A 288,358-nucleotide genomic window follows, 5' to 3' on the forward strand; every position below is an offset into this window, starting at 1 on the left:
GAATTTGCATTTTAACAAGATCTCCAGATGATTCACACCCACATTAAAATTTGAGACTCACTGTCTTGGAAGAGATTCTCCAGGTGTTTTGCTATCATTGGGGATTGTTTTGTCACCACCTGGGGGTGATCAGCAAGTTTTCCTAAGAACTTGACACTGCAATTTCTGCTTAACCACTTAAAATGTATGACCTACAACTGACTGAAAATACTGCTTAGAGTGCAATATACATAACAACTTTTGTGCAGATCTTACATTCTAATGTTGAATAGAAAATTAATTCCACAACTTGCCTATCTTCTCTCACTTTAGTAGAGCACAAGTTTACAAAGCGTGTGTGTGTGTGTGTCTGTTTCACAGTCACTTTACATCCCTAGTTAACATCAGAGCTGCCTTGGCTTCAAGTTTACCAGTTAGCAAAAATGCAAACAGCCAAGTCTGTGGCCACTAAATTCTCCAGAATAAGATTCCCACTTTATTGAAAGTATTTGGTTCCTTGGAAATGCTTCAAATTCTCCTAGATTCTGAAATCTCCAAGTTTATTTAAAACTCAACCTGCTCTCAGAAATATCACCAGAGCACCTGGGTGGGATGAGCTCACTTACAATTTCGAGACCTGATCTTCTCAGAGAAGATCTGACCTTCTCTATCCGCCTATCTGAAATGCAACAACATAATTACATGCTGACCGCTCAGTCCAAGCACTGTGCCATGGGGGCAGTGAGACCAAGAAGACTTAACATCTGAGAATAGAGTCTGGCGTGTCATATCCAAGTACAACCATGTCTTCGGCTGCATTCAGTATTTCCCTGCTGAGCCCAAAACTTGGCTTCTGTTGCCTCCTGCTTTTTCCAACCCTCCTTAATATAGCTACATTCTCCATGTGAGGTTTTTAAGCGCTATGATTCATATGCCTATCACCTCCCTTCCCAAATTTGAAGAAACTGAAGTAGCTGGAATTTGGGGTAGTAAAGCTACCATGGTCCATTGTCATGCTTAGTGTCATCCTAAGAGGAGATAGGAAAATTAAAAATTAACACCAAAGCTAGTAGATGGAGATTTGTGGGAGGGTTTGGTATCTGGTAGTTATCGAAGAAAAAGAGAAGATGAGGCCTATGTCAGCAGAAAAGAGTGGGTAGGGAAATGAGATAACCAGCTGTATGGAAAAACCAATTTTCAGAACGAGCAGACTTCCTTTCCAGAGACTGATTTTTGGTCTTCATGCTGGTCCAGAGAATAAGCCTGTGATGATCTCAAAGGGCTGCCACTCAGGCCTCCCTCTTGGATAGAGCAAACATGCAGCCCCAGGGTCAGTTTCGAGACTAATTTTTCTCACCCATCTTCCCCCAGACACTCTAAGTCTTACAAACTATGTGTAACCCCTAATTGCTAAATCCCCGTTGTATTTGACCTGAAAGTCACATTCACGTGTAGGCCACTTTCTTCTTAAAACTCTACACTTTTGGTCTTCTGAGACATTTTCCTGGTTTTCCTAGCTCTCTAATGATTCTTTCTTAGATCTAATTATGGTTTGCTTTTCCTCTGCTGGATCCAAAAGTTTATTATCCTCCAAGATTCTTTCCATTGCTCCCTTCTATTTTCCTTCCATATCTCTCCATCATCCGCCTATATGTTAATAATGCTACTGAGATAATATCTTTAGCAAATATGTCTCTTCTGAGTCCCAAATTATATATATTAATTGTCTCTGGAACACATTCACTTGCATATCTCAGAAAATTCAAGCTCAACACCCTAATCAACTTCACCCTAATTATCCTCCCATTGAGACCTGTTCCCCTCCTTTACACCTTATCACACTGAATGGCATTACCCAGTCCCCCAAAACTGTGGACACCATGCTCAAGTTCTCCCTTGCCCTCACCCCATCCCTTTCTCTTTAGCCATTTAAGATATTTAATTAGGGCTCTTGGCATCTTTCGACTATTCTAATAAATCAGTCATTTAACTAGACTGTCTGTTAATTTCCCATCGCTTCAATCTATGTAAGCATTTTAGTCTACTGCATAAGGTAATTTTTTCTGACTTCACTAAAAATCCATACTTCTTAGCATGGCATATAAGCTTGACACAATCTAAACTTTGCCTACCTCTTCTGTCTGTTCCCACCACTCCCTGTTCTATGACAGGTGCATAAAGTTTCCTGAGTTCACACTGTCTTAGTGCTCCACCTTATCTCCCTGGTAAGCACCTTCCCATACAGAGAGATTCAGGTGTTCCCCTCTGATAAAGCTTTACCTGACTCTCAGAATTGGCCATTCCTTTCATTGTTCCCACACAGAATATTGCACTTTTTTAAAAGTATACTATTTTATTTATTTGTTTTACATCAATCTCATTTGTACATACAGTAGTTTCCTTGAATGTGGGATCCTGCCTTATTTATGTTTGTATTTGTAGCACCAGGCACACCTGGCATAGGGTAGGTGCCACTAAATATTCACAGAGAAAGAATGACTAGGCATAGAATGCTTTTGAAGAAAACAGCGAACTTGTATAAACTTTACTTGATGATGCCTAAAATTTGTCCATGAGGACAAAGCCAGTTTTAAAATCAAAAGCCTCTGGTAGACTGAACAGTATTTACAGTAGAGGCTAAAGGGATAATATCAGAGTCATTCTTGTTGTGATGGGGGGATCCTGAAAGAAGCAAATTCGAGTTCTAAGTATACTGACACTGACAGGTGGTCAGGGAGGTTGCAAAAGAAGAGGGGGGCAGATTTTAATCTGTTAACAGACATCTGAGTTACAAATCAGAGGGATATAGAAGAACAAGAAGGCTGCCTTTACGTGTTTCTTTCTTCAGTTCAACTCCCATACAGGATCTCTTTTGATGTTATTTACAATTCAGACTATGATCTCACTTCAAACAATACTCTTAGCCTGTGTACACCTCCTGTCTCTTTTAACTGAGTTCTCTTGTGAAAAATAGGGAATTTCTCTGCGTTGAAGTCAAAAGCCCTTTGGAATTCCTGTCTGTGAAAGATTATTAAATGAGGTTATAAAATCTTGGACTTTTGTTGTTATTGTTCTTAAAGACAGTTCTCCTGAATTAAAAAAATGTCTGATGCTACTGACAGTCTGATTTAGAATGTGAGTCTATTATGAGGACAGCGAGAGAGGTTTAATCCTGTCCCCACCCCTTATTCTGCTCTTGTAGTTTTTATTTTATGAAAAACCTAAGGGACTCAAAGTTACACAAATGCCCATTGGCAGTATCTACTGTTAATACCAGCAATGATCCCATAACAAGGATTCATTTCAGTCAAGCCACTAAAATTTTATTTGATTCAATGAAAATTTTTTCAGTGGAGCTATGGAAGCATTTTTGCCCATTCCCTAAACTATTACTTGTTGAAAACTGAATTGAATTTCATAAAGATTTATGAGCACTTCCAAAATCACTTAACAGCCAAAAGCCATGCAGTAATTTTACCCATGTTTGAATAAAACGTGACGCTGGTGGAAGTTACAGTTGTGAAAAAGAGTGGTAAGATTAGATTTGAACCATTTCCACCCAGACCTTGCTTTATCTACTGCAGGGCCCACAGCTCTGCTGTTAGTCCATATCTGCTGGCCCTAAAGAATTATATAAGATTGCTAAAACCATGGGCCTTTACAGTGTCAGCTTATTAAATTTTAGTATAACACTCATAAATATGGACAGAAATGTAGGAGGGGCAATTATGTCTCAAGGGTAAATAACCTGATAATCATTCTAGAGTTTGAAATAGATTTATTTTTATATTTATACTTGAATATAGGAAGGTCAGTGGTCCAGTAATTATTTTAAATAAAAATTTTCATTGTGAAAACTGAACAAACATAGATCTAAAAATTCATTCTGCTTTATTTCATTCCTTCAGGTCCATTTTTTAATATTTAACTCATGCACGTGAACAGCACTAAGCTAATTAGAGTGGCTTCTCAAAACTGTCTTGATAAAGAGAATGATTAAGGGTTTGAATTTCCAAGACTTTCTTAATTTACAAAGAAAACAAATTGTCAATCTAAAATGAGCTAAGCTAGGAATTACATAAATAGGTGCTATCACCATTTAAAGGTTAAGATTTCTTGGAGTAATCATAGGTGATTACTCAGGGTAGACTTTTTCTGATGTCTTCAGATACTGAGCTTCTCTTCTCTATACACGAATAACATATGTGTGTCTCTTCTCTATACATTGGGGGAAAAATAGTTTAGAAAAACAGTACATTTGGATACCTAACCAGACCTTGAACAAACACTGTCTCACTTGCTTGTTAAAATGTTATTGTTAACATGTTCCCTGGGCAATCTCCATATCTTTTTTCTTTTTTTTTTTTAAGACAGTCTTGCTCTGTCACCCAGGCTGGAGCACAAAGGTACAATCACGGCTCACTACAGGCTGAAGCAATCCTCCCTCCTCAGCCTCCCGAGTAGCTGGGATTATAGGAGCATGCCACCATGGTGGTTAATTTTTGTAGTTTTTGGAGAGACAGGATTTTGCCATGTTGCCCAGGCTGGTCTTGAACTCCTGGGTTCAAGCAATCCTCCCATCTCAGCCTGGCAAACTGCTGAGATTACAGGTGTCAGCCACTGGCCCCCACCAATCTCAGTATCTTTAAGATACCAAAGACAAGTCATAGAAGTTTCAGCTCTGTTCACAGCCATTTCCCAGGAACATATGGACCTGTTGCTGTTTGGTTAGTTTCCACCTGTTTCTGAAACCTTACATGTGTGTTTTATACCATTGTCTGTCATTTCATTGCACCATAAAATGCTGCTTAGATCTCAAGCTTTACTACAGCTTGAGAAAATGTATTTTATAAAGATCTAAACAAGTATAATTTATTATTATTATGATCATTTACCAGAAGTCTACATATGTAAGAGCACAAAGGAAAGGGAGTTTTAGGAAAGACAATTGCAAAACACTAGAAAAGAGTGTTATCCAACAGTTCTGGAAAGAAAAGTTAAAGTTTCCTAATATGCTTACACTTAACGAGGCCATAATATGCTAAGAAGATGATATAGATAGATAGTTGATTACAGATATTGATATATAGACAGATAGATGTTGATGTTTATTCATGATTCATGTATTTCTTCTTCTTGTTGCATCATCTCACCTTCTTGAATAGAGTTATCAACTGACTGAATGCTCTTTACCTGTTCATCTATCTGTGTACGGTTTTCTGATTCCTATTGTGTGAAAGAAGAGAGTTCTCTCTGAAATAATAAGTGTTCTCTTGCTGCCTATGAAAACTAAAAACAATAACATTTTGGAAATGAATATAACTTTAGTGACAATCTGATTTACCCCTTTCATTTTAATAACAAGACAGTTGTAAAAATACAAGGGCAGTTCCATTATTAGGAACTTCAGGTCACTCAAATCGCTGTTTAGTTTCTAAAACTGGTTTTAAATAAGCCTGCAGATTTTTATGTGAACCATGAAAAGAATAAGCAATATTTTTACATTCTACAAGTAAAATTTTTATATTATTATTTTGTTGAATTAGTATTACCAACCTTGTAGACAGAAGTAAAAAAAAAAGATTTGAATTTAAAATTTTTACTTTTATCTGCCATTCTAACAAGTTTTTTTTTAAAGAAATGAACAACATACAGTTTTAAAATCAAAATAGTTATTCTAGTTTTTGTAATCAGAGGAAATTTACTTTACTGGGTCAATATACTGTGTAACTGTTATAAACAAAGCTGATTTCCAGTGTATACCAAAAATAGCACATCCAAGCTGTCTGCTGGTCTTTCAATGCACAGACATGAGAGAGCTGATATTATTTTTTATTTGTAGTAATATGCACAATACTTGACTAATGAAAATTATAATTATTTTCCCCAAAATTCTGCTGGGTTCTAAACCCTTCAGGAACTTCAGTGCATTAAATTATTTCTCTTATTTCCTGGTATTGTTCTTACAAAGTCGTATAGCCTCATTTCACTGTTTTTTCTTCCTATTTACTGATGATATTTTAGTCTTTCATGTTCTGTTATCTCTTCTATCTAGTCTACAAGGACTAATGTTTATGTCCCCTCAGTTTGGTCTGGTGAAAGAAAGAAATAAAGAGAGAGAAAGAGAAAGAAAAAGTAAGAATAAGTTTAAAGACTAATATTTAACTAAATTTATTTTAGTCCCCCATACAACCTTTTGCTACTTTGAAAATCCCACTATTATATTATATTTTTTGTGCTATATCCACAACATATTTTGTAATTTGTTTGAAATTGTTTCCTAGTTTTGAGTTAGATTGCCAGCTATTGATGCATAAGAACATATTGTTAGCTTGTTTTGTGTTTTCAGGATGCTTGGATATATGTACATATGCTTGCTGTGTGATCTTACTTTTATAATTATACTTTTTTCACCTTATTCCTTTCCAAGATGCCTGGAACTCTGTTTTTTCAAGATGAAGCCATGTGTATGAGAATCTTGCGGTAAAACACCGTTGTGTAGCAGTTTTACATAAAATAGATTCTAACTCCTGATAATAAAGGAAAGTGATGCTGCAGACTCTCTGTGTATCTTGTGAACCTTAGAGAGCCAGTGTGGACCAGTTGTTAAATCATCCCAGTGTATAAATTCAATCTTTCAGGTCAGATTACTTATGAGATAAAAGGTTGTCACATCATAACTATGTGCCCTGAGAGGAGAATGATTTTATACCAAGTCTTTTATATACTGTAACAAGAGGAGCAATTGTTTCTTCTTTTGAACTGAAGCATGAAATAGACTTGGTTTTAAAAGTAGCAGTAGTTTCAGGAGTTTTGAAAAGAAGTGTAAAAAGTAATATTTATCAAAATTACCCTCCTACTGCAGAAAAATTGCCCTGAACATCCCATCCAGAAGAAACCTCTCCATCCGTTCTCTATTATGCACCATCTTGTGTGGCATTTGACAGCTACTGGCTTGATCTGTCAATTTACCAAAGTAAAGGGAACATGCTGAGAGGGAAGGGAAAATAGATTATGTTTGGGGTGGATAGAGAGAAAGTGAGTTTGAAGCCAAACATGGATAGGATTAAGCCCCAGGCGAGAAATTCTAATTTATTTGGGTTGAGTAGAGGGAGGAACTATTAGGATACTCCTGAGGACAGATTTGAGAAATGACATATTGATAGTTACGCTGTAGAAAAAAACCTACTTGTATATATTAAAAAGTGACAAGCATATACTGAAAAGTGACAAGAAAAAATGGAAAGATTTATTTATTATTTATTACCATGTTGCCCTTTTGGAATGCCCATCTAAATAAGATAATGATCCCAACACTTTTTGCCATGGTATGCATGGCATCTCTCAGTAACACGTAACAGGCGTTTAATAAATTTGTTGAATGAGTGAATAAGTATAAGCAAATACGACATAAATAGCTCTTCATTAACTAACATAATCTTCCACATATAGGTCATTGCCTTGATTTCAGATTTTTATACATCGTTTATTTCTGTAGGTAGTTCATTTCTAAAAAAATGATAATATTCATGATGATGATGCTAAAAGGGAAGAAAAGAGTGATGAAGGAGAAAGGTCTATTTACTCATTATTTATTATGTGCTAAACATTGTATTAAGTGCTTTGCCCTCATGTACTCATTTTCCCCATCCAACAAGAGAAAACTTAATTATACAAATAAAAACCAGGTTTGAGCAGTACTAACAAATCACTCAAGGTTCTGATTGACAGTTGTAGCAGACGCTGTTGATGCCCTACCCCTTGGGCCACATAAGCCCAACCTGTGGCTGGGTAGACAATCTCATAACATTGGCAGCTTCCTAGCTCCCACGTTTTTGTCTCTCATTGCTGCCTGAGCATACCTGGGACCTTGCTTGCTGGCGAACAGGTACAATCTGCAAGTGTGGGGAGGTGATCTCTCCACCAGTGGAGGATGAGAGTCCTTAGATAGATGCCTCAGCCTCTCAGTCTTTCAGGGATCAGGGATTCTGAGCCATGCCTCATACACTTTCTCAGCAGGTTTCAGAAGTCTTACAATTGAGGAGAAGCCTTTGTTTCATATTTCGTTTAAAGCAACCTTGTCATTGATACCTATATTAAAGCATCAGGGCCAAGTGTGGTGGCTCATGCCTGTAATCCCAGCACTTTGGGAGGCCAATGCAGGTAGATCACTTGAAGCCAGGAGTTCAAGAGCAGTCTGGCCAACATGGTGAACCCATCTCTACTAAAAAAAAATACAAAAAATTAGCTGGGTGTGATGACACGCACCTGTAGTTCCAACTACTCAGAGAATCACTTTAACCCAGGCTTGGGCAACAGAGTGAGACTCTGTCTTAAAAAAAAAAAAAAAGCATCCAGAAATGTGGTCTAATACTCTGTATCTGGATAGAAGAATTGAGCTTCTTGTTTCTGGTTGGGAACTTCAGTACTGTAAAAAAAAAAAAAAAAAACTATCATCTGAGTTTGGATGCCCTAAAAGCTGACCTTGAGGCAAGCACTTGGGTGTAACAGTTTATTGTGGGCAAAGGGATGTCTTAGAAGGTTAGATTAGAGAGAGGCAGAGAAATTGTAAAAAATGTTTTATGCATCTCTAATTGTTTTACATGCTTTACCTTAGTAATTTTTTAAAATCTAATTTTAAAAGTGTAACAAAAAACACTACTTGCCAGATGTATCTACATGAATGTCACACCAATACCTCAGACTTATCTCTAGAACCCAGCGAGCACTATCTAAACACACTCTCCATCTCCCCCAACACCATGCACCCCGCCACCCCACCCTGTTCTTCCCCATTCCAACTCTTCCATCTGGTTGCTTTATGTTTTGTTTTTCGTGATATTACCAGTGTCTCTGTCACCAGGTCTAAAAATGCCGGTCATATTTTACTTCCTTTTAGTACCAACACCACACAATACACATCAGGTTTTTTCCCCAATGCCTTACGAGTTCTTTCATTTTCCCTGCCCTGCTCTTTATGTAAGTTTGGGTCTTGAAACTGCCTTTATGCCTACACCATTTATCAGCAACCAACTGTCTTTTGTCTCCTCATTGTATATGATATTTAATTTGACTACATTATATTATCTAAGGTATATCATATCTTCCTTTGTAAATTATAAACTGAGATTAGGACTCACTTTTTATACAGTTTCATATCTGCCAAAGGACTTAGCGTATTGTTTTGCATGTAATAATGAATGAACATAAACCTATAAATTTCCAGCTTATGACATTAATGATGTAAAAAGCCAAAATCATGTAAAGGCCATTTAAAAAATACAGAGCACCTGCTACTTGCCAGGTAGCATATAAAGTACTAGAGATATGGTGGTAAACAACAGGAGCAAAACAAAGGATGTTTTCTACTCTCAAATTCTAGTAAGAAAGATATAATGAAAAAATATGATTATAAATTAAAGAGTTCTGGAGATAATGAACAGGATTGTCTGGCAGATAATATTATAGTGACCTATTTTAAATTGGATGGGCAGAAAGTCCTCTGTGAGGACATCTTTAAGCTGAGATGGAAGAAAGAGAAAGAGGAATTATGTGAAAAGTCAGAGGCTATGTGTCCGAGAAGAGGTAATAATATGGTAAAGACCTTGAGGATAAAAAAAAACCTTGATGCACTTAAGGAAATTAAGAAAGGCCAATATGACAAAAGCCAAGTGATCCAGGGGGAGTGACCAATGCTAAGGCTGGTGCTGTAGTCAGAAGCCAGATCATAGGGTCCTTTTAGGCCACGTTGAGTGTGGTTTGTACTACAAGAAAGCGATGGAAAACTATTTAAAGGATTTAAGCAAAGGAGTAGTTGCCTGATTCATTTAGAATCTTGAAAGTTCACTTTAGCTTCTGTGCAGAAATTTGATGAGGTGGGGGAATGACAAAGGGAGACCACGTAGCAGATTCTTAAATAGCCCAGATGAAATTATCTTGAGAAATGGTAGTAGCTGTGCAAAAGAAGATTCACATAAGATGGGCTTGAGATATATTTTAGAGGTCAAATTGAGAGGACCTTGTGACTGATGGATTCTTTGTTTAAGTTAGAGGGAGGTATTACTTTCCAAATTTCTGGCTTGAACAACTGGTCAGATAGAGTGCCCAGTTGTTTTGAAAAGAAAGAGATTGGGTGGAAGAATAGTTTAGATGAGAAGTCAGGGAACCAGAACTCAGTGTTAGGTATGTTACGTGCACAATGCCCACTACACGTCCAAGTGGAGATGTCTGGTAGGCAGTAGAACAAATGAACCCGGAACTCTGAAGAAAGGTCAAGGCTGGAGACATAAACTGGAGACTCATGATATTTGTTTATTTATTTCATGTCAAACAATTGAGGGTATATTTAAATAACTCATGAAATAGCTGATTGATTAACAGATATTGCAACATGTATATAAAAAAATCAAACTTTTTTTATTATTATACTTTACGTTCTAGGGTACATATGCACAACATGCAGGTTTGTTACATATGTACACATGTACCATGTTGGTGTGCTGCATCCATTAACTCATCATTTACATTAGGTATATCTCCTAATGCTCCGTCCAACCTCCCTGCACCCCATGACAGGCCCTGGTGTGTGATGTTCCCCTCTCTGTGTCCAAGTGTTCTCATTGTTCAATTCCCACCTATGAGTAGGAACATGTGGTGTTTGGTTTTTTGTCCTTGTGATAGTTTGCTGAGAATGATGATTTCCAGCTTCATCCATGTCCCTATAAAGGACATGAACTCATCCTTTTTTATGGCTGCATAGTATTCCGTGGTGTATATGTGCCACATTTTCTTAATCCAGTCTATCATTGTTGGACCTTTGGGTTGGTTCCAAGTCTTTGCTATTGTGAATAGTGCCGCAATAAACATACGTGTGCATGTGTCTTTATAGCAGCATGATTTATAGTCCTTTGGGCATATACCCAGTAATGGGATGGCTGGGTCAAATGGTATTTCTAGTTCTAGATCCTTGAGGAATTGCCACACTGTCTTCCACAATGGTTGAACCAGTTTACAGTCCCACCAACAGTGTAAAAGTGTTCCTATTTCTCCACATCCTCTCCAGCATCTGTTGTTTCCTGACTTTTTTTTTTTTTTTTTTTTTTTGAGATGGAGTCTCGCTCTGTCGCCCAGGCTGGAGTGCAGTGGCGCGATCTCGGCTCACTGCAAGCTCCGCCTCCCGGGTTCACGCCATTCTCCTGCCTCAGCCTCCCGAGTAGCTGGGACTACAGGCGCCCGCTACCACGCCCAGCTAATTTTTTGTATTTTTAGTAGAGACAGGGTTTCACCGTGTTAGCCAGGATGGTCTCGATCTCCTGACCTCGTGATCCGCCCACCTCGGCCTCCCAAAGTGCTGGGATTACAGGCACGAGCCACCACGCCCAGCCTGTTTCCTGACTTTTTAATGATCGCCATTCTAACTGGTGTGAGATGGTATCTCATTGTGGTGTTGATTTGCATTTCTTTAATGGCCAGTGATGATGAGCATTTTTTCATCTGTCTTTTGGCTGCATAAATGTCTTCTTTTGAGAATTGTCTGTTCATATCCTTCGCCCACTTGTTGATGGGGTTGTTTTTTTCTTGTAAATTTGTTTGAGTTCTTTGTAGATTCTGGATATTAGCCCTTTGTCAGATGAGTAGATTGCAAAAATTTTCTCCCATTCTGTAGGTTGCCTGTTCACTCTGATGGTAGTTTCTTTTGCTGTGCAGAAGCTCTTTAGTTTAATTAGATCCCATTTATCAATTTTGGCTTTTGTTGCCATTGCTTTTGGTGTTTTAGAAATGAAGTCCTTGCCCATGCCTATGTCCTGAATGGTATTGCCTAGGTTTTCTTCTAGGGTTTTTATGGTTTTAGGTCTAACATGTAAGTCTTTAATGCATCTTGAATTAATTTTTGTATAAGGTTTACACCTTATACAACTAAGTTTTTACACCTTAAAAACTGGAAGGGATCCAGTTTTAGCTTTCTACATATGGCCAGCCAGTTTTCCCAGCACCATTTATTAAATAGGAAATCCTTTCCCCATTTCTTGTTTTTGTCAGGTTTGTCAAAGATCAGATGGTTGTAGATGTGTGGTATTATTTCTGAGGGCTCTGTTCTGTTCCATTGGTCTATATCTCTGTTTTGGTACCAGTACCATGCTGTTTTGGTTACTGTAGCCTTGTAGTATAGTTTGAAGTCAGGTAGCATGATGCCTCCAGCTTTGTTCTTTTGGCTTAGGATTGACTTGGCAATGCGGGCTCTTTTTTGGTTCCATATGAACTTTAAAGTAGTTTTTTCCAATTCTGTGAAGAAAGTCCTTGGTAGCTTGATGGGCATGGCATTGAATCTATAAATTACCTTGGGCAGTATGGCCATTTTCACGGTATTGATTCTTCCTATCCATGAGCATGGAATGTTCTTCCATTTGTTTGTGTCCTCTTTTATTTTGTTGAGCAGTGGTTTGTAGTTCTCCTTGAAGAGGTCCTTCACATCCCTTGTAAGTTGGATTCCTAGGTATTTTATTCTCTTTGAAGCAATTGTGAATGGGAGTTCACTCATGATTTGGCTCTCTGTTTGTCTGTTATTGGTGTATAAGAATGCTTGTGATTTTTGTACATTGATTTTGTATCCTGAGACTTTGCTGAAGTTGCTTATCAGCTTAAGGAGATTTTGGGCTGAGACAATGGGGTTTTCTAGATATACAATCATGTCGTCTGCAAACAAGGACAATTTGACTTCCTCTTTTCCTAATTGAATACCCTTTATTTCTTTCTTCTGCCTGATTGCCCTGGCCAGAACTTTCAACACTATGTTGAATAGGAGTGGTGAGAGAGGGCATCCCTGTCTTGTGCTAGTTTTCAAAGGGAATGCTTCCAATTTTTGCCCATTCAGGATGATATTGGCTGTGGGTTTGTCATAAATAGCTCTTATTATTTTGAGATACATCCCATCAATACCTAATTTATTGAGAGTTTTTAGCAGGAAGGGCTGCTGAATTTTGTCAAAGACCTTTTCTGCATCTATTGAGATAATCATATGTTTTTTGTCTTTGGTTGTGTTTATATGCTGGATTACATTTATTGATTTGCGTATGTTGAACCAGCCTTGCATCCCAGGGATGAAGTCCACTTGATCATGGTGGATAAGCTTTTTGATGTGCTGCTGGATTCGGTTTTCCAGTATTTTACTGAGGATTTTTGCATTGATGTTCATCAGGGATATTGGTCTAAAATTCTCTTTTTTGGTTGTGTCTCTGTCAGCCTTTGGTATCAGGATGATGCTGTTTTTCATAGTGGCTGTAATAACTTACATTTCCAGCAGCACTGTATGAGGGTCCCCCTTTGACCCCACTTTGTCACCGGCATCTGTTTTTGCCTTTTTTATATAAGCCATTTTAACTGGAGTGAGGTGATATCTCATTGTGGTTTTGATATTCATTTTTCTAATGATTAGTGATGTTGTACATGTTTTCTTATACCCGTTTGCCATTTGTATATCTTCTTTTGAGAAATATCTGTCGAGATCTTTTGCCAATTTTGAAATTACATTCTTTGTTAGGTTTTAGTTTTGTTGCTATTGAGTTGTTTGAGCTCCTTATATATTCTGGTTATTAATCCCTCATCAGATAGTGTGCCAATGTTTTCTCTCATTATGTGGGTTCTCTCTACATTTTGTTGATGTTTTCTTTGCTGTGCAGAAGCTTTTTAGCTTGATGTAATCTCATTTGTCTATTTTTGTTCAGGTTGCCTGTGCTTTTTAGGTCTTACACAAAAAAATCTTTGCCCAGACCAATATCTTAGAGCATTTCCCCAATGTTTTCTTTTAGTAATTTCATAATTTCAGGTCTATAATTCATTTTGATTTGGTTTTTGTGTATTGGTTATTTCAATAGATGCTGAGATAGCATTTGATAAAATTCAACATTCCTTTATGATAAAAATTCTCACCAAAATGGATATAGAAGGAACATACTTCAAAATAATGAAGGCCATATATGACAAACCTACAGTCAACATCATACTGAACACAGAAAAAATGAAGGCCTTTCCTCCAAGGACTGAAACAGACAAGGATACCCCCTCTTACCACTGTTATTCTACATAGTGCAGAAAGTCCTGGCCAGAGCTATCAGGCAAGAGGAACAAAGGAAGGGTATCCAAACTGGAAAGGAAGAAGTGGTGAGAAAGTTCTAATTTAATTTTTTTGCATGTAGTTATTAAGTTTTCCCAGCACCATTTATTAAAGAGACTGTTTTTTTCCATTGTATGTTCTTTACAGCTTTGTCACAAATTAGTTGGTTGTAAGTGCATGGATTTATATGTGGATTCTCTATTCTGCTCCATTGGTCTATGTGTCTGTTTCTATGCCAATACTGTGCTGTTTTGGTTACTATAGCTTTGTAGTAAATTTTGAAGTTAGGTAGTGTGATGCCTCCAGCTTTGTTCTTTTTGCTCAGGATTGCTTTGGCTATTCAGGGTCTTTTGTGGTTTCTTATAAATTTTAGGAATTTTTCTGTTTCGTGAAGAATGTCATTGGTATTTTGATAGGAATTGCATTGAATCTGTAAATTGCTTTAGGTAGTATTGTGATTTTAACAATATTAGTACTTCCAGTCTATCACGGAGTATATTTCTGGGTTTTTGTGTCCTCTTCGATTTCTTTTATCAGAGTTTTATTTATAGTTTTTCCTTGCATAGATATTTTACTTTTTTAGTTAAATTGATTCCTAGGTATTGTACATTTTTGTAGCTATTGTAAAAGGAACTGCTTTCTTGATTTTTATTCAGATTGTTCACTGTTGTCATATAAATGCTATTGATTTTTGTATGTTGATTTTGCATCCTGCAACTTTACTGAATCAGATCTAACAGCTTTTAGGTGGACTCTTTAGATTTTTCTAGGTATAAGATCATGTAGTCTGCAAACAAACCTAATTTGACTTCTTCCTTTCCAATTTGGATACCCTTCCTTTCTTCCTCTTGCCTGATAGCTCTGGCCAGGACTTTCTGTACTACGTAGAATAACAGTGGTGAGAGGGGGTATCCTTGTCTGTTTCAGCCCTTGGAGGAAAGGCCTTCATTTTTTCTGTGTTCAGTATGATGTTGACTGTAGGTTTGTCATATATGGCCTTCATTATTTTGAAGTATGTTCCTTCTATATCCATTTTGGTGAGAATTTTTATCATAAAGGAATGTTAAATTTTATCAAATGCTATCTCAGCATCTATTGAAATAAGTATACCGTTTCTGTTTTTGATTCTGTTAATGACTTATATTTAGATGGTATTTAAAGACATAGGAAATGGGTTAGATCTCCTAAAGAGGGAAGATGGAAAGAGAATGAAAGAGTTTCCAGAATATAGCCCTGGGGGTTTCCCGCACTTACGGCGGAGGGAAGGGAGCCATCAGAGGAAACTCAGAGTGGCCAGATAGAAAGGCAGGAAAAAGCTTAATAAGGTGGTATCATGAGAAGAGAGTCTTTCTAGAAGGAGAAATGCTTACTCTTGATAACAACTGAAAAATAGGGTGAGTCCACATTAGAATTCTCGCTACTGGGGAGGACTTTCTACACAAGGTTAGAGATCACTTGTATTTTGTCTACTATAATTTTAGTGCATAATGCATTTTTTTGGCATATAGTGGACACTTACATACATATTAATCTGACGACATTTAATAATTGAGTGCCCAAATATTTATGTCGCGTTGAGAGCTAGGGATAGGCATGAGTCTTTCTTAAACATCCTTCTCTTCTCCTTCCTCCACCCCCTCACTTGCCTTCAGAAGCATTGATCAGAGAGATAGCAGTATCTTCAGTTTTTTTTAAAGCAACATGAAACACACTTTATTCCTGCTAACATTAGGAAAAGCGAGCTGTTTTCCAAGCCCTGGAGGAAGGAAATTCAGCTAACTAACGTGAGGTAATGTAGGGTGGCTATTTCTTGAAAGGTGGTGAATCATAACTATAACCATACTATGGAAAAAAGTCCTGCCTTATCAACCACTCCACTGACTGCTTGTCACCAAAACTACGCTATGAAACGAATTGTGTTGAGTGGCTTTCATTGTAAAAGATTTTGGTGAAGGGAGGGAAAGAAACTGGTAGGGGTTCAGATCAGAAGATCTGGCTTTGCCAGTTTCTGGAGGGTGTCAGAATGGCTTCAACATACCTACTTCCTTGGCCTCAACTGGAGGTTTTGTAGCTGCAAACAAGAAGGATTGCATAGTTCAGAATAACGACACTGTAAGCTCATTGTGGAACTGGGTTAAAATCAGCATGTAGATCTACTAAGAAAGAAACACACTCAGCACTACTACAGAAAGAAACAGCCATGGGCCCTGATTGTTAGCTTTCTGGAAGCCATTTCATTTTTACAATAGATTTATCACACACTGTATCGACTTTTTCCAGTATAGAGTAAGAGAAAGTTAATATTCCTCATGTTTTGTCTGTTGACAGACTGAAAATAATTGCATTGAGTTTGGCTAGAATATCCTGTCATTCCATAAACATCTCAAACTCCACATGGCTAAAACTTAACCCATCAATGCCCCCATCTGCATGCACACATACTTGCATATAACTTCATTTCTCAGTGTTTTTTTCTCCATGAATGGTAGCACCACACACCCAGTTCCCAAATCCAAAACTGCCCTGAGGATTTTCAACAATTATGGTGGAGGAAGATAAGCCAGCAAAGGAGACTCAGAGTGCCCAGATAGGAAGGGAGGAGAAAAAAGTTCAATAAATTGGTGCCCTGAGAGAAGAGTCTTTCAAGAAAGAGAAATACTTCCCCTTGGGATTATCCTATCTCTACTTATTGCTGCAGGGGCTTCCAAAATTAGGTTTTCTGTGTTCAGTCTTGCGTTCACACTTCTGAAACCCAGAGCTGACCGAGACAAATTCTTCAACTTCCTGTCAGTCCCAACATAGATTTAAAATTCCTAACCTGGCTTATGAGGTTCACCATGTATTCCTGCTTCCCTAAGTCAGCCTCATATCACACCAACCTGTGTGTGGGGTGGCTAAATACTCCAGCCAGGCAAGCTCTCTCAGTTCTTCTACCTGGCCCCTCTGGAGCCCTCCTTATTGCTCATCCCATTCTTAGCCTGATTCAAGATTCCTGGTCCTTCAAATCTCTCTTTAAGTGTCCTTACCTGGATCTTTCTCTAGTTAGTACAAATTTTTCTATCTACCATTGGAGCGAACATTTTTTGAAACTTTGTATCAGTCCTGCCTTGCTCTTGGTGGAATCATGTGGTTCTAGTCAAGTGCCTGCTCCATGAATGTGCTGAATAAATGAATAAGCATTTTAATTGTGTATCTGTCATTAGTGTCAGATGTGTTATTTATTCCAGCATGGTTTTAGCACACAGACACACTCTTTGATGCAGACTTTTCTTTTCTTTTTACATATAGCAACAATAAAAAACTAGACTTTCATCTCCTGAAAATATCAGTCTAATAGTCACCTGTGGCTGTGTCTCTGGTTGCTGAAGGAAAAAAAAAAAAAAGGCAGGGCACACCTGGATTGCATTAGAATGAGACTCACTACCCAGTTCAGGTGTGTTGCGTTGTGGGTCTCCGGCACATTTCAGAGGCTCATTAGGACCCTGACCCCACGCTGGGGTTTACACCCCTAATAGCAGGTGTGTCCCGTGGCAACTGAGTGGGTGCGTGAAAAAGGGGAATCATCAATTACCAGCTGGAGCAATCAGAATCGGTTAAAGTGAATCAAGTCACAATGCTTCCTTAACCCAACCTCTCTGCTGGGGTCAGCCACAGCCTAAACCGCCTGCCGTTCAGCCTGAGAGGCTGCTGCTAGCCTGCTCACGCATGCAGCCCGGGCTGCAGAGGAAGTGTGAGGAGGAAGGAAGTGGGTATAGAAGGGTGCTGAGATGTGGGTCTTGAAGAGAATAGCCATAACGTCTTTGTCACTAAAATGTTCCCCAGGGGCCTTCGGCGAGTCTTTTTGTTTGGTTTTTTGTTTTTAATTTGTGGCTCTTGATAATTTATCTAGTGGTTGCCTACACCTGAAAAACAAGACACAGTGTTTAACTATCAACGAAAGAACTGGACGGCTCCCCGCCGCTGTCCCACTCCCCGAGTTTGTGGCTGGCATTTGGGCCACGCCGGGCTGGCCGCAGAGGCTGGGCGGTCACAGCGAGGGGCGCGCAGTTTGGGGTCACACAGCTCCGCTTCTAGGCCCCAACTACCGTTAAAAGGGGAAGCCCGTGCCCCATCCAGGTCCGCTCTTGCTGAGCCCAGAGCCATCCCGCGCTCTGCGGGCTAGGAGGCCCGGGCCAGGACGCGAGTCCTGCGCAGCCGAGGTTCCCCAGCGCCCCCTGCAGCCGCGCGTAGGCAGAGACGGAGCCCGGCCCTGCGCCTCCGCACCACGCCCGGGACCCCACCCAGCGGCCCGTACCCGGAGAAGCAGCGCGAGCACCCGAAGCTCCCGGCTGGCGGCAGAAACCGGGAGTGGGGCCGGGCGAGTGCGCGGCATCCCAGGCCGGCCCGAACGCTCCGCCCGCGGTGGGCCGACTTCCCCTCCTCTTCCCTCTCTCCTTCCTTTAGCCCGCTGGCGCCGGACACGCTGCGCCTCATCTCTTGGGGCGTTCTTCCCCGTTGGCCAACCGTCGCATCCCGTGCACCTTTGGGGTAGTGGCCGTTTAGTGTTGAATGTTCGCCACCGAGAGCGCATGGCTTGGGAAGCGAGGCGCGAACCCGGCCCCCGAAGGGCCGCCGTCCGGGAGACGGTGATGCTGTTGCTGTGCCTGGGGGTCCCGACCGGCCGCCCCTACAACGTGGACACTGAGAGCGCGCTGCTTTACCAGGGCCCCCCCAACACGCTGTTCGGCTACTCGGTCGTGCTGCACAGCCACGGGGCGAACCGATGGTGAGTAGAGTTGGACTGATGGGCCCTCAGCAGCTCAGAGAGGCGTGAGAATGGCGCCCTAGGGATTCCCTGCCCGATTCAAACTTTCCTTCCTCCCAAGGAGGCAGGAGGGAAACGCTGCGAGAGCCAGCTCGCTGGAAATCTGCCAGGGAAACTAACTTATCTTGGGGCGGCAGCGCCCCGGGTGCGTTATGGTGCAAGGTCTTGGAGCTTCGAGTCGGGGGTGGTGGGCGGAGGAGGAGGTGGGGAAGCTGCCCTGCTGCGGACTGCACATCTGTGGCGACAGGGAGCTCAGTGGGCAGCACAGCTCACGTCTGAGCGCACGTGCACGTGTCTCGCTTTAGGCTCCTAGTGGGTGCGCCCACTGCCAACTGGCTCGCCAACGCTTCAGTGACCAATCCCGGGGCGATTTACAGATGCAGGATCGGAAAGAATCCCGGCCAGACGTGCGAACAGCTCCAGCTGGGTGAGTTGGGTATGGGACCAGGAGTTAGTGACCTCCCGACCCCCCCATGTGGACCCCACCATAGGGCAAGTCCTGGAAAGATTCACGTTGCCTGTTACTTCTGGTTTAAAGAGCATAAAGTTTTCAGTTTCAACTCCATCTCATCTTGCCTCCTTAATATAAAAGGGATTCCCTTTCTGTTAATATCGTTCTCCCTTTTCCTTATAGCAATGACTGCAGTACTCTGACAACTATGCTAGAGAAATTTCTTATGATACCTTCTCTTCATCTCTCCCCCTGTCTCTCCGTGTGTAAAGCACATTTTAGACTCTCAGCGTATTAAGGACAGGATCCAGCTAAGCCAAGACTTGAGAATTTTATTTCCATCTTTGACCTATCAACCCTCTTAAAGAACAGGCTAAGGAGCATATCAGGAATAGCAATTGGAATTGATCCCATATCCCGTCGTTTAACCTAAAGGCCTAAAAAAAAAAGTGATAGTTTTACTTAGAATATACAATCTAAAAGAAAAGGAAAATTGGCATCTTCATCGTTAATGTAGTATAATTTTCCATTCCCAAAACCGTCATCCAAAACTCATGTTATATGGGTCCATCTTTTTGCAGTCATTTCTCAATGTCTCAGATTTGTGACAAGTTGAAAAATGTGTACTGATAGAGGGGAGAAGTTTCATGTTTCAAAGCCAAAGACAAGTTTCTTGCACACAGACAAGTGGGGAAAGAGGAAGGAATATTAAATAACAAGACCTATCTTGTTCCAAAGTGTTACTGCTATATATATTGCTTAACGTTTTTCCCCTTAAAGCAACCCTGGGTCATGGTTGACATTGTTCCTAGTTTATGTATGAGGACTGTGGCTCAGAGTTGCAGATACCTTTTTAAAAGTTACTTAGCTAGTGACTGATAGGTGGGAACTAAAGTCAAACTAGGGTCTGAATGCGTCCAAAGTCTAAGCCATTTTCTTCCATGTATGTATCTTCAATGCAAATAAAATTAAGTGAATGGTTTAATATGTTGTCTGCTGAGCTGATGGGTCATCTGTAAACGGTGAATAAAATTGGTACTTCTTTATATTTCTTTGCTATAAATGGACTCTTGAGATTAGTTATTGGATCTTTAACTTCTTTTGTATTTTATAGTAGTCTTTGCTCTTTTTCAAACTGTGAAGCTGGTTCCCTTCATTCAGATGAATTCAGATAGAGTATAAACATAATGGAATTTTTACTTTTAACTCAGAGCACCTATAAAAGTCTACGAGTTGTCTGTAGCATGTAGAATAAGCCCTAGCCTCTTGTTAAGCCTCAATACCAGAAATCACAGTAGGAATGCATAAAACATTCACAGACCCATACATTTTGGAATGATTTTGCAAAGCATAATTTTCATTGCATGAGAGAGTTGTGGGTGAAGAATTAGGGAGTGGAGCCGACAACTTTAGTCTGCCAGAGGATCTTGGCAAGGTCTCAGGAGGGAGCAATTTTATTTCTGTTGTCCTGTCATAGTTTCCTGATCCATGACATTATAACTACTGATATTTAGTGCCTACTTCCTGTCTGGATGGACACTGAATCTATTTCTGGATGTCTGTGTTTAACTGGATAAATCATGACACAATACTGTATTAAATTTAAGATAATGCCTGTCAATGGAAGGAAAAAATTGGGCATGTGTAGCATGGGAGTTGACTGTTCTCAGAGAAATGTAAACATAGTAGATATGTAATAGATATGAATTAAATGAAGATCTTTTGGATGGATGAATGAATAAAAGTGGAGTGAGAATTTATCAACCTGACTGATGAGTAAGATAATTGATTGGAAATGATGAGCCAAACTGATATTTTTAACTTTCAAAATTTTGGCCAATCTACAAGGTATTTACTGAGATGAAGGGAAAAAAGGCAAGATTCCTAGTCAGTCAATGAGTTAAAACATTAATAGTGATAGTAATGCCTTGAGTATTTGCCGAAGAGTTGACTGAAGTTATTTCTCATGTAACGTTCTAAAGAATACAGATATCTTTTATTCCTCATGTAAAGAAACTGCCTCTCTATTCAGAATAAATTCAGTGGTAGCTTGAAGCTATAAAATAGGGATTGAGGCTACAGTCTAGAAATAAAACATTAAAAACAATACATTGGTAATAAAGATAATTTAGGATTCTTAGGTTTGTGGGCTATGCACTATTTTGTATGAAGAAGTTTCAAGAGTGTGTGTAAATATATATAAGCCATCTTCTGTAGAAGAATGTGTTTATGTGTGTGTGTGTGAATCTTCTGTATAAAATAGCTTCAGTTGTCCTGTTTCAAATGTGGGTGACTCTAATGTTTCAAAAATGCTTAGCTCAGTACTGACACATAATAGACATACAAAAAATAGTGGTTCTTTATTGTTTACTTAAATCTATTATCTGTATGTTATCTATAACAAGCAGGCTGAGGTTAATAGGGACAATTGATAAACTGAACCAAAAGTTTAAAAATTAAAAGGTAATACATTAAAAGGTAGAAGTTGAAATGAAACACAATGAGAAATTTTTGTTGGCTGAAGAAAAAAATGTTATAATGATTAAAGATCGATCTGTGATTGCCATGTCAGTAAGGTATCTTCTTTCCTTTGGAATAGCTTTACTTGCTATCAAGAACCTGAAGGTGTAGGGTCTTCAAATGGTGCCCATCTCCCACGCAATTAAAAATATCCACATGGACTAGTCTTTGAGTCTCTGTAGAACTTCAGATCAGTGGTTGATTCAGATAGACACCTCCCCTCAAAAGAGGAGGTCCATATCTCGCCTACCCTACCCTCTGTGGACAAGGTGTCCCATATGGTATATTCATGCCATAAGCAGAAGTGAGCCTGCCTGTTTATCTAGAATGCCCAGGGTGAGAGACGTTAGGCATGAGATACCCCTTTTAGTCAAGCAAGTTGACTGCAGAGCCAGTAGCAAGAGAGTTGCCTGGATAGTACCGCAAGGTGCTTTTCTTCCTGCATATATATTGTTGGCCTCCTTTTACCTCCCTGACTCCCCAAGAGACATCTCTTCTCTCACTTCTTTTGTACCAGAGGAAAGTGCTCTCTCTGCCAGGAGGGTCTGGGCCCAGACTTGCTCATGAAGACTATGTCTGAGGAGACCCCGGTGATTTCCACATGTCCACTTTCCAGCCGGGCACTCTGCATCATCAGGCTTGTTTAAAGGAAACTTTAATCACAGCTGGTTACTAAATTAAGGTGTCACAAATAATGACTCAATTAATATAGTTAAGCATAGTCCATCCATGGACTATCAATATTCAAATAGAACATAATAAAACATAGAAACGATTATCAAATTACACTAAAAAGATGGTCTTTATTTGGTTATTCAAATATGTTTCCAGATCTTTCATTACTTTGGAGTTACCACTGAAAGCATTATACACACACTAACTCTCATTTGGGTAATAGTCTAAAGTTATACAATTACATTATCCAGTATAGTATCCACTAACCACAGGTGGCTTTGAACACATAAAATGTGGCTAGTCAGCAATGAGAGGGCTGTAATGTAAATTACATACTGGCTTTTGAATACTTAGTATAAGAAAACTCATTAATTTTTATGATATATATTGAAACAAACACTTTAAAATTATTGATTACATAATATTTTGGATTTATTAGGCGAAATAAAATTTTAGGTTAAATAAAATTAATTTTATTTTTACTTTTTTAATGTGGCTATTATAAAATTTAAAATTTCCAATGGGCTTGTATTATATTTCTATTGGACAGCACTGCTGTAGAGAAACATTAAGTTCTCTGTGTAAAAATAACGCTATCTCTTTAGGAGATGCTTTCCTGATATTTATGCATAAATGAGTAGAACTTTCACTTTCTTTTCTAGACTAAGTGTTCTATAGTTACTGGGCCTTCAAGCTGCCTGCCTGTGCCTCTCTTACAGGAAAGACCCATCTCAAGTTAGTCACCATTACCCATATTTAGATTTCTTTCTGGAAATTTTATTACCTTAGCCAGCCTCCTGGTTCATATTTGATAACCTATTTGAAAGAATTTAATTAGCATTGCATTATTAAACTAATGATTACCTAATCCTCACTTCTACTTGATTCATAGGAGTTATTAGCTTAACATTTAATAGCAAATATCTCACTGTTGAAACTTCAAATATGTTTTTCTTGATAACTTTTTACTTTTTCATTTGCAATGTGCTTTAAATTGTAGCTTATGAAGCTGAGATTGCAGATTGGTCATTTTGAAAAATCATCCCTGAATGAAGGCTGTTATACAATTATGTAGAAAATCAAGACAGAGAGCTTCACTAATAAACTATCAGGTTACCAGAAAGAAGTTTCCTTATTTCCAGCAGTTTCCCAAACTTTATGTCCCAAAAGGATGAAGTTTCCACCTAATTTGAGAGATGAGGCTTTCTAAATGCACTTTAGTTTTTGCCTTAAGTTTACTTGGTCACTGAGTGATATACCCAATGACTTGAAAATATATCCCCTTGGCAACAGTTCTAGGGCCAGATGTGGAAATCCATTGCACATGTGGGTAATTTATCCATTCAGTTGTTCATTGAGGGATGCCTAAGGGCCTGAACCTGGGCATACAAAAGAAACATACTCCTTGTCCCAAAGGCTTTAAAGTTTATAAGATAGGTTATTATAGGAAAGTATGGTGAGATTTAATCTAGGTAAGACAATAAAGTGATGCATTCCTGAAGAATTGGTGTTCAAGTGGGGGAACTGAAAAATAATCAGAAGTTAGCCAGAGGAAGAGGCTATGGAAAAGTTTGCCAGAAAGAGCAAACTGTGTGTATAAAGACCCTGAAGTCTTTGAGAGCACGATGCTTTTGAAGAACTAAAAAATGTGTACAGTTGCACTATGGAGTGTGAGCTAAACTGTAGGTTAGAGAGGCAGGCAGGAATTACTTCTGATACAACTCTAAGTATGAATTTACCCTAGGATATTTAAAACTGGGGAGTGACATCAGATTTGTGTGTTTGACAGATTCTCTGGTTGCAGGTTAGTGAATGCTTTGGAGTAACTGGGTCAAGACTGAAGGCAATGAGGCAGTTGTAGGAAGATTTTGTTATAATTTAGACTACAGATGACAAGTGTCTGTACAAGGACACTGGCAGTAGCAGTGGAGAAGAACATGGAGATTCTGAAGGTATTTAGGAGATAGCACTTGGTAATTATTGGATGAAAGAGATGAGTGAGAACGTTCCAAAGATGTTACTGAAGTTTCTAATTTGGGCTGTGACATGGATGATGATCCAATATACTGAAAAAGTGAAGAGCAGCAGGTTTTCTGGCAAAATGATGAGTTTCATTGGCTTGAGATTCCTGTGAGATATAGAAGTAAAAATCTAGTGATCAGTTCTATGATCAGTTCCATGTATGGGTGTGGTAGACAGTAGAGAGGTCTGTACTAGCAAATCAGAGGTGAGTAATTGACATAACCCCATTCACCTCCAAGGCTTTGATTACCATCTCTCTGGGGTAAATAGATCAAATGGCCAATGGCAAATTTCTAAGGATTCCTACAGTTCGAGAAGTGATTAGAATAGTGCTGCTCAAGTCTGGCTGTAACTTAAATTCTCATGCAGAGCTTTTAACAGTTCTGGTGGCCCATCTCAAACTAATAGAATCTCTGGGGTAAGTCTATAGGGCACCAGTAGTTTCCAGAGGTCCCCAGATGATTCCAGTATTCATCCATGCTTGAGAACTGCTGGAGAAGAAAAGAGGCTGAAAAAAAGGCTAAGAGGGTGAAGCCAAAGAGGTAGCAAGAAAAATCAGGTCAATCTGACATTAACCTGATTAAAGGAAGAGAGTGTTTTGAGAAGAGGTGAGTAGTTGGCAGTAGTAAAGGTTGCCAAGACATCAACCAGGGTGGTAAATTATGAGGTCTCATTAGATTTAGAGAATTAGTTCATTAGTAACCTCGGTAAGACAAGCTTTAATGGTGAATCCACTGCAGAGGGTTGAGAAGTGAGAAACAATAGCAAGCGTCAATAACTTTTAACTGGGTTCTTCCTTCATTAATACATTTTATTGATTACTTATGTATTGGAAATACACAGTTGAATAAGACATGGTTAAAGCCCTTGAGTAACTCAGTTGAGATGATGGGAGAGACAGGTAAATGGACAATTAATTATGAGATAATGTAATAAGCATGACAATAGACAGGTACATAGTGATGAGAAGAAATGAATGGGAGAAGGCTTCCTGGAGGAGTGAAATCTGAGTAGTGGACCCAGTTCTGACTGGTTTTGAAGAGCACATTTAAGGGCTCAATAAATGTGAAATAATTTTCATCTTTTTTACATTTGGGCAAAATCCCCTGGGATTTGCTGCACATTTCAGCCTCATTCCAAAGTGTCTAGGTCCGCCTTGGGTTCCAAAGACTCATATCAGGTAGTTCAGACAGTAACACTTGCTCCTGAAATAGGGAGCTTGGAAATGACTGTCTTTAAAAGCAGGGATTTTTAATTTTGAGATTAGCTGGAAACATCAAATTAGAATATGGAAGTGGACATACAGGTGACAGGTCTGGGCTCAGTGTGCTTGTTCTCAGTTTACCTCTGAGAATTTTTAAAAATCATAGAAAATCTTTTTTATATAAACTATGTAAAACACTATAATTCACAAAAATGTTCAGAAAATAGTAAGATTGTAGACTTAGTTCTAAAAACCCCTTTTATGGGACTCCTTGTGTGCAGTGGATTAGACATGTTCTTTTGACATTATGCCCTGTGTAGAAAATGCTGGTCAATGTGTACCATCTGTTTGTGAATCCCTTCAAGGTCTACCTCACCACAATACCAGTCTGTTTTCTTGCGGAAGTTTTCTAGAAGTCATTATACTACAATCATTTTGTCTGCCAGTCATTGTCAATATCACATTTTATCCTTTAAACTCTGCCCAGAGAAACGTACTTTGATATCTGTAACTCCTCATCTCATTCTGATCCTCCATTGGCCAGGATAATATGATACATTCCTCACTGGTTTTTCTCATGTATTTTTAAGCCTTCCTATCTTCCTGACCTCCTTTAATTCTTTCATTGCTGTCTTTTTTTCTTTTTCTTTTTCAACCATCCTACCCTGTGGATTCCAAAACCAAGCATGGAACTTTAATACTGACCACCAAGCATATTTCCCTGGAGTATTTTCTGTTTACATTTTTGTATTTTCTTGTTTCAAAGATAGACAAAGTGGCATCCACACATTAGTGATTGTTTTTCAAATGAATTTTTAAATCCAAGAGATTAATTGAAAACCATGGAGGTTCAGAATTTTCTTTCCTTATTTTCTAATGTTAGAGGTTTAAATATGCTCTTTTAATAGGTTGTTTCAGAATAGTATAGGTTTATTCAAAATGTCCATAGTTGAAAATAATGGAAAAGTACTAACAACTAATTGTCTGGCAGCATCAGATGGTGGTTGATAGTGTGAGTTTTAATCCCTTCCTTCCCCATTTACAAGTGGTGTGACCTTGGGCAAGTGCTTAGTCATCCCTTGTTTCAGCTTCTGCATCCATAAAATTGGGATGATAATAGTATTGTCTACTTCATAGGGATGTTATGAAAAGTGAGTTAATACATGTCTTTGCATGTATTAAAACTGTGGTACGTAGTAAGCATGCAATAAGTATTAGTAATTAGAGACTAACTTTCCCTCTTTAAATTATGCTTACAAAATGTATCAGCTGGGGCACATTTTTCAGCTTTAGTTATTAAAAAGACTTGTGTACGTTTTCTGTGGGATCTTGAAGAAGTCCTGGCAGAGACCCCAAACCTAAAATCAAACCCACAAGTGACCTAGTTGTTAGAGTTCTGAGGCCTCATGATGACTCAGGATCAGCCCAGATTTATAAAATTGCAACCATAAAGCTTGGCACTACTCTCTGGGGACATTTACCTCTTGAACTCTTTCTAAATAGAATAGAATAAGATAAAAAAAATAGCTGAAATAACTGGCTTTTTCAGGCCTACAATTATATAAACTGTTTCTCACATAAATTGAGCATGATTATTGGCCGTTGTGAGATTTTGTTTAGGCAATATGAAAATATGACATTTAAACACATTTTTTTTTTTAAAACATACTTTGAGAATGGTTTCCAACTTTGATGTTTTGCTCTTTTGACTCTTATTTGCCACTAGACTAGCTGGAGGAAAAGAGTTCTAGAAGTTTAGTACTTTTATGTCCTGTATCACCTCTAAAACCCAAGGATATTTTACTTTTCCATCACCCAAAATTATTTTATTGTAGAATTCATAAACATCATTATCTTTTAGAAACATTGCCACCAGGTTTAACTAGATGTGTGAAAAGAGTACATAGTTTAATATAGTCAATTATTATATGAATTAGTATTAATGGATTTAGTAAGTATTAGGACTTAAAAGGAAAAACTAAATTAAGGGGCCATTTTAATTAAAAAGCTAAAGACTGCTGATCAATTCTTGCAGCATTGTGAGCGCCCTCTGCTGGCTCAGTTCAAAGCACCATAATGCACGTACCCTGAGGAGCAGAGGCATTGATTATTTATTGACCACCTACTAGGTGCCAGGCATTCTTGCATACACAAGCATAAGTTTTCTGTCATCCTCATAGCCCTGCAATGGTAAATTTTGTCATGTTGTCATATTTGAATTGATTTTCTCACTTTTAATATATTTTTCCTAATCTGAAGTTATGTGAGTGAAGGGATTACATACTTTAATTATTGCTTTTATAAAAAATATCTTGAATGAATGACTCTTGATAAAATATGGAATTGGAACAAGGGTCATTCATGTTTTAGAATTAAGAAAAACTTTACAGTGGAACAATTTGAAATGTATAGGATTTGTCTTACAATGGAATAGAGCTTCAGCTTAAAAAAAAAGACAGTTGGTGGAAGGTAAGGGCTTTTACTGCTTTTCTGAAACTTCACATCACATCATGAGTTTTGAAAGATCAGGTAAGTATGTATGTTGTCTTAGTAGCCAGAAAGCCAGACTGAGAACCCCGGTCAAATGTCTGAATTGGTGGGGAAGTGACAGTACGATGACGCAGGTAGATAAAGCAGACATTTACTTGCATTAGAAAGTCCCAAGCTTTCCTAGCCACAAAGTATTTCACTAGCACTGTCAAAAGTTATATAGAAAGAAGACCTTAGAGTCTGACCTTTTCCCTGGTCCTTCTTTCTTTAGTGGAAATGCCAAAATACTGAGAACCATTCTAAATGGAGGAAAAGAGCAGGGCAAGATAGGGAACAAGTAAGTGACCTTTTTCTTGAACAAGTGAAAGTTGATTGTACAGTCTGTGGGCATATTTGCTATATTTTATATATTTTCAGCTAAAAGCTTCAGAAAGTGGAATAGATTTCAGTTAATTCATATGTCTGGAATATTTCTAGAGTTCTGTGCTATAGAGTGAAATAACTTAGAGGTCAAAGATGCTATTTTTTAATTCTGATCTTTCCACTTACGGATTTGGGCAAGTTATTTGATTCCTTTAAGACTCAATTTTCTCTTCTGTAGGGTAGGATTAATAATACAGCAATCCTCTGCTACTACTGTGGGTGTAAAATGAGTTAATGTGTATGATTACAGTTCCCCAATAATGATATGCCACATATATTTTATGAGCCAGGTTATATGCTGCATTGCATGTGCAGCTTAATATGCTTACATTAATCTTTAATATGATGATGCCAATAGCAACTAACATTTGCATGTTTTCGCTGCCAGGCTGTCATCCAAGCACGTCACACATATCTCATTTACTCCACAGTCCTTGCAGAAACCCTCGGAGATAGGCATCTTCTGTGGACCCCAGCTGATTCTGTCTTAAGTCATCCCACTCACAAATCATCCTTTGTAAAGATCTTCAAACTCAGAGACTGTTTCCTTTCAGACCATCTGTTACTGTCTTAAAATTGAAGAAAATAATATTTTGGAAGAGAAGTAGGGAAGAATCATAGTAAAGAGAAAAGACCTCTCCAAAGCTTAGATCTCTGAGAGTTTGGTGATAATTATGCAGTAGTACATTCTAGTAAAGGATTTTTTTGTGGTGATATAATGTATTTCAAAATTCCCTCCCTCATACATACTGAGTTCCTGCCTACTGCATGTAAGGCACTATCTCGAGCTGTGGGAATGCTGCTGTCAACAAAAGTCAATCTGCCCTCATGGAGGTGACATACAAGGTCAAATATCTAATCTCCCATAGTCCCTGTCACACTTGGAGCAATGACACTAAAACTGGTGATATGAATAACAATGAAAGGGGGAGGAGTAAAGAATGTATTTAACTAGCTTTGTAGTATTTCTTTGATCAAAATTCCTGTTCATTTGCATTTATATACACATTTATATATGCTGATACACATCAGTAGGAAGAAATAAACTGTAGTAAGCATGCATTTTTACATTTTCTTTCCCAAATTAAAAAAAATAGGAAAGAGAAAGGCTTAAAAGGAGATGGTTTTTAATATGGCTTTGTTTTCTAAATATCTAGTGGAAAAATGCATTCAACTGTGCAAAGAATTAGTCATTCTAGTTGTTTAAAAGCAGGGAAAATTATCACCATGTTAATTTCTGCTGACCTCTTTTATGTTAAACCATGTAAAGTACTTTTTCAATTATGGAGCTGATTTGATTTACTAAGAGTTTAGATGAGTAACGTATGAACTGAATTGAAAACCAGATTATAAATCACTTCAGCATGACATTTGGATAAAATATAAAGATAATCTGAGGTTGTTTATGGTGTTCTGTCAGAGAAATTCATGAGAATTAGCTCTCATGGCAGTTCTAATAATCGTCATTTTTGACCAACTTAGAAATATTGTATTTCTACCCAAAGACAATTTGCTTAACATTTGATATTTCAATAGGTAACTAAACAAAGGGGGAACAAAGGATATTACTTTTATTTTTAAAACGGTAGGTTTTTAAATAATACAAGAAAAGGCATAACCATCTGTTAATACATCAAGCTTGTCCATGTGGTCCAGGATGGCTTTGAATGCTGCCCAACACCAATCCGTAAACTTAGAATGGCGATCATTAAAAAGTCAGGAAACAAAAGGTGCTGGAGAGATTGTGGAGAAATAGGAACACTTTTACACTGTTGATGGGACTGTAAACTAGTTCAACCATTGTGGAAGACAGTGTGGCGATTCCTCAAGGATCTAGAACTAGAAAATACCATTTGACCCAGCCATCCCATGACTGGGTATATACCCAAAGGATTATAAATCATGCTGCTATAAAGACACATTCACATGTATGTTTATTGCGGCACTATTCACAATAGCAAAGACTTGGAACCAACCCAAATGTCCATCAATGATAGACTGGATTAAGAAAATGTGGCACATATACACCATGAAAATACTATGCAGCCATAAAAAATGATGAGTTCATGTCCTTTGTGGGGACATGGATGAAGCTGGAAACCATCATTCGAGCAAACTCGCAAGGACAAAAAACCAAACACCACATGTTCTCACTCACAGGTGGGAATTGAACAATGAGAACACTTGGACACAGGAAGGGGAACATCACACACCGGGGCCTGTCATGGGGTGGGGGGATGGGGGAGGGATAGCATTAAGAGATATACCTAATGTAAATGACGAGTTAATGGGTACAGGACACCAACATGGCACATGTATACATATGTAACAGACCTGCATGTTGTGCACATGTACCCTGGAACTTAAAGTATAATAATAAAAAAAAAAAGATATAAATGTTGGCAAGGATGTGGAAAAATGGGGAACCCTTGCCCACTGTTGATGGGAAAGTAAGTACAACTATAATGGAAAATAGTATGGAGATTCCTCAAAAATTTAAAAATAGAACTATTACATGATTCAGCAATCTCACTGAAGGTATATATCCAAAGAAAATAAAATCAATATGTCAAAGAGAAAATAAATGAGATTTTTTTGCAATTTTTTTTTTTTTTTAGCTGATCAGTTATCATTAGTGTTAGTGTACTTTACGTATGGCCCAAAACAATTCTTCCAGTATGGCCCAGGGAAACCAAAATATTGGACACCCCTGAGCTACATTGTAGAGCTATTGTTCACAAGCCCAACCATATGCTACAACTACCTGGGGGGCTTCAAAAAAATTCTTATGTCTGGTTCTTAACCCAGACATGTCAAGTCTGAGCCTCTAAGAGTGGGGCCCAGGTGGAGGTACTGGTTTCAAACTCCCTTCAGTTGATTCTAACGTCCAGTCAAGGCTGAGTACTGAGTGGAAAAGGAGTGGACTCAGGATCACACAGGTTAAGGGAGAAAAGCTTTGGAGAAGGCCATGATCACAAGCTGATCATGTAGCAGTCTTACCTCTTCTGCCAAGATTCCGCAGGCACAACAAAAGAAAAGAGAAGCTGGGCATGGTGGTGGGCACCTATATCCCCAGCTACATAGGAGGCTGAAGTGGGAGGATTACAAGAGCCCAGGAGTTTGAGGCTGCAGTGAGCTATGATCACGCCAATGCACTGTAGCCTAGATGACAGAGTGAGATCCTATCTCCCTAAAAAATAAAAAGAGAAAAAGTCCCAGAAATTAAGAAAAAACCCAGAACACTAGGGGGAATTACAGGATGTTCTCTGAACAGATTCTAGCCTGTAACCAGTACTTGAAAGTTACCTCAATATTATTGCTGTTGGGGGCTGCCTCTATGGTAAAAACAGTGTTAAGAAGTGAAAAGGGGAAACATATCTAAATGTAGTATATGTATTTGCTCACTTATTAAGATTGGTTTTTCTTCTGTGGAAGAATGATTGTTTCATGACTATTTCCATGAACTTTCTTTCTGGCTGTGCATTCATTCTTTTTACACACATTTTGAATTAAGATATATAAAATAAGTAGAAGATGCTTAGTCAAACCATAATAGAAGCTTTGAATTGTTTTTCGTTTACTGACCTTTCCATTTCAGCACCCATTTCTGGGCTGTTTGTCGGGGGTGGGATTATGACAAAGATACAGTCCTGGGCAAGATGAATGAGGTCACTATTTACTAAGCCTTGGACGTAGGCCAGAAACATTGTAAATACATAAATGTAGTTAACCTTAACAAAAATGAAAATACTTATTCCTACAAGATATTAATCAATTTCACCACAATTTCCTCTGAGTGATCGCATCCTGTGTGTCTAAGAACCCTTGAGTGCTGATGTTGAGAGTCATCTTTCAGTATCTAAGAGTGGATTAACTAACAACTGTATAGGAGATATTTGAAAATTAATGAATCAGAAATTTTATCTATATATTAGAAGGCAACTATTGTTTGGAACCACATTGTAACAGATATGAGATTACATCTAGTGGCATTTTGACCCCCACCCCACCAATTTCCCACTTACACACCTGCCATATGTTTTTCTATTTGAAATCTCTTCTGCTCACGGGTGAATGAACCACATCACTGGCTTCCTGGGAAAGCTCTTCCTACATTTATTCTTAAGTAAACATCTCTTTCTTGTGGCTTCTGGAGGGCTAATTGTTCTCCTATTTCTAAGAATCATTATTTTTAGCCTAGAACAAGAAGAAGGGAAGGGCATGAGCCACACTGGAAATAAAGTCCCAGGACTTTGGTGAGACTACATGGGACACATCTTAAAATAGCCTAATGATTTAGTGGCCCTTTTCCCAGAGAGCTGAGAGGCACTCATGTGGAGAGAAAGAAGTTTCAGGGAAGTGATGTTAGTAAGTGAGAAAGTGAGTAGTTTGTGGTGTGTGTAAACCTCAGTGTGAGCCTGGGCAGTGATGACATTGTGATGTTACCTGATGGAGCTGAAACTAAAACAAGGAGGAGGCAATGCAGAATATTAAATAGATAACAGTTCATAATGCAAGAGTTTGTCTAGTCTTCACTTAGAAATTTACAAAACAGTTCAGCTAAGAAACTGATAACAATACACTATTTTTGCACATAATTTTTTGGCCATTTTCATTAACCTATTTACATGGTACATTGTGGTTCTAAACTATTGTCTTTTTAATCTTCTGGGTGGCTCTCTCTAGAATAATAGATTTGTTTCTAAATATTGGATGTAATCGTAATGAAAGTGTCTGTTATACATGCCATATTATTTGTGACCCCCATCCTCTCCTGTCCTTAATTTTCTTCTTGCTCAATTGTCTTAACTGAGTGTTGACTATAACTTCATAAAAATTTTAGTATTTTCAGAGGGAACTTATTAACATGGCTATTGTAGTAAATAACAGGAACTTCATGTAGACTGAATCTACCATTTGTTATCTATTTTTGACAGTAAACAATTGATTTTAGTGAAAACTGAAAATGGTATTATAATGAAAATTAAAATGCCTTGTTTGTCGTTCTCTTTTAATTTAAATTTTGTTGGTTTGGCATCAGGTAGCCACAATAACAACTCCCTATTTTAGACCTTACCTATCTCCCACACACAATTTTTTTTTCTCCTACCATCTTCCCTCTGTTTTCCCCTTCTCTTTTCGTGTCATTTCTCTCTTCATCCCTTCCTTTCTCAATTTAACACGGAGACTTTATGTGTCCACCTGGACTGTTCTTTACCAAGGTTTGGGCCACAGCAAGACTCCTTTCCAATTCTAATAGCAACCATTGCCAGTCAACCCCAGCACTCTTTGTCCAGACCTAGTCTTAGTCCTCCTCCCTTCAGTCTAGTTCTCCAGGAAGCCATTACCAGTTAGTGGGGGTTGCCATTTATTCTATGTGTATGCTGTCGAGAAAAACATTCTCTGCATTTCACAGTAACAGTGTTCCTGACCATGAGAACCACTTAGGGCAGGGGTCCCCAATCCCTGGGCTGTGGATGGGTACTGGCCTGTGGCCTGGTAGGAACTGGGCTGCACAGCAGGAGGTGAGCGGTGGACCAGTGAGCATTCCCGCCTGAGCTTTGCCTCTGTCAGATCAGTGGTGGCATTAGATTCTCGTAGGAGTGCAAACCCTATTACGAACTGCACAGCCAGATGCAGTTCTGGCTGCATTACGAATCTAATGCCAGATGATCTGAGGGGGAACAGTTTCATTCCAAACCTCACTACTGCCCATGGAAAAAATTGTCTTCACGAAACCAGTCCTTGGTGCCAAAAAGATTGGGAACCACTGACCTAGGGTAATCAGGGCCTCACCTGGATCTGCTGGAGCAGAATCTCCAGAGGAGGAGCTCAAACATTTTCTTCACTTCAGTTGTGATTAAAGGTTTTGTTTTTCCTGAATGACATTTTAGAAAACAAAAGTATAAACAAACATCTTCCCACACTCCTTAAACAAAATCTCTCCTACCCAGGAGACTTAGTGCAAATAATTTCACTTCTCAAATATTAGCCTTACCAGGCATAGTGGCTTATGCTGGTAATCCCAGCACTTTAGGAGGTCAAAGCAAGAGGATCACTTGAGGCAAGAGTTCAAGACCAGTATGGGTAACATAGTGAGACCCCCATTGGTACCAAAATAAAAATATTAGTTTGTATCTCTGTAAGTGTTCTGAGTTTGCCCAGGAAGCTACATTTAGGGGTCAACATTATAGGAGGAGACAAAGTGCCAATGATATAGAGAATGGTCACCATAAATTCATGAAAACTTGGTACCTAGTGACTAGTGTTCAAAATTAACAAACTGAAGTTCCACATCCTTATCCAATCAAATTGATGCTAATGTATCTATCTGCCAAGAATTAAGAACAGATGCAATAGAATTGTCATATGCCAACTGAAGAGGGTGAAAAGAAAGACAGCAAAAAGAATCTTAGGATACTGCATCTTACTCTTCCCCAAAGTAACTTATTTGAAATTAATTAACATGGGATTTTAATAGGAACCCAGCTATAACACAAATAATTTTTTCTAACAAAAGAAAATACTGATCACTGTGAAGACCACTTCTTATATGGTATAGAAGTACTATCTAGTACGTGAGCATTTTATTTATGTTTGGCTATTCATGCATTTGCCAAAGTATCTATTGAAGTTTTTTATTTACTACTGAGATAATCTGGTTTCCAAATCACTTTTATCTCTGTTGAAAACATGAGTCATATTCCAATAAATGTAAACATAGGGCAGTTTCTTGTAAACGCAAGGCATTATTGGTATGCTAATTGTACGTTCCACTTTCTGCATGCTTAATCATCACCTTCCAGCTCCAATAAATTGTACCTTAATTGCTGAGGATGTATTATAGTCTTTCTATTCTTAATGTCTCAGTAGAAGAAACATTTTTAAAAGTGCTCTGATAATATTGCTTACGTTGTTAGATAAATGGCTAATTCTTTTCCAAACGTTAGACACAGCAGTTGTAGTTGCACAACCTGGTATTAGCTTTAAGTGGTTTTCCCCACTCCTAGTCCTGTTAGCTATCTCTTATATGATTGAGTCTATCTTTTCATGGTGCTACCAGTCAGAGGTCATTTCTACAACCAAAGTCACCTTGTATTAGAGAATAATTATGTTGGCACAGAGTAATTCACATTTATCCTCACATTGTGCACTGAATATAAGATAGAGAAGTAGTTAACAGAAAAATACTGGGGATGAGTGCACAGTTTTCTCTTCTTTTGTAGAATGTTTTCAATACAACTGATAAAATTATTTTCACATGCTATAGGTAGCCCTAATGGAGAACCTTGTGGAAAGACTTGCTTGGAAGAGAGAGACAATCAGTGGTTGGGGGTCACACTTTCCAGACAGCCAGGAGAAAATGGATCCATCGTGGTAGGTATTGGAACTGGTCCACTGATCCATCGTGAAATCAGCTATCCTGGGTGCAGCTTTCACATCATTTGGTCTACTTTTATCTTATTCAGACTTGTGGGCATAGATGGAAAAATATATTTTACATAAAGAATGAAAATAAGCTCCCCACTGGTGGTTGCTATGGAATGCCCCCTGATTTACGAACAGAACTGAGTAAAAGAATAGCTCCATGTTATCAAGGTAAGGCATGATTTTGATACGAATTAGATAAAGATAAGTAAGTGAATACCTTTTAGTGTTTTAAATTTATGTTCAAGTTTAGATGTTCAGAGGAGAGGGAGATCTTCTAAGTAATTATGTTCTTTTTAACTACTCAATTTCTTTCTTTACCCAATTGCAATAGCATTATTTTTCATAAATGCACTTTGTGCTATAAAAATTCTACAATTTGAATAACTCTGAAATCTAGCTCTTTAACTACCCACTTTTGCATCAAATTTACTTTCAATTTGGTATAAGTGAGACTAGTACCCAGCAAATATAGGACATTTAAATTGTGAAATTATATTGGAAGTCTGATTAAAAAGAGAGACTTTAGGTTTCCTGTTTTACCTTTAGCTTCCAGGAGTAATTGGGAAGAATAATCAGTGTAAGCAAATCTTTCATTCGCACTCACTATCTCTTTTTCTAATTTACGTGTTTTCCTTCAAGCAGCAAGAGATTGGTGTCTTGAGTTTGAAACATTTTTCTCATGGTAACTCTATGCTATAGGTAGCATCAGTAAGTACAGAGCTAGGACATAACAGAAGTGAGCAGAATTGGGGTGAATGTCAACAGAGCATGTCAGAGGATATCTGCAGCAAAACTAAAATCCAACAATGCATCTTTAGGAAGCTAAGAAACATATGAATGCAAATTTATAATTTTCTAACCACCCTCACTCTCAAAAAAAATCCCTCAGCACCCAAAGAAAAATTTTATTGGTTGCCAAAACTTTGGCCAAGTATTTGAGTTCAATTATGGGTGCTAATAAGACTTGGGTCTTTCTTCCCTGGAATGTGATGTCACAGAGCAGCTTATATTACATATATTCCTATTTTGCCTTCAGATACCCAAAAGATAAAAAAGTGAATATTGATTCTCAGTTGCAATAAAACTCAGTCTTGATTTCTGTATGTTTGCTATCTTCTTTTTCTTAATAGTTTTCGATTTATCTTTAAAATATTTTCATAGTAGAGTTTTTAGTTTTTCTCAGATATACCTAGCCACATACTACAAAAATCTCAAGATGCCATAAACCTAACCCATCTACAATTGTAAAATACAGGATCAGGTAAGATATATTTTTTTAAAGGGATGAAAACTCCTGACCAGAAATGGTCATTATAAATGACTTACCAATTTATTGAAGTTTTCTGCTTAGCAAAGCCAAAAGGAAGCTGTGGTTCCAATTCTTATTTTCATAGAAGTTTAATTATATCATTTTTTGGAAGAAGCAAAGCTTTGCCCCCTTAGTAAGTTCCAAAAGCATTCATTCATGGGACTTTGTAATAATAGACCTTTATGTCCATGCAGATCTTTATTCAGTCTATATTTTCAGTTGGGCAAAATCTAAGAAAGGACACTCTCTTCAATTAATGGTGTTAGCAATAGCAAAGACATGGAATCAACCTAAATGCACATCAGTGTTGGATAGGTTAAAGAAAATGTGATACATACACACTGTAGAATACTACACAGCCATAAAAAATAACGAGATTATGTCCTTTGCAGCAACTTATATGGAGCTGGAGGCCAATAACCTAAGCGAACTAACACAGGAAGAGAAAACCAAATACCACATGTTCTGACTTATAAGTGGGAGCTAAACATTGAGTACATATGGACACAAGGGACACAAAGTAGGCACAAACACTAGGGCCTACCTGGTGGTAGACGGTGGGAGGAGAGAGAGGATTGAAAAACTACCTATCAGGTACTATGCCTATTACCTGCATGGGGAAATAATCTGTACATCAAACCCCTACAACACGCAATTTATCTATGCAACAAACTTGCACATGAACCCTGAACCTGAAAGTTTTTTTTTAAATGCCTTTGGGGAAATTGGCTATCTGCGTGCAAAAGAATGAAATTGAACCCTTATCTTAGCAAATATACCAAAGTCAACTAAAATGGATTAAAGACTTAAACACGATACCTGAAACCATAAAATTTCTAGTGGAAAACATAAGAGAAAAGCTACTTGACATTAGTCTAGGCAATGAGTTTTTGGAAATTACACCAAAAGCTCAGACAACAAAAGCAAAAATAAACAAACGAGATTATATTAGAAAGCTCCTGCATAGCAAAGGAGATAATCAACAGAGTGAAGAGACAGTCTGCAGAATGGGAAATAATATTCGCATAAGTCCTATATATTTAAAATGTATAAGGATCTCACCAACTCGATAGCAAAAAACCAAATAACTGATTAAAAAATAGTCAAGAGACCAAATGGCTTTCTTTCCAAAGAAGGCATCAAAATGGCCAATAAGTAGATGAAAAGGGTGCTTAACATCACCAATCATCAAGGAAATGCAAATTACAAACCACTATGAAATATCACTTCACACCTATTAGAATTGTCATTATCAAAAAGGCAAGAGATAACAAGTGTTGGCGAAGGTGTGAAGAAAAGGGAACCCTTGCACACTGTTGGCTGGAATGTAAATTGGTACAGCCATTATAGAAAACAGTAGAGAAGTTACTCAAATTAAAAATAAAACTACCATATGGTCCAGCAATCCCTCTTCTGGGTATATATCCAAAGGAAATGAAATCAGTACCACATAAAGAGATCTGCGTTTTTATGTTCATTGCAGCAGCATTCACAATAGCCAAGTTACAGAAAAAACCTTAGTGTCCATTGACAGATGAATGAATGGATACGGAATTGTGTGAGGTGTATATATATACACACATATATACATAAACACATACAATGGAGTATTATTCAGCCTTTAAAAAAGGAAATTCTGACTTTTGTGACAATATGGATGACCCTGAAGGACATTATTTTAAGTGAAATAAGCTAGGCCCAGAAAGACAAATACTGTATGATCTCACCTATCTGTGGAATCTAAAAAAGTCAAATACATAGAGAAGAAGGTGAGCAGAGAGAGGGTTAGGAATGGGAAGATGTTGGTGAAAGTGTACAAAGCTGCATTTGTGTAGGATGAATAAGTCTAGAGATCTAATGTACAGCATGAGGACTGGAGTTAATAATTGTGCACTGGAAATTTGCCAAGAGAGTAGATATCACTCTAAATGCACAAAAAAGATGACCGTGAGGAGGTATGTAAAGTGTAGTAACTGTTTCACTATGTATACGTATATCAAACCTGATGTTGTACACCTTGGATATACACAGTAAAAAGAAAGCATGGGCTCAAAATCACAAATCCTACCTCTGTCTTACTCATTTGACAAAAATTTTTTGAGTATATGCTGTGTGTGCTTCCTATGAAGCAGAGGGAGATATTTTTATTGCCATTTCATAGGGATATTTTGAATACTAATATGGAAGGGATTTGTTATATCAAGGTTACTGGTTTTTATTTTTAAAAAGTACAAACTATAGACCTTAAAGGACGTTTTTGTAAGGATTTATTTAAGAAACAAATTATGGAGATTATATCTTTATTTTAAGATAAAATTCTGAGTTGTTTTAATATTTCATTTTAGATTATGTGAAAAAATTTGGAGAAAATTTTGCATCATGTCAAGCTGGAATATCCAGTTTTTACACAAAGGTAATTGTTCAAAAAATAGCTGCTATAAATGTTTACATATAGAATCTTAATTCTTCTCATGGTTTGGAACACTGATATGTTTTAAAGTAAAAATTGTGTAACATCTTCATCATGTCTCTTAAATTTGAGTATTACAACTTAATTTTTGCCACTCAAAATTCCACATATATTTCAATAAATTATCAATATTTAGATGGCTATACTACATAAGATGAATGAAAATCTATGCTGAAGAACATTTCTTTCATCAGCAATTTAATGAAAATCAAAAGTAGCTACGGTTAATTGTCTTGTTAACTTAGGTATTGAAAATATCAACCCAAGTATGTTATTTTAAATTTCTAGTTGAGGGGCAAAGGAAGAATATCAGTCTATATTTTTCATTAAATTATGATAATTGGGAAATTTAAGAACTTAATATCCCCTTAAATCAGATAGACAATATTCCCAAGATTTCTTACTCTCTTTCTAACATTCTAAGATATGTATGAAAGGGCACAGTTGTACTCAACCCCAAATCTCTCAGTTTTTCTTAAAAACACACTGTGAATTCAGAAATGTTTTTTGACTCCATGAAGATCAGGCACTATTTCAAGTTTGGGGTTGACAGTGTCTGCAAATATTAACAGTTATATTAAAATGCTTACAAAGAAAATGCTTTCTTCAGTTTAAGTTGACTTTTTTTAAGTTTAGGATTGTTTAGGAGTATAGAAATATGCTAAAGATATTTAATTGCTGAAAGTGTTCATACTATACCAGGCTAAGGGCATGCTCATTCCAATCTTCTCCTTCTCCTAAATTTTCCTCTGTATAACAAAATATGCCCCACATTCCATTGGACTTTTTTCCCTAAGCTAACATTATTACAAATGTTTTCCCTAAGCTAACATTATTAGTCAGGGGTTCTTTGCAAATAGAAATAAATTAAGTCTACTTTTTATTCTTTGGCAACACATGATTATCTCCATAATTAGCACTAATGAATTACCCACATACGATTTTCTTTAATAGGAATCACATTGCCTTTCTCCCAAAAGCTTACTCTAGCGTTCAGTACTTGTCCCTTCAACTTTTGAAATCCACTGATAAATGCATTGAATGAGAGTTTCAGAGTTTCTTCTCTGAGATTTCGCTTTTAGAAATCCATTAGCCAACTTCTCTGGCTTTTTTTTTTCCTAGTGTGTTTTAACTTCACAGAATATTCCTACTTCAGGAATTGATTATTATAAAAATATGTTCTCTTCACTATCGTGTATCTGGAGGAGGTTTGGGGTGGTGAGATTAAACTTTAAATAATAGTTTTTTTTTTCTTACAGGATTTAATTGTGATGGGGGCCCCAGGATCATCTTACTGGACTGGCTCTCTTTTTGTCTACAATATAACTACAAATAAATACAAGGCTTTTTTAGACAAACAAAATCAAGTAAAATTTGGAAGTTATTTAGGTACTATAAAAATTGACAAACTTAAATGATCTCTGCCTTACAAATACTAGTACTGTAATTATAAATAAGGAAAATGTATTTTCCAAAGATCTAAATGGCCAGTATAATTACAGTAATAATTAGGCAGTTCAGAAACTGTCTCTTAAGGGTAGGATTTATGAAACTTTAGTGAACTCAATATTTTACATTTACACATGTGACTAAAATCATCAATATATAATTCTTAATAGAACTCCTAGTTTAGTTTACTCTTTGTAGTTCACTTTAGGAAACACTAGTAAGTTTCTATCTCTATGTAGTCAACTGATTATACAGGTTGTTTCTGTTGAGTGCCTCCCATATCTCAGGAACTTTTTGTGAGAACTTTACATGAATTAACTCATTTAAACATCTGCGTAAGTAAGTATAGTTTCCTTAAGCACCAACTGAAAGCCAGTGGTACTGTCCACCACATTCTGGATGAGGGGCTCCATGAAGCATATGGGTCTAAAAACAGCTCATTGACCTTCACCTCATAAGTTCTTAGAATATTTCCCAGAGCTTAACTATTTTTATCATCTTCCTCGTCCTCACTGTCATCTCATAAGTCAATAGTAGGATACTTTATCATCTGTATTTCAACAGAAATGCAAACTTTTCTGGCATTAATGTCCATTACAAGAAAATAAATGCTTTTCCTATAGATTTTCAGAAAATCCAGCTTTGTTTAAACTGTATGTGTGTCAAATGTGAGCATCTTACACTCAGAAATAATTATAAAATAAGCACTCTTTCTTTCTATTCAAACAGAAGAAATTTCAAGTAGAAGAATTTGTTACAATTCAATGTTTTCTTGTTTATGATGAAAGGATACTTTGAAATAGTTCAAGAAATATAACTTGATACGCCTTTTATCACATAAAATACGAACAATTTTTTGTCATCAAAAAGTCATCACAAAGATTTGGTGGCAAAAAAAGTTGAACTTCAGCAGGATTTTTATTTAAAGTTTAAAGTTTTCATTTCCCAATTGAGATTTTATATTTAATATACTCTAAAATATGTCTGTTGTAATCCTAGAAACTGATTATACTGCACCAGATGTAAAGATGCTATTTTCAATTTCTAGGACTCGGAAATACATACCATATGACTGCAGTTTTGTAAAACATATCAAAATTGCATAAAACATAATGAATGACCAATTTTGAGTATCTCTATGCTAAATATTCTTAACTGCTTAATGTAGTCATTTTGAATTCGGTATCATTTAATTTTATCATCTATTTTACCCATATTACCATATGATGTACTTTACCCAGGACTCTCATACTTTCTCCCTTTTCTTAAAGGATATTCAGTCGGAGCTGGTCATTTTCGGAGCCAGCATACTACCGAAGTAGTCGGAGGAGCTCCTCAACATGAGCAGATTGGTAAGGTAAGAATTACATTTTTATATTTATTTCTTCACAAAGGTTCAAATATATTGCATGAATAAGATATTAAAGGAGAAAGTGTGAATGTTGTAAGGAAAGAAAGATTAGAAATGATGAACAGATTATTACATTTAGTGGAATTGGTGAAAGATGTTATGGTTTTAGAAGAAATTTAGCAAAAAACTTTCTGAAAAATTACAAAAGTCAAATGAGACATTGTTTTAAGAAAATTGTAACATAGAACTATCTAAAAATGTCCAGGGAGTATATGGTGAACAGTTTCACAGCTGAAAAGAAGTTGAGGTAGCTACATATTTTGTAGTAAGACTAGAAAGAAGGAAATATTATTTCTGGTTTTAGTTTTTGCTGTGTCGCTATGTGAACATTGGTCACCCAGCTTTTCTGAGCCTTACTTTTGAAAACTGAGGCAAACAACACTTCCGGTGCCCCCTCTATAGGATCAATAAGATAATTCCTGAGAAAATACTTTTGCAAGTAAGGCATATTAATGTAACAGTGGATCCCAAACCCTTTTGTGTCACTCTTAACAGGATTTATTTTTATATTTGAGCAATTAACTGCAAGTTGTAAAAATTCATGTTTTGATCAAACAGAAAGGAGTGGAGTTTTAAAAAATGTTATTCCTAAAAACTTTTCTAATTCTTTCCCTAATTACAGGCATATATATTTAGCATTGATGAAAAAGAACTAAATATCTTACATGAAATGAAAGGTAAAAAGGTAATATGTCTCTACCTTTAGTATCTCTGTGGGCTTTTGCGAGTAACCCTGCTTTTTTCTCAATGAGTGGATCTGGTTTGTTTTGGGACAGCTTGGATCGTACTTTGGAGCTTCTGTCTGTGCTGTGGACCTCAATGCAGACGGCTTCTCAGATCTGCTCGTGGGAGCACCCATGCAGAGCACCATCAGAGAGGAAGGAAGAGTGTTTGTGTACATCAACTCTGGCTCGGTATGTCCAAGTGCCCCAACTGGAAGCCATTTATGGAATTATGATCAAAACTCAAATTGGTCTTATTCCAGAGATCTGAGATTGTTTTCAGGTTTCTTTTATTGACAAAAGTTAAAATTCTAATACTGTACTGATGCTCTAAAAATGAAATGGAATATGATGATGAATGGGAAAGTTTCCCATTTTGATATTCCAGAACAATCTATGAAATAGATTGTTAGGGAGTTTCTCTGTTCACAGCTTGTATGTGTTCACTCTGGTAGCTGAAATTTGTTTCAGTTTTATGTTGATACTAATCTAATTTGAAAGAATAATTTTCATACCTCCTTCAAAATGTAGATTTCTTAATAGTTCTAGTTAAGGTCCTTATATAAATTATAAAATATTACTAGGACTAGAAGAATTAAGTATTTTCAATTTCTTAATTTGAAAACAATTAGAAACAAGATGTGTTTTGTTAAAACATTAATTTTCATAATTCATATATATTATGCTCTTGATAAGAATATAAAATTGGCAAGGTTTATTCCACAGTGGATATATTAGTTGCATAAATAGGTAATTACTGACTGTGATTCAATTTTAAGTTATTAGTGATAATTTGTGGTAGAAACTGACCACTTGATAATTCAAAGACTTCTGGCCTTATCTTGCCAGCCTAGATTCTTGACGTTAAGTCAAAACAAAAAATTGATGGAGTCTTAATGAAATCTTCTTGGCCTGTTCTTTGATTTGAAAACAAGAGTGGGCTTGTGAGAAGACCAGTTCATTTATAATGGCATAGCATTTTTCAGTCAGGATTCAACAAAGTGGACTCTGTTTCAAGAAAGTATTTGTAACTATGTTCAGTCAATGGTTTCAGAGCATTTAGCAAGTTCTTATATTAAGCATCAGACTAAACTCTACAATTTAAGAAAGAAAACATCTAGTCTTATAAATGGAAGATTCTCTAAGTTTAAAATATAGAGCAGGGAAGTTATTTATGCTTTGGTATTTCCTATACTGTATTTAACCTGCATTTAATAGTAAAAGCAAATTATCTACACAGTGATCATTAAATCTCATAATAGTAATATCAGATAATTTTCTTCCATTTCTATCTCCAAAAATAGTGGTCTTTGTACTTGCTACATCCTCGTGCTGCAAATTTCTCTTATTTTCCTCTTTATGACTAAACATCCACATGTATACCTAAAGTAAAGCAATATAGAATCATTTTGCCCCATTGAAATCTTAATCTCATTAAGAAAAAACAGATAAACCCTTCTACCCACTTGACTACCCTCCTGTTCTTCCCTCATGCCTACCCTGAGGCACTACTCTTATGAAACACTTGGATTAAATTAATAATTGATTCCAGCTTTTAAATCCTCTGATGTAGATTAGTCTTCCTTTGTTCCATCTAACCTCTCATTTCTCAACTCTGAAATGGCACTAACCACTAAGTGGCATTTATTTACATTGATTTGATTTGGTATTGTCTGTTCTTCTACTGTAGTATAGATGCCTTGTGGAGAGAGATTGTCTGTCTTGTTTACCGTGGTTTCATCAGGGCTTGGAAGAGTCCTAGACAAGTAGGTGAAATTGTTTTTGAATGAACTCAAGAAAGAATGATACTTGAGTGACTGGCTTCTGCCTACTTGTACTAAAATAGCTCTCATGGGTTCCTAGCGAACTCTCAGTCACCACTCTCTGTGACTAGGGAATACTTGAAGAAGAGTGATCACCTCTTCCTATTGAAACTCTCCTTCCAGAACTTCAGAGCCATTGCATTGTCTTAAGTCTATACCTTGTCTGTTCTCCCTGGAGCCTTTTCACCCTTCCACTCCTTAATTTGGACATTTGCCCAGGAGCCAAGCTGTTTTATCCCTGACTCCTTTGAATCAATCATTCACTGCTTCAGTGTCAGTGATTATATTTATAAAGATGATTCCCAGTCATCTTAGTTCATTTAAAATAAAATAAATGACATTTAGTGAGTATCTGAAATGTAACCAGGACTATAAAAAGAGCTAATAATCTTAGAGCTGACCCCAGGACTTCAGGATCTTTGTGAAGACACCAATGGGAGTAAACAATTGACTACAACATGGTACATAGCACATTATAAGTACATACAAAGTGGAAGAAGTGATTCCCTTTGGGTCAAGAAGCTTTTACAGAGGAAATAGTGTTTGAGAAAGACAAAAATCAGAATTTTTCTATTGGAAAATTCACAAGTGAAAACACTTGACAAAGAGCATGTGTATGCTTAAGAGGTGCCAAGTAAATTTGAGAAGAATAAAGGACATGGCCTTTTTTTCTTTTTAATACAAAAGACTGACATGATCAAAGTTTGAGAAGATAACTGGTAGCTGTTATTGCAACAGCTAATTATTACATTATTGAATGTCTTATTGTAGCAACTCATCTTCCTCCTTCCTAGTTATCAGTTGACTAATCTATGCTCCACTGCTGCTGGTTCCAAAGGCCAGCTTCAATCATGTCACTCCTCAACTCAGAAACCTTCAGTGTTTAGTATTATTCCCTAAATTAAGAGTAAATTTTCCTCGACAATCAAGACGCTACACTATAAGACTGCAATCTGACATTTTTGTCTCATTCATTATACATACCATTCATTAGAGCCAAATTCTTTGGAATTTGTTTTGCTGCTAGTTTTCTCTGTATATCAAAATTATGCTTATCCTTCAATAGCCTCCTGGCATGCATTTCCTTTATGAAATGTCTTCTGTTATAATTAGATTTTTTTTTTTTTGCATCTCGATATTGTAAAGCAGTTTCTACTTCTCAGTCATTTATATGCTTGTGCTAAGCCTTCCCTATAACTGTGGGCTTATTGAAGAAAGGGAATGTGTTTTGTGCACACACCGCCTTGCCCCTTTTCACCTTTTCGCTCTTTGCACAGTGTGTTGTCTTTAGTAGAGGCTCAATAAATATTTGCTAAATTGAATTATCAAAATGATTTATTGGATTTTCAAAGCTAGAGATCATGAGTTTGACAATTTTTTATGTCCTCTGAGGTCTAATCATACTATTATGTGTTGACAGACTCAATAAATATTTATTGAATTGAACTGAGATGTGTGTACTAAAGCTCAGTCTGTAGTTTGTCCAACTTGTTTGACACATTAGAAAAAATCCATATCCAATTACAACAGTAAATCGTGTAAAGTTGTCAGGGAGTGTTATAATGACACGTTTTCTCTCCCTTTCTATCTAGGGAGCAGTAATGACTGCAATGGAAACAAACCTCGTTGGAAGTGACAAATATGCTGCAAGATTTGGGGAATCTATAGTTAATCTTGGCGACATTGACAATGATGGCTTTGAAGGTAATTAAAATTATCAAATTGGTGCTTGATTTCTGCTTTTAAAATGGTTTATGGAAGAAAATATGATTAAAGTTTTGTATTGTTTTCTTTCCTATAGAAGATGGAGCCAGAATGGCATGCTAAGTTTTTTCTTTTCTTTAGTGTTATATATGACTTCTCCTCAATTGTCACCCATTGATCTTTACCACTGTTAATAATGGGTGATATTCAAAATACCTTATTTCAGTGATTCTAAGGCACCATTGATTAGAAACTACATTATTATTTATGTGTCCCTAAAAGCTACCTATTAAGCTGTTACACCCACCATTTTTCTGTTAAGGAAGATCCTGATTTCAGAAATAATAAAATATGGGCAGGAAATGTGTTATCGTAGACTCATTGGACCACGGTATTTAACTATCAGTACAATAAAGACACTGACCAAACCCAACAGAGGCTGGCTGCAGAGCTGGAGCAGGGTTCTGGAAGCCCCTGCTCTGCCAGGCATTCCCTATAGCTATGTTGTGGGAGGATCTGGGGAATTCAAGAAGAGATTCTGAGCAGGCCACTGGGGGGCCTGGGGACAGTGGCTGTTTACCCACTGATATTGAAGTTTTTTACTAATTGAATAGATGGTAGTGTGGTAACTGTGCATATTGCCATGGATGTCAGTCCTGTTGTTGAAATCCCTGCATCTACTAGCATTTCCTGTTAAAAATTTGCTTTTATCAATCTAGTTCTAAGTGGTAAGTAACTGAGTCTGTTAAAACTGTGCATAAAATGATGAATAGGTTTAAGAGGAGAGTGTGCAGTTTCATGGAGTTCAGCACATAATATTTGATACTTATTTTTAGGGTTCATAATTGTCTTCTTGATAAGGCCATTGGCAATTAGTATACGGTAATTTTAGGCTAAAGCTTTCTCAGAGATTAAAGTGCTGGGGTACTATAAATTCTCATCTCCTTAATGTCTTCTTGTACCTAGATACCACAATCTACTTTAAATATATAAAATGCATTATTCTACATAAAAAGTCAGTTATTGCATACATGCTTCCAGTGAACCTTCTTAAACGTAAAATAGTGTAACTTGTTATACAAGTATTACTGTTCCGGATTTTTTGTTTACTATTTTAAAACTGAAAGAAAAAATATGTGTATATACTTTTGGTTATTACGATTACACATAATTTTTTTAAAAAACATGTATGAATGGGAGCCTCTCTGTACCCCACCCATCACTAGCTTCCCCCTACTTCCCTTACCCTCCCAGGACCCCAGGTTGGGCATTGGCTCATTTTCATAAATAACCTCATCCCGGACGGGGGTGAGGGAAGGTGTTGTGGCTGTTTTGTTTAATTGGAGCTGTAAGAGGGATCATGTCATATTTTATGCCCTTCCTAGAAAGGGGACGGGACACCTGGTTTGCATTCCTGTATTGACCACTGCTGCCGTCACTCGTCACATTGAGTTCACATCTCCTGAGAGTTTGTATAAATTCAGGTCAGCGCTGCTCCTATGCAGCCATCCAGTGTCATAGAAAAGCAATTCACTGATAACTGATCTCTCCATTCAGAAGTGTGCAGTTTTAATGTATAGCAATAAGAAATTGTTATTTATCTTTTTATTACAAGCCTGGTTTGATTAAAAACAAAAAATAAAATTTTATTATGCTTGATGTTACATCTCATAAGTAACCAGCAATTCTGTGATATTTATTGAACATTTATTTTGGGTCGGATGTACCATACCAGGTACAGAATATGTGCCATAATAAATGAAAATGAAGAAAATAGTGGCACCCTTTTTTATAGCTCTACCATCAAGTAGAAAATAAAATTAATACTTGAAAACATAAGCCTTATTTCGTGGCAAGTTTAAGGGTTCTACCTAATAAAGACCTATGGATAAAACCATGTTTATGCATTTTGATTTGTCATGTGTGTTGTATGAGACAACCCAATTCTTTCTTTTAAAAACACAAAATCACTATTTAGTAAAACACTTATTTTGTCTATGATTTCTCTGTCTTGTTTTAATTGACACATTTAAAGAAGACCATTCACTATTTTTACTCTTTTGAATGTGAAAAATATATGTATGTACACATGAGAAATTATTTTTGTGGCATCAAAATGTCAATGACAAATTTGAATTATTGTTAGAGCTGTAAAACTGTCATGAACATAGGCAAATTCCCTTATCAAAATTACTCTATACCTGGGAAAAGCCCAAGTAATTTTCCAGTGGTGTGAAGGACAGACAGAGAGTGTTCGGTCGATGAGACTTAGGAAGAGGACTTCGGAGGTGACTTTCAGGGGACAGTGCAGTCTCTCAATTTTTATATGAGACCCTGGGCTTCACACAGCTGTTGTTTCACTGAAATCCCTCAGCACTCCACTCCTAAAGGTAATACCTTTATGTCTGGAAGGTTATTATGCAAATGATTTTTTAAAATATTCCTGCATATTTTTGCGCTATTTATAATGTCATTTATAATTCACCGCATATTTACATTTAGTGGCTACATTAACACTTCAATGAGTGTTTATAATGCCGTATATCTTTTTCTACTTGGTCCAGTTCTTTTTTTATTTTATTTTATTTTTGAGATGGAGTCTCGCTGTGTCACCCAGGCCAGAGTGCAGTGGCATGATCTGGGCTCACTGCAAGCTCTGTCTCCCGGGTTCACGCCATTCTCCTGCCTCAGCCTCCCGAGTAGCTGGGACTACAGGCACCCGCCACCACCCCAGCTAATTTTTTTGTGTTTTTAGTAGAGACAGGGTTTCACTGTGTTAACCAGGATGGTCTCTATCTCCTGACCTTGTGATCTGCCCGCCTTGGCCTCCAAAAGTGCTGGGATTACAGGCATGAGCCACTGCACCCAGCCCTCCAGTTCTAATTTTATCTTCTATTTTGCCCATGAGTAGGCGTTTTCTATATTTTAGATATTAGCAAGACCATTGCTGATGTGGAAACAGGGCCAGTGTGTCCTAGTTCTTGGCTGAGGTCTTTTATTCCATTCCACCATGTCTGCCTGCATGAGGCAGCAGGAATTTACAAGTTATTTTTCTTTATGTGTTTCTTTATTACTTTGCCCCATCTTCTCTTATTTTATTTTTCTGGGGTGGATGGGTAAAGATACTTTGTGTTCATGGCAAGAAGTGTAGGATTATGAAGAAAGAGACTCCAACATTGGATGCAAATCACACTTAATGTCTTTTTATTATGCAAATTTTTGTGGTACTTTGCGTAGCAAACCTAAGTTATCTTGGCATTTGTCATATCACTTTTCAGTTGTTCTCAAATGGAAAAAAAAATCAGACTCTATTTCCTGTGTCCTTAGAAAAGCAACACAAGCCATTTTCTAAAAAGATGACCAATTGATTTGGCAAAAATTTAGTGTAAAACTCATCAAAAGCATGAAAAAATTGGTCAGACAGACTAATGTACCTGACATGACCAACAGCAGATCACATTTTTTATTTCATATGTAAAATAGACTTGACCACTATTTATCGGTTTAGTTTCTTTTTTCATCTTGAGCCTTATTATCTGACTTTTAGACTATATGTTTGAATATTTTTAGAGCAGAACCATAACAAGTTCTACAATTGTAAATTACAAGCTGTACTATTATTTTGTGTGCACCTGAAATATTAATATATCGTCAAATCATTAAGTGAGCACTTCTGTTTTATTTGTTTATAGGGTACAAGTGAAATTTTGTTACATGCATCGATTACATAGCGATCAAGTCAGAGCTTGTGGATATCCATCATCCAAATAACATACATTTTTACCCATTAAGTAATTTCTCATCATCCACCCCACACAACCTCTTTCCCTTCTGAGTCTTCATTGTCTATCAAAATGTAGCAGGACGAGCCACAGACAAAACTCTTCGGACGCCGAGTTAAAGAAGGAAGGGGTTTATTTGGTGGGGGGCATCGGCAAGACTCCTGTCTCAAGAGCCGAGCTCCCCAAGTGAGCAATTCTGTCCCTTTTAAGGGCTCACAACTCTAAGGGGGTGCGCGTGAGAGGGTCGTGATTGATTGAGCAAGAGGGGGTACGTGACTGGGGGCTGCATGCACCGGTAATTAGATCGGAACAAAACAGGATAGGGATTTTCACAGTGCTTTTCTATACAATGTCTGTAATCTATAGATAACATAACCGATTAGGTCGGGGTCGATCTATAACTACCAGGCCCAGAGTGTGGGGCCAGGCTGTCTGCTTGTGGATTTCATTTCTGCCTTTTAGTTTTTACTTTTTCTTTCTTTGGAGGCAGAAATTGGGCATAAGTCAATATGAGGGGTGGTCTCCTTTAATTCTACTTTATACATCCATGTGAACACATTTTTAAAGCACTGATTTATGAGTAAGAGCATGTGTTATTTTACTTTCTGTGCCTGGCTTGTTTCATTTAAGATAATGACATCCCCCACCAGTTCCATCCCTGTTGCTGCAGAATACATGATTTCATTTTTTTTTTTATGGCTGAATAGTATTCGTGTGTGTGTGTGTGTGTGTGTGTGTGTGTGTGTGTGTGTGTCTGTGTGTGTATGTGTGAGAGAGAGAGAGAGAACCTCCTTGACACAGAACAGGAATTGGTATTAGGAAGGGAAATGTGGGGGTATGACCTCTGTTGTTAATGAGTCTATAGAGCATGGGAATAGCACAGGATCTGGGACCAGGCTGCAGGGTTTAAATCCCAGGTCCACAACATCCTGGCTCTGTCACCTTGGGCAGGTTATACCTTGTGCCTCAGTTTCCTCATCTGTAAAGTTGGAGTCAGAGTATTTATTTAATATGGTGGTTGTGAGAGTTACTTGGGTAAATCTGCACAAAGTCCATATCACAGTACCTACATTGTAAACATAGTGTAAGTGTTGGCTGACATACTAATAATTTTGATTTATACTAAAAGAATGAAATAAAATGTTCAGATAAGAAGTAAAAGCAATCATTAAATACCTATGTTCTGTATATTGTGTCCCATATTAAGTTGCATAGGCTTGGAAAACATTTATTGTATATATTTCAAAACATATCTTTCTCATTTGAATAATGATAGCTAGAACTTTATTATGTAACAGATCCAAGCGTAATCCAGGAAGAGTCTGAATCTATATATGTGATAGCCAGAGATTGAATACACCCAAGTGTCCTCTGTATGGAAAAAAATTTATCTGGGCCTTTTTAATATTTTGGCTGAAAAGACTCATCTGTATTTTTCCTAAATATTTGCCTTAATCTAGATCACTCTTGCTAATAACAGGTACTGTAAGAATTACATCAACCACTTCACTACCAAGGCTTGTTATTTTTTTCATGTGTTATGAAGAATCAATATATAGGAAATTCTAGAGATTTAACCACAGTGGTGGAAGTATAAACCCAGCCCTGATTAAATAAATTGCTGTCTTCCCTTCAATGCCTATAAACTACTTTTCCCCACTCCTCCTTCTCACATCCGTCTTCTCCTCCTCCTCCTCTTTCTCTTCCTTACCATTCCTGCTCCTCTGCTCCTGTATGTATATATTCTGCACAAATCTGACTCCAGTTATTCCAAACCAATTGCCATTCTTCACGTGTGCCATGCTGCCTGTTGCTTCCCTGCCCTTGCACAGGCTTTTCCCTGCCTCTAAATTGCATTTCCCCTTTTCTTCACCTGTCTATGACCTATGGATACTTTAATCTCATCTTGGGCATCATCTTCTATGAGAAGCTTTTTCTAATTTCCACCACTTCCTCCTCATATGCTGTGTTATTAGTCTATTCTTACTTGCCATTCCTCCCCACTAGACAATGAGTTTCCTATTGTGATACTGACCTGTTTTGCCAGCTCCTGGCAATTGCCTGGAATATAGTAGGTGCTCACTAACTGTCCGATGAATGAATAAATGAGTGGGCATATTTGTATATGAAAGTTTGAAAAACTTTGTATAAGTCAAAAGAGGCTAGCCTTAGTATGTCTAAACAAAGTAAATATAGGTGTCTACCATTTCTTTTTAACTGAAAATAGAAAAGCTTTTGCATTTTTAAAATTTTACATTGTTTAGCATGGAGTTATATATCAAAGATATTTTTATCCTCATTGAAATAGTAGCCAAAAATTACCACTATAGTTGATAAAATGATTTTTGATTTGATGGTAATAAGTAATATCATGAAGACAAACTACTTTAGGTTTCTATTAAATAAACCATTGCATATAAGTAAATATATGCATAAATAGACAATACTTGGTAAAATAATGAAATGCTCTTGCAACTGTAGAATATTATTTTTCTCCTTTGTGCTATATATTTATAACACCTAAGCAACCATGTCATTTACTCAGGTTTTCTTATATTAGTTGATCAGATCTTTTTTCCCTTGGTATCATAGTCTGACATAATTATCAATAATACAGAAAGGTGATATAATCATTATTTTACAGAACAAATCCTTTTTCTGAAATCCTGTGTGTCTGTGTGTGCAGATATCTCTAACAGATACCTTAATCATTTTCATTGGAATAGGAATTAATTTAAAAGTCATTTTGCAAATAAGGTAAGTCTAGACTCCCAAAATAAAAATTCTTATGATCAAATATTCACAGATTATGAGGTTATTACATGCGAGGCACTGCTCTAAGCACTTTACATAAGTTATATCCCTTTATGCTGAGAGTGGTTTTTATTATGATCCCATTATATAGGTGAGGGAATTGAAACACAGATTAAGAAATGGGCCCAGCCTAGTGTGGCAGTGCCCAGTGGCAGAGCTCGGATCAGACCCCAGTGGTCTGGCTGTAGAGCCCACGCTCTAATCATTTTGTTACACTGCCTCTCAGATGCTTCCACTCTGTTTTCTTCCATGTGCAAACTATTGTGTGCAATCCTGTATATGATGATGATAGTATTTTATTTTTTTTTCTGTCTGAGAAGACTGTTATTTTTCATAAAAGAGAGTTTTCTTATGTGATATGAATTAAGGTTCATAAGGTTAGTTTTCGAAGTTGCATTCTTTGTATCAAGAATTTATTTTTCCATTGTTTAAATTATTGGATAGATGTTGCTATCGGAGCTCCACAAGAAGATGACTTACAAGGTGCTATTTATATTTACAATGGCCGTGCAGATGGGATCTCGTCAACCTTCTCACAGGTAAGGTACTATTCTATTTCCAAAAGAAGCATTGGTTATAATGCATATCCTTAAAACTTCCAGGGTTTATGTGGACTTATTTTTCTTAATTTTCTCATTCAAATACTTAACACTTTATTTCACCGTTTACTTATAGTGGCAAATGATCTTATTTTAAAGGATTAATAACTCTTCAAACTCCCTTTCTCCATAAATAAGAGTTGTAGTTCATTTCCACCCTAGCTTGTCTGTAGCCCATTAAAGATTTCTCTTTGTATTTCACTAAATTGTATTCTGAGGTAATATCCATATGATTCTAAAATATGCCCATTTGGATTTGATTAACTGTGTCTTGGCCTTGTGGCTAGAGCCCCATATTTTGTGAAGATTGCACAGGGTGATCAAACACACATATGATTCTCTGGGTTTTTTTCACTGTTGAGTAGTAAGATGATAGCACTTTAATAATATCTCAGGATCTTACTCTGACTTCACTTTTGTATGTTGAAAAATCATGGCATTTCAGTGCCTAGAAAAAAAATGACATTCATATGCAGAGAAGAAAAGTTTTTCCCTTGATATTTGCATGGAAATATTAGCTGGCACAGTTATTTTTGATTGGGCAAAAATGAGCAAATGGTTCTCTGTAATTGACATAAAAGAAATGTATTTGTCCAGTAAAAAAATACTAATTTTCTTAGTACGAATATCAGCTTAATATTTATAAACCTGTATGTGAACATGAAATTAGATATGTGGAATAGAAAGTACATATCTGGCTAGGGTTGTTCTTGTTAAAAAGTCAGCTTTTATCAAAAGCCTCAGTCATAGGCTCCACTAAGTGATTATAGACATCTTGTTTTACAAATTCTTATTTAGTTATTCATGTTGGGCAAGGAAGTAAATAGAGAGCCTGAAGAGACCTAAGGAGGCCAGACATGGTGGTACACACCTGTAATCTCAGCTACTCAGGAGGCTGAGCTGGGAAGACTGCTTGAACCCAGGAGTTCAAGGCCAGCCCAGGTGCCATAGTGAGACCCCCATCTCTAAAAAGACTTGAGAGGGAGTCAGGACTATTTCAGAAAATCTGTACAGCATAATTTTCCCTTTGCTCACAAAGTAAATTTTTTTAGTCACAAATGTCACCTGTTCATTTCAAGCTGGAAAAATTTTGTCACCCTTGGAAGTATTTGATTTAAATAAAATGCAGCTTTGTTAGTAGATGTGCCAAGGCATGCCTGGGAAAGCTCATTATTTAGCTAAATCATTGCTTCTCTGGTATATTAGTATTCAAAAACTACTTCCCTCTCAACTTTCCTATTTTTCAGAGAATTGAAGGACTTCAGATCAGCAAATCGTTAAGTATGTTTGGACAGTCTATATCAGGACAAATTGATGCAGATAATAATGGCTATGTAGGTGAGTAATTAGTTTATCATAATTTATAAATTGGAATAAGCTCTATCATAGATACTGCTTTATAGTGAAGTACATAAAACTGGTATGAAAGACTTCATCTTACTGATAATTTTTTTCTTCATTTTTAAAGTTCTCCTTAATTCATTCCTAAAATGATCAACTAATTCCTCAGCTTAACAGTGCTAGTTACACAATGTTATAGTCTGTGTTTTTGAAAACATGAAAGCACTCATGAAAATCAAATATATGAGGAAAAGAAAGAAAACTTTTATTTAGAAAAATTTGAGTGAATGTTTCTAGTCCAAAAATTGAATTTTTAGTAAACTTGTTTTTGTCATAAAGTTTATGATATATCATAATGGGATGAATGTTGTACATGAATAGATTGAGAGAAAAGTGGAAAGAATCATAAGATGTTAGCATATATTCTCTAATTTTCTATAAATAGTGTTTTAGGTAGTCAAAGGTGATACGTAGTTAAGTATTTATGGCTGAAAAGTAATTCTCTTTGACTAATGATGATCATTAATCTGTGTTGTTTTTTATCCTCCAGATGTAGCAGTTGGTGCTTTTCGGTCTGATTCTGCTGTCTTGCTAAGGTAAGACTGATATATTTCACTGCTTAATTGCAATTTGGTTTAATTGTAAAATGATGGGAGGCGGTGTTTAAAATCAGCAGTGGTAGTGACCTCATGATGCTCTTTTGGTATTCTGAAGCTTAATTATTGAATTTTAGGGTATTTTTTTCACCTTACAGAGATATAATTAAATCATCAAAGTCAATATTTTTAGACATTTAAATAAAAAGTTATTTTGCCCTGTGCACAGAAATGTAATTAGTATGTACACACATAATAAGACTCATGAAATTACTTGGTGAATGTAAACTGAAAAAACAAATGCATTTCTCTTAAGGAAAAATAATTCTGCAATTAACATTGCTACTTTTATTTCCTTCTCAGGACAAGACCTGTAGTAATTGTTGACGCTTCTTTAAGCCACCCTGAGTCAGTAAATAGAACGAAATTTGACTGTGTTGAAAATGGATGGCCTTCTGTGTGCATGGATCTAACACTTTGTTTCTCATATAAGGGCAAGGAAGTTCCAGGTTACATTGGTGGGTATGCCCTACAATATTAATGCTTGATGGGGTGCGGTTCATTCATTAATCCCACAGTCCTGCTTGGAGCCCTCACCGGTTTTCACCACGGAGATCTTCTTTAGAGCGGGGGAGAGAAGCTACCTGATGCATGCTTTTCCTCTCCATCTTCCAGATTCTTGCGTTGTTCTAACCAATGAGTTGGGCACATTAGAAGGCTGTAGTTGTTTAGAGATTATGAGAAGCAAAGGACATAGTATCACTTGCTATATTAGTTTAAGGTAAACCAACTGAGCTTAACCTGTGAAATCTCTTTCTTCTTGACATTGGATAAAATTGACATTTTATCCAATGTCAATAATTGAGGAAAGCCAGGCATGGTAGCTCATGTCTATAATCCCAGCACTTGAGGAGGCTGAGGCTTCAGCCCAGGAGGTCCAGGCTACAGCAAGCTGTCATCACACCACTGCATTCCAGCCTGGGCAATGGAATGAGACCCTGTCTCAAAAAAATAATAACCATAAAAATAAATATTAAAAAAATTGAAGAAGCTAGACTTGATTCTGATTTCTATAAAGAATACGCTTGTTAATAATTTACTGCGACTACAAGCTCCTAAGAACCGTCACCTATGTCCCTATGTATAGACAACTCTCAATTATCTGCTCTGGAGAAAGTATCATTGATATAGCTCATCCAAAATTGTGGTGGGGAATCCCAAATCATGTATATATGACTTTATAAGTATTTTTGCTAGCAGATTAATGTTCCTAATTATGTTTTATTTAGGCTAATATAAGAATAACTACTAGTGAAATGAGCCTGTGGTAGGAGAAGAGCATATCTGGGCATATCATTTAGAGATTAATAATTCACAACGTTTATGATCCCCTATTAGGACCTGTCAAGAGTTTACTGTATTCATGACCCTGCAGGCTGCTGTTATCTAAACATCGTGAAGGGCCCACATACTTATTAAATAATGCCATGGATATGTAATAGAGGTCTTAGTATGCATTAGGTACACAATGAGCCTGTACCTGAAAGGTACACAATGAGCCTGGCATCTCTACTTTAGATCAGACTCATTTTTAATAGTGTCCTGGAAAAGTCATGGCCAGAGCTACAGTAATAAGAGGGTGGACAAGCCTTCATCTAGTTATTGATTGGAAAATGGCAATTTGAGAGCCTGACCACAGAGTAAATTACACATTAACACAGACAAGCTGAAGGATAATCTGAAAGACACACATTGAGTAGATGAGGCTCTTTCCTTTTACATAAAACTAGTGTTTCCTCTACTAACAATTCCATTGTGACCAGATATTTTTAAAAATAGTTGAAGACAAACATATGAAACACATAAATAATCATCACATTATTGGAGAAGCATACCTTATAATTATCATAAAATGACTTCCAGGAGAAATAATTCACATGGCAAGCATGTTTAATAAAACCAGGACATTTTAACTCTTACTAATAGTGGATTATTTTTCACCTTTTTCATTTACTTTTTTTCTGAACTCAGGGCAATGAACTTGTAGACAGCTATATCAATTGCAGTGCTATTTCTCTGAGGTATTGAATCTCAGTTATTATAATTTTGAAATCCAGTTGGCTTGGACTTCATTATTTTCCAACTAAAAAGATGATTGAAGGATTTATTTGAAATGTGTAAAGAGTAATATAGATGTTATGCTTATGTCTCCTTGAAAAAAGTAGGTAAAATTCTTCTAGAAGTGTAAGTTACTCCTAAAATACAAACGAACATGTCAAGAATTGCATAAATTCTTTAAACTATCACTTATGAATTATTGCCTCTATGTAGTGAGTGACACCTCAGCAGACTATTAGATTTAGCTTGCATGGCAAAGAACTCATTTAGATTCATGAAATGGTTCTCACTTTCTTGGTAAGATCTGGCTTGGACGTTTTTGTTAATTTTTTCTTTTTTCCTTTTTTTTTTTTCTTTCAAATTTGGAGATCTTCATGAGCAGATGAATATTTACTATTTCAGATTTGAAATAAACCCTGCCAAACTGCTAGAATATTTATTGAGAGAATTTTTTAAAAATTGCACAAATTAACACTGGAAGGTCAAACTAGAAACCAATAACATACAGAGGAAGGACAGATAATCAGGGCATAAGACTGGAAAGATGACATTTTTAAGAAAACCGTATATATAGATTTGACTTAATCATGTGTTCACTTCATGTATAAAAAAAAGCCTTCAAATCAGAAACAAATCTAAAATATAAAAAAGTCATATATAAAATTAGTCATATAACCACGTAAGATAGAATTATTCCAAGTGACATTCGAGCAAAGTGCTGTGTCTATACTTCCTTAGTCAATGTTCTGAGAAAAAAAGGAATATGAAACATTATGCAAGACTTTTATTAGCAACAATTTTTATATTTTTGAAATTTTTATATAAAGATTAAGCAAATAACTAAAGATTTTAATGTTGTTAATAGAAACCTAGAGGAAAGTTCATAAATCTTTATAAAAGCAATTTTTAAAATTTGTATTTTTAATTGTTCCCTCTTTCATATTTCAGGTTAGTCTTTAAAAAGCTGTTTAATAAAGAGAATTCCAGATATTATTTCCAGTAGTCCATATAACTTTAACTATTATCACTTCAAAAATAACAATACATGTATTTCAGTAATTAGATTAATTGCAATTCTCTATATTTTTGCAGTTTTGTTTTATAACATGAGTTTGGATGTGAACAGAAAGGCAGAGTCTCCACCAAGATTCTATTTTTCTTCTAATGGAACTTCTGACGTGATTACAGGAAGCATACAAGTGTCCAGCAGAGAAGCTAACTGTAGAACACATCAAGCATTTATGCGGGTAATGTAAGCTATTTTTTATTAATGAATATGTGAACTTCAACATTGTTGATAGAGAGCAACTTATTGTATTGGTATCTTTTTATAAAATGTAGATAAAAGCAACTGTTACCCCTCCTGAACTATGACCTGTTGCTCCAGTTAAGGTATGAGACAATCTCAACCCAAGTAATTCAGAGTCCTCTTATTGTATCATCCTTTTTCACATTTATCACATTTGACCTCATCATTTGAAAACACTTGCCTTTTCCTTTCTAAAATTTCATTTCTCCTATCCCTCTTTATCTACTTGCCTAGAAATATACATCTTCAGTAGCTCAACTGAGCCTCAAATCTATTCCATGGTACGTTTTTTGGGGTGGGTCGGGGGAGGCGGGGAAGTTAGTTTGTTTTTCATACGACTCCAGCGAAGCAGAATCCAACATGACTGCTTTTGGATTATGTCTTTGTTTCCGTGCCAGCTTTGTCAGTGATGTCAGTGGGAACTCACACAGTTGTAGCATGGTGGGGATCATCTGTGGGCCAGGACGATAGCTCTCATGATGGTTTGGGGTATGTCCTGCCAAAGCACAGCCGATTTCATGTTTCTTTTATTAAAACACTCATTCCCAAACTGATCATCGCACTCCTCACATTGGTCAAATTTTATCATATGAAGCTGTGCCAGGTCTTTTTCATTAGGGAACGGTGTACTTCATCAGAAAATCTATTGTCACAAAAAACCAAACTATTCCCAGGAGCCCTTTCTGAGATTTCAAATAGTAGCTTCAGCTTAGGGCTTAATTTTCCCTTAGATACTTATTCCAAGCAAATGCAAGCAAGCATCAAGACTCCAATACGCTATTAAATGCTAAGAGCAATAATCCCCATGCTATTTCCTCATTTCCCTTAACAGTTTTTATTGTTGTACTAGAATAAACCTATTAGATGGTTCAGAGCCAAAAGTATAGAACATTAATGTAACCATCATTTATATGGTAGGAATTAAAGAGGTTCTTTTTTTCATGCTTCATAGATGTCGTTTTACTTACCTTAGTCAATTGTAGAGACAAATATTGAAATCATTTTAAAGGCAATAAAAGGGCCAACATTAGATGTTCACAAAGAAACACATTGTGTTAAATTTGTAAAAGTGATCTGGTTTATTTAGTCCTGTGTTTCTTAGCATCGTTCCTATAAATAAGGGATCATCAAAATTGTACAGCTTTTTCGGAGTAAATTTGTAGCAGAAATGATTAGCAGAGGTAAGTGTTGTGTTGCATGTATATTTGTAGTGTTACCATGGTTTTGATGGTAGCAGGATTCAGCCATTGCCTTTGTACCATATTGCAAATATTAAATGATAGCACTTACTGCTGGGATTGTACATGGCAGGGACTTTTTAAGAAATGCTCGTTTCCTTCAGTATCTTTTTCTCTTCCTAAGTTACCTTGCTTGTGTTTGGAACACTTTTAAAACTCGTATATAGAAAGGCAAAAAGTTACTCCAACCCTCTCCTTTGTAACAAACCCACACAGAAGATAAGAACCACAGTTGCAGCTACCCTGAACTTGAGTTCTGTCAAGGAGCTGTAGCTGTTACTTAAGAAGGTATAGGAATGTAATGATTGTACTTTCCCACCTCCACCAGGGTAATAGCCCAAGGCATTAGGCTACATTAGGAAACATTAACACTCTTAAGTTTCTACAGTCTAAAATCATAAGACAGCAACCTGAATTCTTCCATCTTCCTAGAAAAGAAGACGCATAGCGGTTGGGATGCCTGGGTTGCTCCTGTGTTCCATAAAACGCATCTGGTACCATGGTACCAGGAGTGGAAGTGTTAAAATATGTATCTATTTTATCTCTGCATTCCTTACAATGAAATGAAGTGACACTTGTTAATTATGTACTGGGGCCCACAACCCCCACTTGTCAGAGGACTCCCTGCCTGTCTGTTGGTTGGACATGCTTTACTTGTGTAGATGTCCCTACTGGCCATTCACTCCATTAATTTGATAGGTATTTATTGAGTACCCTCATTGTGTCAAATTCTGTATATTCCAGTGAATAAGACATAAAAAGATCACTACCCTCATGGAGCTTATAGTCTACTGGGGTGAGAAAAAAATAATATGATAAAAATATACATTTTATAGTATTTTGGAAGATACAGGTGATAAAGGAAAAAGGAGGGCAGAGTACAGAAATGTGCAGTGCTGCAGAAGGAAGTGAAGTGGAGAATTTTAAATAGGATACTCAGAGTAGGCTTCATTCAGAAAGTGACATCTGAGCAAAGACGTGAAGAAAGTGAGGAAGTTACCCATGTAGATATCTAGGGCAGTTGTTCTTAGTTTTAGGGTGTAATAGCAACAACACCTGTAGGGCTTCTGAAAACACAAATTGCTGGCCCCCATCTAGAATCCCTGATTTAGTAGGTCTGCAGTAAGGGCTGAGAATGTGCATTTCTGCAAAGTTCCCAGAGGACCCATACTTTGAGAACAGCTGGTTCAGGAGGAGTATTCCAGCGAGAAAAGCTGAGTCAAAAGGCCTCAAGAATGTACCTGGTTATTTTAAAGAACAATGGGGAGGCAAGGATGGCTAGAAATGTAAGCAAAGGGAAGAATGCTGGAAGGAGAGATTATATAGAACCTGTGGCTTTTTCTCTGAGAGAAAGGGGGATCTATAACAGCATTTTGGCAGAGAAGCCACATGATCTAACATACGTATACAAAGGAACACTCTAGCTGCTGTGTTGTGAATAGAGTAGGAGATCAAGAGTCGACACATGGAGAAGAGGCTACTGTGGTAACACAGGTGAGAGATGGTTCCAACAAAAGTGGTGGCAGTGGATATGGTAAGAAGTAGTTGAAGTCAATTTGCTGACATCCAGTTTACAATTTGCTGAGAGACTGGATGTCTGGCATCTGAGAAAGAGGCTCTGTGATGACTCCAGGGTCTTTAGCCTGAGCCACTTGGAAATGTAGTTTTTATCAACTGAGACAATATTGCAGGAGAACACCTTTTGAGTGGAAAATTCTAGAGTTCAGTCGTGGGCCTGCTTAGCTAGAGAGACCTATTTTAAATGTAAATATCAACTAAGGCTTTGTACATACTCATCTTGAGTTGAGGACAGGCAGAGAACAGGAAAGGTAACTTAATATATCTTTGGCATATGGATGGTATTTAAAGCCATATTAAGATGGCTGAGATCAGAAGAGGGCCACCGTCTGTACTCTGGGCCGCTACAACATGAAGAGGTTGGCAAAAAGAGGCCCACAGAGGAGATAAGAAGGTCCAATCAGTAAGAAAGGAAGAAAATCAACAGTGTGGCATCCTGGAAGTGAAGTGAAAAAAGGGGAAAGCATGATGATGTTTTCTATACTGCAGCTTGATCAAATAAGATGAGGGCTGAAAACTCAACATTGGATTTATAATGCAGAGGCTGTTGGTGGTGGTGACAACAGCATTTCAGACATTAGTGGGGGAACGGGGGGAAGGAAAGGAATCGGAAGCGTTATAGGTTATTCTTTCAAAAAGTTTTGCCCCAAAGGTGACCAAAGAAATGGAGCTGGGGGTCAGTAGCTGAACTGGAGTGAAGAGTTTTCTGGGGTTTTGTCTTTTAAGACAGGAGAAGTACTAGCATGTTTTTATGCTGATAGGCATGGTGCAATAGAGTGAAAAACTTGGGATATATGTGACAGGGGAGAAGAGTTGGAACTAAATTCTTGAAGGCAAAAACGGAAGGATTAAATGTACAAGTGAAAGGGTTGGTTCTAGATAGGCATGTGCATGATTCATCTGAGTATGTGCTTGCAGATGCTGGGTAGATGTGGTGATGGGGACTATAGAAGTTCTCATCTGATTGCTTTAATAATCTCAGTGAACTAAGAAGCAAACTCATCAACTGGAGTAGGGATGGAGGAAGTGGCATTTGGAGTTTGGGAAGATGTGAAATAGTCTTCTAGGAGAATGTGAGAGTAACAAAATACAGGATGGTTGTCAGATGGTGTTTGGGACCACTTGCACTTATTGTCATAAACTGAGTGTAGCCTGTGTACTTGTGTTTTTTTTCCCAGTCACATTCAATCTTGCAGGAGTAGATGAAGAGTTACAATTAACCAGGGTTGTGGTTTGGTCAAGAGAGTGAAGCAAGCAAGGAGCATGCAGCAGGAGGGAATGTACAAGGGAATGGTTATATTTTTAGTTGTGAAGTTGAAGCAGGCTAAGGAGGGGAGGGGGCACACCAAGACAGTGAGGGACCAGGAAAGAAATTTGAATTGGAGATCCCAGGACAATCAGCAAATTGTTGGAATTGACTATTAAAGGGATTGAGCTGCAAAGATGGCATAGATATTATAAAATACAAAAGCCCTTGGAGACCTAAAAGTGAGGAAAAGATTGAATTTTGCTTTTATTTTTGCTGACAATACTTTGATTACCTTATGCAAATGAAAGCCTTTAAATTTACTTACAAAATCCATGCGTTCTTTGATGGTGGGGAATTCGGCTGTCAAAAAGACTCCAGATCTTAAGTTTATATAAAACTTATGTTTAAAAAATTATTCTCTTTTAATCACAATTCTTTAGTTTTATGCTAGATCTTCTTGGACTAGAGGTGCATTTTTAATAGTCTAATAAGGATCTATATCACTGGCATGTAGATTTTTGTTCTGGCATGTTATTTTTCTGAGGCTATGTTTTCATTTATCTGGTTAGTAGGGGAATCAGTTTTCTTAAGTCTAATCATAATTAAAAGAGTATCACACAGGATTACTTTGCTTAACTGGTCAAAATTTGTTCCTCATAAAATAAGAAAGAAGGAAGAAATTGTCTTTTTTTTTTTTGCTTTAAAAAAACCTTTGTATTTTAGTTGATTATAATTATGCCAAGCTTTAATTTTTGCCACCAGAGCTATACAATTATTAGATTTTGCTAATGAGTTAGAATGATATTTCTGTAATATAAAGGAAATGGTTAATTTCATTTATATCTTTTAGTGTTCTATCTATTGAAATCGTCTTCTATTAGACATTGCTTTTTCCTCTATGAAAAGATGTTTCCCCATTTATGTAAGTATATGAAAATCTTTGTTTTTGCTTTATTTAAATATACAACTTCATCAAATTGTAGAGATTTCTTAGGGCAAGGGATCATTTTGAAGCAGTTTTGATTTAGGGAAACCCAAACTGTAACTTGAAGCAGTTTTTAGACATGTTAGAGCAGCCATGGTAGTGAAACTTCCCTTGAAATTTTGACAGATGATATCTCTTGGTTGAACTTGATGGATCTCTGCATCAAAATATCCACTGATATTTGAGAAGAGAAGAAGGATGCTACATTGGGATAACAAAAGAAGCAATAAGATTTCCTGTTTGTCTGTATTTCCAATAAAACTAGAAATACTGGCTTAGTTGCTGAACGAAGAATGCCTGTCCCCAGAGATATTCTGAGAGCCAGTGAATTCAGTGGCCTTCGCATGTTTTATTAAAATCATGACATCAATCTACCTGGGTAGATTAGTTAATTCTTTTCTTTGATTTCTCAAATTTCTGAATTTTAGAATTCTGAAATATGGGTTTATTTTGTTATGTAAATCTTTAGGTGACTTCTAAAACTCATCTTTTTTCCATAGTAGTTTCAGGAAAACAAATGTGTATTTGATTAGTAAATATATTTTTTTGTATTTTTTTATTTCATTTGCTTATATTGTTGAGCGATACATGCACATAGTTTAATGAAATGTCATTTACCCCAAAGAAGAAATTTTTTAACAATAGCACACTTCCATATGAACTTTGAAGTAGTTTTTTCCAATTCTGTGAAGAAAGTCATTGGTAGCTTGATGGGGATGGCATTGAATCTGTAAATTACCTTGGGCAGTATGGCCATTTTCACGATATTGATTCTTCCTACCCATGAGCAAGGAATGTTCTTCCATTTGTTTGTATCCTCTTTTATTTCCTTGAGCAGTGGTTTGTAGTTCTCCTTGAAGAGGTGCTTCACATCCCTTGTAAGTTGGATTCCTAGGTATTTTATTCTCTTTGAAGCAATTGTGAATGGGAGTTCACTCATGATTTGGCTCCCTGTTTGTCTGTTGTTGGTGTATAAGAACTGGCTAGCCATATGTAGAAAGCTGAAACTGGATCCCTTCCTTACAACTTATACAAAAATCAATTCAAGATGGATTAAAGATTTAAACGTTAGACCTAAAACCATAAAAACCCTAGAAGAAAACCTAGGCATTACCATTCAGGACATAGGCGTGGGCAAGGACTTCATGTCCAAAACACCAAAAGCAATGGCAACAAAAGCCAAAATTGACAAATGGGATCTAATTAAACTAAAGAGCTTCTGCACAGCAAAAGAAACTACCATCAGAGTGAATAGACAACCTACAACATGGGAGAAAATTTTTGCAACCTACTCATCTGACAAAGGGCTAATATCCAGAATCTACAGTGAACTCAAACAAATTTACAAGAAAAAAACAAACAACCCGATCAAAAAGTGGGCGAAGGACATGAACAGGCACTTCTCAAAAGAAGACATTTATGCAGCCAAAAAACACATGAAAAAATGCTCATCATCACTGGCCATCAGAGAAATGCAAATCAAAACCACTATGAGATATCATCTCACACCAGTTAGAATGGCAATCATTAAAAAGTCAGGAAACAACAGGTGCTGGAGAAGATGTGGAGAAATAGGAACACTTTTACACTGTTGGTGGGACTGTAAACTAGTTCAACCATTGTGGAAGTCAGTGTGGCGATTCCTCAGGGATCTAGAACTAGAAATACCATTTGACCCAGCCATCCCATTACTGGGTATATACCCAAATGACTATAAATCATGCTGCTATAAAGACACATGCACACGTATGTTTATTGCGGCATTATTCACAATAGCAAAGACTTGGAACCAACCCAAATGTCCAACAATGACAGACTGGATTAAGAAAATGTGGCACATATACACCATGGAATACTATGCAGCCATAAAAAATGATGAGTTCATATCCTTTGTAGGGACATGGATGAAATTGGAAACCATCATTCTCAGTAAACTATCGCAAGAACAAAAAACCAAACACCGCATATTCTCACTCATAGGTGGGAATTGAACAATGAGATCACATGGACACAGGAAGGGGAATATCATACTCTGGGGACTGTGGTGGGGAGGGGGGAGGGGGGAGGGATAGCATTGGGAGATATACCTAATGCTAGATGACGAGTTAGTGGGTGCAGCGCACCAGCATGGCACATGTATACATATGTAACTAACCTGCACAATGTGCACATGTACCCTAAAACTTAAAGTATAAAAAAAAAAACAAAAAAAAAAAACAATAGCACACTATGGACTGATTCATATATGCAGATATTTCTGCGGAAAATCTAAGTGTGAGCAAACTATATCACTGTACTAATATTATGGTATTCTAGAAGTGAATTGATTATTATAACGTGAATTCTTCATTAGATTGCAAGATCTTTGAGGCAGGATATTATCTTTTGCATATTTATGTTCTTAGAGCTAGCACAATCCATTACATAAGGCAGAAACTTAATAAATATTTAACAAATTTATGGATGCTATGTTCTTGGTGCTATTTAAAAAATTCTATAAGAAAAATCTGAGAATGTTCTATTGGTATAATGGTTAGGGCATTTGTCTTGGGGGTGCTGTCTTTTCTCAGGAAATTGTAGTGCTAGATGTCTGACTGTTCTCTACCACTTGAGCCAAGCTTACTAGATAAAGGGACTGCAATTATACAAGATGGTGATGGTTCAGGTACTAACCTGTGTCTTGGTCTCAGCTTTTCCTTCCCGAGCCCTGCATTAGCACCAGAGAGGTGTTTCCAAAATCTAGTCATATTCCTTGCTTAAAATCTTCCTATGTAAGAGCCTCCCCAGCCCCTTTTATGTGTAGATTAGGTGGCCCTACTTCTTCTGTATTTAGACATGCCTCTGTCAGAATATTCATGCCCCACACTGTCTATGTGGATTTGTGGAACATAGATTGTGACAGGTACTGACTTTCAGTTGTGTACCCCTAGAGCCGCCTTGGACACAGTAGGCCCATGAATAGATATCTTCAAATATTTAATCCTGACATTATTTTTTATTTAGTGATATCTTATAAATTTTTTTGCCCCACCAAGTTAACAGGAGGACATGGGCCTGTTGCTCAGCTCTCAAGTTGGCCAGAAATACAGATTTCCATGAAAGTCAAGCAAGAAGACAGACGTTATGTAATTTCAGGCATGTGCTAATTTGCATGCTTGTGGGCACCCTATTTTATGTAATTGTCCATAAAAATGTGGCATGGAATCTTCATTATTTTTAATATAGATAGCACATGCCCATCCAAATTTTAAAATGTAAACAAATCTACTTTTTTACTCCCAAATATTTAATTAATCACTTCAAGACATTTTTGATATTACAGCTTTTGTCCTTAGGTGGAGCTGTTAAATAAGTGTGAATATCTGTCAAATACAGTTTTTGCAAGAGTGCATGTACATTTTATATATTGTAAGAAAAGCGTAATTAATAGCTAATTAGGATAATGAAAGTAATATACAACAGATGTAGAGAAGACCTTGTGGAAAATTAGTATGAATTAGATAGCATGTAATTTGGTCAAAGTAAGCTTGTTGAGAAGAATTAAAACAGTGGACATGTGGAGGGACAATCAGTGGCTGTCTAGCTCCTCCTACACCTAGGGAATGATTTAATCAAGTTTGCTATTACTTGAATACTCAGGGCTTCAAGCTGTTCCGTTTTCACAAGTCGATAACTTGGGATTTGGCCTTGATTTGCAGCATTCCTATACGGTCAAAGTTTCATGTTGAGATGATCACTTACCAAGTAATTTAATATAAGAATCTCTGTATAAGAATGGAAAAGTAATCAGGGATCTTGAGTACTCTCAGGCTCCAAATCTTCTAAATACCGTTTAATAAATAGAGCTCTATTCCTTGTTCTATAACTAATTTTCTATTTAATGTTGATGGTTGGCAGTAGTAGTTCAGTTTTCTTATTCCTTCCAAATGTTCACCAGAATCTCCTATTCTAGGAAACTGAAATTTAGTAATTTCTTAGTTGGCTTATATACCTGAAATTTGAAGCAACATACAAATCTTGTCAGGTCTGCTTTACGGACATTATGTCATTTAATCATCACAACAGTAAGGTATAGGTATAACCACCATAATTGTTATTATTCCTATTTTCAGATAACATAACTAAGCCATAGACAAATTAAGAAACTTGTCCAATGTTATGTAGATAATAAGTGGTGGACCCCAGATTTGAACACCAGTTCTTCACCTTCAGACCACTATTGCTTTTAACCACTATATACATAAATTGATAATGTTGTAAATGAAAAGAGAAAAAAGATTACATCCTTTTTGTTTATAATTACATAAAGACATAGAATAGATATAGTCTTTTATGTGGTGTGTGTCTTTATTAAATTACTTCGTTGATTTTTATCAAAAGTTACTCTATAAATAATATAGCAACACAGCAATAATTTGTGTGATAGGGATTTATTCCCTATTTCTTAAGGATTATTAATTGATGAGCTTTGAAAATAATCTATTCCTTATCTGCTTTGGGGCAGTAATGTTTAAGCCATATTGCAATCCTGAAATGTCTATAGATAAATAGAAACCTGGTCCACTGACATTACTTAGTAGGAGGTCTGTCAATTGCAGTGTCGTGGGTCTACCTTGAGGAACTCATCTAGCATAATATAAACCTTAATTATGGTTTAAGTTAATATGTCTAGCCTGGGTGAAAATACTAGACTCTTTAATGGTCAAGAGGGAATTTGTTGAATCTATTTTTTAAGATGAGAAGAACTTATAGATTGAAACAGCCATATGAAAAGTAGAGTCAAAAACTCAGCCTTAAATTATTAGTATGAAAGACACCACAGTCTGTGACCAATTCATCAAATTATCTCCTGCGTATAGCAACAATTCTAATACCAAGAAAAACAAAAACTGCATAGATTTTCTCCACTAGTTTCCGTGTAGGTGGGCTATATGTGGTGATGTGAACTGCTCTCTTATATCCTGAGATCATTTCTACTTTTAATTATTGCAGTGTCTAAATCTCATTTTATAGATTTCTCATCGACATGTCTTTAGGTTTCTCAATTGAATTCTGTTATAAATCCTCTTAGGTTACTTTAGTAGTAAAATCTTATTAGCTTACCCTTTTAGATAAGGAGAAGTCTGTTTTGTTGAGTACCCTTTGAAAATCACATTTCTGTCTGCGTAGTGCTTGAACAGATGCTTTCTAAGAGACACTGTGTTTTATATGCTACCTGATTTTCATATACATTTGCCCTGCAGTATCCATGGGGGATTGATTCCAGGACCCCACTTGGATACAAAAATCCAAGGATCCTCAAGTCCCTTATATAAAATTGTGCCATATTTGCACTTAACCTTTGTAAATCTTCTCATATACTTTAAATCACCTCTAAATTACTTATAATATGTAATACAATGTAAATGCTATGTAAATACTTGTTATACTGTATTAGTTAGGGAATAATGACAAGAAAAAAAATATGTACATGTTCAGCACTGATGCAACCATCCATTATTTGCCAACTATTTTTGATCCAAGGTGGCTGAACCCACAGATGTGGAACCGATGGGTACAGAGGGCTGACTCTCTTTGTTTTCATAGACTTGAGAGTCTAGGACACTTTTACTATCTAGTGAAGTGCTTACTTAATCGAATGACAAATGCTTTCAAAGATTTTTTTTGTTTATTTCACTGTGTGTAAGCAAATAATTTTGAAAATAATGTGGAATTTTTTTAATGAGGATAGCAAGTAATCAAATGAAAAGAAAATCATTTGTAAGTTGATAGAAAATATTTTTAAAAGAAAATAATGTATGCATATAGAAATAAAGGTTAAAATGTAAGAATTGTCAATCAGTTGTAATAAACTCGAGCTGTTTCTTTGGAGACAGAATACAATGAATTTTAAAAATCTGATTATTGAAAAAAAAAAACTTGTGACCACATATCAACAAGAATAGGAGTAAGAAATGCTGTGTAGACATTAGTTAAGATATTAAGTTTAAATGAATGTTATACAGAGCAGAATGGATTGTGAATGGGTTACAATTTCTGTGTAACTGGTAAATAAATTCAAGAGTTCTTTGTGAAGTATAAAAGCACAATAAACTTAGAAAAAACAAAAACGGCTGGGCGCGGTGGTTCAAGCCTGTAATCCCAGCACTTTGGGAGGCCGAGTGGGGTGGATCACTTGAGGTCAGGAATTTGAGACCAGCCCTACCAACGTGGTGAAACCTGGTCTTTACTAAAAATACAAAAATTAGCTGGATGTGGTTGTGCATGCCTGTAATTCCAGCTACTCGGGAGACTGAAGTGGGAGGATCACTTGAACCCAGGAGAGAGAGATTGTAGTGAGCTGAAATCACGCCACTGCCCTCAAGCCTGGGTGACAGAGCAAGACTGACTCAAAAATGAAAAATAAATAAATAAAAATAAAAACTTTAACAACTAATAAGAAAATCAGTGAAGCGACCAGTGTATACAATTAGATGTACAAAACAAATACTTTTCCTATATACCATTCAGTATCTGTTAGAAAAGATAATAGAAAAGTTCCATAAAGAAAGAAAAGGGCTGGGTATGGTGGCTCACACCTGTAATCCCAGCTCTTTGGGAGGCCAAAACTGGAGGAACCCTTGAGCCCAGGAGTTCAAGACCAGTCTGGGAAACATTGAAAGACCCTGTCTCTATAAATATGAAAAAATTGGCTGGGCATGGTGGTACACATCTGTAGTCCTAGCTACTGTGAAGGCTGAAGCAGAAGGATCGCTTGAGCCCAGGAGTTCAGAACTGTGGTGAGCTACACTTCACTCCAGTCTGCTGACAGAGGGACACATCCCATCTCTTAAAAAAAAAAAAAAAAAAAAAAAAAACTAAAAAGGATGTTTTATAATAAATCTGGAGTCAAATGAATCAAATTCAATCAAAATGTTGTTGAGAGATATAAAGAGAAAATGTATAGGGTAAAGTTAAATGGGATAAAAAGCACCTTGAAATGATTTACAAAAAGTTTATCATGAAAAATGCTTATGTTATAATATCAAGTTATCTTTTAAATGCGTAGAAAATAGCATGGAAGAAAATACTCCCAAGTACAGACCTTTATAACTATTATTGGATAGTATTATTTTTCATTTTTATTCTTTTTGTGTTTTTCATAAGAAACGTAAATGATTTTGTGTGATATGAAAAAATATACATCTTCATTTTTTTAACGGTTTAGATAAAAGATAAGTATTTGCTTTGTCTTCCATGTATAGTGTTTGGCCCTTTTCAGGAAAGGAGTTTTATATTTTTTTAATCTACGTGCTTGTTTTTGTTAATTCATATGGTGGTTATTTTCCTTAGAAAGATGTGCGGGACATCCTCACCCCAATTCAGATTGAAGCTGCTTACCACCTTGGTCCTCATGTCATCAGTAAACGAAGTACAGAGGAATTCCCACCACTTCAGCCAATTCTTCAGCAGAAGAAAGAAAAAGACATAATTAAAAAAACAGTAGGAATATTTTCCTTTATTCAAATTATTGTGTGGCATTTAACTAAATTTTTTAAATATGGCATAATTCTGAAGAAGTGAACTATATGTCGGAATTTTTAAAAATATGAATTTTTAAAAACAAAAATAGATTTATTCATTTCTTTAAATTGTTTATATTCCCTTTAGGATATTGAACTGAATATTTTAAAATATGCATTTAATCACAACAGTAGATTCTCATATAAAATGCTGATGTTCTATTTTTAATGCCTTGCCAGTGAAGAAAGATATATTACTAGAGAGAAATCATAATGGGAGAAGGTTGTATTTACAAGTTAGTTATTCAGTGTCATCATGTGTCCTCAGTTTATCTTCCTCTTCTCATTTTCTCCCTTGCTTTCATCCTACTCACAGATTCACTCATGTCTTCATAATCAAATTTTCTTGCTTAGTTTTACCCATTTACAGACACATGTATTTATGTTATACAATAATTTCTTTTTAAAAATTTCATTATATGCTTTTCAGCCACATCCCAGGATCAATTGCATTTGAGATGGATCCTACATTCTAACCAGTGAACCGTTTTCTAAATTATCTCAAAATATTTAAGTTTCACTGACAGTGTATTTATTCTCAGGAGTCCTGTTGTTCAGACCTTTAGTGTCTATCAACACAAAGACATAGTGTTTGTCCAAAAACAGGATGTGTCTGGGCATAGTAAAAAGCCTTCATTAAAATGTTCTCTAATGACACACAGAATGTAAAAGATGAAAGGGACGTTTAAAGGTCTAGTTCATATCCTGTCCAGACAAAATTGCCCCATAGTCACTTTAAGATAATTGAGCTTACAGTCACCACTAGTCTAGTCTAGAATACAGGATCAAATGAAGATAACTGAAGAGCAGATTTTTCTCTATACCCTCATATGAAAATATTTACGGAAGTCAGGGGTTGTTTTTACTCTTCTTTTGAACTTCAGTTGTCAACATCAACTATTTGTAAATGTCTTTAATAGTGAAAATCTCAATATTGCAAGTACACAAGCCAAAACCTTAGCAATTTGTAGTTATGTTAATTTATATTTTGATTCTTAGAACAACCGGCTTTACCAATAGAAATGGCAGAAAAAAAATCATATTTATTTAGAGAGATATTTACACCTCTCCCCCAGCTGTAGGCACGCTATTTGACAGTACTCTAGTCACTTCACACTTAATGAGCCTGGCTCCTTCTGACTTTCTAGATCTCTCTTTGTTTTCTGCATCCGTCTCTCTTTACCTGTTCCCGTTATCTTCCCTTTTATCTCTCCCCATTTTTTCCTTTTGCCCAGCTTATGCCTTGGGTCTTCCTAGGTCCTTTATAGTATTTATTGATCTTATTAAAAAGCTTAGAGTTAATTAAATTCTGAAACCCTTACTTATTTAATTTTGTTCAATATTTCCTCTAAGTAAAATTTCTAAGTATCTCCATGTAGCTAATTTGAATGAATATAAAATCACTGTCCCAACATCTGTCAAAATTAAGTGCCATACTTACATGTAATAAGTGGGATCAAACTGCAGCAACAGAAAATTGAGAGGAACCCAATGAAAAACATCTTGGCAGCTAATAAACTCCTTTAATGCCTTTCATTTAACTTTTTTTCCAAAGCTTATTTCACTTAGAAAATTTGGGCTTTAAATTTTACCTATTTAGAACTTAGCTCTTTTAGCCCTGCAAGTAATTGTCATTTGAACCCTACTAATTCTCAAATTGAACTTTTTAAAAGAGATAAAATAAAGAGTTGTCAATTTGATGTATCAATTTTATTTTTCTCATGCATCACAGATGTCGTCATCTTTAAAATATATATAAATATACTTGCTGATTAAATCAAAATAAAAAACGTTGTCTTTTTATTTCCAGATAAACTTTGCAAGGTTTTGTGCCCATGAAAATTGTTCTGCTGATTTACAGGTTTCTGCAAAGATTGGGTTTTTGAAGTAAGTATATGTGGTATATAGTCTCTGTTATTCATCAAGAGGGGGTAATGAGTGTATGCATTTGCATTCCCAAAAGAAAAGGAACAAGAGCTAACCCTTGAAAATTAACAGCGTTTAAAGAATTAGCAACACAATGCTTAGTTTTTTATCGGCCAGAAAACTGGTTATATCACTCAGACTGATATATAATCCAAGTATGACAAATTTAAAAAGGAATAAACTATCTTGCTCTTCTAAATTCATAGAAGGGGAAACAGAGTAAAAAGGAAATAGATATGTGCTTTAGAATAGCATCTAACACATAGCAAAGACTGGATAAATGTTGGTTGCTCTCGTTATTTTATAATGGCAAATAAACCACTGCAATTTTGTATCATATCTGGATCCCCTATATTCAAATCATTTTGCATATCAAAAAGATGATGTGAAAACAAGGACCAGAGAGAGAGAATGAACACTTCAGGTTGAGGATTGATCATAGAAGGCAAGTGAAAGAAGGGAAGAAGATGCATCAGTGACAGGGCAGGGAAACGGGGAACTATTTTTGGGAGATTGGGATATAAATGGAGCAGCTTTAATCTGGGGCATGTTGAATTTGGAGGGACTTTTCTATGTGGCATTCCACTTGAAAATCTAGTTCAGGATTATGTTTGGAAGTTCCTCCATATATTAGTGACTTGTGAGATGGCCCAAGGGATAGAAATGTGAATTTCATAGAGGAAAAAAATTACAGATCAAATCTTGGAGGACAGTTTTATTCAAGGAGATTAAAAAGAATGGGGAGTCCCTGTAGGAGACTGAGAAGGCATCTTCAAGGAATTAAAGAGAACCAAGTCCCTGGTGAAATAGCCAATGGAGAATATAAAAAGGGAGACTTAATATTGTAAAATTTATAAAAAGATCAGATAGCGTAATGTCTAAAGGTCATGGAAGTTGGCATTTATTAATGTGACGGGTGGTGAAAAAATGGGTATCACTGGCAAATGTTAAGATAGAACTCTCAGTGCAGAAGTAGCCAAATGACAGGATTAGTGATTAAAGAAAGGAGAGTATACTGGGAACAAGTAGGTTCAAGTGAGGTATTTTTACGTATCAAATGTTGTTATTTGTTTAATTATTAGAAGATGTAAATGTGAGTGCCAGAGGCAGGGAAAAGAATAAATTGGAGGGAGACATCTTCAACTTAACTTCCAGCACATGCTTTTCAGTCCATACTTGAATTCCACTCTGAAGCATTTCACTGTTCACTTCCTCTTTTGAATGTCTTATCCTTTAATTTTCATGATACTATCCTACTCCCATTGTCTTAGTAGTTATTTAGCCCTTTCTTTTCAGCTGTTTTTGATGGATCTTTGGTTTTGGCACCCTAAATGGTCCTCCCTCAGCCCTTTCTCTCACTACCACATTCAACCTTGGTAGTCTTGCTCACAACTGCAATTTCAACTGGCATGCCTACACTGCTGATGCCTAAACGAGTGTCTCTTGAGTTTCACACCCACCTACATATCAAATTCCCTATTAGACATGTCCTTTTGGTTGCCCTATAGTTTCAATCTGTCCAGGCACTATCCAGGAATGACGTGGACATTAGAAAGTTACCAAAGCCAGAAACCTAGGGCTCAATCTGCATTCTTTTCTCTTTCTTATTCCTGATATCCAGAATTATTAAGTACTACAATACTACCACCTAGATGTCTTTCTTATCCATCATGCTTTGCTATCTCTACCACTATTACTCCAAACTAGGCACTCACTATCATACCTAGGTCACTAAGTTCTCCTGCTTTCTAGGATACTGGCCTTTGATTTTGCATTACTAACATACACATGTGATAACAGTGCTTCAGTGGCTCATTTTAGACTTAAAATCTAAACTCCTGGGTGGTATTTTTCACCAATTCCCCAGGAAGTTTTTCATCAATGGCTGAATACTTATGGTGGTTTGGCTGTGCCATGCTCTCCTGAACCTCTGTATCTTCTCACTTCTTCTGCCCATCTACCTGATTAACTTTTATTTATCTTTTAAATCTCACCTGTTTCCTAGGGGAAGCCCCCTGGTCTTCAGCTACTTAAACTTAAGTTCTGTTGTGCCCTTGGTCCTATGGCACTGTGCTCACGATTATTGAGAGTCTGTCTCCACACTGTCCTGGAAGCTGCTGCAAAGCAGGGTCCTGTCATTTTTGTGTTCCCAATGCCTAACAGTGCCTGGAGTGCTGCAGGTGACTGGAGAGGTTTGCTGAGAATGGAACAAGATCCCAAAAGGGATCAGATTCATAGGTAGAGGAATTAGCCTTAGTTAAGAATCTCCTTATCTTGAGCTAACAAGCTATGAAAATATGTTTGACATTAAGAAATTTCAATATGGAAGGAAGGGAAATACAGAGAACTCATGGATGGCTAGGATAAAAAGCAAGTTTATATGTGGTAATTGAAGGCATTGAGGATATGTTTGGGAACTGAAAGGAATGGAAAAAATTCAAAATAGATAAAGGACAGGGAGTCAACTAGGAATAAGTAAAAAGGTTGACAAATAGGGTTGAGTACCCTACTGTGGTAGGATCACATATGGCTGAGAATCAATTAATTATTTTCACTTAGGCAATGTCAGTTTAGCCTTGAGAGTCCATAGTTCAGGGCCAAAAAGCCTTGACCTATTTGATTGATGATTGGATTTTATACTTAAGTTACCCAGATTAACTGTAATCCAGAAACAGTGACTACGGACTACTTTGTATCCCAGCATGTAGGGCAGTGCCTTTATTGATTTCTTAGTTGAATAACTTATAATCTTCCCATTTCTGTATTTATTTTCTTCCTAAACCGCTTAATTATCTTGGTGTTTTTACCCTCATGGGCCTTTGATAAGAAGACGAGCTGTGTGGGGGAAATCTTTTCTAAGCTGCAAGTAAAGGAGTGTTTTCATTTTCTTAAATCAGACACTTGTGCTATCACCTTTCATTGCAGTCTCTCTGGCGTATGAGAAAATGAGACATTGACATTTATAAGAAAATATTACTAACTATGCTTCTTTCCTGAATAATGAAAATGCATCTTAATGAATTATTTTTCTTTGTTACATGTTTTCTCACAACAAAATATCTACTTTGCATTTTTAATTTAGAGTGATATTTCTTGCAGCCTATCAAACCCATTATGATTTTTAAATGGCATAATGATTTTAAATGAAGTATAAGGCTGTGTTTCTTAAGGTGTTGTCTCTGAGCCACCTTTATGAGAATCACCTGGATGCTTGAAAGAAATGCAGATTCCTAGGCCCCAGACCATCCACGTCAGAACTAAAGGGGACCAGGCCACAGATCTTCACAATTAATAGAGCTCCAAGTTCTTATCACACTGAAACCTAAGAACCAATGTTGTGGTGGTGAAGAGCTTCCAGATTTGAAGTCAAACTGACCTGGTTCAAATCCCATATCTACTGTATTACTAGTGACCTTTTCAGAGAAGACTTTTAACTTCTCTAGACCTCTTTCCTCATTGCTAAGTGGGTAAAAATAGTACCGACTCTTTAAGGTTGTCTTAAAGGGTAATAATGCAGGCCAAGTGCCTAGTGCAAAGCCTGATTTCCATGAAGACTCAATAAAAGTCATTACTATTTCTATTTTTGAAATATTATGGTTGGAATTTCTATAGATAAGCTTTTTTAGTTTGGCCATAAAATGAAACATTGCCAATTCTATACATAATTCTGCATATAAGCTTTATATCCTGAAAATATAGCTGCTGTGACTGGCTCAGTAGTTGCAGTCTTACAAGGTTTGAAGTGGCATGAATGTCCATATAAAGTAGTAGGCACCATATTTTTTGTATCAACTAAGAAAGTTACAGGCTATGTATTTCTATTAGATAAATGATTATTTGAGGAACTTTCAAATGAGAGCCCTTCTAATTAATTTCTTAGACTCACAGTGAAAGGTTCTGACAAAGTGCTTTGTGTTTTGGTAAATTATACTCTATCAGACAGAAATATGTCTCTCCCACAGAGGTGTCCTCTCTCCTTTCTCAGAAACAGTAGGCGAATTGTGACCATATGTTCCATACATTCTCCCAGCTATAACTCTGCTGGCACTAATGGTATTTATGTGCCCCAGAGCTATAAACCTGTTTTAGGTAAATGTATTTACTCAGTAAAGAACATGAGTTTCTGAAGACTGCAATAATAAACTGTCAACAGTACGCTAAACAGTGCTTATCCACTCTCTCTCATCTCTCCATTAAGTTGAGGCTTCCTCCTGTATGTCTAAATGCTTAGGACAATAAACTGCATTTAAAAGGACTTGCAGTGCAAAATAAAGATGAACCAACATGACTTCAAGATTACAAATATAATAGAAGGTATTAGCCATCACATAGGGAGTTTAAAATCAAATCCTTGAAACTCATGTAAATGATACTGCAATACATTTCTGCACCTCAGTTGTGCTTCCAGAATGAGTGATGTAAGCTTTCCCTGAACAATTGCTTCTGTATCTGCTAGGAATACTTTTAATTGCAAGTTTTAGAGTAATTAACTAATAGTGACTTAAACAATAAAGGTATTATTTCGCATAATAAGCAGTCTTGAGGAAGGATGTTCACAGGTTTGGTGAACAGCTACCAAAGACTAGACATTGATGGTTATCTTTCCAGCTCTCTCAGCTTTTCCTCATGATCACAGTATAGCCAAGCAGCATCAAGCTTCCAAGCAAGAGAAAAGGGAAAAGAGCAAAAGTGCTTGGTCATCTTTAAGTTGCCCTTCCAGGAAGGGCAGTGCCTCATTAGATGTATTCTGATTAACCAGACGTGTGTTACCTGTTTATCCCTGATTCTGTTATGGTTGAAGGAGAATGGAGTCATCATGATCACAGTAAATTGATCCTGAATCAATTATTTTGTTATTGTGATACATTCTCTGGAGTTGAACCTAGAGGTCTGTCTTCTGAAATATTAAGGGAATGCTGCCTGTCACCTGAATAATCCAGGGCTCTGTTGGCAGCTAAGAAGGGAAATCACTGTTGGCTAGACAATGAGCAAGGAGCAACATCTGCCACCATGCTGTTAATTCCCGAAAGAGCTAGTGTGATGAAATTGTCCATTTTTAAAATGGAAATAGTATGAATATTTGCCTCACTGACAGCATAAAGTTTTGGGAGAATGAATTATATGCTTTATAAACTAAGACATGCTAATTACTGGTTCAATCTTTCAATTTAAGTTTTTCTGCTGTTCTTCCCTTAACCTCAGTGAGTTTGCCTGTCTTTAATAAAATCTTCCTAAATGTCAGGTAACCTGTCTATTCCAACAGGCAAGAATTTTTCAGTATTGTCTTTTTCCCTGAAGTCAGTAGTAAAGGAAAAAAAGATAAAAATTGTACTTAGACCTGTAGACTACTTGCTGCAGGTTACTCTTTTGTCAAATAAATGAGTCATGTATCTTGACATAGTGAAGTATGGTATCAGTTTACATTATATTTTATTCTAGCATCTTGATTAAAAACAAGTTAGCTATCAAGCCCTAATTCATTTTAGGGAGACAGGGTGAATTCATTATACTAAGACTTGGGGAGCATTTCTTGCAAAATAAAGCTATATTATTCACTCAGAAAAAAACATAGAGCCTGGTGCTGCAGTACATCATTTTTCTATTTTTCCTCTGTCACTTATTAAGTTATGATTCTGTATGTACACAGTACCTTGATTTGTTTAAGTTACATGGATTCTGTGCTGCTTTGTAAATTTCAAGTCTGCATTATGCATGTTTTAATGAAGAATGAACTATGAGTCCCAGGGACAGCTCTGGTTCAGTCTTGTCGCACTTCCAGATGTGCACCTGGTTCTTTATTATGTCTCACATAGGAAGCTGGTAGGTATCTTTCCGAGAGCATCTTGTTAATGAATCAATTTACAGTAAGATGTATATTTAGGGGAAAGAAAGTAGAATTGTAATTATGGTAATGGGGCAAAATAGCTTAAAAATGGAAAATAAACCAGGAGTCTAGCTGCTGAAATGTGAACATTGTGTTTCTCTTTAATTTGCTGTTGTCTTGGAACCTAGCTGTTTATGCAGTGCTTTCACCTTCTGTTGCTTGTCTAAGTGCCAACTTCTTTCCCAAAGGTGTTCAGTGACTAATGCTTTGGTTACAAGCCAGAATATTTTATAAATGTCTATTTCTGGGCAGCTCTTCTACAAGTCTTAATTAAACTTTAATGTCAAGCTGAAGTTTACTTTTAGAACCTCTTAGGTTGCTTTAGTCCTAACATGATTATAGAGTTTGGAGTGGGGGGGCAGGATGTGGGACAGCCATGTTCCCACACACTTCCTCTCTCCCATTTAACAGTGCCACCAAGCAGATTCATACTACTTAACCCCAAGGTTTACAACACAGGCACGAGTAAATCACAGCCATTCCCTAAAATGTTGTGGTAGCACACTGTCACTCAGACTCCTCCACCCTGCAGTGATACCCAGGGTTTGGAATTACTGCTTTGTTAGTTATTACACATTCTTCCAGCATATCCAACTGCTCAAATCAAGGATCCCAATGTAGAGATGATGCATGTGGAAGTAGCATTCTTTCCTTTCTTCTCCATGTCTGGAGGAGTTATGAGGACTGGGGGATCATTTTCTCTAATTCTCGTATGGCTTATTGGGGTAAAGAACTGCATCCTATGCCATCTGAAATAATGAAGCTTCTATTATAGTCAGAATAGTACAAAATAGATTTCAATTAAATATGGTAATATGTTATATGTTTATTTTGTAATTAATTTACTCATCAATTGGATTGCTCTGTAGCAAGAGCCTGCATTTTTTTCTGTGAAGGGACAGATAGTACATATTTGAGTTTTTGTGGGACAGAGATCTCTGTCCCAACTACTCAACTCTGTCACTGTAGTGCAAAAGCATGTCTGTGTTCTCATAGAGCTTTATTTACTAAAGTAGGCAGACATGTGAATTTGGCCTTCAGGGAGTAGTTTACAGACCTCTACTCTATGATATGCTTGCTTTTTATGTGGAAATTCTAAAGTATATATATTTTTATTAATTAAAAATAGTGCCTGATAGTATATTTTGTTTTTTAAACATAGTTTGTCAATATAACTTAGGCTGGTTGTGAAAGTAAGCCAAGATTCAAAGATTTTTAAGAAATTAATCCTGGGTTAAAAAATTATAAGAATCTCTCCTAGATAGAAACAAAGATAGATATAAATATGTATCTAGCCTACAGAATTACATGTGTATGTTGACCAAAAAACTATAATAGTTCCAAAAATGGGAATTGTCAAAAGTCCCATGGATAATTGAAAGGATAAATAAGATGTGGCATATTCATAAAACGGACTATATACACCAATGATAATAAACATTTTACAACTACATGTACCAATATGTTAATCTCACAAACAAAATTTTGAATAAAAGCCATGCAAAAGAACAGATACTCAAAGATTACATTAAACTTATATAAAATACAAAACTGAACAAAACCAAGTTATATTATTAAAAATCAAGGAGGGTGAGGACAATAACTGGAAGAAAAAGCCCCAGAGGGTTTTTCAGTGGTGCTGCTAATATTTTTTTCCTTGAGCTAGGTGCTTAACGCATGTATTCATAAAAAGTATTGAGCTGTACAATCATGATATGTGCATTTTTCTATGCATGTATTATACTCTGATAAGTTTAAAATAGAAAAAAAGAGGAAGAATTTTCTAGCATTAAGTGAAGTGCCCATTTTCTTAGAAGTTACATTAGAGTTATAAAAGTGGGGGGAAATGTCCAAAATTATTTTATTTCCATATTCCGAGGTTCATAAGAATAATTCTCAAAAACCGTACCACATTTCCAGTTTGGATTTTGCCATGGTCATATGATGCCATTAATTCATAGGTCATTTCAGTAGGTTTATCACCACCAAAACATTAGGTTTTCTGGATAGGGTACAGATCACAATGTGGTAATGCTAGATATTTACTTTCTTAGTGAGACATTTGAAATTTGTATAGCATCACAGAACAGATAAACACGGTTTAAGGCTATAACGTGACAGTATTTATGCTGATACTTTCATAGACTTCTAACAGTCAATAACTTATCCAATAATTTCCCCAATTTTTTTCTGACATGTTGCTTGGACACCACCGAACCCTTCTTTACGTTTAATACAGACATGTACTTACCTGCTTATATTTTTTGAACACTGTGTTGTTAGGCTCTGAGAAAGCATGTGAATCATGATCCAGCATCTTCTTCCCAAGGCAAATTAGTCTAGTAGTGAGAGGAACCAGAGACTTGACATTGTGAAAATACTGCATTTTTATAGAGGTGCCCCGTGTGCTTTGAGAGAGGGAGAAGCTGCCACCTTACGCTGTTAGGGGACAGCAGTGCAGGGTGAAGGTGGTTAACAGTGAGTTTTGGCTGGAAGAACAACTAAGAATTATTGACGTCCAAGATAAATCTTGAAGAATAAGTACAAGTCAGATGCATGAAGAGGAGATGTTGACGTCAGAGTGCTAGTTTGAAGGAAGACGCAAAACATCCTGGTGTATTAGATGCCTGTTTATAGAAAAATATGACTGAAACAATGAATTGTGCAGTGAAAGTGAAGCAGGGGCCAACTCTGGAGGGCCTCTGTGTCATGCTAAGGAGTTGGAACTCTTATCTTGAAGGCAGTGTATGGTTCTCAACAGACAACATTATCTAGTTTGTTTTCTTGAAAATGACCCTCTGGCAGTGTGAAGACTGCATTAAAGGAGAAGAGAAGGACTTGAGACAGATAAATCAATTAGAAACTCAATCCAAGTGAATTTAGGTTCAATCATGACATTTTCAGACTTAAAATTTCTTGAGGCAGCCAATTTAACTATAGTAGTAGAGAAAGAACAAGTATCATGTCTTTACTACCTCAGGCAAAAAGTGGTTTCCCAGAGCCCTCTATTCACAACACTTGCCTGTTTGTGTATCTTTTTTACATTTATTTACACATCTGTCCTTTATTATATCAGCTCTAGGAAGGAGTGAAGCATGTTGGTATTTGGGAATGATGAACTTAGTGCCTGATTTATTGTACAGAAACTTTCAATTATATTCATTCATGAATCTTCAAGTAATACTTAAAAGCAGAAATTTTGAAACATGTTCTTAAACTCTGTCCTTACATATTCTGTCTTTAATCAGTTCACAAAAACAACTAAATTCCTACTGTATCTTTAGTATTTCCATAAATAGTTTATTCAAACACTAATCTCTACAAATGTTGATTTGAATGACACAATTTAAACATTAGTGAAGAAACTTCCTAAATTCTACAGTGCTAGGTGGATATTTATCTTTTTTATCTATCTTCACCTGATATTTTGCTTTGGGTAAATGCTTCTCTACTTTTAACTAATTTTTCTGAATTTTAAATTACTAGATATCTAAGAACTTCTGTTCTTAGGGGAAAGTTTATAAAATGACATACTGTAATGGAAAATTTTCCTTAGCACGTAGCTGTTCTAACCCTCTCACTGGGAAAAAGAATGAACTGTGTAGAAATTTGCAATTGTTTCAAGACTTCAGAACATTCTAGCTGTGGCCTTTGAATAAGTTCCTTATGTCTCAAATGCTTCATATTTAAAATATTTTAAGGACTTTATGCAGTATACATAACCCAGATCTTCAATGAATGGTAGGTAGTATGGAATAGGATGACTGAGGCTTAAAAATGCTAAATCACTTCCCCACCAGAAAGAACTGCTGGCAGTGCCAGGACTTGAACTCGTGCATATATATGGATTTACAGCAATCTATACTTTGCAATACACAGGAGGATGAAGCATTTCTCCAGTTCTGTTTTTAAATTTGGCCTAGTTACTGGTGGAGGTGACCAGCTGCTTCACAATTTAATTCTAGTCCAACAGATTTTAGTGCCACGCACTTGTGGGTGGACATAGTAGTTCTTCCTCATGCCTTGCTCACTTCTACCAAGTATTCCTTCTAGTCTTCTTTTCTACCAGTTCCTTCCATTTTCCTCCCTCGGTTCAGGCAGCAGCTAGTTCAATGTCTATTTTAGGCTTGCAAGAAAGAAAAGAAAAACTGCTTTGCCTTTAGAAAATGTTATGAAATAATCAGGAAAATGTTAAAATTATAGAAGCGAGAGGTTACGCAGAAAATAAATGAGAAAAGATACGAGTTTAATTATAGCTCATTAAAGTTTCCTTGGGTAATAGGTGACTGAATTTACAAAAAACATGACAAAGAGTTCTTCTTAATATGGTTTTACATCTGCTGGCATAGGGTCAGTCCCATGATTGTTTTTCCAAGAAAATTAGTATTTTATGTTCAGCATAAATTATATACATATATCCTTGTATGCATATAAGAGAGAGGGATTTTTATTTCCTAAACAAGAACTAAATAATATTACTTAATTTTTAGGCCCCATGAAAATAAAACATATCTTGCTGTTGGGAGTATGAAGACATTGATGTTGAATGTGTCCTTGTTTAATGCTGGAGATGATGCATATGAAACGACTCTACATGTCAAACTACCCGTGGGTCTTTATTTCATTAAGATTTTAGAGCTGGTAAGTACTGTAAACCACAATAGCATGATACTACTTGGTATTTTACTTAATTTTTAAAAAGTAAATGGTAGAATTCACTTCACTGATTTGGGGTATAAGTCTTAATATTTAGGCTCCTAGTTATTTTCAGACTTACTCTGTGCCCCTGCTCAGAATGGCAAGTTCTTGGGTCTTAAGTCCAAAGGCATCAGCCTCCTGTTTTCCAGTGCTAGGAGTAGGAGGAAGCTGTTTGGGTGCCTTTACATTCTCACTGCCGTAGCCAGCACACGTCTGATGTTGGAACAGTATCCCCTTGATTGTGGTCCTTGCACAAGTAACATTGATCCTCCATCCTGGACTCCAGAGTTATAGTTCTTTATTTTAAGGTGACACTCAGACAATTAATAGAATTTTCTCTATTCTTTATCGAATTCGCTCATCTTTTGTCCAGGGACCACACCTTCATACCGAGTGACCTTTGACCTCTCACGAATATCTGTTACCTTCTTTCTCTAGTGTTTGCGCTACTTGCAAAAGTAACAGTGGAAACTCAGATATTCACGGACAGTATTTTTAAAGCATTTTATACTTACTGCAATTATAACCTCATTACACCTATTGAGATTATAGCTATTTTGATTAAATACCTTAAACACATTCTCACATACCAGACAGAAGAGGACCATTAAAATATGAACCTTATGGATTCCTTGCCTCATGATTTTTCAAGGAATTCAGACCCTGGATTAAATAGGGAATATACCAAGATAAATGAAAGCTACAAGTCCAGAATTTTTTTTTTGTGGAGAATCTGTTTGAATACTAGAGTACACACATATCTATATATACACACACACATACACATACACATATATATACACACACATACACACATATATACACACATGCACACATATTTATATCATTTATATGTCTATCTCAAAGATATAAACAGAAAATAGTTTTCCTAGAAAAGCAAATACTTCTGGGATGATATTCTTTTCAATAACCATCCTTAAACATATGTTACAAACTTTTTATTTCCTTCCTGTCCAAAACAGTTGTTTCATTTTTCCCATTAGGAAGAGAAGCAAATAAACTGTGAAGTCACAGATAACTCTGGCGTGGTACAACTTGACTGCAGTATTGGCTATATATATGTAGATCATCTCTCAAGGGTAAGTGTTTCATATTTATGGCTTTTGTTCACTATCATGAATATTTTTCTATTCTTCCCTATCTTTAGGTTGCATATAAAATATTATAAATATTTTAGCTTGGGGTAGGTAGCTGAGTGATGAAATAAAACTGGTTCTTGAAATCTTTGAGCTTTGTGTTTATATTCTTGGCAATGTTTGCTGTTTTAAAGGGGGTGGCATGTTTACATCGAAATGGGCATGTGCATGTGTCAATCAGAATTCTGCTCCCCCTACACACCCTTCCCCAAAACCCCCACCCCCACCGCAGGTGGTCCTGTCTGCCAGGCATGTTACCTCTGCTATACAAAAAGGTGTTTTTGGCAAGAGTCTCCACTCAAGTTGTGAAAGCATTTCTAATTTTGTCTAGACTTGCCTGCGTTCACATTCAGAGAAGGCTTTGTCTCTGAATGTTACTTGTGGATATGTGTGTACTTTAAAATAGCCACAAACCCAACAACTTCCCTGAATCTTACTGCCAAGGGAGGAGTAGCTGATGCCTTTACAATGGTTCAATTCTACATTCCATAGAACATAAACTTTTAAGAAAAAAATTCAGATTATAAAAAATGTACTTAAGATTTTTTTTAATGGGCTTTCCTGGTTTGTGTTTTACAGATAGATATTAGCTTTCTCCTGGATGTGAGCTCACTCAGCAGAGCGGAAGAGGACCTCAGTATCACAGTGCATGCTACCTGGTATAATTTATTGTTAATAAAATGAACTAGAAATGTACCTCCATATTTTGAGGGGGGAATTAGGAGAACCATAAAACTGTGTTCCATTAATTGTAAGAGAAAACTTCTCTTACGTGGTGTGCTTTTAAAAAAACCAAACAACATAGTTAAATGGGAGTTACTGGCAATGTTTTAGCTCTTGAGCTATGTTAAGTATTTATTAGATTAGATTAGAGTAGACATGATGTGTCATGAATCAAACTGTGTATTTGAAATCAAAAACAGAATAAACAGTTTACAAGTAATAACTCTACAAGATTTAAAAGTGAGGGTAATGACTTACATAGATATGTCTCCTAGAGTAAACAGGAAATCGTTAATGACTATTTCATGAGTGAAGTTTCAATATATTTTTTAAAATTCAGAATAAACATCAAGATGGACTTCATTTTACCTAACACAACAACTTGGTCACTCTCTCATCCTAAAAATCTCTATAAGTAAAACTGATTATAAAGATACGTTAAGGCAGTACACGACTTGCTATACAGTTTAAAAAATTATATGATTGATGTGCTTTCTTTGATCATTAAGTCTTGCAAAAATACTTCTTCAACCTAAAGAGAGTAATAAATTTGTTTCTAAACTACCTATTTGTTCTGGTTTTTGTACCACCTAGAACATAAATGTTAAAAAATCTTTTAATCTAATAAATGTAACTATTTGTAAAAACAAAAACAAAAACAAAAACAAAACTCCTCTATCTAGCATTAGAAGCAAATAACAGTTTAAATAATGAGAGAAATTTTCTGCCAACCTTGTCCTAAAAAATTTTTACTACCATATCTACTTTTATCTCCACTCCTCAAAAAGCATTTAAGCAAACCTCTGCGTATGTTAGGTATACAGGGTATGTAATTAGTTCTCTCTGAAGATTTTTCTGCTTGGTGAATTCTAACAGGGTGTTTTCTGTTTGTATAGTGAAAATGAAGAGGAAATGGACAATCTAAAGCACAGCAGAGTGACTGTAGCAATACCTTTAAAATATGAGGTTAAGCTGACTGTTCATGGGTAAGTAGACATAAAGGCTTCCTTTCAAATTTAGAGCTGATTTACAGTTTCCTTCCTTCTTACATTAATGAAAAAACTGTATTCTAGAATTGTTTTTAAATAAAAAGGATACTCTTTTAATAATTACCTCATTGTTACAGTCCCTTACTTAGCTGTCCATTATAATAATCCACTCTATAATCATCACTGATACTACATCAAACTAGTACCCAGCTGGAGGAGATTTCTTACTGTGAGAGCCCCAATAAGCTAGCAAGGCCACACTGAGCCTTTCAGCTGTGCACTGTGTAATCCTAATCTGGAATTAGGCAGTATGCAGTCTGCATAATCATACTCAATGCCCATGTCAAGTGTGAAGTTCAGAGAAGTGTGAACTTAGTCAAATCACTATTCTGCAGACCCATATCTACACATGTGGCAAATGGATTGAGATGTGAGAGATCTGGCTGCAAGGTGTCCCTTGTCCACTTTTTATACCTATGGGATCACCAAATTCCTCAACCACAGTATCAGAATTCATTGCTTCCTCGTGATTTTAATGATTGAGTGGATCCCTCTCTCATTCAAGAAGGAGATGTGTGGAGAAAGAATAAAAGGGGGCTTACGGAAACCTTCAGTAATTCCACTAGAACTTATTCATGGTGTTAGTCCTTAAAACTACATTTTTATGCAGTAGAAGATATGAGTTACAGAACAAATAGACAGATGAGCCTTTCCTGTTGCTGTAAATCTAAACCATCCCGCAGTCATCTTATCCACTTAGAAAGGTGATATACAGTCATGTAAATGTAAAATGTCAGTGTCTGATAGAATTGAGTATCAAGTTTGAGATAAAGCAAACGGGTGAAAAAAGGCCATTCACAGGAGAGTAAGACCTAGAGAATCACGAGTAAGCAAATAAAAAGTTCATTGCATGTTTCCTGGTTTTCAGTGTTTATCTTGCCACTCCTCCTGGCTTATGATGAGTGTCTTCCTATTTTTCTGTGATTCACATCTCATTATTTTGAACAAGGAATGTTCACCTGTTAAACTGCCTAAATCTATGCTGGTTACTTTTCTGTTTCATGAGTTTCTAATTTGGTATTACCTAATATTAGCTGCCAAATGTGAGCACCTTATGGAGTAGAGATCTCCCTAGAAACATATTTCTTAGAGTTTATTGCAGATAAAAATGTCAAATCACAGGCCTTTAAAAGAGAGTGACAGCCTTGTATTGTAACAAAAAATTTATCATACTTAATAATGTTAGACTTGTTCCCCAGATTTGGGGTTCATTATAAGTAGCCAGCAGGGATCATGAGATGGGAAGAAATAATTCAAAAATGGGTAACATAAATTGAGGTATGAGAACCTTAGGAAAAAACTAAGAAGTTATCCCACATTACATTTGCCAAATTTACAGGAATCACTTAAGGGCTGAAGAGAAGGAATGGTCAGTAGAATGAAAAAGGTGTAGTGTCGTGGAAAGCAAGAAAAGAATATCGGTGAGGGACAGATATTGTCACCCAGGTCAGAGCGCATGGCCTTTTTTTTTTTTTTTTTTTTAGAGTCTTGCTCTATTGCCCATGCTGGAGGGCAGTGGTGTGACCTCAGCTCACTGCAACCTCTGCTTCTCGGGTTCAAGCGATTCTCCTGCCTCAGCCTCCCGAGTAGCTGGTACTACAGGCACACGCCACCACACCCAGCTAATTTTTTTTTGTATTTTTAGTAGAGATTGGGTTTCACCACGTTGGCCAGGCTGCCCTCAAACTCCTGACCTCAGGTGATGCGCCCTCCTCGGCCTCCCAAATTGCTGGGATTACAGGCATGAGCCACCGCTCCCGGCCCTAATTTAATTTCTTTTTAAATAAAATGTATATCTGACCACAAAACCAAAAGTATTCCATGGTGACTTGTAAATATGCTATAATCCAGACTATAGAAAAAGACTCTTTATAATACATCATCGAATAAGACAGTTAATTAAATTTGAATTTGTTTTTACCAGGTTTGTAAACCCAACTTCATTTGTGTATGGATCAAATGATGAAAATGAGCCTGAAACGTGCATGGTGGAGAAAATGAACTTAACTTTCCATGTAAGAAAAGTTAATTGTGTTAATATTTGTAACAACCTAAAAGGATGTCACTGATGCATTGCTCCAAGGGACATTGTACACCTATGATGTCCTTCAGCCTCTGCAGACCACGGCTGGCTGGAATGGGGCAGCAGCAGTGGTACTCCTGCCTCTCAGACCCCTGCTGCTTTCCTTCCACTTGTCTTGTCCCTGGTATTCAAGCCCATATCTCCTTACAGGACAGGTGAGAAAGAGCATGCAGGAACAGAGATAATGCCTGAAACAGGCAAAGTTATGGGATGAGCTGAATTTGCTAGAGACACATACAGAAAACAGGACAGGCCAAGGGAAGGCATCTTTGGGTGCAAATCAGTGAAATTTCCTCTTGGTTCAAGCTTATAAAAACCTCAGCACTACAAAGTAAAGGAGGCTCTTACCTCCCATCTCCATTTAAGATCACGTTGGTCAGCCTTTCAAGCCATAAGTTTATGACCTGTGACAAGTGCTTTATCAATTACTAAATAACCTTTTAAAGTAAAGAGTACTATCGTAATTCAGAAGTATTAGGAGACTGATGTAAACGTAAGTTTTTAAAAATATTTTTTGCTGTCAAACTGATATTTTTATTGTATCAAAGATGTTGGTGATTAGTAAATATAATTTCCAAAAAAAAATTTCTTTGAACCAAAAGCACTGTCCAAGCATTCTTATAGAATAATCTATATATGTGAGTAAATCTTGGATTAGGTATAATATTTTGTAAGACAATGCTTTTCAAAATGTGTATTAGAATCACTTGCGGTACCTATCCAGAATGCAAATTCCTTGGCTTTGCCCCAAATCTGTGGAAAAAGAATGACCTTGAAATCCTGTTGATTCTATGTATACTCCAATTTTTGTTACACTAGTTGATACTAATGTTGAAAAATTTTAGTTCTCCACTTTGAAGTCCCAAGAAATGCTCTTTAAAACCCAATGGGAGTTTGTGCTTTGATAAACTAAAACAGAAACCAAACTGGACTCTAGAATGTTTATTTATTAATTTACAATTAATAGTTAAAAAGTATTTTCTACTAAATGTATAATGTAGTGACTGGCACTGGAGAAACTTGCAGTATATAGGATTTCTGTGTCTAGCCAACTATGTAGATATTCTTAGAGGTTTAATTGTTGTTAGGCAAACAGAGACGTTTGTGATTTAGATTGACATTTAATGGCATCCAGAAGACCTTGTCTGTAGTATTGGGCACTGCTAGGTATCTGTTGCTGACATTTCCTTCTGCAACTGCCCTGTGCTTTTATGGATTAGCAATTACCACCTGTTCCCAATTTGGAGACACTTTCTTCATCTATGTCACATGCATTCATAAAATGACTGCAGGTCTGCAAGTCATCTTTTTTAATCGAGGTATTGGGATGCATCTCTTTCTGACTTACTGTATTGGTTTTACAGTTAAGCTGCCAGTTCAGTAGGCTATATTTTGGCCCCATTTCCCTTTTCAGGAATCTTCAATCCCCAAATTTATCATCCTCATGCATTTTTGACAAGTATTGTTAAAAACCTTTTGTGCTTTCTCAAAACCCAACAACATACTTTTCTTCTGAATGCATCAGCATATAGATCCTGAATAAAAATACATGTTTATTCACTTTCTCCTGCTGATTATCCTCTTAGCACAGAGTGCTTTTGCGATAACATCATAGGATTTAGAATTACAATACCTGAGTTTTGGTCATAACTCTTGTCATTTTTTAACTTTTATCTTGGGAACACTAAGAACACCTGTTAGCATTTCCCTTAGCTGGTGAATACCAAAATGTTGGCCTACCTCATGAGAACCAAATGATATTTTTAAAATATGTAATGTAACATACAAATAAATATTGTTTATGTCTCCTAAGACTGTTTCTCCAATAAACCATCAGCCTGTACTATTTGTTTTCAACAATACCAAAACTAGAAGGTTAGAAACAATGACTCATTTGAAATTATTAGCAAACTTTAAAAATTCTGACTATGGATGTCCTGTCTCCCTTTGTTATGCAGCTGCCAACTATAAACCTCCACCACTATAAATGTTGCATGGAATATATGGGATCACCTAAAAGCTCACTGATGTCTGTACTTATATTTACAGAAAACATTTAATTTGTTAAAAAATTTTTCCTTCTTATCAGGTTATCAACACTGGGAATAGCATGGCTCCCAATGTTAGTGTGGAAATAATGGTACCAAATTCTTTTAGCCCCCAAACGGATAAGCTGTTCAACATTTTGGATGTCCAGGTAAAAATGTATTTCTTCCATCTAACCTTTATTGTGTGTCTTAAATACTAAAATAAATGCAAACCAATCCTTTATTCGAGTAATGATGCGAAAATGGATAATTGTTAACTTACTTCAGTCACACTCTAAGCTATGAATTCACCATGCATTTATTGAGTTATGCTTTGAATATTATACATTTCTTTAGAACTATAGAGTTACAGTGCAACTTTTACATTTGATTTAAATAACAACTATATTCTACCATCTCCATTGAATAATTATTTTAAGATACATTTTTGTGTGATATGGACCTATAGAGGTAACTTCTATTAGTAGAATTCTTCATAAAAACTTGAAACTACTGTGCAAATATGAGGATTATAGCCTTTTTTAAGGAAGCACTATTCAAACCACTTCTTAAGAACCGATATTCTTGCATTGATGGTTCCATCAGAATTGCTTTGAGCTTAACAGGTTGAAGACAGAAGTCAACAAATCTACTAAATAGGTTTGAGGTCTGATTTTTAAAAATCCTATTTAAATTCCAGATTTAGAGAGAAGAATATGGTGTTATATTGTTTCGCCTATAAAGGCAAAGAAATATTTAATATCATGCTGATGTTCCAATATCATTTTTCACATTTCTGCAAGGTTAAGGCCATTTTATCAGCTTAGAACCTATATCCAACCTTCTGTAATTTGGCTGGGTTTTTGTGGTTCTGCCACAGACATTTAATCACTCCCAAATCTGTCAAAAAAATTTCTACAATTTCAGAGGTACTTGATATATTTTAGCAAAGATAAGCTACTGGAACTTTTAAAACCATGTTGCTTTTTGCTGTTTTTTCCAATGTTGAAAGATAAGATTTCTCTTGCTTTCTGTCTTCATAGACTACTACTGGAGAATGCCACTTTGAAAATTATCAAAGAGTGTGTGCATTAGAGCAGCAAAAGAGTGCAATGCAGACCTTGAAAGGCATAGTCCAGTTCTTGTCCAAGACTGATAAGAGGCTATTGGTAAGTTTCAATTTTTCAGGTTGTAGTTCCTGCTTTCCAACAGAGAAGTGAGACACTTAAAATCAAGTCAATGGGTTTGAGCTGTCACTTCAATGATAAGAGAGAAGACAAGTTTAGGTAGTATTCTTGCATGGAAGGAACAAGCATGGTTGGAAAGTTGAGATAGACCCAGGGTCTATCCCATATATAAACATGTTGGCCGGGTGTGATGGCTCACGCCTGTAATCCCAGCACTTTGGGAGGCCGAGGTGGGCAGATCACAAGGTCAGGAGTTCGAGACCAGCCTGGCCAACAGAGTGAAACCCCGTCTCTACTAAAAATACAAGAATTAGCCAGGTGCCTGTAATCCCAGCTACTCAGAAGGCTGAGGCAGGAGAATTGCTTGAATCCGGGAGGTGGAGGTTGCAGTGAGCCGAGATCACGCCACTGCACTCCAGCCTGGGTGACAGAGCAAGACTCCATCTCAAAAAGAAAAAAAAAATGTTATACAGTTTCATTTTTTTATCTAACAAATGCCCACTATTTGCCAACAAGACATTGTTCCAGACCCTTCAGGACACCAAGAGGTTGTCTTCACCTGGGCAGCCTTTGTGGCATGGGTTAATTTTCATTCTTTTCAGCTTAGTGAATGTATGAAAAGAAACTGGAGAAGCAGTCATCACCTTGAAATGATCCACGTTTTACAACAAACAAAGAATACGTAACTTAGCAAGACTCTGATTAGGAACATTTTTTAAAAATTCTGTCCCAGAAGATTATGTTAATACAAATAATAAGAACATATGCTCCAGTTTAAATACTTTATTATAATTTAGAAAATAAACATTCATGTCTTGTTTAAAGGTAATTTAAATGCCACTAAGGAAAGCAGATGTTTAATTTCATTTTTATGGAAGGATGATTTTCAAAATGCCATTAGAGTATATATTAAATTCTATATAAAATATTTAAAAAATATTTTCCAATGTTGAAAATTTTAATGTAGCACTTTTATATTCCCTTCAAGTACTGCATAAAAGCTGATCCACATTGTTTAAATTTCCTGTGTAATTTTGGGAAAATGGAAAGTGGAAAAGAAGCCAGTGTTCATATCCAACTGGAAGGCCGGCCATCCATTTTAGAAATGGTAAGTCTAAAACATTGACACCTTGGTGGCTAAGTTTACATAAAATCTATAAATACAGTCATATAGGCAGGATAGTATGAAGGAATTCAACAAATTAAGGTTTAAATGAAATTTTGGAGTAAAACTCTAACACTGTATCTCTATCACTTCAACTATCTACATTGACTAAGTGAAATGGCTTTAGAAATTAACAGGTAATAAAGGCTAAAATAGGCCAGGCACAGTGGCTCATGCCTGTAATCCCAGCACTTTGGGAGGCCAAGGCAGGAGGATCACTTGAGGCCAGGAGTTCGAGACCAGTTGTATTTCTAGGTAGATGTCTGGTGTTATTTCTGAGGTCTCTGTTCTGTTCCATTGGCCTCTGTATCTGTTTTGGTTAGCCTTGTAGTATAGTTTGAAGTCGGGTAGCCTGATGCCTCCAGCTTTCTTTTTGCTCAGGATTGTCTTGACTATATGGGCTCTTTTATGGTTCCACAGGAAATTTAAAGTAGTTTTTTCTAATTCTGCAAAGAAAGTCAATGGTAGCTTGATGGGAGTAGCCTTGAATCTATAAATTACTTTGGGCAGTATGGCCATTTTCACGATATTGATTCTTCCTATCCATGAGCATAGAGTATTTTTTTCCATTTGTTTGTGTCCTCTTATTTCCTTGAGCAGTGGTTTGTAGTGCTCCTTGAAGAGGTCCTTCACATCCCTTGTAAGTTGGATTCCTAGGTATTTTATTCTGTTTGTAGTGAATGTGAATTCACTCATGATTTGGCTGTCTGCTTGTCTATTATTGTATACGAATGCTTGTGACTTTTGCACATTTTGTATCCTGAGACTTTGCTGAAGTTGCTTATAAGCTTAAGGAGTTTTGGGGCTGAGACCATGGAGTTTTCTAAATATACGATCATGTCACCTGCAAACAATTTGACTTCCTCTCTTCCTATTTGAATACCTTTTGTTGCTTTCTCTTGCCTGATTGCCCTGGCCAGAACTTCTTCCAACACTATGTTGAATAGGAGTGGTGAGAGAGGGCATCCTTGTCTTGTGACGGTTTTCAAAGGGAATGCTTCCAGTTTTTGCCCATTCAGTATGATATTGGCTATGGGTTTGTCATAAATAGCTCTTATTGAGATATGTTCCATCAACACCTAGTTTATTGAGAGTTTTTAGCATGAAGGGATGATGAATTTTATTGAAGCCCTTTTAAAAATATAGCTAAGAAGAAAAACTAAGGCTTTCATAAAATCAAATAAAAACATCAAAATTCAACAACAAAAACATATTTAAATTTTAAAAATAATGAAATATATCTTGGACTTCTTCCTACAAAGGAGCATGTATATTTATGAGGAGTAGTTTGAGATGAAACTAGTTTTATGTGGAGTTCTGTTTTTCAGCTTTCTCATCTGTTCAATATGGATAAATGAGATGATTTTTATAAGCACTTAATTTATGGAACATAGGAAGCCAAAGGAAATGGCAGCTGTTATGTTCAAGTGGAATTCTTGAAATTGCCAAACAGTGCTTAAGAGTAAGATACACTAGACAGGCAAAGAAGAAATATCCATTTTAGTTTCAACTGTGCTAAAAGCAAAGTCACTGAACCATCAGCAAGTCATTTAACCTTTTGCAGTTTGCCTTCTCTTTTTCTCTAGGTCTAGGTTTTCCATCAGTGGCCATAACTGGCATTTTGAACCAGATAATTTTGTTTTGGGGGGTTGTCCTGTGCATTGTAGGATATTTAGTATCATCCTCGGCCTCTATACGCTCACTGCTGGTAGTACCACCTCCCACGTTCTGACACTTGACAGTTTCTTTAGACATTCCTGACTGTCCCTTAGGTGATAAAACCCTCCCTGCTGAGAACCACTGCTCTAGATCTATAGGAAGCTTGTCATTTTTGGCTCTAAAATGTTAAATAACATTTACACAGTAGTTTTAAAGGTCATATCCCTCTTTAAGAATCTGACTAAATATATTCTCATCTCCCTCAGCAAATGCACACATGAAAACATCTCCTAAAGATTCTTAGAATTTATAAAGCCCTTCTACATGTCCCCAAGCTTCATGGATTCTGTGTTATAAAATCCTTGCTTTAGATAGTAAAGTTCTGAGTTCATCCACTGATTTTATATTTGAATTCTATAATGTATTTAATTTAGAAAGAAATAAAAAGCCCAAATAAGATAGATTCAATATGCGGTGGTGGGGTGGAGAACAATGGTAAATGGTAACTTACCTCTTTCTGTAGTCTAATATTTAAATCAAGTTATTTGCAAGGTAGCTCTTTAATCAAAGGATTTCAATAAAATGATACTATATAAATTAATACCAAGACCACACTTTGGGAACCAAAGGAAGCACTGCAGTTAATTTTAAGTGGTGAAATAAATTGGGGAAGGTAAATTGTGAAAACCTCTAGCTAGAAGGTAAAGATCCTGATAAATTATGTCTTTATGAAATAAACCAGGCTATGGTGATCCTTCTTTTATTAAACAGGATGAGACTTCAGCACTCAAGTTTGAAATAAGAGCAACAGGTTTTCCAGAGCCAAATCCAAGAGTTATTGAACTAAACAAGGATGAGAATGTTGCACATGTAAGATTACCCTCTTAACTGCTACACTAAAATTATAGGAAACACATTTCAAGGGTGTCTATAATTACTTCCTTTTGAGTAACTGAGTTGGGAAAGTAGAATGTGACCAGCTCATGGAGGGCCCCCAATACTTGGTTGAGAGTTGGCATTTTCCACAACTGGCAGGAGGGAACAATACAGCAGTTCTTTCAGAGAGGTGAATTGGGCAGCAGTGAGAATTGAATAGATTGGAGGAAAAGTCATGGATACAGCCCATTACACTCACTGTTTCTGCTAAACAGTTACCAGTGTTTCCTGCAATTATATTAGAACCAGCAAGAAAATGGGCTGGGCAGTTCTAAATACTACTGGGGATTATGGCAGGGCTTTAAAGGAAATATAAGCAACTTTTCAAACTGATTTTTTTTTTTTTTTTGGTTTTTGAGTTTTATTTTTCTTAACTCACATAGGTTCTACTGGAAGGACTACATCATCAAAGACCCAAACGTTATTTCACCATAGTGATTATTTCAAGTAGCTTGCTACTTGGACTTATTGTACTTCTGTTGATCTCATATGTTATGTGGAAGGTAAGCATTTAACAATTACCAACATTAGTCTACTAAAAATGACATTTTCTCAAAGCCAATTTGACTTCCAAGTTATTAGATTTAAATATTTCACTATTTTAATGTTAACTTTTTATGTTGCTCAGTACTGATCTCACATTTCTCTTCAACACCAAAGTCTTTCTAGAAAAATATGCATTCTTAATTTGTTTTGAAAGACGTTCCTTTTAAAAAACCATTTGGAAAAGATTGCAAATTACACGGAATGTCAATTTTGGAGAGAATGTGGTGTGTATCACTGAGAATTTCTGCATTAAAAACAAAAATGTTTCTTTAACCCGGTATGTCCCCACTAATTTTTACTGATTACCTCTGTTAAACCTTTATGACTGATGTTACAAGGGATGCAGTTTAAGAAATATTGGTGTTAACTGCTTAGATATTAGAAATGAGTATAGTAGATAAGAGAGTGTTCATAACTATACACTAGTGATTATGTAATGCTATTTTCAGGCTGGCTTCTTTAAAAGACAATACAAATCTATCCTACAAGAAGAAAACAGAAGAGACAGTTGGAGTTATATCAACAGTAAAAGCAATGATGATTAAGGACTTCTTTCAAATTGAGAGAATGGAAAACAGACTCAGGTTGTAGTAAAGAAATTTAAAAGACACTGTTTACAAGAAAAAATGAATTTTGTTCGGACTTCTTTTACTCATGATCTTGTGACATATTATGTCTTCATGCAAGGGGAAAATCTCAGCAATGATTACTCTTTGAGATAGAAGAACTGCAAAGGTAATAATACAGCCAAAGATAATCTCTCAGCTTTTAAATGGGTAGAGAAACACTAAAGCATTCAATTTATTCAAGAAAAGTAAACCCTTGAAGATATCTTGAAATGAAAGTATAACTGAGTTAAATTATACTGGAGAAGTCTTAGACTTGAAATACTACTTACCATATGTGCTTGCCTCAGTAAAATGAACCCCACTGGGTGGGCAGAGGTTCATTTCAAATACATCTTTGATACTTGTTCAAAATATGTTCTTTAAAAATATAATTTTTTAGAGAGCTGTTCCCAAATTTTCTAATGAGTGGACCATTATCACTTTAAAGCCCTTTATTTATAATACATTTCCTATGGGCTTTGTTCCAACAACCATTTTTTTTCAGCAGACTATGAATATTATAGGCCTAACTGGCAAACTTCAGACTGAACATGTACACTGGTTTGAGCTTAGTGAAATGACTTCTGGATAATTATTTTTTTATAATTATGGATTTCACCTTCTTTCTGTATATATACATGTGTTTTTATGTAGGTATATATTTACCATTCTTCCTATAACACACCTTTATCAAGCATACCCAGGAGTAAATAGTTAAGAACCATCTTCAAATCTTTTGTTATAAAATATTCTTATTCTGAAACAAAAGATTGTGAGTGTTGCACTTTACCTGATATACACTGATTTAAAAAATACAGAAACCATACCTCACTAATAACTTTAAAATCAAAGCTGTGCAAAGACTAGGGGGCCTATACTTCATATGTATTATGTACTATGTAAAATATTGACTATCACACAAATATTTGCTTGGATGTAAATCTTTGTTACCCTTTATAAGTGTTACCTTACATGGAAACGAAGAAACAAAATTCATAAAAATTCATAAATTTAGCTGAAAGATACTGATTCAATTTGTATACAGTGAATATAAATGAGACAGCAAAATTTTCATGAAATGTTAAGTGACAGGTAAAATATTTTTATAGTTTGTTCATACTATATGAGGTTCTATTTTAAATGACTTTCTGGATTTTAAAAAATTTCTTTAAATACAATCATATTTCTTTAAATACAATCATTTTTGTAATATTTATTTTATGCTTATGATCTAGATAATTGCAGAATATCATTTTATCTGACTCTGTCTTCATAAGAGAGCTGTGGCCGAATTTTGAACATCTGTTATAGGGAGTGATCAAATTAGAAGGCAATGTGGAAAAACAATTCTGGAAAAGATTTCTTTATATGAAGTCCCTGCCACTAGCCAGCCATCCTAATTGATGAAAGTTATCTGTTCACAGGCCTGCAGTGATGGTGAGGAATGTTCTGAGATTTGCGAAGGCATTTGAGTAGTGAAATGTAAGCACAAAACCTCCTGAACCCAGAGTGTGTATACACAAGAATAAACTTTATGACATTTATGTATTTTTAAAAAACTTTGTATCGTTATAAAAAAGGCTAGTCATTCTTTCAGGAGAACATCTAGGATCATAGATGAAAAATCAAGCCCCGATTTAGAACTGTCTTCTCCAGGATGGTCTCTAAGGAAATTTACATTTGGTTCTTTCCTACTCAGAAACAACTATATATTTCAGGTTATTTGAGCACAGTGAAAGCAGAGTACTATGATTGTCCAACACAGGCCTCTCAGATACAAGGGGAACACAATTACATATTGGGCTAGATTTTGCCCAGTTCAAAATAGTATTTGTTATCAACTTTGTTACTTGTATCATGAATTTTAAAACCCTATCACTTTAAGAAGACAGACAGGGATGGGTTATTCTTTTTTGGCAGGTGGGCTATATAACTATGTGATTTTGAAATTTAACTGCTCTGGATTAGGGAGCAGTAAATCAAGGCAGACTTATGAAATCTGTATTATATTTGTAACAGAATATAGGAAATTTAACATAATTGATGAGCTCAAATCCTGAAAAATGAAAGAATCCAAATTGTTTCAGAATTATCTAGGTTAAATATTGATGTATTATGATGGTTGCAAAGTTTTTTTGTGTGTCCAATAAACACATTGTAAAAAAAAGAATTTGAATTGATATTTAAAATTGATATTTAAAAACAATTTGAACTGATATTTCATCTTGACTTTTAAAGCCCTAGAGGCTAATTGTTAGTAACATCAATTTCTATTAGGATATCCGTTTGGCCACACAGCAGGAGGTTAGAGCAATGGAGCATTACTGAGTTCCTCCCCCTGTCAGATCAGCAGCAGCATTAGATTCTCATAGAAGTGCGAACCATATGGTGAACTGGTATGTGAGGGATCTAGAGTGCCATGTTCCTTAAGAGAATCTAATGCCTGATGATCTGAGGTGGAACAGTTCATCCTGAAACCATTCCCCCATCCACGGAAAAATTGTTTTCCATGAAACTGGTCCCAAAAAGGGTGGGGACCACAGGTTTAAAGCATGGCCACATTTCTTTATATTAAAAAACAATTACATGTTACTTTGGAATCATTTCTTCCATGCTTCCTCCATAAAGACTGATAAGTCTTGGATGCAATCTGTAAAGAAAATACATTATTTCATCAACTTATTTTGTTGTTTTTCACACATACACCTAATAAGTATGGTACACAATGCCAATGCCAAATACAAATTGATAACAAACACAGCATTCCCAACAGAGCTGTAATCTAGAAAACTGAGAAGGTCTGATAAATCAACAACAGTAATTGCTCTAAAGCCTCCTTAACTGACTTCCTTGATTGTCCAATGCTCTCCATTACCTCTGTAAAACAGTCAGTTATGCCTCTAGAACACCCATGTCTAGTGGGCACCCCTGCATGCTTCTTCTAACCACTGAGTGTCACAATGCCTACCAAGAATGTGTTTGCAGGTTCCTAAACCTGTTTATACCACTTGCTATGTAAAATTGTTCCCAGGGGAAGCTGAAAGCTCTGTAAAGGCCTAATAAAAGCAAATTACTGAACAAAACGTGTTACAGTAATTATGAGTGAGAGGAAACTAAGATGGAAGGATAAAAATCTAACACTTTACTATTCAGATGGCTCCACTAAAAGGTTTAACATCTTGATCCATTTTTAAAAATCCAAAATGGAAGTTGTAGACATTATCTGTAGTTTATGCACAACAGTAAGTTAGAAAGCCAATGTAGACACGCATAACCAAAGAAAATGCCTTGGGTCTACATAACAGTTGAATAAATGTAAAGTTGCTTTTTATTTATTGAAATTTGTGCATGTCTCTTTATGCTTCCCTGATTTACTGATTTTTTAAAAACTAACCAACTGCCTGCTTTGATAGTTCAGAGAAGAGAGCTTTCGTTGTACTATTAGATTTATGTTTACTGGTTGACATATAAGCGGTGAAATAAATAGACTTACCTAATATGGACCTCTGATGCAACTTCCATTAAATCACCATCTACATTCCAAGGGAAACAATTTTCTGAAGCAGTTTCATCCTCCTCCTCCTCTGGATTATATCCACCAGTATTATTCCTTGGATGAACTTTTACTTCCTCAACAGTGTAAGTCTCAACAAATGGAAAATTGAACTAAAAATAAACACAAATAATCATTATACTTGGTTTATCTCTAGCTACTAACGCAAATCAAAGTTCACTGAGCCCTCTCTCACAAGTAAATATCAACACGTATGCTGACATTTTAATAGCTTTGAGACTATGAACAGGGATCTCCAACTTTTTTTGGAAGAAGGAATCTCTTATCCAAAGCCTTTTGGGTTCTTTTAGATCTAGCACCTAGAAATCTTGTTTTATGACAAATAGTACATATCTGTGAGAAGTTGCATACAATAGTGATACTGTAGATTTTTCAATTAAAGATAATCTTTAATACTGGCCTGTAGATACAGAAGACATAATCCATTGAGTTTATCAACTTGTCAATTAGTTTAGCTGACATAAAGCAAACTAGTACAAGTTTCACACTTGGAATTTAATTTGGAAGAACGCAAGTCTAAACTTCTGAAGATAAAATGGGATGTATGTCTTCTTTTAAAAGAGAAAGCCAATCAAATATGGATTTTAAAAGGTGTTTGCCTGCCCCATTCCCACTTTAACAATGGACACAAGCTGCAAGATCACTGTTTACTTACCACTATAGAATGGTGCAAGGTAAACTTCAACTTGCGTTTTTTCTTGTTTGCCTAAGGAAACTATACTGAAAAAGCACTATGTATTTTGACATAATTAAGAAAATATAGCCAAATAACTTGAGCAGAAATGTATAACTACTCATTTCAGTTTTCAGAAAAATGACATGAGATACATTCCTAATTAAACATCATCTACATAGTTTTTCCCCTTTTCCACATGTAAACCTCAATGAAACATAGTTTTAAAAGTTGACAGAAAACTAGTATTTTCCCCAACACCCATATTTTACATATGTAGATACCAAGGTCCAGCCAACTTTCCAGTTTATACTGTAAACACAGTTAAACAGTAGATGATATGATGGCATCAGCTGTTGTGACTGAGGTACAGAATTAGAGGGCCCCAAGCAAAACTGTTTGACAGTAACTGCATTAGACCTCCTACCTTGGGTATAAAGCCTTGGCTACATGCCTCATCCTTGTAGAATTATCTACATAATCATTCATGTTAGTTGATAATTCATTTAAAACACACAACTGCCTGTTATGATCTAAATTATATTTCCCTCCCCCACCCCAACTATGTTCAAGTCCTAACCCCTGGTACCTGTGAATGTCCCCTGTTTAGAAATAGGGTCTTTGCAGGTAGAATCAACTTAAGATGAAGTCATTAGGGCGGGCCCTAATCCAATATGACTGATGTCCTTATGAGAGAAGAATGCCAAGGATGGCAGAGTCAGAGACTGGAGGGATGCAGCTGTAAGCCAAGGAATGCCAAGAATTGACAGCCACCACCAGTAAGTCTATTATCTTAAATCAGCAGTTGTCATGTGCACACCTCACAAAATGAAGATCTAGCCATCCTTCAAACGCTTTAACTGTGAAGCCACAGACGCTGTTAAGTGGGACTTTCGGGAGCCAAGAGCTTAGTATCCTGTGTGAGGGTATGTTTGGGGCATGGGGAGGAGAAGTAAACAGTTACAATTTTGATACAGGGGAGTGCCATGATGGTGCAAGCGTGGAGTTCAACGGAGGAAACAAGAGGAGGCAAACAGGCTACGGATGTTGGGAAAGCTTCCCATTTGAATTGAGCCTTAAAGAACATATAAGATTTAGCCTGGAGAAGAAAGTCTGGAGAGAGGAAGCATTTACAAAACTAGAGGCAAACCATGGTCAAGCAACTACACAGAATTCAGTGTGACTCCTAGGTGCTCAATCATGCCCCTTGGCCCTCAAATTCCTGTATTGAAATCCTCGCCCTGTATACCTCAGAACATAACTATATTTGGAGATAAGATCTTTAAAGAGATGATTAAGCTAAAATGATGTCTTTAGGCCCTCATCCAATATGACTGGTGTCCTTATAAGAAGAGGAAATTTGGACATAGGAAAAGGCATCAGGGATGAACAGAGGAAAGGCCACTCACTTGTGGGTGCTGTGAGAAAGCAGCCATGTGCCAGCCAGAGAGAGAGGACTCAGGACAAACCAAACCTGCTGACACTGTCTTGCAGCTCTAGCCTCCAGAACCATGAAAGAAATACATTTCTGTTTGTTTAAGCCATCTTTTCTGTGGTATTTGTTTTTTTTTGTTTGTTTTTTTTTTGAGACGGAGTCTCGCTCTGTCGCCCAGGCTGGAGTGCAGTGGCGCGATCTCGGCTCACTGCAAGCTCCGCCTCCCGGGTTCACGCCATTCTCCTGCCTCAGCCTCCCGAGTAGCTGGGACTACAGGCGCCCGCTACCTCTGTGGTATTTGTTATGGCAAACTTAGCCAATGAATAAAATGCCAAAACACTGGGAATGTGGTGGAGGGTGGTAATAAGAGGTGGGGTTACAACACAGGCAGGGACCTGGATACAAAGGCCACGTGTTCCAGACTGAGGATATTCCATATTATTCTGACAAGAGAAAGGCACTGAATAATTAAGCAGGAGAGAAATCCAATGTGTGTCTTAGAAAAAAGTTTCTCTAAAAAGAGGTATGGAAGACAAGACCAGAGAACCTGAAGGCCAAAAGGAGGCTACTGTAAGCAAGAAAGGATTAAAGTTTGAATTAAGGTGAGGGAGAAATTTTAGAAACATTTAAGAGGAGACCAACAGAACAAGTTAGGGGACTGGTAGTGAGGAATGAGGAAGAAGGAACAGTTCAGGGTAACCTGGATGGGTAGAAAGTGGTGCCATTGACCCACACAGAGCAACGCAGAAGGAACAACTTTAGGGGAAAAGATAAGGTCGGCTGTAGACATGTTGGCTTCCAGATGCCGGTGAATTTCAGAACCTCTTCAGCATACAAGAAGACAGAGGTCCTGCAGATAAGACGAGATGACAGAACCCTTGGGAGTGCATGATGTTCAGACAGTTCAAAAGTGAGGGGCAATGAGGCCATCCAGGAGACGGCATCCTGAGAAGATGAGAGGGCTGCAAAGAAATCCTGGGGGAAGCACTCACATTTAAGGTTTTAAACTCCCTACCAAAAATGGTCACAATGAAAGAGAAAAGTGTGGACAGTGAGAAGGGGGGCAAAGCAATAGGATGGAGCTGCAAGGACTTTGAAGGGTAGTGTTCAGCCTCTATCTAATTTTACACAGAGATGGGGAAGGAACAGGAGCCACTCCGCACATGGTGGTTTCAATCTGTTTTACAGTGTTATACAGTAACATTCGCTTATTCAACCTGGTAAAAATGGTTCAGAGAAGCAGATGTTACTCTCCTTAAACTGAATTGCCACATTTTCCTTCCTGAATACCAGCACTGCTACGAATTATGCAGTAGACATGATTTTTACATAGATCTGATTTTCATAATCTTACAAAATTTATATAAATTCACGTTTTTAATGTCACCATGAAGGAAAGAGCCTAAACAAACACACCTGTGTGGATAATTAACAAATCAAATTAACATTGCTTGAAAGCAGTCACCCTGGGAATCAATCTTTCTTACTATATACACTATGCAAAATATTTTAGAATTCTTTGCAAAAAAAAAAAAAAAAAAACAATAGCATGGATTTTAATTTTTGAAAGTTGATAAATAAATCAGAGTTAAGGCCAGTGAATCACACACAGGCAACTGTTTCTTGTGTCAAAAGCAAGATATGCCTCGTAGAGTACATGAGAAAATATGATAAATCCTGCATAATATTATCTCTTAGAAAACGTCTTCCTATCGATACAGATTTTTATTATTTTCTGTATGTCTGTCTTTATGTGTAAGGTAACCATTGCTTTTAAAATCAGAAGAAAGGTATATTGATTTAAAAAAATGAAGAAGAAGAATGTTTACAAAATTGCCTGAGAGACTTGCCCCATAGGCAATTTCAAAAGAGACCTTCCATAAACAATTTGTGCAACATACACCTCCCCAAAATAAATACAGAACTTCTCAGGGGTACATTAATAGGTTAATACTATTTAAGTTCTCAAATAGAGGTACATGAATGAGGTTAATACTTACTTAACTTCTCATTTATTTAATAAAAAAGGATTCGGAAAAAATTCTACCAAGGTAATGACACTAATCTTGAGGAACATGGAATTTTGAGTGCTTTAAAATCATTTTCTTGTTTCTATTTTCTGACTTAAAAACAGCAATGAATATATAGTGCTTTGGGTTTTTTAAAAATTGGTTTTAATGTTTAGAAATTTATTAAAATGTGAAAGGGCATATATTCCTTTGAAAATCAATAAATCTCCATATTCCACCCAAACACATATATAAAACTGTTATGTAGGCTCACAACCTACATTATACCTGCTGATCTACTTTGACATATAAAGAAAGTGGGACTGTAACTAATTTTTTATGATTTAAGTTCCTAAGCAGCCCAGTTAGTTGTTCAATACATGAGGATCAAATAATGTTATTGACAGATCAAACTTCATGAAGATGGCCTAAGAAAGTTTGAAAATATAATGAGGCAAAAATGGAGAGATTTGCTATGGCTAAGGTACATAAGCAAGGTTCAGCTGCCAGTCATTGGCTGGGTTTACTCTCCTCCTCCTCCCGTCTGTTATCTCCCAACTATATCCAAGCACCATTTTATACCTTTAAGAATGTGTGGGCCGGACGTGGTGGCTCACACCTGTAATCCCAGCACTTTGGGAGGCCGAGGTGGACACATCACGAGTTCAGGAGTTTCGAGACCAGCCTGACCAACATGGTGAAACCCTGTCTCTACCACAAATATAAAAATTAGCTGGGCGTGGAGGTGTGAGCCTGTAATCCCACCTACTTGGGAGGCTGAGGCAGGAGAATCGCTTGAACGTGGGAGGTGGAGGTTGCAGTGAGCAGACATCACGCCACTGCACTCCAGCCTGAGTGACACAGCAAGGCTCTAACTCAAAAAAAAAAAAAAAAAAGAAAAAGAAAAAGTGTGAAACTATAGGGTTTTACAACCATACCTATGTACTTCAAAGACTCACAATTTCAGAAATTCACATATTTCAAGGATCATTTTCCTAATAATCAGGTCAAAACAGCTGCCAAAATAATATGGCTTGTAATAGTTACTGTTTCTCTTTAAAGCAAATCACTTAAGTGGAAATGTATATCTTCACATATTCTCATTTTGAATGAATATTTGTATAAAACTGTCATATTTTTAAATACATATCTACAGATCTATTTCAATCAATGCAGATATGCAAACAAATGTCAGGAAGATCTAAAGATCATAACTTTAGAAAGTCTGCTGCCATAATATCAAGAAGGCCAAACTCTCAAATTTCACTTCTTTTCATTCTGAAGAACAGCCTGAGTATGTAATTTTATCCTTAATTTATTTCACATTGCAATATAACACTACATTTCCTATTTTATCTTTGTGGTTACAGATACATAACCACTAATTCATCATTCAAAAAAGGCCAATCTATATTAATTCTGGTGGATGCTTTTCAAAATTTGGATGAAATAGATTGGGAAAAAGAAGATTAATATATTCAGAAGAAAATAAAACCTTCTTATGAGGCAGGATTCGATGTCAATTCTTGCAGCATCTTTTTCTACATGATTAATAGCTTTGCAAATAAGTAACAAAAAGAATTTACTATACCTGATTTTTTACACTGGCATATCTTTTCAGGTGTTTTATAAATTCTGGCCGAGAAGTGTTTCGGGCAATTATAAGAGCCATACTTCCATTATTTAATCTGAAATTAAATATTTCTATTAGACATTAAGAAGTTTACTAAGAGATTATACCAAAAATTATGACATACTGTTCCTTATAACAAGTATACTGTTTACTGAAAGTATTGGACAAGATAGATAAATCACCATGTTACGTTTACCTAAAATTCATAAACCGTATCTTGCTATTTTTTAAATGATGCAGGCTTTCAAATGAGTTTTATTAAATCACTGGCTTCCTTCTCAATAAGCTCTTACATTAGAGCATTTTACAAAACAAACCATCAAGCATCCTACTCACATATCAAGACATAATTTAAAATACAATGTAATTAGAAATTCTAAATGTGAAACTATGTTGTTAAAAGATGTATTATAGAAGAGTTAATATGCACAAGTGGTGTAACAAATAGCTCAACATTTTCTAAAATCTAAAGTGTGATTTAAATATTTATTTATAGACAGAAGGTCTAAGTGACATAGGAAATGAAATAAATCAAAGTGGCCTTTGGATGGATGAAATGGAGTGAACAAATGCTGCCACACATGTTCAGTTAAATGACTGAACATTTTAATCTTGCATAACTGTTCCATCCGATATAAGAGAGTGAAAATTCAGAGGTGTGATTTAGTGCCAAAACAGCCACTCACAAATGCATCAAGCTATAGAATGCAGTTTGCAGAAATACATACAAATGACTTCTAGCTTGATTTCAGTGCAAACATGAAGTTAATCTAAGAATAACAACAAAATAAAAAAAGAGCTCTTAGTATCTTATGAAAGCTCAGGTCAGAGCTGTAAGGGACCTTAGAGATTATTTCATCATTCGCTCATTTCATGTAGAAGGAAAAGACAACTCCAAGTTTAAGTGATTTGTTCAAAGGCACACAGAGAAAAAATGGTCATCAGCACCAATACTCCAGGTGCTCAGTATGCTTTCCATCATGCTTCTTCTTCCCAATTAAAAATAAACAGCACCAAAACGTTCATGGTAGTGTTACTGTGCATCTTTAATTGCATAATTTATAAACATTAAAAGCACTATCCTATGCCTGCCTTGCAATATTTACTTGAAATAGAAACACAATTTACGTGGCTGGCACTACTTTAAATGTCTCACATATATGAACACATTTAATCTTAGAATACTTAGAATATAAGAATATTAGTTCCTACTGGCAATTTGCACTGAGATATTTTAACATAAATTATTATTTATCATGGTGGGGGAAAAAGAAGAAAGTGAAATCTCCTGTTCAATCATCCTGAATCATCAGAAGCTACATCTCTGAAAAATCTCCGGTCAAATGAGTCTTGATCAAAAGGTCTTTGCAAAGATGGCATGTTGTGATTATAAACCACAGAAGAAATCTCTAATTAGTCATCCTTCTCTGAAAAATTCATTAATACTGATTAAGCCTGCAGAGTCAACAGTGGAATTCTAGTCAAGCGGAACATTTACGGAGTGGCTTTGAAGGAGCTATGAATCAATTGTTCCCAGAAGAGCAGGTCTACCCTCCCAAGAAGGTCCTTAAACAAACAGGGTTAGATAAACATTGTCTCAAGTCCCGCCAAACATAGCTCCTTGGTCAGCTAGCCACGTCTTCAAGTTTAGTCAGGGAAACTACATTACGAAAGCACACAGCTATCTAGGATTTCTGAAGGTGTCAGGGAAAACCACCAGGCTCAATTTGTAAATCACACAAGGTTCAAAATACTCCTTTGAAGTTTTAGCACTAGATGTAATTAATGAGGACCTTGCCATCTGGGTTTTCAATATCGAAGTTTGCAGTTTCTCTTTTTTCTTCTCTAACTTTGAATATTTCCCCGTTTATTGCCTATATTTCACAACACTCAGGATCCTTTCTCCTACAGTCTACAGGATTGGATTCAGGAAAGAAATATTTTCAGCCCCATAATGGACAGCTGATTAAGAAGAATGTGCAAGACAAGGAATGTCTATATCCTATGGATAAAAAGATATATATAAGATGTCTCATATTTTATTCAATTGAAAATGTGGGCAGGAGATTGATATGCACTACTATTCACATTAAATAGAACTGAAATGTTTCTTTTGACTAAAGGTATCTGATACGGTTTGGCTTTGTGTTCCCACTCAAATCTCATCTTGTAGCTCTCATAATTCCCATGTGTTGTGGGAGAGACCTGGTGGGAGATAACTGAATCATGGGGGTGGGTCTTTCCTGTGCTGCTCTCATGGTAATGAATAAGTCTCATGAGATCTGATGGTTTTAAAAATAGGAGTTTCCCTGCACAAGCTCTCTTGTCTGCCGCCATGTGAGATGTGACTTTCATCTTCCACCATGATTGTGGAGCCTCCCCAGCAACGTGGAACTGTAAGTCCATTAAACCTCTTTCTTTTGTAAATTACCCAGTCTCGGGTATGTCTTTATCAGCAGCATGAAAACAGACTAATACAGTATCAAATATACATATGTGTGATTTTCATGCTAAGGATATTTATGTTTGCATTAAAGTTGGAAAGCAAAGACATTCACAAGAAATATCAGTATTTAATATAATGTTCTCCACAACTAAATGAATAAATCAAGTAAAGTAGGCATAAAATTCTATCAATAAAACTTAGGAAATATTATTTTAGCCTCAGTGACGTTAAATAGTCAATGATTATCTGATAATTATTCCAGTTCAACAGTTGTTCTCAACCTCCTGTGATGACAAATCCCTTAGAATCTCTAATATACAAAGATAAACTACCTGTTAAGTTTCTAGCTAACCAACAGTTAATTGGATATCCTGGAAAAAAATGGTCTATAAGAAATGTATCAACAATTCAATAAAAATGCTTACTAACCTGGTATTAGGTGCCAAGCCTCTAGGTGCCACTGAACACAGGCAAGGAATTGCCATAATGCTGACATTCAAGAACTGACCCTGGATCATTTGCCATTGATCATTACAGTCTAAAGGTAATGAAAGTGATTGGTTATTTTCCCTCACCAGAGCAAAATATCAACAGAACCTGGCACAGTTCTCAAGGAGATACTTTTCGACTCACCAGATTTGGGAGATCCCTGTGCCCTCCTAAAAGAAGGAAAACAAAACAAAGACATAAAACAGGTAACGCGCGCACAGAAACACACACACACACACGCACACAAATCTATTAAATATGAGAAAATTAGAGAACTCATCATTACATATGTTAAATACTTTCTTCAATTAGATAGTAAAAACGTGTACAATTTTGTTGCTGCCAACATAATGTGTTGATTCATTTAAAGGTAAACTAGTATTATAAGGAATAATAATGTACTATTTCTTCAAAGACTATAACCCTTCTTTAATATGGCTTTAATATTTGTATTACACACTAGACCAAAATTATCAAGAGGGACAAAACTGTGTGTTTTGTTCATTTTTTGGTGCATTGTTGTATTCAAAGTGCCTGGCATATAGTAGGCACTCAAAAGAAAAGGGAAAGGGAAAAGGAAAGAAAGGGAAAAAAATAAAGGAAAGGAAAGAAAGGGGAAGGGAAGGGAAAAAGAGAACGGAAGGAGGGAGGGAGAGACAGAGGGGGAAGGAAGGGAGGAAAGAAGGAAGGAAAAAGAGAAAAAGGCTGAGTGAGTAGTTGTTTGCTTACTAGGACCTGTAAGAGTCTGTGATTCTATATTCTTTACTACTATGTTAGAAAAATAACCAAAGATCCTAAGTCTGATCAATTGTTTGTCAGAATGTTTTATGCTTTAAAGATATAGGTTATCTGTATTACATTGAGTTTTTACCTACCTTTCTTGCACATCATCAGAGCTGTTAAATGGTAAAAATGATATTTCACAGTCTTCTGCCCTAAAATGTAATGAAATTTGTTATTAACAGTCATTGAACCTGGGATACAAAATTTTTGGTTTAAGAAAAAGACTTACTTAAGTTTTGCCAGTGCCTTAACAACAGCAAAATCTCTCCGTTGGTTAGGGGACATCCATCGATATTTTTCTGCCAGAGCCAAAGTTCTTCCACCAAAGCCAAACATGGCTGAGAACCCAAAGCGAAGAAGCTTGCCAGCGGTGCTGAAGGTGCAGACGTCGACCAGCTGTACATGCCCTTGAATATTACATTAAATATTAATCAGTGAGTACAGTAGGACTTGTATCAAAACAGCAAACATAAGAGAGCATATTTATTGGCTTATAGGAGAATATCTCAAGGTACTGTAGACCATGAACATCCTCACTTTCTCTTTAGTTCCCTTTACCTATAACTACAATAATTACCATTTTTAACTTGTTCAGGTACTAGTGAAGAAACACAGAGTACTAAATTTTTCAGCTTATTGCTATTTCCTATAAAACATGGTCAAAGAAACAAAGTTAAAGTAGATAGGCAAGGTAAACACAGATTTAACATTAGTTTGGTGTTACATATACCTGAGCTTATATGCTTTTTACCAATTGGAATAATACAATATCTATAGACATCTACTGGCTGAAATTTTTTTCTGGTTATGTTTTTTCATTAATAACATAATCCTAGTCCTAGAGTCTTGGTACAGTCCTACATCAGTGTTGGATATACTTAAGGAGTATACATTAATGTTCTTCATCTGGTTATAAAATTATTATTTTGAGCACACTACAATAATTTTTTTCTATAGAGATTACAATAAAACTTCATTTACTGCTCTTTACACAGCAAGTATTTTGAAAAGACAGGCAATCCACATAGTAAAGCATTGCTTTTTGGTTTTTTAGTCAAACATTACTCTAAGAGACAAAGAACCTGCCTTTTCTTAAAGTCTGATGGAAATAAGATGGCCTTCCTTATATAAATCAACATTTCCTTATAAAATATGAGCTGCTTTGGAAGAATTCTTACCCATTATAATGTGCAATGTTGCAGTTATCACATGAGGAACTCCATGAAGAGAATGTGCCAATACATTGGTAGATCCTGCCAAAGCAATTTTAAAACATGCACTATTAGGGTAGAATGTGTTCAAATTAACATTTGCTTTTACTTTATGTAGATGTCATTCTGCAATGTTCAGATGAAAAATAAAAGAGAATTTATAAAATCAGGAAAGTTAATGTGAATATTAGAAGTTTAAGTTCTTATTCACAGTATAGATGCACATCAAATGTCTACACATTTGTTGAATATTTAAAATACTTAGAAATTTAAAAATAGTTTATAGTAACCGCTTACAGCTTTTTTGATCACGAATGTCTATTTTCTACCTCCCAAATGCTAGCTATATCAAAGCCCACTCCATCCCAACCTTAATGAATGGGTTTTTAGCTTCAATGCCAAAATGAGGATCAACAGCAAAAGGGTGCCTCTGGGGAGCAGAGACAAATGCATACATAAATAACAGAGAAAATAATCCAAATAATAACTCAGAAAAATAAAATAACTACAAACTACAAAAAATATGCTCTAAACACATTTAATGAATCTTAGAGGTAAGCTCTTAGCCAAATGAGAATCCCCTCTGTTATCTGACAAATGTCTCCTACATTGAAGAAAATGTTTAATTCAATTGTATTTCCCATGTATGAAGATTTGTATTTGAAACATTATGATTTCTAATTTTCATGATTATTAGAATTTAAGACACACCTGAATTTTCCCCACCAGTCCACAGAGGCAAAGAGCGCCCTAAGTCAGGCCCCTTTAATGTTTATGTGTAAGTGAAATCTGAGATACAGGGGACTATACCAGCTAGCCCTTCCCATTCCCAGGAGGCTAAAGAGAATTTAAAATTATTAAGAACAGAATGAATGAAGCTACAATTTTTCTTGAATTAAAGAATATAATAAGTAAGTCCAATAATAGCCAAGAGCTGTGAAACCATGGATGTGGTGTGTTCCAGTTATGAAGGCAAAGACCAGTCCTCTGGATTTTGTTAATCAGAAGCATTCCTATGTGATCATACATAATTGCTTCAATTTGCATTACTTTGAACTGATATGTACTTGGGTTGCTAAATTGGAGAAGCTGAGGCAGCTTAGCCATTATCAACCAAGAGGTCATTAATATCATAATTTTTTAGGTAACTAAGAATAAGCATATTTAATTATTATTAATTATAAATAAACACAATTACTTCTAGTAATACCAGTGCAAAGAAAAGTTTATTTTAAGTAAATGGCAAACTGGTTCCAACTGATTCACCAAAAGGCAAGTTATGCTGTGACCCTTGTTACTCAAAATACGGCCTACTGTCAAACAGGAATGACAATACTTGAGTGCTTATTAAAATTACTCTCATGAGTTGAGAAACAATGTCTTGTTCCTCAAGAAGACAATAATACTCATTCTCACCACTGTCATTAAAATAGTACTGGAAGTTCTAGCCAGAGCAATTAGGCAAGAGAAAGAAAGAAAAGGCTTGCAAATCATAAAGACGGAAGCTAAATTGCCTTTGTTTGTAGGCATGATCTTATTTATTTAGGAAACCCTAAAGGCTCCATGAATGAATTGTCAGAGCTAATAAACAAACTCAGTTAAGTTGCAGGACACAAAATCAACACACAAAAATCAGTAGCATTTCTGTACACTTACAACTATCTGAAAAAGAAATCAAGAAAACAATCCCTGCACAGCAAAATAAACCATCATCAGAGTGAACAGGCAACCTACAGAATGGGAGAAAAATTTTGCAATGTACCCATCTGACAAAGGTCTAACATCCAGAATCTACAAGGAACTTAAACATATTTATAAGAAAAAAAAAATTCCATCAAGAAGTGAGCAAAGGATACGAACAGACACTTTTCAAAAGAAGACATTTATGTGGCCAACAAACATATAAAAAAAAGCTAAATATCACTGATCATCAGAGAAATGCAAATCAAAACCACACTCACACCAGTCAGAATGGCGATTATTAAAAAGTCAAGAAACAATAGATGCTGGCAAGGCTGTGGAGAAATGGGAATACTTTTACACTGTTGGTGTAATGAGATATCTGGGGGGTGGGACCCAAGTCTAAACATAAAAGTTTTATACATCTTATACACATAGCCTGAAGATAATTTTATATAATATTTAAAATATTTTTCTATATGAAACAAAGGTTTGACTGCACTTTGACTGCTACCCGTCACATGAGGTGTGGAATTTTCCAATTGTGGCATCATGCTGGCACTCAAACATTTCTAATTTTGTAGCATTTTGGATTTTAAGTCTTCAGATTAGGGACAATCAGCTTGTTTATATACACAATGGAATACTATTTGGCATTAAAGAGGTCCTGTCATTTACAACACGTGGATAAACCTGGAGGACATTATGCTAGGTGAAATAAGACAGGCACAGAAAGACAAATACCACATGATCTTACTTTTATGTAGAATCTGAAAAACTTAAACTCATAAAAGCGAAGAGTAAAATAGTGGTTACTGGGGCTAATGGGTGGGAAGGATTGGGGAGATACTGGTCCAGGATATAAAATTTCAGATAAAAGGAATAAATTCAAGAGATCTGTTATACAACCTAGTGACTATAGTTGATATGGTTAGGCTTTGTGTCCCTACCCAAATCTCATCTTGAATTTTAATCCCCATAATCCCCACATGTAAGGGAGAGACCAGGTAGGAGTAATTGAATCATGGGGGTGGTTTCCCCCATGCTGTTCTTGTGATAGTGAGTGAGTTCTCATGATATCTGATGGTTTTATAAGGGACTCTTCCCCACTTCACTCAGCATTTCTCCTTCCCGCCACCTTGTGAAGAATGTGCCTTGCTTTGCCTTCCACCATGGTTGTAAGTTTCCTGAGGCCTCCCCAGCCATGCTGAACTGCAAGTCAATTAAATCTCTTTCCTTTATAAATTACCCAGTCTTGGGTATTTCCTTATAGCAGCATGAGAACAGGCTAAAACAATAGTTAGTAACAATGCATTATATACTTGGAAATTTCTAAGGGAGATTTTCAGTGTTCTCAATGTAAAATCAGTATGTGATCATTATGTCAATTTTATGCATGTTTATCTTTAGCCATTTCACAATGTATACATGTTTCAAAACATCACATTGTACACAATAAATATATAAAATTTTTGTCCATTTAAAAATAAGGATAATAGGTATTAAAAAAGTAATAGCAGTATTAATGGAAGTAAAAAAAATATTATTTTTAAAATGTTGCCTCTCAGGCCCCATTCCAGACACACTGATTCAGAGTCTGCAATTTATTAGATCCCCAGGTGGTTTGTATGCACAGTGACTTGGTGAGAAACTCCTCTGGAATGCATGGTCCAAGCAGCATCATTACCTGGGAGCTTGTTAAAAACGTACATTCCTGGGTTCTACCTCCAACTCATGGAATCAGAATGTGTTTGGAGGAGGGAGGACCCAGGTATCTCTGTTTTAGCAAGTTCACAAGGTGAGTCTATGGACCCTAAGTTTTGAGAACAAGTAGTGTAGAAACCTGTTACTCAGTGGATCTTTATCCAGGTCTTTCCAATGATCTTGTGGCCCTCTACAGCCTGCCCTTTGACCATCTAATTGCTAATAAATCTGGAATGGATCGGGAGAAAAGGAAGAAACAGTCAATCCATTGTGCTTCCCAATCAGATTTGTGGTAAAGATTTTGGAGGAGGCCACATAGTTAGAGTCAGATATTTAGGATTATCGATGGATTACAGTACTCCATGAAACACATTTCCTCCATTACCATGGTTAATTATGAGTAGACCGTAAAAGCATTCCTCTAGAAAGGCTATTAAAAAACATAATGTAATGTCATGTGCAATAGAGAATGACACATATCATGACTTAAGAAAATAAAGACCATTTATTCCCTGTGAGTTTGAAGTATGGTGAGTATGCCCAAGTACAAAATTTTTTTAGAATGCTAGAGATGGCTTTCAAAATTGTTTATGTCTTCTCAGGCTTTGCAACTTTTCTCTAATTCTGTAGAAGTTGGCAGTGATAACAGACATGACTAGAAGTCAGAAAATTATTTTAGTCATTGACTACTCATTAATCTGTATCTTAGTCTTTAAATGTGGTTTTTGACACTCTGAAGAAAAAAGGAAAGTTTATGAGAACGTATATGTAAAATTGCAAAACGATAGCTTGTTCTATATTTTGTTGGGATAATCTGAAAGATGGATTACATTTTGTTTCAGGAAACTGTACTCTATTTGAAAAGATGTCTACATGCCAAAAGAACATGCTGCTCACATAAATAACAATGGCGTAATTTTAATGTTCTCACAAAAGCTATAAATGTTCTACCTCAAGGTAAACATTTTAATTAGCCTGAAAGTTATTTTTCTTAACACTACCAGAAACTTTGCCTACCACTCCCTCCTGAGAGCTGCTAAAATGTTCCAAATACAAAAAAGTAAGGACAGAAGTAGCAGTTCATGTAAAGAATTACTGATGAAATACCAGGGAGCAACTATGGAGGCAAAAAAAAAAAAAAAAATTGTCCTTGGAAGTGCAAGCACTTCTGCAGAACAATTAACTTAATTAACCAGATACCATGAATATTCATAAGGCTGTTAATGTCTCCCACATCCAAACAGATAAATGTGATGTAATGACTTCCTAGTCAAGCATATCTAAAATTCTCATGAAAACGGCACCTACACTTTGGTTCTTTGCCTGAAATATCATAGAAATTAACAGTCCCTCGGCAATATTTTATTCTCCTCAAATTAATTGGAAAGCATGAATTTATTTATGCAAACTCTATAGGAATATATGGTTCACAGCCATCAGTATGTGGCTTGAGCCTTGTTTTACAACAACTGGATTGCTTTTTTATTTTTATGTCCTCTCAGGCTTTTTTCTCCATTCCCCCTCCCCCTTTTAATCAGAGTCTCTCAGTATAGTTCCTTAGCACCAGTTCCCATAGCAACAAACACCATTCCTAATGGCCAGCAGTTCAAATACAGGCTTCTCCACATCTGATCCATTTGAGTCTAACCATAATTCAGCAGCTTAGTCTGTTGGCTCAGTGGATTAATTTACTAAACACTCTCCCTCTGGGTGTCTCTCTCCAGGAGGCAAATGGCTTCAAAGGCACACTGTCTCCTCATGTTCAGCTTGAAAACTTCCTGCCTAGTTCTAGTTCCCATTCTCTATCAAAAGCCCTGACTAGGCATACAGTCTTCATATTAAATATACCCCACACATGACTTTCCCCTCCTATTAGATGGAATTAGAATGCTAGAACTCCTATGCAATGACCAGAATTTTGGCAGCATACTGTGTCTTCTAAACAAGACATGTTAAAATGGCATTACTACAAATATCCAAAGAATACATAAAATGCTCCCCAAATCAGAAATACTCTTCAAAATTATAATAGTGATAAAACTAAATGCTATTCCTTTATAAAATCTGAATTACATACTAAAACATAAGAATAACCACCAGTTTTTATAGCCAACCACCAAATTTATGTCAAAGGCATACCTGTAGGGACACCCATCTTTCTATTTCTGATGTATGGCAGTCAATGAATGACCTCAGGAATTTAAGTACTAATGAAGTGTCCTAAGCACATCCACTTTGCATGGAAGGAAATGTTGGAAAGTTTCCACCATTATAGTCAGAACTACTAAAGTAAAGCAAAAAGGTCAAGAAATAAAATGCCATGAAAAGATGGCCCAAAATGCATCATTTTTCTCTTTGAGTCAAAATCATCTTGGTGTCTTCTACTTAGAAACCATTTTAGGTTTTCCTATATACTCTAGAATTATCAGATTATATCTGAACATCTCTCTCCTTTTAAATTCTGACTTTCTGAAAGACTTTACACTCTAAAAGGGCATTTGAATATCTTATGCTCTGTCAACTTATCGACAATACTAAGTATTCTAAAATCCATAGTAAATGAATAGGGTTATCAAAATATGAATTTTTTTCAACAATGTGCATTATTTTCTATAATCATAGGGAAAAATATTTTGCTTTTTTTAGTGATAATGTGTGACTTTTTAAAAGTTGATTCTTGTAATAGCCCTATGGGGATGGACATTATTAAACTTTTTTTTTTTTTTTTTTTTTTTTTTTGCAGACAGCCTCGCTCTGTCGCCCAGGCTGGAGTACAGTGGCACAATCTCAGCTCACTGCAACCTCTGCCTCCCAGGTTCAAGTTATTCTCCTGCCCTAGCCTCCCCAGTAGCTGGGATCACAGGCGCATACCACCATGACCAGCTCATTTTTGTATTTTTAGTAGAGATAGGGTTTCACCACGTTGGCCAGGCTGGTCTTCAACTCCTGACCTCAGGTGATCCACCACCTCGGCCTCCCAAAGTGCTGGGATTACAGGTATAAGCCACTGCACCCGGCCTTATTAAACCTTTTAAATGTGTAATCAAGACTAATAAAGGCTAATTACCCACCCAAAGTCAAGTACCAAACTGAAATTCAAGTCCAGTCTCTCTTACCCTTAATGTCTACTCTGCCAGGCTATTGAGTACCTCAAGTAATGCTATTTTGCCTAATTTTCCTTTATATATATATATATATATATATATATATATATATATATATATATATGAATATTCATAAGGCTGTATATGTATATTATATATATATATATAATACTTAAAATTCTAGGGTACATGTGCACAATGTGCAGGTTTGTTACATATGTATACATGTGCTATGTTGGTGTGCTGCACCCATTAACTCGTCATTTGCATTACGTATTTCTCCTAATGTAATCCCTCCCCACCTTCCCCCACCCAACAACAGGCCCCAGTGTGTGATGTTCTCCTTCCTGTGTCCAAGTGTTCTCATTGTTCAATTCCCACCTATGAGTGAGAACATGCGGTATTTGGTTTTTTGTCCTTGTGATAGTTTGCTGAGAATGATGGTTTCCAGCTTCATCCATGTCCCTACAAAGGGCATGAACTCATCATTTTTTATGGCTGCATAGTATTCCATGGTGTATATGTGCCACATTTTCTTAATCCAGTCTATCATTGTTGGACATTTAGGTTGGTTCCAAGTCTTTGCTATTGTGAGTAGTGCCACAATAAACATACATGTGTATGTGCCTTTATAGCAGCATGATTTATATTCCTTTGGGTATATACCCAGTAATGGGATGGCTGGATCAAATGGTACTTCTAGTTCTAGATCCCTGAGGAATCGCCACACTGTCTTCCACAATGGTTGAACTAGTTTACAGTCCCACCAATAGTGTAAAAGTGTTCCTATTTCTCCAAATCCTCTCCAGCACCTGTGGTTTCCTGACTTTTTAATGATCGCCATTCTAACTGGGGTGAGATGATATCTCATTGTGGTTTTGATTTGCATTTCTCTGATGGCTAGTGATGATGAGCATTTTTTCATGTGTCTTTTGGCTGCATAAATGTCTTCTTTTGAGAAGTGTCTGTTCATATCCTTCGCCCACTTGTTGATGGGGTTGTTTTTTTCTTGTAAATTCATTTGAGTTCTTTGTAGATTCTGGATATTAGCCCTTTGTTAGATGAGTAGATTGCAAAAATTTTCTCCCTTTCTGTAGGTTGCCTGTTCACTCTGATGGTAGTTTCTTTTGCTGTGCAGAAGCTCTTTAGTTTAATTAGATCCCATTTGTCAATTTTGGCTTTTGTTGCCATTGCTTTTGGTGTTTTAGACACGAAGTCCTTGCCCATGCCTATGTCCTGAATGGTATTGCCTAGGTTTTCTTCTAGGGTTTTTAAGGTTTTAAGTCTAATGTTTAAGTCTTTAATCCATCTTGAATTAATTTTTGTGTAAGGTGTAAGGAAGGGATCCTGTTTCAGCTTTCTGCATATGGCTAGCCAGTTTTCCCAGCACCATTCGTTAAATAGGGATGAGTGATTGTGTAATACAATCAGCTTTTGAATGATGTTTCCCTCTTTTCTGGATCACAGTGTTGCTCTAATGGTTCTCCGTGTCTCTGACCTCTACTTTCTCCTGCTCCCATCCTCTAATCATTCCACATGGTGAGGCAAAATGAATCCTCCTGGAACAAGCTCCAATCAGGTTGCCCCCTTGCTCTGAAACATCCCATTATTCCCTACTGCTTATCAAATACAATTCAGAGCCCTTACTGTGGCATGCAGGAGCCTCCATGGTTGGGCCTATTTTGATACCATTATCTTCCACTGAATGGCCTTTTCACTATTCCTCAAACACTCCTGGGTTTTGCCTTTGCTTTATTACTTTTGCAGCCAAGAAAATAACTCATTCTCACCTTTTCAGGCCAGCTCCAACCCATTTTAAGACCTAATCCAAGTGTCATTTACTATATAAAGTCTTCTTTACATGCATTCACTTAATAGGCTTCACTGAGCATCACTGTGGCATAGTCTATTCTAGATGCTGAAAAATGGCAGTGAGTAGAAAGATTAAAAAGCCTTGCCCTTAAGAATCTCACCCTTCCAAACCTTATCCTCCCTTCCAGTCACAAATAATTTTGGCATTCTCAAGGTTATCTGGTTATACGTCAATTATGCAAGTTACCATATTCACCTCATATGGAATTGTAAGCAGCTAGACTGGAGTGGCCCTGTTTTGAAACTTCCTACCTGGTACTGTGTAATCAACAGATTTTTTATGCGAAGGGAGAATAATAACCATTCCATATACTGATGGTTTAACTATATATTAAACCCTTTACTAAACCAAACGTTAGTACTACAATAACCTTGTAATAAAGTGAATAATATATCTGTGATCCCTATTCTATAGATTAGAAAAATAAGGCTCAAAGAGATTAAATGACTTGTCAAAAGTCTCACATTTGCTAGTGGGGATGCCAGAAGTCTGGATCTTTCAAAGTCTGTTCATTAATTCTGTGTTGTGCTGTCTAGGTTAGCAAGTAAGAAAGGAAAAGAGGGAGAAGGGTCAGTTTAATGAATCTGTAGCCACTCCCTTGCCTGCTGGTATTAAGCCAAGTGGAAGCTGTGCTCTGACAGGAGTCAGGATTCGGTCTGTTTCCATCCCAGCATTCTTCTGAGCTCTCAGAAGCAAAGCATGGGCTACTTCGCTAGCAGATCCATCTCCACCAACACAGACAACACTAGAAAAATACAAATCAAGCAAAGAAGGCAAAACTTCAGAATGATTGGTAATAAGTCATGAAATCTAGACTTCAAAATAGTTTACTAATTTGTAGTCTATGTGCATAACTGCTCACATGTACCTTCAAACATGTTAATATGTGTCAATGGGTAAGACACAAACACAACACAGGTAAGTTTACTTCACAAATGTAATAACTAGATAATTCCCCATAGACAAAATAGCTTTAAGTGTGTTAAGAGATATGAAAATTTTTGAACATGTTAACTCACATCTGACCAGCGTTTTGCTCTGTTAACATCCAAAAGTATATCATTCTCATTTTTTGTTAATAATACTGTCACCTGCAATTCATTTAACTAACACCAACCAAAGTCTTAAAATCCTGGTAATTCTCAATAAAGCTCTGAAAAGACAGATAGCAATAAAAATCATATAAAATATGAAGCTTTAAGAAACTGCTAATTATCATTAGTATATGAATGTAGTAATTACAAACCTGACCTGAATTTCATCTCCTTGACATTATTGCTATACGGTGCTTCTAGATGTAATATTATTAGCCTTTGATTCTAGATAGTACTACTAGTATATTTTTTAAGACTTTATGTCAAGTAGACTATGGGGGCAGAATCCATTAAAATAACACATAAGTACCAGAAATTCATTTCATAATCATTTGTGTTCAAAAGAAGCAAAATATTCTTACGTATTAAAATGTCACCAGTTAACCCAATGGAAAGTGGATTTTGCCTCAGTGAAAGCAGGTGTCACAACTCAAGGGCTACAAGGACCCAGCAGGAATGGAAGAGTAGGCTCAATCTAAAGGCGCAGCCACTTCTTCGCTGTGGCCCACTCACATCACGTGTGAGGCCTAATGGACCCAGATCTGGTTTTTCTAGAGAAGCCAGAGATTCTGATTTAAGGCTCAGTCTCCTAATTTGTAAATACTAGCAACTAGCATTCAATATATTTAAAAACACTATTTCAAACAAAACTGTCTATGGGCCACAGTCAGCAGTAGTTACTGGTTCTCTAAGTTTAGGAAGCTCTGGAGGGTGGTGACCAAAGGCTCAAAGTGTCTTTCCAGTCAGTTCCCACCATCTTTCTCTCGGCCATCTATTCCCTCTAGTCCCCATCTTCCTCATCCCGCTAGCTCCACATAGCCCGGGCAATCCAAGTCTACTCTGGTTAGAAGACTCAAGATATGACCCAGGTCATGTTTGATTAGGTGTGTTTTATTCTTATGTCTAAACTGATTCCAGAGATTCACAATGTGACCACCTATTCAGAGAAAAGGAATGATGTTTCCTAAGGACAAACTATATATCAGGTAGTGTGTTTACTAATTTCTATTAAATCCTCAGAAGTCTGCAAAATAGGCCACAGTCCCATCTTTATGAATGAAAAAACCAAGGTTTGACTTGAAACTTACCTGATTTCAAAAATCTCCATGAGATTTCTAATCTATGAACTTAAACGTAACTCTCAATCCATGGCTGTCTAAATGCTGACATATGGGTGTGACCAAAAAGACTATGTAAAGTCATACCCAAAAAAATCTAATTTAGCACCAAAGAACTTGACCCTTACATACATAGGATGTGAACACTTAACTCCTAGAATCTTGCATACAATTATAGCGTCATGCATATGTTAACATATTGCTAGAGTTATTAGAGGTGGCCTCCCTATGAGCATGTTCTGAAACATCTGAAATTTTGTCATAATACATTCTGTGTTAAATCTTTTGAAACTAATACAAATGACAATTATAACAATAAAGAAATATTTAGTGAATAATTACTATATATATATATCAGACATTTTCCTAAGCACTCTCCATGTATTAACTCATTTAAGTGGAGAAATAACTGTATGCAATAGGTAATATTACCTTCAATTTGCAGATTAGGAAACTAAAACATAGAAAGATAAAGTAACTTTTTCAAGATTGTACCACTAGTAAGTAATAGAACAGGGATTTGAAATAAGACATTTTGGCCTTAGAAACTGCAATATTATTCAATATATTAGATAACTTTTCTATATATGAAACCTAATAAAAATAGCCTTATGAGAATTTTATTATTTTGAAAAAGTTTACCAGTAGAACCAGTGTGAAATTAAGTGAGTTAGAAAAAATATGTATTTATTTATGTTAACAACTATTCAATCATTCAGATCATGTTCAGGTACAGTGACTCAACCTAGGAAATAAGTTTTGTAAAACAAAAATAAAATTCTAAGTTGCCAACTAACTGAATGGATCCTCCCCTTTTGGCCATGAAGGTCACAAAGAAAATCTGAAAAACTATTCAGGTCATAACAGGAAGGGAGGTTGGATATGCCTACTTATACCCTCTTGTCTTTTGGAGTTTAGGCGCAAATGGCCAGCACTGACATTAAGATGTAAATCACTGGCCAGGCGCGGTGGCTCATGCATGTAATTCCAGCACTTTGGGAGGCCAAGGGTGGATCACGAGGTCAGGAGTTCAAGATCATCCTGGCCAATATGGTGAAACCCCATCTCTATTAAAGATACAAAAAATTAGCTGAGCATGGTGGTGCATGCCTGTAATCCCAGCTACTCAGGAGGCTGGGGCAGGAGAATTGCTTGAACCTGGGAGACAGAGGTTGCACTGAGCTGAGATTGCACCACTGCACTCCAGCCTGGGTGACAGGGTGAGAATTTATCTCAAAAAAAAAAAAAATAGATCATAAGACTTACAAAACAGACTTGGTAGCAATAAGATCCCCAACTCCAACCTGACTCTGGTATAGCATTAAATAACAAATAGCAGGCCCTAGAGGAAATCAAAGTATTTTATCCCAAAATGTATTTTGTTGACATATTTTGAAATGGCCCTGGCAAACCTATCATTTCCAGGAGAAATTTGCATTCTATAGAGAATCTCCTTCCCTTTCCAGGTCTTTTCCTGATCCAGGAGAGATTTAACTAAGAGTTTGATACCTTTTAAGGCCTAATAAGAGGTATTGACCATCTGTTCTCTCTGAAGCCTGATATCTGGAGGCTTCATCTACATAACAAGAACCTGTGCTTCCACAACCTCATTTATCTTTATTTTTATAATTTTTTATTTTATTTTATTTTTGAGACAGAGTCTCGCTCTGTTGCCCAGGCTGGAGAACAATGGTGTGATCTCAGCTCACTGCAACCTCTGCCTCCTGGGTTCAAGTGATTCTCCTGCTTCAGCCTCCCAAGTAGCTGAGACTACAGGCACACGCCATCACACCCGGCTAATTTTTGCATTTTTACTAGAGACGGGGTTTTGCCATGTTGGCCAGGCTGATCTCAAACTCCTGACCTCAGGTGATCTCCCCTCTTCGGCCTCCTAAAGAGCTGGGATTACAGGTGTGAGCCACTGCTAAGCCACTGCACCCAGCCTACACCACCCCGTTTATCTTAACTCAAGCATTTCTTTCTGCTGACTTCTAATCTTTCAGCAAAGCTTATCAACCAACTGACAATCAGAAAATCATTGAATTCATCTGTGAGCTCCCCTTCCCACCAGCTCCATGATATCCCACCTCTCTGGGCCAAACCAATGAATACCCTACATTTATCAATTTATGTCTTTGGCTATAACTTCTGTATCCCCAAAATGTATAAAACCAAGTTGTAACCCAACTACTGTGGGCACATGTTCTCAGGACACCCCTGGGGTTATCATAGGCCATGAGCACTCATATTTGGCTCAAAATAAACCTCTTTAAATATTTTACAGTTTGGCTTTTTTCATCAACAGCTTCTTACAAAAATATCACAAGAGTCTAAATATACAAGAAAGGCAAAAAGCAAAGTATTCAATCATTTATAGTGCGTTAATCACACTTGTGTCACTCTCAAACATAAACCTTAGAGTAACTAATCCTTTGCATGTGACAAATCTTGTTTTTAAAATAAGTAAACTCCTTGCCATGGCTCCAAACAGAATTATTCTGTCTAGAAAAGAAACACTGGGTGATAATATATCCTTTTTTAAAGAGTGATAAAGATTTTTTTAATGAATGTTTTTATACTTATCTATGAACCCATCATCTATGAAATGTTCAATATATTATTGTAGTTTTGATTCACAGTTTTTTTCTTTCTGGAAAAGTGTTTTTGTTTTTGCTTTTTACCTTACTAAGTAATACAGATATGTTCAATCTGATAAAATGTCAATATAATCCAAATAATGTCTAGAACATTATGGGTCTAATTAATGGTGAAATGAACAAGAGAAAAGTAACTCAACAATTTTTTTAAAAATTCTGAAACAAATATTAATAGCGAGGAATTCATATATTTACAATTGCATAAAATCTATAGATTTTTAAAACTATACTCACACTTATAAATGCAAGTGTTACTGCTTCAAGTCTATGCAGCTGATATTCTTTTATTTTCCTTCCTAAAACTTCCTACTCATGCCCAGTAAAATAGGGAGCAATATAGAATCTGAAGCTCTCATAAGGTTTAACAGTGGATCTTAGAGTGTTTCCTAGGACACACTGCAGTGGAGAACCAGCTGTCATAAGTGCTGATACACTGTTTCTGTTGGGTTTAGAAATGTCACAAGATGTCTCATAGAAACATATGTAATTCATTAAAAAAAATAAATACAACTCCAAAATCTTAGGAAATAGCATTTCTTAAACATTACTTACCAAATTGTTTTGCTTTACTAAATACTATACATAGAATCTTTCTTGGCTCTTAACTTCTTCAGCCTGTATCTAGAAACCAAACTGTTAGGTGATTTCCTAATCACTCCCTATTAATAGTTCCACTAGTGTCAGACGGAGGTGCTTTAGGCCAAAGTTCTTAAAGAAATTTGAGTCTGTCTCTCATCAAAATGCCATAGCATTTTGGGGTTAACCTTCTCTCATCTCTGCACCTTTTCTATAAATTTCCCCCAAAATTTTCCTTTAGCCACTCTTTAGAACAGGTTCAGGAATAGAAAACTCACCAATGTAGAATATTCCATTTTCAAACAATTTTACTTGCAAGAGAATTGTTCCTTTGAACTACCTGAAGAAACTGTTTCTATTATTCTCCTCATATATCTCTCTATGTAATTCTAAGTACAGTGACTTAAAATTGCCAGTTTATTAAGATAATTACTCCAACTACCATATCAGCTTCTACTGGGAAAACTGACCCCACAAAAATAAATAAGCTATTTAAAGTGGTCCCCAACCTTTTTGGCACCAAGGACCTTTTTTTGTGGGAAGATAATTTTTCCATGGACTGCAGGGTGGGGTGGGAGACGGATGGTTTCAGGATGAAACTGTTCCACCTCAGATCATCAAGCATTAGATTCTCATCAAGAGCACGCAACCTAGATCCCTCGCATGACCAGTTATATCCCTCGCGTGCCCAGTTCACAATAGGGTTCACACTCCCGTGAGAATCTAATGCTGCTGCTGACCTGACAGGAGGTGGAGCTCAGGCGGAAATGATCCCTCTCCTGCCACTCACCTCCTACTGTGCCTCCCAGTTCCTAAAAGGCCACTGACTGATATTCATCTGCAGTCTCAGAGTTGGGGACCCCTGATTTAAAGAGTCTTAGAACACGGAAGATGACTTTCAGTAGAAATTTGAAATTATTGTAAGTCTGAAATAAATCAGCATGCCATAGAGTTTAGAAACACTTACATAACTCAGTTCATATAATGGTTAGGCCAAACTATTTGGTTTATAAAATATAATAACTGAAAAATCTATATATCTTTTAGCTCTACACTGAGAAATAACAACACCTGCCATGAAAAATAAATAAGGATTAAATATGTTCAGGTAAAGAGAAAAATATTACTGTACTACACTTCAGCAATCGTCTTCTTCATTCTGCGAAGTTCTTTTCATCCCTTTACCCAGTACAAATACCAGTAAAACATATTGATAGATACTGCATTCAGCAGAACATTCTGTAATGCTGCTGTGTAAGACCAAGTTTAATATCTGTGATATCTTTATTCTCATTCTTTAATCAAGTTTTGAAGCAGGGACTCATTTGCAATGCAGCTACCTTCATGTACTCATGAGGTCTAGTGAGGGGCTATGCAGCATATTCAAATAGGTAGTTGGTATGCATGATTCCCACAAGGACTTTTCTTAAATTGTATACTTGTAAGACAATTTTCTAAATGAAGCCTATTAATGTTTTTGTCTACCTCTAAGTATAAAGTTCTGAAGTAATCTCCTACCCCATATTTTTGATTCCCAATGCTTATATAATATTGCTATCTAGATTTACTTCCCTCAATTAGATTCCTTTTGGAAAAATCATGTTTTACTTACCACATTTTCTTTCTCAACAGCTATTGTTTTCTCCTCATCCAATAAATAAATAAATAAATAAATAAATAAATAAATAAATAAATAAATAATAAACATTTCTGAAAAACAGCCCTGCCAATACTCCATTTTGATTGCATCACTTCCCTCCCCAGCACATTCAAATCAGTCTTTGGGAAGGTTAATGCCTTTCACTTTGGTAAAAGTACAGACCTAACTCCCTTTCCTGACCTTATGGGTCTTTGCCCCCTGCCCATCACCATGTAACACAAATAATTCACACACTTGTCAACTTTTTAAATTCTCAAATATCTACTCACGTAAAAAGAACTTCCCTAAAGGAATATAATATGTTTTAGTCTTACACATCAGTCCAACACTTTAGCAAATTGGTTCACCTAATTTTTAAAAATGGCAATGAAATTTATATCACTTGCCTTGGTTCTAACGTTTGCATGCCAGTGAACAACCTCTGTACACTCCAATGTATTACGAACAATGGTTTCCGATGCCCACTGTGAATAACATACCTAAATTGTAGTCACTACATTATGAGATAATTAAAATTATTTCTTATTGTTTCTGGAAATAATGTATTTATTTACTTGTATTTATAAAATATCTTCCCTCAATCTATCACAGACAAATTAACCAATGGGTAGCTATTAAACCTATCAATTAATTTGCAAAAGAAGATCATCATATAGTTATGCCATATGACCAGTATAACATCTTCCATTAGTGCTTCTCTAGATATATGGTAAAAGCAAATAATTATAGATGCAAATGTATGCACATTAGTAAGTATAGAGTAGTACACTGTCATTTCCCAGTATTTTAATAATTAGATTCCTCTTTTTGCTTTCCTATGCCAGATCCTGAGAGATAGATGACCATGTCATATTATCATTAATTATTATTACATAGATATGAACAAGATAGAGCCAAAGTACATACATTACAAATATTTTTAAATGTTAGGTTCCAAATATATAGCTAAAACTAGTGAAGGTATTTAATACATAAATGATATAACATATATTGATTAATAATATAACCTACCCATCAAATCCCTGGAGTTCACATTCCTTAAGCAGTGACAGAGCGTGCCCTTCATATTCCATTACTATTAAAAAAACACACACACATATACAAAGTGAAAGTTTTAAACAATGATCACACTTTTTAACTTGTTCTGGCAAAATAATATGATAAACATATGGTCAAGTCATAAAACAACATTTATTCTTGAATATTTATATTTTAATCATGGGCAAGAGGACTAAGTGTTACTGGCCTGATGTTTTATAGCTTTATGTAAGAGAAGGTCATATATTTGTTTCAACTACATAAGTCATTTGGGAATATCCCACGCATAGTGGTTACCCAATTTATCCTGGTGCCTGTTTAGTATTCCCTAAATAAGACACATGTCCTTTAAATCAGAGGCTTAGGAGAAGCAGTATTTTGGAAATAAGGCATATTAGCTGGCATTGAACAGTCAATGTTAAATCGGTTTGGCAACCTTACATGAATAAATTAGTCAAAAGGTTAGTGTAAGATTTACAAACCAGAAGAATGTGTACTGGAACTGTTAGACTAAAAAGAGGAAGAGTTGGATGTGAAAATACAAAGTAAAGCCAACACCAGTTATAAGAGACCCAGACCCAAGAAGGAGGGTGGCACACAGGCCCACCAGAGCTCAGACCCTCCGAGGAAATGAATCTGTCACTCTGTATCGCTGTCTCCACAGTCACTGATGCCCTATGCAGTATCGTAAATGCCAGGGAAGACAGGATAAACGGGCACACTGCAGATGGCACCAAGCATCACAACCACATTTAGCATTTTCCAGGGCAGCTCTGCCAGAAGAGACAGCCCAGCTGTATCCACCCATCAAAGATTTCTGCTGACTGACATGACATTGCAGATGGATTTTTTGTGTAAGAATGTGTGTCATTATATGCAAGATTACATTAATCTTTCATGCTTGTCTGTCCCTGGTGCCAGCATGGTTCAAGCTTTTCCTACAATGTTTTTAGATATTGTTAAAAATTATTAGTCTTGGTGTCTAAAAGAATCATTCTGTATCCAGCAGTGTTACATTGTAATTCTCCCATAGCTTATTCAAAATGCCATTAACACTCACATGAATAAAACCTCTTTATATTAAATTCCAATCAGAAGAAAGCCATAATAAAACTACATATGAAACATTAATATTAATAAAGTTGAAAGGTTATCAAAGAAGATGTGTGCTGATCATTCATTTATAACTACAGCAAGTACTTACAACCTTAAAATGCAAAATAAAACATCTTACATATACACATTAAAAATAAGAATATTATGAAAAAATATTTATGCTAAGAATCAGTTCACCAAGCCTTACTTTTATACCAAAGCTTACATTGGTAAAGTTTTTCAAATCCAATAATGAGCTTTAGAACTGTGTTATTATTGAATGTTATTTTTATTTTTTTAATTTGTAATAGTCTTTTTTTGATATTGTGGGTGGAATTTGATTATACACTAATGCAACCTGTCTGAAAATAGCAATTTTTTAAGTAACATTGTAAAAGTTCAATAAAATCAAAAATCTAGAACAAAGAAACAAAATGAAAAGAACCTGACTATCTACATCTATAAAATATATTAGCAAAATGAACAAAATGAATTAGTCTTTGGCCTCAGGAATTTGCATTCTGGAGATAGACAATATATGCTAATGAAATAATGAATTATAATATGAAGTAATAGGTGGTTATAAAAAACAATGTTAGGCAAAAGGATAAAGAGTGATCTGGATTACTATTTAAATATAGTAGAAAGGACCAAATATGTATTTAGACGGGCTATTGTGGGCCCTGGAATCAGTGACAGCCAGATTCAAATCATCCCCCTACAAACAAACATAAAGAAAGTATTGCTAGATAAATGTAATTTCAAAAAATGTAACCCAGCCTCTTCTTTCATCTATTTGCCTTTTCCTATGAGATTGCCAACCTGTGCTCTTTCTAAATAGGAGATGTGAAGCCTTCACAGTTTACAGGTCTTTGAACACAATTCTCACTGCTGGGAATTTCCCCCTCCCCTCTTTGGTGCAAATGCAACTTCCTCAGGAAGAGGAGAAAGTCTTAAGGTTGATATTCAATGTTGATGAGAAAATCACCTGAAATAAAATCAGGTGAGATTTGATTTGGACATAAGGAAACATTTCTTGGTTTGGTGATAAAATTCTAGTGTGGGATATGATACTGAAATGTCATTTTCTTTCTTGTCCTGTAGGTACTTTAAAGTTAGTAAGCTCAAAACAGAATCCATTATGTATACCTTCAAATATATTCCCTCTCAAATATATTGTTCTTTTTGTGTTCCATCATCCACCCCAAGACAGGAAAATGACTTCTTTCTAGAGTGTCCCTTTCCTCCACTCTCCAGAACCACTCCATGGCCAAGGCCAGTTGTTTCTGTCTTTAAATTATGCCATAGCATTCCTCCATTTCTCCCAGCTGATTCCCTAAATTAGCTGATTGATCTGATCACTAAATATCTTTCATGTGTAGACAAGTTAAGTATCTGTAACCAGAAAATCTAAAATCCAAAACGCTTCAACATCTAAAAATTTTGGAGCAATGACATGACGTTCAAAGTAAATGCTCACTGGAGTATTTTCAATTTCAGATTTTCAAATTAGAGAGATGCTGAAGTGGTTAAGTATAATGCAAATATTCCAAAAGCTAAAAACATCCTAAATCTGTAACAGTTCTGGTCCCAAGCCTTTCAGATAAGGGATACTCCACCTGTACTACAATAGCCTTTTATCTTGTCTCCCTCAAACCTCTCCCCCACTCTAGCCAGAATAACCATTTTCAGATACATATTTAATCATATCACTTTTTTGTATATACCCCATTAGTGAGTCTTCATCGTCCCCAGGTATAAAGTTCCAACTTCCTAACTCACATCTGAATGCTGGGAACAGGATTGGCCATATATACCCACAATTATTTAAGAGGTAATAAAAAGAATCTTTTACACAGAATTAACTTTCTCTCTAGCTAGATATGATGCATGAACATTTACTTTTCAGATTTTGTATTAAAATGCAGGTAAAATTGGAAGGAGTGATGCCTCAGGCTACTGGAATCTTTTGTGACACAGTTTCATTAGATGGCCTAGCTTTCTGCTGGGTAAGATTTAGAAAGGCAAGAGGCATTTCCAAGAAACGGAAGGCTTCAAGTAGAGCCATAAACAACCAGAGAAACACTATAAAGAGGCTTGTTAACAGCCATGTTAGAAGCGTGATTTTAGGAGAAAGAAGGGGAAAATGATAACAAACACCACCTTCTTGACAACTCTGCCCAGGAGGTAAAATTATCTGGTGACTAGGCACTCCCAAGAGCCCTGAGCTGGCAGAGATCAAGGTTTCCTTCAGATAAATGTCTTTGAGTATGATAATGACCATGATAAGGTCTAGCAGCTCTGTTAATGCAAAAAGTAACTGAAGGCGATGGAAGTACCTATCGTGAACAAGAGATGAGGGGCAGACAGGATATCTGTCTTCAAATGTCTCAATGACTCTTATACAATAGATGGGGCACATTTATTTCATATTACTACAAGAGATAACATTAACTCTAGCACATAAAAATTACAAAGAGGCAAATGTCAGCTCACAAGTTCTCATTTTGTATAGTTTATGCCTAGCACAAAGGTACTTGGCTAACGGGAATGATGGATTTGCAATCTAACAAATGACTTTAGGCTGAATCTAGTGATCTTGGGCTGAATATTTTTGAAATATGAATATTTTGAAAGTATGAAATATTTTTTCATAAATATTGAGCCAATATGCATACTAAAATGGTTTTATAAGCAAAGGATGAATTAGCCTGGAAGAAAGGGCACCTTTTTGTTAAGTCAGCACAGAGGAGGTGCCTTTTCTAATCTGCCCAAAGGTACAGTAACTCTGAACATTCATAAGAATGTCAAACAGTATTGTCCAGTAACAACGTACTCTGCCTCTAGTGTAGGTGGCCAAGCCAAAGTTGAGTGCCACACACCTGTGCTCCACCCACAAGGAGAAAATTGAACCATGTGGCCTCGAAAGTTCTTTTCAGTCTGATTTCTCTGCTGCCTTAACTTTTTCACTGTATTGTTCTATGAATTATCCTATGGATCTCTGATCCTCAAAATATCTGTCACACCTTTAATGGTACAATCTCTAAAACTTGCTTTGTTTCAGAAGCAAGAGAAATGATATCATATGCCAGCATGGGCTTATCGTTCATACTCTTCTTTGATTTGTGTATGAATAGGTAATTAGGAAAAAATAATTCTTTCCAGGTTCTCCCAGAAGTTTTTCTGATGCTATTAGATAAGATACTACCTTGGTGGTGGTAGCAGAGTGGGGATGCAACTTTAGCACAAATATTTCAAAAGATGCTGATCTATATTCAGAAGTAGTTAGGATTTCAGCACAACCCAAAATGAAAGAAGTGTGTTTTTATTAATGTGGTAAGATCCATTTTTAAAATAAATTTATGAAAAAATTACAGTACCTTATAGTGTATATATCTAGCTGTAATTCTTCATATTATACTTCGTATTTATATAGCACTATTTCCTAATTAACTCATCATATAGGGTTTATTTTGTAATTCCAATTCCATTTGGACTCACCCATTCACACAAGGATACATTAAAACAATGTCCCACTGGACATGCAGAAGATATGTCCTCTTTCTGCTTTACTCTTCCATATACTTTCAAATAAAGTACGAATTCGATCTTACTATGACATAATTTTTGAAACTGAAACTAACAGTATTATGACCACCTTTCTGTAGTATAATATACAAAGTTTCAAATATATTATTTCAACTACAATAATAACACTGTAAGATAGGCAGGAAGACTAAAACTTTTCAAATATTCACAGGTTTATTCAAGAAATATTTTTCATAAATATTGAGCCAATCTGCATACTAAAATGGTTTTATAAGCAAATGATGTAATTTTATAAATTTGCCTGTAGGAGGAGTGTTAGGCAGCTAATAATTAGCCATTCTGCACAAATGTAAGTAAATTCTAAATTTGCTTTACGGAATATTCTATTGTTTTATGTTTAAATATGGTACTTAGTAATATTTACAAATTTAGAGAAAAAAATCCTAGAACATAATAGTTTTGTCTCCAATACAATTAAGAAGGAAAGCACATTTAGATGATTTCCTCTGCCTTAGTTCAGGCCTTGTATATCAGTTTTCTTGTCTCCAATCTCTTTTTCTCTCTTCCTTTTTAATTTTAATTCTGCTGGTGGAGTCATCTTTGCCAAACCAGATTGCAACACTATGATAAAAAAAAATTTACACCAACTGTGGATCAATACATGATGAGTAAACTGCTGAGTGCAGCTTAAGGATCCATCCATAACCTGGAATTATACCTCCTGTAGTATACATTGTTGAGAGCCTTCCTAGAAGTCATTTTGCCCTTTCTTCTTCCTAACAGAATCCAGATTCAGCTGAGGCATTTCAGTCATCAGGAAAAGGGGATCTGCCCTCAGCCCCTGGGAAGAGTCTTGATGGTTAAATAAATGATTATTCCAGATTGACTGTGCTAATACAGTATCTGTGCCCAAACTTAAAAAAGGAAATTTTAATTCATCTTCAGGATTAAAGCATGTTGGGTCTCTCTTGCACACATATGCACACCTCTCCCCATCCCACTGGATATTAATAAGAAAGGATGAAATTCACTGGCAGCTATTTTATGATGATAGAGTAAGATTTCAGATAATGTCAAAACTGAGGAAAGTAGAGCAAAGTTATGGCACAAACTCTCCAGATGTATGGGTGTAACACACATGGACTCTCTCACATACACACACTCTCTCTCTCCGCCCCCTCCCAACTTTTACAGTACATGCCTGTTAGCCTGACTTCCTTCCCTCATTTTTTGTCTGCCTCTTAAAAACTGCCTAGTTCAAATGCTTTTCTTGAATCTTCCGATCAAAATATCACCTCTGAGACATCAAAGTTCTTTTATGTATACCCCAGTTATAATGGTTTTAAGCATTTTTTTGAATCTCTAATAATGTAGAAAGTCATCCAAGTATGATAGCTTATTCATCTCGCATCCTGCACAATGTTGAACACAGAGCAAGCATACAATGAGATTCCTGAAGTGAATGCTATATAGCAATATCCATGTTAAGCTGCTTTGTAGTATTCACATGTAAAAGCAATGAACAAAATAGTCATTGAGTATGCCAATATGTTTATTCAACTTTTAATTGTCTCACCCTAATACAAATCTCAAACTTTTCCTTCAGCCAATCTTTGGAAATCTTCAGTAGAAAGAAAACATAAATCTGAATTTTCTCTTTTACTTGTAAATCACCTCTAAATAAGCCGAAGGTCACAAACATGAAAGGTTAACTTCTTCACTATAACTTTATTTTAATTCAAAAATTCCTCTTGAGTTTTTCATGGTAGTTTCTCTCGAACCTCTATAGTTATAGGCACATTTCATGGGGGCTGACCTTCCTACAAACCTTGCTTTTTTTTTTTTTTTTTTGAACTTTCTTCTACTTCAATCCATCAAATCACTAGGTGTAGGTTTCAATGATATTATTAACATCTTGAAACTTATCTCCTTTGTTTACAGCTGAGTAAAGCCACATCACTGTGAATCCCTTCCCTAGGAATCTATAACTGGGACTAGGAAGTTCCAATTGCACTCTGGGCTTGTCCCCTGAGTAGGCTTATTTTATAATACTTTTCATCAATTAAAATTTATTGCAAATTTCCACTGTTAGCGAAGCCACATAGAAATAAAGCTAGGAAGGTTGCGATTCTCCATAGCATCGACTCTTCTACTCAGTTCCCCACCATACGAAAATAAGTCTCAAAGAAACAAAGAAATGTGACTACCAAATTAAAAAAATCAAAAAGGATATTACTAATCATCTATTAAGTTTAGCATTAACAAGTTTCTATTTTCCTTGGCACAAACCTAAGTACATTTCTTAGTTTAGACAACGAATTTAAGCTTCTAGCATCTCTAAATTCATCTATTAATAAAACCAGCAGTTCAGTGCTTAGTTTTGACCTAACCAGCAGGGGTCAGAGTCAGAACGAAAACAACCCAAGGAAGAATTCCATGGAAAGACATCAACTATATAAGTGAGCAAAAAATCAATTTCTTGCCTAACTGCAAAATTAATGTGTAAGTAGCAAACATCTCCATGAAGATGTAAACAAGTATACAGCTTCCTTTGTAATTATATCTAACAATTGTTTAAGTCTGAAAAAATATCTGAAAAAGTTCTAAAGAGAAAATATTAATATTCTAATAAAAATAACAACAAAAATAATTAAATTATAACCCTCGAGCTGGCTGCAGTAGGTTATGAAGACGTAAAAATGCTATAGATATTACAAGTAGTTTCCCAAGTTTGCATTAAGGACAAATTCAGATTATTTTGCTTTTGTATGTTTTTGTAGATGGTGAAATTATATTCTGAAAATTACTTACTTGTTACATCAGTTTTTATTCCTGCAAGCTTCAACAGAGGTTCAACCTTCTCATAATAAACCTGGGTAGCTTCTTTTTTGTGACTTTGGGGGTTAAGGAGTATTTTTAATGACTTCGGTCTGTTTGGAAAGCCTAAGAAGAAATTTTAAAGACAAAGTTGTAAAGTCCTTGTCATCATTTTTTTTCTTTCCCTTTAAAATGACACACAAGTCTGTTAGAATGTTATATGCATTTAAATAGTATTTGCTATTTTTATTTGACATTCTTGCAAGAGTATTCTGAATATAACTTTATTTGAAAACATTTTCCTAGCTGTGAAATAGGTATATCCCTCTTAAAATAAATCATGAGTTAGAACAATATATTTAATTTATGAAGGAAGATGCAAAAAAAAGAGGCAACTTTGTGAATATTAGGCAGTGCTATGTGTATTTACCAAACCACAATATATCAAATGTTCTTTTAGCATTTGTTTCTGGAAAGAAAGCAATGGACTGTAACAAATAGAAGGGTACATTTCCTCTCCTTAGCTAAATGTGCTCATTATTGGAATTGGGCACCCCAGTGACCCCAGGGCTACCAACGCCTGACCTACTGATGAGTCCAGTGCAGAACAGAGGAAGCAGGGATGGGTCAGTGTCAGTACCAAGTGCAGTGCATGCTGGGAGTTAAAAAGAGGGTTTCGGTCAGAGTTCAAGCCTGAAAAGGGGCCAGGGGAGAAAGAACTCTTTTGGGAATTGGGAAAGCAACGCCTCTCAGCAGGGATTCAATGATAGTGCTGCCTCACAGTTGGGGCTGAGATTTGATACTACAATTTTCTGGGCTTGCAAGATGCTTATCTCTTCGAACCCAGTTGGAGCAGGTGCAAAGCAAATTTTCTGTTGTTAGGAAGGGGCAGGAGGGACTGAGGAGCAAAAAGAAAGCTGACAACCGTTTCTTTTACGGTAAGCTGCTCTCAGAGGGCCATGTTTAAAGATTAAACAAGCAGTTATTAACATCTATTTTTAATAAAAACCATTACTAAAAAGACAAGTGAAAATTGTCCACTACAAGAAGTCAGTGTTTCATACATCAAGTAGAGAGAATATTTTACTTCTCATTATATTTGATACAATAAAGTATTTCAACAGGACATACTGTTTTGATTTTAGGGAGAGTTTTAGACGAGGAAGAGATAGGGTCATGATAAACTCCTTAAACATTCCTGGTGAAACTGCCTAGGGCCCTTTTTGGTAAGAAGCCTGCATCAGCCTCCAATCACCCAGGCCGGAAACCTCAAAACCGTGCTCAATGCCTTCCTTTTTCCTTGCCACCTTTGAATGAGTGCTCAGATTCATAAGATGGTAGCCACTTGCTTCCATGCCTTCTCCCTTCTCCCACTGATGTCCTCTGACTTGGGGACCATGCCCAGGCATGCTGGCTGTCCTCCCCTTCCACTGCATCCTTTGGCATCACAGCTCTGGTCAGTGCTGCACACTTCAAAGGCGGCTATGGCTCATTGCTGCCTGAAGAGCGAGCCCAAACCCCTTAAAATGACATTCAGAATCCTCCTGCTCCCAATCCCACTCACTCTCCTCGCCTTCCTCTGTTACACGTGTTAAAGAAACATGTATTGAGCACTTGTGCTAAGTACTGGGAAGAAGGGCCAAGGGATTAAGAGATGATTCGTGCTTTAAAGGAGGAAGATGTATCCACAAAGACAGACAGCACAAAACACAGAGGCTGGTTAACAGAGAAGGACAAAGTACAACAGAGTGTGTGAGAGAGGGTGGTTAATTCTTATTAGGGATCTGGAAAAGGCTTCAAGAGAAGGGAGTATCTGAGCAGGGTTTTTGGCTTGTGCTGTTTTCACCCCCTAAAATTTCCTCCCTCATTACCCCTCATCCCACCCCTGAGCAAAACAGCAGGGGTGAAAATTTTAGGCAGTGAGAGCTGCCTGAGCAAATAAATGGAGCTAAATGCAGAGGGTTTTTATGTTCCATTTCAACTTCCTCATCAAGGTCCAAAACCACTGTATTATTGCCAAATTCCTAGTCTGCCGGGCCTTCCTTTGTTCAGGCAGTTTTTCCTTTATGCTCCACCCCATCCCCACTTTTGTCAAAATTTTACGACTTTTCAAAGCTCACTTCAAACAACACTTCCTCAGTGAAGCCTTTCTTAATCAGCAACAGAGTTCACCTCTCTGAAGTTTGTCTCAGAGTAAGGCTTCTCTGCTCACACTTTACTCTATGTTCCTCTATTACTGATCTTTATTCTATTTACATGAAAGCACACAGATGAAAGACTCAAACTGAGACAATACAATATTGAATAATAACAGTATTATACAACATTGAATTTCTAAACACCCAACTTCATGAGTAATACTGACACTAAACAAACAAAAGATGAGAAGGGAACATTCTGTTCTATAGGATAATATTAAGGTAATTAATAAATATAGAAGAATTATACAGTGAGAAAAATCACTATTTTCAGTCATCACAATAATTACTGATTCAGGCAAGAATCACCAATGGGTGCCAAAGCCATCCAGTGACAGTCAGTTGGGGACAAAATATTTATATATTTAAACTCTGTCCCTCATCACTCTAATTATTAATACAAAGGGCACACTTTTAATGGAGACTAAAGGCATGAAAATTAAATGCAATGTGTGATTCTTGATTGGGTTTTTAAAATATCATGCAGGACAATGTTGCTGTCCTTTAACCATGAAGGACTCAGCTTACTTTTACCGAAACACGACGGGAAAAGAAACTTGCTTAAGGCCCAGAGGCCAAGTGTCAGATTAAATATCCTGATTAAGTTTACTTTACCTGGTAAACTTATTGGAATGCCCTGCTTTACTTCTCAAGCAGGGGTAGTCCCAATAAGGACAGTGTTATCACACACAGAAAAATAACTTTTATTTATCTTCCTATATTCATTCATTTATTCACAAATAACTGCATGCCTGCTCAGTACAAGGCAGGGTTCCAGAAACTGAGGCTCTGTCAGTGAACAAGAAAAGCCTCTGCCCTTGTGAAGCTTCCACTCTAATGGCACAAGACAGAAAGGAACAAGAGTATGTCATGTGGTAATGAAATACATTCTAAAGACAAAAATGAAGATCACTAGTAGTGGGAGAGAGGGAGAGGAAAGGTGGGCGTGACTTCCTGGCCAGGGAAGGTCAGATCACCCTCGAGCCTTACAGGCATTTACAAGGACTTTGGCTTTTGTAGAGAAAGAGGTGAAGCATGGTGAATTTCAATCAATGAAGCCATATAACCTTAGGTGTTGAAAGAAACACTCTGGCTGCTTTGTGAAAAGTAGATAAAGTAGGGCCAAGGGCCAACAAACAAGAACAGTTGCAATACTCCAGGTGGGAAATGGTTGTGCTTGGACTGGAGTGACTGCAGTGGAGGTTAAAAGTTAGATTCTACATGTATGTTGAAGGTATAGCTGACAGCATTTGTTGACTCTTTGGATATAGTATGTGAAAGAGAAGAGTTAAGGAATATTCAAATGTCTGGCTGGTAAGGGGAAAGTAAGGACTTAAGATGGGTGAGTACTAGTGAAAAATTGGTAGATTCAAATTGTGGTCTCAGAGAAAGTTGTCAGTAATGACAATAACAAGATCTAAGGAACTGGCATATTCATCAGAATTACCTGAAGTGCTTCTTAAAACATAGATTCTGGGCTCCATCCCCCAGAATTTTGGGCTTAGTAGTCTGGGGTCTGGTCTGCGGATTCATATTTATAACAGGTACCCAGGTGCTGATGATGTCTGCAAAGGGACCACATTTTGAGAACCAACATTCTAGAAATCATCCTCGTTGAAGGAGAGGAAGCCAAAAACTGAAAGAATAGCTAAAGAAACATAACATTTTAACAGGAGTAGTGTCAGAGAGAGTGAGAGTAAGATAGAGTTTAAGTCTACAAAGAGTAAAGAAAATGACTCAGTAGTCTGCACAGGACTGCAACTAGTAGTGCCAGCTAGAGGTATCTAATGGATTGAGCTTCAACACTGAGAACTTTTAAGAGAGGAAAAAGGATTTATGGTCTCAAAATTTAAGTGAGATGGAAGGAAGACATTAAGACATTGACAATATCTCCAGGACCAGTGGTATGAAATGTATGGCAGAGAAACCAGTTACCACTTCAGAGGACTGCAAGGAAAGCTATACATTCCTGGGAAAGCTGGGTCTCTATTACAACAAGAATGTCGGGGAAATTATTTAGAAAGGAGGTTGAAAATAAAGGAGATTTTGCTAATAATGGACAATTCCAGAGGGTAGAGTAAAATGGTGTCTGGAGTTAAGGAGGGTTGGGGACAGTGTCAGGCTAGGGGATGTACAGAGACTTAGAGGCATGGGAGGCCAGGTGATGAAGGGTTTTAGGCAGTGACATGGGGTGGAAGAGGTAAGAATTGTTTGCAGCAGTTATGGTTGGCGAGTAAGGCAGTAGGGGGAAGGGGTCTTGTCCCAAGCACATAGAGCTCTAAGAACTTGTCTTCCCTCCAGCTAATGTCAAAGCTGGGAAAGGAGCAATGCTGCCTGGAGCTGAAGGAGATCCAAAGCCCCTTTCCCTTTCAGCAGTCCTGGAAGTCCTGGAATCTGAACCTACATCTGTCTGACATGGCTATACTTTTCACCAAGTGACCTCACTGCAAACATTCTATATTTGAGAAACCCATGCTCGACTGCTTTCTCTATAGGTAAATCATACACATGCTACAGAATTCAAAATCACCTTATTTAGCGCATTCACTGATATCTAGTTTCCTTCTTGCACAACAATCACTGATATCACTTTGAGAATCCTTCTAGAAATATATCTATATACACGCATATATATATACACACGTATATATATATATACACACACACATATATGTGTATATATATGTGTGTGGGGTGTGTGTGTGTGTGTAGACAGAGAAAGAGAGAGAGAGAAAAGAGAGAGAGAGATGAATGGTGTCTTGCTCTGTCACCCAAGCTGGAGTGCAGTGGCATGATCTTGGCTCACTACAACCTTTGCCTCCCAGGCTCAAGCAATCCTCTTGCCTCAGCCTCCCAAGTAGCCGGGACCACAGGCATACACCACCAGACCCAGCTAATTTTTATATTTTTTCTAGAGATGGGGTTTTGCCATGTTGGCCAGGCTCATCCTGAACTTCGAGTCAAGTGAATCACCTGCCTCAGCCTCCCAAAGTGCTAGGATTACAGGTGTGAACCACCATGTTTGGCCTTGTCTAGGAATATTCTATGCATATACAAAAATGCACGTATATTCTACAGCTTTTCACATAGACAGCAGCTTCCCTACACGCTATTCTGTATCTTGCTTTTTCCTTTTACTGTATTTTAAAGATGACTCCATATCACTACATAGGATGCCATCTCACTCTATCTAAAGCTGCCTCATATTCATCTGGATGAATTTACTTCAATTCTTTTGTATGGATGAGTCCTTGAGGATAAATGTTCAGGTTGTTTCAAATCTTCCTTTACTGCAAATAACAATGCAGTGAATGCTACTCTCCATCTATTTGATGCAAAATGGACAAACTTCTGGAAGTAGAATCACTGGATCAAAGAGTATGTACTCTTAAGGTTTTATCATATAGTGTTAAATCACTCACTATAGAAACAGCAGAGTTGCGACCAAAAGTGGACACTTGAGTAAAAGGATATGGTCTCAAATCTTCACTCTGTCATTTATTAACTGTGTGACTTTGAATTACTTGTCTAACTTTTCTTCAAATTCCTCACGTGTAATACAGAAATAATGGTACTTTCTGGATAAGTTAATTGAGATAATTAAATGTAAAGTGCTTAGAAAAGCACCTGGCACAAAGTATTCAGTAAATTTTTCTCTTATTACTACCAATTTACACCCTACAAGGAATTTAGATTGCCTGTTTTCTTACATCCTTATAAACATAAACCCACAGTATGTTCAAACTTTTTGATCTTTGACAAATGAAAAGTGAAATACTGTATGTGACTCTAATTTCAATTTCCATTTCTCTTTTCATGAGAGGTTGTAAAATTTTGTAAATGTTTAAGAGTTATTTTTTCCATGAACTTTCTATGTATGTCACTTGCCAATTCTTCATATTTTCTTTGTCAATTATGGCAGTACTTTACACAGTAAGAAAACTAGGCTTGTTATGAGTTACAAATGCTTTTCCTAGTGTGTCATTTGCCTTAATAACTTATGTTTTCTCCATACTGAAAGTTTTTGCTTACACGGACCTATATTTGAATTTATCAATCATCTCTTTTATGGCCTCTGGGCTTTGTATCATATTTAAGAGTCCCCTTTTGAGACTTAAAAACTGCATTTTTCTTCTAATAATTTTATGGTCTCAATTTTATATTTTCAATTGTATCTGAAGTTCATTTTGATAAAAGGTAAAAAGTTGGGATTTGACTTTCATTTTTTCCAGATGGCTATCTACCTATCCCAACATTATTCACTGGAAAATCCATCTTTCCCCACAGATTTTAAATGCCACCTTTAGAGGTACTAAATTTTTGTATGTGTTTGGATCTCTTTCTGAACTGCCCATCTGAGATCCACTGATCTATTCATATGTCAGTACCATCTTTTAAACATTATAGTTTTATAATGACTTATAGTCAATAAGACTGGTCTCTCATTACTTTAAAGAATTTTTCACATCTATTTTTGCTTATTTTTACATATGATCTTTGAAATAAGTTTGTCTAGCTTAAAAACATTCTCCTGGTATTTCACTGAGATTGCATTAAATATAAATTATCTTAAGATCAAATAATACTTTTGTGATGTTCAATCTTTCTGTATAGAAACATGGTATGTTTTTCCACATAAATAATCTCCTGTGTCCCTCAGTACCATGTTAAACATTTTAAGATAAGTGGTGAACAATTCTAGGTTTATCAGTTTTTTGTTGCTGCTGTCAACGTGTTTTTCCCCTAACTCATCTCCTAACTGGCTATAGCCTGCATATATCAAAACTATTGATTTCTATACCTAGCCCTTTCCTTAACTGCTTAATTGTAGGCCTTCCCTTTATTCTCTTGGATTTTCCAGGTTAACAATTATTTTATCTGTAAATAATAATCATTTAATTTCCCCTTTCCAATGTTCATACCATTCATTTTCTTCAGCAGTCTACTTACATTAGTTCCACCAGAAAAATTTGACTAATAGTGCTCATAATAAAGGACATTCCTGTCAGTTCTAGAATAAGAAAACCTCAAATGTTTCTCCATGTAGGCTTTAAAATATGATAAACATATTTATCATGTTGATAACCATATCCATCTATTCTATTAAGAGCTGTTTGACATTTATAAGTAACACTGATCTCTAGTTTTCCTTTTTGAACTTGCATTGTCAGAATTTGGTATCAATTTCATGCAAGTTCTATAAATAAAATCTGGAGTTTTCTTTCCTTTTCTATCCTCTAAAATAGTTTAAATAGTATAGAAGTTTTCTGTTCCTGTTCCTTAAGGGTATAACGAACATCTCTGTGAAAATATCAGTCTGGTACTTTTTTAGAAGTACCAAAAAATGCCCATTTCTTTGGTGTTAATTGATCTGTTTAGATTTCCTATGTCTTCTGGGTTCAGTTTGGTCATGTTCCCTTTCTTAGACAAGGTACTCATTCATTTTACCCTGCTACAAGGAGGCAACCCAGGTTTCCTCCTAGTTTCTAGACATATAGTCTTCCTCCTGAGTAACAGTAGCAATACTATTTCTCCCAATAATCAAAATTAATCATCTTTGCCAGCGTAGCATCTTCATTTTTTTCATTTGTTGTTTCAGTTATACAGTTCAGTAATGTGGCCAGGTTATTCTAAATGTCCAGTTCAATTGAACGACTATCATGTTCCCATGTGAAAGTGTTGTTTCCTCACACTAAAACCTCAGTGTATCAGCAAAGTTCAAAGTTGCAGAGGCAAGATGAAAAAATATTTTGAACATGTGATTAGATGTGAAGTAAAAGACAACACTTCTACCTCCACTTCTTGATTCATAGACCCCTGTATTATGTTTATGGAACTAAAAACTACTTTAATGTCACAAGGTTTCATCTTCCAGGTAGAATACAATATGCTACAACAGGAACATGGTAAGACCAGTGAATCCTGTAGTTGTCAGCCAATTGCCTCACTTATTTTGATGTGAATGAGTCTCCTGATCAAAAGCAATATTATATAGGATGTCATATTATTGAATAAGGCTTTAATAAGGCCATGATGTTATTGCTGACAGAAACATGGTGGGCAGGGAATGCAAATCCAAACGTACAGTAAGCATTCATCGCAACAGTGACAAACCACTGACCTTCCATAATGGAGCAAATCCAATGCAATCAACCTGCCACCAGGTGGCTGGCTGGTTGCTCTGGGACATGGTGCCATATCCAGGGCTCAAGGTTGATCTGTTTTCAGGTAGAACACTTGGCAATAGTGGCAATTCAATCAACCTTGGTAAGCAGCAGTGCTTATTAAATCCATTTATTTCTCCCATCCCTGCACCAGTGCTATTTTAAGTGTCCACTGCATAAGCCCTGAGGTTGCTTTGCAGTGATGCCGACTAACATCTGTAGAATAGGGCATCTTGCCTACCTATTTCCTCCTCTGAATGAATTTTCTTTGTTGAACGTTTACAAAAAAACATAAATCTCATTTTCTGTTCTTATTCTGTGAAAGTATACTTTCCACCTCATACATCTTTCTCACCAATCTTTCTCTTTCAACTCAACTAATTCACCAAACTCTGAACCACTGTCCATACACTGATAAACATCAATCCCTTGGCCATCACACCTTGACAATTAGTATCAACTGATTAAAATACCAGCCCCACTATTTGATGGGGGAATATTCTTGAGTGGGATTGTAATGCTTTAGTAGCTCATTTTTGTTGTATCATGCAGAACCATCTCTAAACTAGGTTCCTTTTATTTCCTTCAGTGTGCTGGTCATGGAAAATGTTTCATGAGGCTGCATATGTGTGGTGAAGAGGAAAAAGCAACACAGCAACAGTTGTAGGCCATCAGTATATTTAATGTACTATAGTCATATCTTCTTACCCTTTAGTAGTAGTATTGGTATAAAATGCCTTTCTACCTAAAATAGCTAGAATATTTTATTTTATTCAACTGAAATATTGTCAACATATATATATGTAGACATATATATATACACATATATATACATATATACACACATATATATACATATATATACACACATATATATATATACACACATATATATATATATATATATATATATGTTTTTTTTTGAGATGGAGTCTCGCTCTGTCACCCAGGCTGAAGTGCAGTGGCTGGCGGGATCTTGGCTCACTCCAACCTCCGCCCCCTGGGTTCAAGTGATTCTCCCGCCTCAGCCTCCCAAGTAGCTGGGATTACTGGGATTACAGGTGCATGCCACCAAGCCCAGCTAATTTTTGTATTTTTAGTAAACACAGGGTTTCACATGTTGGCCAGGCTCATCTTGAACTCCTGACTTCAGGTGATCCGCCCACCTCAGCCTCCCAAAGTACTGAGATTACAGGCATGAGCCATTGCACCTGGCCTCGTCAACATATGTTTCTAATAGACATCTCAAACTTAACATATTCAAAACTGATATTCTGACTTTCCCACCAAACCTAGTCTATCTATCCACAGTCTTGCCCATCTCACTAAACGACCACTTTATTTTTCCACTTTATCTTTGCTCAAGTCAGAATCTTTAGTGCCTTACTGTGAAAACTAGTAATTAAAAATTGCTTAATTAGTTAACTAAGCATTTATCCTACCTTTTTAATATGCACTATATTTCTGGGTAATCAAATAACCCCAGTTGCGAAGTAACATCCATTTAAAAATAAAAACAAGGCCATTAATTCAGAAAAAAAAAAAAAGATTGAATTAGAAAGTCTCCATCTTGCCATCCCTAATTAAATAATTAGTTCAGGCAAGGATGATCAATGTGTGTTAAAACCATTAGGTGAAATATTTATTGAAAACTAGATATCTCTTCCCTACCCACCCCCCTACTCAACAAATTATCTAGTAGTTTCACATGAAACATTACAATAGAAGGATCAGGCTGTCACCTCCTTAGCTTAGCCTCATGAATAGTGAAATAGTCAGAATTAAGTGCTACCTAACATTAAGCACTACAACTTATGAAGTATTCTTGCCCAAAGTATCAAACATGAATCTCAGTAAGCCTTTAGATTGAAAATTCAGCTTAGAGGAAATACAGGCAACAGAACAACAAGTTAAACGATATCACAAAGAAGCCATCGGATAGTGGTACAGCAGTAGTGCTCAAAGTATGGTCTTCAGAATGAAAGCCCAGCATCACCAGCAGCTCACTGGAAAGAGCAACTGAATCAAAATTTCTGAGAGTGGGGACTAGTAATCAAAGCTCTCCTAGTAACTCTTATGTATGATAAAATGTCTGTAGGACAAATAATCTAGTCTCTTCCATAAGTCAATGTCAGAGAGAATAAAACATATGAAAAAACATGTTGTAATGTTATAGTTTAAATGTAATTAGTTAAATGAATGATTCTTGATTAGACACTAGTTGGTAAAAGTTAACTATAAAAGACATTATGGAAAATATGGAGAATTTGACTATGGACCAAGTATTAAATGTTAATAAGCAATTATCATTCATTGATTTGGCAGGTTAATGATATTTGGTTATCTGAAAAATATCTATTTTTAGAGCTACACACTGCTATCACAATATCAACAATTTACTTTAGAACACATTGGCAGAATAAAATGTTTGAAGCAGATATAGAAAAATTTTAAGATCTGTAGAATCAAGGTGATAAAAACATGGGTGCCCATTGGAATACTGTTTATATTTTCTATATGTTTGACACTTTTCATAACAGAATATTCATGTCATCTTTGACTTATCCTCTTAATAACCGCCATATTGGCCAGGCATGGTGGCTCACTCCTATCATCCCAGCACTTTGAGAGGCTGAGGTAGGAGGAATGCTTGAGGCCAGGAGTTAAAGGCTACCCTAGGCAACACAGAGAGATACTGTCTCTACAGAAAAAAAAAATTGGCTGGATACAGTGGCATATGCCTGTAATCTCGACTACTAGGGAGGTTGAGGTGGGAGGATCACTTGATATCAAGAGTCTGAGGCTTCCATGAGCTATGGTCACACCATTGCACTCCAGCCCGGACAACAAAGCAAGACCTTATCTCAGAAAAGAAAAAAAAAATCTGCCATGTCTATGTTGGTAAATGACATGTTCTATCTGGAAAAATGAATCCAAAATCTAAGCATGTCTCACCATCTCTCCCACTCCCAGCTTAATTTAAGTCACCATCTTTTGCCTGGATTAATCCATTTTTCATTTAACCTGTCTCCTGCTTGCCTGTTTCAATTATTCCATCCACTCATATACACCACTCTCTACACTTAGTGGCCACATATCCATTTTAAAAGGAAATTATGTTACTTTTCTATTAAAATCCCCAAATAGCTCCCCGTTTTTTTTTGTTTTTTTGTTTTTTTTTCAGAATAAAAGTAAAAACTCATACAAAGCTTGTAAGGCCCTTCATGACCCACCCTCAGCCGCGTTTGTGACCTACTCTTTCCCCTGCTGACTCCACTTGAACATGACTTTCTTGCTCAATTCTTTGCACTTTTCGTTTCCTCTGCTTGGACCCTGTTTTCCTTCATATATCAATATGGCTCTCTTTCCCCATTACTTTCAGCTTTCTTCTAAAACTCCACAGTCAATGAAGCCTTCCTTGCCCACTGTGTATAGAAGAGGAAATATTTTCATCTGATTGCCTGGTAGTACATACCATCACTTGACATAATAGAAATACATTTATTTGATTTTTTTGAATTCCCCCTCTACCACTAGGATTTAAGCTCCTTGAGGTCAAGAACTTCATGATTCTGCTCTCTGCTATGTTTACTAGTTCCTAGAATAGTGTCTGGCACACAGTAGGTGCCTAATAAATATACATAAATAACTAATATTCTTTTAAAAACCCCAAATTAAAAAATAAATTATAAAGCTGCAATTTAAACTGCATTAAAGAAAACAAAAGCACAACACTGCAAAACAATCATTTAAGCAAAAAGCTTCTCTTTAAATTGGTATTTTATAAAGGAAGTCTAAAATTACAACTATTTCTATTAATTCCTAAAATAAGACAAAAATACTTAATAAAGAACCAGAGTTATCAAAGTTAAGTTTTCTGATAGGTATCTAGATCCCTTAGAAAAAATATTTAGCATGAAAAAACAAGCAACCCCTTATTACTGCCAAGTTTTAAAAACAAAAAAGCAATTCAGTCTGTATCTCATGTCTACTCCTTATATCTACAAACTTAAAGTCAATAGAAAAATCATATTTGAGAACTGGTAAAAAATCTTTTCTAAATTAAAACTCTAAATTAATAGTAGCATTGAAAATAAACACCGACCCTTTTGCTCAGAACTTAAATCAGTTTGCCTTCCAGGAACAAATCATCAGTGATAATAAAAATCAGACAGTGGACCTGAAAGCAGCAGCCCGTATGAGACTAGTTTGTTTTGAAAAGCAAGCCCATTGCCTTATCCTAGGCTTGAACTCAGAGTGCTGTCTCTCATCCCCATCGGGGCACAGAGCTTCATCATCTCACAAGAGAAAGGAAAATGCAAAAAAGCAGGTGGCCCAGGGGATGACAACCAGTAAGGAAAGATGAAGCCAAGACAAAATTCACCCTCTGAAACTGCCAAATGATGCAGTAAACCTATCTCCCATGAAAGGAACTGTAACAATAAGACGACCTTAGTCACTAGGTTAGGAAGGTAAGAAAAAAAGCCTTTAGATTGCAAGAAAATTGATAAAAAGGGAACAGCTTAATTTCTTTCATGAGAAAACAGACACACATCCTAACCCTCTTGACTAAACAATTAACATTTTTAGGTGACCTAGAAATAAAGTATAATGTAAGGACTTATATAAAGTCATTAGGTACAAATAACTCTCTGGAAAACATTTTTAAAATGCTCCAACACAAGGCATCAGGTAGTCATGACCTTGCTCTGCTCTCATCCAATTATGACAAACTGTTTAATATGAAAGCTATATTGAGACACCTAAATCCCCTAAACTCCTTGAAAAAAAAAAAGATGAATTTCAAAGTGGTAATTATCATTTATTCATAACTTGACAACAGTGTAAGCATCCCCCAAGTAGACAATCCAAGATTAAAATATAGGTATAATTCAACATTAATATGCAACTGACTTGGTTCTCAGTCCTTTGGTAACTTCCCAATTCATACTCTAGAGTATAGACCTTTTTAGCACGCCAGTTTGCGATGAACCAGCAATGTAAAACAGAATGGCCAACTGTTCCTCTGTTGGTAACAAATGTGCTAATATATACTAGTTTAAACTTGATCTATCAGTGAGTCAATGAACCGTGAAGGGTGGGGGTTAATCAGGGTGTTCTCCAAACAAAGGCTCATGAGAGCGGCAGGGACGCCACTCCCAGACTCACATCTGTGCTGTTTTGAGTGCAGCATGATGGAAATGGCATGGTGTTCATCAAAGTTAAGAGCCCAGAACCTTGTCATACTCTTGTGTATATTCACCACTATTTTACACAGAAAAGCAACCAAGTTGTTGCAAAGATAAAACCCAAACACAGGAAATAGAAACCTCAGTTAACCACAAGTCTCAGGAGCTATTAATATTAAACTATGCCCAGTTAATGTGTAACAGTGATGGTAAAAGCCTTTCCTACATAAGATTTGACAACTTTCCAGTAGAGGTCTGAGTTAGAGATATTTTATATTGGCAATTTATATTAAAATGCATCAATTTCACCTTATTATCCACAAAAGCTTATAGATGCAGATCTTTACATACACAGATGAAAATAATTTTAATGCCGTAAGTCAAAGTAAAAACAAAGCCATGTAACTTCTAAATTTACATGCAGCCCAGCAATGTAAACATACCCCTGTTTCTAATAGCTAAAACTGACTGAACAGTAATTAGCAGAATCACCTGCTGCCGGAATAATCACCTCAATACTTCAGAATTTAAATGATAAAAGAGCTAAGACTATTTAAATAGAGAGCAAGAGAACAGCGAAGAAAGAAGAAAAATTCAGCCAAATGTGTCATCCATATATCTTTATCATTTTTATCCTGATATAATGAATTTTTACTCATTTTAGAAGATGCTATAGAGTAGACCTATTTAACTATATCACTTTTCCTAATTAAAAATCCAGACTAAAAAGAGATACACGTAACTGGCTGTAGGAAATTCTTTTTCCCTACTCTACATAGAAGTCAACCACAAAATTGGTTAAAATAATTAGCATTTAAATACAATTAACCTCATAAAAAATCCAATTCAAATGAGATAGTTGTATATTTAATCCTTCATGAACTAGAAAATTATAAAATTATTAGAGAATACTTTTATGAATATGTTTTACCTTAATGATTTTATCAATTAAAAAGCTTTTTCAAAGTATCCTTTCTGGATCATATGTAAGTAATTAGGTGTGGCTTTTTTTTTTTTTTTTTTTTTTTTTTTTTTTTTTTTTTTTTGAGACGGAGTCTCGCTCTGTCGCCCAGGCTGGAGTGCAGTGGCGCGATCTCGGCTCACTGCAAGCTCCGCCTCCCGGGTTCACGCCATTCTCCTGCCTCAGCCTCCCGAGTAGCTGGGACTACAGGCGCCCGCTACCACGCCCGGCTAATTTTTTGTATTTTTAGTAGAGACGGGGTTTCACCGTGTTAGCCAGGATGGTCTCGATCTCCTGACCTCGTGATCCGCCCGCCTCGGCCTCCCAAAGTGCTGGGATTACAGGCGTGAGCCACCGCGCCCGGCCAGGTGTGGCTTTTAAGATAAATTTTTAGCTATTTGCAGGGCCTCCAAAAAAAATAATTTTTAGCATTCCAAGAACATATGTTCCATTATAAAGAGTCGTGAAAAGATTTGTGTACTATATGTTGAAGATCAATTAGAGAGTTTAAAATTTTTAATTGAAAATAAACTGTATATTTATCATGTACATCATGTTTTGAAATATATATACATTGTGAAATGGCTAAATTGAGCCAATTTACATACGCATTATCTCACATACTTATCATTTTGTGGTATGAACAGAAAATCTACTCTTAACAATTTTCAAGTATACTTTATTATTAACTATACTCACCATGGTATACAATAGACCTCTTGAACTTCTTCCTCCTATCTAACTGAAATCCTGTATCCTGTGACCAACATCTCCTTGATTCCTCAGCCTATCGCATACCCCTGGTCACTACCATTCTATTCTATTTCCATGAGTTCAACTTTTAAAATTCCACATATAAGAAAGATCATGTGGTATTTTTCTTTTGGTGGCTGGCTTATTACATTCAGCTAATGTCCTCCAGGTTCAACCATGTTGTGGCAAATGACAGGATTTCCTTCTCTTCAAAGGCTGAATGGTATCCCATTGTGTATACACACCATATTTTCTTTATCACTTGTCCATTGATAGATACTTAGATTGATCCCTTATCTTGGCTAGTGGGAACAATGCTGCAATAATCACTAAAATACAGATCTCTTCAATATACTGATTTCATTTCCTTTGGATATATTGCCAGTAGTGGAATTGCTGGATCATATGGTAGTTCTACTTTAAACTGTTTGAGGAACCTCCATTCTCCTTTCCATCATGGCTATACTAATTTACACTGTCACTAACAGTGGGCTAGAGTTCCTTTTTCTCCACACCCCACCAATACTTATCTTTTATCTTTCTGATAACAGCCATTCTAACAAGTGTGAGGCGATATCTCACTGTGGTTTTAATTTGCATTTCCCTGATTGTTAGTGATGCTGAGCATTTTTTCATGTTGTCCATTGGTATGTCTTCTTTCGAGAAATGTCTATTCAGATCCTTTGCTCATTTTTTATTCATGTTATTTGTTTTCTTGCTATTGAGTTGTTGCAGTTCTTTATATATCTTGGATATTAACCCTCTGTCAGATGTGTGGCTTAGAAATATTTTCTCCCATTCCATAGGTTGTCTCTTCACTCAATTGACTGTTTCCTTTGCTGTGAAGAGCTTTTGGGTTTGATGTAATCCAACGTACCTATTTTTGCTTTTGTTGCCTGTTCAAGTTCACATCTTAAAAATGATTGCCAGACTTAAATATAAATATTTCTATTGGTGTATCCTTTCTACCATATTAAGAACTGTGGCTCCCAACAAGGCATCTGCCCATTTGCCCAATTGTATGATGTATAAAAACTACTTTCAGAAAAGTGGCAGCCAAACCACTAAGAAAAGTAAACTTGCTGAAATGAGTTCAGTATTTATTCGCAGCTCTTTTTTTGGCCCCCTAGACTGAAAGTATATATATTTCAAGTACTGTGTTCAAAAGTTACTTGGGTTAGCTTTTTCCACCTTTCGTAATAGTAATATTATTGCCAGACCAATGGCATGAAGTATTCAACGGCATGAAGCTTTACACCTATGTTTTCTTTCTAGGAAGAAAGGATACACAAGTAAAAATCTTTATATTTAGGTCTTTAATTCATTTTGTTCCAGTCTGGGACAAAGATGGACTTCTCAATAACTTGTTTTGGGACAACTGGGTAACAACTATTTGGCAAAAGATAGGATCAATACCTTCTACCATACAAAAAATAAACTCCAAATGGACTAGAGATCTAAAATTCAACTATGCAAGTACTAGTAGAAAACATGGGTGAATTTATCCATAAGTTGAGTGTAAAGAAAGTCTTACTACAATGCAAAAGCCAGAGCCAATAAAGAAAAAGTGTGTAAATTTAACTCCACAAAAGGTATGTATGTATGTATGTATTTAGAGAAATGGTCTCACTCTGTTGCCTAGGCTGGAGGGCAATGGCACAATCACTGCTCACTGCAGCCTCGACCTCCCCAGGCTCATGTAACCAGCCCGAGTAACTGGGACTACTGGTGCATGCTACCACACCCAGCTAATTTTTTTTTTTTTTTTTTGGTAGAGAGAGGGTTTTCCCATGTTGCCCAGGCTGGTCTGTCCAGTTCCTTGGCGCAAATGATTCAACCACCTTGACCTCCCAGAGTGCTGAGATTACAGGAATGAGCCACTGCACCTGGCCCATAATGGTTTTGTTTATATATTTATTTAATTTTGAGACAGAGTCTCACTCTGTTGCCCACTCTGGAGTGCAGTGGCACGATCTTGACTCACTGCAACCTCCAACTGCTGGGTTCAAGTGATTCTCATGCCTCAGCCTCCTGAGTAGCTGGGATTACAAGCATGTGCCACCAAGCCCAGCTAATTTTCTTCTATTTTTAGTAGAGACAGGGTTTCACTGTGTTGGTCAGGCTGGTCTGGAACTCCTGGCCTTAAATGATCTGCCCACCTCAGCCTTCCAAAGTGCTGGAATTACAGGTGTGAGCCACTGCACCTGGGCCCATAAAAGGTTTTAATTAAAAACTTTGCATGAAAAAAAAATCATTATAAAAGAAAAGTTATATATTGGGAGAAAAATATTTGTAACATATCAAATAAAATGGCTAATATTCCTGAAATATAAAGAACTTGTCAGAATTGAGGAGGAAAAAAACCAAAAGTATTATGGAATATGGGAAAATAATATGAAGATAATTCACAAGATATTAAGAATAGCCCTGAGACTAGCTGAACTTGAAAAGATGCTGAACTTTAATGTATTAAAACTATATTGATATACCATTGTTTACCTATCGCATTGGAAAAATTCTAAAACATAAAAGTACTTAAAACATACAATCTGTTGGTGAGGCTTTGAAGTAATGGACGCTGTTATACGTTGCTGGTAAATATTTTAAAAATGATATAAACCCCATGGAAAGGAATTTATCAATATCTAACAAAACTACACATGTGCTTAACCTTTAACCCAGAAATCAATGTCTAGAAATTTACCAAGGTACGATATGCACAAAGTTTACTGCAGCATTATTAGTAATTGCAGATACTAGAAACAGTCAAAATGTCCACACATGGGGAAGTGAATAAAATATGGTACAGACAACACAATGAAGTCTTATTCAGCTATTAAAAAATATAAGGAAGCTCTCTGTGACATGATATGGAGTGATTTCCAGTATACGCTGTTAAGTTTAAAAGGAAAGTGGCAAAGTACATACTGAATGTTACTTTCTGTGTAAAAAAAATATAAAAATTTAAAAAACATACATATATAAGGTAACTTTTCAAATAGGAATATAAGTAAGATAAACCAGAAACCAGTGCAATTGGTTACCTATAAGGGGTAAGAGAGATGAGGTGGAAATGATACAGGAAGGAGTGTTTTCTTCTTTTGGAAACATGTTAATGTCCTACATATTAAATATATATAATGAAATTAATGAAGATAGAGAGAAAAAAACTGAATATAGAAACAAAGCCAACTGTATTTCAAGTAAATAATATTACTATTATGAAAGGTGGAAAAAGCTAACCCAAATAATTTTTGAACACAATACTTGAAATATATACTTTCAGTCTAGGGGCCAAAAAAAGAGCTGCCAATAAATCTTGAACTCATTTCAGCAAGTTTATTTTTCTTAGTGGTTTGGCTGCCACTTTTCTCAAAGTAGTTTTTATACATCATACGATTGGGCAAATGGGCACATGCCTTGTTGTTGGGAGCCACAGTTCTTAATATGGAAGAAAGGATACACAAATAGAAAGGAGAGACACAGGGAAGAATCTTGTAGGATTGGATAGATCCTAGCAAGATCAATATAAACTCATGATTTCTAATAAATATGTCCTAACTCCGTCAGCTGCAAGAGTCTACAAGTTATGACCTCCTAACCACTAGGAGTATATTTAGCTCCCAGATCTTGGTTTCCCAATACTGTTCCCCACCAAAATGAACCAGAGTTTCTTAGAGAAATGGCTGATTCCTGGGCTGGGGCAAGGAAGGTGTGAGATAAACCTAGAATATTCTGTTGTGCCGAAAAGTGAGTTGTGCCAAACATTAGAGAGTTTTAAGAAGTTTCTTAAAATGTCTTCAGCTCTATATCTCAAAGGAAACTCAATTTCAACTTGTATAAAGGGAAGACTTCTTTATCTTTCTCCCTCCCTACACCTTCTCCTTTATTTCAGTTCCAAGCACTTACATCCACCAGTACAAGAAATCTGAATCATCTTTCTCTTTCTCTCTCTTGACTCAGCTGATTTAATGTTATAAACATTTTAAATGTTTCTCTCATCTCCTGGGTCTGACAGCTCTAAAATTGCCAGATCAATTTCAACTGTTACTTACAGACATGTTAGCAACATGAGAATGGTATCAACTATATAATTAATATGAGCAAAGTTTATTGTTTTAACCAGAAGTCAAATATAGAGCAGTATTTTAGAACCAGCCCTCAAACAGAGAACACAGATTACATAAGTATTAACTATAAAATATTTTATTGGCACCTATCACTTTTTGAGTATTTATATATTTGATGCCCAGTTACATATACAACCAAGGTAGGCATCATAAGGATAGCACAATCTGAATGGCATATCAAAGACAGCAACTAATGTACTTCACTGGATTTAAAATTAGATTCTCTCTGCAGCAACATTACAGGCTATGGAGTATGCCTCCTAACTTTTCAAGTGTCAGGAGAGCATGGTGGGTTAAGAACATGGACTGTGGGGACAGACTGCCTGAGTTTGAATCCCAATTTCACAACTTTATAGCTGCATGACCTTATCTGTAAAATGTAATCATAGTTTCTTGTCTCAGGGATGTTGTGAAAATTAACATCTGTTGGTAATGTGAAACACAATACATTCCATGACACACCAAGAAATCATGATGATGATGATGACGGTGATAATGATGAATTCTATTAGTATAATGGCAATCTCTCTCACCCTCTCCTCTGGAAAGACAATGCTTAATCTTGGTCTCAAAGGGCTAAAGAGTTTGGGGCTATGGATTCTATAGAAGCTCAATACATACCTGGAGAGCTATACAATAATAGTAAGAGTTACCCTTTATTGACTACCTGCTGCTTTGCATACATTACATATTTAAGCATCTCAGTAACCTAGCTAGATTGGCATTATCAACTTCCCTTTACAGATAGGAGACCATAGAAGACATAAAGACCCCAAGTAAGTGGTAAAGCTAGGAACCAAACCCAGATTATCCATATAAAAATTCTATCAGTCACAATGACTAATTGATTAATCTGAATGATGTATTTTCCATTCAAGTAAAAAGAGATAAATAGAGGACCCATCCATGCTATCTTGTGTGATCATCCTTCCCACATATCTGGTGGGACAAGGATAAGTAAGTCACCTCATTTCTGACAGATTTACTAATATCCGTGGTAAACAGTTTAAAGAGCTTCAAAATAAACATTTGTGGAGTTAGGACTTGAAAGTCTTTTGATTCTGTATGTACTGCAAAATGAAAATTTTTATTTTTGAAAAGATAGACAATTCAGAAGTATTTAAAGAATTACATCATTTTCCTTTTGGGAAAAAAAAAAAACTAAAACACCACCGGTAAAAGTTGGGCATTAGACTGCCTGGAGCTTACCTATTCTGCTCCAAACTTGGAGAACAGGAAAGTTCTGTTCCCTTAGATTTCAAAGGACCCTCTCTTTTGCCAATATAAAGGGTTCACAGCTTGATGGCTTTCCTTGCTAACCAAATTTATCAGTTTCTCATCTACAAATCCCTCAACCTGCATAGCCCATTGATGGACTCCTTTCCAGTGTTGCGACATTTTTAATATACTTGACAATAATATACTTAGTCCCAAATACACAGCATAGTCAGTTATACCCTGCCTTTCCAGAAAACACTACTTTAAAAAAAAATGTGTTTTTGAATCAGAAGGCCTGGATAGGAATCTTGTTCTACCACTTTATAAGCACCTTACCCAAAGCAAGTCAACCAATCTCTCAGAATGCTGATTCCTTAGCCATCTGTGAGGATTAAAAAATATTGACCACAATAAAAGTGCTGTGATAAGGATTAAATGAGTTGGTTTATAACAGAAGCAACTAGAATAATGCCTACCACATAATAGATAAGGAGTATACTCAGTTCACTTCACCAACATTTACTGAGCTAGGCACTGTGCCAAGTGTTAGAAATAAAAAATAAAATTTATTGAACACTTATTATATGTGAAACTCTGTTTCAAGTACTTACTAATCTCTGTGCTAAGAAGAGTTACAGTCTTCTTACAGTAAAAGTATCCCCTTTGTGAGCCCACAGTTAGCATTAAGTGATGATGTTTTCTATCAGAGTATCAGCAGTGCCAGGAACATATAAAAGAGTAAGTGCCTGGTTTGCTCAGGTACAGTTAGTTTTGCAGAGGATCACCCGGTTTGTATCAGACCTTGAACTTCAAACCAGATTTCACTAGGCAAACAAGAGATGGGGGGGCATTCTAGACAGAGGGAAGTCCCTAGCTCTGTCACATAATTAGCAAGTGGGAAGGCACTGACACAAAAGAGAACACAGCTTGGCATCAGATGCTATGAAGGGCCCAGGAACCTGACCACACACACAGGCTTCGCTTTTGCCTATCTCTGCTCCTTCCATTGAAAAAATAACAAAGGTGTGAAACTAGTAAAAACAGAAAGTGAACTTTTTCAAAATATATAATTTTACACCTAATGTATTTTTTCAAAAAATATAGTAAAAAACGGTGCTTTTGCTTTAAAGATGATCGACAAGGAGAAAAAAATGGTTGATTTGAAAACTATTACCAGAATGCTTCAGCACATAGCCACTGCAAATATCCATCTACCTGCCTCAAACAACAAATATATTCATACACAATTATAACAAAATTCCTGGAGTTACATATAATATCTGTATAAATACCACACAATTTTATTATCATTAATGATAGTCTAATGAATGCTGGGGGCTTAATGATTTGTTGCCTAATTTAAAATATTATGTATTTCCTATTTATTCATACTGTGAGAGTAGAACTTTATTACTTTTTACATCATTTATTTTCAGTGACAGAAAGTTATTAAGTGATAATCCATTATACTCTCATCTAAGGATTGAGTCAATGTTTTATCTAATTCTGTAGATTTACAGAATTTGTGTTTTGCTTAGGAAACACTGCTAAACATAAAGCCTGGTAATCTGTCACAAATCAGTGTGTTTGTATGTGTTTTTAAAATTCCTTTAAGTTAACAAAAAGAAATGTCTGCCATTTTTTTTTCATAGTGCACACCCAATTCAGGCCAAGACATTTGAGAAATCTCAATAATAGCAACAGTCATGAGGAAACTTTTTTAAGTATTGAGAAATTATGAATGCTGACCCTACGGGTTGCCCTGCTTCAAGAGTTTGGAGTTCTGAATCATCATGATTAGAAAAGAACACTAGAGCGGGACAACTTTCAAACAAGATGATATGGATACTTTCTAGCAGGTGTCTGAAGTCCTTGTTTTTACAGTAGAGTCTAAATCTACTATAAATCTAAACACAGTAAATAAAGTATACTTAATAGGTATTGTAGAGTAACTGATGACCTGCTAGAATGACACATCAGTTAAGGGTTCCTGCTCCAGATTCAGACATGTACAGATTTATTCCCAGCTCCTCCTCTACCATCTACCGGTTGTTTAACCTTGTTAACTGATTTTTACATTATGTAAGCCTTAGTTTTTTCATTTATAAACTAAGAGATGATAATGATAATAAAATTCACTTAATTATACTATTTTCTAAGTCATGCATTGTTTTCATTCTTCAAACCTCACAGCAAAACTCATAATTTTATTTCCCTTCTTACATGAAAACATATTTGTACTTCTTGATGCTATTATTATGAAGATTTAATGAGATAATTCATAAAAGTTGCTATCAAAAAATGGTACATACTAAATGCTTAATAAACATCAGCTATTATCATTAGGATTTACATTTTTATAATAATGACTTTAGTAAAGGAAGACATGTTAACTTATTTAACAGCATGAAAACTTAATTCAACATTTTACTGAAAATGTTTAGAGAATCTTCAATTAGAATTTTGAATATAATCACATAAGATCTGACAAAGTTTATCTAAATTGTTTCTCCGAAGAAGTTTTGTTACACAAAGCATAGTCAAAAGGGCTTCTTCCTAGCAAAAGAATTTGAAATATATCAGAAATAAGATGACAATGAATATACTTCTTAACTCCTATTCTCAGGATACTCTGTCAATGACTAAAGCAGAAATATAATTTTCTTGTATAAGACACCAATTACTTGTTTTTAGTATAATCATGACCAATTACATGTAAAAATATAACCCTCCCTTAGAATAAAAATGCCACCAGGGCCCGTGAGAAGCCCTAGGGAAGGCTGCCTGATGTTACTTATCCCAAGTATAAATAGAATGAATCATTTCTGAAGAGCTCATTGCTTTTAGCTGAAAGGGTAGAGGTTATGAGCTAGGGCTGTTGATGGACAAAGAGAAACACTGCAGGAACCTTTGCCATGTCTGTCAACCTTTTCCAAGCATCCCATAAACCAGTCATACAGTAAAACTCTTGGAAAATAAGTGAGAATTTTACATGAATCAGGAATGGGTATTGCTTAACTTTTAATAATATTTAATAAGAATATAGCATGTTCTGTCACCTATAATTAATCCCTGGAAAGGTTTCTTTGGTTAAGTGTGGCATTCAGGGTTCTACATAAGTTCATTCAATCAAACTGCGTTGATGAGATCTTGGCTATCCATGGTACTTGGTCCTGGCAACACATTAGAATCCCTGGAGAGACTTTTAAAGAAAGCCCATGCCTGGAACCCACTGAGACTTATTTTATCAGAACCTCTCAATCCTCGGACTCAGGAATAAGTCCTAAGAAGGATGAAATTCTAAAAAGTGATATTCATGTGTACATATGTCATAACATAAATGCTATCCTTTTTTAATAGCACCCTATTTATATTTTCAATTTCTCATTTTTGATCATTTTTCACATACTTATTTGACATTCTCTGCTTGCTTTATTATGTGGAGGTCCTGGCAGTCTAATGATAGTTTGTTATGTCTGCAGACTCCTACAATGAATTTTTCCCACCACTACTTACTAGAGTAGAAAGGGTTCAAATCTCAAACTAACATGCTATCAGTCCAAGATAAATAGTAGTTTTTCCTATTCTTTTATTGAGCAAATTTTACATAATGCCTATGTTTTCATACATTTATATTTTCAGTTACAATTCTGATAAAATTAGGAGTTTGGTTTAAAAAGATTTTCTTTTGTTAACAATCCTTTAAAGACTTAACCAGTGCCACTAGTCTTTCAGAATTTAATACAAACTAGTTTTTTTCTCCTTCTTTTTTCCAACATAGCTGACCACAGACCTTGGATGCCAGCTCTTCTTAGAAAGGAGATCAAAGTTACTGTCAAATGGACAAGTTTCTAATGGAAAACTGGGGAAAGAGAGCCAGGACCTTTTGGAGTGCCCATGGGAAGAAGCTGGGGTGCAGAAAGGAAAAGTAGCTAGAGTCTGGCAGAGATCAACCCCCAAAGAATTCAAGGCCCCACCCTTGTGACCCAGGGCAATGTTATTGGTGGTAATTTAGGAATTTCCCAGGGATAGAGAACTGGGTGGCCAGCTCCTGCAGGGGTTCCCATACTCCCCTCAGACCCAAACTGAGATGGTGGTCACCATATTGCTTGTGCACCAGTGGTGGGCCTCTGCTCTGCCCAGGGATTCTCCACCCTTGAGTCTCTGTAGCACCAGATCCCCTGCAAACATACCTCATAACCTGTTCTGACTTTGAAAAGCCCAGGGGGCCAGCAAGTTCCCAGGGAGCTATGGAACCTCTAAAGATCTAACCCCCCCAGTGTAGGCCACCTATAAGGGAGAGGGACACAACTTGCCAAAACCCCTTTGGGACAAAGGAAAGGTGGGCACAGTGCCAATCGCTAAAGGGGGCAACACCATGTCAAGGAACGGATATGGAGAGGGGGTCATCTGTGGCAATACCCTCCCACCCCACACACTGTTGAAGACGCAGCAGTGGTTCTTCCCACTGGGGGCCAGCACAGGTACTCGAAGAAAGAGTTTTTCATGGTTTTCAAGATGGCTCCACCCCTGCTGAAAGTGAGAATGCCACTTAGGCTTACATAAAGGGTGGGGCCCAACTCCCCATCCCTACACAGAGCAGCAGTGTCCCAGCAATGGAGGACATACAAGTCATGGAGTTGTCTGCCCTAGACTGGGGGAAGAGGCTCTGCCCCAAGACCATTTTGGTGGTTGCCTTCAGAGGGGCATATGCATAACCTACAGCCAGACTATGGCTGGGAACCCAAGGAAAAAATCTTTATGAACTGAAGGTCATGAGCCCTCTGATGGGGTATGATAGAAAAGCAGATCACATTCCTGCATGAGGAGCTAGTGCACCTCCCCCCATCTCCCCCCAACCAGCGACCCCAAAGGCCTCGGCACACACCAACACAATCTCTTCCTGTCACTCCCCTGTCAGGACAGGTGCTTCTACTGGACATCAGCCTAACTGAGGGCAAGCTGGTTCTTATTTTTTAAGTGCCACCTACTGGATTGCAGCCTGAACTGTACTATCAAATAAAAAGCCCACTACCAGAAAGGCTTAGCACTACTCCACAAAATAAGCTTCCTGAGACTTCTGCACCCTCAGCCCCACATGAGATAGAGTGTCAGCTCACAAATCCAATACACTGCTACAATAAGCAGCATCTAAGAAAGCTACCATGCCCAAGGAATCCATAAAGAGCCTTGGCCCCCTGAAAGCACCCAGAAACAAAGTCGAATGATCACACACAACATACACCATAGTCATACCCTCAAGGGAAAAAAAAAAAAGTTTAAGCCCCGCCCAACCAATAGGAAATTCAAAAATAAGAATCAACAGCTCCCTCAGATAAGAAGGAATCCGCCCAAGAACTCCAACACTACAAAAAGAGTGTCTTCATACCTCCAAAGAATTGCACTAGCTCTATAGCAATGGATCCTAACCAAGTTGAAAACTTTGAAATGACAGACTAAAAAAACAAAATATGTATTGCAAGAAACTCAGTGAGATCCAAGAGAAATTTAAAATCCATTTCAAATAAACCAGAAACACAATGCAGGATATGAAACATGAGATAGCCATATTAAGATAAAACCAAATAGAACTTTTGGAATTGAAAAATTCACTAAAGGGAACATCAAAATACACTTGGAAGCAGGCCAGGCATGGTGGCTCACACCTGTAATCACAGCACTTTGGGAGGCCAAGATGGGTAAATCACCTGAGTTCAGGAGTTCGAGACCAGCTCAGCCAACATGGCAAAACCTTGTCTCTACTAAAAAATACAAAAATTAGTCGGGGGTGGTGGCACTCACCCGTAATCCCAGCTACTCCAGAAGGTGAGGCAGGAGAATCGCTTGAACCCAGGAGGCAGAGGTTGCAGTGAGTCAAGATCATGCCACTGCACTCCAGCCTAGGCAACAGAGTGAGACTCCATCTCAAAACAAAACAAAACAACACTTGGAAGCTTTAACAACAGACTACACCAAGCAGAAGACAAGATTTCAGAGCTTGAAGACCACCTTTTCAAATTGACCCAGTTAGACAAACATAAAGAATCTGAAAAATGAACAAAGCCTTTGATAAATATGGGATTATGTAAAGCAACCAAACCTATGACTTACTGGCATTCTTGATGGAGAAGAGGAAGAAGTAAGCAATTTGGAAAACATATTTGAGGCAATAATTCAGGAAAATTTCCCTAATCTTGCCAGAGAGGTTAACATCCAGATACAAGAAATTCAGAAAACACCTGCAAGATACAAGATGACCATCCCCAAGGAATATAGTCCATCAGACTATGCAAGGACACCAAAGAAAAAATATGAAAGGCATCTAGAGAAAAGGGCCAAATTACCTATAAAGGAAATCCAATCAGACTAATAGAGGACTTCTCAGCAGAAACCTTACAAGCAACAAGAGATCAGGGGCCTACTTTTAGCCTCCTTAAAGAAAAAAAAAAAAATGCCAGCCAAGAATTTCATAATCTGCCAAACTAAGCTTCATAAATGAAGGAGAAATAAAGTCTTTCCCAGGCAAGCAAATACTAAGGGAATTTGTTACCACCACACCTGCCATACAAGAAATACTCCAAGGAGTTCTAAACATGGAAACAAAAGAACAATACTTGCTACCATATAAGCACACAAAAGTACAAAGCTCAGAGATCTTATAGAACAATTACACAATTCAAACTAGAAAGCAACTACCTAACAATACTCAAATATCAAATGTATAGGAACAAAACCTCAAATATCAATATTAACTTAGAACATAAATGGCCTAAATGCTCCACTTAAAGGACATCAAGTGGCAAATTAGATTTTTTAAATGACCTAACCTTCTGCTGAATTCAAGAGACCCATCTCACATGTAATGACAACCATGGGCTCAAAGTGAAGGGATGGAGAAAGATCTAGCATGCAAATAGAAAATTAAAAAAGAACAGATGTTGCTATACTTGTATGAGAAGAAACAGACATTAAACCAACAACATCAAAAAGAGACAAAGGAGGGCATTATATAATTATAAAGGGTTCAATTCAACCAGAAGATTTAACTATCCTAAATAAATATGCACTCAATGTTGGAGCACCCAGGTTCATAAAACAAATACTACTAGACCTATGGGGAAAAAAAGCTATACAATAATAGTGGGGGACTTCAACACCCCACTCACAGCACCAGACAGATCACCATGGCAGAAAACTAACAAAGGTATACACTGGACTTAAATCAGACTCTTGACCAAATGGACCTGACAGACATCTACAGAATATTCCACCCAACAACACAAAATATACATTTTTCACATCTGTACATGGAACATTCTCTAAAATTGACCACATAGTCGTAAGTCACATCTCAGTAAGATAAAAAAAATCAAAATCATTGCAAGTGTCTTCTGAGGTCATAATGAAATAAAATTAGACATGAAGAACAAGAGGAATTCTCAAAACGACACAAATACATGGAAACTAAACAATCTGCACCTGAATTCTGAAAAAACAAAATTAATGCATAAATCAAAAAAATTGAAACATGAAAATTGAAACACAACATACCAAAACCCCTGGGATAGGCACTTTAATGAATACCAGAACTACATGGACCTGCAATTGAAAGAAGATTCTTAAAGAAAAAACTTCTTGAGATATTAATTTTAAGAGAAGTGCCAGCCAGGTTTGGTGGCTAACACCTGTAATCCCAGCACTTTGGGAGGCCAAGGTGGGCAGATTACCTGAGCTCAGGAGTTCAAGACCAGCCTGGCCAACATGGCGAAACCCTATCTCTACTAATACAAAAATTAGCCAGGCGTAGTGGCGGGTGCCTGTAATCCCAGCTACTCGGGAGGCTGAGGCAGGGAGAATTGCTCAAACCCGGGAGGCAAAGGGTGCAGTGAGCCAAGATCACGCCACTGCACTCCAGCCAGGGTAACAGAGTGAGACTCCATTCAAAAATAAATAAAAAATAAATAAAATTTTTTAAAAGTGCCAGTGTAACACAAGAATTGGTAGAGAGCTTTGGAGCCTCAACCATTCATTTGTGTCTGATGAAGATAGCCAAGAACTGTCTTTGTGGGGAGTAGGATAAGGAGTTGGCATCTCCTACAGGCCTCCCTGAGTCCACTTTGGTGCAGAGATGGAGCAGTAATGTATCAGTCAGTCTTGGTTAGGTTTCTTCACTCTCATTAGAGGATTTTAACAGTTTGTTTGTATGAGTTGATTTTAAAAGTCAATCTATTTGCTTTTAATCAGCAAAATCACTCTGTACTCCAAGACCATGCCAGAGAATGACTCCCTGAGTGCCTCCAGCTCTTATCAAAATCAAAGTTTCAAAAAGTAACATTTTCAGAGGATGGTAGACTAAAGGATATGTAGTTTATTCATCTCTGTAATTTGTCTAGATTTTAACCCTAGATCAAACAAAAACATCACTCATTAAGCTGAATAAATATTTGGACATTGTTTTTTGTTGTTGTTTTTGTTTTTGACAAGTCCCTCTACTCCTATAAAATTGCTTTTACTGAATTGAGCTTTGTTGTGATGTCCTCTGCTTCTTACTTTCTCTTGGTTTTATGGCTGAGATATATTGAGGAAGTTGCCTCTGTGTAGCCCTTCATAAGCCCCATGGGAGAAGAGTTCCTCAGACCTTAAGCGCAAGAAAGAGCTTTGACTCTCCTAATTAAATGACATATCCTTATTTTATAGACAAGACCATGCAAGTTTTATGTATTCCTGGTCATGTTAATCAATTTACTTCCACTGAAATTATTAATTTTCATTTTTATTTTTACTTTTTAAATCACTTGACATAAATTTCAAATAACACTGTAAAGGATTCACTATTAAAGTGCTTTTATTTAATTATACATATTCTCTATGTTTCCAGAGAGATAAACTAAACTACAGCCTCTGTGGGTTCTTGTCTTCTTGAAATAACCAAGTCTTCTTGGAAGTCCCAAAGGGGCTAGCAGGGAAGCATGGAGCCACTTAGTAAGAGGGTCTTCCAATTTTAATGTAATGTCACTTCAGCTCATCTCGCGTGAGCATAGCTTTATTGGCTGGCTGCCTTTGATCAACTTGGGTCCTCATGGTTTTCTTGATCAATGATGCTGGAACTGGAAATTTCTAACATGCCTCTGTGACTGCTCTTTGTCTAGCACCCATTTCTATCCTGTGCCATCTAACCCTAAACTGTGCCATCAACTATACAAGCTGCCTCTACTCTGATCTGATTGATGCAGCAAACAAGAAGAAATGAATTAACAGAAAAACAAGCAAGATTCATAAATCTAAGACAAAAAAAAAAATCCTAAGATCATATTTTAACTAGATAACTTCTAGAAATCCAAATTGCATTATATTTGTACTTATGAATTTTATTTAGTATGCAAAATATGAAAATGTCATTTAGAAATTTCAGATACACTGAATTCATTAAGAGATATATCCTAATAAACATGTTCTCTTTTCTCTGGAAATTAACCTTTAGAAAAAGCTACTGTGAAATAGGTAATTCTCAATTACCAGAGTATAAAGCATGGCCTCTTAAGATTATTCAAAAAATTCTTATTTTCAGGCCACAGAGTACAAATACACCCTTGCCATCAAGGTGTGAGTGGAAGGAAAATACATTCTTATATAGTTCAAAAAAGACATTAATAGAAAAATAAATACGCTTCTAAAAACAACTCTCAGGTGAACTAAATTATTTAAGTATTTTATTTCAGATTATTGAAGCTTCTTCATGAAAATAGTCATTCAAGAGTTACTTCCTAACTCATTCTATGAGGCCAGTATTACCCTGATGCCAAAGTCAGACAAACAGTACAGAAAAACTACAGAACAATATGTTTTATGAATATTGATGCAAACATCCTCAACAAAATATTAACAAACCAAATTCAATAGCATCTTTAAAAGATTATACACCATGGCCATTGGTGAGTTATTCCTGGAATGCAAGGATGTTAAACATATGAAAATCAATTAATATAAGATACCACATTAACAGGATGTAGGGAAAAATATGATTATCTCAATTAATGTAGAAAAAGTATTTAACAAATTTCAACACTTTCTCATGACAAAAACTAGGAACAGAAGGAAACTATCCCAACATCACTAAAGTTGTTTTTACTCAAAACATGTCTAGATTAATCATGTATATCAAGGAAACTGGGCTGATTAAAATTTCCCATGAGGAGTACTTACCTGCCAATATTTTCTTGAACTGTCTAAACCATATGTCACAGTGGTCTTCACTTAAATTAATAAGATCAAGTGTAGAATTCTTTAGTTTATTTTGTTCCTTTTTCAAGCAGATGAAGAGTGTGATACCTAATAAAGTACCACTTCTCTGCTGTTTAACAGAACAACGCCGTTTCAGTTTCACAGAGAATATGTCTTTGAGTTCAATAAATTCTTCTTTACATAGCAAGTCATACTTAGAATCACCTGAAAAAAATTAAATTTTCCAATTAAGACCATTGTGTTTCATAGAGGGGAACAACAGACACTGGGGCTTACCAGAGGGTAGAAAGTGAGCGAAGGGAGAGGATCAAGAAAAGTAACTAATGGGTACTGGGCTTAATACCTGGGTGATGAAATAATCTGTACAACAAACCCCCATGACACAAATGTACCTATATAACAAACCTGCACGTGTACCCCAGAACCTAAAAGTTAAAAAATAAAATGAATTACTAGTAAGAAATAAAAATTGTGACCATATCTTAAATGTATGAATAATAGTTAAAACCAAAAAAATTCATCATTTGTAATTTTATGGATTGCCCTTTATGCCAGTCCCTACATGAGATGGAAAGAGGAAGAAAAGAAAAATTGGGTTTATTTTGTCAAGAATTAGATTAAAAATAGAATAAATGGAAGAGAGTCCCTGCCACACAGGCCTACAACATTCGACATCTGAGGATAGTCAATGTATGAAGAATTCCAAGAACATAAACAAAGCGACATTTTAGTAATAAATTGGTGTCACATAAGGAGCTCTTTGGTACTAAGGATAGAGTAAAGTAACAGAAAAAATAGAATTCACTAACAGAAGTGACTTTATGACAAATTGTTGAAGGCAGCCTTAACGAAAAGGAAATATAAATTCCCATTAAAGTAACACATGCAAAGAGGAAGCAGAAGTACAATTATTGTGAGTAGGAAACATTATAAACTCTGTGAATCTAGGAGGAAATAGCCCCCTGAATTTAACCGTAATCAGACTTAAAAAAAAATAGTGGCATAAAATTTCCATGACTTATCTTTAAACCATAGGTCAGAAAATAATTATTGTGGAAAAGACCATTTCAATTGACTCTCAAAGTAGAAGTGTTTTAGACCTTAAAAAAAGACTTCCAAAACTTCTGCTTTGGCCAATGTGGAATACTAAGAAACTAGTTTTACCTTTCACCTAAAACTACAAAAGCACACAAGATACATGAAACAGTAGTTTTCAGACATTGGACATCAGGTAACACAGGACAGTGAAGCCGAAGAGGAGGAAAACAAAGTGGACCCTACGACTGCCCCAACCTATTGCCTGCAGAGAATCTCCAGGTCACAGGGCAGATACAGGAATCCCGGTGGGGCCTGGTGATCTCCCTGAGTTAAGGAGAACTGGGGGCTCAGGAAGGCTAAGGGGACTAGAGTTCACTGTGCAATTTACTACAGAAGAGAAAGCTGAACAGTGAACACTGTAGATTTGCAGAGGTCCCCTTGAGACTTTAGCTGAAAGTATTGATCAGCAGATGTACAAAGCCAGATAAGAACTACTAGAAGAATTAACAGAACGATGCTTAGAGATGACACAGGTGTTCCTACCAGCCGAAGTGGAAAAACATGGAAATTCATATGACATTATGGTAAGTATTTAGAAGAGTATTGGTCCTTAGTGAGCTGACTAAAGACTGCTGTGATTCCACCTAACAAAACTTAAAAGCAAGCCTCTCAAAAGGATGTCACTTTTTCCAGGTAACTTAACTACATCCTAGAACAATGCCAAAAAAATATTTACAGGAATAGAAAAAAAATTCAGCCATCCTGCACAGTAAAATTCACAATATCACTCATCTAATCCAAAATCACTAGACAAGCAAAGAAGCAGAAAACATATGAACCAAAATAGGAGAAAAAGTAATCAGTAGAAATACATGCAGAAATGACTCGAGTGCTAAAAGTAACAGAAAGCAGAGACCCTCTCTCAGCTTTTTAGCCCTTGAAGTATGAACAATGTTATCCTCCAATTGGAGTGAGGATGTTCATATGCTAAGAAGTTCCTTGCTTGTATTCTCAGGGGCATTTTTGGCCTCTCCCAACTATTCTGCAAGCTATAGTCTGATTGCTCACAAAGTATAAATACCACTAAAAAAAAGAAAGCATGGAAGGAATGAAAGAAGAGAGAAGGCAAGTAAAAGGGAGATTAAAAAAAGGAAGAGTGAAAAAGAAAGAGAAAGAGAGAAAGAAAAAGACAGAAGGAAAGGAAAGGCAAGACAGAGAGAAGGGGACAAGGAGAAGGGGACAGACGGAGAGGAGAGAAGACAGGAAGGAAAGAAGAAAAAGGAAAGAAAGGAAAGGAAAGACAGGAAGGAAGGAAGGGAGGATGGAAGACAAGGAGGAAGGAAGACAAGGAGGAAGGAAGACAAGGAGGAAGACAGGGAGTGGGGGGTGGGAGGAAGACAGGGAGGGAGGGGGAGGGGGACAGAGAAGGAGGGGGAAGGTTGGGAGGGGTGAGGGAGAGGAGGGGGAGGGAGAGGAGGAGGAGGGGAGAGGAGGGGGAGGGGAGAGGAGGGGGAGGGGAGGGGAGAGGAGGGGGAGGGGAGGGGAGAGGAGGGGGAGGGGAGGGGAGAGGAGGGGGAGGGGAGGGGAGAGGAGGGGGAGGGGAGGGGAGAGGAGGGGGAGGGGAGGGGAGAGGAGGGGGAGGGGAGGGGAGAGGAGGGGGAGGGGAGGGGAGAGGAGGGGGAGGGGAGGGGAGAGGAGGGGGAGGGGAGAGGAGGGGGAGGGGAGAGGAGGGGGAGGGGAGGGGAGAGGAGGGGGAGGGGAGGGGAGAGGAGGGGGAGGGGAGGGGAGGGGAGAGGAGGGGGAGGGGAGGGGGAGGGGAGGGGAGGGGAGAGGAGGGGGAGGGGAGAGGAGGGGGAGGGGAGGGGAGGGGGAGGGGAGGGGAGGGGGAGGGGAGGGGGAGGGGAGGGGAGAGGAGAGGGGAGGGGAGAAGGGGGAGGGTAGGGAAGAGGGAACGGAAAGGCCTTTTTCTCAATTACTGTGGTCATGGGATAGGGTAACACTAAACATTTTTTAGGCCTTCTATTTCTTAGAAGGCTCAAGTTTCGGTTCTTCTCCTGGTCCATTTCTACAGTCACCCAGTGACCTAAAACTCAACACCCTCAAAGTATCAATTCAACAGGCTCTTTTTCTTTCAGGTATCAGAAAACCAACCAATCATTACTATTACTAAAATCACCACTTAATCAGAGTAAAAGTATTTTAGTGAAATGCTCTGTGTGTCTTTATAAAATGAATGGTTTGTCTTGTCCCGGTCAGTAAATACTAATTGATTAACCCTCATCAGTAAGACTGACTTTTCTCTAGAACATCAATTCCCAAACTCTTTAGTCTCAGGCCCCACTGTGCACCGTTAAAGACTGAGGGCTGCAAATAACTTTGGTTTATGTAGGTTATATCTATCTATAATTATTGTATTCAAAATTAAAACCAAGCATTTTTAAAGGACAAAAATGCAAAGCACAAAGCACACACTCCATTAGGGCAAGGCTATCGCCACATATCCCATAGCTTCTGGAAAACTCCACCTTATCCTTGGAGAGAAGGAGAGTGAAATACATTCTTAGCAATATTATAAAAACAGTTGTGACCTCACCAACCCTGAGAGTCCCTGGACCGCACTTTGAAAATGCTACTTTAACACATTTTAGATTGCTTGTTCCCCTTGATCATATTATGAAGTTATAGCCTTTTACAAATTCAACATTCCAATTAACTAAAATTCTTGTCTCCATTTTAACACTCATGCTTGTCACAGACTGAACAGTGAGAGTCCCTTCAATCTAACTCCTTTGTTACGAACTATAGATGTTTTTGAAAACAGCCCTTCTCTTATAAAAACAGTGATTCAAGCTCATCTGGATTCCCCAAGAAGTCCTGGTTCCCTTAAGAAGAATATATTAGAAACAAAAAGCTGGATAGTATATGCAAAGGAAACCAAACTCAGTCACAGCAAATCATTGGTGGTACACTTGCATCTGGTCAGCATATTACCAGTCATTTGCACCTGTTGAGCAAGTAGGCTTATGGCCAGGGTCCCCAAAATGCTTGGGAGAGACCAGGGAAGTCTTGCACCCTTCCTCTACCCTCAAGAATGAAAGCAAGCAGGCTTACCAAAGGTCCTGAAAAATCCTCACCCTATGATGGACTACATGGGAAATACTGTCCTGTGAAGTTTAAGGAAGCTTGTCTTCCACACGGGGGTGTTACTGGGTGTCCGCTTCACATAGGTGAATGCATATAGATAAGATGTATCTCTTACCCACCTTAAAAAAACTTGTAGGCTTGGTTATATTTGTGGGTATTTTCCAAAAATCAGCTAGTCAAACAATTAATACAACTGAATATCTTTTCATTTCTTTTTCTTTAAGACACAGAGTCTTCTTATGTTTGCCCAGTCTACAGTGGAGTAGTTATTCACAGGTGTGACTGTGGTGCACTACAGCCCTGAACTCCTGGGCTCAAGTGATCCTCCTGCCTCAGCCTCCCTGGTAACTGGGACGACAGGTGTGCATCATCACACCCAGCTCACTTTTTTTTTTTAAGAGTTGCCTCTACACATGCTTTGCCTTATTCTAAATGGTTGTCTATTTTTTTCTTACCAATCTTTAAAGTCCTTGAAATAATCTTGAAATTAGTCCCTTATTATATAGGTTGCAAATAACTTCTTCTAGACTAATTTTATAATATTAGTTATTCTCTTGTATCACATATAAATTTAGAGTCTCTTTTTATGTAGTCAAACCTAGAACAATAAGAGCACAAAGGAAGGAAGCTGGGGGATGGAGCCGGGTGGAGGGGGACAAACAGCCACTGAGGGAAAGAAAAAATGAAAGTAATGAAATAAACTCTTTTCACTTTTCATTGAAGTCCTGTACTTCAGTCTGAATTTAACATGTTTGTGCTTTACTTAACAACTCAATGACTATTCCAATGTAAAATATCTTGTAAATTGCAAATTTAAAGATACTAAACCAAAAGCCAACATCACACTTACTGAAATCCAGAAGGATTTCCAAAAACGGGGCAAGAATACCTATTATTACTCATAGCATTCAATTATTCTAGGCATTCTAGTCAATATATAAGGAAAGTGAAATAAAAGACAGTAATTGATGGATTTAAGGGGAAAGGAGGAGTTGAAACTAACTATTTAAAGATGTTATCATAATTTTTTTTGTAAAATCCAAAATAATAAACTTAATGCCATTAGGCCTAATAAAAAATATGGAGTGAGGAAGCTGGCTACAAATATGTCTACACCCAAGAAGAAGGTATAATGGAGATAAAAAAAAATTCCCATATCAATTAGCATATTATATCTAGGAATAAACTTAGCAAAATGATTCTAGACTCGTGTGGGATAAAGAGCCATTCAAAATCTACTGAGAGACAAAGGATTGAATAAGTGGAGATACAACAAGTTCCAAGATTACATATTTTCCATGCCAGTATTCTCTTTATTTTCTTTTATTATTATACTTTAAGTTTTAGGGTACATGTGCACATTGTGCAGGTTAGTTACATATGTATACATGTGCCATGCTGGTGTGCTGCACCCACTAACTCGTCATCTAGCATTAGGTATATCTCCCAATGCTATCCCTCCCCCCTCCCCCCACCCCAAGTAACTACTTATAATAGAACTTCAATCAAAATCTCTGTGGTATTTTTTGATGTAAGGAATGGACAAGGAATCTCATAAAATATTTGAAAATTCTGTTGGAATAAATATATTACAGTAAGAAAATGTTTTAAAAGCAATGAGGGGGCCAGGGGCAGTGGCTCACACCTGTAATCCTAGCACTTTGGGAAGCCGAGAAGGGCAGATCACCTGAGATCAGAAGTTCGAGACCAGCCTGGCCACCATGGCGAAACCCTGTCTCTACTTAAAAAAAAAAAAAAAAAAAAATTAGCCAGGTGTAGTGGCACACACCTGTAATCCCAGCTACTCAAGAGGTTGAGGCAGGAGAATCCCTTGAACCCAGGAGGCGGAGGTTGCAGTGAGCCAAGTTCATGCCACTGCACTCCAGCCTGGGTGATTGAGTGAAACTCTGTCTGTAAATAAATAAATAAATAAATAAATAAATAAATGAAGTAATGAGGGGGAGTACACACCCTATCAGGTATATTTGGTAAAGCTATTACAATAGAAGTATCTAGGAATAGAGAAATGAATAGATCAGGAAACAATTACACATTTAAAAATTCACTGATGTGATAATGGTGGCATCTAAGCGCCGCTAGACATAGCAAAGGATGATTTAGAACTGACTAATCTTTTGTAAAGAAAAATAGGGCCCTATTTCATAATATACACCAATATTTGTAGATTAGAAATTTACGTAACCTTAAATAGAAAAGCCCTAAGACACAAAGGAAGACAGAGATCAATATATTTAACATTAAAATTATTGAATACCTAATAAAGACCTCTAAAGTCCTAAAGACTCATAAAAAGTCATAAGCAAAGGCCAAATGGACAGAAATATTTGCAACATATGACAGTTACATAATCTATTTAATCAAGAAAAACACTTTAATGGTAAAGTGCATAAAAGACCCAAGCAGGCATTTCACAAAAGAAGAAATGCAGATTGACCAATGAACACATGAAAAAGTTCAATCTAATTAGTAATCAAAGAAATGCAAATTAAAACAACAAGATACCACTTTTTGCCTTTTAGATTGGCACAAGATCAAAAATAATGCTAAATGATGGTGCAACTAAAGGGAAATAGCCCCAGTGCTGGTGGGAATGCAAAAATGGTAATTGCTGGAGAACAAGTTGGGAATATGTATCAAAAGACTTTAAAATGTTAATTGCACTAATATTTATAATAACAAAAATATCTGAAGCAATATTCATGCTCTTCAATAGCAGAATGGTTGAATAAATCATAGTCATCTTCTGCAGCTCATAAATGAGTAAGTGAAATCTCTGTATTCTGGTCTGGAAAGACATTCATGCTAAGAGGTATGAAAAAGTAGAATAAAAGCAAGTTACAAAGTAATCTGAGGGATCTGATCCTGTTCTTATTAAAGGAGATAAAAAGAAATCCCAGTGGAAAACACACAACAAATTTAACACTGGTTACCTATTAAATATGCAATATGAGGTATGAAATATGAGACTAATTTTTTCTTATGAAGCTCCATAATTTTCCTTTCTTGTAATCAGAATTATAATTATTTTTAATGTAGAAAAGGAAAATTCTTTAAAATATACCTGGTTTTGATCCAGCAATTTACTTCCAGGAATTTACTCTAAGGGAATAAATATGCACAATTTAGCTAAAAGAATACTTATCCAGGCCAGATGTGGTGGCTCACGGCCTGTAATCCCAGCACTTTGGGAGGCTGAGGTGGGCGGATCACAGGGTCAGGAGTTTGAGACCAGCCTGACCAACATGCTGAAATCCCATCTCTACTAAAAATACAAAAATGAGCCAGGCATGATGGTGTGCACCTGTAATCCCAGCTACTCAGGAGGTGGAGGCAGGAGAATCGCTTGAACCCAGGAGGCGGAGGTTGCAGTGAGCCAAGACCACACCATTGCACTTCAGCCTGGGCAACAGAGTGAAACTCCATCTCAAAAAAATAATAATAATAAATAAAAATACTTACTTACCCAAGCATTATTTGAGTGAAACTTGGAAACAACCTAAATGTACAATAATGGAGTATTGGTTCTGTTAAAAAAAAAAGTATATTCATATAACAGAAGGCTACTCAGCTATTAAAATGTAGAGGTCAGTGTAGTGGCTAATGCCTGTGATTGCAGTGTTTTGGGAGGCTGAGGCAGGAGGATCACTTGAGCCCAGGAGTTTGAGACCAGCCTGGGAAACATAGTGAGACCTCATCTCTACAAAAAAATAAAAAATAAACAAACAAACAAAATAAACCAAATAAGCTGGGCATGGTGGTGCTTTCCTGTGGTCCCAGCTACTCAGGAGGCTGAGGTAGGAGGATTCCTTTAGCCCAGGACGTCCAGCCTCCAGTGAGCTGAGATCACACTACCGCACTCAAGCCTGGGCAACACAGTGAAACCCTGTCTCAAAAGTAAGTAAAATGCAGGGCTGACTAGAAAGATGTTCAAAATAGTACAGCACATTTCCATTACTGTTTTGTATATATTTATAGAATACATATGTGTAATGCTTTCATATGCATGTAAGTATGAATATGCATATGAAAATTTGAATGGTAATGACACTGTAGTTTGCTTATATAAATGTCTAATTTGTCTTCAGTGAAAATATTTCTGTGATCGATTGAAAAAAAGATTGTTTCACTTGCTTATCCTAAAATAGTTTGATTAGTTTAAATTTAAAAATTTCCATTCCCTAAAAAATAAGGGTAGCTAATAATGAACACGTGTTACACACCAAACACTGTTCTCTGTACTTCATTTGTATTATCTAATTTAATCTCTACAACAAAAACTAGATGCTTTTTCCTAAAAGAGAAGAAACTGAAGACGGAATGTAAGTAACTTGTCTGTGGTCATACATCTGGTAGGAACAGATCTAAGATTTGAATCCAAGCATTTTGGATGATTTTTACTACAGCTCGTTAACAACAGACACATGTAAAGACCTTCTTCAAGGAAACAATCACTAACCCTCTCATCTGTTTTGTTTTTTATTAAGGTATAAATTACCAACAAAAATTACAGATTTGTAAGGGCATAATTCCATGAGTTTTTTTAAGTATATGCACTCACATAACCACTATCCCAATAAAGATATAGAATTTTCCCACTATTATAGAAAGCTCCCTCATACCACTCTCTAGTTACTCCCTCAGGACCATGATTTTGATTTTTACTATAGCTAAGTTTTGCCTTTTCTAGAACTTCATATAAATGTAACCATAAAGTATGTGCTTCTTTGTATCTGGTTTATTTTACTCAACTTTAAGGTTTTTAGATTTATCCACAGTGTTCTCATACTTAATTGGATTAATAAGTGTCAAGAAATTATACATATTAAATATTATAAGATTAATAATGGACTTTTAAAAAAAACTAATGTATGACTCTCCTTGGAGGACTTATTGGTCCCATCTTCCTCAATCTCCAACCACTTGCTAATTTTTTCTTCCAAATTATTTTTTAATTACAACTTTATTTTTTGCTGTTTTATTACAGTATAATTGACCAATGAAAATCATATATATTTATGTATATATTACAATATAATTGACCACTAAAATTTGTATCTATGCTGTATAAGATATTATAAAGAAAAAGCAGTATTTTTCTGATTCATATGGAAAATGAAATGAAGTACAAGATCAGTACCATACACGTTTACAATGTGAAATGATTAAAATCAAGCTAAGTAACATATTCATTACCTCACACCTTTTTTTGGTGTGTTGTAAGAACATTTAAGACGTAGTCTCTTAGTGATTTTCAGGTATTAGCAATTTTCAAGTATACATTATTAGCCATAGTCACAATGCTATACAATAGATCCAGAACTTATTCATTCTGTCTAACTGAAATTTTATACCTTTAACCATCAACCCCTTGCTTCCCCTCCCCCAGCTCTTGACAACCGCAATTGTACTCTCTGCTTCTATAAGTTTGACTTTTTTGGATTCCACATATAAGTGAGATCATCTGTTTTTAAATCTAGCCAAATTTAAAACAGTAGGTGAACCACAGTTCTGCCTGCAGTCCTTAGGAAAACAGCAAGACAGCATATGTATAAATTAACTGAAGAGTATTTCATCAGAAACTGGGGCTGCCTTCAAGGAGATGCGAGGTTAGACTGCAGCAACCAGGAGGACCCAACAGTGAAAATTCTGAAAATCCTTGTAAGGATCTGAGCAGTATTTCCTGCTTTTCCAGCTCAAGCTTCCAATCTCTACTCCTGCATTTGTGTACAGATCAAAATCTGAGGTTTTCACATGAATGGTCTTTTTGCCAATGTTACAAGAAGAAATTAAAAAGAAAAACTATAGGCTTAGAGGAAATTAAAAAGAAAAACTATAGGCTTAGAAGAAATATTTCGTTCTTATTTGAAATTAGTAATTTGTGAATTCTTTTACAAATGTATAATAATAGACAAATGTTCTTCAGCACTCCATTTTTCACAACAGTGAAACACTGTAAATCTCTCAGGTGTCAATATCTCACATAGAAAATCTGATCTATTACTCATTTTGGCAATATTAACCATTTATGCTACATGAATAAATGTGACCAGTTCTAATCACAAGAGTCACTTGATTTTGCATATAACTAGTTCCTAACATATATGAACGTGTGTATAATATTAGTTTTAAGGAAAATTGTTTTCTCACTCTGAATATAGTCTTTGGGAATAAAACTTGTTAGTATTCTATAAACAAGCTTAAAATGTTTTTATTTAAAGTCTTGAGCCATCTAAATATAGTTTAATGAGTTATCAGATTAGATGGTGCTTTGCTATGTCTTTGTATTGTTACCGAAGTTCTTATATGAGGAGTGGACCAGCTGGCTCTGTGGGGCCGCAGGCCACTGGCTTCCTAGACTTGAGAGAGAGCTAAAGCAGAAGGCTTCTGAGGTTTCTCAGGTTTCCAGGTGAAAAGCCCTCCAGCTAACTTCAGTGAAGGTTGAAGGTTCAAGGTTCTAGAGATCATCTGATAAGATCAGCTGAAATCTAAAAAGGTCTTTCTTTCTCCTCAACCCCCACTGCAAAACATTTATTTTTTGGACATTCTTAGAATATACAAATACTTATGGGAAACATGATTAAAGAGAAAAAAGGGAAAACAAACCATACTGAGAGAAAAAACTGTTGTCTCGGGTATATTTAAAAATGGACTTCTTATCTATACACCTTTGCGGTATCACCTTAAGAATGACTCAGACTCATTTTATTTTCCATATGAATCAGAAAAATACTGCTTTTTGTTTATAAAATTTTACTTATAAATTTTTGAGTGCTGAAAAAATATTACATCTTTTATGTCTGCTTCAGTTGTCATCTACAAGATAACTACTCTGATTCCCATGCTAGCCACTTCTGTTATAGTACAAGTTTCTGCTAGAAATAAAAGCAATTGTTTTCCTAATTGTATGTAAAAGCTACATTTCCATATACAGCCCAATACATGCAGACAGCATAGTAAAAGAGGAGTTAAAAAAAAATCACCACATACTTTGGGGCATGTATTTTAAATATAACTTTAATTCTACCTTAATGTCAAAACATACCTTTATTGGTAAAAAATATGAAGTGAAACTCTATTCATAAATTGATATATCAGTAGATAAAAATATAGAAATCATCTATTGACACTTTTTTGCAAGTTATGATAATTAAATCCTTATGAATGATATATAATTTTGCTTGGCGGCATGTGGTTTATTATTTGAAATCTACTGGTTCATTAGTATCATACTGGTTATAGCTAGTTGTTTCAGAACATTAACTGTCCTCTCACATTACTTACAGAGATACTGGGGACCATCTGTTCTTGCAAGGGACTTAAGTATACATCTACTGGGTATCATGCTATTTATTTAATTCAGCACCCACTTCCTATTGTTGTATTTTCTTGGGGGGGAAAGTCAACTTAATTACATGGAATAAAGATAACCTCTCCTGGCAGTTTACCTTGTCACCATGAGAGCAAAGCGGGACCTGCTTAAAGTAGGTTACGGTGGTTAATAAGAAGAGCAAAACCAACAAGACTTAAGAATATTTAGCAAAGGTTTAACAAAAATAGAACAGTGAATGGCACTTTTAAAAATATTACTGTAAGCCTCGGGCTTGTCTAAATCAATCTTGGCACATCTGTCTGATGTAGACCGTAAACAGGATTAGAGCTGGATTTATCTGCTTGGCGCTAATTGTGCTCACAGTTTCTGCACATGTCCACTTTTTAAAATACTGCCTGAAAAACAGGCCTGCCTGATAGATGGCTCCCACAACATAGTGTATACACACACTTATGGTATATTAGATGGTTAAGCAATGTGATGTCTAACAATTTTTTTGGCTCTTCAGAATTGGTTATCTAATCTCCTAATTAAAAATACAAAATTCTGTTTGAATACACCACATACTGAGATAAATCTGTGAAGCAAGGGACCAATAAATTTAAATACACTTTAATTGTTAGAAGAAAACACAATTTAATTGTTAATAATCAGGTTAAACTAGGGTTTAAACAAATAGGGCTGCTCCTGTAGTTTACTGAAAACCCATCACAATATACTACTATCCTCAAGAATTATGACATACCATTTATTAGCAGAAAAGCTTAAGTTCCTAAATACATACATATATCAAGAGTTACAACAAAGTAGGCTTCTTATCTAGTAAAAGAATTAGAAGGAAATTTTTGAACTTATTTTCAGAGAGAAAGACAGAGAATTACAGTCCAATTCGCAAATGTCACATTTTTATCGGATCAAATAAAAAATATTGAATTTCCAACTGCAATTTTTTTCCATTTAGTCGTTTCTATCATGTGTAAATGGCCGAGATACTTCTTAAGAATGTAAGCATTTGAGGATATACAGATATTTTCATGTGAAGTCTAAGATGAATTAATGAAACAGTCAAAATACTAAATTTTTTTTTTTTTTTTTAAGACAGAGTCTCACTCTGTCGCCCAGGCTGAAGTGCAGTGGTGAGATCTTGGCTCACTGCAAGCTCCGCCTCCCAGGTTCACACCATTCTCTTGCTTCAGCCTCCCGAGTAGCTGGGACCACAGGTGCCCACCACCATGCCCGGCTAATTTTTGTATTTTTAGTAGAGACGGTGTTTCACTGTGTTAGCCAGGATGGTCTCAATCTCCTGACCTCGTGATCCGCCTGCCTCGGCCTCCCAAAGTGCTGGGATTACAGGCGTGAGCCACCGCACCCAGCCTAAATGTTATTCTTTGAGCTTTAAAATACAGACAATAAAAATGCTAATCTTTAATACCTATGATGTAAAAGTGACATTAAAAATGTTAAATTACATGGTGTATGTTTAATCATAAATACCACATAAAATTGGTAAATTCTTTGAAAAAGAACAGTATAATAGAAAATGAGAGCTGTTTGACTTTCAATCATAGACAATCTTCTAAAGCTTTTTTCTGGATATATGATTTATTCACATTCCAAATATCCTGGCTAGTTCTTAGAAATTAATTTTCCTAGATCTCTACCATTAATAAAAGAGTAGGTGTATACATATAGTCTTGTTTTATATAAACAAATATTCAGGAGAAATTGGTGAATTAAGTAAATCTTTTCAGTGCTTATGATAAATTAAAACACCTTCATCAGCAATTCTCAATGTGTAGTCTCAAAGAGTATACAGGGTAAAAACGATTTTTATAATAATACTAAAGATGTCATTTACCTTTCCTACCATATTAACATTTGCACTAAAGGTACAAAAGAAATAGTGGGTAAAACTCCTGGAGTGTCAGTATGAATCAAGGTGGAGCACCAAATTTTACTAATAATTGCTGCATTCTTCATTAACTCAAACTCAGTTTAAAAAATCCAGTTTCATTTAACTGTTCTTGATGAAGCAATAACACTTATTTTTTAAAAAATCTCCACCCTTGAGTATATTTTTAAAAATGTTATGGGTAATAACAATGGAAAGTATACATACAGCATTTCTGCTACAAATGGAAGTGGTGGTTTGCTCAAGGAGAAACACTTATATCATTTAAGTTGCAGCTGAACTAGCTGTTTTTCATAGAACACCACTTTTTACTTGAAAGATCAACTGACAATACAGACTCTGGTATTGAGGCAGCAGCATTTGGTAAACATATTCTGGAAAATGAACAAAGTGAGTCAGTCACTAAGCAAAGCAACTGAGAGCTTTGTCAATGATAAAATATAAAGTTTTGAGTAAAATTAGAATTTTGTAAAACTTGTAAGTGTGATGATGATCTTAACAGCTTTCTAATCTCAAAGAATTTTCTGATGAGACTGGCAGTGACATTAGACTTTTTAAAATATACTATAATAAAACTTATCAACATTTAGAAACTGTATAATAGTAAACCAAATTTTCCAAAAGGCCAATACAGGATGTTATAAAATCATACATGGGCAAAATATCCATTCAAAGTACAAGACAGACCAATAAATTTTCAAATAGCAGACTACAATTAAATAGATATGTTTTCAGATTTCAAATTATAACCAGCCTTTAAGAAATTAGCACTTGATAAGTTTTGCTATAGTATCAAAGGAGAATATCCACAATTATCTGAACATATTAAAAGATGTTTCCTTTTCAGCTGCACATCTGTGTAAAACTGTATTTTCCTTAGATACTTCAATCAAAGCAACATATTCACAACAGACTGGATAAAGAAGCATTCTGAGATTTCAGCTGTCTTCTATTAAGCCAGAGTTGAAAAAACTCAGAAAGTCAAATACCACATGTTCTCACTTTAAGTGGGTACTAAATAATGTGTACATAGGAACAGAGTGTGGAATGATAGACAAAGGAGACTCAAGAGAGTGAGGGGGGGTGGGTGTTGAAAAATTATTTAATGGGTACAACGTATGTTATTTGGGTGAAGATACACTAAATTCTCAGACTTCACCACTAAGCAATATATCCGTGCAACAAAATTGCACTTGTACCCCTTAAACTTACACAATATTTTTTTTTTAGAAAAGGGAGATTTGAAAAAATTTAAAATAGAAGAGTGGTACTGCTTTTTTGATTGTTTTGGAAAATAGTTATTTTTAATACAAATATGTTATTTATGTTAATATGCAATGAACTTACTTACTGTTATTTTTATTTTATTTTATTTTGTTTTTTTGAGACAGAGTCTCACTCTGTTGCCCAGGCTGGAGTCCAGTGGCACAATCTCGGCTCACTGCAACCTCCATCTCCCTGGGTTCAAGTGATTCTCGTGCCTCAGCCTCCTGAGTAGCTGGGATTACAGGCGCCCACCACCACACCTGGCTAATTTTTGTTTTTTAGTAGAGACAGGGTTTCACCATGTTGGCTGGTCTCGAACTCCTGACCTCAAGTGATCCACCCGCCTCAGCCTCGCATAGTGTTGAGATTACAGGTGTGGGCCACCATGCTCATCTTTTCGGTTATTTTTAAATAGTAAATATTTTTAATGTCTATTTAATTTCTAATACAACAAATATCAATGGTTATAACTTAAATAAATGGTCTTTGTGGTTTTCAACGATTTAAGAGTATAAAAGGGTCCCAAGACCAAAAAGCTTGAGAACTCCTGGTATATAGTCTTATAAAGACAGGCATAGCCTTATGAAAATTAAGTCTAAAATGGCATGATTTATGCATTGCATCTTTCTTCACCTTGTATTAAATACCTAAGATTTTATTACTAGATTGTTTTTACACCATCTATGCAACAAGTTCCTATCACATCTGAAACATCATGAAATAGAGCAATTTTAAATATTTCATATTCTATACCCCAAGTTAATCATGCAATGTGATTGGCTTTCATCATTTTCATTCATTTCAAGAAGGGCAATTTTGTTGAGATCATTTGTTCCTTGATTTTACTACCTACTTATGTATTTGCCCAGACCTTTCCTTTTATATGTCCACTTCCATCTCAGTCCCTCAGGAAAAACATTTATAAATGTATAGGGTTGGGGGAGGTCTCCAAGAATGGCACCAACAGAAAATATGACCTTAATGGATTCATCTTAATCAAAAACCTAGTCTTTTTTTTTTGGCATTATCAGTTCAGCTACACATATCAGTTTGTATATACAGTTCATATATATCATACCAGATGATCTTTGCACCAATTCCTCCTGAGCCTCAGATTATGGTAATTGGCCCTTTCTCCAGCTTCTCAGCAATTCACTTCAACAATATCTTCATCATTATCTTCATCTCTAATCTCTGTATCCCAGCACCTAGCTTAATGCTTCAAACACAGGCTAGGCTTCCAATAAAAGTTTTTTATTGACTGTATTTACTATCAATCAGCAAATCCCTTAATCACACTGTATACATTTCCACCTCTGGACCTTTGCTCCTTCATTTCCTAGCACATGGAAGGCCTTCTTGACTCTAGTCTTTTCAAATATTAACCAACTGTCAAAGCACACTGAGCCACTCTCCTAAACAATAACCTTCATTTCTCAGTCCCTCTGAACTCTTAAGGCCCACTACTACTCAGTTGACATTTAATCGCATATCAGAAGTTATTAACTTACCAGAGGGTGAAGGTTCAAAGGTCTTTGAAAGCCTTTAATAACTTGTTATAAAATACTAATTAAATGGTGGTTTTAAGATGGTGGTAGTGGGAGAGGTTAGAGAAAGAATAAAACTGTAGTAGTTCAAGGTAAGTCTGAAAGTTTACTTCTTTCATTTAACAAGTTTGAATACCTACTACATTCGAGGCACTTCTTTGTGTATATTAAAATGTTAATATTAGTGTAACTGAACCTCCATGGGCAACTGTTGCTATGAGAACAAAGGAAAAAGTGCTTAAACCTTTTGTGGCCTGAACTTGCTGGACTGTAGGAACAGGATGAGATGTAAACCACAATGATGGTTTCTATTGCCAGGGTGTAAGGATTATGTCTGGGCATGGGCTTCCTTATTGGTAAAGACCCTTACATACAGTTCAACTCACTAATACTCTTTTTTTCCTGAGGACCTCAAGGATAGTCATATGTACTTTGCTCTCACTTTTGTCATTATTGTCAGCCAATGTAGTACCTCTGCAGGTCAGATCCCATTACTTCCCAGCAATCACGGTGAGGATATCGCACAGCCCTCTAAATTGTCCAAAGGGTTCTGCTACTTAGAAACACTAAAAGTCTGACTTTTATACCATGCCCATTCAGTTGTCCCCTCAATGCTCTCAATATTTGATCATAAGATGACAAAAAAGTATTCAGAACAACTGTTGAAAGTTCAGAGTATTTGAACTCGGCACAGGCAGATCTGTGTTGCTGGAAGGGAGAAGAACCTTTACCTGAGAGATTAAAGTAATTGTTATTTTTACTTGAAGTGTCCAGTGGTCCTAGGACCAGGAAAGAGGTAGAAGAGATTCACCTAACAGCCTCTAGGATACCTGAACTCTTCAGTCTACCTTCCTGATGCCAGCAATGGGACCACTGTGTTCAGGGATCACTTTGGGGTGCACAGTGGCAGGGAATAGAGGGAAGATAAAAAGAAACTGTCAGAAGCCTTGTTGACCAAACATCCAAAAGTAAGTTTCAAACACACATATAATTCAAGATGTTCTAAAAAGTATTTGTAAAACTTTATTTATGCATATGATGAGTATTTTTAGGCCCAGACTTACTGGAGACAAAGGGAAGGTGATAAGCAATTTTAATATAGCTTATAATTGGTTTGATTTTTAAAATCCAAGTTAACAACATTCAAGACAAAGGTCATGTTTATTTTTAATATGCTAGGCAAATGGGGGATATGAACCTTTCATTTCCACAATTAAAAGAATATAGTTGACAAATATATTTGGTTTTCATTTTTGCCATTGAAAAAAGAGTTAAGTAAATCAATAAGAATTGTTTCCACAAGAAAGAAAAATTACAAGGAAATTACTTATAAAATGTAGTCAAATTTCCTAAGTCTCTAAGTTATTTTCAGTTGGACTTACTCAAAATGTAAGGAAAAAAATTAAGTCTTAATAAAATTGTAGGTCTTAATAAAAACTTTAAATTTTAATAAACACACATATACTTCACAAATTATGCCAGTCAGCTGATATCGTTTAGGCTCTTAGTCACATGAAATATGATACCCTACCAACGTATTTGAAGTAAAACAAAATTTTAACCATTTTGGAGTAGAAATTAGAGGAAGCCAATTTTATTGAAAAAGCCTTAAATTGATTCAAAGAGTCTGATACTAAAATAAGCTAAATGTTTATACCTTGGCATTCTACATAGATGGTAATTATACAAGTGTGTCTCCACTTTATAATAGTTTTAAAATAATAATTTCTTCTCCATGCCTTTCATCATAACACAATTACTACCTCATAGTTAGTACTATGATAAGAAGCCAAAATTAAAGGTGAAGTTGAGAAAGTACTACCTGATGAGAAAATTTTGGAGAAAACTTAAACATTCTAGATCAAGTATTTTATATACTTAGGTACATTATGTAGCATGTAATCAATGTAAAAATAGCTTATAGGATTACAGCAAGCCATCTTCTCCTCTGTGCTGTAATACTGTCAGTTTTTTTTTAGAAAGATAAATTTGATATCAATACGATGTGACACAACTGCATCAAACCTTAATTTCACTCACAGTAAGAAGTCACAGGATTAAATAACACTGTGCAGTCTTTTAGAAAAGTTTATTGCTTCCAGATGGATTCAAGTTTCCTTTCAGCCCTGATTACATCTAATATGCACAGGGTGCCAACATTATAAAGGACAGAGTCAAAAATATCATTTATATAGATAGCGAGGGGTGGAGCAGGGGAACTCTGGCTTCTAAATAGGTTCTGCTAATCAAGTCTTAACTATTTTTAAGAAATCATAATAAGCATTTAATGAAAAACAAACATCATACTATATAAATGTCTTCAATAATGGCTGTTCCACAGAAAAACACAAATCTACACTAAAGTAGCCATAAAATGACTCCTAGCTCAAGCCGCATGCTCTTTGCCCCCATGTTGGGCTGTGCCATGTGTCACACCGCATGGGGCTAGCTACCAAGATGTCCACCTGTGCCTCTGTGGCAGAAGAGGCATCCATTTTTATTTCATTTAGTAGGAGGGCTATTGAATATAAGCCATTGCAATCAGATATAAAGACCTTCAAAAATAGTGACTACTCAAAGGCATGTTTGCTAACTTTAAGGCTGCACACAAATGACCACTATATTTAAAAGAACATTTTCTTATGCAACTGAAGTACCACTAACAAAATAAATGAAGTCTTTTTCATAAAACCCCCCAAAAGGACTCTCCATAATGCAAATTAAAAATAAAATCACATCCATTCTATCTAATCTTGGGGAGAAAAACAAAAATGATTGAAGGATTTCAGTCAGTAGATCACATGTCATCTTTTTAAAATGTATTAAAACTAAGAATACTTCTGTATTTCCCATTTTCTTAAAAATTGTTCAAATGTCACCCTGAAAAATTTATACAAATTACAAAGTTGATTGAATATAAATGTTAAACAATTTATTATGATTCCTTAAAACAGATTAGCAATTTAAATACAATTATGGTCCCAAAGCTCTAAAGAGGAGGAAAATGATTTCTGGAAACACATAAAATCTTTCTTACTGGAGAACTGTTTGAGAATGTGGGACTACAATAATTCCTACTCATGCCTAACTTTCTCCTGTGGAGTACACTTAACCAAAACTAAGACAAATATCATTATGATACTTTATTACTCATAATTCTTTAGAGAGACTAAGTTCCTCTATGTAAGGAAAGTGAATGCTAAAATTTCAGGTGATCCTCACAAGTTTTTCACCATCTTGTATTTTCGATTAGTTCCATAAGTGATACTTAAAATGAATGTTGTAAAAATTTTAAGTAGATTGAAATAGTGATAATATCTTTTAGATTGAAATAGTGATAATATCTTTCAACTATCTATCAACTGCTTAAAAATGCTTGAAGACACAAGGTGATCAGAAAAGGATGAAATTACATTAAAATGTAACTTGAAGTTACAGGCCAAATCAATAATAGATCAATAAAACAGAGTTCAACCAGTTAGGCTACCAGGAACTAAAATGGATAATGGGTTTTATGTCAGCACATGACTCATCCATTAAGTATTTCACATATCCCTAATACTAATAAGTGTTTGTGTTAACTATCCCTAATCAAATAGTACTTTGTTTCCAATAATGATTATTCTTAAACTGGCCACTGTCTTCTAAATAGTATGTATTTGAGTGAAAAATGATTTGAGCTTCACTCTTTCAATATCGTTAATTGGAAACTTTCCACATGCCAGTCTTGTTCCACACAGAGAAGGCTTTTAGACAGAGATCTTCCTTGACTACCCAATAAATAATCGTTGAACAAAGATTGGAACAAAATAAGGGAGCATGCTGTGTAGGTACGGGTCTAGAATCTCTCATCTGCAATTCTGAAATCCCCAAAGCTCCAAAAACATTTTTTTCTTAAGTCATTTGGCAGCAAATCTTGAGCTGACCTCATTCTGCAGCTGAACTGACAATGAGATTTGAGTCTTTACTCATCCCTCTTAGCATGGGCATTCTTAATGTTTCATTCAGAAATACTATTTAATTATGAAATGCTACCACAAACCAACTGTGAGTGTTATGTAATATATTATATATACCCCATTTTAGCTCTCTAAAATCAGTAAATATCTGAATTTTAACACATAGCTGGTTCCAAGGGTTTCTGGGCAAAGGGAACAGTAAGCATCAAGGTCCTGTGGCAAATGCATACTTGGTGTGTTCAAGGAACGGTAAGATGTGGCTGGTGCTAGTGAGAAAGCAGGAGAGGGATAAGACATAAGAGTAGAGGGGTCAGGCACAAGTAGCCCATGTAGGGTAATACAGACTACATTAAGGACATTGGATTTTACGCTGAACATGCAGAAGAACGATGTGCTCTAATGTACACTTTAAAATTAACATCTGGGACAGACATGGTGGCTCATGCCTATAATCCCAACACTTTGGGAGGCTGGCGCAGAAGGATTACTTCAGGCCAGGAGTTCAAGACTAGACTGGGCAGCAAAGGGAGACCCCATCTCTAGTAAAAGTTAAAAAAAAAAAATTAGTCAAGTGTGGTTGTGTGCCTGTAGTCCTAGCTACTGGAGAAGCTAAGGCAGGAGGATCACTTGAGCCCAGGAATTAAAGGCTACAGCAAGCTATGATCACCAGTGCATTCCAGCCAAGGCAAAAGTAAGACCCAATCTTAAAACAAACAAAAACGAAATTGCTACATGGAGAACAGACTGATGGGGGACATCGTTGGACAGACACTACTCCAGATGAGAAATACAATACTCCAGGTGAGAAATGAGAGTGTATAACACCAAGTGGTGACAATGATGCTGCTCAAACATGGATATATTTCCAAGGAAGAGGCAACAGGATTTGTTGATGGGTTGGATGTAGAATGAAAGACAAAGGGTGGAATGTAGCAGGTCTCCAAGTGTTTTTGGTTTGGACAATCAGAATAATGAAGTTCCCACTTACTGAAATGGGAAAATCTATAGGAGGTACATATTTAGAGGTTGAAGGAGAAAATGTGGCATTTGTTGTAGACCATAAGTTTGAGAAGTTTATTAGACCTCTAATATTTAAGTAGATTTATAAAACTTGAATTCAGAGGAGAGGTCTAGACTAGAGATATAAATTTGAAAGACATGAGCATTTAGATAGTATTTGAAGCCAGAAACTAGAGAAGGTCCAACCAGAGAAAAGAGAAACAGAGACAATAAGAAGTCAGAGGACAGACATGGGAAAATGAGAATACCCAAGAATGGAGACTGGGAAAAAGCAGCCCAATGGGGTAGGAGGAGAACCAAAAGAATGACATCCAAGAAGGTAGGTGAAGAAAGCTGTATCAAGGAGCATAGTGTGACTACTTGTCAGACTCTTAATAGGTCAAGTCAGATGAGGACTGACCTTGACGAGTGAGCTGTAGAGTGACAGGGGTCAAGTCTGACCACAGGAGATTCAAGAAGGAATGAAAAACAGAGTGAATGTATAAGTTATCTAGCTAGAAAGTTGGGGGGGTGGGGTGAGCAAAAAAAAAAAAAAAATGGGACCAGGTGCTCTACAAAGATTAGTTCAGTTAATCCTCACAATAGTTCTATAAGGTAGAAATCACCTCACTTTACATATGAAAATGTAGAAGATAAATGGTATGCCATGTTTTAAATGAGAATGTTAGAATTTGATAGCAAGTATACCTCATTATCAAAGTTTATCCTCTTATAGTACCACACAGCTTCCTACCAATTTACCATATAAATAAACAAATATTGAGAAAATGGCATCGTGCTCCCAGAAAGGACACTGGTGTAGGAAGAGAAAGCCTTAGATTTAGTCCCCAACTCTGTCACCAATCTTGAGGGAAATGCTTTCACTTTTGAGCCTGACGGGTCATTCCTAAAACAAGAGGATTAGAATAGATGCATTCATTCATTCAACGAATATTTGTTGAATCTCTATGTGCTGGAAACTATTCTAGGAGTTAGAGAAACAGGGGCAAACAAAACAGAAACTTACCCTGTGGTAAGAAAAATGATATTTAATTTAATCTAAAGTTTCTTTCATGCCTAAAACGCTATATTGTTTAATAGACAAAAATTCTGTTCTATGTAGTGCAAATAAGTTTAGATTCATTGTGTCAGTGAATGCTCACTACACCATAAACTGGGTGCCATTATTATGATCCCATTTTACAGATTGTGAGGAAGGACAGATAAACTTAGAGTTTAAATAGCTTGCCCCAGTCTCAAGAGTGGCAAATTCCAAATTCTAACAGATATTCTGACCCCAAAAAACCACCCTTCAATTACTTTAAAGAGTATAGTAATATACTATTATAATACTTCATTTGACTGGTGTTTACCTCTCCCTTCCTGTTATTTTACTTTTTTTGATGGATCTCTGAATGTTCAAAATGGAAAACAATGAAGACTAAGAGAAAAAGCGAACAATAGAGGAACTGCAGTAGAAGTGAATAACGATATTCGCTCGAAAAAAACTCAAGAAAAACCAATATAGTGGAGTAACAAGAACAAAAAAGAGATCTGAGAAGGCACAGGAAGGAAAGAACAGCCGCCATTGAGATGGTGGCTCTGGTCAGTCACCCACTGATGCCACACGCCTAATTGTACAGGACAGTTAGCAGGTGGGTCAACCACAGCTCCCCAGGTTTGCTCTATCAGAGGGGACTGGCTTCTCCTATTCTCTGCCAAATCACCCAAACAAGTTGTCCATTTAAGAACCCGACCAAGAAGCCAAACCTCTAATGAGTCTGACAAAGTAAATATGCTCCCTAAATTCCTCGGAAAGGAAATCAAGGTACTGTTAGATACATTTTGGTATGATCATGTTAAAAAGGAAAGCAATTCTTGAGAGTGGGTACTGGGGAAAAAGGAGAGATCCTTATACAAATCAGAAGAGGATAAAAGATGCAGGGATGAGTCACTGGCCTTACTACCAGAGAGGTCATCTTCTGATTTTCAGCAGACAACCAGTATCTGGCTCTTGCCTTTGGATTAGGGATCTCCAGCCAGCACTAGGTCCACGTGGACTCTCATTGGCTGGAAGCCAGTTTATCTTCCCTAGCTTTCAACATAGAGAGGTGATATGAGAGTAGCTGGATTTTCCTTTTTGAAGAATTATTCTTATAATACAGTATTTGCCCCTAGTAGTCTGAAGATATTTAGAGATCGTATTGGTTTCATATTGCTTGTAGAGGCAAGAAACATATTTTCTATCAATAATCTATTTAGCTGCAAAATGTGAGTGTCTCTTCTATGCCAAGTGTTTTCTGACCTAAATATTGAGGATTTGAGGTTGATTAAATATGGTTCTTTCCCTGTAGCAGTTTGGTACAATGGAGAATGGAAACTAACCGTCATGTGGACCTTCACCAAGTTCTTATTTTCAATTTACTGCCTTACCAAAGGGGGCATCCTGAGTGCCTCCTAAAGCAAACTAGGAAACCCTCATTAGTAAAAAGGTTCTACTAAGAAATTTACAGGATACATTAAGAGGAGAAACATAGAAATTGAGAGATACAGAAAATAATGAAAAGATATCATTGAAATAAGAGCAAGAAGAAAAAATTACCAGGAGTTGCCTCATGTGATGCTGCTACTCTTGCTGTTCCTAGGGAGGAATAAATCTTTTCCCAAACATTTTGGGGAAATCTATCAAATTCCATTTATACTCATCCTAAAAACTTTTAGGTGTCCTAGTCACAATGCAAAATTCTTTACCAATTCCAACCCAGGATAGGATGAGTATTTCTTTTGACGAAAACTAATAATCATGTAGTGGGGAATAGAAATTTCATCACAATCATCTGGTTTCATCATCTTGTGGTTTTCCTCTGGATCCTGAGAGTTCAGCTATAGAAATACACAGACTTTGCCGAAGAGGAAAACATTCCCACACCCCATGGCTGTAAGGAACACTGCATACATCACTGCCCTCAGTACTAAAACACTAGATGTTGCGATAGCACACCAGCCCTGAAATGTGCCACTCTTATTAGTCACCATCTTTTCTTAACAGATGGCAAAACTGTGCTACAGCAATATTCTACTGATGAAGGAGCTGTTAGGAATTAGAAACTAGGTGATAGCACATTTATAAAATCATCATCAACAACAAAAAATACATGCTGATCATTAAGATATGTAAAATAAGATACACGACAGGAATCATTTAAGAACATTCTCAAAACATAAATGTCTTGTCCTGAAGGTTTCATTTGTGCTCAGAACATTTTTTTGTGTTAAAAAAAATTAGATGACCTTGGTAGTAACCAGCTATTTAGACCATGACCACTGACAAACTCTTATTTAAGCTTCAGACTCCAAAACGCAACACCACCAACTTCAGAAATTTTTGTAAGGACAACTTTGTAGCTACTTATTTAAGAAATGGTTTGCACAGTGGTTCTCAAATTGACCTCCAGATAATTCTCCATAACCCAGTCCTAAGCAGCTCTGTCGTACTTTACCTATTGGGAGAGGAGAAAGAGGGTGTTTTAAAATGGCCTTGGAATGGAAGAGATAATACAGAAAGTACTGTTTTAATACAGTCATTGGTAAAAATAACTATGGATTTGTTCCAAAGAGTCACTGGCATGCTTAAAGATCAGAGATCAGTTCATTTGTTTGAAATGCTCTATTTTCAGTGGGCATAAAAAAGGCAGTAACCTCCAAAGATTAGTCCAAAGCCTCAGTATCAATACACATATTAGGATTTGGAATCCTGGAAACCTCTTCCAAAAAGCTGTTCAAACAACTTTCAAATAATGAAATTGAGATCTTTTCTGCTCTTCAAGGGGATACATGAGCTAAAGTTTGTGCCAGTTCATTTTCCTTTTAATGTACGTATTTTAGAATTAGATTTTGTAATGTATGCATGCAGTTACCACCTACACAAGATTATTATAATCTAACCCAAGTAATTACTGCTGAGATCAGCAAGTTAATGTCCTTTGTTTGCCAAATTTTTGTTTCCCCAAGAACAAATCCCACTCAATAAAGATGTGTTTCCAGGATACATATAATTATGCTGGGTACAACATCTGTTGCTTTGCATTTTCAGAGCCTTACCAAATCAAGATAAGAACACGCTTCTATGTCTACTTTAGGGAGAATGACTAGAGTAGTAAAAGCTTAAATACTCAGAAGATTTTTCAAAAAGCAGTATTCATCAAAAACAGAAGCAAATTCTAATTTAACTATTTCCAAATTGAATTAACTCATTTTAGTCCTTATCATCTTTTAACACAATTATATCATTTTTCAATATGATTCAATAATCCTGAAAATTATCTTTCCTATGATTTTATATAAGAATCTTAGTTCTACTAACTTCAACCTCAGTTATCTTTCAGAAGCAGAATGCCTAACCAAAAAAAAAGGTAATCACTTATGATCAAGAACAGCAGAAAAATAATATTGGTGCCCTCTTTTCTGGTATTTCCTCTCAGGAACACAGTGGATTTAGATAACAGGGCAGTGTTGCACTTTTAAATGTAGGTCAGTATTCTGATTGTAGTAGGAAAGTAAATGCTCAGACTTGAATAAAGCAGGGTAATAGACACCTAAGTCAATGTTCTGCATGGCCTTTTAAGGTTGCCCCCAGCAACCTGGTAATCCTACGAACTTTTCAGTATGGAAGGTAATTACTTATTGGCAAGATTTATCAGGAAGACACAAAATGAACACTGATTTCAGTATCAAAATATGAAATAAACATGTAATAAATGGGGGGGGGTTCTGACACTACTCTCTCCTCAAACATTAGTAGTCACAGGCAAAAAAAAACTCAGTTATGAATTCGTACTTTCAGAAAACTTTAGAACAAGCAAATTCATGACACTGTTAGTGATATTCAGATGTATTTCACTATCTTTGAGGGCTACTACTGCTATTTCTCCTGTCCATATAACTATTATTATTTGTGCTATATTTAGACTGATTAGATTGACCAAGTTCCACAGAGTTAGAGTTGAGAAAACCTACTTAAAATGTAAAAAATTACCCATCTTTCCAAGCCATTTTAATATGTTCCTTCTCACTTAACAATTCTTTATTTCTTAGTGTTATATATCATTTTTAAGTAATCACACATTAACCATTGTCTTGAAAAAAAAAAAAAAAAACACAAGTAGCCTCACCTCACTATTAATAGGAATTTAAGGGGAAGAATAAAACCCACTTTTTTTTTTTTTCTTTGAGACAAGTTCTCACTCTGTAACCCAGGGCTGAAGTGAAGTGGTGCGATCTCTGCTCACTGTGACCTCTGCCTCCTGGGCTGTAGCGATCCTCCAGCCTCAGCCTCAGCCTCTTGAGTAGGTGGGACTACAGGTGAACGCCACCAAGCCCAGCTAATTCCCCCACTCCCCCTGCCCCACCAGAGTCGTGGTTTTGCCATGTTTCCCAGGCTGATCTTGAACTTCTGGGCTTAAGCAATCTACCTTCCCTGGCCTCCCAAAGTGCTGGGATTACAGGTGTGAGCCACCACACCTGGCCAAAACCCACTCTCAAGGTTGGAAAAGATTTAGGTAAAGGAAAACTATAGCAAATCACCTGTTATGGACTGACTTGTGTTCCCCTAAAATATGTTTAAGCCCTAACCCCCAGTGTGACTGTATTTAGAGACAGGGCCTTAAATAGGGTAATTAGGTTAAATGAGGTCATAGCGTAGGGTCCTAATCCAATAGGACTGGTGTTCTTACAAGGAAGACACCAGAGATCTCTATCCATGCAGGCAAAGAGAAAAGGCCACATGAGGATGCTGTATGAAGGTGGCCACCTGAAAGCCAGGAAGAGAACCCTCTTCAGAAACCAACCCCAATGGCACCTTGATCTTGGACTTCCAGCCTCAAGAACTGTGAGAAGATAAATTTCTGTTCAAGCCTCCCGGGCTGTAGTATTTTGCTATGGCAGCTGTAGCAGACTCCTATACTATCCTGCCTTGACTTATCTTCAGTTTTAATTTCTACGTTAGCATCTCTGAATTTTCTTCAAAGGGTGACCTGTTGTCGTATTGCCATATCAAGGAAAACATGGCAAGCAGAGAAACTGATTGTATCTTTTTTCATTTCTGTGTTCCAATATTTCCAAATGTGGGCACTGAAGAATATTTAACGCCAATGAGAGAAAAACCAAATAATTTCTTAGCTTATTAATTAGAATGCCAGATTATATTGGGAGGCCACTGAATTATTTTAGGTGGGAATTAGTCAAGATAGCAAGGGATGCAATACAGTCTAGGGAGTACAAATGAAGGTAACTGAGAACCTTGTGTAAGATTTGAAAGCACCATTTACAAGAATTTCTCATGCTGCCCACTTGAAAGGTAAAGATGAAATTTCTCAAGTCTTCGATATTTTTACTCCCAGGTTTTCACTGGTTCTTTAAAAGTCTTTTTTTCATTACTTTTTAAAAAATTGTTTTATTTTTCTGGTTCTTTAAAAGTCTTGTGATTGAACTAGAACCAGAGCTTCTCAGAGCTTCCAAACCCAGGAGAAATCAGCATAGCTACACACCTGGAAAGTTAAGAGTCAAGATTAGCCCAGGGCTAAGTGGAGAAACAGGTACACTGGAAAAGGTTCATCAAAGCCCAGAGGCCAACTAGAAAAATGGCCCTTTAACCACTTCACATCTCATTCCCTTTACACCCCTCCACCCCACCTTCCCCCATGCTAATGCTGCTTTTTGCACCTTACACCCCTCCACAGAACCCCCCTTCATGCTAATGCCGCTTTCCACATGACCTCTGTCCTAGGAGCTCATGCTCTCATTTAAACGGTTTGAAGGGAGGACTTGAGGAAGGTCCCATATGGAGGAAAACTTTGCCTCAAGCAAAGCACTCTCCCCTTTTACCACCCACCCTGCTATTTATCCTCTCCAAGGCCCACAAATGACTTAAGAGTCTCAGAAAAGGGCTCTGAGTATGGAAAGGGGAAAGAGAAGGAAATGGGAATAGAGTTTATTCTGAGTTTCTCTAAAGGTAACCGAGCTGGGCTGTAACATTTTGCTTTTCCCTATGTCATTTTTACCCCAACCATTGTTAAACTAAACCATCTGTAGATATTAAAATACCATTTTCAGGAAAGCATTTATCTGAAAGAAGAAAATATATAGTACTAAATTTAGTATTTTGAGGACAAATTTAAATAAAACTATGTAAATAGTAAGTTTATTTATATTTCTGAATAATTTATTGCAAAGATAAATACATCAGTATTTTAAAAGTGTTTCCAGTTTGTTGTTTTTCACAGTTTTTGTATCTTTGCCTTTGCCAAATCTAAAATTCTCAACCTTACATTACATTCTATATCATCCATAAACTTTGAGAAGTATTAAATTTCAGTGGTTAAGAGAACTTTTTAATCTAAAAATATTTATTATCCTAAGACACCATTAGATTTTTTTCTCATATAGAGGGATTAGAGGAACAAAGGAAAGAAATCCAATTATTTAAAACAGAAATCCCTTAACACTGGGATTTTGTTTTAATTATAAAGAGTGTGTCTTATTAAAAACAAAACAAAGCCTTGTCCTTTAAGGGAGAAACCCAATGTTCCTCTAGTGAACGAGCATGCAAGAGTTCCCATAGAATGACTAAACAAATTAACTTTGATATTCTTCAATTTCCAATGATATAATTGACTTATTAAAAAGAATATCAAGTAAACAATTACGGGTGCATCTGTTCAGGGTGTCATACCAAGCACCATACAAAGTTAATGGGAATATTTCTATTTTCTTCACCCCCACAATAGGCAAAACTTACTGTATTAAAACCAAACAAGTATAGGCAGTAGTAAGTATCAGAGGAAAATTGTTAAAGAGTCTTTTAAACTTTAAATGTTACTCCAGACATACCCAGTACCTGAAGGCGCTTTTCCATGAATCTCCTCCCTCATCCTGTGGCTCCTCCAAGGCCTTGGATAGGGTAGTGGGGACAGACAGATGGGAAGCTACAACTGAAAGTAAATGGCCTGCTCCTCAGGAGGAAGAAAGGTCACTAGGGACTTTCCTTACTTGGTCCTACTCCGGTCCTACTCATAGGGAAACTAAACCACAATTTAGGGAAATTATACTAACCAGCTCACTTAAATGGTTGAGTGCTGGGCCCAGAGAGCTGAGGGAAATCTCTCTTTCTCAGGGGACACAGAGGCGCCTGACTCTCCTATTTCAGGCCTAAATGAAAGCTACTTAGACACTCAGCATAGCCACGCTTGGGTTTTGCCACTGAAACTAAAGCTTCCAGTCACCCTGCCACCTCTGGCAGAATGGAGTTTGGAGTAGAAGGCACACAGTTATCACAGAGGCCCAAACTGAGCCATGAAAGGTGCCACACCTAATGCAACTGGCAAGGGCCTCAGCTCAGTTTCAGCCAAGTGGGGACAGAAGGTTGTCCTAATGACATAAGTCACCCAAGGGACAAAAGGGGGACTAAGAGCAGCAAGGATGACTGAATGAGCACGAAGATGGAAATGATGACATGCTTCGAGGCTGAGGGAGGACAACAGCTGATACACAGAAAGCAGATGAGTAGAAAATAAAAGTAAATTGTTCTAGTTATTATCTTAAATAGAGGGATAGGCTGTAACACAGGACACACTTTCTTGGGTTTAGGTTTGGTATCAAGTGTGAATGTAATACAAAATTGTATTGATAGCATCCTCTAATAAAATAAAGTTGGAAAGGTAGTTTTGTTTGTTCTTTGTTTTGTTGATGTTTCAGGTTTAAGTCCAATAAATAAAAGTTCATATTGTTTTTGAATAAATAGCTGTCTTTAAAAATGTAAGAGAAACAAAAAGAAAAGCAAAAGAGAAAGCGTCGGGCAATGGAAATCTCGATTGTTGCTTCTCAGTCAAGATCATGAAAAGCAAGTAAAAGAAGGGATCCTAACTACAATAGAATGAGTGCCTTCTTTTACTTAGAAATTTCTCTAGTCTCCATAAAGTAAAGATTTCAGTTTTGTAGAAATTCCACTTCCTTTTTCTTTGCCTGTCTTCACACACTCATCAAAGAAACTAAGTAAGATTAGCAATTAGCACAGGATATAAACTGACCAAGGATACACCACAACTACTACATACTTATCAAATTCAGAGAGTACTTTCAGGACCAATAGACAGAAATTTTCAACTTAAGATTTTGGAACCTAAAGGATCCATTAAAAGGGCACTTTTCAATTTTAAAGTGTCAATCAATGACAAAAATTTAAAGGCACAATCATGAAAAAGGTATTTTTAAAATAACATCCATAGACAGCTTCAGTTTCTCTCTGAATTATGCCATAAAACTGACTCAATTTTGTTAATATCAATAGCATAAAAACGAGAAAGGAATACAACTCAAATATTGTAGATTCACGTTAAAAAGTGACTGACAGGTCAAATTCTAAAAAAGAAACAGTAGATACCACCACAAAACTAGCAGATGTTTCTTGGGGTCATTTGTACAAAAACATAAGCATATGTTAAAGAAATCTGACACTATCATGGAATCAGTTGGTGTCTAAAATAATAGCAGCTCCTTATGGCAATATGATAATATCCGTATCAAATGCACAACACATTATGTTGCAACAGTATGTGCAGACAAAAGAGCATCAGTAGCAGCAGTAATGACCAGTGGTCTCATTAAGGTGAAAAAAAATTTTTCCAGTGCATAGTTCTGGTTAACAGTAAATTGAACATGATAGACAGTATGTAGAATTTTCAGAGTTTAAATTTACCTGATTTTATTGAAACTCTTATAAAGGGACCTACCAAATAAGACTGAAGTTTTTACAGGGACCTCTAACATGGGTTTTCTGATTTATCCAGTCTACTCAAGAATAATGAAAAAGATCATTGTTATTCTCAAAGTTAATGAACATACTTGGTTAGTTTAAGATATAAACAAGAACTCTTCACTTCAAAATCAATTATTTCAACCTGATGTCCTATACCCACTAGTTAAGCAATAAGAAACTGGTGCAACATTATTTTAATGTAAAGCAACACATAACTTAGTAGTGTATTATCGCCTTCAATAGCAGAAGGCTGAGATCTTCTAGAATATTCCTTTGGAACTAGCCATATCACACAAAAATGTACAATGTACACAATGAATGCTAATTAAATATTACTGACTGAAAATCTTTGAAAAGTAAAGGCCAAAAGGCATTCCATAGTTTTCCTAATTGTTGGGACTCATATTATTCTCTAAGAAGGTCAAATTTGAAAAGGCACTTAGAATTTCAATGCACGTATTTTCCATGCAGAAGAACTGGATGCAAGATGAGTCTGGCATGTACCTACAAATGTCTTCAAGTGCCAAGAACATTTCATAAAAATAAAGCTCACCCATGAGATATTTCCAGAGTAGGTTTGATCCCAATGAAAAACATTAAAATAACCTGTAAAATGACAGGTGTGTTTTTAGTTCAGAAGCTAGGGTACCAAGACATATTGTTTTTTCCTCAAATATGAAAAATGCTAAATTTAAAAAAGAAAAATAACTTTTAGAGAAATTTATTTCTACTTTTTAAAAAACATAAATCACATGACAAAAATGTATCCACGTTATTTATTTTACTGTGTCTAAATATCTAGATAAATGGGTGAGGAATGGAAATTTTAAAATGTATTATGTTCACCAAGATTTCAACTGTAATAAGTTTTTATCTGTATGATGAAAACCACAACAAAACATACTGTCATCCCTTTACACCTTCAAAACATGAAAACATACTTAAAATATAAGGAAACCAATACATGCTAACAGCTGCTCAATTGTATTGATCTTATTTTTCCTGCACAGATGGACACTAAACAGTGCTTTGAATTATGTTTGTAACATTTAGTAAACTTAAAAGCTTAATTTGGGGTAAATATTAATTACTTGTATTAGACAAAATAATATCAACATGGATATTTTAAGAAGTAAATGAAGAACTTTTAAGCTTAAAATGGTATGAACAGCTATTTTCCACAGATAAAAATTGACATCTTTACAAATGACTATTTCACTGACTTTTTACACTCCAATAATGCAGAAATATTATGAATGTATGAAGATTACGTTATTTACTAACATCTAATGAATATTTTTTTCTGAAAATAGAGCGCTTTAAACTATGATTATTTTTAAGTAGCCTCTACTCTATTAAGAAACAGTATACACAAGGAAAGAGCCTAGGGCTCATAGGAAACACAGATCTTAGGCTTAAAAGGGTTCAACTTACAGTCCTTCAGGAGCAATTTCTCCAGTTTGTGCACTTTTCAAGCTACTTCCCTTCTGTTTACACATTTTGCTAGTCACTAGCACATTCGATGTTAAGATTTGGTAGAATATATTTCAAATAAGATGCTTCTCATTCTGCTGATTTAAAAACGAATTTGCGCAGCGTCTACTATCTATCCCACTGCCCAAGCTAGAAATCTCAGCATCACTATTATTTATTTCCCTTTTAAGCCTCACATCCTCCAAATTTTGTCTTTGACAGCATCCCTTGCATCCAGGCTTACCTCGCCATTCTCCCAGCTTTGCAGCCACTGCCTCCTGATCTGCTCGATCAGCCATCACACTGGGCTCCTCAGTGTGGAGCCCATTTATAATCTATCCTGCTACCTAATTTACCAAAAAAAACCCAGAAATACTTGATCTCACCTAATGCTCAGCCTTTGTCACACCTTCCTCAATTTTCAGGTTGAGACGCCAACTTCCTTGCATGCTATTCAAAGTCCTGTATAAACTACTGACTAAAAACAAAGCACTGTCATCTCCCCCATAAACAAGACAATGTTATTTTCCAAATAGGCCAAAGCATCCTTTTCTTGAGATTTTTCAAAATTTTCTTTTTCTAGAATGGTTTCCTTGCTCCTTTGTCTGTCTTGCTAACTCCAAATCATACTTCAAGGCCCACATTAAAGTTTACCGTCGAACCTCTCTGTAGCTTTTCCTGACTTCCCCCTCAGCCCGCCCAACAGAGAATGATTTTCTCCTTTACCTATTTTTCCATGTGCATTTATAATGCTCTGTAAGTACTAAGTTGCACACAAAATAGATCATGTAGTTATTCTTTTGTCAATATATCTTCCTGAAGATTGTGAATATCTTAAGACAGAAATCATGTCAAATTGATTACAGAATCCTGGAACCTTCTAGAGACCCCATAATTGGTGCTCCCTAAATGTTAGGAGGACTGGAGTAAAAACATGAATGATTTAACAAGAAAAATGCAAATTTAAACTATGCTGAGATATCATTTATTATGTATCAGGTTTTTTTTTAAAGTTTGGCAAATAAACTCTTCTGAAGAAATTTTCAGGAAATGCATGCCCTTATACAATAATGATTTTAAAAAGCAAAATTGCACAACCCTTTTGAAAGAATTTGGTAATATTGAGCAAAATTATTAACACATTTATTCTTTGACTCAACGATCTCACTTCTAGGCATCTATCCTAAAAGCACATTGAAAAACAAAATACAGAAAGTAAAGTTTTTTATTAAACCACTAGTTGTGATAACAAAAATGACTAGAAACAATCCGAATTTCTCCAACAGAGAGGTCAATAAACGATAGTACATAATGGATTTTGATGCTGATGTAAAGCGCTACAGAGTGAACTTCTGGGCATATTGCTAAGTAAGAAAGAAATCAAGGTAGAAAAACACATATATAGTACATGTGTTTAAGACGGTGGGTACTGTGGGGGTAATGAAAAGAATATATGCACATGTTTATTTATATAAAATAAAAGAACAACCCAGAGCTTTGAGGAACAAATAAGCTTTCCTACCTACAGGAAGGAAGGAAAAGCATAGAAGGGAAACATAAAAGCTATACTTCCTAGAATATAGTTTGTTTAGTAGATTTGATTTTGGAACCATATAAGTATTTCACGTAATTATAAAATTGATTTTTAAAAAAGAAATGCCTAAACATCAAAAGCAAAATGAAACAATAATACAAAAAACAAATAAGTTGGGGGTATAACTTCACAGATATGAATTATTCCAAGTGTCTTTAAAACACAGTAATTTGACTACACCTCCCTAGTAGTGTACACTCTATGGACAAAAAAAAAAAATTGCAGGACTATCTTAAGTGGGTTTCAGTAATTATACTTTTGATTGGCAGCATTGGTGTTGTTACTCTATTGTGTCTATATAATTCAGGATAAAGCAAATGAGTAATGATGTTGTTATAGTTAGGAATCAGGACTTTAAGGGTAGGAGAAAAGAGACAATGTGAAAAGCTTAGGCCTGCACTTGAATTGGAAGTATCAGCATAATTCTATGATACATTTTTTCTTTAAAAACAAAACAAAAAAACCCAACATATTTTCTAGCTCTGTTCTTTGAAAAACCTAAGTAACAAGGTACACATACGGGAAGTTTTAGCAATGATGTTGCTTAGTTCTCAAATTGTGGTCTCTAATACCACTATCCAGTAAAAGGAACCAGGACCCTCTGATGATGAGCTTGATTCCGTATCTCAAGCATGAAATGTTCAAGATGAACCTGGAATATCTTGCCATTCCATAAAGCAGGGAAGCTATCAGACAGCTGAGTGAATGTCAAAAGAACTCAGAAGTCAAGATGAAGGGGCTCCCATTGGTCTAAAAATCCAAAATGTGACAATTTGAAGATCAGTAAAAATAATCATTGCTGTGAATTGAAAAACATTTAACAGGTTTAAATCCTTGAGTTTATAGTGATCATAACAATAAAAAAACCTCATTGGTCATGGTGGATGCTAGGATCCACCTTTGAGGACGAACTTGCCATGCCATCCCAATGAGTGTAGTTATTATGATGGCCACCAGGGATTGGTACCCTCAAGCTCCACCTCAACTTCAGAGGAGTTGAGGTCCTACATTTCCAAGGCAGCCCACAGCCTGTGACAGCACAGCTGAAGTTTGGCCACTTTTGCCCAAGGCAGGACTCCTAATGGGCAATCTTTTTCCCAAGTCCTCACCCTAGGTAAGCAAAGACCTTGTGACATCTGATCATGGTCTGAGGCTCTCCCTTCCCCAGCCTGCCTCATCCCCTTTACGGGTATCAGAGTGATGACCATCCCAGTCTGAAGGTTATTCTTGCCCATGAGAAACTATAGGCCAAACTAGTTTGTTCAAAACATAAATTGAAAGGAAAAAAAAGGAAGAAGAATCTGTGGATGAGAAAATTTAAAAGGCATAGCCATCAACTATAATATGGACCTCATTTCAAGGTTAACATATTTAAAAAATAGAGAAAATATCAGGAAAATCTGGACACTAACTGGATAGGTAAAACTATAAATATTATTTTAAATTTGAAGAGTAGTAATATGATTTTTTAGAAAATCTTTGTCTCCTAGAGATACATGCTGAGATGCTCACAGATGAAATTATATGATGCCTAGGAATTACTTCAGTCATTCCAGGGGAAGAAGGGATGTGGGTAGAGTGTAGATGAAATAAGACTGGCCATAAATTGAAAACTGTTTAAACTCAGTAATGGGTCACATAGAGCCTCACCCCTCTTAGGGTTGAACATGAAGACTTATTACATAATTATTCCTACATTTGGGTATGTTTGGTGGTTTCCATAAAAAAAATAGATTTAAAAAAACTTGTTAAAAACTCCAATTTATCAGTCCCATTTTCTTCATTTGTTCGGAAACTGGAAGTGGCCAGAGAAATGGAATAAGCTGTTGATGATGGAATTGTCTTAAAAGCCTGAAAGAAGTCAGATAATGTTGTTTCCAAGGTTTTTATTATTTTGGTTCGGACCATGATACTTTACTACCACCAACTCGGATGTCAGATAGACTCTTGCTTGCTTAACTGGGGAAGCAACATAACCAAATGGGGACAGTGCAGGCTCTGGAGTCAGACTGCCTAGCTTTGAACCCCAGCAACTGAAATTACTGGTATGACCTTGGGCAAGTTATTTAACACATCTGGGACCTAGGGATAAAAATCCTATCTAGACTACATAGTTTCTTTGCTAAGGTTAAACAAGATGAGATACTTAGCACAGAACCTGGCAGAGTAAACAAATGTAAGTGTTCACTATTTTCAGTCAAGCACTGGGCACTGCTGTGTAGCAGCAGTGGTAGTTTCCAGAACACTGTTTCTAATGAAAATCTAGGAATGTACACGGGAATTCCCTGATGCCAGCTGGTACATTATTTTAGACTTACCCTTAACTTAATATAAGTTCATAACACCATGCCAATGACAAAAACAAAAATGCTCACCAATGGTAAATATTTTTGGCGCCTATACCTTCCTGATTGCCTGTCTACCTCTGAATTCAGTCACCCATTACACTAAGGTTCCTCATATTCTGGTTTGCATGCCAAAAGTTGGCAAATGGTTTAATGTCCTTCAACTTCATGCCTCTCACTCCTTTGTGTTTCTCCTCCTAGCTTATACCCATTTTGGCCAACACAAGAGCGTTTAGAGCCATGGCTGAGAGTTCCTTCCCGTTGCTCACCACACCCACATACACATGCAGACACACACAATCAAAACTCACTTGCTCAGCATATATTACCCCCATCATTGGCATAGCGCTTCTAAAACTTGGGTAGGACTACGGTCAGAAGTCTGAGTTTAGGATTTTAATGATGCTTGTAGACTTGTCGATGTCTGAAATGTAATCTAATAACCCAATCAAGTGGCAGGCTAGGTGGGATAACAAGTGATATGGTTATGATCAGTATTCTAGTGCTGAGATTACACAACTGCAATGAATTATATCTACTACATCCCTGACCATTTCAACAAGGATGGTCCATTTTCTCAAATTACAGAGGGTACAAAAACATCCAGTCTAGGCAATAGCATCTTCCTGCATACCCAATTGCTCTGTTTTCTATATCCATTGCCCTGGTTCTCTATTCCTTTAGCTTTGCCATGTTTGGATTTCTGCAATTCACTTCAGAACTTCCTACTTTGGACAACCCCATCTGGATTGCCCTCTCTGGTTTAATGACCTTGGTCCAGTCTATCTGATTCTCAATTTGCGTGTCCCTTGGCTTCAATGAACCCACTCCTAGGGGAATAGTTCTGTGCCAGTTCCAGCCCCAGAGGGCCCCATCCGGGGTGCAGGAAAGAGAGAGAGGAAGGGTCCACAAAAGTAGATCAGTTTAAAAAAGTGTTTGCCTTCAGATGGTGCCATGTGGACATAGCATATTTAGGAATAATATTAGTCTCCAGAAGTTCACAGGGTCAGAGTACACAGGCTAAGAGAGTTACAATTTCAAATCTATGTACTATTCTTGTAGTAAGAAACAGATTGAATTTGCCAAATTTCAGTTCAAACAATGTATCACAATGACCATGAAAAATACAATGATTTCTATAGACAAGACTTCAACTTTACTAGTAACCAACTAATCTACACATAATAAAAATATTTTTTGTACACACAAAATATGTTAATATATATGTGTGTATATATGTATATATGTGTATGCATATATATACACATATTTTTTTCCCTGAGATGGGGTCTTGCTATGTTGCCCAGGCTGGTCTCAAACTCCTGGGCTCAAGCAATCCTCCCATCTCAGCCTCCCAAAGTACTAGGATTACAGGTATGAGCTACCGTGGCCAGCCCACGAAATATGTTAAAGGACTCTGCCACTTTGAAATCTCTAAACTCAGTTGCTTTATCTTTAAATAGGCAGCTCAAATTGCATAACCATATCAGTTCTACATTCAGGTTCATTTTTCAAAAGCTATATCTTCCTTTCTATGTAGAAACAAAGACTAAAATGAAAGCTTGGGAAGAAAGTAAACAAACATTTTCAACTCTCCATGTGTCAGAGCTGTGTTGTACAATGCAGTTGCCACTTGCCACATGCAGTTATTGAATTCAAATTAATAAAAATTAAATATAATTAAAAATTCAGTTTCTCAGTCACACTAGCCATGTTTCTGTTCAATAGCCACATGTAGCTGGTGGTAACTGTATTGAACACTTCAGATATAGTACACTCCCATCATTTCAGGAAGTCTAACTGGACAGCCCTGCTTTAGAAAATTCACTCTACATTTGTTTTCTGTGAGACCCAACCTACCCTAACAAAAAGCTAAAACTTTTGAGGCTATTTTTATGATAAATTAGTAGACCTGTCAAAACATTTTAAAACTTTATAAGCAGATAGTATTTGCAAGTTCTATGGAAATTTGAGTCTTTGCATACATCTTAAAAATTTCCTCAAATTTGACAGCTTAGGAACAGAACTAAATTTTTTTCTAAAGAGGCTTTTTTCTTAACGTGTAGACTGATGAATCAAAGCATCATGTTTTACTGAGTAATTAGTCCTTCAATAATTCACATGAGTAATAGGTCATATTGGGGTTTAACCCCTGCTTCCATTATTTCTGACCACACAGTCTACCAACAGATGTCTCACTTGGGGTGTACACAACAGAACACCCGGTATCCATTTCACGTACATCTGTTCCCAAACAGCTTAGACAGATTAATACTTAGAATATACTTTGCTCTGCTAAGTCTCACATAATCACCAACTCTTGTTTTGAAATTGTTTTTTCTCATTTTCACATTTTTGCACATTATCTTTTAAACTGCTAAGTGTCAAGTAAATACTTACATAAACTTAAAGCTCAAGAAAATCATTTTGACTCTCTTGTAACAATAAGAAACACTTTCCAGACCTTATTTTGAAGCTCAGCCTTCTCAGACTTTCTAGTCACTGCTCTAATTCAGCTGAGCTCTGAGTTGTGGCAGGAATACTCTTTTGAAAAAACATAACATGAAATTGGTAACTTGAGATAGTAAGTGTATGAAAAATAGAGTTATAAGCCATAATTATGATTCAAAGGCCTAGTTTTAGTTTTAAAAAATATTTGAAACATAATATTTGAATGCTAATCAAGCATAGTATAAAATCTTTACTCAGAAATTTGATAGAGGATACAGAGAAATGAATGAAGAATGGATGAGCTAGTCCTTTTGTCCATCATGAAATAGCTGCTTAAAGCTAGCCTCAACCAATTCTTTTCCTCCAGAAAATGCTTTCTTCCTTTCCAAGACAATACCTACACCAAAGCGATTGCCCACCTCTAGTCACTGTGCCCTAAAGCTGAGTAAGGGGAGCAAAGGGCTTTGACTTATATTTCCCAGGCGGTTCCTCTAATTAGAAATTCATGAGGGCTGTGAAGTTCCTGATGTAAAATACAACACCCCTCCACACACACCAGACGGTGGGCCCCATTGACCATCAAACCTTACTGAGATTTATTTAATTTGACAAAATTCCCTAATGCCTAAAGCCCATAGAAATAGGTATTTTCTTTAAAATGAAAGTTCATAGGTGGTCAGAACTGATAGTACTTAGAGACAATATAATATAAGCCCTTCATTTTGCCAGTGAATAAACCGTAACTCAGACATGTTAAACAACCTGTCCAAAGTCTCTTACGCACCTTGCTATCTGTTGAGACAAGATCTTAGGGCCTTCAGTGGCCACTGCTGAAATCTTTCCTACACCACAGATGGGAGCAGATTATAGAGAGCTGGAGGAGGGAAGCTATAAAAGATCCTGTAGTGCTTTTCATACTTCAAGGTGTTATCCATTAGGAAATTGTGAAGTTAATTTCACAAATCATAATGAGCATTTGTTTACAATGGAAACAGAGCATATCAGAGTGACTCTTAAACGGCAATGGTAAGAATTGTTTTGTGAAACTTTTGTTTTAGACAAATCACATATCAGCACAGAAATCTGTATAGTATCTGTCAATCCCTAAAGGGCCGTCATTTCAGAGGACCGAGGAAAAGTGGAGGAGACACATGTTTCCAACATGAGATAGCACTGTGAGCATTTGGCATCTCTGTCACAGAGATCCCTAAATTGATCACTCTTAAACATACTAATATATGAGCTTAACATTGCCTAATCTTACCCATTACTTACTCTCCCCATCAGCTTTTCCTTTACGGGAAATAATGACATTATATTTATTCACACAGGACAGTAAACAAATCTTTCTTTGGGGAGGCACAAAAAAATGCCTGATTCTTCTGCTTTAATTGAACATTTCAAATAAAAGCTTACCCCTTGTTAAACAGATGTCCCAAAAGTTTGTCCTTGGTTGAGATGTAAAACAATGCCAACAGGTGATCAGTGATGCTTTTGAAAATACTGAACTCTGAAAATATCTGATCCAATATCAGCACAAGCTAAGGGCTAAATCATGAAATATGCAAATAAGTCTGTGGCATCTGTCCATGTCCCCTTTCTGAGGTGTATTCTTAATTTTTGACTTCTCACACCCAGTCCCTGGCACCATACTGGGGGTTGGCCCCACTGGGCACAGCACTTGACCTGCTCTGCCTTGGCAGGGTCCTGTGACCCAGAGTGGTCTGACCTTTCACACTTGACTTCAAAAACAGTCACCTGATCCCTTCATCATTTCTTCAGGATTTTTCTCATAGGTCACAGCTAGCTTGATAATTATCTTATTTTAACATAAATAAACCCATGTATGATTCTATAATTAAAATGACCATAATTTAAGATTGTAATAGAAAGATCATCAGGCACCACTGTAGTCAATGAAAAAGATATTTTCTGAATTGATGATGCTCTTTCGTAAACACAGTTTATATTATAATGGCAGCATCCTAATCCATTTAAGCCCTGCTCAGTATTTTCTACTCTGCAGCTGAGCAACATGGAACCTTCCTGCCATGCACCTCACATCAGAGAAGTGGATGAACCTTAACTCTTACAATAGAAATCCTGGAATAACGCAAAGTTGAAAAGAACCTCAAGGAGCTTAACATATAATGGGGAAAAAAACAATCAAAGTTGCATTCAATGTCTCAGTATAGGAGATCCAATTATGCCTAAAGAGAAAACAACTGTAATGAATCTTCATTAATTTTAATGAATGTAAACATGTAATCATTCAAATTAAAAAAAGCACAAAGGAAGCTAATTTCCAGCAGCTGGAACAGCAAGAAAGCTTGTGTAGAGAACTAGTTTTGTAATTCTTTCAATTACAGGATGGTAAAATATGAGGAAACTACTGAGAAATGAGGATGCAGAGATAGGCAGGAGCCAAGCATGGAAATCTTATGCCATGTTGAAGAGTGTGTCTCTCATCCCATTTTCTACTTCAGTGGGCTTCAAACAAGACAGTTACATTCCTGCTAGGCAAAGAGGGAACCCAAACAGACAGACTCAGGATCATTTACCCACCACTCCAATCAAGGCACCCATACTTTTATCTGTTATGTACTGGCGATTCATTTAAGAATTTTTTTTTTTAAAAAGTTTTGATGTTTAAAAAGAGGGAGAGGGGAATACTGCCTTTGTAGTTAATGAGGAGTTGGTATCAAGTATATAGGAATGTAGTCACCAAGTTATAATAGAATAGGCAAAACTAAAGTTCATGAGGCCAGTAAACCAGTAACAAATTCATTCATTCAATAAATATTATCTATATGCCAGGCACTCTTCAAGGTGCTGACAGTAAAGGAAAAAGATATTCTGAATATCTTCCCTCTCCTCCATCTAGAATTAGTTTCTATCCTCCACCTGCCCTGTTCACTGGCAGGCCATACTGCATGGACTGCATCAAGTGCTCCCCTTGCCCTCTGGCTTAAAGTTGGCTTTGGACTGTGAAATGGGCCAGAAAAGAAGGAACTTGGGTAATTTAGGATTAGTGAGGATTAGTGAGGTAATCAGCCAAGCTGAGGCAAAGGCCACAGCTCCTGCCTAGTGGCCTCCTCTACATAGTCTCTCTGAATCCAGGTTCAGGCACCTGCTCTTTCACTATGCCCTTTTGGGCTTAAAAATGGTATCACCTGCCCAATTATTACTAGTCCCAACAGTACTTCACTATCTCTATATCTACAGCTTTATAAATACTGACTTTTAAAAATTCTTCTCAAGTTACTCTAATATAAATGTGCCATTTTTTTTCCTATTAGGACAGTCACTAATATAACAGACAAATCCTTGTCATCTTGAAGTGGGGTGGTAATAGAAAGGACAGACATCAGAAATTATATAGTATACAAGGAGATAAATGCCACTGAGGAATATGAGGCAATATAGGGAACCAGGATGTATGTAGCAGATGGGAATTTTATACAGGTGACCAGAGAAAGCCTTACTAAGAAGCTAACATTTGTGCACAGGTTCAAAGGAGGTGAAGGAGTAGGTCAAGTGAGAGATTTTAAAGGCCTGAGCTAGGGCAGTGATTGGTCGGACAGAGAAGGATGGCAGATTGGAGAAATACCAAGTAAATAAAGTAGGCAGGATTGGTGGGTGTTTAGAAATAGTGAGTAAGGGACAGTGAGGCTGGAGTTACCTTCAGAATCCTGACTTAGATAACATTCCAGATAGCTTCCTAAATACTCCTTCACTTATTAAACCAAAATATTCACTACTTACATATGCAACTGTATGATCTAACCCACATAAGCTACAAGCTAATTCTAGTTATCCTAGTTATTGTCCCATAACTTACACAAACCTAAATAGCAAAGTTAAACATTCTGACAGCTGATGCTGAATAATTAGTGAGTTCCATAACCATGATAGGGAACAAAAGATCAGAGTTAGTCTACGGAGCAAGGAAAGTTGCTTTTCTTGTAAACTTACTAAATATATGGCACTCCTGGAGGTGGATGATGGTAGATGACAACCACAGTGTGCAATACTGACCAGAAAGCATGTAATGAGGAACAGCAGATCAGACCACACTCCTTGGGACTCCACCATTTGGCAGGCAGATAGAATGAAGTTCCCATGAGAGACTGATAAACTAGGTGCTGGTGGTATTACAAAAACCAAGAGAGTTAAGTCAAAGTCAAATGAAGGAGAAATACAGAAAATAAGGACTGAAAATTTCCACTTCATTGAGCAATTAGAAGACTTCTGCTAATCTCTGCCTGAAGAGTTTCAGTAGAGAAAGAACAAAGCCAGGTCTCAGATGGTTGAAGAATAATTAAGAGGTGAACTAATGGAGATGGTCAGAGTAAGCCAATTTTTCTAGGAGATTATCAGAGCAAGTGAGAAAAAAATAAAAATAAAAAGCAAGGTAGCAGCTAAAGAGAAAAGCTTGTAGGATCAAGGCAGGGAACTGTTAGAATGGGAGAGTCTTGAACATATCTCTGCTTAAGTGAAAGAGCTGGTAGAGAATGAAGGCTAAAAACCAAAGCAATAAAGTGTAACAGATGAAACAAATTTCTAGATGAAGCTGAAGAGATGGGATGGGTTTGCCTTCAATAGAGATGACTACATCTATTCTGTGGTCATGAATGGAAGCGAATGAAGGCTGAAGGTCACTAAAATGGAAAAGGTCTAGAAAGTCTGAAGCTGTAATAATGATTGCAATATGACCACCACCACTGGCTAGACTTTAGATAAAGAACACTGTGAGCCAGACAACAAAGTTTTAAATAAACATAGAAGAAAAGCTGGAAAATCATACTTTCTCTTCCCTGAGGAGCCCAAAAGACAGCTTGTCAGCCCTCCGAGCCTGCAAGTGTCCAGCCTGACAACTAGCATGACATGCCTGTCCCTAGCAAAACTATACCACCATCAAAAACTCCTGCAGCCTAGGCCACTGAGGAAATCAGACATTGCTGATGAAGATTGATTACAGCTGACGAAACTACACAGACACCATGGTACTGAATCCACCCCAAACCAAAGCCAATGTACCATACCCAACCAACACTCTAGGACCCATCTACAGGAAAAGTCTCTCCCTGTGAAAGCTACTGCATACAACTGGAAAATGTGACTATTCCACTAGATGTGCAGATGTCACAAGAAACATGAAAAAGCAAGGACACACAACACTGCCAAAGGAACACAGTGAGTCTCTAGTAACAGACCCCAAAGAAAAGGGTGTTTATAAAATGCCTGAAACAAAATTAAAAATAATGATCTTAAAGAAATTCAGCAGGATACAAGAGAATACAAACAACCCAATAAAATCAGGAAAGTTATAAAATGAGAAATTAAAACAAGATCTATCATTTAAAACACAGAAATCTGAAGAATGCAGTGAATAAAAGACACAATTGAGAGCTTCGAGAATAGACCAGATCAAGCAGAAGAAAGAATTTCAAAATCTGAAAATAGGTTTTGTGAAATAACCCAAAGTTTAAAAAAAACTAAGCAAAGAAATTTTTGCATTATAGAACTGGCAGATGGAGAAAAGTTGAAGAAAGGCACAGAAAACCTATTTAATGAAATAATAGCTAAAAACTTCCCAAATATTGGGGGAGATATAGACATCCAGATGAAGGAACCACAAAGATTCCCAATTAGAGTAAACCCAAAAAGATTCTCTCTGTGGCACATTATAGTCAAACTGTCAAAAGTTGAAGACAGAGAATTTTAAAATCTGCAAGAGAAAAGCATCAAGTTACATGTAAGGGAATCCTAATTAGACTATCAGTAGATTTCTCATCAGTAACCTTAAATTACTGATGTATGCCAGGAGAGAAAGGGATAATTTATTCAAGATGCTAAAAGAACAAAAAAAACGAGTCTCAGCCAAGGACAAAAGATACTATATCCAGCAAAACTATCCTGGAGGAGAATAAAGGCCTTCCCAGACAAACAAAAGCTGAGGAAATTCACCCCTACACCAGCCTTACAAGAAATGTTTACGGGAGTGCTACAGCTGTAAATGAAAAAATGATAACTATCATGAACACATGTGAGAATATAAACCTCACCAATAGAGGTAAACGTATAAATCCAACTCAGAATGCCCCAGTGATATCATGTTACTATGTAAACCTGTCGATCCTCTAGATGAAGGTTTAAAGTACAACTGGTCAAAAACAACAGCTACAATGGCTAGGGAACACATACTAAAGAAATAAAGGCAACAAAAATATAAATTAGGGATGGTGGAGGAAAAAAGTCTAGAGTATTTTTATGTGACCAAAGTTAACTTGCTATCAGCTTAAAATAGTTTATTATAACTACAAGACTTTTTATGTTAGCCCCATGGTATCCACAAAGAAAGCAATTACAACAGATACATAAACAAGAGATAGAAGGAAAATGACCAAACCACAGAGGTAAACAAGAGAGAAAGAACTGAGAATCTACAAGACAACCAGAAAACAAGTAACAAAATGGGAGAAATAAGTTCTTATCAATAAAAACCTTGAATGTAAATAAATTATCTAATGAAAAGATATAAAGTAGCTGCAGGACTGGAAAAAAAACTCAACTACATGCTGCCTAAAAGAGGCTTACCTCACCATTAAAGACAGACCGAAAGTGAAGAAATGGAAAAAGATATTCCATGCAATTAGAATCCAAAAGTGAGCAGGAGTAGCAATACTCATATCAGACAAAATAGACTTTAAATCAAAAACTGTAAAAAGAGACAAAGAAGGTCATAATATGATAAAGGGATCAATTCAACAACTGGATATAACAATTATAAACATACATGTACCTAATACCTAAGTACCGAGACACATACAGCAAATATTCAACCTAAAGAGATAAACTCCAATACAATAATAGTAAGAGACTTTAACAGCCCACTTTCAATAATGAATAAATTATCTAGACATACATACACAAACACACACAGAGAGATCAAGAAATATTGGACTTAAGCTGCACCATAGACCAAATGCACCTAGCAGACACTTACAGAACATTCCGTCCAACAGCTGCAGATACACATTCTCAAATGCACATGCAACATTCTTGAGGAGAGATCACATGTTAGGCCACAAAATAAGTCTTAACAAATTTTAAAAGATTAAGATAATATCAAGTATCTTTACTGACCACAGCGTTATAATACTAGAAATCAGGCCAGGTGCAGTGGCTCATGGCTGTAATCCCAGCACTTTGGGAAGCCAAGGTGGGCAGGTTGCTTGAGCCCAGCAATTTGAGAACAGCCTGGGCAACATGGCGAAATGGCGAAAGCCATCTCTACTAAACATACAAAACAAAACAAACAAACAAAAAACAAATTTAACCAGGCACAGTGACACACACCTGTAGGCACAGTGACACACACCTGTAGTCCCAGCTACTTGGGAGGCTGAGATGAGAGGATTGCTTGAGCCCAGGAGGCAGAGATTGCAGTAAGCCAAGATTGTGCCTCTGCACTTGGGCCTGGGAGACAAAGCAATACAGAAGGGAGGGAGGGAGGGAGGGAGGAAGGGAGGGAGGGAGGAAGGGAGGAAGGGAGGAAGGGAGGAAGGGAGGAAGGGAGGAAGGGAGGAAGGAAGGAAGGAAGGAAGGAAGGAAGGAAGGAAGGAAGGAAGGAGAAAGAAAAGAAAGAAACTAGAAATCAACAATGAGAAAAACTGACAACTTCACAAATCATGGAAACAAAATGCTCCTAAACAACCAATGGGTCAATGAAGAAATTAAAAAGGAAATTAAAATTTTTCTTGAGACAAGTGAGAATGAAAATATACCATAACAAAACCTACAAAACATAGCACAAGCAGTTTTAAGAGGTAAGTTTATAGTAATAAATGCCCATATCAAAAAAGACAACAGATTTCTGACAAACAGCCTAATGATGAACCTCAAGGCACTACAAAATCAAGAACAAACTAATCGGCCAGGCATGGTGGCTCATGCCTGTAATCCCAGCACTTTGGGAGGCCACGGCGGGCAGATCACCTGAGGTCAGGAGTTCGAGACCAGCCTGACCAACATGGAGAAACCCCATCTCTACTAAAAATAGAAAATTAGCTAGGTGTGGTGGCACATGCCTGTAATCCCAGCTACTCAGGAAGGCTGAGGCAGTAGAATTGCTTGAACCCAGGAGGCAGAGGTTGCAGTGAGCCGAGATCACACCATTGCACTCCAGCCTGGGCAACAAGAGTGAAACTCCATCTCAAAAAAAAAGAAAAAAAAAAAAAAAAAAAAGAACAGAACAAACTAACCCCAAGTTTGGTAGAAGTAAGGAAGTAATTCAACTCAGAGGAGAAATAAATGAAATAGAGACTAAAAATACTTTCAAAAGATGAACAAAATTTAGAGTTGGTTTTCAACAAATTTCATCAAATTTGATAACATAGAAAAAATGAAGTCCCGGACACATACAACCTATCAAGATTAAATTAGGAAGACATAAAATCTGACCAGACCAATAATAAGTGAGGAAATTGAATCAGTAATAAAGTCTTTCATCAAAGAAAGGCCCAGAAACTAATGGCTTCACTGCTGAACTCAACCGAACATTTAACAAACCAATATCAATTCCTCTCAAAATATTTCAGAAAACTGAAGCAAAGGGAATACTTCCAAACTCATTTCATGAGTCAAGCATCACCCTAATTCCAAAATCAGATAACAATACAACACAGAAAACTATAGTACAATATCCCTGATGAACACAGGTGCAAGAATTCTCAAGATATTAGCAAACCAAATCCAACAGCACATTAGAAAGATAACTTGCTACATTCAAGTGCGATTCATCACTGGGATCCGAGGCATGCAAGAATGGTTTAACATACACAAAGCAGTAAATGTGATACACATTAACAAAGACAAAAACTGTATGATCATTTTAATAGATGCATTAAAAGCCTTTGACAAAATGTGGCATAATTTCATGATTAAAAACCCAACAAATTAGGTATGGAAAGTTTGTACTTCAACACAAAGGCAACATATGACAAATCCACAGCTAACATCATACTGAATGGGAAAAGACCAATAACGAGATCAATTCTAAGATCAACAACAAGAAAAGGATGGCCACTTACACAATTTCTATTCAACATACTACTGAAAGTTCTAGCCAGATAAACTGGGCAAGAGAAAGAAGCAACGAGCATCCAAATTAGAAAGAAGCATGTCAAACTGTCCCTGTTTGCAGAAGATATGATCTTATAGATAGAAAACCCAAAATGCTCCACAAAAGAACTGTTAGAATTCAGTAAAGTTGCAAGACACAAAATCAACATGTAAAAATCAGTAGCATTTCTATACACTAATATTGTACTATGTGAAAAATCAAGAAAACAATTCCATTTATAGTACTTTTTTAAAAAAAAGATACCTAGAAATAAACAACCAAGGAAGTGAAAGAATCTCTACACTGAAAAGTATAAAACTTTGATGAAAGAAATTATCTTCCCACATCAATAAATGGGAAGATAGTACATGCTCATGGATTGAAATAATTATATTGTTAAAATGGCCATACTACCCAAAGTGATCTACGGATTTGATGTAATTGCTATCAGAATACCAACACCATTCTTTACAGAAATGAAACAATCTGAAAATTCATGTAGAACCACAAAAAAAACCCAAATAGCCAAAGCAATCCTGAGCAAAAAGAACAAAACTGGAAGTATCATACTACCTGACTTCGAAATATACGATAAAACTATATTAACACAGCATGGTACTAGCATAAAACCAGACAGACCAATGAAATAAAATGGAAAGCCCAGAAATAAATTTTTGCACCTACAACAGCCAACTGATTTTTTAAGATGTCAAGAACATGCACTGGGAAAAAGACAGTCTCTTCAACAAATGGTACTAGGAAAATTAGATATTCACATGCAGAAGAATGAGATTAAACCCCTCCCTCTCACCATATACAAAAATAAAAATAGATTAAAGATTTAAAATGTAAAACTTGAAAACTATGAAATTACAAGAAAAAAGGGAAATTATTCTCGACACTGAGCTGAGCAAGGATTTTTAAAATAAGACCTCAAAAGCACAGACAAAATAAGATTACATCAAACTAAAAAACTTTGCACCTTGAAGAAAACTATTAAAGTGAAAAGAGCTGCAGAATGGGAGAAAAATATTTGCAATCTATACATGCGACAAAGGGATAAAATCCAAAATATATAAGAAACTTAATTCAACAGATAAAATAATAATGCCTTTTTTTTTTTTTTTTTTTTGAGATGAAGTCTCACTCTGTTACCAGGCTGGAGTGCAGTGGCACTATCTCAGCTCACTGCAATCTCCACCTCCTGGGTTCAAGCAATTCTCCTGCCTCAGCCTCCCAAGTAGCTGTGACTACAGGCATGTGCCACCACACCCGGCTAATTTTTGTATTTTTAGTACAGACGGGGTTTCACCATGTTGGCTAGGATGGTCTCGATCTTCTGACCTCGTGATCTGCCCGCCTCGGCCTCCCAAAGTGCTGGGATTACAGGCGTGAGCCACTGTGCCTGGCCAACTTGATTTTTTAAATGGGCAAACGACTTTAATTGATAGGTCTCAAAAGAAGACATATAAATGATCAACAGGTGCATTTAAAAGATACTTGACATCACTAATCATCAGGGAAATGCAAATCAAAACCACAATTAGATACACCTCACTCCAGTTAGAATGGCTATTGCCAAAAAGACAAAAGAAAATCAGTATTGACACAGATATGGAGAAAAGGGAACACTTACACACTGGTGGTATGATTGTAAACTAGTACAGTCATTACGGAAAACAGCATGGAAGTTCCTAAAACAATTAAAAATAGAAGTATCATATGATCCAGCAATCCCACTACCAGGTATGCATCCAAAGGAAATAAAATGAGTATGTTGAAGAGATCTGCAATCCCATGTTTACTGCAGCACTATTCACAATGGCCAAGATATGGAATCAACCTAAGCGTACAACAATGGATGAATAAAGAAAATGTGATACAGAAACATAATGGAATACTAGTCAGCCATTAAAAAATAAAGTCCTGTCAATTGTGAATGCTAAGCCTGGAGGACATCATGTTAAGAGAAGTAACCCAGACACAGAAAGACAAATACCACATGTCACTCACATGTAGAATCTTTTTCTATTATAAAAGGTTGATATAGATAAGGCAGAGATTAGAATAGTTACCAGAGACTGGGAAGGGGAGGGGAGAAGGAAGGATGGAGAGAGGTTAGTCAAAAGACACAAAGTTACAACTAGGTAGGAAGAATAAATTCTGGTGTTTTGTTGCACAGTATGGTGACTATGGTTAACAGTAAAATACTATATATTACAAAATAACTAGAAGAGAGTCTTTTGAATGTTCTAACCCACAAGGAAATGATGAAAGTGTGAGGTGAAGGATACACTAACTACTTTGATTGGATAATTGTACAACATAAATATCAAAACATCAAATAGTATCTCATAAATATATACAATTACAATGTGTCAATTAAAAATTTTTTAAACAATTAAAAAGTTATTAGACCAGCTGTTGGATCTGGTTGAGTTAATGTGCTTAAGAAGCACATGCATAACTTTATATCACACATTTAAAATATTTCTCTACTTAAAAAAAAAATCCCCAAAAAGCGCTGATACTTTGTGCCTCCCAAATTGACTTATAGCCTCTTTTCAAAAGCCTCACTTCTGCAGGGAAGGGTAATAACACATCCATTATTCCAGGTCATCCCTGAACCCAATAAAAAGAACTACAATTACTACAGTTATGCTCATTTACCCTGCCAACAAGACCATCAATTTGTCCCAATTTTGGCAGTCAGAGCCTTCATAAAATACATTAATGTCTTTGCTTATTACTCAAGATGGAAAATTAGAAAATGATCACATAGTATTTTATTTCATCAGTGAAAACAAAGTACTATGAGGTTTAAAAACTAAGCAGTCTTGAAAACATACGTATGTTCTAATAATCTCCAGTGATCTCCCCTACCCACCCTCATCCTTTTCTGAGGCAGCCAGTCACTTGCCAACTAGCAATGGACATGCTCTCCCCCCACCACATCCTACCATATCGTGTCCTCCCAAGTACAGTAACTTTGATGTAGCTCCCTCTTCCATTTAATCTTTTACCACTCACATCTAAGCTTATTCAACAACAGAGTATTTCTAGCATTTAAATATATCATCTCTTAATATCTCCTTCTTATTTCCCAGTGTTTGTTTTTGTTTGTTTGTTGTGCTTTTTGAGATGGAGATTCACTCTTGTTGCCCAGGCTGGAGTGCAGTGGCGTGATCTCGGCTCACAGCAACCTCCAACTCCCAGGTTCAAGCAATTCACCTGCCTCAGCCTCCCAAGTAGCTGGGATTACAGGGACACACCACCACGCCTGGCTATATTTTACCTAAATAAAACATCTCTTGGTTTCTTCCATAAACAGAAGTACTTACTAAGGCTCTAGGCTTCTGTGCCCCCAATTTTAGAGGCCCAAAGTGGTTTGAATACCAGGTATTAATTACAAAGAAAAAGGGTACACCTGTATGAAGGAAAAGACCACCAAATGGTTTTAGGGCATAATTAAACAAAGAATCAGTACTTGCAATCTTTAAAGTTACAAATCTGTCAAGATGTATTTTAGAACTCTACTGCCAGGGGTGCACGAATTAAACCTATTTAACCTTAATCACCACTCAATATAAAACAGCATTTCTTTTCTCATGTCATTGTTTGCTTTTTTTGTACACAAATACTGCAACATTGGTTTGTATGACCTCTCATTGCACAATGTCTCATTTTAATTCTATAGTATTTCAGCTGCACTGTAGGTTAAATTGGCTCTTTGGGCTAATCCAAACTGTAATTATAAACTTCTATATTGCATAACTCGAATTGCCTGAAAGACTTACAAATAATTCCATGGCTATATCCCTAGCTTTTAACTTAAAAGGTTCAAGAAAATACTACACCTTGGTTTTTAAAACACCTGAAAACACTTTAAGGTCAAAGACTGTTTTCGTGAAATGAGCGAGCATGGCACATGCAGCACAGGCAGAATTCACAATCGCAACCAATGCTGAATCCCTGGCTAGTTGGTTTCATTTTGTTAGACTTTTGAGCAAGACTTTAAGACAGTGAGTCTATTCTGTAACATAAATAGCACACTGTGTCTTGTTTTCCAACAGGGGAAGGCAATTTTTTAAATTTCATTAATTTGTATTTGGCTAAAAGAGGTTGAATACCAAATTCCGTTTCCCCCAAGTCATCTCCTTGCAAGTAGAGTAACCTTGATGTAGTTCCTCCCCCATTTCATCTGTCTTTCACCACTCACATCTAAGCTAATTCAACAATGGGGAGTATTTCTCGAGTTTGGACTTAGAAATAAGACTATATGAAAGTCTACTTATAAGACTTGTAAAATGGTCTTTATAAAATATCTGTTAAGTCTATAAGGCTATTTGACTAAGACGTGAAAATAGACTCGAAGTATTTGTTGTAAACTACAGCATTATAACTTTTTTAGGTAACTAAAATTTTAAGTCAATAAAAGGCAAACGTAAGCAAACCGCTTGACGTAACTAAGCATCGCAAAACTGCGATCCAATAATCTAGGGTCAATATTAAAAATCAAAAGTTTCTAGACCGAGCCTGAAGAAGTCTTAATTCTAGACAATGGCAAGGAAGGTGAGGAGCAGAAAAAAATCCAGAAACACTCCCAAAACTCTGGAGTTACATTTTCAAGTCAGCAAAATGAGAGTTGGATTCAGAACTCTTGTGTAGGCATAATCTGTAAGATGTTTATAGTTTCAATGTACCATCAAAGTTAATGGATTAAAACTTTTTCAACTTGGAGGGGAGGAGTAGTTGACCTTCTCACATTTGTAAATTACCTCCCCTTTGGGGCTCAAGATTTTCTGCTGGGACTCTGAGCAAAAGCTGCGTGTGACGTTTGTCCGGGGAAGGTCTCGGAGGCGGGAAAAGGCTAGGTAGCGAAAGAATCCCTGGGGGTTCTGGGGTGGGGCGAGAGGCGTGAGTTCCCGGTTGGGAAGGAGGAGGCGGCGACTTGGGGACTCGGTAACACGTCCGGGCAGTGAGGAGAGCACGGGGAGGGTAGGAGAGAAAAGGGGAGGGTGGAGCAAAAGCGCGTGGGTGCAGGCCTTGGGCCGGGGAGAGGGAGGAAACGCGGAGGGAGGCGAAGACGCTTGGGGCCGGGCACTCACCCGCCGGGCGCTCGGGCTGAATGGGCCGCCACCGCAGTGCTCGCTCGCTCAGCACCACGTCACAGCTGTCCCTCCCGATCTCGAAGATGCCCCGGAGCAGAATCCGCTCGGCCGCCGCCTCCGTCTGCTGCGGGGACGTTAACAGCGCCGGAGGCACAGCGGCAGCCTCCGGGGGCGCCTCTTCCTCCCGGCCGCCCTCCAGGGCACTCACCCGGTTCCTGCGCCTCCTCCAGGGCATGGCGGAGTCGCAGGCTGGGCCCGAGCCAGGGGTCCGGGGAGGCCTTTGGAGAAGGAGGTGGAGGGCGCGGCAGCCCCAGCTCTAGCCGCGTCCTGCGCTGCCACAGCAACGGCGCGCAGGGCAGGGACCCAGGAGGGAGGCGGGGCCGCGCCTGACCCAGTCCAGCACCCTGGCCTGCCAGCCTCTCCGCTTCGCCACTCACCACAAAAAGACCCAGCTGCAAGAGGAAGAATAAGTGGCTCCCTCCGCCTAGCTTCTCCTGTAAAGTACGATTTCGTACTTTTCGTTACCCTCGAGTTAAACCAGCCCTCCTCAATCTTAAACTTGCATATAATCGCTTGGGCATCTTGTTCAAATGGAGATTCTTATTGCATAGGTGTGGGACTGGCCCCCAGATACCACAATCTAAGAAAATACTAGGTGATGGATCCCACTGGCCAAGGAACACACTTAGAGTTGCAAGGGTGGAAGCCTCTGTTTTTCCACCTCCTTTCCAGAGGGTTCCCTGGAGAGCAGAGGTGATGCTTTACAACCCTGTTTCAGAGTACTAGCGCACTTCCCAAAACCCCTGAGGGGAAGCTAGAGATAAGGCCCTGGTTTGCATAGACAAATTTGCATCTGACAAATTCAGTATTAAAGGTAAGTGCCTCCAGGTGTAAGTATTTAGGGTCCTACTTTCCCCCAAGGTAGCCCCTCTGCAGTCTTTGCCTGGATCTTGCACTCCCTTGAGGGAGATTACAAGCAGCAGGGCTTCACTTTCACGCACTGCCATAAAGAAGTGTCACCTGGAAAAGGAGAAGAGCCCTGGGGGGGTTCACCCTTTTCTCCTGATAACTGAGATTTCTAAAATCAGCTGCTCATTAATTTTGATAACACAGAGAGTCTGGAGGCTAGTGATTCTCAATTGTGGTTGCACATTAAAGTTACATAGGGAACTTTTGAAAACCCAAATGTCCAGGCCACACTCAAGACAATTAAGCTGGAATCTCTGGAGGCGAGACCCAGACTTCCGGATTTTTAAAAGTTCCCATGTAATTCCAATGTTCAGCCAAGGCTGATAATGGCTGCTCTAAGCAGGGTGATAAAACAGGGAGCTGAGTACTTGTAATGGGGAAGCAGTCAGGAAGAAAGTGAGTCCCTGGGAAGAGGAGCAGAGTGGGAAGTAAAGCAGAAGGTTTTTGTTGTTGTTGTTGTTGTTTTTAACAAGGTCATTATCATCATATTGAAAAGAAGGAGTAGGGGAGTTGAAGAGGAAATTAAATTCATAGGGTTGTAGATCTAGTTCCAGTGTTCTAGTGCCTAAACAGTTCTATCATAGAGGCAGCAAATTCTTATTCTGTCCTCATTCCTGGTCACACTGCAAAGTCACAGAAAGAGCTAACTATAGCAGGAGTTTCTCAAGGTTCTTAGCTCAGACGGTTTGTAGGCCTAACCAAATCCCTACCAAACATAAAGCACTGTGCACCAGTTAAGCTAGGACTCTTACTGTTTAATGCTCCGACAATAAGTACCCAAGCTTCGAGGAAAAGCAAGGAAGAACTTCAGTTTGATCTGACTGCAGTGAGCTATTTCTTAAAGCAGAAGTGCAGCTGCTGCTAAGCCCATGCAGGCTTCAGGTGGCTCTGTTCAGCAGTCATTAGAGGGAAAACGACGGTGCCCTTCGCAGAATGAGTTGCAGTTCTGGAGTCAGCATCTTGTATTCACAGCTGTTAGGCAATCAACACAATTAGAGCTCACTGGCATTTTAAAAGCTCACCCAGAGCCAGTGCAAACAGGCCAAGCCAATGGCTACTCCTTAGGAGCTTTGCAAAGGGGCAAGTTGCCATTTTTCAAGCTTCACTCAAGCCAGGAAGTCAAAAACACTGGCTTTGAATTGTCCTGAAGATGGAAGTAATAAGAGTTGTGTTTCCTTCTTTCTTTCTTTTTCTTTTGATAAGCTGCCTTCTTCCAGGGCTGGAGTGCCCTAGGGCTCTCTTTAGGATCTATCCACACACTGTCCCGTGCTTTATGTACCATCTAGGGTTCTGCAAATGATGTCACCAGCTCCAACCACTCTCCTGAACTTTAGGTATTATGTCCAGCTGCCAACCTGACATCTCTACTTGGCTGTCCAATAAGCTTCTAAAACCAGACTCATGATTTTCCATCACAAACCTGTCCCTCTCAGAATGTTTCAAATCTGTAGTATCAAAATCCTTGATATCATCCATGTCTCCTTTGTCTCATGCCTTCAATCCAATCTACCAGCAAATCCTGTCCATTCTGTCTAGAACATATAGTCCTTTCTGCCTGCTGTCATTGCAGTCTGCACTTCTGCACCCCTCAGCTGGACAACTTCAGTCTCCGCTCTCCCAACCCAGCTCTCTGCTTTCCGTTTCCCCTGTGCTGGCACCTCCAGCCCAGAGCCAATTTTCCATTTTGGAGTTACATTGTGCCTTTAAAAAATAACGAGAGCATATAACCCTGCTCACAACCTTCCATTGACTTCCCATTATTCTTAGAATAAAGTCAAAATGCTTAGCAAGGCGAGAGGTCCTTTATAATCTGGACCCTGGCTATGTCTCCGAGATCACCTACTAACTTTTTCCCCTTGCTCATTCACACAAAGCCTTCTTGCCAGTCCTCAAACACATTGAGAAGAATAATCCCTTCTCAGAGCATTCGCTTTTGCTGTTCCCTCTGACTGGAATGCTTTTCTCCTCACCAGATGGTTCATTCTTTCACTTTGCTCATTTTTCTGTTTAAAGGCCACCACCTCAAAGAGGCCATTCCTGAGCACCCTCCATAATTCACCATCCTGTAAACCTGTGTATTCATTTCTCACTGCTGCTGTATGTAATTACCACAAATTTAGTGACTTGAAACAAAACCAATGCATTGTTTTACATTTCTGGAGGTCAGAAATCCAAAATCAGTTTTACAGGACTAAAATCAAGGTGCCAGCAGGCCTATATATTCCTTCTGTAGGCTCTAGAGGAAAATATATCTCCTCTTTTCTTGCTTCTAGAGCAGCGGTCCCCAACCTTTTTGGCACCAGGGACTGGTTTTGTGGAAGACAGTTTTTCCACGGATGGGGGCAGTTTGGAGGGGTGAGCATTTTGGAGGCATTAGATTCTCATAAGGAGCACAGACTAGATCCCTTGCATGTGCAGTTCACAGTAGGATTCAGGCTGCTATGAGAATCTGATGCTGCCACTGACCTGACAGGAGACAGGGCTCAGGTGGTAAGACTTGCTTGTCCACCAGTCACCACTCACCTCCTGCTGGGCAGCCTGGTTCCGAACAGGCCACAGACAGGTACTGGTCCATGGCCCAGAGACTGGGGACCCCTTTTCTAAAGGTCACCTGTGGATTTTGTTTTGTTCTGTTTTGTTTGTTTTGGCTCATGTTCACTTTTTCCAACTTCAAAGCCAGCAATCTAACATCTCTCCTCTTTGCTTCTATCCTTAAATCGTCTCTTTTCCTCTGTCTTTGACCTTTGTCCCCCGTCTTAGATAAGGACTCTTATGATTACATTGGGCCTGCCCAGATAACCCTTAATTATGTTTTCAAAGCCTCTTTTGCTATGTAAGGTAACATATTCACAGGTTCTGGGGATTGAAACATGGACATCTTCAGGTTGCCATTAATCTCTCTACCATAACCTGCTTTAGTATTCTTTACAGCACTTACTATTAATTCTTATTACATACTTCTTTGTTTATTGTCTAGCTTCCCCACTAAGTTAGTGTACTTAGTAACAATACTGAAATACAGAGAACACTCAGTAAATTTTAAGTTTGTTAGAATATAAGCTCCTTGATGTCAGAGAATTTATCTTGTTCACCATTAAATCCCCAGTATCTATCACAGTTCTTAGTACACAGTAAGTGCTCAATTAATATCTGAAAGAATGAACTTCTTCAACATTTATCTATAACAATAATACCAAGATACCCCAATTATTTCACGTTAGTTCCTGAAGATCAATTGTCTCATTAGTGATTCATGTGTATATATATATATGTGTATATATGTGTGTGTGTGTGTGTGTATATATATATATATATGTAAAATACTAATGCATGAAAATTGCTTTCAAAAAACTTTCAGGAAGCTTCCTGAACATAGCTTTCCCTCCTTTGGCTGAAGCTTGGGTATTTGTTTCCAGAGCATTAAACAGTACAGGTCCTAGTTTAAAAGGCACTTTGTTGCTTTATGTTTGGAAGGGATTTGACTAGATCTGGAAACACAGTCTCCATCCCTGGTTCTTAAAAATCCAAGTCTGAGTAGAAGACTGTAAAATACATCCTGCTATTGTTAACATTGCTTTCAGGAGGCCTTTAAGTATGCTCTGAAAACAAATACCCAAACTTCCAGAAGAAGGGCAGCAAATCCCCAAGTAATAGGCCAATGAGACAGACTCTGGAAGTCTGGGCCACCTTCTCAGTGCCACAGATGGAGAAAAATTCGCAGCCAACAGAGACATTCAGACCCACTGCAATGAGGGCAACAGACAAGGAAGTCTAATTCCAGTCAGAACCAACTGCCATGGATCTGAATTTTAGCCAGTGGGTAATCCTGTGGTAGTCCCTTTGATCTCCCTGAGTCTCTGCTGAAGTTTGGAGTTTATGTGACAAATGATTGAGGGCTTATGCTATCATCAACATAGTTCTTTCTCAAACTCCAGTTTATAGAATTTTTTTTTATTAAGAACTTCTCACTGCAGGTAGAATAAAATCCAAACTTCTATTATGACATATGAGACACCATGTTGTCCAATTCCTGCCCACCTGCTCAAACCCTCTTTTCTATCAGTTTTCTTCTATTATTAGTATGTGTCCTACCACACTGGCCTTCATTCTACTCTTCAGATAAGCCAAGTGCATTCTCATTCAGGGCCTCTGCTGTTGCTGTCTACTCTGTCTGGAACGCTTTTCACCATGGCAGAGCTCCGCATGGTGCCCAGGCCAACTTCTTGTCACCTCAGAAGGTCTTCCCTGCCCAACCATTCCAAAATTGACCTCTATTCAATAATATTTTCTTAATTGCACTTTACACCATGTAAAAGTATGTAGTTGATTTATAATGTTTACTTATTTCTGTATCCTCTCTTATATCAGATTAGTACCTCAGTTGAGAATAGTGATTTAATCTGCTTATTTATGTCTCTATCTCTTGTGCCTAAAACAGTGCATTTATATAACGGATGCTCAATAAATGTGTTGAATGCATGATAAGTAAACTTTTTAAATTTAATTCCTTTATTAATTTCAGATATTTAACGTGTCTCAATGGTGAGAAGAAAGGTTAATAACAGCAAATTGTATTTACTTTCTCCTTGTCAATATATATTTTGAGTGAGGTGAGTTTTAGTTGTGTCCACCTCTCAAACACTTGTAATGCTAAGTGGGCACATCATCAGTGTATCAAGGGGACTGCTTCCCTCTCATGCTGAGTGGGAATTTTGTCAGAATGTTCCTGCTATTCTGGCTCCTGCTGCCCAAAAGGTACAGGGCCATATGTCCCTACAACAATTACAGAAAAAAATAGAACAAATCCTAGAATCCCGCCAAGTCAGAATATCAAGTTTTCTGCACATACCAGTTTTTTGTACTCAGATGGAAACTGCTAAAAGTGAATTGCTCAGCTGTATTCTAAGACACATCTCACCCAATATGATCTCTAGCATCTCAATCAGCAGTAACAAGAAATAACACAGGCAAGAAAAGTAGGCCCTCCCTTTTCCTTTCCTCAAGTTTTTAAAAGCTCCTTTTTAGGTAGGTTCTAATATTCATAAACTTGGAACAAAAAAAATGAAATGTATTTCCAGCAAATAGGGAGCTTGAAATATTCTCACAGTAATTGCTAGCAATGCTGTATTGTAGAGTCTTAAATTAGGTGTAACCAGGCACACAAATGAAATCGGCAGTTTAAGTCAGGAATCTATCCTCATTTTCTATACTGTATGTATATATGGTTTCTATGATAGCTATGAAAAAGGCATTATACTAAGTGGCAACATCCCTTCTCACTACTGAAAATAGCTGACTAATGTATACATCTATATACCCACAAAAATAAAAATAAATTTTAAAAAGAAAGAAAATAGCTCACTTTCTTGAGCTTCTTACCCATAGGCATCAAAAAATTTGGCACTAGACTTGCTGTCTTTGACTTTTGCCTTATTATTCATCACCATTTGGAGGCACTTCAGTGCCTGTGTCAACAACCTGTACAACTAAGGGTGGTTTACAAATAAGATTTTATTTCTGACATTAAAAGAGGTCCAGAGTCAGGCTGTTCCTGGGTTGGTTCATCCCATATGATGTCATTAGAAATCAAGAGCTTTGTAGCTTTCTACTTCACTATCACCAGGTAGCAACAAGTATTCTATTGTTGGCCCCGAGATGGCTGCAGGAGTGCTAAGCATCATACCCTCTCCCAAAAAATGTCCAAAAGCAAGAATGGAAGGGGCATTTGTAGGTTTTCCTTGGGCATTTCTTTTTTCTTAACCAAAAAAAAAAATATTTTCAAAAATCCCACCCAGCAGACCTCCTGTCATGTCCTATTGTTTAGAATTGGGCAACATGCCTGTGCTGTAGCTTCCAGAGATACTGGGAAAGGTGTTTTCAGCTTCCAGGTGACTGGGAAAGGTGTTTTCAGCTTCCAGGTGGGAGGTGAGACCTACTAAAAAGGAAAAAGAAGTTGGGGATGAATATTGATGAGGCAACTAACAGTGTGCTATCTCCTTTCTCCCCCCAGACTGTATAATTCATCTACAACTGGATAACAAAAAATCTTTAAACGTATTGACTTAAAGCAACAATGATTTGTTATTCATTATGATTCTGTGAGTTGGATGAAGTCAGCTCAGTAGTTCTGCTCTATGAGGTATCAACTGAATGTACTTGCATTTAGCTGGAAGCTCAGCTGAGGCTGAAATATCCAAGATGGCTTCATTTGCATGTCTGGCATCTCATCTGGAGTGGCTGGAATGGGTGGAAACTAGCTGGGCCTATCTCTTTTCATGTGGTCCCTCATGATGAATAGTCTAGCCTGAGCTTTTAAAAAATGACATTGAGTTTCAAGAGTAAAAGCAGAAGCTGTCATGCCTCTTAAGGCCCAGGTCTAGAATTGGAATAGCATTACTTTTGCTTCTTGCTTTTAGTCAAATAAGTCACAAGGGGAAATGGAAATAAAGCCCTTCAGTTGCTGGCAGGTGAAACAGTCACATTAAAAAAGGGAATGTATATATGGACAGAAGGAATTGTTGGCAGCCGTCTTTGCAGATAGGCTAATACAGTGGACCCTGTGGGTGTGGTTGTCAGTGGTTAACATCCCTCCCATTTGCAAAATATGTTCACTTTCTTTCAAGTCTCACCCAATTATGATATCAAGTGAAAAATCCAATATCTCATAAATGTCGCTCTTTGAGTGTGCTCCTCTGATTCTGGGAACCTAGGAACTAAAAACACATGTTATCTTCCCAGACAAATCCAACATACAATAATGAGACAGAGGATAATCAAGATAGATGCACCCATTCAAAAGGGAAAAATATAGAAAGCATATCACAGTCACTGGTCCATAGCAATTCTGAAATTCAGGAGAGCATGTGTTGCCAGTTTCATAGACCCTGAGAAAGAGAATGTTCCTATCTCACATCCAGATCTGCTCTCTGAGAGTGGTTCCCTAATTCATCATTCTCAGCAGCTCTTGGCTCTAGCCTCTGGGCTTTTGGTTCTGCCCTCCATTTTATTCTTCCTTTCAGCAAGAAATGGCCCATGATTACAGCCAAGTAGCTTTTTCAGCCTTCTTTTTGTCCATAAAACATTGGAGGTACAGAGGCTTTTAATGTTAAATTTGTAAACCAAAAATAAAATTCCAAGCCACCCAACCATCTCAATGGACCCCTCCTCTCAGCCAAGGACATTCCAAAGTTAACCTGAAAAACTAGTTCATGCCATGATGGGAAAAGGGACTCAGACATGCCTCATTATACTCTCCTCCCTTTTGGAATTCAGGCACAGCTGACCAGCATTAACATCAACACTGAGACCTAAAGACTGTTAGAACAGACTCTTTAAGTCTGATAAGAAACCTTTACAATCTAGTGTCTCTGAAGCCTGCTACCTAAAGCTTCATCTGCATGATAAATTCCCTTTTATTAATTCCAGGTCTTAAGATAATAACTCAACCAATTCCCAATCAGAAAACCTTTGAATCTGCTTGTGACCTGCAAGCCTCCCCTTTCAGTAGTCCTGCTTCTCTGGACTGAGCTAATATTCATCTTACATGTATCGATTGATGTCTTATGTCTCCCTAAATGTATAAAACCAAGCTGTAGCCTGATCACCTTGGGCACATGTCATCAAGACCTTCTGAGGCTGTGTCACAGGCATGTCCTTAACATTGGAAAAATGAACTTCTAAATTGACTGAGGCTTGTCACAGGTACTTTTAGCTTACAAACTGTTTGTAAATGGACAAAACTCCTATAGAAACTTTGTGAGCTTACTTTATGTAGTTCACTTATCTTACGGATATCATGTACATGTGTGAAATTGTGATATAATAAGAAATATGTATTTTGATCTTCATCACTGGCTTCTGGACAGAGCTCCTAAAATCCTTGTAATTCCCAAGAGATAAAAGCAAAAATTGAATTTTTTGTTGTTGTTGTTATAGTATTAGTCTTTTGTCCCTAGCTCCTGAAACAACTCAGAAAGATAAAGGAAAAAGGCGCATCTTTTGTTATTCAAAACATCCCTTTCAACCACACCTGAGTTTATGTTAATGAGGTGACTTTTAGAAGCCCCCTAAGGATGGGGGGACTAGTTGCCAGGGAAGCTCACCCTGTGATTACAGAGTTGGAACTTTTAGCTTCACCCCCAATGTTGAGGGAGGGGAAAGGGGCTGGAGGTTAAGTTAATCACCAATGCCAGTGTTTCATGAATCATTCCTACTTGATAAAGCTCCATAAAAGCCCTAAATGAAGGAGTTCTGAGAGCTTCTGGGTTGCTGAGAGAGTTGTGCTCCATGCCTCTCCCCCATTTTTCACCCTATGAATCTATTCCATTTGGCTGTTTCTGAGTTATATCCTTTATAATAAATTGGTAACCATAAGTAAATGTTTCCCAGAGTTTTGTGAGCCATTCTAGCAAATTATTGAAAGAAAGAGGGGTTTCCTCCAATGTATAGCTCGTCCTTCAGAAGTAAATGAAGTTGAGACTTGTGATTGACATCTAAAGTGGGGGGTAGTCTTTTGGGGCTGAGCCTTTAATCTGCGGGTCTGCACTGACTCTGGGCAGTTGTGTGAGAATCGAGTTGAATTGTAGGACATCCAGGAAGTGTCCAGCAAGAACTAAAGAATTGCTTAGTGTGTGAAAAACTCCACATTTGTTGTCAGAAGGGTTATATGAAAGAACGGAAGGAAAAACAGGGTTTTTTTCTTTTTAATATTATATATATGATATGTAACAGATATGTATATAAAGTATCATATTATGCAAAAGCCATTCCCTCAAATTTTTTTGAGACTGGCCTCTCTCAACTTTGGGTCCAAGTCAGGTTATTGTGGTATGTGCTCCTAATATGCTTAGAAGCACTTTTGTCCAGGTGAGCTGTGCCTTCTAGCCACACTCTTGATTGAGGCTTGCCCTTATGACATGTTTAATTGGAAGTACCCTACTTTTCATCTTTGCTTTGGGGCTAATTTCTTGCTATCAGAATAATTTTCCAGCCAGAGAGTCTGCCTGGGACCCCCTATAGTTCTTCTAAATTATGCTCGCTTATCTCTCCCTTGTAAAACCCTATCTCATATAGTTAAGAGAAGCCAATTAGCCTTACAATATTCTGCCAAAAATCTCCTTACCCAGATCTACAAGTTCGTTAGGTATTTTTTCTATCTTCCAACTTACTGCAGAATTGTTCAGGACCATCCTTGCCCGTGTACCAGATGGATCAACTCTGCTTTTCTGAGTCCCATGGTGTTTCACTTCAACGTCTCTCTTACCAGTGCTTTCACTTCTGTTGTCCAAATGCCATAAAACACTACCACTGCTAAGTATGGGCCATTGAGAAAATGCTGAAAAATTAGATGGATTGAGACCACTACAAACTACTATAATATCATGGTCTCTGAATTTGCTTGGCCCTAAGCCCTGCTGCCCTATTATTGATTAGTCTTGATGAACTTTCTCTTTCTATCCTTAGAGACGGTATTCTAAACCTTCAGTGTTCTCCTTTAACTCCCCTAGTCAGAAGGTCAACATGCCGCCACTGTCACATAACAGGACCTGGTAAGAATAAACTTCTGCTACTCTGTTACCCTTACTGCTAAAATTCTCTCTTTCTACCCTGACTCCTATATCTGGATATGTGTCCTTCCAGTTTAATGTAATTCTGTACCTATGTTACAGGTCTTCTACCCTCCACTCTACCCAACACCTTCCTCAATTTCGTCTTCACTATGTCCAGGGTTTTCTCCATCTTAGTGTATAAAAATGAGCAAGCAACAACAAAATCTCTTGTATCAGGCAATTCTTGTGTGTGACCAAAAACCCATCTCAAACCAGCTTAAGTTAATAAAACCTACTTAGAGGCATAGGGATGGCTTATGGAAAGACTTGATCCACAGTTCAAATAATGTAATGCAAAAAACAATTCCCCTTTCTTTCTTCACTCTGCTTTCTACTGGGTGAGAATCATCCTCTGCTCCCCATCTATCTTTCTACCCTACTCTAATTCTCCCCTCCAAGTACCGAAATGCTGCCACATTCCAGACCTCTAATCCACACACATACCACATTTGTCACAAGAAAGGCACATGTCTCTGTTGATATTTCTTACATAAAAAGGAAGTCTCTCTATTCCAATAAAGTCTTCTTGCATAACATTTTGTCTCAATAAGTTAGCATTTTTATCAGTCAGCAGAGGCAGAGTTATGATGTGGTTTTTAAATTTTTTCAGTGGCTTAAAACAATAAAATTTTATTCCTTACTGATGTTCACCTGACTAAAGGTGGGCACAAAATGAAAAAGAAAGCAAGCATAAGAAATGAAAGTACCAACTATCCCAGAACAAACAGACCAATCAAGATTAAAAACAAGACAGATCCCCAGATCTACATAAAACCAAAACTTATAATGAAATACATTCGGATGAAATACACACTAACTTGTATTTAGAGCAATCAAAATAGACAAATAATCAGATGAAAACCCCATATAACTAAAGGTGAAGTCTTAGCCTCTTAAGCTCACCAGAAGAGTACTGGCTCAAGGTCCTATAAAACCCAAAAATAGAGACAGAATTTTTAGAAGTCATGGCACTTAAATTCATTTGGACTAGAATTTTTTTTTAATTATGTACTTTAAAATATGAACTTGTGTGTTAAATGAGTGTCTGCGAAATCGGGAAAGTGCTACATTTGTTCTTTCAAAAGCTCTATTAATATATATGCTAATCCACAAATCAAATAAATATGACACTTTCTTCACATGAAGAATACATAATAGCTGATATTTGATAATTTTTTGTGAGTTCAAAGATGAGACTTTAAAAAAATTACCCATAGTTTATTGTCTAGGCCCATTCACACTTCACTAAATGTAGATGTCAGTTTAAGTCATTCACATGAATAATAAACAATAAAACTTTTATATAATTCAGATGTTTATTAAATAGCTGTTTTTTGTCAGCTTGTTTAAATGTCAAACCCGATACCAACTACGTATACTGGTTGTTATATACTGTATCATTAAAAGTTTAAGAAGACATTTTCAGAAGAATTTAAATGAACTCTCCTATACTTATATATATTTAACATCAATTCATTAGAGATTTTAGTATACCTATCGGTTTCCTAGGGCTGCCATAACAAATCACCAGCAACTGGGTAGCTTAAGACAACAGAAATGTATTATATTACAGTTCTGGAGACAAGAAGTTTAAAATCAAGGTGTCAGCAGGGTTGATTCCTTCTTAGGGATTCAGAAGGAGAAGCTGAGAATTCCTGTCTCTTTCCCAGCTTCTGATGTGTGCCCCAAATCCTTGGGGCCCCTTGATTTGTAGACACATCACTCCAGTCTCTGTCTTTGCCTTCACATGCCATTCTTCCTCTATGCTGTGTGTCTGTGTGTTCTGTCTGCTTCTTATCAGGACATCAGTGATTGGATTTAGGGCCCACCATAATCCAGCATGAACTTGTATCAATTTACATCTTATATCTTAATTGAATCTGGAAAGACAATATTTCAAATGAGGCCACATTTTGAGGTTCTGGATGGACATAAATTTGGGAGAGAGGTGGGCAAGGGAAGGGGATACTACTCAGCCAAGTATAGCATATGTGTACACACACACACACACACACACACACACACCATATATACACACATATATATATGTTTTCCCTTAACAATATGTTTTAATATAAATGCACCAGTAATTAGACAAAAATAAAACCTGGGAAGCAAAGATCTCTTCGCTTAATATTTTTAATATGCCAGTCAGAATCAAAGAATCATTAATTTATTTATCCAAAAATCTTATGTTGATATTTTAAGGTATCTAAACAAGTACTCTTGCCTCTATTAACAAAGAAATTCTAGTAAAGAAATATTGTGATAAATATCACTACTTAGGTTTAGTTATAATTTATATCCATTTGTACTATCATTTATTATGTATTTAGGCACTGGCTAGAATAAAGATTATTCAGTTAACAAACAATGACAAGTGATGTTATCTCAAATCATTTTTTTTTTTGAGACAGGGTCTCACTTTGTCACCCAGACTGGAGTACAGTGGTACAATCACGTCTCACTGCAGCCTTGACCTCCCCAGGCTCAGGTGATCCTCCCACCTGAGCCTCCCGAGTAGCTGGGACTATAGATGCATGCCGTCATGCACCACTAGTTTTTGTATTTTTCGTAGACACGAGGTTTCACCATATTGCCCAGACTAGTCTTGAACTCCTAGGCTCAAACTATCCACCCCCATTGGCCTCTCAAAAGTGCTGGGATTACAGGTGTGAGCCACTGCACCCAACCACCGAATTTTCTTTTTAGAACACTCTATTATCCTCTTTCTGCTTTGATGTTAACATTACTTAGTCACGTACCTGCTATGAGTAAACAAGCACTACAATTGTTAGTGACACCAGTGGAAAGGGATTAACAGTTCTCTTAAGCATTGTAATACCCCTTCATTGACGTCACCAAAAGTGATGGTGATCTCTTAACTGACACCATTGAGTGCGAACACTAAAAAGATAGTATTGATGTGCTAAGTTTATACACTGAACACTTCAAAATAGAAATTATGAGCTAGAGTAATTTTACATAACACTAAAAATAGAACAAGTGCAATTACTGAAAGAATAATGAACAGAAAGGAAAAAATAATATGCATTGAAATACATGGTCTGGAAAAAACCTATAATAGTTTTTCTTTTATTCAAATTCCAGATTATATTTAACCAATTGATATCAATAAAAAGAATCAATGACAGACAACTCATGATCCTCAAAAAGGAAGTGGGGGGAGTTTGGTGCCATGCAATATAATAAGAAATTAGTTTCAATTGTTTTCTTTTTATAAAATTAATGTTTATAACATTTGCTGGACTGAAAATAATTTGTGGTCCTCTCCATTCTCAACAGATTTGACTTATAGCATAGTGGTTAAGGCAACAGGCTTTAGCATCACATTAGTGCTCTTCAGTTCCCTTGGAAAGTTAATATTTATTGAGAATCCTCTAGGTCTTCTAAGCACCAGAGGAACAGCAACACACAGAAGAGACAACTTTGTCTCTGTTTCTCAGGTGCTCAGAAGACCTAGAGATACATAGTTTAAAAATAAGCTATACAAGTAAATACATAAGATAACATTTGATAGGCAAATGCTCTGGAAAGAGGGAGGGGCAATACAGTGATTTTGGTGGAGTTGAAGTCAGTTGCTATTTTAAATGGGAATCAGCAAAAGCTTCTTTGAGGAAGTGGCAACGAAAGAGAAACCTGAATGAAGAAAGGAAGACAGGAATGCAAATATCTAGGTATCTCAACTTCCTGAAGTTTCCCCATCTATAAATAAGGCAGGAGGGTGCTTTGATGATGAAATATGAAAGTGAATGAAAAGCACTTAGCAGTGGGCTAGTGTGGGAAGCCACCTCTCTGGTTGGCTGTCCTTAGACATGAAAGTGTAAAGCAGGTTAGCTTTTGATCTTGTTAACAGAAAAGTCAGTTACCAAATTACTTCATATATGCTAGATTGAACTTACTCTATCTCTCCATATCATTTCACAATTGGATCCATCTCTTAGAATTGTGGATCTGTAGAGATGGTTATTGTCACCATCCATCTACCTCTAAATTAACTGGGCAAATAACATAATAATGCTTAGATGGCCAAATCCACATTTAATGTATCTGAAGATTTAATCCAGCATTAACATAATACTCTGCATTTTAAAATTAGCAATTTAACCAGAAGTCCCCAGAGACTGTGGCCCTGTCTTGTCAATGCCACTAGTTTGGCTGCACAGTTAATTCCATCAGAGCCACTGGACCAAGCCTTAGTGTATGTGAAGAGAGTCCATGAGTCAATTGCCAGCACAGAATTCTTCCTGTCATAGGAAGGCAGATGATCTCAACTTTTGAGTGCATACAGTGCAGATTTCTAGTTGAATGGTTCTTGACAATAGTGTCCTCTGAAACATAATGCTTGGCCAGGAGCCAATGATTATGCCACCATACAAATCACTGTGCATCTGACGCCAGAACGCCTCTTTGCAATGGTAACAACAAGAGTTCTCAGTCCTGGTGTTCCACAAGATGTTGCATTGGCTCTTTTATTCTTCATCAGACCCTGGAATTAAATATTTTATTTAGATGATTTTCAGGAAATAAGTGGTGTTAGAGAGAGAGAAAAAGAGAAGTGAGGAGGTTTTTGTGTAGTTTAAGAAACCGTTTTGCTATTTTACATTTCCCATTAGGAGAAAATTAGCCAATATTTTGAAACCTAGTTTTATTAATTGCTTAATAGGTATTTTCACTTTAAATTTCTTGTATAATTATAGAACTAAAACAGCTTGGTTCAAACTGTTAGCTAATGATCCATATATCATTTTAGTAATTGCTAGCTTCTTTCAGAAAATGCATTAATTTTGTAAGAATGTAAGGACTTTCAAATGTAAAAACAGAGAGATTTTAAGATTAATAAATTAGAATACAAAATTTATTTCAAATGGTATTTTACTGTAACATATTATAAACCTAAAATTAGTAGAACATTCTTAAGGTATTATAATCTTTCATTTTAATTTATATATAATTGTTTTAATGATTAAAAGTAGATAGATCATACTATATAGCTGCAATTGGTTATATAAAATAAAATATGTTATGTGAAGTGTTCCTATTCAATAGTAATTACGCATGTTACAATATTTAGCCCAATTTCATCTTTATGAAATTTCCCCCTGATTTTACATACCAGTTTTTTCTAGAAATAACTATTCATAGGATTTTCACATTAACCAAGTATACCTAAGCATCTTATTTGATAGGAGTAGTCGTGGCTCAAGATGAAGAAACACATAGAATCCCAAATATTATTCATGACAAGCATTAAACAGCAAAACTAAAAGAAATATTTTTTCCAGTGAAGCCAAACTTGCCAGCATTTTTTTTTTGGTTGGTTTTCATTTAGTAAAATATGTTCTTTTCTTACAAACTGGGTATAAGCATTAGCCAATTACAAAAACTGTAAGAGTCTCTTTTAAATATGGGTAGGAATTCATAAAAGAAGATAATTTAAAATGTTTCTTATGGTTTGAAAATGCCTTCCAAATATTCATTAAACATTTAAGTGAGTAAATTTGTAGAATATGTTTCTGACATTGGCACTGGTTCTGTGGTATTTCTCTGATCAGATGGAAGTGCTATGTGTTATGCAGAGTGCATGCAGTTCATTCATGCATAAACAATATCATTTTCATAAATTAAATCCTCCCCTGCAGAAGGAACATCTGTGCCTGCCTTTGAATAAAAGATGGTGGCATGTGAGTTACTCCTTGACTGACTGAAAGAATCCCTATGTTTTAGAATGAAGTTGTATTGGCAAAATGGGAAGAAAAAAAAAAAACACCTAACTTTTAGTCTTCATTTCTACCTTACAAAAGAACACAGTCTAGATTTCCCTGTTTGCTATTTTGGAAGCTGGAATTCTCAAAATGTCATTCTTTTATTTCTTCTCTTCACTACAGCAACAGATTTTAGTTTGCATGAAGATGTCTAATTTTAATTGCAGGTGAAATTGAGCTACTTAATAGGTTAGATCAGATCTGAATGCTCACTTTATTACCTCCTACGCTGGAAGGCTGGTAGTATTCAAGTATCATATCAGTATTATGTCTCTTAAAGTAAGAACAGTGAGAACAATCCAGGATATAGAAAGCAACAGCTTGATTCCAAAATAACAACTCTGATTCACTTGGAATGAGATTGCTGCATTTTAGATAAAGTTGGGACTAACTTAAAAGTATTTCTGTCATGTGATGAAGGCTGATAGAAAACATGTTAAAATAATATATTTTAAATTGCTCTCAAACATTTTTTTAACGTCAAAGTATTCCTTACTGCTACTGTCACAGCTTGACGCAGCCTCATTGGCAATGATATTAGTATGGCTAATTGTTCCTGTCCATTACATTACTCACATTTTTCTGGAGCAGCTTGCTAAATGAGGTCAGCTTTCTGGAACCCCTAAATCACCAATGAGAAGGAGATTAAAGGAACAAGCTTGGGAAGGGGGGTAGTCATCCAATGTGGCACCCGAATCAGAGTAGAAACAATGGAGTTACTAATGACAGTAATCAGAGCACCACAGTAGAGCCAGGGCACAAGTGCCAAAATGATATTCCCTAGGAATCATGACTGTCAGTCAATACATCCAGAGGAAAAGAAATGCCAAACTCTTTTTTTTTTTTGAAGTGGACTTAACAATAGACAGAATCATCCATAAGTTTTTCCAGTGAGTTGTGTTCATGAAACAACAGAATAGTGCCCCAAAGGGTGGGGGGAGGAAATAATTACACCTTCCTTAATACAGTACAAATAGTGCGTTCTTCACTACAAATAATCCATTACGCTTTTTCTTGGAAAAATGATGGAAATCATCACAAGATGTTAATAGAACAATTATAAAATGTTACTTCTCTTGGATTCTTTAAATTAATTAACTCATTTCCCTTTGGTACTTCCTAAAGGTATATAAATTTCTCTGGGACAGTACTAGTTTGCAAGATAAAACTGTTTAGTTCAGAAAAATGTACAGATAACAGAAGACCAAGAAAATAGTAATGTTTTATACATCTTAAATGTAAAGACAAACTAAGCTAGGATACTTGTTTATGTCTTGCTTGTTAATAATTATTAAAATCCACCTTTTAAAAAAAGAAATAGAAGAAAACATGTAACAATCATTTTTAAAAATGGAAATAAAAAACCTAAAGGCTAAGCCACTTAAAACAAAGAAAAAAAACACACTGTTTGTACTGCCATCCAGTCCCATATTCCAAATAATGAAATATCAGTTAGGTCTTTTCATTATCTACATAGAACTGGTGACTCCCTGTGCAAGATAAACAGACAAGAGCATATGCCAAGGTAAACTTTTTTCTTTTCTTTTATTCTACATATAGTGTTTAGTATTTTTTAACTCAGCAAAAAAGCAACTATTTTCCCCCAAAATAAAAACAGAGTCCCTTTAAGAAGAAATGCAACAATTGCTCTCACTTTCAATACTATTTTATTGCAACTGGATGAATGTTTTCTAAATTGTGCATTACACCATAATATACAGGATTACAAACAAAATTACAGTACAGATCGATTCCAGTGGTACCAGCATCACATCTCAAACAGCACTTATTCTGGACTGCATTTTACATGCAATAGCTATTGTTCTAATTATGAATTAAATGGTTTGAATTTATTTAAGCTACTGTACTAATTGACTACTATAGATATAAATCCCAACATTAACAACCTGATTAGATTTAGGCTCAGATTTATTACATGAATATATGACAAACCACCATTTTTGTGACTATGTATAAAATCATGCATTTATATTTTCTGGAAACATCAATAGCTTCAGATTCTCTGTAAAATCATGGAATGCAAAGGAGTAAAAGACTAAAAAGTAACAGTGCAAATTGTATGTGATAGTCAAGCAGCTTTTGATTTAAAGAAGGGTATGTTGGCATTTATTTATAATATGTATATACAAGCTTGTGCAAGTAATATGTTGAATTGATATGTTTTGATAGGGAATGTATCTCTTAATTTTTTCTTCTCTTGAAAATTATGATTCTGGTTTTTATTTTAGGGAGAGGGAAAGACTTTAAAGTGAAATGAATTGCTCAAATTGTGCAATTTTTTTTTTTTTTTACAATTGGAGAGGAAAGAAGTGCTAAGGCAACACAATAACTTTCTAAGCACTTTTCTGCTGGTTTAAATTAGTTAAATTATTTTGTATAAATTAGATATAATTCTACTTTTCTGATATGTATAAAAATTGATGAAGCTGCATGGTTTTAAAATAGGAAATCCACATTATAAAAAGTCATTAAAAATTCTGTACAAAATCACAACAAAATAATTCAGCATGGGAAAGGTAACAAGTAGTAAAATGCTGGTTGAAAAATATATATTTATATATATTTTAATTGGCCCATTACTAGTTTAAAAATTGCATAGATCCTAATTATTGCTTGTGATTTTGTTATCCCGATCAGATAATTAATATGATCTGAATACAGCTACACCAAATTCGTGGTGTATTTTTTTAACTTTACTGTATTATTTTTTTTAAATAGAAGAGCTATAGAAAATAATACATAAGGTGAACAGGAACTTTGATCCCCTGTTTCTTCCAAAGGCAGTAATGACAATAAATACATATATCACTTGAAGCTTGGAGTATTTGCACTTTGCAGCAGTAGTACCCAAAGGGCTGCCTTTTGTAAACACGACAGTCACTGTAAGCACAGTGGGTTCGTTTCCCGGAAATGGTGAAACTGGCGTGCCTCTAATCATGAAAGATGGCATTGAGCTGGGCACTCATGACTCGCTCATGATGTGAATGGCTATCGAAGGACATAATATTGTCTATGGGGATCTCGCAGCGAGGGGCAGCGGTGCCTGAGAAGATTGATCCGTGGCTTTGGGCCCCTGCCAGGGTCGCTGCAGGATAGTGCATGGTAAAGGCATAATTTTTCTCAAACTCGGCGGACGGTTCGTGTTTGAAAGAGAAGTTGCCATTGATGCTGAGCGGCGGGCTGAGCGGTCCATCAAAGGAAGGGCTGGTGCAATCAGTCAGAGGGCTTTCAAAGAAGGGCTCCAGCGCTGCGCTGTAGGCGTGCGGCGGCGGCTTAACGTGGAAGACATGGGAGCTGTCCATGGTACCGTAAGGCGGACTGGGCAGCCCAGGCGACTGGTAGGAGTAGGGGTGTACAGGGAAGGAAGCGCTGGCCGTCGGCAGATGCGGGGGCATGTCCTGGTTCTGCTCAGGCAGAAAAGTCCGAGGATTGAGTTGCAGGCAGCCCGCAACCAGGTTGGTGGTGGGTTGGGATAAGCCCTTGCAAAGCGTCTGAACGAAGGAGACCAGGTCTGGGCTTTTGCCTGAGCGCAGGATCTCCGACAGAGCCCAGATGTAGTTCTTGGCCAAGCGCAGAGTCTCGATTTTGGACAGCTTCTGCGTCTTAGAATAGCAAGGCACCACCTTGCGCAGGTTGTCTAGCGCCGCGTTCAGTCCGTGCATGCGGTTCCGCTCCCGGGCGTTAGCCTTCATGCGTCTCAATTTAAAACGCTCCAGGCGAGCCTTGGTCATCTTCTTCTTTTTGGGGCCGCGTCTCTTGGGCTTTTGATCGTCATCCTCCTCTTCCTCTTCTTCCTCCTCTTCCAGGTCCTCATCTTCGTCCTCCTCCTCTCCCCCGTTCCTCAGTGAGTCCTCCTCTGCGTTCATGGCTTCGAGGTCGTCCTCCTTCTTGTCTGCCTCGTGCTCCTCGTCCTGAGAACTGAGACACTCGTCTGTCCAGCTTGGAGGACCTTGGGGCTGAGGCTCGCCCATCAGCCCACTCTCGCTGTACGATTTGGTCATGTTTCGATTTCCTACATTCAACAGGGGAGAGGCAAACAGAAAGAAAGGCAGAAAAACGCTATATTCAAAAGCCAGATACGCCTTCAGCTTCCACTCCCTAAACCTGTACAAATGCTTGCGAAAAGTACCTGCCCATTACAAAATGAATGCCTCTGAGAAAAAGTTAAATGCAGTGTTTTATAATGGCGCGTGCGTGTGCCCCGCTAGTACGTAGGAGTGAGGACAGGACTGGGGGAGGGCAGTGAATATGTATGTGTACACCACTCACGCATATGTGTTTGTATCCTAGTGATTAACTTAAATGTGTTTATGGTGGTTGCCCGACAGGATAATGTGTGTGGAAATGACTGTACATTTCAGCGACTTCATGTTTATCCAAATGTGTTCAAAGTCACTCACAACTCCATAAAAAAAAAAAAGCTGTAAAATCACACATTCTACTTCCATTTCTGTCCTGGCTTCCAGATACTTAGCGATTTAAGTTGAACAGCCATTGCGTAATTTACTAATACTGGCAGCGATTTTTAAGAAGATTACATCGACGGGATACTGAAAAGCAAATGCAGAAAGGAGGAAAAATAGTTTCCACCAAATTGTTTCACCATCAATGTAACATTTGGCAACAAAAGTGGACAGGGTCTTCCACCCCTCCCTCGCCTTTCTTTTCTTGCCTTCCATGTCTGGCCCACCGCTAAATTTCCACCTTGTACAAAAGCGCTAGCTGCAGGGCGAGGGCTGGGGGCGCGGCGCAGAGCGCTCTCCCACGCGCCGGGGATCAGGTGCGGAAGGCTCCTCTCTAATAAACAGCCCATTGAAAGGGCCGCCCGCTCTTTATTGGGGCTTTTCAAAGTTCGCCTCAAACCTCCCTTTAAAAGATTGAGTAATTATAATGGTCAGCGATTGGCAACCGCGAAGTTGCCGCTTCTAGTAAGGAAAATAAAAAGCCTTTAGTAAAACAACTGAATTTCTGGCTCCAGTAGTGGCTGCTGGGGACTTGGCCGCCTCTGGAGCGGTAACAGGTAGCAGGAGTGAGTCCCTCTCCCTTTCTCCACTTTCCCCCCTCTCAACTAAACTATCTCTGAACCTGATTTATTTTCCATGATGTGAATACTCAAGGTATCCATGTCCCTTTCATTCACTGAAAACACAGTTTGACACTCCCAATGTGCGTAAAATACATGAACACAAAATATATATTGATAACATAGATTTTTTTTCTTACTGTAAGAAGTGAGAAAGTGAAGTCATTATTGCTTTTGGGACTTTAAAGTCAGCACTAGCAGATAATCATAGTTACCGTGCATTCTTTTAAAAAATCCAAGAAGCTCCTATGCTATCCACAAAAGAAACCCAAATTTTTAAAATTTAAATTAGAAAGCCTGCAGGGGGTACTTGAGTGACACGACTCATTATGTGTGAGTACTTATGGGCAATTATGGAGGGGGATGCTGGTCTCAATACACATACACACTCTCGCAAACGCACACATACAGAATATGTAGGTGCATCAGTCTTCAGTTATTGCTTCTATTCTGGGGCAAAAAAAATGAAAGAACTGTAATTACCTTTGTTGTTAGTAGGTCCTGAGCAGTGATAGTCTCATAACCCTGGGGCCTCCGGACGCCGTGCCTCCTGCGTGGGCGAATTCCTCGTGTCCTGGCCGCGCGGGCGCTCAGGTTATATAGCCCAGTTAGTGATGCTAAGCGCGGGCGGGGCCGCTAGCTGAGGGGCTAGCAGGTCTATGCGCCTGACGCCTGCGCACGCGTCCAGGCTGTGCGCTCCCCGTTCTCCCCTCCTCCCCACTTCTCCCCACGCCTTGCTCGTCTCCCGCCCTCCTCCGACAACCGCTCCCCTCACCCTCCACCCCTACCCCCGCCCCTTCTCCTTCCTCCCCGGCATGCGCCATATGGTCTTCCCGGTCCAGCCAAGAGCCTGGAACCACGTGACCTGCCCATTTGTATGCCGCGGAGCGCTCCATTCCGGCCCCTTTGTGGCCAGAAGAAAGTGGCCCATCTGTCGCCAGTTAGAGACTCCGCGGACCTGTTTTTACCCGCAGGAGAGATTAACCCTTTCAGGCAGCAGAAGGGACGGGGATAGAGGGAGGAGGGGATTTGAGGGAAGGAAGGGAAAAGCTAATGTTAACTAGGTCTAGATCAGAGCGAGTGGCCTGCTTTCGCGCCGGAAGTAGGACAGAGGTGAAAGAGGCAGAAGCGGGGAGACTGAGGCACGCAGTGAAGAGTCCTCTCTCCTTTCGATTTCTTGTCCTGACACTGGCATCCAGAGCAGCATGACTCCTTGCCCTCTCTGAAAGGCCCATCCCTTGGCTTCTTCTCCTTGGCAGACGCTTTGATCATTGGCGCCAAAGGATGGCTTCTCCTAATCTCCGTCGGCCCCTCTAAGCAAACATATATGCCATATAAAAGCGGCTTCATCTGTAAATGCAGCGTTGAGATTAGTTCCCCAACCTCCCTAACCGGATCGTCCTCTCCCAGTTCCTTCAGCACAGAAAAGTTGTACCTGCCATTCTATCCCTACCATACGTGCAATTCTTCATGTCCTGACCTTCAGCTACGACTGTTCCTCCAGACCCTCTCACTACGTCAGTCCCCACCTCCATCCCCAGGATCTTGTCCTCAAAGCGAGCTAGTTCTCGCGAGGAGGCCTTGGTTCCATTGGCCTTTGCGCTCTCTTATGTGGGAGCTGGGGACTTCTTTGACGGTTGGATTCTGCCTTTTAACCATGGCCACTGGGTTGCTGGAAAGGGCACCCTTACTCAGCCAGTCCAGGGACGCTTCTGGTTCCCTGGCCAGCCCGCCCTGCACGGCCTCGGCTCTCTAGTCCAGGCATTGACCACAAGTACGGTGGTGGACACCTCGCCACAGCCGGACCTGCGCTCTTGCTCCCCTCAGTCTCAGGTCTGTATAAGATACTTGATTCCGACAAGCGTTTTCAAAGAGAAGATGCAATGGGCCTGTGCTGAACGGATCTTTCCGATCTCTTTCTAGAAACGCCTTTAGCACAACCCCGGGAAGGATTAATGGCTGGGAACTCCTCCAGACTTCAAAGCCTCTGATTTGAAACTCCCACCTTGAAGGTCAAGCAAAGACCACAGAAATTCTCGACCAGTTCTGAAGGAGCCATATTGTTGCCTAAATAGCAATTCTTTACTCTTTTCGAACAAAGGTTTTCCAGAATAATAGATTTTAAAAAGAAAGAAAGAAACTGGCCTGTCTACTCGTTCTTTCCCAGCTTTGCCTCTAATCCTTCATTAACTAACTCCTTACCCCCTCCCAGACCTGAAACCCTCTGCAATAAATACCTCTTACGTGAATTACTTATTTAAAGGCAATTGCACTAAACATCCCTCGAGTTTGCAAACAGTGTCAGGGTTGAGAGGCTGGATTGGGGTGCATCTGGGAGAGGGTGGGGACGGGAGGAGAGAGGAGGGGTAGAGAAAGAGGGTCCTAGCCAGATCCCCGGTGTTTGAAGGTAGCAGGTGCAGCCTTCCCTGCACAGTACTAATCTAAAAGGGGAAGAAAATAGTTGTGCCACGGAAGCGTGGCGTGAATCGTTGTGGGGTTCCGGAGTTTTGCTTGCTTTTCTACATTCACTTGGCTGACAAAGCGCATAGGGGAGGATAAAATAATTCACCCAGGAGCCTGGGCCCAGGATTTACCCCTGTACTGTCTGTATCTTCAGTGTTGGGCTAAAACTCGAGGGCGTCGGAGTACTAGCCCTTAGAAGATAGTACACAGCCCGAGGTCCGAGGACGTTTGCGGCAGGGCCAGGTTAAGTACTGCCCCTCACCCGGCAGCTGCCCCGACTGGCAGCACACTATGCCGCAGGCATATGCAACTCGTGCCTAGGCTCTCATTTTTCCAACTTTGGGGAGTTCCGGAGGAGAACTGGGGACGGAGTGGGATAAAGGACTCCAGCTAGCTTCGAGGTCAGGGGTAGCCTAGAAGTCCCTCTGCTAAATCCTTGTCCTCACCCCCAGAAAGCAGAAACCTCCAGTTCGAGACATCCTGTGCAATACAGGAGAATTATGGTGGAGTCAGATGTTCTTGAGCAAGAGGGACGCCCGAGTGTTTTGCCAGACGGAGACTCAAATGCGTAAAGTGCGGGAATTACTAGTCTGTTTCCTCCCTCTACCCTTGATAAATTCATCTCTAATCCCACTGCGCGTTGTTCGCTCAGGCCTGGGGATTTGTACAAAGGAAAGGCCACTCCAGGATGTTTCAGAGACAGGGCTGAGGTTGGGTCTCACGGTGGCTGTCCTTGGGCTTCCCATCCCGCAGCGCTCCGATGTGACCCTCCTCTGCGCGGAAAATTTCGACCCGGGGCGCCGGCATCGCGACGCTCAGCCAGTGCCCGCGAGGCTCCCAGGAGATGCGGGGTAGTAAGGCCCTAAAGGGAGGAGCCTGGACACGGCCTGGATTGAGGTGCGTTTTGTTTGGGGTTGAAGGCGCGAGAAATTGGGGCGAGAGAAGAGAGTCAGCCGGATCCCGGAGAGGACAGAGCTGAAGGCGCGGCGGGGCTTAGTGCTGAGGACCTTCTCCGCGGCCCCGCTCCTCCTCCTTATCTTCTTCTCTTTGGACTTGTTTGGACGGTTGCACACTTTTCCCCCTCCTGATTCCCTAAGTTTTTTCTCTCTCCCCTCGCTGCCCGTTAGCTGTACTCCCCCAGCTCCCGTCCCTACTGGGCGCTGCAGGCTACCCAGCGGCACGCGAACTGCACGCGCGGACAACAAAAGCCTCTTTCATGACTCACTGCCCTCGAGCAATGCCCCAAATCTGCCGCCTCCCGGGTCTCCGCTCTGAGCGCGCGGCGCGGGCCGGGCGTCCCGGCCGTTACAGCGGCAGCCGGAGCGCCCGCGGGAAGGGGGGCGGGAGGAGGCGTGTGGCCAGGGGTGGGGAGAGGGGAGTGTGGCCTGGGCCGGGCGGAGGGGAAGGGGGAGGCGTGTGGGGGGATGGGGGTGGGGAAGGGATGGAGGCGTGTGGCCCGGACGTAGGGGGTGGGAAGCGTGTGGCTGGAGGCGAAAGCGGGGGGCGGGAGGTGGGGGGCGAAGCATTCACAGGGCCAAGATAAAGAGCAGGGGCCGGGCCGGCGTCCCTGGCGGTGACCTGTTTCTCAGGGAAACAGATGCTCGCTCTTGCAAAGGGAGGTTTGCGTTCAATGAAAGGATCAAGTGTGGCCAGGGCAGCCCGGTCGACCTCGAGAGGTTTCCGCGTCCTCTCCCCGCCCTGCCTAGGAGGGGGGTGTCGGGGCCTGGGCGCGGGAGAGTGGGGTGAGGGGGCCGGGTGGCTGAGGGGCCCGCGAGACCATGGGGCTCAGGGGCCGCAGGAACGGAGGGCTGAGAGCTGCAGGTCCTGCACAGGCTGGGTAGCTCGGAGGCTCTTGAGAGCTTCGGGGGATGAAGGGGGGTTGATGCGGGTTCTGACCAGACCGCCGACGCGGCGCCTCCGCCCCGGGGGAGGCAGTTGGGCTCCCGGGTCCTGGCCTGAGGCTGGAGCTGCCCAGGCTCGACAGGCAGGCGACCCGGGAGAGCCAAGAGCAACGAGAGACGCTATTAAAATGCCTCGCCGTCGCCCCGAGCGCAAAACCCATCCTCCCCAAATCTCCTGGGCTTGCGGCATAATCTTAATTAAGATAATTGATTCATATTGCACCTGCGAGAACGGAAAAAATTGATTTCAACCCCCAACCCCACAAATCGCTTAGAGCTATTGGATGGAGCACGACGCGACTGTGATTTAGGGAGTGATTTAGTGCCGGGCTTCCCCAGCTCGGTCTGCCTGGGCCTTTTTATTTATTATTTATGCCCTCCCGGTCCCGACGGGGCTTTGGTGGCTCCTTTCTCGGCTCCCACAGGCCTTGGAAGGACTTGTCTCTGATTCCCTGTCAGGATCCAGGGGCTTTCCTTAAACCATCCAACACTCAGAATCAACAACGTAAAATCAACTCAGTAGGAGTATCTTGGCAGTCGTAGGTCACGGGCACAATTGCTCAAGGCCTCGTGCGTCCGATGCCCTGTGTGTGCAAAAGTGTGTGATTGCACTTGAATGTACGTGTGTGAATCCGTGTGTGTGCAAGATTATGTGAATGTGTGCAAATCGTGTGTGCATATAAATGAGTGTGTGATTGTTAGTGTGTATGTGAACATATGAGTGTGTGCAGGTGTGTGTCAATGAATGTGAATGTGTATGTGAAAGTGGGCATAAGTGGATGGGTGTGAGAGTGTAAGTGTATGTCCACGGTCGCACCTGCTCTCGGGTAAGGAGCGTGAGCAGAGGGCGCACACCCGTTTCCCGGGGATCGAGGAACAGCTTGCTGTCCAAAGCGGATCGCAGGGCCAGGGAACTGACAAGCACACGCTATTTGCCAACCTTTGCCTTAATAGAAAGAAGCAAGCAAACAAAAATCCTCGGTAGCTGTGTGTAGCTTCAGGAGTGGAGAGCCGAGACACACCGACGGCGCCGGAGCGTCGCAAGAACAATGGTTGCTGCAGTGGGTTGGGAGAGAGGACCCGGACAAGTTCCTAAAGGCACGGGAGGAACGCGGGCAAACCAGGTTTAGGGCCCCAGGCGAATTGTGGAAGGAATGACTTCCTCAACCTATCAGCACCGTGGACAATTCCCACTCCAAAGGCCCTGACCTTCGGCCTACTAGATTCAGCAAAATCTCTCTTCCTCCCTTCCTTCCTCCTTTCCTTCCTCCCTTCCTCCTTTCCTTCCTGCCTTCCCTCCCTCCCCTTCCTCCTCCTTTCCTTCCTTTCCTCCCTCCCCTTCTTCCTCCTTTCTTTCCCTTCCTCCTTTCCACTCTTCCCTGTATGCTTTGTTTCAAAAACAAAAACAAACAGACGAACAAAAAACATGGGGCGCCATGACTGAGCTTTTAGTCAGAGACCTGTAAGTCTGCATCTAATTAGGCACATATTCACAGTAAGTTTCCTATAAAACTAGGTAGCCAGATTTAGGGGTAAGGAAAGAGCTTAAACTATAATTTGAGCTGGCTAGTCTGAAACAAAGACAGAAATCATAAATTGAATAGCTTTCAAAAAGATAGTCATTATTCTAATATTTGCACTTATTTGCCACACAGCTTCAAAACCAAAATGAATTTCTTGTTTACTGTCCATAGAAATAATAAAATATCTCTAAAAATGTTTTTGATTTTGCTTGTGTTTTATGGAGTATAAGTTTTATTGAAAATATAAAATCTTTTTCACCACCACTTTATCAACATTTCAGTTATTTCATACCGTAAACAATTTCTGGTAAATTCATGAAAAAATAAGCCAGCAGAAGTTAAATGGTATTATTCACTCAGATTCAGTGAGCCACACAATTAGCTAAATCATGCCAGATCTAAAATATTACATAATGAGTAGTCATAACTTATCCAACATATACTGGAAAAGTCTAGTAAAGACATAACTGAGAAGAGAAAGCTCCTTTGGTACTTTGAACATCTGAGAAATATATACACCATATCCCCCTCCCCCACCACACACTTATTGATGTAATTTTCAAAACATCATTATTATTAGTAAACAGAATCCTTATCAAGTATTATTCACACTTCACTGTAATGAGAAATATAATCATTTTTGATTAAAGAATTCATCCCTGGAGTCTCACCTTCTTTAAATAAAATGTCTTCTTTCCTTTATAACAAATGCATTTCACTCAAATTAAATATTGATAATTTGACCTTTTATGTCTTTAACTAATCAAAGGGGGAAAATTCCAAATGTAGATCTCGGAGTTTGGCCTTGGTGGGTCTTTCCGCTTGAGTAGGCACTGAGATTAAAGGAGTCAAACTTCCTCTTTCACTGCTCTCTCCTTGCACTAATTGCTTATGCAAAAAATGCAGATTTGTATTAATTAGTAACTCCACTGATTAGTTCTGTGGTATTTTCACATAATAAATCATGCTGCAGACATGAATTTTGGCACATCACCCAGTGGTGGCTCGGCTGCAATACGGGTTTCTTATTAAAATAAAATCTCTGACTAAATCTACCTTTCGGATGCAGGTACTGTGAGCAGCCACCTGCTGGGAGCACCTGCCATGGGAAATTACTTTCACTCAGTGACAAACTACTTTAGGGGCTCAAACAGAACAATTTGATTATGAGGTTAGGCTCTAATAATAAACAAATAGTTAAACACATACATACATACGTGACACAAATGTGTCTAAGCTTTAGACACATTTTGCAGACAATGATGTAACAACAGATAATTTACTTGTAATGGGACTAGATGTTTAAAAACAACTTCCCAAGTCATCAATAAATACCTCAGTCTGTTTTCCTCCTGTAACATCTTTGCTTATTTGTGAGATGGTCTGGTATTTTGAGACTCTCACACAACTCACCCTTATTGACTTTACCCACTCCCCAGGTAGGCAGGCTAGTTCTGGAAGGAAAAGAGCCACAAAAGTATCAAGGAGAGGAATATGAATGCCAACAGCCCTCCCAGAGGGAACTGGGCACCCCTGCCATCCTAGCATCAGATGAGAAGCTGTGAGGCCAGACACCTACAGTTGCGTGATGTGAGGCAAATTCTTCCTTTCCCATTGTTCACTATACAAACTTTTACACAACTTCTTCCTTTTGAAAAGTATTTAATTTGATAAAGCAGATTACAACCAATCTTGCCAAGACTATGAATTAGGCCCAGGTGTTTTCTGTGCTTTTTTAACCCTTTACATGCCCTTGTTTTCTAATCACTAGTGACGCCTTTCCAAGACCCCTCAGGTGCTCTCAGCACCTTTATGTTCTTTCTGTTACCTGCCAATCTATATCTGCTGCTTGTTGCAAGGAACCTGGAAATTTACGCATCTTAAGAGGTTGAGAATGACGCTGAATCTGATGCCTGTACCTGGGGAGGTTGCAGAATCACAAGGTACAAAGAAAAAAAATAAAAATATTGACATTCAGAGATTAATAAAGGCTAAGAGAGGTATATTTCAGACGGAGGCTGGGACATGACATTCTGTTCAGTCTGTGCTAACGCAGGTCACAGCCTCCATCTTCCTTCATGACTTGTCCTGAGGCAGGTGGGTATGTGGAGGCTGGGAATTGTGAAGCCTCTAGGGAGGCTCTCTCTCTCTCTCGACATCATTTACTAACCCTTTCAAACTTAGGTGGTGAAAGGAAGAGGTCATTTATTTTGTGATGTTTTTATTTATTTGTCTTTGATGTGGGCAATTATTTATTTATTTTGGATGGAATTTCGCTCTTGTTGCCCAGGCTGGAGTGCAATGGCACGATCTCGGCTCACCACAACCTCCACCTTCTGGGTTCAAGCAATTCTCCTGCCTCAGCCTCCCGAGTAGCTGGGATTACAGGCATGTGCCACCACGCCCGGCTAATTTTTGTATTTTTGGTAGAGACGGGGTTTCCCCATGTTGGTCAGGCTGGTCTCGAACTCCTGGCTCTGGTGATCCGCCCACCTCGGCCTCCCAAAGTGCTGGGATTACAGGCGTGAGCCGCCGCACCTGGCCTGGCAGTTTTTTAAAGAAGTTAACCCAAAAGTCAGGAAAGAACATAAAATTTAAAGCAGCTAAGTCAAATATGCTTTTTCTCCTTTGAATTTACCCTGGATCCTACTTCTTCTGGAATCACATGGACTAGATTAATAGTCTCTCATGAAAAACCAACAGACAAAAAACAAAACAAAAATAACAGTCCTAAATTTTTATGTTTGTCCACAATGCTAGTGTGGTAGACAATATGGAGAGCACCAGGGCTGAGCATAAGCAAAGGCTATAAAACTGATTCAGGTTTTCTTCAGAGAGCTTGTCTCCTCCTTCCCCTCCTTTCAGAAACTTCTGATTCACTGGGCAATAAGCGTATTAGCAAATCTATATTGAATGCCATTATGTGCCAGGCACTGTGCTGCTAGGTGCTAGGGGCACAGGAGTAAATAGACATTAGAGTCAGCTTTCTTGACGCTTTCTTTCTAGTGGGAGAGACGGATTTTAACGAGGTTTACTCACAAGTGAGTATGTACCTACCCAACTTGAAACAAGTGCAGGAGTACTCAATACCCAATCTCACTTCCTTCTTGCGTGCCTTTCTAGAGTAAACAGTCTGGAAAATTAAAACAAATAAATTAATTAAAAGTTTCCTACGTGTCCTAGTTGTGGTATACATTCTGCTAATCAGATGCATTAGACTTTTATTCAGAACCAGTTACTTGAGAGAGCCAGGAGACAGAAGATTTATTTGTCTGGCACAAATTCTAGTGCAAGGTATTAAAACCAGCAAGTGTGGTGACAGCTTTCTGATCAGGACTCAAGCAAAGGTGGAAGCTTTCTTAGCCTAGTTTTGTGGTATGGTTTTTGATACTCTTCCTGGAATCTCAGGCTAGAGTCTGTTTCTTCAAGCCTCCTAACACATTTCTTGTAAAGCTCTCCAGGTGATGAGGGACACTAAAGTTTGAAAACCCCTAATGGTTCTCAATAACACACCACACCTACCTTCTGATCTCTTACATCAAGGAGCAAAAACTGAGAATTATAATGACAACATTTGGGAAGATTTAAATAGCTCTAGCTACTCTGAATACTCAAGTTCCACTGAAAGCCTTCTTTTACAACATAAGCACTCCCTCCTGCCATATCAAATGAGGCTGATCTTGGTTTGCTTGAAGGTTCCTCTGACATACTCAACTTGCAAGAGGATGTAAATCCTCTTTATAACCCATTCCTTCCGCTTGCTATTGCTTCCAACCTGTGACTAATAGGGCTCAGGTAGGACAATAACAATTTTGTACCTAGAAGAAGGCTAATAAGTAATTGCAAGATTCTGTTCATTTTTATCGTGCTCAATGTGGGGGCAAATGTGCGGGTATAGATTTTGCAGATGCTAGCCTGGGGGGATAGAATATTACTTTAGATCAGGCTGAATTTCTGAATACTGTTGTAATTGTTATTAATTCTGGATTCAAAGTGCTGCTGAAACCCCTGAGTATAGTTTTCATTGTCTGCTCAGAAGGTTGAATAAAATATACATTCAAAGCTGACCTACATTGCATGAAGCTTAAATACCAAAAATTTCTCAATGTGATGTAGAAAAAGCAACCCAAAGTTTTAGACAGAAAAGGTTAGAGTCAATTCATTATAGGCAAACTTCTCACCTACCTCCTAACTATCCCCAACACATGTGCATTTCCTTGGGAGGGACAGCATCTTTGAAAAATCCCCTTCAGGCTGGGAAGGAAGGCGGACAATGTTACTATTAAATGGGATCCCTGATAGAAATTGGGATAATTGGTTTCTGGGATGACGGTCCAGGGGGCACACAAAAGAGTCAGAGACAAAGTGGGATTTTTACTACAACCCACAGTAATTGGAGTGATCTAACACATGAAAACCTGTGGCAGTGTCTTAACCTTTCATGGGATTCATATAATTGTATGAGGTCTGAATAATAATAACAATAATACATGGGATGATAAAACCTGATCAAGGCTTGTCGTGAATTACCATGATGTCATGATAGCTGCTCACTCAATTCTGAAACTTGAGTTTATTTCCAAACATTGAATATAGAGGAAGCCAGGTAACCTGAAGAAGGACCTTGTGATATCATCAGAAGTACTTCCTGTAAATCTTTCTCCCAGCCTTCTCCAGAAGTATCTTTGGTTATTTACCATGGTAACTGTGTAGTGGGAGATGGGAAATAGCCAGATCTTTCAGGGAGTATTGGCTCCTGAATATAAATGAACACGATGCAGAATGTCACTATGATGTATCTGGCAGAATCTGGGATACATGCAGTTTAGGTGACAATTGGATTTGCGGGCCTAATTCTGTCACAATGGCACTTATAGGTCTGTAAAAGCATCCTGTGATTGTTTCCACATTTCCTTCATATAGAGATGAGTGAATGTCCATGCTTCCTTTCTGACCCCCAAAATGAGGGTCATTATGGGAGAAAAAGTCAAATCTTGAGCTTCCTCTTCTTACCAAAAGTACAACTGCACACTGGGGGAATTGCAGAGATTGATCAGCATCAAAGATTTGAAAGACATCCAGTGATATGACAGTAGCCACTAGTTATCCCCCGGTAGCTGTACTCTCTTTTTCTCTCACAGAAAGAATATCTCCAAATTTTACCTAGGGTAACAGCCATTCTGAAAAAAGACTACATTTCCTGTCACATTGCAGCTGCATATGACCATGTGACTAAGTTTTGGCCAATGGGATGTGAGTGACAGTGATGAGAACAACTCCTGGATCTTGTCATTAAAATAAAGTGATGTGTCTATCCCTTCTTCTTTCTCCTTTGTGCTGGCTGAAATGCAGACCCAAGGCACCACCATAGAGACAATGTGGCAATAAGATAGAAGGAATTGGGTCATTGGTAGCATAACCATACTAGCTCTAGTCTGCTTACACAAGGACTTTCATTTGAATGAGAAAGAAATTTTTATTTTGTTTATGCTGTATCATTGCGAATCTCTCTCCAGCAACTGAATTCATATGCTAACAAACATAGGTAGTGATCCCTGTCACATCTCCATTATAGAACCCCTTTCCTTGCCTTGTGCAGATGAGAATCTTTAAGAATGTCAGTAGAATTATTGTAAACTTATTCTTGGCCCACTGCAACCTCCACCTTCCAGGCTCAAGAGATTCTCCTGCCTCAGTCTCCAGAGTAGCTGGGATTACAGGCACCCAACACCATGCCCAGCTATTTTTTTTTTTTTAATTTTTAGTAGAGATGGGGTTTCACTATGTTGGCCAGGCTGGTTTTGAACTCCTGACCTCAAGTGATCTGCACACCCCGGCCTCACAATCAAGTAGTGATTTTTCAATGCAGATGCTATTCCACATGATATCTTTTAGTTGAGTAAATCAACACAATCCTGACACATGACATTCAGCGTTTGTTCTGGCAATTTTTTTTTTATAAGAGGAAAAGGGTCTCACTATGTTGCCCAGGCTGTCTCGAACTCCTGGCCTCAAGCAATCCTCCTGCCCTGAGTAGCTGGGATTACAGGCTTGAGCCATAATGCCAAACTAAAAACTTTTTGAAAAATCCCAATAAGTAAAGAGCACAAGAAGTAGCTTGCTTTGAGATATTCTATTTCAGGTATACCAACTCTTTCACTCCTTGTAATATAGGAAGTGGCAGACACCCTAATTGCATCAAAAAGGTGCGTGATTGACAGAGAATGAGGAGTAAATCCAAGAAAAATTTAGGGTCCTGATATCTCAGTGAAAATATGGGGGATCAAATGAAATGGGGCAAACTGAGATTCTTCCAAAATAAAAAGCAATTTACTTCACTTTGCACCATCTATGACTAATATATTTTGCAGAGTTTTCATCCCAAGATTATTAAATTAGATTAAATTAATTTAATTGAAGAGAAAGGGAAGCTAAATAAAGTCACTGTTCTTATCCATATCTAACTTTTGATTTTTTTTTGGTGGTTATAAACAGCCTGGACAAATGGCTTGAAATATGAAAGACCTAGTACTCTTCACAGTTTGAATAAATTCTATACAGTGTGGGATAGGAAAGCCACAAATGATTTGCAATGTGAAGAAAACTTATTGTATAGATAGTTAGGAGATAACTTTAAAAATGTGAAATAAGGAAGTCAAAGATGCAAGGAAGAAATGTGCATGGTTAAATAAAATGAGAAACTAGAAGAATAAAATGAGTAAAATTATTTATATGTAAGGTTTTTGAAAAAGAATCTTCACAAATTTCCCATGGAAATGTAAACTGGTATGGCCATTGTAGAAACATTCACATGGTTTCTCAAAACGTGGGAGTTAACATATGACTGAGCAATTTTACTCCTAGGTATATCCCTAAGAATAGGGAAGAAATATCCCTAAGAAACTGGAAAATATATTATTGTAAAAACTTGTACACAAATGTTCATAGCAACATTATTTGTAATAGTTCAAAAGTAGAAACAAGCCAAGTATCTATCATCTGATAAATGGATAACAAATTTGGTATATCCATACAATAGAATATTATTCAGCTATAAAAATAATAAATGTTACAACAAAAACAATCACTGGAGACACTATGCTAAGTGAAATAAGCCAATCACAAAAGGACAAATACTGTATTATTCTACTTATATGAGGTATCTAGAGTAGTTACAGTCATAGAGACAGAATGCAGTTTAGTGATTTCCAGGGACTGGAAGGAGGGAAGAATGGAGAGTAAACAGCTAGTGGGTAATGGGTTTCTTTCCAGGGTGATGAAAATATTCTGGAATTAGATAATGGTAATGGTTGCTCAACTCTATAAGTATACTAAAAACCACTGAATTGTATACTTCAAAATGGTGAATCTTATGGAATGTTAATTAGAGCTCATTTTTAAAAAATGAGTGGGAAATGCAATTGCAATATGTCTTCTCTTACCTTGTATGACACCATATGCTCTTGTTTTCTCTTTACCTCTTCGACCACTCTTTATGAGTTACTGTGCAGATTTCTCTTTTGCTCATCCCTTAAATCTTTGGTTTTCCTCAGGGTTCTCTCCTAGGCTTTCTTCTGTTTTCTTCTTACACAATCTCTGCATTAGTTAGTAAGGCAGTTAATGCTTTGAACAATTTTCATATGCACAAATTTCATTTATTACTGTTCAGTTAAATGACACTAGACCCCACATGGTTTAAATTTCAGTTACGCAGTGTATTAATTGTGAGTAACTGCTTAACGTATAAGCTTCACTGCTAGCTCTTTAGTACACGAATCTCTATGTAAATAACAGACATATATCATGGTCAGTGACCAATCACACCAGTTGTTTCAAATTCTGTTAGTGATTGGTCACTGCTCATCTGTTATTTAGTTTATGCACAGACAGCAAAGCCTTAGTTGGGTGGCCTCCTTCTTTCCTAGTATTAAACCCATATGACATTAAAGAAATGAATATTAGAGAAAAGTGACCAACAGCAATTAAAGTGCAGCAAATAAATTAAAAACGATAATGCTGGAAGTGAAATTGAATGTGATGAGGAGATTTGAAAATGGAGACAGCAAAGTAAAGACAGGATGAGACCTAGGCCTGCCTGAAGCTAGTGAACAAATGATGTTGAAGAAGTCAGATCATTCAAAAACAAGGTAATGTAGCTTCAACATTGTTTAGTTTAAGTTGCACTCAGAACAGAAAGCTGCTTAGGGTAAAAATGGAGCATTTACTTCTACTTAGGATTGAACAGTGTAGTGAAAACAAAAACCCAATCAGCTTAACAACTATCATGCAGGCCAAACTCTGAAGTCAGGTGCTGCATTGAAAGGAATGAGTAATTACAAGGAGACCGAAGATAAATGTTTCCCTGACAGTGAAGGCAGATTTTAGTGTTTTAGAAACTGGCATGACTTCACAGTGTTTGAATTGAACATTAATGGGATTTTAGAAGAAATAGCTGACTGGGAATGTTGACACTTGCTATTCAAAAGACTCTAGGCTGGCAGCCACAGGAACTTCATTAAGGCAAATGTATAGACTTAAAAGAGTAAAGTGGTTGTGACAAAAAGGATGACAATATCCCAGAGGAAGTAACCACAGTAAAGAAAAACAGGCGGGCCGTAGGAGGAAGATGGCGGTGGGGTCGCGCGTTACCCGGGAGGAGATTAAGACGGAGCCAGAGAACCCGATCAACCGTGAGAAAACATGCCTGCTGCTGCTGCGCATCTTCACCACCAATAATGGCCACCACCACCGAACGGACGAGTTTTCCCGGGGAAACGTACAGTCCAGAGAGTTGCAGATCTACGCTTGGATGGGTGCAACCCTGAAAGAACTGACAAGCTTGGTAAAAGAAGTCTACCCAGAAGCTAGAAAGAAGGGCACTCTCTTCAATTTTGCAGTCGTTTTTACAGATGTTAAAAGACCTGGCTATCGAGTTAAGGAAGTTGGTAGCACCAAGTCTGGCAGAAAGGGGACTGATGATTCCATGACCCTGCCGTCGCAGAAGTTCCAGGTAGATTACTTGGACATAGCAATTACCCCTCCACATCGGGCACCACCTCCGTCAGGGCACATGAGACCACATTAAATTCTATTTACTATTTCTTGTATTTATTTTTTGGTCAGTTATGTAAAATAAACTTACTCTTTTTCCTCCCCAGATTATTGTCATTAATTAAGCCTTTGAATTCTAAGCAAATTATAATCCATCCTCTATTTAGGAATTAGATTTGGATATGCTATTGTATAATTACTAATACAAAGTCCATATGTTTCAAGCCTTTTTGTAAAATATGAAGAAAGTGCTCTTAGCATTCTATGTAAAACTGTACTGTTAAATATATGTGTGTAATAAAAAAAGCAACAGAAAAACAGACAAAAACCCTTCAAATTAAAGGAAATCTCAGAGATATTTTACAGCATTGAAAGGGCAAAAGGTAAAATGTTGGAAGGTGATCCAAACTTATAAAGGAGTGTAATAATTCACTAAGACAGAAAAAATGCTTGTCCAAACTACTTCTGATACACTTTTACAAAGAAATACATTTGAACGCTTAATTATCTAATAAATTTTAGTATACTAAATAAATATTAGTTTTATAAGTTTTTAGTTTCTCAAAATAAGAGTCTTCTTTAATATTTTAACAAAAAAATCTAAAGGTCTTGGACCAATTTTTCAGAGTTTCAGCTTGTAAAGTCATTTTTATTTATTTATTTATTTTTAAGACAGAGTCTCACTCTCACCCAGGCTGGAGTGCAGTGGCATGGTCTCTTCTCACTGCAACTTCCACCTCCCGGTTTCAAGCAATACTCCCACCTCAGATCCTGAGTAGCTGGAACTGCAGGCATGCGCCACCACACCCGGCTAATTTTTGTATTTTTAGTAGAGACAGTGTTTCGCCAGGCTGGTCTCGAACTCCTGACCTCAAGTGATCCGCTGCCTCACTCTCCCAAAGTGCTGGGATTACAGGCATGAGCCACCGCACTTGGTGGTAAAGTCATTTTTTATGGTCCTGCACTACTATGCAGAGCTAGGGCTGCCTATATTCATTAGGAGACAACTCAAACTGGTATAAGAAAAGCAGGCACTTCATTGGCTCACATATTTGAAATGCCTAGTCTTTGGTCTTGCTTCAGGCATGGCTGGATTCAGATTTGAAATGACATAAAAAGAACTCAATTACCCTTCATCTCAAACTTATATATCAGATTCCTTCTCAGGCTCAATGTGATGGCCTCCAGTTGCTATCATCCTCATGGTGGCAAGATGGCTTCAACAGCTCTAATTTCATATTTTTCCTGGTTCCTAGGAAAACCTGGTTCCTGGTTCATATTTTTCATAGGTTCCTAGTCTAATGGAATTGAGTGGAGTAGACTTTTATTTCTAAGTCAGCAACTCCTGCACACATCCTTAGACTGACACTTACTTTACTAGTTGAGGCTGCCAACCTTACACCCCAATCACTGTGGCCAGGTGTGTTTCATATTCTATCCTTGGGGACAAATTTAGGTGGAGCCCCATCCAAATCACACAGATTATTGGTGAAGAAATGCAAAATACTCCAAAAAATTAAGGAGAATATGCTGGCAGACAGACAATAAACATCTATGAATTACCCTTGGTCCTACACCTTTAATTATCCCCCACATGAGAAGGGCTCCAAGATCTGTCCAGAAATTATGAAGTATGTTCCCTAACAAGACAACTCCCCTTGGATTCCCTGCAAATACCTCAAAATCAATGTGTTTGAAGGTGAACCTCTTATGTCCTCCACCCCCAACCCCAACCAAGTCTATGTCTCCTCTCCGTTCTCTATCTCAATGCATGTCATCACTATCCACCTTAGTTGCTCACACTAGAAATCTGGGAAATAGCTTAACTCCTTACTCTCCCTCACCCAAGACTAAAATTAATCACCAATAGACTCTTGTTAACTGTAACCCTAGTATTTTTTAATTCAACCTATTTCTCTTCATCATTACTTCTCTTGTCTCATTTCAGCTGCCATCTTTATCTTTTGCCTGCATCTCAGCAATAACCTTTTTAACTTAATGCCCAGTCATTGCTTTTGGTTTTTAAAAGGTTTGTTAAAACACACATGACATAAAATTTGCTTTTTTTTTTTTTTGCTTTTTTTTTTTTTGGTGGAAACTCACTCTGTCGCCCAGGCTGGAGTGCAGTGTTGTGGTCTTGGCTCACTGCAACCTCCGCCTCCTGGGTTCAAGTGATTCTCCTGCCTCAGCTTCCCAAGTAGCTGGGACTACAGGTGCATGCCACCATGCCCAGCTACTTTTTCTGTATTTCTTGTAGAGACGGGGTTTCACCATGTTATCCAGGATGGTCTCGATCTCCTGCCCTTGTGATCTGCCCACCTTGGCCTCCCAAAGTGCTGGGATTATAGGCATGAGCCACCGTGCCTGGCCATCTTAACCATTTTTAAGTGTACAGTTCACTAATATTAAAAACATTCACATTGTTTTGCAACCATCACCACCATTCATTTCCAGAACTCTTTTCATCTTGCAAAACTGAAACTCTCTACCAGTTAAACAATAATTCCCCTTTTTTCTTCCCCCTATCCCTGGCAACCACTATTCTACTTTCTGTCTCTCCGATTTTGACTATTCTAGGTACCTCATATAAGTAGGATCAAGTGATATTTGTCTTTCTGTAATTAGCTTATTTCAGTTAGCATGTATCAGAATTTCCTTCACTTTTTTTTTTTTTTTTTTTTTTGAGACGGAGTCTCGCTGTGTCTCCCAGGTTGGAGTGCAGTGGCGCGATCTCGGCTCACTGCAAGCTCCGCCTCCCAGGTTCATGCCATTCTCCTGCCTCAGCCTCCCAAGTAGCTGGGACTACAGGCGCCCGCCAACACGCCCGGCTAATTTTTTGTATTTTTAGTAGAAACGGGGTTTCACCGTGTTAGCCAAGATGGTCTCGATCTCCTGACCTCGTGATCCGCCCGTCTCGGCCTCCCAAAGTGCTAGGATTACAGGCGTGAGCCACCGCGCCCGGCCTTCCTTCACTTTTAAGGCTTGAATGACACCCTGTTGTATGTATATATCATATTTTGCTTACCCATTTATCTATCTATGGATACTTGGCTAGCTTTCATGTTTTAGATATTATAAATAATGTTGTTATGAACATGGGTGTACAAATATCTCTTTGATCCTTCTTTCAATTCTCCTGGGTATATATCCAGAAGTGGAATTGCTGGACTATGTGGTAATTCTATTTTTAATTTTTTGAGGAAGTGCCATACTGCTTTTCACAGTGACTGCAACATTTTATGTTACTAACAATAGTGCACAAGGGTTTCAGTTTCTTCACATCCTCACCCACCAATGCTTGTTCTGTTCTGTTTTTTTTTTTTTGATAGTAGCCATCTTATGGGTTTGAGACACTAGACAAATGATTATCTTCTAAACTTTTTCCATACTGTAGCCAGAATTATCTTCAGTAAACATATCATGATCACGTAACCTTCAGTTGCATGTTTAAATCCTTCAGTGGCTTCTCATTAACTTCAGGATAGTCTGACCTCCTTTAACATGTTTTATAAAAACTCATTCATGATTTCTTCCCTGGCTAACTTTTCTAGCCTTACTTCTCAACTGCTCCCTTTTCCACCTCTTCCCCTACAGCTCATCCTCCACTTCCTATATACACATAAACACTCTATGCATCAGTCACTCTGAAATTTGTTCAGGTCTGTGAAAATGCTATACTTCCCCTCATCCCCAACACTATTCCTTCTGACAGATGCGCTTTCTCCCTCATCACCTGGCCAACTCCTGCTTATCCTTGAGATCTCAAGATAGCATTTTCTCCAGGAAAATTTCCTTAATAAATTCCCTCCACCAAGCTTCATTAGTACCCTTACTGTGTGTTCCCAGAGCACTCAACCTTTGCCCTAACACAGTACTCTGTGTCAATCACACTCTGTAATTGTCTGCTTACTTATCACCTTTCCTCTAATTCCATGCTGGCCTATGTGGCTCTTGGACACTAAACTGTAACTAGTATGACTGAAGAACTGAATTCTTAACTTCAATTGCTACAAATTGTAAATTAACACTGATATCTGAATCAGTTATAGTAAAAATTTAAAGATGTTTGGAACAACTTGGGTATGTGAGTCTACTTTTTCAACTGTAATTTGATGAGATCTAAATACAAATGAGAATTAAGCATCTGAATTGAGATGTGCTGTAAGTATAAAATACATTGAATTTTGAAGACTTAGTACAAAATAAGGAATATAACTTTTTAGATAGGTTACCTGTAGAAATAATATTTTTGATATAGCAGTTTACATAAACTATTTAAATCAATCTTATTTATAATTCAGTCACTTTTTAGTATAGCCACTAGAAATTTTTAATTACATATGTGGCTTACCTTATATTTCTATTAAACAGCACTGACCTAGACTATAAATTCTGTAGAGACAGGAATCATAACTGTCTTCTTTACTTATTTTTAAATTTTTTATAGCATTCACCATGTGTTGGGTGTTAATCTATGCATTAACTAGGAATTGCAAGTATTAACTATTTTGATCCTTTTAACAACCTTTTGAGCTAAGTAGTATCATTATCCACATTATACATATGAAGAAATTTACACAAAAAGATTCACTTAACTAGCTCAAGGTCACAGAGTTGATCCTATGGAGTTAGACTGTAGAGGGGATACCGAAATTATACTCCCAATAACTTTGTTATACTGTTTCTTGTTGGTTCTCTTATTACAGGTGTCCAGAGAAACAATTACTACCCAACTTTTTAAATTAACAACCATCATGATTCAATTACTCTTTTAAAATTAATCAATCTGTTCATTCCATAAGTATTAATTGAACTCTTAGTGCCAGGTACTGTGCTGGGTAATAAGGACTAAGTTGAGTGAAACAAATGCTTTATTTATAAAGAAACTCTTTCTGATGGTAGTGACAATCATATAATGAAATAATAATAACAAAATATTATACAACACAAATATACATGAAGGATCACCCATATCAGCCTGGAGAAGAGGAACAGGAGGGAAAAGGTGAGAGAACATCTTGAACAATGAGTAGGAGTAAAGTAAAAGTGGGTGAGTGGGAGGGGAGAGGTAGTTGAAGCAGGGGAGAAGGTGAGCAGAGCTAAGAAATAGCCTGGTGTTGGTCAGGCATGGTGGCTTACGCCTGTAATTCCAGCACTTTGGGAGGCCGAGGTGGGCGGATCACAAGGTCAGTAGATCGAGACCATCCTGGCTAACACGGTGAAACCCCATCTCTACTAAAAATACGAAAAATTAGCCGGGCATGGTGGCGGGCGCCTGTAGTCCCAGCTACTTGGGAGGCTGAGGTAAGAGAGTGGCGTGTACCCGGCAGGCGGAGCTTGCAGTGAGCAGAGATTGCGCCACTGCACTCCAGCCTGGGTGATAGAGCAAGACTCCGTCTGAAAAAAAAAAAAAAAAAAAAAAAAGAGCCTGGTGTCGGTCATGGAAGTGGCTTAAGGCAGTACATAACAAGTTCATATTTACCTACATAAAAGATCACTCTGGGTGAAGTTGGAAAAGAGATTTGTGGAAAGTAATTATCACTTAAACCAGAGAAACAATTAAAAGCCTATTGCTCTAGCGCTGAACACAGATGATAGTAGTTTATATTAAAATGGGGGCAGTGGTGAAGGAGTAGACATATTTTCAAGATATTTAAAGGATAAGACCCAACTTGATATTTGGTTGGCAGAAAGGTGGGGGCGGGGATTTGTTGCAGATATTTCAAGTTATTTAGTCAATATGTATTTTCACTTTTTTCCTGCTAAAGGAACTCTGGCTTTCTGAGGAGCCAATGTGTTCATCTTGAATAAATGGATCTTGTTTGGAATAGTTCAATTATAACAATCCTGTTCCCTGTTTTCTCAGTCTCCCTTATAGCTGGGGTAGTGATCTGGCCTATTCTGCATAGTGAACTGTAAAGAGAAGTCTACTGGGAGGCTCTTCAGGAAAAGCTGTTTCCTTGTAAAAGAGACTCACAGGACTGCTTCTTTCTACTTCTGTTTCTTTTGAACATGAAGGAGATGCAGTTCTTTCTCAATTCCATCAGGGAATACCACATGAATTGTAGAAATATTGCTGGACATTTTTAGGTTATTGAATCAACACCACAGCAATCTGCCTTGAACCTACTTATGTGAGAAAAAGAAAACAACAACATTTAAGCTACTGTAAATTGAGTTGTCCATAACTTGTAACTGCACATAACTATTTGATATTGGGTTAAATGAGTAGTCAAGGGTTTTCTCTGGTTTCTGATTTAAGCAATTAGGTAAATGGTACAGGGAAGTCTGGGAGTAGAGCAAGGTTAATGAGAAATTTGTTGGGCTAAAGACTGTTTATGCTAAGTTTGATGGTTGTGTGCACATCCAGGTGACAAGTGGACCATTTGATATACATGTTCAAATTTTGAAAGAGAGCTCTGCCCTTGAGACACAGATTTGGGACACATGAGCATACTAGCATCAATTCATCTAGAAAGAGAAAGATACATAAAAGAAAAATATATTGCATATAAAATCATACCTTTCAAGTACAAATATGACATGCAATTACCAGCCTCGCCTCAAGATATGTAGAGCTGGGATGTTATCTGGCTGCCTAGTTTGAAGATAGGATACAACATCACTTGAATATAGACTAGAAGCATGTAAGAAAATAAGGAAATCCAGTAGCAATATGTAGGTTTGGGTTCCTTAAAAGTAGACCCTGAGACAAAAATTCAAGTTATTTGTGAAGTTATCCCAGCACACATAGATAGGAGAGTGGAGAGAAGTGATTTAGGAAAATTAAGGAAGTTAACAAAGGATGTGTTATCAGGCAATTACTTCTGTGGGTAACTGGAGCTTTTGCTGCTGGAGAAATCACAGAGCCATTATGCAACATATGCCTCAGAGTTATTCCACCTGGGTATGAGAGACCTGGCCTGTGTATAGACCAATTTCTGTTGATTAGTACTAAAGGCTGCTCCTACGTGCACAGGAAGAACAGGCTCTACAATGAGATGCAGGTGCTGGCAGTTGAAAGTCTGTCTAGCATACACTGTAATGGTAAGGTCCAAGGATTATGGGTGAGGATTATTGTCAGCATCTGAGATGGAGCATAATCAAAGCCAGGAAAGCCATAGGATAACAATGGGGCCATTAGAAAAGGGTAAGAAGAGTTAAAACAAAAAAGGAGACAGAGTCTAAGGGAATTTTCTGAGTTAAACAAGGTGTTTACAGTGACTCAGATTATTCCAGCCATCTTGGGTATCAGCAAGAAGAGACCTAAGGAACACTATGCTATAAAACTGCAACTTTGGTGGCATTTGAAAAGTAATTCCTGCTTTTACTACTAACTCTTAATTCTCAGCAGACTAAAAATACATTTTCCCATCTAAAAAAGAACAGTCCTTGAGAGAAAATGAAACAAAGCAACCAAAACCTCTGTCCACTCCTAAAATATTTCACTCCATCTTGTTTTTCTTCTTGTAGTTGTTTTGTAATTTAAAAAAATTTAACTTTCATTTTAAGTTCAGGTGTACATGAGCAGGTTTGTTTCATAGGTAAAATTGTGTCATGGGGATTCGTTGTGCAGATTATTTCATTACCCAGGTATTAAGCCTAGTATCCATTAGTTATTTTTCCTGATCCTTCTCCCCTCACTTCTCCCACCCTCCAACCTCCACCCTCCAATAGGCCCCAGTGTGTGTTGTTCCCTTCTTTGTGTCCATGTATTCTCATCATTTAGCTCCCACTTATAAGTGAGAACATGTGGTATTTGGTTTTCTGTTTCTATGTTAGTTTGCTAAGGATAATGGCCTCCAGCTTCATCAATGTTCCTATGAAGGGCATGATCTTTTTCTTTTTCATGGCTGCATAGTATTCCATGGTGTATGTATTAGCCTGTTTTCACACTGCTATAAAGAAATGTCCGAAACTGCATAATTTATAAAGAAAAGAGGTTTAATTGACTTACAGTTCCGCATGGCTGGGGAGGCCTCAGGAAACTTACAATCATGTGAAATGGGAAGAAGGCACATCCTACATTGCAGCAGGCAAGAGAAGTGAAGTGCAAGCAAAGGAAAAACTGCCACTTTTAAAACCATCAGATCTCATAAGACTCACTCACTATGAGAACAGCATGGGGGGAAACGGCCCCCATAATCCAATCACCTGTCATCATTTTTCTCCCTTGATACATGGGGATTATAATTCAAGATGAGATTTGGGTGGGGACACAGAGCCAAACCATATAATTCTGCCACTGGCCTTTCCAAAATGTCATGTCTTCACATTTCAAAACACAATCATGACTTCCCAACAGTCCCCCAAAGTCTTAACTCATTCCAGCATTAACTCAAAAGTCCAAGTCCAAAGTCTCATCCAAGACAAGTCCCTTCCACCTATGAGCCTTAAAATCAAAATCAAGTTGGTTACTTTCAAGATACAATGAGGGTACAGGCATTGGGTAAATGTTCCCATTTCAAATGGGAGAAATTCGCCAAAATGAAGGGGCCACAGGCCCCGTGCAAGTCAGAAACCCAGCCAGGCAGTCATTAAATCTTAAAACTCCAAAGTAATCTCCTTTGACTCCACATCTCACCCAGGGTACTTTGATACAAAAGTTGGACTCTCAATGCCTTGGGTAGCTCGCTCATGGGCTGGCGTTGAGTGTCTGCAGCTTTTCCAGGTGCAAGGTGCAAGCTGTCGGTAGATCTACATTTCTGGAGACTGGAGGATGGTGGCCCTCACCTCACAGCTCCACTAGGCAGTACCCCAGTGGGAATTCTGTGAGGGAGCTCCAACCCCACATTTCCCTTCCATACTGCCCTAGCAGAGGTTTTCCATGAGGGCTCCACCCCTGCAGCAGACTTAGGCCTGGACATCCAGGCATTTCCATACATCCGCCAAAATCTAGGTAGAGGTTTCCAAAGCTCAATTCTTGTCTTCTGTGCAACTAACTGCAGGCCCAACACCACGTGGAAGCTGCCAAGGCTTGCGGCTTGAACCCTCTGAAGCAATGGCCCAAGCTGTACCTTGACCCCTGTTAGCCACAGCCAGAGCTAGAGCAGCTGGGATGCAGGGCACCAAGTCTTGAGACTGCACAGAGTTGTGGGGTCCTGGACCTAGCCCACAAAACCATTTTTCCCTCCTAGGCCTGGCCTGTGATGGGAGGGGCTGCTGCAGAGATCTCTGACATGCCCTGGAGACATTTTCCCCATTGTCTTGGCTATTATAACATGTGGCTCCTTGTTACTTATGCAAATTTCATATCCAGCTTGAATTCCTCCCCAGGAAATGAGTTTTTTCTTTCTACTACATAGTCAGGCTGCAAATTTTCCAAACATTTATGCTCTGCTTTCATTTTAAACATAAGTTTCAATCTCAAACCATTTATTTGTGAAGGCATAAAACTGAAGGCTTTCAGAATCAACCAGGTCACCTCTTGAATGTTTTGCTATTTAGAAATTTCTTCTACCAGATACTGTTGCGGGAAGTCAGGAACCCCAAATGGAGGGACTGGCTGAAGCTGCGGCAAAAGAACATAAATTGTGAAGATTTCATGGACATTTATTAGTTCCCAAAATTAATACTTTTATAATTTCTTACACCTGTCTTACTTTAATCTCTTAATCCCATCATCTTCATAAGCTGAGGATGTATGTTGCCTCAGAACCCTGTGCTTACTGTCTTCTTCTGAGCCCTCCAAACTATTCCAACTTTTGCCTGTTACCCAGCTCCAAAGTTGCTTCCACATTTTTGGGTATCTTTATAGCAGTATCCCACTCTGCTGATACCAATTCTCTGTATTAGTCCATTTTCACACAGCTATAAAGAAATGCCTGAGACTGGGTAATTTAAAAGGAAAGAGGCTTAATTGATCACAGTATTGCATGGCTGGGAAGGTCTTGGAAACTTACAATCATGGTGGAAGGGGACACAGGGACATCTTACATGGTGACAGGCAAGAAAATTGAAGTGTAAACACAGGAAAAACTGCTACTTTTAAAACCATCAGATCTCATGAGACTCACTCACTATCATGAGAAAAGCATGGGGGAAACAGCCCCCATAATCCAATCACCTCCCATCAGGTTCCTACCATCACACGTGGAGATTACAATTCTAGATGAGATTTGGGTGGAGACACAGAGCCAAACCATATCGGTGTATATGCACCACATTTTCTTTATTTATCAATGATGGGCATAAAGGTTGATTCCATTTCTTTGAGGAATCACCATACTGTCTTCCACAATGGCTGAACTAATTTACACTCCCACCAACAGTGCATAAGCGTTCATATTTCTCTACAACCTCGCCAGCATGTTATTTTTTGACTTTTTAGTAGCAGCTATTCTGACTGGTGTGAGATGGTATCTCATTGTGGTTTTGATTTGTATTTCCCTAATGAGAGTGTTGTTGTGCTTTTTTTCATATGCTTGTTGGCCACATGTATGTCTTCTTTTGAAAAGTGTTCATGTCCTTGCCCACTTTTTAATGGGATTGTCTTTGAAACTAATGAGAACAAAGATAAAACATACCAGAATCTCTGGGACACAGCTAAGGCAATGTTAAGTGGGATATTTATAGCACTAAATGCCCACATCAAAAAGTTAGAAAGATCTCAATTTAACAACCTAACATCACAATTAAAAGAACTAGAGAAACAAGAGTAAACCAATCCCAAAGCTAGCAGAAGACAGTAAATAACCAAAATCAGAGCTGAACTCAGAGGAGATTGAGACATGAAAAACCATTGAAAAGATCAATGAATCCAGGACCTGTTTTTCTGAAAAAATTAATAAAATATATAGACTGCTGGCTAGACTAATAAAGAAGAAAAGAGAGAAGATCCAAATAAATACAATCAGAAACAAGAAGGGTGGTATTAGTACTCAGCACACAGTAATACAAATAACCATCAGATAATATTATGAACACTTACATGCACATAAACTAGGAAATCTAGAAGAGATAAATACATTCCTGGACACGTACACCTTCCCAAGACCAAACCAGGAAAAAATTGCTCCATCTATTTTAGTGGAAGGAACATTCTCAATACAATTCTTTTGAGATTTTGGAAGATAAAATAAAAGTACTCCTATTTTTGTGATAATTTGTTAGTGACTGACTTATCTTAGGTTCAATGCCAATACATTGATGAGCTAGAATCTTTTATATGACATTTCTATGCCAGAAAATGCTGTTAAATTCCTGAAAGGGCTAGTATATTGTGATGTGAATTATATGGAACTGAAGGAGGGCCACATCTGTAATCAGAGATGAAAATATGTTGCTGACAGTCTGATTTTCGCAGTTTGCTTATGGAGTTTGTTTTTAATAACTGGATAACCTATATGCAGTCATACTTCTCATTGAGTTTGAAATTTTGCCATGTGGGAATCCAAAAGAGGCTTATGCTAAAGGATGGCTGATGTGCCCTGATGATTTAGAATACATCAGACTCAAATGACCCAGTATTTGATAAGCTGTCTATCCCCAAGGTCAGGCTTTCCTGCTGACATTTCAGAGGCTTCCTATGAATGCGGATAAACCTGACCATTACAAAAGAACTGAAAGTTGGTTGATCCATGAATACTTTATTTGAAGGAGAATATATTATGTTATATCTGGCTACAAAAGCCCAAGAAATTTAATTGACTATTCTGAAACATCTCACACATTTCTTGTGATTGCTTATATGGTAGGGTAATGTTTGAAACACCATTGTAGGACAGCATGGTGGTGGTCCTGGCTTTGATCTAATGCCTGATGTGTGTAGAACACATTGTAAACACCTAAGAGAAAGACTTCTTTTTTAATGGGGAAATCTTAGTTCCTTGTAGCACAACACCCTGCATGCTGAGTACACACAACATTTTTTTAGAGAAAGAAAATACAAAATCTCTTAGTGCATTCTCTCTGAATAACTTTCCCCAAATGGTGATGAGAACATAGCAAAATCATGCACAAGTTAAGTAACTGTGGTAAACAGCTTCTAAAACGTTGTGATTCAAGTAAGAACATTAGAATATGCATTGTTTTCAAGCAGAAATTTTCAAAATTGAATGAATTATTGAGCCATATCTATTGTAAATCTCTCAGTTTCCTGCTTTAATAAAAAAGCCTAAACCAAAATGCAATAAAACAAATGTAAATAAAAACATCAGATGGCTAGCTTAGGCAGAGTCAGGAAATACAAGGCTTAAGTTCAGCACCTTACTCGTCCTGTTTTGACACCTCCAAATGTGTCCTTAAGGGAATGAGAAGTTTGTTTTGAAAATATCTGCCATACGGCCTATCTGTTCCTCCTCCTGCTCTCCCAAACGATGCTGATTCAAGTCTCCTTTTAAAACAAAGCTAATATTCAAATTTTTAACTACTCACTTGGGATTAAGGACTAATTTACATTCCAGTTCAAACAGAAGGAGAAGACTTGGCTGGAGGTGGGGGTAGTGGGTGGATTGTGGTGGTTGCGGGGGTGTTGCATAGTGGTTCATGCCTGTAATCTCAGTATTTTGGGAGGCCAAGGTGGGAAGACTGCTTGAGGCCAGGAGTTTGAGACCAGCCTGGGCAATATAGGGAAACCACGTCTCTACAAAAAATTAAAAAATCAACTGGGCATGGTGGTGCTCACCTGTGGTCCCAGCTACTGGGAGGCTGAGGTGGGAGGATCACTTGAGCCCAGGAGTTCAAGCCTGCAGTGAGCTATGATTATGCCACTGCAGTCTAGCCTGGGCAACAGAGATCTTACCTCTAAAAACAAAACAAAAAACAGAAAGGTATAATTAATAAAGACAAAATAAAGGGGCAAGAAAAACGTTTTGCAATTCATTTTGAACATAAATTCTGGCTATAAGTATTGTATTTGGAGAGGAGAAAAAAGAGGATGCATCACTGCAGTGCTTTAGTCTGTCCTTTTCTACCCAGGTACAAATTTAATTCCAGGACCTTTCCTAACCTAGAACTTACTTTCCACATTCTATCAGAGTCCAACTCTCACTTTCTTTCAATCTCCTCTTATGTAATCTATGTATATTCCTGTACTACACCTCCAGGCAACATGTTTGCATTATAATAAGGGCCTTCTGGAAATAATGCATTTTACCAAAGGAGTCATTCAAATGGTGGGGATTTGGAGTAGTATAACAGGCCATAGAAAGATACATTTGGGAAAGTAGGTCTTTTCAAATCTTGTACATGTTCCATCCAGACCCGCACCAGTGTTCTTAGAATAGGACTTCCTAAGATATATGTTGCAAAATACTAGTACTTGGAATTGCTGTATAGGAGAATGAATTTGCATGATCAAGTAAAACACCTGGTGCCATGTGTCCCCTTGGAGGGTCACAAGGACAAAGTAAAGGTCCTAAGAAATCCTGTAGTAAGTGTTAGGGTTAGGGAATTTACTTCACTTCAAACTATCAAGATAGTCTGTCACCTTTTCATGGATGCTGGCAGACGACATGAGATTCCTGGGTCAGAAATAAAGAACATGACGATGGCACAGCATGTAGCATGAGCATCATGCAAACCTTGATTCTCCTTGCCTTCTAAGACCCACAAGGAGATGCAGAGGGGACCCACTGGATGCTGTCCATGCAATGGGTTTATGTTGCAGTCAGAGAATTCACCTTTAAGCTTGGGGAATCCCACTCTTTTTTTAGCAAGCCCATTTTTTATCCCAGAGAGACACTTTACCTCATTATTCATGGTAATGGTTACCCACTGCCAATACAACCATGATAAATGTGCTAGGAAAAGAGTGATCAGGGTCTTACAATGGTGCCTTGGCTGGCAACAATATACAGGGTTGCTCTGGGATGATAGGAGATTACTTCTCCTAACAGTAACAAAATGTACTCACTGTTATTTAATCTAGAAATTCCCAATATGTTTGACTAGACAACAACATTCAGTGGAACATATTTTGAGAAAGTCGATTTCCATTTGTTCACAATTTTGGACTTCACATAATGGAAGTGGGTCAGGGCTTTTGACTTTAGGTTCCTCCATGTTTTTTTTTTAATTTTTAAAAATGTTATTAATATAAGGGAGAGTTTTTCAAACATGGGACCAGACAGGCAATTTTTTCCAGGATTTACACTTCCTCCCAGTTTGTCTTTGAACCAAATATAGATCTCATATATGCTTTTCGTTTTCCAGTCAATGCATAAGATAATCACTTACAAGACCAAATAAAAATGATTGCAGAATTTTCTGTCATTAATTATAATTCTAGTTTTATCATTTAGGCTTCTATTGAGTGGAATCCCCACTGGAATTTTAAATAACACTCCTGTTACAGAAGCTCTGTTTCATTCTGCCTGGCCTTTATCTTTCTCCTAATATGAAGAATCTCCAAAAATATAACTCCTTTAAGCAATTCCAGAGATCATTCCTTTAGAGTAAAGAAGAGAATTATAGCTTAGTTATATGATTTCATTCATCCCTTGGCCACCTTTTTCATCTTTCTCCTGAACCTTGATCATACCTCTCTACCCTTTCATCCTGACCTCTTCTGATTGTGGAGAATTCTTCTGGAAGTCATTCTTTGTGTTTCCACCTCTCTCTCTTTTCCCTCCATTTTTGTGGGCCTGGGTGCTATTTTAATTAAATTACCATGTAGACTTTCATTTTCTTATCTGTTGAATTCACTCCAGCAATGTGCAATTGATGGCTGCTCTTCTCTTGTTCCTTTTCTCAAACTTTATCTTTTTTTAACCGATTCATAATATTTGTACATATTTGTGGGGTGCATGTGATATTTTGATACATGCATACAATGTATAATGACTAAATCAGGGTAATCGAGATATCCATCATCTGTAACTTTTATCTTTTCTGTATGTTGGGAACATTCCAGTTCTTTTCCTTTAACTATTTTAAATGATATGATAAATTATGGCTCAAACTTTATCTTGATCATTTACAGCCTAATTGTCACTCGTATCTTCATCATTGTTAGAATGTCTCTAAATAGCAGTCTTTTCAACCTCCTTTTAAAATTGTAATCCCATGACCTTCTTTTTGTTGTTAAGTCTTGCATTATTTTGTAAAGATGAAAAGGCATGAGTTGATCTTTCAAATCTTGTACTTATACACCCAGTAAAACATAGCATTAGATTTTCCTTTTGGCTTTAATTAAGATATATATCTTCTATCAAAAATTTAAATTTTGGTATATAAAGATACTTACTTTTACCTTTATTTTTATTTTGTATTATAAATGATTGTTCTCAGTTCTCTCTGTAACAATATTTCACATATTCAATAAAACTGTGTTTAATTGCAGTTCCAATATGATATTTCCTTGAAATTAAGGGTGGTAAACATCTGTTTGCTTATCTTATAACTCTAAAAGTGGAAGCTGAATCAAATGTGCATGATAAATCATTAGCCATGAATCCGTCTTACATATGGTAAGACTGTTGTTTTCCCCTAGATCATTGCAGGGTATTGGAATTTTTCAAAATGACTACATACCTACATTGCAGTCATTTAACCTGATTCTTCTTTGACATTTCCTCATTAGGAAATTGGGCCACATCTAAATGCATAGCTGGTTTGGCTTTAGAAACCACACATTTCTACACAAATGATCAAGCTGGCCATACAGCCAAGCAAACACATTTTTTCAGTATAGGAGGTGCCCCAGTGACTTGAGGGAATCAGAGTTTCTCTGAATATCTCATCAAATAACAGAAAGATAAGAGACCCTTGGAACTATCCAGGTGGAGACATTTTTTTAATAAGATTGGTAGCTCTGGCCTCATGCCACATGTTCAGTTAGTTTTCAGGAAATTTATTATTTGGAAGCAGCTAAAACCTACAGGGCCTCAGTAAATTTCTGCTTTTATATTTTTATGGGAAAGTTTATTTTCAGTTCTGATTTTTCTGCCCTGCCACCACCCTCCAAAAAAGCATTCTTGTTCTAGAAATAGGAAACTAAAGTAATCAGCGGGAGGGAAGACTTTCCAGGTGAAGATAAAATTGTCCCCCGCCCCTCACAAACTAGAATGATTTAGTACCAAGAAAGATGAAAAGAATGAGTCCATGAAATCACTAGGACAGAGCTAGGATGAATAATTCCACTGACTACTTTGTGCTACTCCAGGTGCACAGATCAGAGACAAAAATACCTGCCCTCATGGAGTATATACTTTAGTGGAGGAAGACAGACAATAAACTATGAACGTGTATTGATATGGTCTGACTCTATGTCCCCACCCAAATCTCATCTTGAATTGTACTCCCATAATTCCCATGTGTTGTAGGAGGGACCTGGTGGGAGATAATTTGAATCATGGGGGTAGTTTCTCACATACTGTTCTCATGGTAGTGAATAAGTCTCATGAGATCTGATGGTTTATCAGGGGTTTCTGCTTTTGCATCTTCCTGATTTTCTCTTGCTGCTGTCATGTAAGAAGTGCCTTTTACCTCCCACCATGATTCTGAGGCCTCCCCAGCCATGTGGAACTGTAAGTCGAATTAAACCTCTTTTTCTTCCCAGTCTTGGGTATCTCTTTATTAGTAGCATGAAAATGAACTGACACAGTAAATTTGTACCAGTAAAGTGGGGCATTGCTGAAAGATATGCAAAAATGTGGAAGCAACTTTGGAATTGGGTAACAGCAGAGGTTGGAACAATTTGGAGGGCTCAGAAGAAGACAGGAAAATGTGGGAAGTTTAGAACCTCCTAGAGACCTGTTGAATGGTTTTGACAAAAGTGCTGATAGTGATATGAGCAATAAGGTCCATGCTGAAGTGCTCTCAGATGGAGATGAGGAACTTGTTGGGAACTGGAGCAAAGGTGACTCTTATTATGTTTCAGCAAAGAGACTGGCGGCATTTTGCCCCTGACCTAGAGATTTGTGGAACTTTGAATTTGAGAGAGATGATTTAAGGTATCTGGCGGAAGAAATTTCTAAGCAGCAAAGCATTCAAAAGGTGACTTGGGTACTGTTAAAACATTACATTTAAAAAAGGAAACAGCATAAAAGTTCAAAAAATTTGCAGGCTGATGATGCAGTACAAAAGAAAAACCCATTTTTTGAGGAAAAATTCAAGTTGTCTGCAGCAATTTACGTAAGAAACAAGGAGGCGAATGTTAATCCCCAAGACATTGGGGAAAATGTCCCCAAGGTATGTCAGAGGTCTTCACGGCAGCCCCACCATCACAGACCTGGAAGCCTAGAAGGAAAAAATAATTTTGTGGGCCGGGCCCAGGGTCCCCATGCTGTGTGCAGCCTTGGAACTTGGTGCCCTGCATCCCAGCTGCTCCAACTGTTGCTAAAAGGGGCCAAGGTACAGCTTGGCCCATGGTTTCAGAGGATGCAAGCCCCAGATTTTGGCAGCTTCCACGTGGTGTTGAGCCTGCGGGTGCACAGAAGTCAATAACTGAGGTTTGGGAACCTCCACCTAGATTTCAGAATACGTATGGAAATGCCTGGATGACCAGGCAGAGGGGGTGGGGCCCTCATGGAGAACCTCTGCTAGGGCAGTGCAAAAAGGAAATATGGAGTCAGAACCCCCACACAGAGTCCCTACTGGGGCACTGCCCAGTGGAGCTGTGAGAAGAGGGCCGCCATCCTCCAGACCCCAGAATGGTAGATCCACCAACACTTGGCACCATGTGCCTGGAAAAGCCACAGACACACTCAATGTCAGCCCATGAGAGCAGCCAGTAGGGAGGCTGTACCCTGCAAAGCCACAGGGCAGAGCTGCCCAAGACTATGGGAAACTACCTCTTGCATCACCGTGAACTGGATATGAGACATGGAGTCAAAGAAAATCATTTTGGAACTTTAGTATTTGACTGCCCCGCTAGACTTCAGACTTGCATGGGCCTGTAACCCCTTTGTTTTGACCAATTTCTCCCATTTGGAATGGCTGTATTTACCCAATACCTGTACCCCCATTGTATCTAGGAAGTAACTAGTTTGCTTTTGATTTTACAGGCTCATAGACGGAAGGGACTTGCTTTGTCTCAGATGAGACTTTGGACTGTAGACTTTTGGGTTAATGCTGAAATGAGTTAAGACTTTGGGGACCATTGGGAAGGCATGATTGGTTTTGAAATGTGAGGACATGAGATTTGGAGGGGTCAGGGGTGGAATGATATGTTTTGGCTCTGTGTCCCCAATCAAATCTCACCTTGAATTGTATTCCCATAATTCCCATGTGTTGTGGGAGGGGAAGGGCCTGGTGGGAGATAATTTGAATCCTGGGGGCAGTTTCCCCCATACTGTTCTCGTGGTAGTGAATAAGTCTCACAAAATCTGATGGTTTATCAGGGGTTTCCACTTTTGCATCTTCCTCATTTTCTCTTGCTGCTGCCATGTAAGAAGTGCCTTTCACCACCCCTGCCATGATTCTGAGGCCTCCCCAGCCATGCAGAACTGTAAGTCTAATTAAACCTCTTTTTCTCCCCAGTCTCCAGTATGTCTTTATCAGCAGCGTGAAAATGGACTAATACATGTATTAGGTGTAATAAGAGCTAAGGAGAAAAATAAAGCAGGGAGAGGGATAGGAACATTGGCGGTGGGTAGGGGGAATGGATTGGATGGTCAGAAAATACTCTACGCTGAATGTTGCATTTGAATAAAAATTTGAAGCAGGTAAGGGAGAGAGCCACACAGAAATCTGGGGGAAGTGCATTTTAGGTGCAAAGGCCTTGAGGCAGGATCATGTCTGGCAGTTAGAGAAGAAACAAAAAGGCCAAGCTAGAGGAAGCAAGTTAGAAGAACAAGCAAGGAGGTTGAAGCAAAGAAATAAAGGATAGTCTCAGCTGACAAAGTCAGAAAGGTAACGTGAGGGAGGCAGATGATATAAGGCTGATATGGTTTGGCTGTGTCCCCACCCAAATCTCATCTTGAATTATAGCTCCCATAATTCCCACACGTCATTAGAGGGACCCTGTGGGAGGTAGTTGAATCATGGGGGCAGATCTTTCCCATGCTGTTCTAGTGATAGTGCATAAGTCTCAAGAGATCTGATGGTTTTATAAAGGAGAGTTCCCTTACACAAGCTCCCTTGCCTGTTGCCGTATTGGATATGCCTTTACTCCTCCTTCACCTTCCACCATGATTGTGAGGCCTCCCCAGCCATGTGGAACTGTGAGTCCGTTAAACCTCTTTTTCTTTATAAATTACCCAGTCTCTGGTATGTCTTTATTAGCAGCGTGAGAACGGACTGATACAAAGGCCTTATAGGACATTATAAGAATGTTGCGTAAGAACATCGTCCCTGCCTTCACAGAGTTTATAATAGAGGAGAAAATAAACAATAATGATAAAATGAGATGCCTATTAAAATTAGGAAAATACATGATTCTATGGAGTCGTAGAGTGGTGGGTCCTAATGTGCTCTAGTGAACTCTATTAAGAAATAATGTTCTCATTGAGATCTACAATGTGAACCAGAATTAGATAGATGGAGGTGTGGTGGCTATGCCTATAGAAGAGGAGAAAATTGCAGCTGCTGCTGGAGCACAAGCAGGATCAGGAAAAATAAATAATCCTGATGTGAACATACTAGGAACTGGAAAGAAATCTTATGACCGAGGTTAAACAACAAGTGGGATAGTTGTTGTTGCAAGATGAAGCTAGAAAACTGGGAGACAGCTAGATTCTAAAAAAGGCTTGTAGACTACAAGAGTGTGGATTTTACTTGAAAGCACTAGGGAGCCATAGAAGATTGTAAATGGATGGGGGGTGCATTACATGATCAGGTCTATCTTTCTGAAAGATCACTCTAGATGAAGAGAGCAGATTGAGAGGAGCAAGCTGTGTGAAAGGGGAAACAGTTAACCTACTCGTGCAATACTGCAGGGAGGAGGTAATGGTGCTGTTGAACTTTACTGGTAGCAGTGGGAATGGACAGACATGGACACAACTGAGACATTTAGGGATTAGAACAGATAGGACTGGGTGATTGACTGGGATGTGGAGTTTCTGGTACGGAAGGTTAAAATAGAAAGAAGGATCAAAGACGTCATTCAAGTTTCTGACTTCGACCACTTGATGGATGGCTACAAATAGGGAACAAAGGAGAAAGTACAAGATTAGAGATGGAATTTGGCTTTCAGAAAATGCCACTGATGTAACTCAGAACAGCAATGACTGTATTTGTTTTCCGTAATTCCTTCTCCTAACTGAAAATTTAAAGATAATTGAATCAAATTGTTCCTTGGCTGACTTAGTTTTATATCTATACTTAACACAGGAATATCATTTCAAGGTGGCATTTCCTACAGATCTTCCCATAAGTCTGTGTATGTTCCTTAGACAGTGGTTTCAGAAATCACCAAATGATACAGGTAGAAAACATAGCTAAGCACGTGGCGCCATCTTCAGGACAGTTTGTTAAAAGCTTATAAACCAACCAGACTGAAAGGCAAGTTTCTCACAACAGAACACTGACTGACTCCATCTTGTTTGGTAACAAGGAGCTGAAAAAAATGTTTCTGCCAGCTCCAATTGTGTGACCAAACTCTTTGTCTTCATGAGAACTGTAGTTTATCAGAGGATATAGAAAAGATGGTAGCAGATTTTTCTTCAAAATCCTTCCAGTTTGAAAGTGTCTGTGAGCTGGAAAATGAGCTTTTGCTGTGGAGGAGACAAGAAACTATGGCACCATCCCTTCAGGTTTTTTGCCTTGGTATTCAGATTCTCTGGTGATTTTCCCATTTTAGATATTTATGTTCTGTTCTTTACTAGGTGCTTCATTAAATATGTGGTCAAGTGGAATTTAACTTATAAGCATTCACAATGCTTTACAAATGCATGAATATAAAAAGTAGGGGGGGAAAACATTTGTCAGATTTTGTACCCAAGGTTTTGGTTCAGGGAAAGCAGTCTTATAGATTTATACAGTCTCCATTTTAAAAATAAAAGGTTGTTAATAAGAAATCAATAGTAGACCCATAGCTAACCACATAAGAAAGACAAATAGAGCTTACTAGATGACTTTTATTTTTCAAATCCTCTCAGCTTGTAATTATTCTATTGGAGTAAGCTCCACCTTTTCTTTGTGCAGAGTTGGGCTATAAAGACACACACATATACATGTGTTTGTCATAATGTATCTGCCACCTTTCTGTGCTGGATGCGGTGTTTAACCTACACTGAGCATTTGGCATGGCCTCACTGAATAACTGGGAGGTAAACTGCTTGGCTTTTACATGGAGGCAAATGCTTTCTACCATCTTGCAGCATTCACTCACGAATGGGCTTTCTTTCTAAACTTTTCTCATTAGAATGTATGCCTTGGGTTGAGGAATCTTAAATCCCAGAGTTCCTTTCAATCCTGAAAGAGGTAACATGTTAAGCTAAATTCCATTTCTATATAAATTGAGGCCCTGGCCGCCCCATCAATGATGGGTTTGGGTTTCCTAGAGTCTGAATGGGGCTTATGACAGGTGGGCAGAAAGAGGGTATATACAGAAGGTATAGTATCTTATAGTAATTACGTGTTTACAACAGACCAGGTGCTTTACATGGGTTATTTCATGTAATCCTCATAACAACCTATGGACACTTTTTAGATGAATGAGTATTTTTAATATCTGTATTTTACAGATCAGGAAACAAAAACAGAGAACGAAATAATTTGCCCAAGGTCTCACACTCTCCTTTAAAGTAAACTTATAGAAATGAATTCTAACTCAGGCATTCACCCTCTAAACCCGACAAGCTTGATAGAAACCTCAAACTACCCTTAAATTGAAAATATCCTTATGGCACAGACCTGAAATAAACCTCCAATCAAGAATCAAGCCAATAATTCAGGTAGAAGATTCAGAGAGCAAAAGATTTGGAACTGAAGGCAGAGGGCAGAACACGGAATGATTCTCTGGAGTGCAGAAGTTCTTTTTAATGGTTCGAGAGTCTTGGAATTGCTTGGGCCACATGTGACAACACAGGTCCTTGAGACTTCAGAGGGTGAGTGTGGGAGAGACTGGCACTGCCACAGATGAGCCTGGAGGAATCCGGGAATTTACCATTGTCCTCTTCACAATTGTTTTTAGGATCAAGCCTAGAGATAAAGAGCCATGGTCTCTGAAAATAATGTTGAAAACACACAACACTGAGCAGAAGCAGAAATAAATGACATATTTCACTCTGTTCATTCAGGCAGAGGTGGGTGCACAGAGCATGGTGCTGCAATGGTCTCCTGAAGCTGAGGCCAGCTAAGAGGCCCGCAGGCAAGTCAATGGGATGACCAGCAAGTGGGTGGCACCAGCAACAGGGACAAGCATAGGGCTTAGAGTCTGAAACCCTGGTTCCAGGCTGAACACTGTCACTGACTATATGACTCTGGGCAATTCATTTAAATTATCTGAACTTTAATTTACTCCGATGAAAAATGGCTGTAATAGCCACCAAATAGGATTGTTGGGGTATCAGAGAAATCACGTGTGTGAAGCACTGTAAGCTTTAATACTCACTGAGGGCCTTGTGTGTGCTACACATTAGGAATAGAAAATTGAGACACAGTTCTTGCTCTGAAGAAGTTTGCAATCTAATGATATACACTGTAAATGTTCATTCTCTTTATTCTTAAAAGCCCCTCTTCTTTCTAATTCTCCCCCATCCCCTTAATTTGGATTTTGTCTTAGTTTAGGTTTTCTCAAAAGCAGATCCTTAGGCAAGGACTTGCACACAAGGGGTTTATTTGGAGATGCAAATAAACAGATGAGGTGAGAAAAAGTGACATAGGAAAGGCAAAATCGCCAACATAGGGTGCACTGTTAAGTCGACTACCATGACAGGCCACTCTGGAAAATGCTGCAAAACACACAACTCAGAGATTTTCTACTTGAGGCAGCGGGGAGCTAGAGTATTTTTACACCAACTTCCATCCATCAATAGTAGAAGGCTTCTTTTACTGGGTGTCAACTCCCAGGCACTTTTGTCCTGCCAGGTGTGTGGGCAGAATGTATCTCGCAGCAGCTTCTGAAAAAGGTCTTGGTCAAAGAAATGGAGATACTGGCAGTTGGAAAGTGGCTGGTGCACACTGAAGTCAAAAGAGCCAGGGACTGGGCAGGGTGTTGACAGCATCTGCAAAGATTGGCCCATTTGTCCGCGGGTTCCTGGGTGGGCTCCCTCTTTCCCTACCACCCAAGGCAAAACCAAGAGAGAAGAATTTTTCAACAACACTGTAGAGGCAGGAAATAAAAAGATGTGTGGATTGGTGGTTCTTAAATGTATGCTAATGCTGTCTAGTGGCAACTTTGACTCATGAATCATTGCGCTTTTTCAGAAATGAGGCAGAGCTATAGGTCAGTAGAACTATTGTTTAATGGTTCAACTTTCTGTGATAATAGAAATATTCTATATCTTCACTGTATAGTATAGTAGCCACAAGTAACTTGAGCCCATGAATGTGGTAGGTGTGACTGAGGAACTGCATTTTCACTTTTATTTAATTTCAATTAATTTAAATCACATGTGGCTAGTGGCTACCATATTAGACAGTATAGCTTTAGAGTATTTAAAACTATGTTTCATTATTCACAAGTCATCTTAATAATTTTTAAAATAAAGGATAGAGGTAAATAAGTTATATTACTGAGTGTTAAAATCAATATTAAGCTGATTTTTTTTTTTTTTTGAGATGGAGTCTCACTCTATTGTCCAAGCTGGAGTGCAGTGGCTCAATCACAGTTCACTGTAGCCTCGACCACTTGGGCTCAAGTGATCCTTTCACCTAAGCCTCCTGAGTAGTTGAGACCACAGGTGGACATCATTACGCCTGGCTAATTTTTTTTATTATTATTTGTAGAGATGAGGTATCACTATGTTGCCCAGGCTGGTCTCAAACTCCTGGGCTCAAGTGATCCCTTGGCGTTGACCTCCCAAAGCGCTGGGATTATAGGCATGAACCACCGCAACCAGTCTTAAGCTGCTTTTAACAACATTAAATGGAAATTGAGCTGAGGTCACAACCAAATATCACTATTCTAATAGAAACTTTGGGACATGGGAATAAATATGAAATCTTATCTACATTTATTATAAAATCTATGATAACAATTTTAGTAGTCAAATTTCTAAAGTTTGACATAATACTGTAGGAACAATAATATCTCAGCAGCTCTACTGCATATTGATGATTCTAAGTAAAGGATCACTTTGGATTGATTACTGTTGATGGAGGGGAAAGATATTTTGAGATACAGGATTTTTCTTTATAATCTTTTCTTCACAATCTCACTAATTATATCTCATATTATTATACAAATTTCTATAAATATTTGTCGACTCAAAATCTATATATAGCATACTTTACAATTTTAACTGTTTACTAGCTTTACATTCTCTCTTAAAAGTCATATTAATTGTAATCTAGTTTCCACTGTAACTATTTGAAAGTCTTTAATAATTGTTTTTGTACCTAATTAATAGCTTTCAGAATCATCATTATTGCCATATTTTATGCCTACAGTTTGTTCTACTATAATATGTGTTTCTGCACTGTGAATCAGCTCATATGCACTAGGATCAGAGGATGGTGTTATCTTGGGGATCACATTGGTTTACATGGAATATTTTCCAGCATATTAATGTTTTGTACCAGTGTGTAATGGCATCTGAATGCAAAGTGCACTAACCCAGCTGAATGTCTTGAGCTGGGTTGCACTGTGCCATTCATTCACCATCCTCCTCTTGGCTCCCTGGCAACATGCTCTTTCCTGGAGGTACTTATGGCATGGTTCTCCCTGATCTTTGTGTACTTTGCCCTCATCTCCATAACTCAGCAGCCCCAATCCTTCATCGTATTCCCTTCCACAGATTAGTTTTAGGGTTTTGTTGTTATTCTTTGCGAAGTCCTATTTATACAGTAGTATTTCTTTATTTATTAGTCATTTAACTTTTCAATAGCTGTGCTGGCATTTTTACTAGGAATATTATCATTTTTGTTAGCACATTAATTATAAAGTTTGTATGTTTTGAGTGGAATTGCATACAATTAGAGTGACTTCACCCTCATACTATTTTGCATCTATTGTTTTTAGTGTATAATCTTGTAGACTTGAGTTCACTTCTTTTTAAAGAAATACATTTGTTGCATTAAGGCAAAACAACTGTGCATCAGTTTTTCAATTGAATGAGAAGATAGCAACAAAAACAATAACAAAAACCATAAGGAGGTCTAGACTCCAGATTGCGTTTAGAATGATTGCCTACATTTGAAAGTGAATATTCAGATATGAACGATGTTTCAAATTATATGCTTTGTTTATGTTATTGGTTTTCTTAAGCCAATTAGATATGATGGTAATTTCCAAATAATCTCACTGGTCACATATAAGTCCTGGGATGCCAGAAATGACAGTGAAGTTGGTTATTCATGATCTTCCAAAATCCTAGATCAAAGACAAATGAAAGCATAGATGTTGGCTGAATACTTAGGCCAAAGACAAAGTTCTATGTCTCTATTAGAAAGAAATAAATGCACACTGGCCTACATAAATTTTATTTATATATAAAATTTAAGTATATGTAAGTATATATATATATAATTTAAGTATATTTGTATACATACATCGGTTTTTTTTTTTTTTTTGAGATTTTGGTACATGTTCTTTTTAGGTCCTAAAAAGCCTAAAGACTGGCCAGGTGTGGTGGCTTATGCCTGTAATCCCCACACTTTAGGGGGCTAAGGTGGGTGGATCACAAGGTCAGGAGTTCGAGACCTGCCTGACCAATATGGTGAAACCCTGTCTCTACTAAAATTACAAAAATTAGCTGGGTGTGGTGGCAGGCGCCTATAATCCCAGCTACTCAGGAGACTGAGGCAGGAGAATCACTTGAACTCGGGAGGCAGAGGTTGCAGTGAGCCTAGATCACACCATTGTAGTCCATCCTGGATGACAGAGTGAGACTCTGTCTCAAAAAAAAAAAAAAAGCCTGAAAAATATAACACACTTCTTCCCCTTTTAGGGGGCCTCCTCTTTGGCCAAATATAATGCTGTTTCTTAGAATATATATGTAGAAAAAGCATCCATGAATGGCATGTTCATTCTCAGGAGTTTGAGTGCTTGTATCTCAGATCAAAGAAGTTTGTTAGCAAGTGGTATTAATATTTTGGGAGAAGTTGTTTCCTAGGTGTATGTTTGTAGGGAGGAAGTATAAAGATCAATTCATATGTACCCAACTCAGTTTAGTGCCCTTAAGGTATTTGTCTTTTGAAGAAAACTACAATAATATTAACATCCCTTAAAATGTATGTGCATTAATTTCAGTTACATACTTTTAACTGCCTGCCATCAAATTTAGGGCTTCACACTGCCAGTATAACTCAGGAATGCTGCCCAGTGGCAAACAACAAAGACTAAGATGAATTTGGAGCTTGATGCAAAATGTTCTCTGGGTCAATATCCACCATTCCAGGTGCCATCTGGAGATCAAGTGCCTGGAGATTGTGCCTTGAGACATTCTATTGGTTAGAAAGGCAGACTCTGGGTTCAAAGCTCAGCTACGTCACCTCTCTGCTGTGTAAACTTGGTAAATTACTTAATATCTTTGTCTCAATTTTCTCTTTTTTGAAAGTCTGGGTAAAATGATTCCAATTATTTTGGGTTGCTGAGAGGATTAAATGAAATAAATGTTAAGTAATTAGCATAATGCCTGGCACATTATAAATGTTTGATGCATGCTAGCCTTCATGATGATGAGGTTTTCTGAGTGTTTTTTTTCCAAGTTATAAGTAAAATCGTGACTGTGAAATAGCTAGCATTGCGAAGAGGCTCCCAGCTGAAAAGGCATAGAATGCTGTCATCACTGGAGTCAGGATTAAGGTAATCAGTCATATTGAAAAGGCAAACTGATCACCAGCATTGATTAACTACATGGAAGCAGAGCATCTGACCCCATAGACAAGAGGATGTTACATTATGACCAAACAAAAATTCCTGTCAAAAAGAACATGGGAACTAATGCAACTAATGGCCTAGGCTAATAACTACTATGCAATTGGATACGCCAGTGATATTTGGTCTATCTCATGAACAAGCATTTTGATATATTCTTTTTTCATAACCCATATATTTCCAGTATACATTCATGTGATATACCTTAAAAGGACATAATGTCTATGACCACATGTTGAGAACTCATGGAGGGCATGGGTAAGAGTACAGGCTCTGGTTTCACATTTTCCAGCTCTTCCATGAACCAGATGTGTAATTCTGGCAAATTGCTAAAGACTCTGAGTCTTGGTTTTCTCATCTGTACAATGGAGGTAAAAATGATTCCTACTGCATAGATTTATTATGATGACTATACAGTTTAATTGACATCAAATATATGGTGCCTTGGGCATAATTAAATAGTCAATAAATACTACCTATTAATAGTTGTAAATTATCATTATTTTTAAGCATTTATAAGTGATCCACCATTTTACAGAGACTTAAACATCACCTATATCCAGAGTTCCTGCTATGCATGTTAGGTCATATATCTGAAAATGAGTGGAAATGGCAGTTAAGAAGGAGGCACAGAGCAAGTTTCTATTTCTAAATGGAAATAGAGTTAGAAATGGAATTTCTCTAACAGTGAGTTAGACTAGCATTCCACTAGTCAGAATCTATGACGTTACAACATCTAATTGTGTGCCCAAGAGGAAAAGACATGAGTTTTGAAACGGATCCTAGCCTCTGCCCCAGAGACTTTTGTATAAAGTTACTATATTACCTTTTAAAATAGGGACCATAATACAAATTTGTAGTCTAACTAGGAACAAGAGAAAACTGAATTGTAGCTGGAGATTCAGGAACAACTGAACTCAACATATCTCATTACTACAGAATAAAGATCTATGAATTAATTTTTATGCAAATCAAAATTCAATTTCTTCGGAAAGCTCTTTGATGATTACAAGAACAAAAACTAGCAGTTAATTCTTAATCTGGATGAGGCACTGTACTAAGAGCTTTATATATTTATCTAATTTACTTACTGTTGCTATACCTTAATGAAGTAGGAGTGATTATTTCTATTTTATATACTGAATTTCTATTTTATACTGAATCCCAAGAAAGTCAACATCCAAGAAATGTACTGACTTGCCCAAGATCATAGAGACAGTACAAGGTGGAATAGAGGCTGGGCGCGGTGACTCACACCTGTAATCCCAGCACTTTGGGAGGCTGAGGCAGGCAGATCACCAGGTCAGGAGATCGAGATCATCCTGGCCAATATGGTGAAACCCCATCTCTACTAAAAATACAAAAAAATTAGCCAGGTGTGGCAGCATGCTCCTGTAGTCCCAGCTACTCGGGAGGCTAAGGCAGGAGAATTGCTTGAACTCGGGAGGCAGAGGCTGCAGTGAGCCAAGATGGGGCCACTGCACTCCAGCCTGGCAACTGAGTGAAACTCCGTCTCAAAAAAAAAAAAAAAAGAGGTGGAATAGAAATGCAAACACAGGTTTTGTTCCCAAAGCCATGAGACTCTACTGCTTCTTGTAACTTCTAATCATTCATCTATTCAGAAATCCTTGTGTATAACCATCTGATGCTCCTATATGTCTCTCTGCAAATGTTGATTTCTAAGCTGTATTGGTTAATTATTACTGTGTAACAAACACTCAAAGTACTGAGCTTTAAAGCAAGAATGACTTGTTATTTCTCAAGATTCTGCAGGTTCACTGGATGGTTTTTCTCTTTCAGTTGGGATTGGCTGGAGTCACATATGAAGCTGTATCCAACTGGTGGCTGGCTGGGCTGGCTGGAGGGTCCAAGAAAGCTCCTCTCACATGCCTGGGGCCCTTGTGTTATCAGCTGTGATACCTAAATTCTCCTTCATGTGGAGTCTCTCCTCATAGCTTTTTCTCTTCCAGAACCTCTCCACTATTTTTATAGAATAGTCTGGAATTCCTTACAGCATAGAGGCTGTCTTCCAATAGCAAGAAAATAGAGGCTCCCAGTCCTCTTTAGGGCGAGGCCCAGAACTGGCTCAGCATCACTTCTGCCGCATTCTATTGGTCAAAGGAGTCATGAGGCTAGCTCAGATTAAAAGAGTGGGGAAAGAGATTTCACTGCTCAGTGGAAGAAGCAGCAAATAATTTATGGCCATCCTTTAATCCACCACATGCCATTCTTTGTAGGAACATCTGGCACTGTCATCCAACTAAACTCCTGAAGGGAACATCTGGATCTTCTTGAGGTTGCAATTGGTTCTTAACAGCTAGAACTATGCTCTTCTGCACACAATGAGTCTAAAAAATTTTGATCAATTGAAAGTAGAAAAACCACAATCTATTAAATTTCCATGGGAGAAAAAGCAGCTAGAACACTCACAACAGAACAGAGACCCTCAGGATATCTTAGGCTTATCACCTGTGGAATTTGTTAAATAACTCCTTCCAATCATTTTCTTTCCAGAGAAACTGTGGCAATGCACCTACATCCCTTTATGGGTTCTCTGCTTCTGTGCATGCCCAGTCTTAGAGGCTCACGGATCATCTACTTGTCTGAGCTGAAGTATGGAGGCTTTCTACTGATTTGCATCTGAAAATCACAAAAAGTGGTACATTTGGAATTTAGGGCAAATGATAATTTAACATTGTACAATGAAGTAACAATCACATCAAAAGATTCTGCTAAAATGATTGTCCATTTTTTGTTGGCTGTCTATTAGAAGAAAAAGTTACTTAGGGCACACATAAAAAATATGTTGGTTCTCACATGATCTATTTTCAAGTATAGGTGGCTAATAGGCCTCACCCTAGACATGATAATCTTGGCTATAGAGTATGGCATCAGCCCTTAATTGTTCACTACTTTATAAGGGATTTTTTTTCTAGGTAAGGCATACACACACATGTGTACAAGCCAATAAATAAATAATAAAAGGTGATAAAGTTGTAAGTTGTAGAAGTATAAAACTATGAGACTGAATAGGAATCAGCAATTGGGTAATCTTATCAGTAAAACACAGGGATGCCCCTTGTGAAAGTGAAACAGCTTGGTTAAATTTGCCCTGTCTTTCTTTGCAGTAAACATCCAAAACCATGCATTCACATATGGTTTGCTGTAGTAGAAGTAACACCTTTTGCTTCCATTCCAGCCTCCTTATTTGCCAAGATCCCTGTAAGCAGATAATGACAAAAATTTATGAGGGTTAGATCCAAAAACAAAGGCCTGGAGGCATATTGTTGGAAAGATAAAAACTGCTCTTTTGGGACTTCTCTATTTCTTTATTACCTGAGAAAAGATGGAGTAGTAATTGACATGTGGTTCTTGACAGATGTTGACAAGGGAAAAGCATGTCACTAAGCCCCTCGGAGTTTTTGCAAAGGATTATGATGCTTGTCTCCATGTTGCATAACCTCAAGAGTACAATCAAATATCCTCCCTTACTCCAAGTGCCAAACAGACATCCATGCAGATGCTATAGGACTATATCAGCATCTGGCCAAAGAATATAATTCTCTTGTCTCACATAAAGGGTATACACAATAGAGACCATTGAATGTGGAGTGAGTGCTTTGATATATTCTATTGTTAATCTCTCTTGAAATAGAGTGATTGTTGTGGAGAAGTAATTCACCAAAAATTTTCCTTTTTAACACTCAGAGCTTGTATCGTGGCATGCACTATAAAATTAAACAATTTATTGTTTTGCTCCAAAATTGTATCCATATTTTTATTAGATAAAATAGTAGGATGATAGGAATATTAACAAATATGCTATTAGAATAGTACTGGATGAGAGTAAGAATTAGATTTAGACAGGAAACATTTTCTCCGTATTTGCCAAACATCCAGATGAAAAGTTGAAAATTTTTCAGTCATGCAGATGTTCTAAATATACAGATGTTATGTAGAGAAGATATTTGGCAACAAATAAAACTTTCTTTATTCATCCATATGTTTCATTCTACTTTCATTTTGTAGAAAATTGTAGAATAATGGAAATTACAAGCATATTTTAGTTTATGAAACCAAAAATCAAGCAAAATGTAGTAATACTATTTTCACATTTCTTTTCAGTATGTCTGCGGTAGTAAACTAAGAATTCCTAGGGCTTTAATGAAAGAAGAATTGTTTATGATTTTAAAAAATCACACTGATCTGATTTCAGTATGCGCTGTATTCCTTTCTCACTTTATATTACTCCATGTTTTAATAATATGGCTAAATAATGATTTGAGATTTTCATTTGCTTTAGCCCTTATATTTTTAAGTTTACCTCTCTTTTCTGTATTAACTCCAGCAGTAGTTTCTGTGGTTCTCCCAGAGAGGGAGTACATATCAGAGTGAAGGGCACAAATAGCTATAAATCACCCTAAATTTGGTTTCCAAAACTTAAGCCTCAAAGAAAAGAGTCTGGTTAATATGAGGAAAAATGAAGACACAGATTTTTTCTTGGACTTCTAAATTTGTGGGCAGATACACTAAAATTGAATAGTGCATGCAGAGGTTATACTATCATGATTGTATCAGTCAGCTTAGGTGAGCTTAGGTATGCTTTAGGAACAATCAAGTCCAAAATCTCTTCGTAAAAGCAAAGGGTTATTTCTAACACTACATGTCTGCTCTGGATTCTCTCTACTGGATATTTAAACTGAAGGAGAACCTCCTTGTTGAAACAATGACTTTCCTGTGACAAAAGGGGGAAAGAGCCAGGCATATTGGCACACATCAGTAATCCCAGCTCCTCAGGAGGCTGAGGTGGGAGGATCGCTTGAACCCAAGAGCTCAAGACCCACCTGGGCAACATAGCAAGATTCCACCTCAAAAAAAAGGGGAGAGAAAAAGAATAATGGTGGACCCCATAATGGCTCTTAAATCTTCTGTTCAGAAGTAACCTATGCTACTTCTGCTCAAAAATAATTGGACGAATCAAGTCATATGACCAATCCTGATATCTTTTGCCAGTAATTACAATCTTAATATTGGGACAGGCTCTAAGGGAAAGATTTGGCAGGGAGTGGA

At 37.5% G+C, this 288,358-nt stretch overlaps 4 protein-coding genes across 8 annotated transcripts; 2 read left to right on the plus strand and 2 right to left on the minus strand.

The window, feature by feature from the left end:
• The first annotated feature begins 18,180 nt into the window (after positions 1-18,180).
• Positions 18,181-100,899, plus strand: ITGA4 (integrin subunit alpha 4). Of its 2 annotated transcripts, XR_010109400.1 has the most exons (29): positions 18,181-18,854; positions 19,199-19,320; positions 35,949-36,055; positions 36,148-36,277; positions 39,764-39,831; positions 41,148-41,277; positions 42,609-42,694; positions 43,371-43,433; positions 43,525-43,662; positions 46,886-46,997; positions 54,038-54,132; positions 55,440-55,530; positions 56,084-56,129; positions 56,493-56,647; positions 59,340-59,494; positions 71,939-72,088; positions 73,979-74,055; positions 84,469-84,619; positions 85,681-85,776; positions 86,413-86,492; positions 87,453-87,542; positions 89,530-89,620; positions 91,778-91,885; positions 92,759-92,884; positions 93,891-94,010; positions 96,498-96,596; positions 97,046-97,165; positions 97,658-97,943; positions 99,052-100,899. XR_010109400.1 is itself a non-coding variant. In XM_003823539.7 (28 exons), exons 1-28 carry the CDS (start codon positions 18,658-18,660, stop codon positions 97,751-97,753), a joined length of 3,099 nt encoding a protein of 1,032 aa, XP_003823587.3. In that variant the 5' UTR covers positions 18,181-18,657; the 3' UTR covers positions 97,754-99,014. The 2 variants fall into 2 exon arrangements, 1 of the variants encoding a protein (XP_003823587.3); XM_003823539.7 differs by lacking the exon at positions 99,052-100,899 and having other exon boundaries at positions 97,658-99,014.
• On the minus strand, positions 98,898-220,482 carry CERKL (ceramide kinase like). 4 transcript variants are annotated; one of them, XM_034954601.3, is made up of 14 exons: positions 220,015-220,482; positions 166,851-167,093; positions 136,029-136,160; positions 128,547-128,610; positions 127,922-127,999; positions 121,033-121,175; positions 112,037-112,111; positions 111,088-111,265; positions 110,951-111,010; positions 110,220-110,245; positions 110,016-110,124; positions 107,099-107,195; positions 101,310-101,482; positions 98,898-100,466 (listed from the first exon to the last, which is right to left on the minus strand). In XM_034954601.3, exons 1-14 carry the CDS (start codon positions 220,250-220,252, stop codon positions 100,406-100,408), a joined length of 1,677 nt encoding a protein of 558 aa, XP_034810492.2. In that variant the 5' UTR covers positions 220,253-220,482; the 3' UTR covers positions 98,898-100,405. The 4 variants fall into 4 exon arrangements, with proteins under 4 accessions (XP_034810492.2, XP_003823588.3, XP_063451288.1 ...); XM_003823540.5 differs by lacking the exon at positions 127,922-127,999; XM_063595218.1 differs by lacking the exons at positions 127,922-127,999; positions 166,851-167,093.
• A 17,548-nt stretch (positions 220,483-238,030) lies between these two features.
• NEUROD1 (neuronal differentiation 1) lies at positions 238,031-242,315 on the minus strand. Its single transcript, XM_003823545.6, has 2 exons — positions 241,968-242,315; positions 238,031-240,413 (listed from the first exon to the last, which is right to left on the minus strand). Exon 2 carries the CDS (start codon positions 240,400-240,402, stop codon positions 239,332-239,334), a length of 1,071 nt encoding a protein of 356 aa, XP_003823593.1. The 5' UTR covers positions 240,403-240,413; positions 241,968-242,315; the 3' UTR covers positions 238,031-239,331.
• Positions 242,316-255,976: 13,661 nt separating this feature from the next.
• Positions 255,977-256,470, plus strand: LOC100973107 (histone deacetylase complex subunit SAP18-like). Its single transcript, XM_034953845.3, has one exon. The coding sequence runs from the start codon at positions 255,998-256,000 to the stop codon at positions 256,454-256,456; it is 459 nt and encodes a 152-aa protein (XP_034809736.2). The 5' UTR covers positions 255,977-255,997; the 3' UTR covers positions 256,457-256,470.
• Positions 256,471-288,358: the final 31,888 nt, after the last annotated feature.

This window comes from Pan paniscus, chromosome 13, assembly GCF_029289425.2.
Source record: "Pan paniscus chromosome 13, NHGRI_mPanPan1-v2.0_pri, whole genome shotgun sequence".
Lineage (NCBI taxonomy): Eukaryota > Metazoa > Chordata > Mammalia > Primates > Hominidae > Pan > Pan paniscus.

Bases quoted from the DNA above. Each gene is read 5' to 3' on its own strand.
- ITGA4 (XM_003823539.7), top strand. From the start codon at position 18,658: ATGGCTTGGGAAGCGAGGCGCGAACCCGGCCCCCGAAGGGCCGCCGTC. The intron at 54,133-55,439 runs GTAAGGTACTAT...CCTATTTTTCAG, and splicing joins TCTCGTCAACCTTCTCACAG to AGAATTGAAGGACTTCAGAT. The intron at 56,130-56,492 runs GTAAGACTGATA...TTTCCTTCTCAG, and splicing joins GATTCTGCTGTCTTGCTAAG to GACAAGACCTGTAGTAATTG.
- CERKL (XM_034954601.3), bottom strand. From the start codon at position 220,252: ATGCCCTGGAGGAGGCGCAGGAACCGGGTGAGTGCCCTGGAGGGCGGC. The intron at 121,176-127,921 runs GCAAGTGATATA...GTATTTTTCTAG, and splicing joins ATGCAAACGTTAGAACCAAG to TGTTGTCTGTGTTGGTGGAG. The intron at 100,467-101,309 runs GTAAGTCTATTT...TTTTCTTTACAG, and splicing joins GCATCAGAGGTCCATATTAG to ATTGCATCCAAGACTTATCA.
- NEUROD1 (XM_003823545.6), bottom strand. From the start codon at position 240,402: ATGACCAAATCGTACAGCGAGAGTGGGCTGATGGGCGAGCCTCAGCCC.
- LOC100973107 (XM_034953845.3), top strand. From the start codon at position 255,998: ATGGCGGTGGGGTCGCGCGTTACCCGGGAGGAGATTAAGACGGAGCCA.